Genomic DNA, 263937 nt, shown 5'->3' with positions numbered 1-263937 from the left:
CGGCCTACCCGGGGATCCGGCCTGAAGCGCAGCCCCGCGGCGGGGCGGGGGCAGCGGCGCCCCGGGCATCCCGCAGGTGAGAGGGGCCAGGGGGCGCTTGGGCCTCGGGGCCTGTCACGCCTCGGACGTGGTGTTGTGGGGAGGGCGGCCGCGCCGCGCCGGGGATGATGCAGCAGCAGCGGCCGAGGGGGCTCTAGGCCGGTCCCCCTGAGGTCCTGCGGTGCCCGGACAGCGGGGCGGTCCTGCAGCCGCCGGGGCCTGGTGGCTGCCCAGGGGTGACAGCGGCATCGGCGCCCCCGCGACCCTCGGAGCAGGACCCTGCGGAGCGGCTGGAGGCTCGGCCGGTGACTCGTCCTACCCAGATCCAGCGTGCAGGCATCTTTGTATTGAACTTCACGCACGCTTAACAGCTGCAGCGTCTGTTAGGAGAAGACTTGTATTTTAGGGTCTGTTGTGCTGAGGAGTGACGTAGCAGAGCGAAGGAGGGGTTCCCAAAGGTGTTTTTTTTTCTTAAAAGCTAAATCTCTAGGTGTGCTGTCATGTTGTGATCTCTAGTAAAATCTGTGTTAAAACCTGGCCCCCTTTGCCTGTTCTACATAAACCACTCAGATTTCCAATCCGTGATGCAGTTCAAACGTTCAGCAAAGAGTCAGAGGAGTTCCTGGTTCTTCCTTGTTAGTAGGTTAGCTGAGTAAATATTTCTTTCTTCAGTATCTCAAGTATAAAATGTCATTAAGACCTACTGCAGATACTCCTTTATCTTGGTCGGTTATGCAAGATGAGTGAGCAGATCTGTCAGTTGTTGGATGAACAGTGTTGAGATTTCTTTCATTCATACTAAGTTATTTGTCAGAGCATCAGGCTGCATATATCTGAGATTCTTGACAGCTGGCTCTTCCTTTGGTACAAAACCAGTTGATTTAAGGAAAAAAAAACACAACAAAACCAAGAAATGTGTTAATGTAGACACACTGGGTTTGGCAGCAGTTTAAGCAACTGAAAGTAGGTTGCAGTTACTGTGGAACTGTTCTGACATGTTCATGTGCTGTTTCTTCCACAGTGGTGCTTGAGAAAGACAGGCTGAAAGACTTGTTTTAAGGTAACTTCTTTTCCCATCATACACAGTACATTTTGACAAGCACAGATAAACTTTTGACAGTGCTTTTATGAAATTCCCAGTTTCCTGAGTAGCATTAGAGCTGTATGTGCCACCTAAAGCTCTTAGGGCACAGTCGTGGGAAGGTAAGGATTGAATACTTCCTTCTGAACAGTTATGACTCAGACCTTTTCTGATGCATCCAGTCAGGTCTGGGAAGCAGAAAGGAGGTTTTCCTTGGTTTGTTCAGAAAGGGAAGCCCTGGGTGGGAAGATCAGCATCCTAATGCTGGGAAGTTTAAAGGGTTTAATTTCAAGTGGAGGGGGGTGTCCCATGGAATGAGGTAAAACCATCCACATCCATGAAGACTGTACTTAACACCGTGAGCTCCAGACCCACTGCCCAGTTAGCTTAAGATGGTGATTAAGAGGTCTGGAATTAATTTTAAAACAATAATTTGTCCATTAGGTTTTCTGGGAAACCTGTTCTTGGAAAGGGATAAGAAATCAAGGAAGGTGAAATAGCAAACATGGCATTGATACCTTTTTTCTTTTGTTAACTGGATCAGCTGATGCATTTGGGAAGAGGGTTTGAGTTTGAAAGATCTCAGAGCCTGGAAGTGTCCCAGTTTTATGTGTTAGTCAAAGATACCGTGCTTCTGTCACTTGTCTTTTAAATCAGCATGTATAACATGGTACTTCTCTGTGAAGCTGCATGAAATTGCTCGTTGTTTGTTTAAACATCTTTTCACAGGTTACTGAGATCCTGGTTACAACCAGTAATGTGTTTTCTAGCATGCAAATACTATTTCTTCCCCCTCCAGTTTTGCTTTGCACTTCCAGTTCAGTTTATTCCGTTCCAGAGTGCTGGGAAAACATTGGCATAAACTTCTCTTGAGGTTTGTCTTTTGCCAAGGCAAGGTGCTAGGCAAGCTTTTCAGCTCCCAAGATAAGTGTTACTGATATGGCTTATTCATTTCTCCTTTTCTTTTTTTTTTTCTTTCCCCCCACTGCCACTGATTCACTGGGAATTCTTTAAAATGTCCTCAAAATGGGAAAATAACAGTCTAGCAACCTTGCTGTGGGAGTCATTAATGTCAAGTTCATCAGATTTTTCCACTTATTTTTTTGTAATGACGTGGGCTTTTCATATCTACTTCATTTCCAGCCAGTAGTAATATTTTGGAGCCTGGTCTGTGGTATTAGTATCACTTGTCTTCTTTTTTTAACAGCCGTGAGTGAGGTTACTTAAACTATGCTTAAGAAACATAAACTCTTTTGATTATATTTTTTGTTACCAAGACATGTTTAAGGTCTTACCTACCTACGAACCACCACAAAAGTGTTTATCATGCTTTTAAACATGCAGCTGTGAAATCTTCTGAGTTGGTACATTTTGTACAGTCTTGGAGAGTTATATTGTTCAAAACCTACCTATCAAATGGTAAACTCCTTAGGGACTGCAGACCGGTTGTCTGTGTTACAGATCATTTCAATCTAATTCCCTCTTGCTCAGCTTCATTTACAACAGTCATATTTTTAATACTTGATAAAGTAGTGTAATAACTAAATGCTAGATTCAGATCATCACAGTGTGGGTAGCATGAAGCCCTTAGACATCATAGGCTAAATATGTGTGTCTTGGGCTGCTGCACCCTTTCCCTTTTAATCTAAATTTCATGCAAACAAGCTCATTAGATTTATCTCTTTTCCCTCTGCCTGTCTGTTCAGATCTCTGTGTTGGTTTTCCCACCCCACCTGCTGAGCTGGTTCTGGGGGGTAGTGTAGCTTTATCAGTCTAGTCATGTTCATGGAGTATTCATGGTATAGTCCATATATACATTTATATATGTAAAGCATGTATGAGTTATTTATTGCTGTAGGACCCTGCATCATTCAGAGATGCTTTGTGATCCAGACAGTCTGGGAGTTTAAGGTTAAGAGGGTGGCCAGTAGGTTGCTGTACTGCTGCTTTCATTTTGAGGCTACAGCAAATCCATCTGTATACCTGAGAGCTGTGCTGCTGAAGCTATGCCTGGGTACTGAGCAGCTCCCTGCACCTCCGAACATTCCTCCTTTTATAGATTATGAGCTTTATTCATGTGTTTCCTTCTCCGTTATCTATGATACCGCAATGCAGCCACTAAGCAGTGGGTCAGAACTGTGCTGGCTAATGACTGGTTCCAGATTTAGATTTGTTTTGATCTCTGAACTTCAAAGATGGATATCATAATATCTAATACACAAATCATGCTAATTTATCTTCTTACAATCTGTGAGAGCGAATCTAACCTGTATCTGAAAAGAACTATCCTGTCTTGGCTTAGGAAAACACCCCCGTTGCAAGTGAGCATTGGTGAAAATGGGGGATACAAGAGACATCTGTCCTCACCTGGATTCCATAGGAGAGGTGACCAGGGATGATCTGTTGCTCAAATCCAAGGTACAGGGTGTTCTGGTTGTCAGTCCTTTCCCTTTTAGGTATTGTGTATGGGTTTGCATGTTCACTTTTCTAAGAAAATGCTGCCTATCTCCACAGAGGTGAGGCAGAAACTTTTCTTCCAATGCTCATGTACCCTACACATATCCCATAAATTCTTTGTTGACCCCACCTGATCTATTTCTCACTGTCACTTTATCCTCTTCCAAGGTGTCACTTAGCTAAAATGCTGCAAAGTGTTATATTTAATTGGAAATGTATTAAGAAGTGAAATCCTGTGAGCTGCAGGTTGGCCAGGCCTGTCTTCCCACTCTTGTAGGACTAGGTTACTTAAAAACCAAACAAGCAAACAAACCTTCTTTTATCATGAAATTACAGGGAACTTGCCAGTCTTGTGGAGCCGTGGGACCAAATCTCTGGGCTTGTCTTCAGGTAAAAATGGCTTGTTGTTTGTGTGCATGATACGGTGGGGCTTCTCTTTAATATCATTTACACTGGAAAACAAAAAGAGGGGGTTCACAGTAGAACCGTCCACTGGGTTTTGATGGCTTCCAAGGAAAAGACTCACTAGATTAAAGACTAACACTGTCAAAATATGCCAAGAGGAAACAGTTCACTCCCCAGAGGTCATTGTCCTCTGGCAGTCTCAGTAGGAATGAACAAAATGCCCAGCATTGCCGTTGGCTGGGTCCGGCCTCTGCTGGCAGCTGTGAAGGGAGGCTGCAAATGTGAGACATCAGATGTTGCTCATGGCAGTGAGGTGGAAGGGAGTGACAAGGGACATGCGGGTGGGCAGGGGCAGTTTATTTTTACACTAGAATGTACAGACATTTTGAGACTGCTCAGATGAGCTGCCCGTTGGAGCAGTTGCCTTGGTACGAAGCCTTTATGTGGGTGCAAACCTCATTCTAGGTTTTCTTTCTTAAATCAAACAGTTCCAGTTTTTAGTCTTATTCCAGGACCTGAGTAAAAAGCAGGTCAGAAAACTGGTAAGATCAATTCTGAAGCTGCAGCTGCTGGTGAGACTGGAGTTGCAGAGGTTTTTGTGAAGGGCCTGATTTGATGTGTCCATTGTACTTGTGCTCTTTTCTCTCACTAGATCGGTTGTCCTTACGTTGGTTGTGGGGAATCCTTTGCTGACCACAGCACGCTTCATGCACAGGTGAGTTTTCTCTGTTGTCCATCTTAACACAGAGTTGGATTTTTCCCAGTACCTAATCTGGTAGTTCAGTGCTTCAACTTGAGCCAGATTCATTATTTCACCTTTTAATTTGTAGGCCAAAAAGCACAACCTGACGGTGAATCTGACCACGTTCCGCGTCTGGTGTTATGCTTGTGAGAAGGAGGTGTTCCTGGACCAGCGGTTGGCAACGCACCCGCAGTCACCACCAGTAAAGTTCACTGACCCGGTGGGTCTGTCCCAGCATGGCAGGGTTGAACTCTTGGCAGGGTTTTCATGTTACAAAATGAACCAAGTGTTTTCTGCTGTTGTCGAGGCTTTTGTTGTGATAGGAACTGTTTTGCTGAAAGCTGCTGCTTGTAGCCAGAGGAGCAGTAGTAGCATCTCCCAGCAAGAAGACTTTCAGATGACTTGATACCCATTTTCACTTTTTTTTTTTAACCTTTCCGAGTCTTTTCTTTGAGGCATCCTGTTTCTGTCTTCTTCGCATCTTCATTTTCAATGCAAGCTCCATGGAAGTTTTAGCTGTTAGACCAAAAACACACGTACTTGTGTCACTGCTGCATATTCCTGATGCTTCTGTTATCATCTGTACTGGAAGCAGTAATGGTACAATTTCCACCCTCTTCTTGCATTAGTGGGAAGGGCAGACAGTGCAACTGGTTCTTCTCTCTCCAGAGTGCATTATATTTAAAGGCTGGCTTGATTTATGTGGAGGATAGTATCTCTCACAATTCATCTCTCCAGGCAAGCCTCTCATGATGCTTATTTCTCTGTCTTTAATTTAGGAATCACCATTGTCTGCTCATCCTCTGAAAGCTGTTCCAATTGCAGTGGCTGATGAAGGTGAATCTGAATCGGAGGATGATGATTTGAAACCAAGAGGTAACTGAATCAAGTTGATAAAAGGGCTGTGAGGGTAACTGCAATCTGTAGGACCTGCACTGGGAGGTTCCTAAGAGCAGACTGTGAAGATTGCCTAGAAGGGGCTGAATTCCTTCTCCTTTGGGGAGGAATGTAGAAAGCAGCTTGTCTGGAAAGTGTTTCATGCCTCTCTTGTTTGTGCTTTAGGCCTTACTGGAATGAAAAATCTTGGGAACTCCTGCTACATGAATGCAGCACTTCAGGCTCTCTCTAACTGGTAGGTGTTAGGGCCTTTCAGTAGGTTCTTTACTAGACTTCACTAAATATCAAAAGTGGCATCTCTGATCTGAGACCTTCATGAGTCTTGCAAAGAGAAATCAGCCAGGCTTCATGCAGAAAGATACAGTGTTTGTTTAGGGCAGCAGAAGGTTTAGAGTAGGAAAGTGAGTGAATAGCCAACCTGTGGCTACATACAAGCCTCATGTTTAGATGAGTTCTTGAAGTAAAAATCCATCATTTTTATTGTGACAGAGATGGGAAGGCATGTCACATTTCTGTTCTCCCCAGTGGTATCATCCTAACCACCCATGTCCTCAAATATTCTCTAGCCATACTGCTGAGAACTAATTCCAGGATGTCTTCCCTGTACTGGGAACAGATTCAGATCAGCCTTTTTCATTGGTTTCAAGTTAGAAGTCAAGTCTGCATTTAGAATCACTTCTTTCCTTGATTTAAAAACAGTATCTTAAGCATGCTTTCAAAAGGCGTGCCTTTAAGTTTTGATAAACCTTATATAGAAGCAGAGGAGAAATTTCTGTGTACTGAAGTCTCTTTTTTTCTTGTAGCCCACCTCTCACACAGTTCTTTCTGGAATGTGGTGGACTGGTCCGCACGGATAAGAAACCAGCACTGTGCAAAAGTTACCAAAAGCTGGTGTCTGAGGTCTGGCATAAGAAACGGTGAGTGATCACTCCCTAATTTAATCTGAGCAGGCAGGGGGGTTGGAACTAGATGATCTTAAGGTCCTTCCTAACCCTAGCTATTCTATAATTCTATGATTCATAGCTATGTTAGTTTCCTGTTGGCAATGAAGAAAAAATGGTAAAATAAGGGAATACTTTGTTCATTTCTAAGCAAAAGGAAGTCCGTTTTGCATGGACTGACCAGCACCTCGTTGCACTGCTCTTGATCAGCTGAGGGATTGATGATTTGGACAGAAAAAGTTATACAATAATTTCTGCTGAAGAGTGGAAGATAGATAGAAGTTGATGCTTGGGGAAACGTTGTCTATTGGTTCAAATTCTAGACCAGTTCAAAGGGCATTGTAAAATACTGCTGCTCTGTTTAAACCTGAAGATGTCTGCTCTGTGCAATCAAACAAAAGGAGGAAATTTAATGGGACTGCATGTTTGTTTCACGTTAGTTGTTAAGAAGGGATAAGTAAGATACAGAGCAAAAGCGAACTTTGTCTTTCTGGAAGAGAAGGCCGTAGACTTCGAAGCAATACAATGTCATTTTCGTATTGGTTTTGATTCACCTCATTTACTGGGTGGTCAACCCACCCAGCTGTTGAGACAGATGCAGTGCTGCAAATCAAACCAAGTAACTAATTGCAAAACCCTGCTCTGGAAAGGATTACTTGAGATGATACAAAGGACAGAGCTTTAAGTTAAATATGCTCTAGAGAAGGGTCTCTCTGGAAGGACAGACTGAAATGGCTATGGATGTTTTCTCTCTCTTCATTTGTATGTCATCCAGCTCAAAGAGAAATATATGCCCAGGTTTTGCAGGTCCTCTTTATCTAGTTACCACACCCTGTTCTATGGCTTATTAGACAAACTGGCTCCAGGCCTGATAATCAAACTAACTTCTTTTTTCTTTCTTTTTCCCTATCTAAACAGTCCAAGTTATGTTGTTCCAAGCAGTCTATCCCATGGGATTAAACTCGTCAATCCCATGTTCCGAGGCTATGCACAGCAGGTGGGTCCTCAAAACCATGCCATTATTCCAAAGGTGGGGATTTTTCTTCCTGCAGTAGCGATGCTTGTGTTTAGGAGGAAGACCTTGAACTTGGGTCATGTCCATTCTGTGTCAGTATTTAGGAGATCTGGGTTCTCCTTCAGGCTCTGCTTCTGGCTTGCTGATACCAAAGCAGTGCTTTTTCCTGTGTCAGCTTTCTTACCTCTGGAATTATGATGATCATCTTCTTTATAGAGGGCTTTAAGATCTGTTGATACATCCTGTATGGGAGTTAGGTATTATTCATTCAGAGCTGAGAAACATTGATGTATCTGTTCTAAAAAATTAAAGATATGAATGTTCTATCTTCTTTTTCTGGGACTTAGAGCAAACCAAATCTTATTTAAATATAGTATCCTTTTTTCTTGTAAGTTTTTATCAGCATCTCTCTTGCATTTATTCTTCAGAATAAAATGTAAACATCAAACTATGATTAGAAAATTTACAAGAGAAGTGACAGTACATCTAAGCCGTAGCACTGGCAGAACATCAAAACAGAGGATAAAAATGATGATTAATGAAAGAACTATATTTATCTTTGATGTGAAGTACGTTGGATTGGAAAACTCAGCTGCAAAGAGAGAAAGTTGAAAAGAAGAGCAGGCTGAAAGCCAAACTTCCATAAAATAACAGAAACATCATAATTAACTTTCTGGAGGTGTCAGAATATCAAGTTACCTTCCAGCAGGTCCTTTGAAGCCAGCGTGTCAATTCTTTTACTATGTATTTTGAATGTAGGAGCTTGTATCTAGACTGTACAGTCTTTGGTTTCTGATTCTATTCCCTATTTATTGAAGATCTGTTGAGATGGGTTGCCATGAGCTGAAGTCAGTGATCATGAAATCTGTTTTGTGGGTAGGAGTCTGTTCTCTGCAGCCTGCTGTCTTCAGTAGGTTTCTCCTTGCTTCTTGCCTCTTACCAGTGATAAACACCAAGAAATAAGCTCATGGTTTGCATGCTGTGGCTGCTCTCTAGCTTTTCAGTGTCTTTCAGGTGAAGATGTTCAGCAGTAGCTGAACCCAGGACAAGATGTTCAGATAAAACTTGGGCCTTTTATCATTTAGGAATTAAAAACATTTATGTAGCAGACAGGCTTCTTGGTACATCACCATGGTACTCCCTGTGCTTTAGCAGGGTGTCTTTGTATTGCAGAGGCGGCAATGGGCAGCATTTGAAGAGGCTGTGAATGGAGCCATCTCCTCTTTTGCCCCTCCCATTTCTGGATGGATACTAACATGGAATTACTGCTGATTTTCAGGACACTCAGGAGTTCCTGCGGTGCCTGATGGATCAGCTTCATGAAGAGCTGAAAGAACCAGTTGTTGCTGAGATGAGGGATTTGGATACCAGTGACCAGGACGACAAGCGAGAAGGTGACCGAAGTCCTTCGGAAGATGAGTTCCTCTCCTGTGACTCAAGCAGTGACAGAGGTGAAGGAGATGGTCAGAGTCGGACCACAGGGAGCATGGGCAGCAGCTCCCTGGCAGAGACGGAGTTGTTGATCCAGGATGAAGCAGGCAGAGGGATCTCAGAGAAAGAGAGGATGAAAGACAGAAAGTTCTCCTGTGGCCATCGGCGCAGCAACTCGGAGCAGGTGGATGAGGATGCAGATGTTGATACTACTATGATGCCAGTTGATGGCAGAGCCTCTCCTGAGATGCTGCCAGCTCCCCGTCCTGCCAGCCCATGTAGGACACCAGGTATACACCTCTTCCAGCCGTGTTAGTTGTGAGAAGACATCACCCTATACGGGGACAGTGTTGCAGTGCAGTGGCAGACAACACATAATGCAACTGACTGTTCCTTCTATGGGTTTCAGAAGATTTTGCATCCAAGATTTTCCTCAGCATCCCTGGAAGTAGTTCTTTGTGCACAATTGCTTCTGTAAGAAAATGTAATATGTGAACCAGAGAAGTGCTTGGCTAGGTTAAGTGCTGAGTAAAGACAACATTTTGAAGGCAGTGATAACTGTGATAACTGCGTCTGCCAAACCTTTCCTAATTTAAGGAAAAGGATTTGTGTGTGTACATTACTTTATCTGATAGGCTGGCCTGGGGAAATGTTAGCTGTGGAAAAGGCATGGAAGAAGGTTATCTGTTAATGGTGAGCTGAGGGCTTTGTGAAAAGGAAAGGGAGAGGCACAGCTTGTGCATTTCTGTGTCTTGGGGAAAAGAAAAGAGCAGCAGTTAAAAGACGTAGGTGTGGAGTCACCTCAAACTGAACATAGTCGATCTTTCAGCACTTTTTATATGAGTCTTACTCTGCCAGCTGGCACTGAAGACCGCAATGCTGTTTATGTGGATTATGGATACAGGAGCAAGCTGTAAAGCCTAATTAGTCATAAGTGTGAAAAAATGGTGGGTTGGGGTTTTTTTATATGCAGTTATTAAGTATTCAGTACAGCTCTGTGCGCACTTGTATCTGTTCACTGGGGGAGCTGCATCTGCCAGCCTGTCAAAGCCCGACACTGAACTGTGTGTACTGGGAAAGATCCTGTGCTGGAACACAGAGCTGGGCAGACACTGATTGCAATAGGGTTGTCTTTCGTAACTGGGGTTTTCACCGGTGCTCTTCTCCCTCCCCATTTTCCCCAACAGAACCTGACAATGATGCCTACGTGCGCTGCTCCTCACGTCCCTGCAGCCCAGTCCATCATGAAATGCACTCCAAGCTCTCTAGTAGTCCTCCTCGCTCCAGTCCTGCCAGGCTTGGACCTTCCTACATCCTCAAGAAAGGTAGTGCAAAGAGTGTATGCTAGGAGGCAAAGGGGGGAGCATGCAGAGGAGGAGGGGTTCATTTACAGGAGAAGCAGTCCATCATGATTCTTCAGTTGTAAGAAGTGCTGATTGCCCTGAACATCGGTGCTTTCTAAAATAGTACTAGGCAGACACTACAGTAAACCTTCAGGTAAAGTCAAGCTCTAGGTACAACAGATGTTCTAGTATCCTCTTGTATAGGAGGCTGAAACGATTTCCATGTCCACATCTGCATGCTGTGTTTGTTATGAATCAGATGGCTATGAAGTCCAGGCACAAGCTCTGTCCCTTTAGGGGAGCATGGAGACGTGTAAACGTTTGTCTGTCAGACTTTGTGTCATAGCATGTGGGCCAAAGAACTGTAAGATGATGTTATTGAGAGCAAGCATCCTGCCTCCTGGACACCTTGGACTCACAATAACAGAATTAAGGCTGCAGATGTCAGTCCAGTGCTGGGAGCATTGTTAGGCTTCAGAGTGGAGCCTGGCTTCTGTTGTTATCAAATCGGTCTCTTCATCCCAGGCAAATTGCAAATTGAAATCCCTCAGCATTGCGTAGTCTGAGCACAATGGCATGTGCTTATACCACTGTCCCCACAGCTGTTCAGTAATGGCATTCTTTCTTCAGCTGTGTCCCAGCCCCTTGGCTGAGGTCAGCGCAGCCACAGATGTTCTGCTCAGATGAAAAGCACTCTGTCTTCATGCATGTGTGCATGGGGAAGAGGGCTTGTTATTAAACAAAACTTCGTGTCTGGCCACTTCCTGCTGTGGAGAGTCCTCTCCAGTGTGAGACTCGAGGGGAACACATGATAAATGTCACAGGGCAAATTACACAGGCAGGTGAGCGGGGAGAGGATGTAAGGTGTAAAGTTCACATAAAAACATTTCAAGACCTCAGAAAAGCAGGGCCAGGCTTCTAAACTTGTAAAAGGATGGCAGCAGGATTTCCAGGAAGACAATTTCTGCCTGCTGAGAACTGGCACGTTTGTGTTGGCTCAGTTGGCTACCTCCCCCTTTCTTGTACCACACGAAGCAGCAGTGTTCTTCACGTTCTTCATGTCAGCTTACAACGGGCTTTGCTGTTTCACTGGCATGCAAGTGGTGTCTGAACACTGTGCTGCGTGACTCTGCTGAGACAAGAGCCTGGGAAGGAGTTGCTCATGATGGGGCTGCTTTGTCTTTCAGCCCAGATGCAGGCGTCTGGGAAAAAGAAGAAAGAACTTCGCTACCGCAGCGTGATTTCGGACATCTTTGATGGCTCCATTCTCAGCCTGGTGCAGTGCCTCACCTGCGACAGAGTGAGTGTGCTGGTGGCTGTCAGTCAAAGAGCACAGTCTTCTTGCTTGTAGATCTCTTCTTAGGAAGCGGTGCTCCTAATCCCACACACTCAGGGATGCAGTGGGCCTCCTACAATGATGATAGGTGGACGGCAGGAAAGGTGTGAGAAACCTGCCACGCCAAGAGGTTGTATTTCTCTGTAGAGGTCTATTTGCTGTTACTGAGTAGGCCTAGCAGTATCACATTCATGTTAGAAAACTAATTGCAGTGCTACAAAAACCATGACAGAAGCCATCCTGCTGACAGCAGTGATTAAGTGGCCAGAGTAAATTGCTCTGACTACCAGCTCAGGTTTCTAGCTTAAACAAAATCCAAGCAGTGAGAAAAGGTGATGAAGGTCAGGTCTCAGCTCCATTACCACACACAGACTTCTTCCTTTTGGGTATTTCCAGGTTTCTACGACAGTGGAGACATTCCAGGACCTGTCACTCCCAATCCCAGGGAAGGAGGACTTGGCCAAGCTGCACTCTGCCATCTACCAAAATGTACCAGCTAAAACAGGGACATGTGGGGACAACTATGCCTCCCAAGGCTGGATTGCCTTCATCATGGAGTATATCCGGAGGTGTGTTCCTGTGCAGGACTTCTTTTTCCTGGGGTTTGCTCTAAAGTGCTGGAAGGCAGCTGTAAATGAAGTGTCTTTTACAGCAGCGTGTCAATTGGAACCAGTTTTTGGAGCATAATACGTGATACCTCACGAGTTTTTTAGCCTTTTCATGAAAACCATTTTCTACTGTTCCTCTCGTTCTGTCACACACCTTCAGATCTCTTCTCCAGCTATTTTATGTGTAACACTTTCTCTTGATCCCCTCTCTTCTGCAGGTTTGTGGTGTCCTGTATCCCTAGCTGGTTTTGGGGTCCCGTTGTGACGCTGGAGGATTGCCTTGCTGCCTTTTTCGCAGCAGATGAGTTGAAGGGTGAGTTTTCTTCAGTGAAGTTGGCACAAAGCAAGTATTTCACAGGCATTTTGGAGGCAGGGTTAATCTCCTGGAAATCCTGCCTCAGTATTTCACCTGGAGGCTGGTGGTACCAGAAGTAGGCAGTTCAGCATCTCTGAGCAGAAGTGAGGCTTTTCAGGGATGGGAGATCCAGAGGACTCAAACAATTTGTTGTGTTCACTTGTGCTCATGGGCAATTGTATGTTTCTGCTAGTTGACTGCATTCTCTTCTTGCCTACACTTACTGAGGGGAGTGTTTGTTTTCATCTCATCTCTTCTCTTGGCTTCCCAAGAGGTTGCTTAACTTGGTTTCTCTGCCCTGGGTGGAAATGTAGGCATATCAGCATTGTGTGCTATGAATAAGTGCATAATGGCTTTCTCCTCTTTGTCTACAGGGGACAACATGTACAGTTGTGAACGGTGTAAAAAGTAAGTTTGCATTATCTGTATTATGCTATATTTCTGGAACTTTCTCTCTCTCTACTACTGTCAAACATTTGGCTGTGCTCTCTGCCTGGATGTTTCTTCTGCTGAGCAGCTTGTAAAACCTGCCTTACCTTATGCTAGAGTTCTGCTCCTGAGAGGTCACTGATCACAGACTGGAAAAGTGCAGGCTTTGGTGGGGGGCGGGAGGAAAGAAAGAAGGCTGTGAAACTGCTCATGCCATGCCTCATTTGGGAAGGGTGCTGCAAAGAGCCTGAGTTGGCTGCTCCTGGAATTCAGGATTTGTCTTGGATTTGAAAGTGAGCAAGACTCAGCTTTACCTTTTGGCATCCCTTTGCTTGAGAGATTTCTCACAGCTCATTTCCTCCCTCAGGCTGCGGAATGGAGTAAAGTACTGCAAAGTCCTCAGGCTGCCAGAGGTGAGTAGAAAGCACCTCGTTTCCTAGTTCTCTTTTAGCAGCCTCTGAGGGGGCGAGGGAACAGGTGGAACAGAAATGGCAGTTTGCTTTGGTGGCAAAGTCCTGTATCTAGACCAGGCTGATGGGGCAGCAGGATTCAGGACCACCAGGTGAAGAACTTCTGCAAGGCTCAGCTGGACAGAGATGTGCTGTTTTAGCAGAATACCCACAGCAAAGCCACACTTTGGTGTTCTCTCTCCTTGGTCTTTTAGATCCTTTGCATCCACTTGAAGCGATTCCGGCACGAGGTGATGTATTCCTTCAAGATCAACAGTCATGTCTCCTTCCCCTTGGAAGGGTTGGATCTGCGACCCTTCCTAGCCAAGGAGTGTGTTTCCCAGATCACCACCTATGATCTCCTGTCAGTCATCTGTCACCATGGCACGGCAGGCAGTAAGTCCTTCTTCTGGGAGTGCAGACAGATGTGAATAGGAATGAGATGAGTGTGAGCAAAGCAGAAGCGTGTTCCACCACTTCTGGAATGCAGGACAATGTAAGGCCTGCTTCCTTCATTCCCAGGCTTGCTCATCCTCTGCCCTTTGAAAAGTGAACTGAGCAGCTTCGGACAGAACCCCTGCAGCTATTCCACCCTCACCACTGGGTTGGCTCAAACCCTTTCCTGATGTTTCGCCTCACTGAGGCCCTTCCGTGGAAGGCAGATCAGGGTGACAGTGCCAGGCTCTGCTGCTCCTCAAAGCTTGGCTGAACAGGAATCAGGCCTTCTTTGTCCCTCTCTCCGTTCTCTGCCAACAGCTAATTCTGTTTGTGTTGCTGACATTAGCCCAGGCCTGACTGCTGTGTGCACTCTGAATCCCAGCAGTGCTTTGCTTCCTCTGTTCCAGGTGGGCATTACATAGCTTACTGCCAGAACGTGATCAACGGCCAGTGGTACGAGTTTGATGACCAGTATGTCACTGAAGTCCATGAGACCGTGGTACAGAACGCAGAAGCCTACGTCTTGTTCTACAGGTGAGCTCTGCCCTGCATGCAGCAGTCCCTGCTCGTGACAGGATACCCAGAAATGTATTTTGCAAACATCAGGTTTTCAGGAATTGCTTCATTTTCTTTTCCTCTCCTTATTTAAGGAAAAGCAGTGAAGAGGCTGTGCGGGAGCGTCAGAAAGTCGTGTCCCTTGCCAGCATGAAGGAGCACAGCTTACTCCAGTTCTACATCTCCCGAGAGTGGCTCAATAAATTCAACACCTTTGCTGAGCCTGGTCCCATCACCAACCACACCTTCTTGTGCTCTCATGGAGGTAAGGAGTGCTGCCGGAGCTGGGAACAGCAGCTCTCCACTCTACTCCCTGGTGCATTAGGAAATGCAAGAAGAAAGCTCCAGCTGTCACCCTGATCCAGTGTGCACTGCAGGAGGATCCACTTCTTTGGCAGAAACTCCAGCCTGCTCAGGGAGACAATTACCCCATTGTCTTGCTGATCCCAAGGGATGTGCAGTGCTGGGAAACAGCAGTTTTCAGTTCTCCTTTTGTGTTTAAAAACAAACCTGTAGAAAGCAGATAAGGCAGCATTTATCTGTGTTACCCTATCAGCGAGCTGGGCCTCCAGTGTTTGTTTGGAGAATGGAGCATGTGCTGCTGAAGAGAGCTGATACTGTTTTACTGCTCTGCTGCTTCATCTGCCCTGGGGAGCCCTCGTGTTTATAAACCTCCCATTGGAAATGATTAGATATTGAGGCCATGAATTGAGAAACCTCCCCAGTTAAGGAACTCCAGTCTTCCACTACCAAAGGAAGCAGGTTCTGGAATCAAGAGTTTTCAGCAAGGAAGAGCAACCTTGTTCTGTTTGTGTCTTTACCCAGCAATAACGAGTTCCCTGGTTAACTCTTCCTCTTGCCTTTCCTCCACAGGGATTCCTCCTAATAAATACCATTACATCGATGACCTGGTTGTGATCCTACCCCAAAATGTGTGGGAATATCTCTACAACAGGTGGGTTTGGCTGTTTCAGTCTTTTTCCCAATGAGTTTTGGGGTTTGTTTCACACCTTAGCAGTGACCAAGACATAAAGGCTTCCCAGGGCACCTCGAAGGTGTGCAGTACTCAGTCTGGACTGGCAAGGACTGGTACTTGGTAGAGCCTCCAAATCTAAACCAAATGTGCTGTATCAGTGCATTGTCCCAGAGCAATATTGTGACCCTCAACGTACTGAGTAAAGGCATCATTCCCTCCTTCAGCAGTGTCTGCAGTAAACATCCATCTCTGTGGGATGCAGGGCTAGGAAGCATTTCCATTCTCCTGCAGTATCTCCATTCCTCTCCCTCTCTTCCTGTGCTCAGGTTTGGGGGCGGCCCTGCTGTGAACCATCTGTACGTGTGCTCCATTTGCCAAGTGGAGATTGAAGCACTTGCCAAACGCAGGAGAATCGAAATTGACACCTTCATCAAGGTTGGTATGGGAGACATCCAGAAGCAATGCCAAAGGGAAGTGCAGACCTGTCACAGACAGTGGAAAACTCCTGCCCATGTTCTCCTCATCTGCAGCGTGCTGAGGAAATGGACCATGGGGTTCCCCAGTGCTAGCAGCGTACAGGGGGCAGCTGGGACACTATAATGCTGTGTGCAGACACCAAGTTTGAAATCATCCTGGTCTCCTGCCTGCTGTAGTGAGCAGGAACAGGTTATGGGGGAGGTGGGGGGATGACATGAGGTTCTTCTGAAGAACAGCAGGCTGCATTACCATTAAGGGAAAGGGCTCCCCCAGATCTCAGGAGTGACTAAATCCTTCCTGCCTGTCTCTGTTCTCTGCTCTCCCAGCTGAACAAGGCTTTCCAGGCAGAGGAATCCCCAAGTGTCATCTACTGTATCAGCATGCAGTGGTTCCGTGAGTGGGAAGCCTTTGTCAAGGGGAAGGATAATGGTAAGAAGCCAGAGACCTCTGGAGTCTGGTGGGGTGAGAGGCAGAACAGAAACGGGTCCGTTTGCCAGGTCCTCAGTGAGCACTGCACTGACTGGTGTGACTCGAAGCTGAACCGAGTTCAGACACCAGCCCCTTGGGCTGCCTGCAGGTCCCCGAGGGGGCAGAAATTCGGGGGACGTTCAGTCTGGTGGCATCGTGGGAAGCAGAGAGGTTTTGACATGGTGGTTGTCCTCTTGCAGAGCCTCCCGGACCCATTGACAACAGCAAGATTGCACTCACGAAAGCAGGTGGCCACGTGCAAGTTAAGCAGGGTAAGGCTGGTGTTTGCCATCTTGTAGTGTTCCTAAAGGTGGAGAATGTCCTGCTTTGATTGTGTTGCAGCATCTGCTGTGGTCCAGCCTGTGAAATAACATTGCTTGTGCTGTCCCCACCTGCCAAGCACATAGATTGCATTTGCACCTCACCTCTCAAAGCAGCTCTTTCTGCTTTTCTCCTCCTCAGTAACCTTTATGCAAAGTCCTCTGCTTCCCCTGCTTTCTGCTTTGCTCACATTTGTCCCTCCCAGGACAGCTTGGAGTGGAGTCTTCAGTCTCACCCAGACAGCATAACCCCACCAAATCCCCCTGTGCAGGGGAGGTGGCTGGAGAGGACATCCTCATCCTCATGTTGTGGTGGACCTGCATGGCCCATCACTGCTCTTGTCCCTTGCAGGTGCCGACTATGGGCAGATTTCTGAGGAGACATGGATTTATTTAAGCACGCTGTACGGAGGGGGGCCAGAGATTGCCATCAGACAGAACGTGGCCCAGGTCCAGGAACTGGAGAACCTCCATGGGGAGCAGAAGATCGAAGCGGAGACGCGGGCTGTGTGATCTGTGCGGGCTGGGGCAGGGAAGGTATGGATGGCACAGAGACGTCCGTGTGGGATGGAAGGCTGGGGAATCCCCAGGAGTCAAACCTCTCCCGTTGGCTGGTACTGGAAGGCGAGTGCAGCTCCCACCACCACTTCTGGGGGATGCAGGTTCCCTCCACCAGCCTCTCACGTGGCTTTGGCTCTAGGGGGGTGCTGGGCACAACAGGGAGAAAAGCAGCTTCTAATTCACCTCTGGGTGAAGCTGTGGGGCAAGACTGCAGCTGAGTGTCACAAGGATGTGTTCTAGACCCGAGCCCTCTCCCTTCTGTTTGCTGACCAGGAAGCAGCACTCCCACCTTGCCCCAGTGAACCGAGATCTGTGCTCCTTTGCAGGTCTTGCTTTTGGCACTTTTCTGTTTGACTCACGTGGACAGAGATAAATGAAGCATTACTTACGTTTCCAGCGGGCAGTGTTGCAGCTCGAGGAAGCTGGTAGTGCCCCAGGGTCTCGCAGTAGCTCTGTGCTGGGGGTGCACACACGGTTGTTGTCACAACTTCGAGTTTTGCTCTTTATTTAACTCGTGCAAATTCAGTTGCAATCCACTAAGAAGCACTGAGAGAGGCCCCTTCTCCCTCCCCTCGCCCCTACAGCCACACCTTCGTGGCCCTGCGCAGTCTCTGGGGTGTGTTTCTCCTCGGTCTCATGTGCTCAGCATGGTTTCAGAGCGAAGCTGGCAGGCACGAGTCCTCCTTCCTCACTGCTTTCCTCTGTACTCTTCCTGCTGAAGCTCCTGGCACCGCTGTAGCTACGGGGGGCAGCCTCCCAGGGGGTTAGCTCATGGGTGGTAGCTTCAGAACAGGCAGGATTCGTTGGGACAGCTCCAATGCCACCCATAGGACTCCCGGCTCACCCCTCACTCTAAGCAAAAGGCAGAACTCTTCTCAGCAGGGCTCTTTGTTCACCTCATAAGCCAGAGAGGCGATGGTCTGAGCTTTGCCACCGGCCGAGTGCGAGTTAATGGCAGCAGAGCGAGGCAGAGGTGGCCTCGCCTGGGCTGAGGAACCAAACTGTGTGTTCATGGTGCTGGAACCAGAACGGTTCCACAGCACCGAGTCTGGCCTCGGTGGTCCCAGGCTCCTCACGTGGCAAAGCAAGGGAGGCAGCAGGGAGGGAGAGGCTGCTCTTGGGCTGGGGGTAGGACAGGATTGTGTGCAAGGAAAAACGTGGCCTTCAGATCGGTATTTTTTAGACCAAATGTTTTCTGCAAACGAGTCTGTGAACGGTTCAGCACGTTCGTCTGTGATCCTGTCCAGTGGATGCTTGTGAATACCCAGCCAGGCCCGAGGGGAGGTCAGAGACCGAGCCGCTGGTGAGATCTCTTACTGTTTTAAGCTGTCTTTGTGTGACTGCAGCCGCCTCTGGAGCTGCAGGTCTGTGTCGTCCGGAGGATGCTGAACAGATTGTCCCAACCCTCCTGTGCTCGTGTTAGACGTTGTGCTGAAATGTGTTACAATAAATACATGTGCATTCAGCGTGGTGCTCACTGGTGCCTGCCTTGTGTGGGGAGCGGGGCTGGCAGCTTCCAGGGAGCTCGAGGTGTTAATGAAGTGAAACATGTAAGAAAGGATCCAACGTTCCTGCTGCCAGGAGGCCCTGCAGGGCCAGAGCCTGCTCAGCCACAGCCACCGCGCTCCTTCGGAGGAGGGCGCTGCTCCTTTCAGTCTCTGCCCACGGGATTTCCTCCTCTCCTTCCTTCACTTACCCACTTTCAGCCGCGTTTGTCTCGGAACCCCCGCGCTGCCTGGCACCTCCTGCTCCCCATGAGCATCCTCGCTATGAAAGTGACCGGCAGGGGAAGCTGCTGCAGTTGCATTGCGCTGGCCTGGTGGGTGTCCTCACCAGTACGGTCCCTGTCTCTCTAACCCTTGTGAGAGAGCCGCAGGAAGCACCGCGTCCTGCCGCTGTGACTTAACTGGAGCTGCTGAATGCAGGCGCAGAGCTGGAGTGGGTTAACAGCAACACGCAGCCTGTTCTTTAGCCAAAGTCCAGACCCGCATCTCACAACAAACCCATCACCGAACAATGTGGAACAGCCCCACAAAGTCCAGGAGATGCTCAGGGCCGCCTCCCCTGAGGGTCGGTGTCTGCACAGACAGCTCCAGCCCCACGCTTTGGTACCCTCTGTCCCTTGAAACACTCAGCTCTGAGCCCCGCATCTCTGCTTCACTGGAGCCCTGTGTTTCCACCTCCCACAGCAGGCAGTGACGGGGGCCTGGACACAGCCAACTTAGGGACCCACCACCAGCCTGAGCCACGCTGGTGCAAACCACCCTTATTTGATCAGGCCGCTCATTTGGTTGTGCTGCTGCTCTTTATAAAGTCCACCACACCAGTACTGTGTAAATCAGGCCGGAGCCAGAGGGACACCCCTTCCTTTTCATTATCCCTACGGCCTCTTCCATAGGCAGCTCTCATCTGTCCTGCCCTGGCAGGGTGGCAATGAGAGCTGGCAAAGGGCACCTGAAATTCTGCTGAAAACCCAAAATAGCAGCATGACCTTAGGGGGAAAAACCTCCATTGAGCTGATTCAAGTGGAACTAGCAGCCAGGTGCAACCCCAACAACTGTCAGTGCTCATGGCTCCTGCATGAGGCTGTTTGCAAGGAACTGGACCAACAGGAGATGGAGCAGCTGGACAGAAGGCACCCAGAGCCTCTGCTACAGACACACACTGCTCACCAACCTCCACTGGACACTGTAAATATCCCCTCCCAGACACAGGGATTCACACATTATTTGGTGAAGGGGAACGTGACCATTCCATACCTGGACACATTCACCCACACAAGCACAAACACCAGTCCATATGCAAACATGTCCCCAGCCTTCCAGTGAAGCCAATGCATCCACTGCAGGCAGGAGGTGCTAGGAAATCCTTCCCCCAGGTTTCCAGCTCCGGAAAGCAAGAGCCATCGTCCTTCCCACACAGCAGCACCTCCAGCCAGAGCAGCATTTGCCCTTCTCCTCAGGTAACCATTTCAAGAAGTAAACCCCAACTGCTTCATTCTCTCCAGCTGGAGAGGTACCAAATGTGATGGAGCTGTGCCTCAGAGTGACCTGATGGGCACCAGCTCCACGGGACAGGCACTGAAAGGGACCAAATTAAGACTCCAAACACCCAAAATTCCAGTGTGGGATACTATGAAATAAAGACTAAACCAAACCCCAAGCACCATGGACGTGTTGTCACTCTTCCTACTGCAGCATCCCTGGGTACAAGCACTGCACTGAACAGGCCGCTTCTGCTTATTCTCACAGCCAGAAGCAAACCCTAAATCCATCCCATAATCCAGGAGAAGAACAAGGAGGAATTTCAGGCTGTACCACTATTACCTGGCTGAAGCAACGCATCCCAGCTGAACCGCCCTTCCCAGCCAGGAGGCAGAGCCCTCTGCCAGTGGCAGCAACACAGCAGCAAACCCCGGCAAAGCAAACAAACCCATTGTTGCTCTCTGCAGGATCAAAAGGATCCAGTGAAACGGAATGTCTGGAATTACATGTTTATTTAAATAGGTGGACGCCTTTCCTTTCATTGGTACAAGGTCAATATTCGCTTTCAAATGGAAGCACTTTATTTGGCTGAATTCTGTCTCCAGAAATGAACGGGCAACACCAGAACCTTGGACATTGGCAATGGAATCACGACACGGAGATGCCACCTTCAGTGCTCAAGCACACACACACACACACACACACACACACACACAAATAAAAAAGTGCTCGACGCCGTCAGGTTAAAATAGAATTTTGGCTTTTTTTTAGGTCTTTTTGACACTTCAGGCAGGAAAACAAAACCCAAAGAACAACTGCATCGAAGTAAAGGAACAGCTGGAAAACACTCAGCACTGAACACCACCTTTGAGCATCAGGAAAGCTGTTGCTTCTCTATTTACAGGGTGTTAAGAAAGGGCATTAGAGACTTTTGCTGGGGAGGAGGAGATCCCGCAGGATGAAGTCAATTCGAGCAGAGTTTTATAAACCACTCCCATCTTTTCATCCTTTGGAGGTTCCAAAAGGGAAATCCCATAAAAATTCATTACCCGGGATCAAGGCAGCGGGACAAACACGTGGAGGCTGCAGCACATGGAGGTTACAGCACGCGGAGGCTACACCACACGGAGGTTATAACACACGGTGGCTGCTTAGCTCCTGCAGTCAGGTTGCAGATCCAGGCTTTGGGAATCAGTTGCCAAGTGTATAAAAACTCTGTCCGTGGTCTTTGACTGAACCCTTTGAAGGAAAAACCCAGTCAAGGCAAAGCCAATGCTCCTCCTAAAGCACGACACAGCGACACAGGCATTGCAACAGCTCCAATGTTCCACAACGAGGCTGACAATAATATACTGTCCACCTAGGTTAAACAGACAAAAGCAAACTTCTCCCTAAGTTCTACACAGATGGCACAACAAGAGGTGAGAGGGATTCTTCCGGCTGCTGGTTCCACAGTGCATCGGACACGAGAATAAAACCAGGGCAGCTACAAAGTACTGGAGGGGTGGTTTTGCACGTCTGGTAACCGCTGATCTGCTCAGATCCCCTGGGAGATGGATCCAGCAAAGCCTTTGCACACATCTGGGTGCAAAGCCACTGGTGCCAACCACATGGATCCCCTTCTGCTACCGGAGGCTCCTGGATCTAAACAGTGACCACAGCAGTGATAAGGATGGTGATTTAACTGATGATGACCCTTCCAGCGCTGCTATTGCTGGAGCTGAATGGCCTCAGTGGAGCCCCATGAGTTAAGATTCCAAACCTTCTGCTGGTTGATGCTTGCAGATAGGAAGCACCATCACACCAGCTACAGCACAAACTGCAGGACTGAGGGACTTCTGTGCTATTACAAAGAAAACCTGGAATCTTGAATGGAGAGGAAGGGACAGAGCTCTGACCACAACACGTAACCCAACTCCAAAGTGACTCCAGCTGGAGCAGGGATGGCCCAGAGCACCCCAAGCACAGAGAGGCCGTGATGCTGAGCCTGCACAGAGCATCATGCACACTGAACCCGAGAGGTTTCCTTTTGGGGTCACTGCCTGTAAGTGGCTTCCACATCAATTTCCTCCAATTCTGGGGATTTTACAAAACGTGCTGAAGTTCGTTAAAAGCAAGGAGATTCCCCCAAATGCTGCACTGATTCATGAAGAAATTAGGCCCTCAGGAGCTATTAAGCAGCAACTGAACCTTACAAGGCTCAAACACGTACAATATGACTGCAAAATCCCAGCAATGGTAAAGACGCAGGGGAAACCAGCAGTTTAGGAGCAACTGACCCTTTCTTAGGCAGCTGAGGTCCAGATCACCAAGTGGGATTTGGAGATGTTACAGCTCTCTCACGTGTCAGAGTGACACAGTAAAGTGCAGCATCACTTATCATGCTACTTCTGCTTCACATAAAGCCATGTGAGAACAGGAGGGTCACGTTCCTGTCTGGCTTCGGGGTCGAGGTCCAGTCCACGACAAGGTGGGAGAAGGAAATAGAATGGGGGGGGTTCTTTTTTTCTCTTTTATTTTTGTATAAAACAACCCTGTTATTCAACCAGGAACTGATGGGAAAGCACAAGAGGGCATGCAAGAGGAGGAGGAGGCAGGTCTGAGCCGCTGAAAACCAAACCAAACCGAAAGGAAACTGCAGAGAGATTAAATAAGGAGCCACAAAATAACGTGGCCCTGGGGAAGGTGGGCGCAGGCAAGGCAACAGGGCGAGCATGCAGACTGAAATGAGAGCAAAACGGAGGTCTTTGTGACGAGCAAAATGGGGCTCCAAACCAAAATGCCAGTGTCTGTGTTCGTGTGTGTCTGTGTGTGTGTGTGTGTGAGGAGGAGGAGGGAGAGAAAAGGGGGGATAAAGAGGAAGGGGCAGAGAGAACAAGCAGGAAAACAAGCGTACATACGTGAGCTCGAAGGCTTTCAGGAAACAGCAAGGTCATAGGGATTTAATACTTGGCATGAGCATCAGCCTAGGTTTAAAAACACAAAAAGACAGGCTGACAAGTATTAGTGACCTCTGGGGAGAGCACAACATTGAGTAATGTGTGTGGATCAAATGTGAGAGCTGCAAACGCAGAGCCCAGTCCAGCTGCTGTACCACTGCTCCCGGGGAGGGCTTGGGCACCCCCCTTCTGATGGGACTACCTGTGGGATTAGCACTAAAGGCACTGTGTGAAATGTACTGATGGAGCAGTGCGTACATTCAGATGGACCGAGGGACGAGGGGGGACAGAAGACAAGAGACCAGCACATGCCTGGGGACTCTCTGGTTACCCTCTGCACCAGCAGTGCTCTGACTGGGGTGGTGGGAAGTGTTGGTTATGTCTGATGGAGGGGTTGTGCCAAGGTGGCAGGAGAGTGGGGAAGGCTGGGAAGTTAAGTGTGAGCCACAAGTAGCATGCCATGGAAAAAGAGCAAGCGCCTGGATGATGCTGGGATGGAATTTAGGTCTGAATTTGTCAAGTGGGAACTCCAGACAAGACTGGGGTCTGGCTTTCCATGGGTGTGTTTTAACTGCCTGCAGGGTAAACAGACCATTTTGTTTCTCCTTCTGTGACAAGCTCGCCCCGAGGTTCTTGCACCAGCACAAACACCTTTAGGAATCTAAAACATAAGAAAGACAAAAAGAAAAGAGACCGGATTAGAAAGAGGTTGGGGAAAACGGGATCCCTTAAAGAGCAGCACTGCCTGCAGGAGGTTAAAGGAAGTAACAGCATCAAGCATCTACCAGGTTACAAGGGGTTAAGGAAGGCTCCTGAACAAGCAGCACTCAAAGGGTCATCATCCACCCTCAGCCCTTCCTCCAGCCAAGGGATGAGCATCACTGGGACACTGCTCTCCTATGGGAGAAACGCTCAGGAGTGGGACCCTACCAGGATGTTTTAGTTTAACTGGGAAAACAAACCTGCAAGGGAATACTGTGTCTGTTCAAGGGAGAGCTCCAGAGCCCACGAGTGACACTGAACAACAGGAGGCTACAACAAGTATTTTGTGTTGAAGCCACACTGTCCTCTCCACAACAGGCTGCACAGACCTCTCAGTGCATAAAGTCCATATCAAACAGGTAAGTGAAAGCAGTCTGAGCCTCCAAACCCATCCTTTGTCACACTCTCGTACCCACATTTGTGGCCAAGGGCGAGTTTTCCCTGTGGCCAAGTGAAGCGACAACCCAGAGCGTTATTTGGCCAGAGACACTCCAGTATCCAAGGGAACAGAGGCTGAGTCCAAACTTCCATCACGTTCGAGAGCTGGGGAAGCTCCTGCTCCCCTCTGCACCCACTTCCATGCCAAAAACCCCTCCAAATGTCAGCAAGAAAAAGTGTCCGCAGAGCCACAGCAGAGTATTTTCCCTGGACAGAAACTGCATGTGTGTGGGAAGCAGGTGAAAAGCAGCTCTGGGCCATTTGCTTTCCCTTCATAAAGTTAAATCAATTGCCATTAACCAGAACCTCACAGGAATGAGAAAATACAATGTTTATTAGCAGACAGCACAGCACATGGAGCTATGGAGAGATGCCTGACAGAGGATGACTCTTTGAGAACAGAAACAAACCCACCACAACACTGGCCACAGCGAACAGACCTTAACACAACAGACCTTAATGACACAAATCCAACCAGCTGAAGGCAGCTGAGTAACCAAAACACATCAAGGTGAGAGGGATGAGCAGTTATCAAACAGCAGCCAGGTTAAACAGCGAAACAGCCTATAAACCCATTTATATTATACATATATAAAAGGATAAAAACAATTCAAGTAACTTTAGTTTAAGTTATGTTATATACATCTGTTTTATATATCCTGGGGGAACTAAGGGCAAGTATTTAACATGAGGATTTAAAAAAGCCATAGTCCAGTTTATAAGTCCTGTTTCCTAAATAATTTGGCAAGCATTAAATAATCAGAAATATCCTAGATAAAAAGTGCATCAGCGGGGTTAACTTTTACCTATTGATTTATATCAGTCAAGGCTCTGCTTAATGGTTACAGCAAACAAACAGCAGAGCTGCAACACTGAGAATTCCAGAGCCCTCTACAAGGATTTATCTATGGAATTGGAGGTGAGAGGGAACACTCAAGTGGCAAAGGAGCCGAAATGCTCCCAAATCCTGTTAACTGGGAAGCTGAACTTCACGGAACAGCCTCCATTACTTGCATGTCACCCAAAGAACCAGGCTTTCTGGGAGAAGGGAACATGGCGTTTCTTGGGAGCAATGGAGCTTACATAAAACTGGTTGTTCCATACAACTCCTTTTGTATATCCTGTTATTTCACAACATCCCTCAGTGACAGAGGGTTTTGTTCCCAAGAAGATCGTGAGGTACCATCTTCAGTAACACAGTATGGTCAGTCTTGAGCAGAAAGGTGCAACTAGTTTCTGTGTTCAGTTGCCAGCACCAGGTACCTGACAGGTAGGGCCCGAAAAGCCCTGTAAGGAGCTACACTATGTGTGCAGGGGGGGGGTTCTCTTCCTCATCCCCTAGCAGTGAGAGGCCCCAAAACATCCAATAGATCCGATTCCTAGTCTGCATGGGTTTTAGCATCCATAAGCTTCCTGCAGGCATCACAGAATGAACTGGGTGGCTCATTTCTAACAGGAAGGACAACAGTAATGCTGTTTGCAACTAAATGGATGCACAATCAGGCCAGTGCTTTCATCGGCTGTGATGCACAGCTGGATTTCAAGAGGTGAACTTATACATGCATCAGCTGAGTGGATGGTACCTAACAGAGTCTTTCATTGAAGGAGATACGATATGTGCATTCATCTCTTGTAAAGAAAACCTTCTGACACAGAGCTCTTAAGACACCAGTAGCAGCAAACCAGTGGGGTAAGAGGTGAACGGGCCTATGAAACCTACTCAGATTTTCTCAAGTGATTTGTACACATCTGGAAGAAAAAAAGAAGGCAGAACAAGACAGATATTACAGATGTTACTGTTGGGTTTGTGATGGGGTTTGCTAACACCCTGTGCGTGGAGGTGTCTGTGTGAACCTTACGAACAGCCCTAGCACTTGGCTGCTGTGATGGCTGTGATCAGGAGGTGACTGCAGCACTTACCTGTCTGCTCATCCAAGGGCAGGCAGAGCCCCCAGAACAGGCTTTTCACAAAGGATTTAGCAGGTTCTTGGGCAGAGCTGCCTCTGGCTCATGGCACCGCCACAACCTCATACACCTGAGCCAGAGCTGATTCTGCCGCTGAAAGAGTCACTGATGTACTCGGAGCTGGTGTGAGTGCTCCCACCCTGCACCCAGCCAACCTGGAGGGGCATCAGCTGCTCAAGCTTCTTTCCAAGAAGAGGAAAGAGCTGCTAAACTTTGTAACTGTTTTAGTATTTACGGTGTCACTTTCAGAATGTCATTATGTCTGCTGCAGGGACTGAATAAAGTCCCTTCAACTAACAAGTTTGTCTTTTCAACACAGCAGCACTTCCCCCAAATCTTTATCCTGCTATTGGGACCCTTTCTGCAAAGGTAAATAACATAGTTCCTTTACGTTAGATATTCACAGATAGGTTTGGGTTTGGTCCTGAAGTGGCTGCAACTGAACCACCCTTCGCTCCCAGCACACACTGCAGTTCTACCATCATTCAGCACCACCCTGTAACTTACATCATACCATTAATGCACTGACACAAACTGCTGGCTGCTGTTGCCAGAACCACTCCTGCAGCGGCCTCTCCAGAAGGGTAAATCAAAGAGAGAGACGCTTTGCTTCGCTTCCCACCCAACCTGCTGCTCTGCTCATAAACGGGTGACTTGCTGATGGGCTCCACTGAGGGGAACCACGCTGCGCATCGCGGGGCAGGAGAGCCATGCTCCTCATGTGAAACAGATTCAGATGCCGCGCTAGCTTGGCTGTTTCACGCAGCCTGCACTGCTGAACAACAACAACGTGATAGTGCTGTCGAAAACAGCATTCCCAGCAGCATAATAAGGATGCTGATTTCAAGTATTGCCACACACAAAGCAGCCAATCTCCACAGGAGAGAATACCAGAATAAGGGATGGGATCCCCCATTCTGCACTTTCTGCCTTGCTCAAATATGTGTATGATCTGCGTTCCTCTTTCAAAGGTTAATAAAACCAACAGAGGGGCTGAGCTGTTTGCACTCTTCTGCATCTCAACTGACCCTGTATTTGCCAAAACAAATACAAACCTACTGTATTATGGCAAAATAAAGCAAGAGCCCAGACTTTCATCTGCAGCAGATAAGGCACTGCACTGCTTAATACTGAGCCCAAGACAGTGAACTGATCAAACTATAGTGTTTGTTTACATAGACAGTCCTACTCCTCAGTTCCTACTGTCTGTAAATCCCAATGGGAATGGTTCAGTTTTCTTTTGAATTGGATGAGGCAGCTTCTTTCACACCAAGAGCTCCAAGGTCCAGGAAAAACAACAATTATCTGAAGGATTAAGTGACTTAAAAAAGCTGCAGATTATTTAACAGTGAACTTCAAACACATCCTGATTTGAAGCAGGACTGAAATCTTTGATTTCTTGGTGTATTACATTACCAGCTATAGATTCGTAGGATATAATCCAGCCAGGATTCCCCTGTAGCACTGCTTGCTTACACAATACACCTATCTGTGAGGAGTTAATGGCAATAAAGAAACAGAAGACTGAGGAGCCAAAGCATTGAATGTCTCCACTGATCTTGTGTGAGCAAAAGATTAAGTTATGCTTATCTGAAACAGCAAATGCATCTTCTGAAATGTATCAAGGTAGGAAAGCTTAGAGGACCTTTCTTCATGTTTTCCTTATTTATCAAGGACCAGAGTGCTGTGTAGGCAGGTTCTGGCAAAATCTCTGCTTCTCCTTCCAAACACAAACTAAATGATGACCAGGTTTAATCCAAAAGGTCCACAGAGAACACTGCGCTCTGAAAAGCTACCACACTGTGACACAAAACAGCAGTCAAAATACTTCCTATATAACACTCCACTGAATCCTTTTGGGGCAAACAGCTGACTTGTGAATGTGTAATGTGTCTGAGATGCCACCTGGGTATCTGAGGAGAGCCCGTGTTATCCCAAATGGCTTTGTTTCCTGCACTAAGTTGACCGTGCAATGGCAGTGGCAATTGACCAAGCACTGTCAAGTAGAGGCTGCAGTTCCCTCTATTGACAGCCTACCACACAACCCTTTCTGAGCAATGAAAAGCACATTTTGCAGTACAGCAAGCCATATTAGTCCATGTACAAAATAATGCACTTTGTGGCATTGTACAGACTTTTAAAAGGCTCTATCTGCAACACAGAGCAATTTCAGGGCTGGGTATCTCTGTGAAAGCAAATAAAGTAGTAATAATAATAGTATTAAATATAAGTCATAGCACCTTTGGCATTTTTGTCCAAATAGACTTCAACATATGACGTAGGGACATAGCCCTCCTCATCTTCGTTCCTTCGGATTCGTGTCCATCCATCACCTTTGTCTTCTTCTATTACGTACAGCATTTCTCCTTCTGCTACAGAAATTGTTCCTTCATTCTGACCTGAAAAACAACAACATGGAGTTTAGGGTCTCCTGCACAATGGGAACCACAGATGTGGTGGCTGCTCAGGCCATTCATGGACCATGTGCTGATGCAACCTCTGCTTGCATGACAAGCAGCAAGAACAAGAGCACATGATTCTGGTGAGTACAAAAAGAATCAAATGAATGTGGTCCTGACATCGGAGTTTGGGTTCTTTTTCTGCAGAGTCCCTGTGCAACAGAAGACAAATCACTGTCTTAGTGCCTCTGTGCAAAACAGAGCCATGCCAGAGCCTCACTTGCCCTTTCTTTGTCTATTTAAGCACTGCAGAAGTTAAATGAATGTTTTCAACTTGTCCTTGGCATGTGAATTAACTGAAACACTAAGTGAGTGAGAGTAAAGTTTGAGTGATACCTTCAAATGTATAGAGCGCTTTACATGTTCCTATGGTGGGTAGTGGTTCTTCATCGTCAAATTCATCGTCAAAATCCGTTGCAGGTACTTTCATCTCAGTCTCCTGACTTTGCTCTTCTGTGTAACTGCCATCTGGGCTGCTCAAGAGAGGAAAATACACAGCAACTATAGCGACCAATCCCAGGAGGAGAGAGTATGACTCAGTTACCTTACACTTAAGGCAAGGTGAGCAGCTGGAGCAGCTTGGCAAGTCCAAAGCATGCTCAGAACTGGCTGTAGCAGCTCTCAAAGTGATGGGTGACACCACTCACTTTTCTCATCAAAAGCTGTAAAATAATGCATCTCACTTGCCTTCACAGCAGAGAGTGGAGGGGCTATTGCACGTTTTGTCATAGTCAGAAAGCAGCTCTTAAAGCTGGAACGCTGCACATGCTAAAATCAGTATGCAGATCACCTCATGGAGTGCCTGCATTTAGTCTGGTTACAAGACTAATCACAGCATCACAGCACAGTCTGGGTTAGAAGGGACCTTAAAGATCATCACATTCCATCATCTGAGGTTCGGAACACTGCAGAGCTGCAGTTTTCCTGATGAATAAGCTCAGGGAAGCGGGTGCAGTTGTGAGCCTGAAGAGCTCTGTACAGATACTGTACCTCTCCCGGTCCTGTGCACAGCTGTTCACTGCTGAGGGGTTCTGGGCTTCATAGAGTCCGCTCTGGCGCCGGGCCTCACTGCGCATGGACAGCCTGCCCTCCACCTCTGCCAGCCAGCCCTGCCAGGGGAGAGTGGTCCCATGTACCCATCAGTGCTTCAACTTGCAAAGGGATGTACGTTGCTTTTACTTTGCTGTATCATATTTGACATTCAGAGTATAGAACTAAAACCAGTCTGTGAGCATGTTTGAGCTTTCCTTTGGGTTACAGTCATGGGGGAATAGATTCTGTACATGAAGTGCACACTGAATCTATTGGTCTCGCCAAACTTACTGAAAACTTAATTCTTTTTTGACATTGGGTGCTGAAAACACCCAAGAGAAGCAGTTAACAACAGCTGTTGGGAGTCACAATCTGCTGCTGTAGTCACAGTTAAGATGTGTGATAGCTTATAGCGGTCTCAATAGCACCAGAAACACAGCAATCTCACTGACTGCTGAGTGCAAGAGGGCTAAAGCTGGGGAGAGTGAAAGAGCCAGATTTTCAAATGGGTAGGAAAGCAATGGATAGTAAAGGCAACAACCATAAGAAACATCTAGTATTCATGGATTGTATCTATTTATGTACATAGTGTCTTTTCTCAGACCTATAATTCTTCTTGTGTAATTATGACGGCTTCACATATTCCAACTACTCCTTATGCTCTTGAGATTTTGTATCTCCAAGAAGCTTCCTGTTAATGGCAGACTATTCCTTAGAACATATTTCATCTGCTGACTTCTGTCTTGCTCTTGGACTATAAATGGTGCTTTGCACTTATGTTCCTCTGATTTTCCACAGACATCTGTAACATGATGCTTCCCATTATTTAATCAATTAAGCATCCGAACCCCTCTGGGCAGTCCAGAGAGCACTACATTTACTCTTAACCCTCCACTTAACATGAGTTGGTCTCTCTGGCAAATTAAACAGCAGGACTGCTGGCTGACAGTCACAAGAGATGGTGTACATTCATGTTACGCAAACAGGCTCAAAGATCTCAATTAATCCAAGTGCTTAAGCAGCACTTACCCATGCATAGTAAGAAAACTCAGCAACACATCTGGAAAAGCACTGAAGCATCAGCTTAGAACTCAGCGTGAGCTGAGCTGCTTTTCACTGAGATGTCTCTTCCCATACCTCAAACTTCTGAACTTCCAAGCGTAACTTCTCGATGTTCTGTCCAAGCTCTGCCAGCCTGTGGTCCACACTCGCTGCATCTCCCATCTGTGGGTTCTTGATATACACATCTTTCATTTTCGTTAAGGCGTCTCTGAGAGACAGAAGGAAAATAAAACACGGATGTGTTAGTGCAGCTGGGGACAAATGGAAGGGTAATGAACTGCCTCTTCTTTAGTCTGTGGTTCAAGCCTAATCTGTTACAGATATAACTGAGAATATCCACACAAGGGCTTCTGCCCTGTATAGAACCAGCTTTTAAAGAAATAACAGTAAAATCACTGCCAGAGAGAATTCATTGTCGGAGATGGAAAAAAGTGAGTGACACCTTTACCTACAGAGTAACCTGACACAGACACTCCACACAAGCCAAACTCTTCAAGCTCCTACATTCAAAGGAGCTCCTTGCTCTGTAGGCAGCTGAGGAGTGTGGGGCTACACAGGAGATGTGCTGTGTTGGTACAACAACAGAGCACATTTAGACCAAATGACTCAAGCTTCAAGTGCCCCACTTGAAGAACCCGAATAGAAAAATGACTGAATTCTTGGACAGTGGCCTTTTGCAAGGCAAAAAGAGGGCTCTGGAGTTGATTTTTAACCTGACATGTTCTTTTATTCACCACTACAGTATCCATTTGCTAACCCTGGGGAAGAAAAATAATATAAAACAAACCTCCCCTCACATAACCATTGCAACCAGTGACAGCTTCAACTTTCTAGATGATTACTACCCCAGTTTTTGGGGCACAGACAAACAGTTGCATCATTATTCTTCATCATGGGCTGAAATCCAGTTGAGAAACTGGGACAAAGGGCTGGACGTGGACATATTAGTAATAAGAATGGAGTGCTGAGCAGAAATTCTCACCCTGCCTGTTGTAGTTTGTCTTTTGCAAAGTCCCTTTTGTGAGATATCCATTTCACACTGCTTAAAATGAAGCTAAATCCAGATGGTTTGTATTTGTCACTGCGCTGTGACAGATGGACCTTAAGCCACATAATATGACCCTGCATCCTGTTAAGTTATACAGCGTTTATACTAGACTCTTTCTGGGGGCTGTGTCTCATCTCAACCCACATGCCAAATGCCTGGGGTTTCAGAGATGGTAATTTTCAGGCTTGCTATGATAGATGTGGTACCATAAGGCCAGGATTAATGTAGTAGATGCCTTCATGAAGTCCTTTAGGAAGCCTGCAGAGCTCTTGCTGACAGCAGCATGTTGCCTTTGACCTGAATCAAGCTCAGGAAAAAAGTTATCTGCATGATGATGAACATTTTGGAGCTTAGAGAAGGGTGGACTTACAATTACTGGCCCAGCTATTCAGCTTCCCTCTAGGCATTAGATGGGGGGAGAAAGGTTAATGGAAGTCCCACGACTCAAGTTAGCTATTTCTGTGTTATCCAGTTTCCCACCAAACTCCTGACAATTGCAATCCTGTGTCTGCCTTTGCTTTGTGTGTATAGAAAATGGGGAAAAGTGTGGGTGGCAACGAAATGGGACTGCTCTGTGGCTGGAGTCCTAAGGGACAATACTGCAAGTATACGAATCATGATTATTACTATTTTAACTCTTATTTAACTGCTGGTGCTGCTTCCTCAATCATCTACTAGCTTTATTTTAAATAACTTCCTTCTGCTCTGATTTCATATCCAGTTTTAATGCTGATTTACCTCAGAATCAACACAGAGCAGAAAGGAAAATCCGTACAGAGACCAATATAAGATACCACAGAGGGAAAAAGACAACGGAGTAAGAAAACACATAACCACATGCAGTTTTCCCTTCTTTTTTATGATATAAAGCATAAAGAAGAAAGCCTGGCTTAATATGCAAAATAAACAGGTTCTTCAAAGCAAGCTATCAGAAAAGGTAAGTCCATCTGGACAAATGCAGAAGAGTATTAAGGGACAGAACTAATACAAGAGAGATTAAGTCCTGAAATCATTCAAGGAAGGAAAGTTCTGCCTCTTTGCAAACATAACACGCTGAATCCTTAATGCAACTGCAGAATGTGAACAAACACAAAGCAACAAATACAGGCTGCCAGAATCAAGATAAAGATGTGTGACTAAAATAGCCTTATTCTCAACCAGAATGATAAAATGCAGCCTTGTAGCAAAAGCATCCACAAAAGCACAGGAGTCATTATCTTCCTGCTTCCAGGAAATCTAAGCTACAGATCGGAGAGTCTCAAGATACACATGAATCAATCAGCACTTCTGACAATGTGCACATGCTCCTAATAGCCCCCCTCACTGGGATCTCCCCATGCCCATCATACACTAATAGCTCACATCAAGAAACAAACAAAGTGTATCCAACAGCCATCTTTGTCTGGATCAGGATTAAATCGCTGCTCTCCTGTGAAAGCTGAGGGAAGCAGCTCCAGAAAGAAGGAAAAACCGTCTCCAATTGCTATGCTTGTATCATTCCCATCCTTACATGAGGATCTTCTCATGATTCCAAGGGCAGGATGTGCATTACACTGAGGCTGGAGAATGGAACACTCAGCAAGCCAGCTTTTGTCCCAGCTCTGACCTACATCAGCCAAAATTAAATAACTGGTTTCAGCATCTGAGCTGCAGAGAGCCCTGCAGCTCTCGGGTGTTTTTAGCCATACGTAAACTGGTGGCTCCTTCCTTGGAACAGCACGTGAAACAAACATAGAACCTTGTTCTTATTTGCACTTTCTTGCCTTTTACTTGTTTCTGTTCTATAAGACTTAACTCATTCCATTTCTCATCAGAGGGGTTTTTGATGTACCTTTGATCCATCTCCTTCTGAATGTCTCTGTTTAGCTCATCAACTTTTTGCTGAAGCTTCTTTCTTCTTTGCTCAGGTGGGAGATTGCTGAAGTCTTCCGGCCCTGCTCCCTGCACAAAGTGGAATGGGGCGGGGGAAATAGAAGGGGAAAAGAGAGAATCAAAGCCTGAAAGAATCCTTCAGGATTGCATTTTGAAAGCAGCTCACAAAAATCTGTGCAAAACCACAATGGTCTGAAGCATTGTTATCACTTGTACTGAGAGTCATCCATCCCTGCATAGTATCTGGATGCCTTAGAAATAATCCCAGAACCATATCCCACCTCCATACCAAATAGCTAAAGGGAGATCACCAACAAAGAATGCCAGAATTCACCAGCAAAGCTGAGAAACTCTTTTTATCCATAGTTATTATCAAGTTTTATTGAAGAGTTCCATTCCCACAGAAAGCTGATCTTTCCTGCTTTCCTCTCCTCTGCCACAGACAGGACTCCCATAAAGGCAGTTGCCAGCTTTCAATGCTGTGTCACAGTCACATCTCTCATGTACACCCTAATTGCTGGCTTGCTCTACACAGTCTGAGTGTTGGTTCAATACAGTTAATTTCTGCCAGAGCCCTCCTGACCACACTAAGATAACAGAAGCACTTCCTCTGGGACTCTACAATTTAAAAACATGCTGCTTACTTTCCAGGATCCACCTTCCATGTCAAAGTCTCTCAATTTCTCCTCTCTCACTGGTACTAGTATAGAAATGAGGAGTTATATCAAAGCCATAGAATCAACCCATTTAAAATCATAACCGAAGAAAAAAAAAAGATCTTAAGACCACAGCAGTTACCTTGGTGTGGTTCTGCTTGAAAACCCTTTTTCTGCCTTCAAAATGCTATGCCTCTTCTTGATTGCCTCAATTTGATACAGCACAGAGATGACACATAAAATACATCCATACTATTTTCCTCAAAGTACCACTTATTTTTGTCTTGCAAGAAGGCAAGGAGGATCGTTCACTGTGCTGAACAAGGGGGATGCTGGGCTATACTGAACACACATCAACACCAACCACTTGCACCATGAGGGAATGAGGTTCTTGTACACAGACTTGTACAGGTTTTTCTTGTTTTGATTTCTGCTCATTCCATCTCCCATTTCTAAAGGGGAAAAATGGCCTATGGCAGAAAGAAGAGCAAACCCATAAAAGCTGAGTAAATTCAGTGGCCCATCAGCTTGCTGAAAGCTTGTGAGCAGCGTTGGCAACATTAGTCTTACTGAAGTACCAAATCTCTCTCAGGGGAGCATGATGTAGTGGACACAGTGCCACTGAAGCTGCCCATCAGACCCTTTCAGCTCTGCATTCAATGTGCTCCCAGACACAGTTCTCTTTCTTCTGCAACTACAGAACAAGCTGTTTAGAAAGCGTGTGGGTGCCAGAGGGATGGAGGACAACTACACACAGGTCATCTCCTCCTCTGGTCTAGCCGTTCATAACTAACAGAACAGGCCTAATGAAATTGCTGCTTATTGATTTTCAGTTGAAGGTGGCCTTTCAGTTAAAATTAAGCCTTGGCCACCTGTATAAAGCTACACTTAAAATGCCATTTATAAGACAATGAGAAAGCAAATTTAAGACAAATGAAGGAAACAACTGTGGAAGTTACACTGATTCTGAAACTTCAGCCACATGAAGTCCTAGCAGTGCTTACATTGCTTGTTGTGCCTGGTACCAGAGATGTGTTTTCATTCATTCTTTAATGATAACATTTTGCATGTCACATTAGACATGAGAATGATTCAGCATCTTTTGCAGACTGAAGCCATGCATATCTTTTTAAGACAAAGCATCTGGAGGTAGGTTTGTATATGAAAAAGCAGTAGAAGAAAGACTGTAACAGTCTCAATTCTAAGCAGAATAGACATATGCTTGGAAAATATCCCCACTTATACATTATGAGAATGCAAGAGATGTACCCAAACAGATGTGGAAAAGCATCTTATTTGATTCTTCAACTTCATTCAAAAGCCCTGCACTGGATTAAATTCAGTATCTTTGCTCACAATGCTTCAGACCAAAGCATTAGTGTTGCATAGAAATGCATGCCCCAGAGCAGGAGGTGATCTCACTCAGACTTTATTCCATGCTTGATAACAGAAGCTATAGCTCCTCCCCCAAAAGGAAGAGTCAAGGAGTAAATATTGCACATGCTGGGAACATTCCATGCTCTCAAGCAAAACTACACCTGGGCTGCCTCTCTGGTGAACACTGCCTACGTTTCTAGAAATGCTTCAACACTGAGGTGGAGGGAGATCTGTGCTATTGCTGATGTGCTATCATAGGACCAGGAGAGCCAGTCTCAATAGATTTCCTTGCCTAATCCTGGGATTTAGGATGCAACTGTTACAAGATGAAGGACTGTGAAAAGAGAGGTCATGCCAGGACCAGTTTTCAGGCTGAAGCTATGCATGGGGAGAACACAAGGTTTATCAGCCCCAGGTTTGGCTCTTGCACAGCTAGGATCCAAGAGGAGATCACAAGGGAAGCAGATTTCCTCTGTCTGAGGCACACGTTGGTCTCATCCCTGTCTGCATGTCTCTTATTTGTGCAGTTCTTGGGGAAAGAAAGGTCAGCCACTTATTTGGGGATTATTTATTCCTATATAAAAGCTTAGCTCAGATACCCAACACACCAGCACTTTGACCAGAACACAGCAAATGGAAACCCCTGGTATAAATACGTTGTACTACTAGGACAGTGGCTTGGCAACAGCCAAAAGGACAAGTCTTGGCAGTAAGCTGGACATTTCCATCGTTCCTCAGACCTACCACACATCTTCAGTGAGAAGCAACATGGCTATTCAAGCTCAAGCAAGTCATTGTGTTGACAGAGCAGCAGCAGGACCTGAACCTCCAGAGCTACATACATGGCCTACATGTTTCCTCAAAATAAGCTGCTACAAACAGAGCAGGTCCACAATGATGCATTCAAGAACATGTAAGCAGGGGGAAGTGGGCACCTGAAGGCACTAAGTGGTGAGGAATAAGCAAACTTTCAAGCTAAGGCAGTTAAGGCATTACTGCAGATACCCCGAAGCTCTCCAAAACTGCAACTAGTGGCTCCTGCATGCTTGCATGAAGGGAGTCAGCAAACCAGTCACATTCTCTTTGTGGCTGCCTTCTCAGAGGGCAAAGGAATGTGGACCAGCTGTCAGGACCCTATCAGTGTGGCGTATCTAAGCAATGCAGTACCTTTTGTATGAAGTTCAGCACATAATTTGCTTTCCCAAATATGCCCACCCCTTCCCTTTCCAACTCAGTAATGTGTTATCTTACCGTAGTTCACAGAAACTTTCCCAGCTGCATCCAAGATAGAATTTAGGATTCATACTTATATACATATATGTATCGCCATTTGTGAATTCAAATCAGTCTGAGTTAACCTTGTTGGTTAAGGTTCACAGAACTTTAATTAATATCATTATTAGTTATTCTGAAGGACTACATAGGGCTGTAAAATGTAGGTGGTAATAATGTAGATTTCCAGTAATACCTGGACATGGAAAGCAAACTTTGCAGCTCTGTTACACAAAGACATGCGTTTCTCTCTGGAAAAGCTCCAGCAAGCACAGAGACCTTTGTGTGTTATTTTCCTTTAAACGTTTTAATGTGTGCTTATACAGTAACAGAATCGCTTGATCCTGGGTTTCTACATTTTCAGAGCCCTAGATTATAAAAGTGAAAACTAAACTATGTATTAGAGTTAATTTTTAGCAGCTTATTAGAAAGACTGAATTCTGATCACCTCTATTAGGCTCCAGACCTGCGTATTCAAATTTATCTGATAAATATCCAAACAAAAAAAAGGCAAACACAAAGAAGAAACAAATTTCACAGTTAATTTCAGTGTCATGTCACATTGTGGCACAGTGCACATTAGAACATACACAGAAAATGGTGATTAAAACACAGGACAGGCATGCTGTAAATGTGCTTACCAGCTTGAGAGAAAGCTTCATGTAAAAATTGGAGAGATAACAGGGTAGGGGGGGGAGAAAGAGAAAAAAACAACAATGCATCAGTAGAAGAGGAACTTTTTCAGACTGACGTTACAATAAAATGACACATAATCCCCTTGCTGTTGGAAGGCAAAATGGGTAACACTAACAGATCTGTGCAAAAGTTCACAAGTGTTATCAGTCAGCTGCCGTTTCCTCGCCAGAAAGAGAAATGGAAAAGCTTTGTACCTCTACACATGTGCTTTAGTAGGTGAAAAACTGGCCTGGATTGATTGCCTCAGCCACAACACAGATTTATGTTATTACGGTGGTAAAGTGGACCTTGCAAATCTATACAACCCACTTTAGATCAAAACTGTGCTGCAATGCAGTCACAAGCATCAACCACTTTATGCAAGGGCTTAAGAGAAGGGAGATAACACCTAAAAAAGGAAGAGGTAAGGTACATCACTTGGCCTCCAGCAGCAGAAGCACAGTGGCATCTCCAGTGATTTCCTAGCTCTCAGGTCTGTCTGCAAAGGACAACATCCCTGAAACATTCCTGTTGATCCCAGTGCTGTCCAGGCTGTCGTGGTTTTGAACAATTAAAAGCAAATACTCAAACGTCCTTTGGCCATACAGTCAGACAAGGTCACAACCAAGGAAGAGGGGAAAAAACCCAAACCTTTTCTCTTTACACCAGGCTCCTTAAATGATATACGTGATCCAATTCTTCAAGAGGTACCACATTTTCTGGTGCAGAGCCAACACATTATCTTCTGGTTGCTCTGGGAATGTAAGGCTAAATAGAAGTGCAAGCTCACAGAGCCTCTGCAGCAGCATGACTGCCTCTGCCATACATCACTTACACATACAGCCCTCAGCAGCGGTAGCCTCACAAATCTGCTGATGTGGGTGAACACATGGAGCTGACCACTGACGTTACCAAAGCCTCTTCCAGTGCTGCAAGATGTTTTGACAGCTGCAACTCAAAAGGTGTTCCGAGATAGGGACATTAACAGTGTGCTCCTCTGTTCCATGCCATAGAGCACAAGGTAAGCTGCTGTTCAAGACAGCAAGTCAGACTTTAAAGGCAGAATCAAAACTACAGCCAGCCTCCTCCTCCAGCAACCTGCACTGTGGCTGCCCTACCAGCTCTCTGGGGATGGTTGTGAAATGCTCGAAAACAAGGAACTTGTAAGTGCATAAAATGCACTTGATTGGCATTAAAGAGAGCAGAAATGTAGAAGCTGGGAACTCCCTCTCACTCCAGGCAATGATCTGTGCTGTCAGGCTTCAGAATCTCTTCCCACTCAAGAGCTACCAACAGCTCCTGGGTCTGCTGCTCTCGAACGGTCCATTTTTAGCAGAAGCACGGCTCATTAGGATTGGATTGAAAAATCAATAAAGGTGGCTCCACATCTATAGTGGTTTTGACAGCATGACTGGAGAAATATGCATTTTTAACAAGTAACAATTCCCATTGGTTACTGGAATTTGTACAGCAATGATGTCAACCATTTGAGGAAAAGAGACAGCCTTCAAACACTGCATTTGAGCTGGTGTGCTCAGGGGCAACGCAGCGCTTAAACTTCCCCCTGAGGTTCAGTCCATGAGGAAGTAAACGCATGATAATAATGACAGGGCACTGAAGAAACCCGCTCTCACAGCTAAGAGGCCATTATAAAAACCAAACAAACCCAAATCATTTGAGAGAATAATCATACACATGGAAGGAGAAAGAATGATCTAAAATAGGCAGCTGAAGAAATTCAGCATCGGCAGCTTTTTAGTTCACGTAATTGCTTTAGCACTCCTGTGAACTTTAGCATAGACATGATCAGCACAAATTGAGATCCTTGTACATATAGACAGACAAGACTTATGGTGCAGAATATTTACCTATGAAGCACTCTATAAAAGGCACAAATGTATGCTACATGCGCTAGTTGCTAAACACTACTCACTCTAAAGGCACTACATTACTGCGAAGAATCATCTGCATCAAGACTATTCTTTTGCTGTAAATTCAGCAAATTTGAAAGGGATTATAGACACTCTATGTCAAATTCTTATGCTGTTAAGTATGACAAAAATAGAGAACTTATTAATAGCATTTCCAAATAGTAACATCAGGGATTGTTATAACCAGTACAAATAACAAAGCAGATCGTAGACTGGAAACAATGAAATGCTGAAATAAGTCATATTCACAGTTTTCCATTTCTGAAGTGTATTTGTAATTTTACATGACAGTGATTCAGTTTCTAGAAACAGACAGACGCAGAGTGAAAATAAATCTGCGTTAAACACTAAGGAACTACTCTGGCCCATTCTGTTGGGTTTTCACAGCCAGAAACCTCCTCACAGCTCCTGGGAGAACAGGGGTATCTTTCCCCTGGATGATCAAACAAGTCACATTTCTGCAAAAGGAACAAATCCATTTCAAGCTGTCAATTTAAAACAAGTCTAGCTTAGTCTTGAAGGGAAAAAAAATGAGCCTAAGAGCCACAAGCTTCAATAACACATGAGAGAGCATGAAAGCCAGCAAGTCCATGTGTTATTGGACAGTCACGGACACTAACCTCACTTACAGAACACAGGCTGAAATCAACCACTGGACTTCCACACAACCAAGAGGTAATTTTCTTAGTGGGCCTGTAAAAATCTCCCCACGTTCTGCTTTACTCAAGATTTAGAGGTCACACATCTTGATTCCATGAACTATCATCATTAGAGAGTTCAAGGAAAGTCCCAAAAGCTCCACAAACAAGGCAGCGTCACTGCACTGCTGTCAATCAGGGGCTGGTTCATGGTGCTCAACTGCAGTCATGAAATACCTTGGAATAAATGCCTGGAACCTGTTTGTAGTACTTACTCTGAATTGCACAGGTCCAGCTACTAGAATTTTGCCAATTTCAGCATTTCTAGGAATAGCAGACGTATCTTTCCTGCACGTAACACAGTCAAGCTGCCACTTGCCTCTTGCCAAATTCTCCTTTTTATCTTTTACCAAGCGCATTTCCACAGCACACGCTAAGGGCGTTGTAAGTGGGGTTAGCGACTGTGTAGCAACTGTATGGGCTGATCACACCATCCATGGACTTACAACATATTCCCTAGCCTCAATGGCACACGTGGGTGTCCCTAAAGTCCTCTTCATGAGCTCTTTGTGAATATACAAAGACTGTGTCTGCTGGCGAGTCAGCAAGAGAAAACACACATCCGTTACACTGGAGACGAGCACAGCACCTCTGGGTTTACTGCTTCTACAGCAAAAGACAGCTTTGGCCTTTAACAAACCTTTAAGTGCAAAGTGGAAGCTTCTTAGATATTAAGAGTTTAGCATTCTCACAAAAATCAGAAGATACAGTGATTTTAGAATGGCTTAAACACACAAGTCAGAAAACGTCTCTCTTTAATGACAGCACCCACCAAAATATCTTGGGTCTTGGCACGGATACATAGCCTTAGGTTTGACTAACAAGTATTCCCAGGGGCAGGGAAGAGAGCAGGATGGGGGGGTGTGGTGTGGTTTGTTTGCTGCTTCTGCAAGCTCACGGACCAAAGTCGTGATCACTCAGGCAGACCAACAGCTGAGTATGGAGGGAGAAGACTGCACAGCACGGCACAGAAGGGATGGCAAGGGAAACTGTTAATGTTAATGGTGCAATGGAAATAAAATCGTGTTTTAATGAAGTCAACAACTTCCACTAAAAAGGAAACCACAAAAGTTCCTCCATGTCCCTTATGGAACCATCTGGAAGCTGGGACTCTGATAATGACAGTAATATCTGCATCTCAGCTCCCAGACCCATCCGCTCTGCTTAATCACAACCCAGTCTCCGAGGTAAGGGGGAAAAAGACACATCATATCACACAGAATAATTCAAAGGTGTAAGTTCTACCCCTGGATTTTGTTAGTTCAGAAGTACTGCTCTTTAAATAAAGGTGCTGATGTTACTGCCGCTATAGCAATAAACCAAAAGAACAAAATTAATATCAACTAGCAGAATACAGAGGGGTTTTTTTTTGTCCTGAAAAGGAATTAGAAAAAGCAGAGCAAGCATAAATGAAATTATAACTTCTGGTGGTTCCTCATTTCTTGACTTTAACTTCCCTGAAGAGACAGAAGTGTTACACTATTCTATTCTGCCTTTTTAAAAAGCTATTAGAAACAGCGCTCACAGAAACTGTGTAAAAGAGATTTTTTTTGTTCCCCTTTTATTTCTGATGCATGACAAATGCTGTAACAGTTTTAAGGTATTCTCTGTAATGGACATTTCTGCTGTTGGGGTTAGAAGAAAGAAGCTTTGAGGGGAGTACAAAAAATGTGATTAGAAAACCAGAGACACTGTCAGGAGTCTGCACCTAAATATGTTAAAATTGTTATTTATTATTTATTTTTAACAGACTAGGATTTCATATTGGCAGTGACCACTGATACTGGTATTGGCACCTCTACACTAACCTTGCATCTGTTGTAAATTGCTCAAGCATCTGCTTCCTTCCATGAAAACAAGTTTCACTGGAGTTTTGGTTTGGAAGCCAAATTAAAACCAGAGCAGGCACAGAACAGATTACTAATTATATAATTCATTTCAACAGTCACCAGTGATTTTTCCACTTCAGCTTCATAATTTCTCTTTCCAAATGCAATGCTAGATGCTAACCTGATATTTTATAAGGAAATTACTAAAACATACTGTCTCTTCAGACACGTTCTGATCTCAAAGATGCCATGGGAATCCATTCACTTGTTATGTTTCAAGGACCAATTACAACGTGCAGTTCTGCTGCTGGTATTTATCCACGTAAGCTCTTAGTATCTACTGCACTTGTTCACATTAAATAGTTCATTCACTTATTCCTTAAACCAGTGTGAAAAAGGAGCATGGTCCAGTTTCCTTTGATTTTCTGCTTTTATAGGAGTGAAGAGCTCGGTTATCAACAAAGCCCGGGAGGACTTGCTGCTCAAATTGGTTGAACACTCTAAAATCCTACTTTGAATGCCTTGTGGCCACCTTTCCTGCAAGGTGTCTGGCTGGAGGGGAATTCTGCCTCTGAACAAAACCAGCAGTGCAGAAAGTATTCTGAGCAAATGAGGTTATTCAGGGTCCAAAGCTCCGTTACACTGTGCTGTCCTGATGGCCCCCTGCATGATCTTTCCAAGAGCCGCTTCACTGATGTACTTCTGTACAGAGCAAATGTTCTTTGTAGAGGGCAGTTTCTCCTCTATGTCCTCCTCATTTCTTTGGTAACATCACAATCCAGTATTTATAGCATGACTGCTCGTGCTCCTGAGCAGAATTCAGATGCTTTTGCATTTGACAGGGGGATGGTAAAGAACTGATAAAAGGGAATTTCATAAAACTTAATTTGGTAAAAGCAGAACTGACAGTATTGTGTAGCTGTGCTGAATATCAAGCAGGATGTATCAACCACCTCAGCTGAAACAAATGCCAACCACTCCTTTTTCATCTGATAAATTAACAGGATTTGGCAGTGATTCTTGATTTATATTTTTAACTGCTTAGAATTACTTCATTTTTAACAGTCATAGGGCACATTCATGATCTTTTAGTCTGACCATTTGTATGACACAAATCACCAAGGACCTCTGAAATGGGAACTTGACACGTTTTCAAATCAGACAGAGCAGGCTGCCAGGGCTTTGCAGCCTCTCCTACTCTGTATTTCTAGATGAACCAAGTGGACTTAATTCACCCCTCTGGAAAAAAGAGACCATCTGAACACTGTGCTCCAACTCCATAGGATGAGTCAGGCAGGAAAAGTATTTACACATACAAACATCCTGGTAACTAGCAGGGGAAGGAAATGAACTAGAAAGAGCACAGTGAAAGGTTTAAATGAAGATTTAGCAATAGCTTTTCCCTGCCCATTTTCAATTAACTTCTCAGCAGAGATTTGAGGGATTCCAGAGAAAACTACAGGAAATTGTCATTACTTCACCTTTCAGACCAATATGGGTATGCAGAATTTAAGACTTGCTTGGACTTCTCAGATCATTAATAAATAAGACAATAGCCTTGCTTCAGGAAATATTAAAGCAAATAGTTATAATTGCTTATATGGCCAAACACTCACTACATCAGAATTTGTGCATTTGAAATACACACTTGTGAAGTGCCCATGGAACTGCAAACTAGTGTTTTCCAATCACGGTTGAAATACCCAGCACCCTCTTCACTATTCTGCTCTGTGAATGGCACTACTGGAGCACCAGATCATAACACAATCACCTTCAGCACTGTCTTTTTCTCCACAAGAAAGTGCCACCTGCCCACCAAGACAGCCACTACCTGGCACATCCTCCAGGTCTGCTGCTGCAGAAGCAGAACTGAACACTTGTCTCCCCCCATAAAAGCCACTGAGAGAAGATGCTCTGAGCCAAACTGCAACTGAGGGAAGGAGGTAAAACTTACAGAACCTGCCTTTGGACAACTTAGAAACTTCCCGCTTCCCCAGTGAAATGTGATGGTTTTAGGTTCTGAAAGTCCCAGTACATGGCAATTCCCTCAGAAACAGCAGAAAACCACTCGATAGAAAACATCTTTCTTTCCATGTACTGTCTGTAACCAGATGAGACAATGTTGTTTACAGCAGTGTTCTCAATTCTTTGTAACTAACCACTGCAGTTCCCCACTGAAATCAGCTCTACTTTTATGCAACTCCAGTCCTAAATGTCAGTGCAGTCCCTGGAGCAGAATTTGGGCTTTTTAAAGTAATCACTTCCTTGCTGTTAGTGTCTGCTCTGAAAAACCTTCTAAAACACTGAACACTTGCGTCTCCTTCCTGTAATTTTTTTATAGGAGGAAATAATTCTAAGGACCTTAACCCAGGAGTCAAAGCCCTGCTATGCCAGCACTTTTTTAATGGTGCATGTGCACAATGTGCAAGGTTCTGGGATGATAAAAGTCATCTTTTTGTTTGAAAAATGGACTATTTTATCTCAGGAACCTGTCATTTTACTTACTGCTTATGAAGATGACCAAAGAGAACAATGAATTCAACACAAACACTTCAACATGGGTTTACCAACATAGCCACAGCTGCTGTCAGCAACAGGAACAGAGCAGCTGACCCAGGAAAATTGAGGCCACACTTCCTACACTATCAGTGGCAAAGGAGGCAGGGACACTGAACTTAGACCAGTGGTGATGTGTCACAAGATGCTGATCTAGACCCAGGTGAATCCCCAAGGTCAGCCACAGAGGCTTTCAGCTTCTTTGCACTGTACAATGCCTAAACAAGCATCTAGCAGGAATAAAATCCAAACCCTGATACCCTCAGAACATCTCAGCTGTGGCTTGGAGCTTGCCTAGACTGATAAAGGTTTTGCACACAGAACATAACAAACCGTGTGCATTGTAGCACTGGGAAGTGAAAGTTGGTTCAGAAACAAATAAAAAAGTCTGTGGACTTAATGGAAAAAAGCCAGAAAAAGTACGTTCTGGCCTACAATTCTGCATGCTAATGTGCACAGGGAAGGACCATGGAACTTGACTTTTTCTCCCTGGCTTTGCTATGATTCATCACAAAGTTTATTGAACTCTCAGTTAATGTCTTTCCTCCACTGTTTGCAGCTGTTACTGGCTATTACAAGGTTTTCAACTTTGTACTTCAGCAAAGATAGTTCATTGGTACTCAAAGGGTCAAGAATAAAAACTGTGGGGGGAAAAAAAAGCATTTAAACCCAATTAGAAAAAGAGTTTAAAGAGCATGGCAGGAATTCAGCTTTTTCATGGGCACTTTTAAAACTGTTTAACCTGCTGGCTGCTCAAGGAGGCCCAAAGGCAGACGTGACACACTTGCTGAGAAGCAGGATTTCTTTGGCTCTCTACAGGAATCAACTCCAACCTTCCTTTCTTGTTCAAACTCACGCTATAGGATGCGCTTAAGGTCCTTGAGAAGTGTCAGCCCCAAAGATTTAGAGCCAACTGCAATGGAGATAGCTTCAGGGAACGTTAAATTTGGTCCCCCCTCCAATCTCCACCCACATGTAGACCTGGGTTACAATATATGTGTACCATATGAACAATTTATTATCACCTAGAATCAGTTCATCTTTCACATCTTATCATAAGACTCAGACTGACTAAGCAAGCTAACATTGCAGCACTCGAAGCATGAGCTGACACCAAGTGTGTGGATCAGAAGTTGCTCACAGAAGCATACATGGCCATAAAATACAGGGGAGTCATCTTCCTACTACTGCAGCAAGAGGTGTCAGATCATTTCAAGGAAATGCTCCAATTTGCACCAACTGCAGTTGGAAGAAGTATTCCCTCATTTACTCTTACCCTTCTGAATCCACCCTGCAAAGAGGAAAACTTCTCACATTAAGGCAGACAACATGCAGCATCAGGATGAGAGTAAACCTCAGAAAGCTGCTCCTCCACACCTACTCTGCCAGACATACACAGGTCTACCAAATTAATGACTTCGACTTCTACATGAATATCACTTAATGTTTAGCTCTTCCTTCCTTACTTTGGACAATCCCTCCTCCTCCAAAAACCCAAATGGGTCATTTCCATCAGCAACTGTACTTTTTGTGGTTTCACTGTGGGGGTTTTGACTAAAGATGGCTTTATAGGTTGGGATTTCTTGGATTTGTCTGCATGTTATGATAAAACACAATGGATTCATTCACAAAACAAAACAAGTTTTTACATAACAGAACGTGCAATAAAAGCGCAAGAAAGAAAGAAAGGAGAAAGAAAAAGAGAGAGAGGTATCCAGAGGAGAACTTACCCCACGCTTTAGGCTCCTGAAGCAGTGGATTTTGGGTTTGGAGGTCATGAACTCGTTGAAGCGATGGGAGAGGGGTTCCTTTTGCTGCTTGGGAGACTGGGGGCCGTTGGGAACAGCAGAGGGTGAGGCAGAGGCAGGGGGAGGAGGAGGGGGCTGATGGGGGGATGTTAAAAGGGACATAAGCTACGTATAAGAGATGGAGAAGTGATAGAATAAAAACCAAAATAAAAGGATAAAACACAAAACGAAAATAAGCATCAAAACCAATATTTGAAATCCAGAGAAAAAAACAATTAAATAATTAAATTTTAAAGGCCATGGTTCAAAAGAGGGGGGAAAGCAGTATTTAAAGTTGTGTTAAATGAAGAATGCGATAAATGAAAGTTTTAGTAAGTGATGCAACAGAAGAGTAACGCAGAAGTATTTTGACAGGAAGCTCATGCAGACTCTTCCATGCAGTGCTATCCCCATAAACTGCCCTGTTCTGCTCTGTGGACAGCTCAGAATAATGCATATGGATAGAGCTTTCAAATACCTGAATTTAAATGGATCAGATAAGGAAGGTACCTTAGTGCCCAGTAGCGTTTCTATTATCTGGAAAACAACAAACCACATTCCTTCCTGCTTCCAAATCATACCTCAGCAATGTGTGCATCACACTTCACTTTCACAAATGATTCTATGAATTTGCTCAGGAGCTAGTCCTGGGTTTTGGTTCTGGCTACACTGATGTAAGCCCCAGAAAGCAGAGTTCTCTCTTATACCAGCACAACAGGAATGACCCATTCAAACAGGCAGACTTTTTGACTGTAATTAGAAGTGGCTTGGTAAGGCTCAGAGCAAGGGCGAGATCCAAACAATGAAGCTACTCTGGGCTTCCACCAGTGTTACTTGAAAATTGATTCAGTCCATTCACCCTGAGACGTTCTGGTAACCCCAGATAAATGCTGCCATGCATTATGGTGTAAAATATGACAGTGAAATGAAAAAGGTTTAATGGATACATAAGTTAATATGGTCCTTTAAAAAGTCAACTGCTCAGTTTAGTTATGCTCCATTAGTTGTGCTTTAAGAATGAATCGTAACAATTCCTTGTTCCCAGCCACCCAACTGAACCCAGTGCACAGACTGAAAAGATAACGCAAATGAAAAGCTAAGGAGAGTTTTAGAAGTGTCAAAACAGTAATGCCACATTAAAGCTTCCCAAAACAAGGTTAGTTGGCACACATGGCACTAGGTAAGTGGTATACAAGTCCTTCTCCGAGTTAGGAACAGAAATGGACCATGGCAGAGACGTGACAACTAAAGTTAAATTAATATAAAAACTGCAACATAATTAAAGAAATTCTACAAGAAGAAAAAAATTAAAGATATAAAGAAACCAGAGACTACAGCAAACACCATATTAAGACATCAGTTATTTACTTTCTGAGTCTAGAATTCTCTTTAAAAACCATAACTGCCAGGGTTACTACACAAGACAGAAGTTATTGACTATACACATACTAGTATCAAGCTCAGGTTTGCAATTCAGTACCTTATTTTTCTTGATGAATGGCCATAACTTGCCCTTGGATTTGCCACCAAACTTCGGCTCAGACTTCCCATCCGCTCTGGAGTTGGAAAGGCTGGATTCCGAGACAGTCCGCTTCATCGGCTGCGTGAAATCCTCAAAGTCAACGTCTCCTGGGGGCTCAAACCCTGATTTAAAGGCTTCTATTACCAGCTGGGAATCCTGGAATGGGACAGATCCAGAACAAGCGTGAACACCTCAGGTGACTGCTGTCATCACATTGGTGGCACAGAAACAGTACAAGGACACAGAAGTTTGTGCGGCAACTGGGCCTCACAGTGATCAGTCTTACTCCTGGAGCGCAGGATCAATACAGGGCTCTTCATCTTCTGCTCCAAGATCAGGGCACTTTTCTTGGACCTATTTTGACTACCATGATGTGCTTTAAGAAAAGCTAACCCAGGCAGAGCGCAGCATCCTACCAAAACAAGGCACCCTAATGTGTAAAATTTAACACTCCCACACAAGTGAGAAATGCCATCAAGAACACAACCACTACCCCAGACAGTTTCCAACCTATGCCAGTCAGAACATAAAAGGCTGCAAGCTCAGTTTCATAACAGATCTCTAAATAAACAACTATCCATGGAAGTAAAGCAGGTGAGCTTTAGTTTAAGCTAGTCCATCATTCCCCTTATGAAACTCTAGTCCATTTTGCAAAGGTATTGCTGGGACCAGTCATTACCCAGAATATCAACAAATAAGAAGCAGAGGAATATGGCCTATTTAGGAAAATATTTAACACATAACTATCATTAAAGACAGGTCATTGTAGTTAAATAAAGGTGATGCTTAGAAGGAATGAACTCGGGTCTCCTCTCTCCAACCTTCCACTGAGCTGTACAACCCCTGAGCCTGACCACAACCCAGCAACGGTTTCATTCCCCTTGTTTCATTCCCAACACAAACACAAAAAATTCTGACACAAACATCTCTAAAGGGTTTTTTCATGTCTACTGGTGAAAATTACTAAGAGCTTATTATTAACTCTATTGACTAGAAATGCAATCCAACTTCAGAAAATGAACAGATAAAGCTTAAGTGACTCACAACAAAGATTTAAGGTATAGAACTGTTGGGCACGCAGCTGTAAGCAAACCAGTGGAAAATCCCAATCCCAGCTCCTGAGTGATCACACTGCCACAGAGTGACAAGCTGGTGTTTGAGAACTCAGCTGCAGTTAATGGCAGGAGTTTCTCTCACAGACTTTACCTAACAACTGAGCAGTCCAGCACCTTGGAACTCCAGGCACTGTCAGTAAAGCCATGTTCCCTTTGGCACCTACTAGGAGTGCTAGATGCAAGCCAGACACATACTTGATGTATACTGTGTATAGTGGGTTTGCTCCTTTTTTTGACAGGGAAAAAAAAGGTAAATCAAGGCAAGAACAATACACAGCATTTTTCAGGTCTACAAACAATTACACATAAACGCAAATTCAGACCTCAGCTTGCCAAATGCATTTAAGTCTAATGGACTCACCAAAGATACTTTAATATACTTCTCATCTACTTGACTTCTTGGGAAGAGAGCTTTTTATGTTATACAGCTCTAACAGTTTACTTCCAAGATCCTTAGAAAAGCTGTGCCACAGCACACAAATCTCTAGAGGAGCATCACCACCCTGTTCAGATAAAAAAGATGAGCTTGTTTCTTTGAGGGCATCTCACAGATTCTGCTCCTGGCCGTAGGTAAAACGCTATTCATGAGGAATCTAGTGGGATATAAACATATCCCGAGGCCAGGCTCCATTGAGCAAAACACAGACACCAAAAGCTTTGCCAAAGTCTTCATGGGATTACGAAGGAAATGAAGGTTTAAGATCCTCAACCTGTCAAGCACACTGTGAAACTCATACACAGCTTTTAGGGAGGTAGAACAACACTTTCCATTATTTCATCCTAGTTTGACACTAAAACTTCCTGAGATCTAAACATTTGGAGAGATTTTAATAACAGCCATGAAAGCAAGCTGAAGAAAGAAGAAAAGAAACTATAATCATACACAGTGTTATATAAAATAGCCTATTGGTATTTTATCCTATGGAGCTTTTCATTTTTTCCTCTTAATTTTAGTGTTCCTTCCATTTAGCCAAAACATCCTTCCACTACAATGGAGTTAAAAATAACCAGCACACTCTATATATCACAGAGATAATGTCATAACAGGAACTCCATAACAGGAGTTCCATAACAAAGGAAGTCCATAACAAATTAATTTTATCTGCTCCTAGAGCCTTCTGCACAGGTTCACCTAGCAGTCACTACAGCTTACCCTTGCAACATGACCTCTGGGTTGTCAGAGCTGTCAGAAACAGGACAGGAAAAAGAGGCATATTTATAATGGCATTAAAAACGCAGGGCTAACCAGGATTCCCAGCTAAATCCAGACAGTTTTATGGGAATTCTATACACTTCAGTGAGAGCATAAGGCAATCCTATTAACACAGTTGCAAATTCAGTTATAAGCCTGAAAGATGGGCTGTTTTGCAAGCAGACATGAGGCTTTGTAATATTTAAGCTGCAGAAAGCATAGAAGTATTAAATCTGTCCCATAGATCATTCTGGTTCTTACACTATCCAGTGGAAGAGAGGCCCTGGAAGAAAAGTGATCTTCCAGAATCCCGCAGCATCTACAGACGGAGGGAACACAGAGCTGGCCATGGAAAGGAAGCCTATTAGCAGCCTGCACTTCCAGTTTCAAAGCCCCTACACAAATACATCCTTCCTTACTATTGTACAACACAATTCTCATGCTAGAAACCACAGTGTATCACTGGAACCCCACACCTTCATAGACAGGTGTTTATAATGAACCTAGCCAAAGCTAAAAACTCATTATCAAAAAGCTCCACGATACCTATGTGAAATGCAAAGTTCTGCTGCTCTTATTTTCTTTTTCCTTTTTAAGCAGTTAATGCTTTACCATCAGCTGGTAATATTCTACTGACAGTAAAAAACACTGCAGAACTGAACTTGCAGTTTCTTACATCCTTTCATCCAGAGCTGACATTTGGTACATGAGGTAGGTTACCGGAATTGGTGTTTCCTCCAATTTCTTACTTTTCCTTTCTTACCAATACATATATATTAGCTGTGGTTGTTCATTTAACGCCCTGGTGTCTGAACTGAAGTTACTGCACAAAGAGCAGAGCTTTCATTGAATCTCTCCCCTTCTTCAGTAGCTCTGTATGTGAGAGCTGGGTAGAAAAAGGGAAAATAAAACCGAAGTAATACCAACAGCTAAATAAGAACACCAAATGCATCACTGCCTTCTGTCAGTGCCACAGTGTCAGACCTTATACATTGCCAGTTTGGTGATACTGTAAGTTTGTTTATGATTATCAGATCCTGGAGATCTCCTCCCAGCTGGGAAACACATGTCTGTGTGGGCCAGAGTTTCACACAAAGCTTTTCCTGCTCAGCAGGCTCTTGGTTTTGCTCACCATTGTACTGGCTGTATTATCACCAGCTGTCCTTGAATTCAACTTTCCTGGAATCTGACCTCATTTTCAAGGCTGACTAAAGCACAGATCCAGTTGATTTTTCCTATGCAAAGCTTCTCAAGTTTGAAAAGATGAGTGAGTAAAGGAGACAACCTCCAATTTGAATCTTTCCAGGAAAAGGAGAAACTTTCCTGATGGGAGCCTAAGAGAGCCCAAACTTGCCTCTTCAAACGTTAAGGGGTGAGATGGGAAAGTCCTGCTGGAACACTCTGCATTAGTGACAAAAGCAGCATGTTATATGTAAATATAGAAAATGCAGCTTTTAAATTGCTGTGTGCACCTACAACCACCTTTATAAAGCAGAAGGACCTCCTGTTCTGGAGATAAAAAAAGTAATCCTTGATGATATTTAAAAAACCATAATCCGTTATAGACAGAACTGGTTTCCAGCCAAAGTCTTCTAAACCCTTTGTAATTGTTCAAATATTACAAATTTAGTTAAATACACTTTTGTTACCAGGGTGTTTACAGGAGATCAATGCTCAAAGGCACCATATTCTACTGTCATACTGGTGCACAAGAGGCATCAATCTGACTTGTCTGTGTGCAAGAGAGACTAATTGGAACATAAAATTCACATTCAAATACCCAGCTTAAGCCTTGTGTGGTTTGCCAAGAACTCACTTGAAGATTCAGGCAGAGTATAGGTTTAGGTATGAATCTCCCCAGTATGATTTCAGCACCAAAAGCTGTACCTCCAGAAGTGTATGTATGTTGTTCTAACATGGGAATCTGTGCCCCAAATCCCCTTCTCCCACCCTGAAAAGGTAATTTTCGGATTCTTTACTTTCCTAAGCTGCTCTCTGTGAGAGCAATTGCTGAGCAGAAAGCAGTGGATTAATTTCAGAACTTCAGCCTCAGGCCTATGCTGCCAATTAATGGCAGTCTCCAGGCTCTGAGCACTGAATAGCTCAGAAAAGATTCCAGTGAAAGAGACGTATGGGAAATGTGAACAGCCAGCAAGACACATGCTGTTTGTATTTGAAGCACTAATGTGATCCATGAGAAGGGCTGAAAGAGCAAGCAGAGACTTCATTTACAAAGAGAGCACATCACTCTGAAAACAAAATAGAAAACACATTTGCCCTTGTGGTTACTGTACATCAGGAAGCTCAACTGAACTCTTTATCGGCCTTTTTATCAGGAAGGCTTCTTTTTACTCCCACAGTGATGTCCACAAATCAAGATTTATGAGAGCTCGTTTACAGATTGCTAGCATACCTCAACTCAGCAAAGAGATCTCACAGTAAAGCAGACATTTTGAGAGTTGTTTGCAATAATTTATGTAGTCAATACTTTAAATACCTCCACTATTATAAACCTAACTGGAATGAAGACAGTTCTGCAGCATTCAGTTTTCTGACTATTAGAGATAGAATCCTCTGAATAAGAACTGATGATTAGTTATCTGGAATTATGTCCACCATCTTCCTTATTCTACACAGAAGCCTGATTTCCAATTACAGCACTTCAGAAGGGCATTATCCTAGTAAAAGTTAAAAATATTGCTGGAAGGAAAAAAAATAGGTTGAAAAACAAAAAGTGTGGCAGTAGAAGCATTTCTGGGTGTTAAGCAGATTTGGGAAATAATCTGAGCACATCCTGCCTCAGACAAAGCATCTTGGGATGAGAAGCTGTGCTTTGTTTTAGTTCTATGACTATAAAGTTTCTGTGCAGCAGCCTGGACCCGGGATTTAAGTCTCCATATTGTGTGATCAATAGTAAAGATGAAAATCAAGAATCTAAACACTTACATTCTTGTGATCAATTGATTCTGCAGCCTTTGTTATTTCATCCAGACATTTCCCAATGATAGGGATCACTTGGCGGTCGACCTCTGCGAAAGTTTTCATGGATTCACCTATCCTCACAATTCTTCTTTCCTCCATCTCTTGTATTTTCTAAAACATCGCATTTCATTCAGATCAAATATCAAGAATAACTTCACAATTTCAACCAATTTTTTTTACCCAGAATCCTTTAAAGTTCATGGTTTAAACATACTTGAGAACAAACTAGAGCAGCTGTTATCTCAAGACACTTGGTTGAAAATACCATGAAGCAAAAGGAGGTGTCTATTTAACTTAGGAGGTCCAGTTATAAGAAAACGTGTATTTGCTATGCAAATATCAATCATTTGATATCAGATGACAAGCATGTGAGTTTTTCTCCCTTGAAGAGGTTGTATTTTCCACTTCTGATGCTCATTAACCATTACAATGGAACAGTCATATAGAACTTCTGCTGTACTACATTAATCTTCCTTTGTTCAGACAAGCACAAACTCAGACTGTCAGTCATTGTAAATGTGACGGCTTTGTTCTCTCTCTACAGTCTTTCTTTAGGTCCACTAAGACATAATTGACATTAAACCCTTTGACATTCACTACTGCAGAATTATTGTGGTTTATATTTAAACATCTGTGAAGTCTGACGTGAACACAGGTTGTAAAGGGCTGTGAGGCTTTACAGATGTAATGATGCCCAGCTGACTCCTGCCCCAACAATGCAAATAATGCTCTCATTCCCCAGCTGCATGGACACGAGTTTAACAGAGCAAGATTGTGAGGATTCCAAAAATGACTGTAATCTGTTATGCCAATTCAATGTCACCTTCCTCATTTATTACTGATTAGTTGGTATCTAGTCTAAAAAAAGGGGACAACCTATTCTACCAAACTCTCAATTTCTTGGGCTGGCAAATTGCATGCAAGATTTGCTAACAGTGACCAAAATCACCAAAAAGGAAAAGACAGGGTCATAGAAATGAAGCAATATGCAATATGCCCCTCTATTCTTACCAAAAGATTATGAGCTACTTTATGAGCAGTGCCAGGGACCCCTACCTGGAAGATGTGTGGTATGTGTGTGTAGTAATGGTCATGCTGCTCACTGTTGAACTTCTGTAGAGTGGAAGAATACTCTGCTTTGCTGTCTTCTGCCATTTGATGTCGCAGCTGGGCCTGCTGTCTTGCCTAAAGAAATGCCAAAAGAAACACAGAATTTATACTACATGGAAAGAGATTGCATTGTGTTACTCCTCATCTTACTATCCTTACCAGTAGACAGCACAGGAACGTTAGCATATGGGTCTCTGAACAGTTCAGCTTTTGGTTTACTCGTGATTTTTTTAAGCAGTTGATCTGTATCTCATCCCTGGCAGTGTTCAAGGCCAGACTGGATGGGGCTTTAAGCAACCTGGTCCAGTGGAATGTATCCCTGCCTGTGGCAGGGGACTGGAACTGGATGAGCTTTAAGGTCCCTTCCAACCCAAACTACTCTATGATTCTATGTCCAGCATAAGCCTGCAGTGTGCACACTGCGGCTGTTCTTTTCTTGGTTTACAACACACTGTTTCCACAAACAACCTCTGTTCATACTGCATGTAACACCCAAGTTTGCCCCTTTTCTAGCCCACTTAACAGGCATACAAGTCTTGATGGCATCTGCTTTTTGTTAATAAACTACTTACCTGTTGCCTAGCAGTATTTTGGGGGAAGGTCAGTGCCAAGAAACCGACATGGTTTTGTGTCATTTCACATAATCATGACAAAACACCTCAACTCAGGCTCCCACTGTGCTCTCTGCAACGTCCTTGATTTGCACTTCCTTGAACAGCGCTGGCATGGAGCACACAAGGAAAGGGGAGCCTGAGGAGCAGCTGAGGCACAACTCCCTCCCTATTTTTACCCACACGGATGATTTGCTACCCAGCACAGCAGAGCACTGGGCTATTAACCTCACTTCTTTCCCTGGAACAATCTGTCCCTGAGTGACCCTTTCATATATTCAAATTCCTCCCCTTTCAGTTCTGTTTCCCAAGGCCTCTGTTATCTGCTTTACTGCCCAGCTTTACTCCCTCACTGCCTATCCCATCCGTTGATTTTAGTTGCCTTTTGCTTCCTTGCTGTTGGCCTTCATACAGCGACTCTTCCTTCTCCTCCCTTCCTACATCTTCATTCTCTGGCTGAAGCTCCCCTCTTTCCCACTTCCCATTCACCCAGCTGGAGCTGTGCTCCCACCCTGCTCCCTGTCCATGTGCCCCATGTCCAGGGACCAAATGCTTGCTCCAACGAGAGCTCTCTCATTGACTGCTGTGAGCCCAGGACTTGGCTTTGTAAATCTAAACTATCCTGAGTTCACACTCAGTTTTCAGGCACCCACCCTCCATTGCCAACCTAGCCTTGAATTGTGAATGTCCAGAAAGTGTTGGGTTCCAATCACTTCCTCTATTTCAGAAAAAACATTTTAAGAAAAGGGTTATTTTATTTAATTTAAATTAATTTGGGGTGTTTCAGAGAAACTAAATGATTTTAGCGTATTTTAAGAGGGCTCCCATTAAAAACAGTTCAGAATGGGGTTAGTCTTTGAACTGTTCCAAGCAGACAATAGTTTCCTGACAATAAATCCATGAAATACCAAATCATGGAACATTTTAGTAATCATAACTGGAAGGCAACAAATCCTGCCAGAAGGTTTCAAATCTCAATTTGAAAAGAAATAGGTTTCACTCCCATCTGTCCAGCTCACACAACTCACCTAATAATTTATTTCACCTCAGTTCAGCTCTTTCTTTTGCAAGCACAGTCAACGGTAGGAATTTCCCAGATCCCCCTCATATTCTTTCTATGGTAATAATTCAAGTGCAGTTAGAAAATGCTGGGCACTGAGTGTGTAACAGGAGATGAAACAGTAGCACCAAATGGAAAAGACTGACTATAACCAAATAAACTCGGTAAAAGACTTTGCTTGCTCCCCAGGAGTTTAAACTGCCCACTAACTCCTGTAAAGGATGTATATATCACTTCAGGATATATTTATGTGCTGCAATAAAATTCCAACAAGCCATATCAATCCTTTTTCTGCCCAAGTGCTATATAGCTTATTAAACTTTATCATCCATACACGCATAGATAGCTACATCTAGTGAGCAGAAATCAAGATAGCCTTTGTACCACGAACAGCAAAACAAAGCCATGGCAAGGTGGACAGCTGAAGAGTAACGTACACTCGGCTGCCAATCCCTCCCTCAAGCCCCAGCTGCTATGGATCAATATCCATTTGTGAGGCCCATTCTCTTCCTCTACCTAAGAGCAGCCCATTGTCTGCGCTAGCTTCTGCACCAGCCCAGTCCCACTCATACAGCTGGGGTAGCGCAACTCAGGAATTTGTCCCTTGACTCCATTGTTGAAGCAGGAAAACAAGAAATCCATTATTCCACATTTCCAGGCAGATCCAACAAACATGAAGCCATCAGAGTTCATACTCAAGAGCAAGCTCTTTGGCTGGACATGAGCAAAGGAACTCGGAGCTAACTGTATACAGGAGTAGATGCTTGGTTTCCAAAACAATCTGAACTGGTCCTAAATAAGATGAGAAAGTAAAATTGGGAACATTCCAAACCCAAGAATTTTTCTATGAGTGCCCCAGTGATGCTTTGTTTCTTCCAGGTCACTTAATGCATTTGGCAAGCTTCAAACACAGTTCAAATATTTTCCAATGAGGTATTTGGATCTTAAACTAAAAATACTTTTAAAAGGGCTAATTTTTTTATGATGACTTCATTTGAGTATGTCACTTAAAACTAAAGTGATGCTGATAAGAGTAACAGAACTGTATTTCATAGCTTGGTTCCTGCACTCTGCTGAAGGACAGGCTGATAAAAATGGGTTGGTGACGTGAAGCTTCACATTCAGAGCAGTGGCCTGGAGCCGCACAGAGTCACAGGAGCTATTTCAGGAGTAATTTATAGTTGAGCTTTCCAGAGAATAAGTTTTTGCCACCTTTCCTGCTCACTTGTGCATGCAAAGAGCTTCAGAGAAGGTAATTTTGGGTTGTTGTTTTTTTTTCTTAGAATTAATGTTACATTATTTGCTTTGAACAGTTTTGTTTTTTCAGCTGGAAAGGCTTTGGAATAATTGGTCTCTAAACCAGACCATGACTTTAGATGCAAGAGGCAGCTTTCAGTCAACATACACTCTCCTTTAACTGGGCAGGGATGACTGAGCATACCTCCCATTTCCAGCACCACCCATGAAACAATGATCCAGATGTTCTACAATCTGTTGGAACACTCCATGGTAAGAAATGCCCAGGCTAGGTACATGGAATGCAACAAAAGATCCTCTCCTTTGTTGAAAGGAAGGAAGAACAAGGTCATCTCATTCTCCACAGGCCTTGCAAACATGCAGGACTAGTAAAACTTTATATACTGATCTGAAATCAGTCCTTTGGCCATCTTTAAGATGGGTACTGTGGGCTCTTAAAGTGTGAGAAATGTCAGCAAGCTGCTCTGCATTACATGCGGCCTCTTATGAGTATTTAAGAAATACCTTTGTGTAGGTACCTTGCATACAGATTTTCCCCCTACATCCAGTTTGATACCAAAGACAACTGGTGATTAAGAGTAGGAGAAATTTTTAAGCACGATTTCTGCCATTTCAGTCTCCAATACTGAAAAGAATGAAGGATATTTTGCTGAGAACAATTTTCTAAGACACATTCCAGAAACAGCAAGAGGGTCAATAGACACAGTGTCTTCTGGGTTTACACAGACAAAAAAATGCAGCTCCTCGAGGCTGTTATGGTGGGAGTGATATGAATAACTGAAAAGGGCAGAAAAAAAAAGCTTTGGCTGCTATTCAGCTGATCCACACTAAGTGGAACAGTTCAACTTCTCAGCAGTTGCTCGTGTCCAGAATGGCAGTTTCCAGTCAAAACTCTGGTGCAGTTTTCTTTCTTCTCTCTTTTCTCCCATTCTTTCCCCACCCCTCCTTTTTTGTTAAACCCAGACACCATGTGAGATGCATCACTGCCAGGCCACTGCCTGCCAGCATTGAACTGTCTTTGGTAAATCCAAGATCAGCTTCAAGTGCAAACACAAAAAAAGTCATCCCTGCCCCCATCTCAGCTACCCAATCCCTTCAAAATAGCTTAATGATAAAGGCAGACTCAGAAACACTTCACCAATTTCAGGAATGCTTTCAATTGCTCACAGAGTTTTCAGCTGCAGGCTCTGGTCTTCCCTCCATGCAAACCTCACATCGCCACGCTCTGTTACGAGCGGGCACCAGCAGCAACGCTGGCAGTGTTTGCAGAATCATTAACAACAGTGGGAATTCTGCCATGGACTTCAAAACGCAGCCAGGGTTTCAGGCTTACATTTACATAGCCTCCAAATTGAGCTCCGCTGTTTACTATTTTACAATAACCAGTTTGGTTTCTCTGAACTGGCAAGCAGAAAAAGGTTTGGAAATCTGCTCTCCTGAAAGCAAGGAGATAGAATGAGGGGTGCAAAACAGACAAAGGAGAAAAATCCTTTTAACATTAGAAAATAATCTGAGAATCTACGGATCCCTGAAATCCTCTGGCTGAATATAATATACAATGAGCGAACTGCTGGCAGGGGATGGAAAAGCATCACACATCACAGGAACTGTTATCTAGTGCAGTTGCATTGCACGTAATTCTGCCAGACTACAGAAGTGCACACTAACAAGAGATATATCAAAGGGACAGAATACCAACAAAGCTCTAACAAGAAAAACAACCAAGTTTAATGGAGCTGGGACAGTAACACAGCAAGCACGTTGCACAAGGCTCAACAAGGACTCCCCTAACTGTGTCAGCTCTATACTCATAGGACCAGTCCTGCAACATGATGGTTCTTGCTGATTAATTGAGTCTGACAGCTAAAGCTTACTTGAAATGTAATTAAGTGAATGAGCCCAGGACTTCAGTTTCTTGGCTTTGGACCTCAGTTCTGCCGCAGACTCCCTTGTACAGATTTCAAGGCTGCATTTTCCACGTATAAACCAAATGTATCTGTCTTTTTTATCACGTCCAACCAACCACCTCAATTTGGTCTGCAAAGTGCTCAGAGCAGTCTAAATGTTGTGTAAGAGAAGGACCTTTACATAAGAATTGAGAACAGCAGCATGTGCACCGTGACACGTGCCCGAGAAGCACCTCTCAGTGTCCAGCTCCAAGGCCCATGTGGAATAACTGCCTTGAATCAAAATGTTTCTCTCCTTGCGTTGCCATTCTCATGTCATGAATACTGAACATCCAAACTCTGGGTGACCAAACTGTAAATTCCTGCTAACATCCAGCTTGGAGCAATGCAGTTCCATGAGGATACCCACGAAAAGCCTAGTTTATTACAAAAGAAGGTGGTGTTCAGGGGGAGATCAGAGGCTATGTGGACTTGAGGGAGGTCACAGCAGTGGTTTAAATGATTTCTGGAGATCTGTTTAGTTGTACTACAGAGGCAATTCAATTCTGTGGTGTATAAATGTAAGTGTTGAATATAAATAATGGAAATTTTTTCTTGAATAAACAATGGAAATTATTTCAGGACTGTATGTGTAATAGATGGCTTAGCTCATACTTTGAATACTGGGCACAGCTCTAGTCATCTCTCTCCAAGAAAGAATTTACAAACACAACCAGTGCAGAGTGGATCATCAGGGTCGAAGTTACTCGTATGAATTTGTTAGCATTAAAGCCTGACTTTATGGGTACAGCACACTGTGGACCAAGAGATTCCCTTGACTTAACAGCAAGCTTCTGAGTTTGCTCAAAACCAGAAGAGAAGAACAGAGATGGAAACATAGACAAATACCCATCGAGAACTACAAGTTCACTGCATGTAGAGATGCAGTCAGAAAAACAGAAGTTCAGCTCCAATTGAAATTGGCCATAGGTGTCAAAACTAAGGAAAGAGGTCTTCAGTTACATCTTCAGTTACAGTTACCAAGCAGAAACAGAAGGAAAATATTTGCCACTGTTAAACAGGAGAGAGGAATTGATCACCATCAATGCTGGAAAGGCAGAGGTTCTCAACACTTCTTTGCCTCTGTCCCTGTGAGCACTGCTGAGCCCCAGGCCTTGGGAACACAAATATAGACTGATGCAAACACAGATTCGCCATCAGTGAATGAAGAGTTGGTATGTGAACTGTTATTAGAAGCTTGACCTCTACAAATTGATGGGTCCTGACCATATCCACCTAAGGGTGTTAAAGAGAGCTGCCTAATGTCATTGCGAGACCGTAACTTCACAAAAGATTATGGAGAATGGAGATGGGGGACGTCCCAGAAGACTGGAAAAAGGTGAAGGTCACCCCCATCTACAAGAAGGGCTTAAAGGAAGATCCAGGAAACTATAGGCACATCAGTCTCACTCTTTAAGGGACTCTTGACCCTGGGAAAGTTATGGAACAAATCCTCCTGTGGCTGTAACAAGTCAAATCAAGCACATGATTGGGAAAAGCCAGCACAGACTCAGCAGAGGGCAAATCGGGCTTGACAAACCTGATCATCTACAAAGTCACTTCCTCGGCTGATGTGGGGCAAGCGGTGGATATTGTCTACCTGGATTCAAGCTGCAGTTGATCCTTAATTCAAAATTGCTCTTAAGCCTCTCCTCCACACCCCTTTTCCTCCCTAACTTGTTTGCTCATTCAGCAGTTTACCTCCCAACAGAGTTGTATTGGTACAAAACTCAGATTGCTAGGGAGAGCATTACTGCAGAAGAGTACTGCTAAGAGGAATTACAAACTCAGATGGATTTCTATCTTACACTGTTACTTCTGTTCCTTGATCTCTTAACACCAAACACAGTGTATGCAGGGGATACATATGGGTATTTATTAAGTTTTCCAGCCACTCTGCTGCAGCCATTAACTCCTTATTGTCTAGAAATCAACATACTTCCATCAGTCATGATTCCAAAAGGGAAACAGCTGCTATATGCAGAATGTCACAGACAGCAGGTTGTAAACAAGGCTCTCTCTTCCAGAAATCCAAATTACTGTCCTGAGGGACTTCCAGCGTTCACACACTGCATCATCCATTAGGAAGGAAGCAGTTCAGGAAGGAGCTCGGGGTCTGCATAACCCAGAGGAGTAACATTAGTGTGAATCTAATGGCCTTACATCACATTACCAAGAAAAGACTGCACTTGAATTGATGGGAGATTTGACTCGCGTCACAAGCAAAGACAGAAGGGTTGATACAGTTCCATCTGTGAGGTGAAAGCAGCTGCCTAATCGAAGTATGTAAAACTCACACCAGCACACAAAGAATGGGAAAATCTTATGCAATAGCTAACTCCCAAGTAAGAAATGCACAGGCCAGGCCCTCCTGCACTATGTCAGTACTGAGCCTTATGCAGCTTGCCTCGGTGTTTCACTGAGCACTGCTGCTGCACTTTATAAAGTCATAGCACAATATAGGAAACCAAAGCCTCTGGAACCATTCACTGCAGTATTTGCCATCCTAATGGCACAAACACCATGGAGCTTGTCCACATTCTAACATTACCTCTACATGGCACTACATTTTCCAAATGCTGAGAAGTTCATTATTCCAGAAGGTGCCTCAAGGTGGGGAGAAGACAGGATATAACAAATCCCACTGTCACTGGGCAGATGGCTCTGCACCTCCTGAGAAACTAGGCCTGTTAAGTAGTTCTGGTCTGCAGAAGACAAGCACCCACAATCTCAGGTTATGCTCCAGAGTTTACTGCTGATAGTCAGTCTTCACTGACTAAACCTCAGTGATGCACATTGCAACAACAGAGCACTAAGCTGGAGATCCTCCTCTGTGGTTTGTCTGTGGGGTTCCGGTGATGCACGCTGCATGCAGCTCCTTTGTGACCTGACTGCTGCTCCAACAAAGTATGCTGCAAATGATGTATTGCAGGACAGGGCTGAAACACAGATCAGAGCTTTCTGCAGAGCTCAAGTTAAAACAGCTGAATGCAACCTTCACTGTAAGGACTTGTAAACTCTCAATGAGGAGATTTGTGTCCTGCAGTGCAGCAGCCTGCAGGCTGGAAAAGCAGTTTACCACTTGACAGTGTTTGCACAGGCAAGAAGGTCAGCTTATTCCGGTTTCCAGGTAGCAGTATTTCTACATGTGATCAGTAAGACTTCGCCAGTGACTCAACTCATGACTACCCAGGGCAATCTAAGTGGACATGTCTTCTATGGAGGAGATACAGACTCTTTACATTGCATTGAAATTGATGCAGGGCACCCAGGGAATATGGGCATAAGAAAAGAGGAGAAAATAAAACTTCAAGTGTGAAACACCAGCATCTCTCTCCAGTTATGTTTACAGACTAGAGAATTAATGTCATTGTGGTATTGTATTACAAGGTTTTATGCCTTTATGCAAATCTTAAACTATTCTAGGACTCCAAAAATCTTGGGTAGAGCAGGCATAACCTGATTTGAAAGCTGCAGAGCACTGGGGGAGGCTGCTAGAGATTGCAATGAGCTTGAGGTTACTTCCATTTCCCTCCATTTTTCCACTTCAAAACCAGAACAAACCAAAAAAAGGCCAGTACATCTAAAACTTGTACATATTTCAGCACAGGAATAGAACCATTCATTGCTTTTAGATACGACATGGGATTGGGCAGAGAAGAGAGGAAGGAATGGAACGATAATTCTGTAATAATAATTTTGGATAGAAGTTTGGTTAATTTTGGAGTAATTTTGATTTCAAACTAGCAGCCGACTTGCAACAAGCTCAAGCTGCTGTAAGCACGTAAGAAAGCAAATTCAGAAGGAAAACCCCACTGCCCCAGAAAAGATGTCTCAATGTCACAGGATCCAGAAAAAGTTCTTACTACAGGCTCACCCTTTCTGGGAGCAGGCTAAAGACTTTCTAAAGATGAATCAAAACCCCACAGCAACACAAAACAGTGTTTTTTTAGCATTTTTTTAGCAATGTCTGAAGCTTCTTCACTTAAAAAAGTTAAGGTTAAATTTGCATTTTATGTCTTTCTAAATCTGTTACTACTACTTTCTAAATCCATACCACTCCTACATTTATCTGAATACCACTCAAGTGGAACCTTCCTAACATAAAAGGAACAAAAACCAGAACAAGATGATGAGTCCTGACTTCAGGACAGCAGTTCTGGGAATTCAAGCACAGCTCAGTTTTTACTGCTCAAAGCTGAAGCTGTTTTCTGGCAAAATTAGTCCCTAGGACACCACCAATACAGCTGTGCTACTCTTCAGCAAAGCAAAGCAGGTACTTCAAACTTGCTGTCCTTCCCCTTGACTGCTGTGCAAATCAAGAGGCAAAGCGTTCACCCCCTCCCATGGTTGGCCTCAGCCACTTCCCCTTTAAAAACAGGTTCTGTCAAGGTCTACTTTGAAAATAAACCTTCAGAAAACCCAGCTGAGTGATGCGAGGGTTTTTTTCCTCCTTATTACAAGTCTGCAAAGGCACCGCTGGGTACCACATTATCCCATAAAGATGTCAGCTCTTTATTGATTGCAGCTCTAAAGGGAAGGAACAAACAATAGTGTGCTTCCTTATATGTACACCAGCTCTGTGCTGGAGCCACAGACTGCTTCCCCAAATGGTCAAAAAACTGAAGCAGCTCCACTGTGGTTTTTGAATGAGAACAGCTTTAAAGCTCACATCCCACCACGATTCAAGTGACGCTGAAGCTTACGGTGATACCTACGAGGCTTCCCAGTACTGGCATCAGCAACTTGCTATTTACTAAGCCTTTACTTACGTTTATGAGGCTATTTTCACAGTACAGCTTTCTGTGACCCAGTAAGTTCCTACCCAGACTTTGCTAAACTGAACTGACAAAACCAGCACCTTCTGTTGCAGTTCAATATCTCTCTGCGAACATCAGCTGCCAGTGATTTAAGAGGTTCAAGCAAACCGAGGAAAGGAGCTCAGGGGCCCAAATTCACTCTCCTGTGACTCCTGCATAAAGACTGCAACCATTGCAGAGACTGAACACAGCCTTTGCTCCATGTTCCTGCCACCAAAAAAGGAGATTGGAGGAAACAAAACTCAACCCTGCTCTCACAGAGATCAACAACCAGACTGGCTGGCTGCGAAGATGACTGAGCCCATCCTGGCCACAGAAGCAGCACACAAGGCATGTGCCCTCTGCAAACTGAGTCCGAGATGGTCCTACAGGAACAGTCTGGACCCATATTCCATATCCAGCCCTGCCTCTAAGCACACAGCTGAGGCCATGCACAAAACAGTCCTGGAGAAATAAGGAAGAAAGTCACAGTTTGCTAGGAGTAAGCAGACGAGTGGCAGAGGAACAAACTGTAATACCAAGAGTTGTCCCTTAGGCAAGACTATAATAAGTGCTGGTAGCTCACAGCTCTGTCATAGCATTTGCTGCTGCATCTGTCAAAGGCTACAAGGACTGAAATATTGGGAGACTTCAGCACTTCAGAGCCTCATACAGCCTAACTTTAAGTGCATTAGGGAATTGCTGCTATATATTCTTTCGATTGTATGAGTCATTGTGATCACTGCCGAATTTTAATTCCATTACTCTATAATGCAAGATGCAAAAAAACAGCTCTAGTGTCTGCTCATGTTTGCAGGTACAAGCTAAAGTAGCCAAGGTGTCAATCTCAAGCTGCAGAAATGAGGGCAACTGATTCCACTGCTTGAAGAGCGCCTTGTTCCGCCAAAGTGAATAGCACTGGCTCTGAACACAGCCAAACTGTCTGCTTTCCTGGCCAGACAGAGTTCTGGGAGCTTTTGAGAGCAGGAGTGCAGCAGCCAACCCATAAGGGGCAAGAGAAATCAGAACCTCTGCAATAGAAGGAGGAGGTGAAAGTCATCAGATTGCTTCATTGGAAGTTGAGCAGCTTCTGCATGTCCCTGGAGCGAGCTGGTGAGCGCTGCCCTGGCAGCGGCGCTGGGTCCAACAATGTCCTATTCTGCACTGGGGAGTTATGTCAGAGTCCAGTCACACGGGCAGAGGGAAGCAAAGAAAGCGCATTATTCACAGCCTGACATGGATGAACCCGGCCTAACACATGCACTTGGAAAACACTGTTCTCTCTGTTCAGTAATATTATTTCACATTCCACTCGTTTTGATAACCTTTTCCTTCTCCATCTACCCCGCTGATGGGAAAGTCGACCATTGTCTTCTCCTGAGATTAGCCAACACACGAAACTGCAAGAGATACCACTAAGCCTCATTTCACAATAACTAACAAATGTATATAATAAAAAAGCTAGAGAAATTTAGAAGGGAAGCCCCCCCCCAGTGTAGGGATTGATTCCCAGAATTTACTTAATGCTATCAGATTGCTAATGCACAGCCTTTCACTCTTACCGGAAAGGTAAGGTTTACAAAGGGATGTAGAACTAAGGAAACTCAGGCCTCTTTTGTTTCATGTCTCTGCGTCCCTTTGACATGGCCTCAGCTTTGAAAAAGAATCTAGGGCAAGTCCTAATTTTATCTATAAAAAACCCCTGTATTCTAAAACCACTTTATACAGATAAAGCAGAGATGATCCTCCTCTCTCAGAAAAACCCACATGTGGTGTTATATCTGTAACAAGCCGGCATTCATCTGTGAAGTGTCCCGGTAAATCCAGAAGGCAACAAAGGATCAAATCTGCATGGTGAATTTACAACTAATAGCTAAGCAAATTACAAGACCACAGTGGTATTTTTTTCCTTTGATGTGCAATAGCACTTTGGGGATGTTTTCTGAGCTGCTTATTCATTTACTGTCCTCATTTTTAACAGCATCCTTGATGCTATCTGCTACCTCCTGGATGCTCAGTGTACTAGAAGCATCTTAAGATCACATAGATGTATAGAAAAATTTGTATTTGATAGCTTCCCAGGATGGAATTAACTGAGAACAGAATGAAAAACAACTCTTGAAGAGCTAAAGCTGCATTTTACAGGGGCTATCTTGGACTGGAACAGATTCCTTACCTATAATTCAGTTTCCTTTCCTATCCCTGCAACAAAACACTTCGGTATATTTTAAGCTTCAGCTTTTTTTCCTTGGCTTTTCTTAAGAAACAAACCTTTTCAAACGTTCTGGCTATTTTCTACCTATATGACTCACTACAAAACGGCCCTTACATATTGTAATGTGGTACTCCTGATCAACCTTACTGCATCTTCTGAGCAGATGCATAACACCAAGGAGAACCAATTTAAGCACACTTTCTCTCCATTGTTTCCTTCAGTTACAAAGTACATCACTGGACTTCAATACTTAAACTTTAAGCATCCTTCTGCATATCCAATCCTGAATAAAACTAAGGAAAGAAAATATTTCAAGACATACATGCTGAAACAGCAATACATGCTTAATATTAAGCACCATTTTAATGTATAAAAGCCACAAATGACTCTGCAACCAGGCAGCAACTAAGAAATAAAAAGCTACATGCCATCTGTGACAAGCATGAATTCCAGGATTCTGCATAACATCAAAATGCGTCCTGCTGTGAACCTAGCACCAGGAACAACAATCCTGGTCACACTTCATTGCAACCAGTGACATCAGGACATCTTCAAAGCATTGCTCAAAAGGCAGCTCACTTCTACCTGGATCAGAGCAATCGACAATGTGTGGTAACTGCAAGAACCCCCCAGAGAGCCCCCAAAATCAACTGTGTCACAATCTGGGATTACACAAAGCTTATTCTGCATAAACTCATTCAGAGCCACGACAGCTAAACTTGGATATCACCTACTGAAGAAAACTGACTGTGTCCATTTATAATTTTTATGCAAATCAAGGTCTCTGCAAAGATCTCCCTATTTTTAATTACCCTACAGACTGTACATGAAGCATTAAGCCCCAGAGGGTTTATCCTACCAGGAGGAGTGAGGAGCTAAACCCATCAAATCTATTTACAAACAGCCTCTCCACCCTTTGGCTTACCTTTTCAACATCTGCTTTTGTAACATTGATGTCAGCATCCATTTTCTCAAAATACTGCTGCGCTCGATCAGCTTCTTTGCAATCACGCTCAAACCGCCTTTTACTCTGGAAAGGAAAAATAGAAACCTTCATTATGGGAAAGAAACACAATACCAAAATCTACCTGAAATCTATACCTGCCCCTAAACTGTATGTCAGTTTAGGCTGTTCTTCAGGCTGCTTAATTCTACCAGCATCATTAGTATTATATGTTTTTCCCTGGTGGCATTTCTTCTGCTCTTGTAGGCAAGATCACTTCCTCCCTACACTTAACTCCCTCATTCTTATAATGCACAAGGGAGTTAATAAGATCCATACACTTACAAGTCAGACTTTTGGTTTCTGATGTCCCCTTTCTTTATCCTTCCCTCCACTTACAGTCTCTCTTTTTATTCATCATATGAATGACAATTCCAATGTATTTACTTTTGAGAAACAGCATCTCAAGAGATGGTCTCGTTCCATTTCCTCACGCAGTATGAAGCTATTCAGCTTACAGCTAAACAGCACCCTCAGGGACTCCACATTTCCAGCAATGCTTAGCACACTTTTCAAGTCATATCAAATGAAATGCTACTCACGATAGACATAAATCCCACAGAAAGCCAAATGTGCTATTAAACCAAGCTTTTTTGCGTCTACCAGTGTATTTAAGACAGTGGAGTTTTAAATATCCCATTTCTACAGTTCTTATCCATACACCCTTGCCATTCCAAATATAACATTTGGAACCATCTCCATGAAAATAGTATAAAAATGACTTAAAATCGCTATCTAAGGAAGTTTCCACTTACTGCTTCAAGTTGTTTCCAGCAAGTTTCAATATGCTGTTGTGCCTTTCTGCCATCGTGGAAGTGCTGTTCAGAAAAAGAGAAGAAGCAAACATTTTGAATGACAAAAGAACAAACAGCCAATTACACTTGAGTTGCAGAAAACAAGCAGAAATGCTTCTGGCAGCTGTGTTCTGCAACGCTGGTGAATTGAGCAGGTGTATGATGAGTATCTGATGTCTCAGCAGGCTGCAGATGTATATTTGCATCCATTATAATGGTTAGTTAGACTAAGGCTAATTAATCCCTTTAGCAATTCTACCTTGCATTGTTCACTGTATCTCGTAATTACTGGTTTCCCATACCACAAAATCTGAAGCACTTTCGTCTGAAGACTGTTTCTTTGGTCTCTGAAAGCGAGTGCCAAATTAAAATCTTTCTTCACATGGCATTTACCAAGATGCCCTTGATTGGCACATTCTGACAACTGATGTTGCTCCTGATTTTCATTCAGACTCAACATAAAACCTTCTTCTTCCTCATCACTGGCTGCACATGCAAGGCCAGCTACTCATTTCTCTTGAGAGGTGCTCAATTCTGTGGGGTGTCCATTGCCCCCCCCAAACCCTCCTATCCCCACACAGTGGGGGTGCATATGTGTGCACTATATATGCCAGTTCCATCATAAATGACAAGGAACTTCTCCTGACTTGCTTTTTAGAGCAAGACTCTTAATTGCTGTTGATTTAAATAACAGTTTTTAGCCCTTACACCATGCTCTTCATCAGAGAATCTAGCATGCAGTAGATATTAACCCCTATCTTCCATGTGCCTCACTTTTCCTTGGGGTAAGCGATTCAAGATTGCCACATAAGTCAATGACTCAGCTCTAAATAGGAAGGTTAATGCAGCCCCCAACTGACCTCTAGAATAGGTTACTCCCCTAACAAACCACCTTGTAAAATAAATACTAAGACAAACTACAAAGAAGAAGAGAGATGCCTACAGCAGAAAGTCCTATTATTTACTGGCAATCAGGATGCTATATTCAAATACAGGTATGGCTTCACGCAGTAAACTTGAAAAATTAAGATCTGATATTGCCAGATAATCCCCCTGGAACACTGTAGCATTCACACATTCTCAAACCCACATATAGTCAGACATTAGATGTATCTTAAGCAAAATGATTATCACCAGTCTGCTAGGGTAGATCAGCTCCAACTTAATAGTAGCCTGCCACAAACTGCCAAAACAAGGAATGTACCTGCAAGCACTTCTTAATTGGCAGGTACTCAGTTTCCTGCATCTTCCATTACAGACTTTTCCTATCAGAGGAAAAATTCCCCTGGTACTTTCGTATCAGAGGCAGGTTTCCCGAGCAAACACCCCAGTGACATTTCCCAGCTGGCTCAATGAGGCACATCAGCAAAAAGCCCCAAACCTGCAGTTCTCTGTCACACCACACCCAACAGACTTGTATTGCCTTAAAAATCACAACCACCTTCAACTTGCCTGCGAGAACAGACACCCACCCCCAGTGTCCTCTGGATACTACTGCATGTAGTCCCAAACATTGGCTGTTAGGGACGGATGCTCACATACAGTTGAAGATACAGGCACTCTATAGCTTCAACTTTCTGGACAGTGTCTATCTCTGCACAAAGCAGAGAAGAGAGGCACAATGGCAGTGATGTTTTTAATTCCAGGCACGTGCCATGCTCAGCTCTGGCTCTGCTCCTGCCTACTGAGGAGGGAGAGCGTGCAGGAGCACACAGCCTGGCACTGCTACGGCTGGGTGCAGACACCTTTTGCCATACACCCAGATGGTACTTGTGCAGTTCATCCCCTTTCTGGCTTCTCCAAGAACTCAGTCACCACATGAGAGCATTAAATTTAAACAGACCTAACTGTAAAACTGCTGGGGCGGTGGGGAAAGGCTCCAAATCTATTTCAGTTATTTTGCAGCTCCCTGCTTCCTTTCAACTCTGCATGCGACAGACTCTGTGTCTTCCTCGCCGGGGGGCTTTGAAACACTCCTCATTTCAGGCTTAGAGTTTAGGAAACCAGTCCCAAGGAGCACCAAACACCAGTCCCAAGAACCAACTGTAATTTAACACTACATTTTTCATTGTTTTGCTAATGAGCATGGAATTCATGAAAGTCTTTTAGCAGTGAAGCTGCAAGTAAAATGACTTGGCTGTCTTCACAGTGCATTTCCTGCCTCCCCCTGCTTTTGTTTGTGTGCTCCCCTCTTCACCGGCTCTGATTTTGCTGGAGTGTAGGAAGGGACTTCATTTGGGAACAGCTGGCCTGCATGGAACCTAGTACTGTCAAGCGACCCATAAACTGCAGTAAAACAACATGTCAGGTTAATTTAACAGAGCACAATTGAATATGGGATGAAGGATGAACCTGGAATCAAAGCCATATCAGATAGCAGGACTATCCCAAACTCATATTTTTAAACCACTTTGTAGTTAATAATGTAATTTTAATTTTGCTCTCTTATTTCCAAATTTGTCTTCCCTGTAAAATAAACCCTACAAGCTGCTGGAAGTACGTATGAGAGAAGCAGAAAGCATGAGCAGTGCAGCTGCATCTTCATCAGATTTTGCCATATTTTCCTTTTTCCTCCCCTCTCTTTTTGTAAAAGAAAAGACCTTTTACAGAAATGGAGCACTGGGATGTGAAATGGACATTACTGAAGATTATTTAATAGCGAAAGCGAGGAACTGATGCCAAGAGACAGTCTGACAAATACAGGTGCATCCCAATTTGGAGGTTTCAGTGCAATATTGTCCTTTTTAGTTCAACTAGTTCCTAAATTTATTGCCCCCCATTCTCATTGTGTTAGCCCATATCTATCCCCATTATGAGATAAAGCTACACATGATAACACATGTAATATGTACTGAGAGCACTTCTGCTTTTATAAACCTATTGCCCTCAAAGCAGGATTTCTGCTTTCCGAAAATCCATTTGTATATAAAGCAACTAAGTGGGATGTTCCAACTCTCTGTATTTCTTCACTACCCCATCTTACGGGTAAGAAAATAGAGACAGCACGGTTAAGTGATCTGCTCAAAGTCATACAGGAAGCCGCCAGTTTCCTCAGACCCTGTAACTATCTTCAACTTCCGCAAACTCATTTCCTTTACAATCTTCTTAAACAGCAAATGTCTTTCAGCCTTATGAAAGTTAAGAGTTGAGGGATTTTCAGCACAGCAGTAAGTTGCTTTATGATGCCTCTGGGCATTATATTCTAAAAACCTACCAGCTCAAGGAATACTCAGCTACAGTAAAGGAAGAAAAGTTTTAGGAAGAACAGGAAATCCACATAAAGACCCACTGTACGTGTGAGTTTTTCCCCTTTTAAATCCAGCCATACCAATGGGTGTGCTCCCCTCATTACCACGCTGTGCTTGAAACAGCTGGGAAGAAATCCTGGCTGCTGTGCAATCAATGACAAAACTCTCATTGACTTTTGTTCGGCTCTGATTTCACTTGTGTTGATCAAAACACTGCAAGCAGCGAGTGAGGTACCTACAATCCAGCGCCTGTCACTGCCAACACCATTACAGTAAGCAGCAGTGGGATAGTTCTGCAAAACTTACACAGCCCCACAGCTCTGGGAGCAGAAAATAAAAGCTTGTTAGAATATGTCTCTCATCTTTCTAACCTTTTAGAGGAGCAATAGAAAAGCAAGATGTAGTTAAATGCATCTCCTAAAGGACAATACAGTCCAACAGTTCTGCTAAGGAATTCCTGGGCAGTTTTAAATAAAAGAAGTACCTGAAGCAAGTAGACTAAAAGTATGACAACCAGGCTGCTTCAATGCTGAATCAAAAACAGACTATGTGAACTGGTTTGAGAAAGGCTGAAACAAGACAGACTTGGTTTTTCTTAAGGAAGTAAAGAGCAATTGATTACATGGTTAAACTTGAGACTTACACATCTACAGTCTGTTTATATTATAACTAGTCAGAAAAATACAGTTTTTATGCACAGCATATGTTGCATTTGACAACATCCTATTTAAGAACATTCAGAAAAGAGATCTATGACAAGGCTGCTACATTCTCATTTCTGTTTTCAAACTAGATCATGTAACACAGTGAAAAAACAGTTACAATTTGACTTCTGTAACTGTCACTCTCAGCTCACATTGATAGTCAATATAAACACACTCCCAGGAACTACTACCTCCTCCTCCAATTCAAACTCTATCTCCATTTTTGTTACAAGTGACTCCTAAAATAATGGCCAGCGATAAAGCAAACCAGAGACGGAAATTAGGGAACATTACTTCTTTTCCTCCTTGATTTTCTCAGCTCCATTTGCAAAAAGCCTTGTCAGATGTTCTTTTCCTGGCTGCAAAGACAGGAAACAGTCTCCTCAGAAGAAAGCTTTGTTTCCAAGAATAGCAACATATTCGTGAGGTCTTATCGCTCTCATTTGTAATAAGAGTAGCATAAGAGTCCTGCAAATGCTGACATGAAACACAGGACTGTCTTCACACATGTTCATCAGTACCACATCATACTGTGGGATAATCCTGCTCTCCTTTGCAGCCTTCCATAGGAACTTAGTGTTCACATCTACTCATTGATTAGGTCAAATCTGAAGCAGATTACATGAATGTTGTTCACAGCTGGTGTTCATTTGACTTGAACCTTATCCCGAAATGGAGCATTCCAAACAAAGACCAGGTTCAGACAATGACCAGATCAGTCTCACGAAACAACCAGAACTAGCTGCTCATGCCTCTTAGAAGATGTGACAACAGAACAATAGTGATTAGCACAAACCGGGAAGACACTGTGACAGTAGTATTTGTAGTAACTTGACAATTGACGCTACTTGAGCTTCCGTCTCTTCTATTTCCCAAGTCTTGTCACAAAGCTTCTCTTCCACTGATCCACAACCATCTCAACAGGCTGTCTCTTCCCCCCATATAAATGGCCTATGATTCCTGTATAACTCTTGCAGCAATAAGAAAACTAGGAAGTGTAGAAGCTAACAGGCAAGGAAATATTTCTTGTCTAAGTTGCTGCAACCTTTTAGCTGTTTCCCTATAGCCTCCACGTAAATATATACCCACACATACGTATTAAGCCTGGCAACAGACGTATAAAATATTGAATGTTATTAACTAAAATGACAACTGAACATGCTCACATGTACCATTTACATCTGGCCCTGGACAAACAGCATTCACACATGCTTAAGGTATGCTCTACAAGCATAGCTTTCTTGCTGCTCGTTCATTTTACATCAACATTTGTGGCTGGCTGGATAGAGCACAAAGGGGAAAATACATGTGGCCATGCTCAACCCCTCTCACCCTCAGGCACTTCACAGTCAGGCACTGAGCAGGAAATGTTACTGTCCATAAACTACATCTCTCATCTCATCCCTCCCACAGGCTGTTGCTCTGCAGTGCAATATTCAGGCTAACATGCAGAAAATGTAACTCCATTTGTTTGCAACCATATCCTGGTTCCCAATCAGAATCCTGCATGGAGTAAACAGAAGCCGATTTATTTATTTGAACTGTTACTTCATAGTTCAATGCACCCATTCAAAACTGGGAACAGCAGGATACTAAGCCCGGTGGTCTCAACTTTAACCCTGCTAAACCCAAAGTTCATATTATACCTTTTCAGCTGAATGGGATATTGGTATTAGTTTCCCATGTGATTTTTTTTTGGAAGCTTTTGCAATAAGCACTTGCTTTTTCCATCTCAGCACAGTCCTTCACTGCACAGTTAGATGATATGTACAAATATTTAACATGGTTTCATTAAATCTGTACCACAGTTTGGAGAAAACGAGCAAACACTCAATAAGAATACACAGAATTTATTATGATCTCTCCTAACCAGTTTTCTGCATTCCTTCATTTCTTATAGCTGCTACATAACACTCTATGAGTACAATCGGACTTCATGAAATACAGCTGAAATATCCTGTAAGAACAAACAGACTTGGATCCGTGTGCATTGTATTTATCAAATAGATAAATATTCCATAAATGTCCACTGGAGTTTTCTTTCTGTTCATAAACAGCTCCTCATAAATAGCAAAGCTTCTACCTGTCAACATAACTATTTGTTTAATTTGTATAGCCTTATACTTAGGTTAAAACCAAGTATTTCTAACTCCACTCAGGAGCCAGTAAACTAGAATTGGGTTATTCACAGAATAAAAGCTGGGGAAAACTCAGTTTCAACTTGAAGCTTGGTAAATCACTTCCTTCCTTGTCTCTCTTTTCCTCTTGCTACTTCCCACTTTGCCTTTAGTTCATCATTTCTGGAAGGCAGCAGTACCTCTTTGTACCTCTGCAGCACGCAGCACAGCTGTGCTCCACACACTCCGAGACCTTGAGGCACAAAACCCAACAGGGAAGAACCCATTGTGTGCTTGACAGGGTCGTATTCTGCCGTCCTGCCCCACGCTTGCACGGTGCATTATGCTGTGAGAAATCCTGCTGGAAACCACAGGGCTGTTTGCAGAACAGGGTGCTATTCAGAATGAATGAGTGTGGCAGAATTCCTCCAATTACTGACTTTTCATCAACACCTGAGAGCCTACAAGAAACAGAAAGTTCTCTGACACGTACTCCCCTGCATGAATACACACAGGGAGGGTGCACACGCTCCACCATAAAGAACCAGACCCATAAGGATGCATTCATTCCCTGTTCGCCTTCTATCCCGACGCAAAATGGAATGTATTGACATCAGGTAAATTCTCTCCCAACCACAGAATTTCAGCGCTGCACCAGTCCAGTCTGCAGCAAAGCTCTTGGCTTGTACTTCACTTTCATGCTCGATTGTATGGAGCCAGCCTATCCCCAGCGGGAGGCGTAGGTAGAGGTGAAAGCAGCGCTGGTAATAAGAGGAATAGTTCATGACTCCCAAAGACATTTTTAGCAAAGCTGACATGAGCAACAGCTACACCGAGCAGCTGCTGCCGGAGAAGACCATGAGTCAGACTTAGTTTGTGACCACAGATCTAAATCAGAACTGCCCCAGGAATTAATCCTAGAATTCCTATTCAGATAAACTACAGCACTGAGAGGATACCTAAACCAAGTTAATTCCTGCGAGACTTTAAGACCAAAAAGGGAATTCTGAATGCTTGTGCAGCACTGGCTCTGTGTTTGCTCAGGTAAGCACCACCTAAAGAAAGGGTTTTAAACCTGTGTAGTGTCTAGGTCATTTTAATATTGATTTTTTAATAGAACAAAGCATGCTGAGTAACTCAGCAGCTGCAGCAATGTGGAGCAGCAGACTCCCCCAGATGAGCAATCAAAATGCTGGTATCTTTCCCTCCTGTAGAAAAGAACTGGTCTGCTTCAAAGCTATCACCACAACCATCAACAGCTGCAGTGGGTGGGAGAAGAACAACTTGTCAGTACGTTTCCAAACTGCAAATGTATTATCTGTTTATGCTCATGAAGTGAAGCCCAAACACCCCTCTTGACATACCTGGGATCATCTCCTTTTCCTTTGCCACAGACAAGCAAGATTAAGACCAAATTCTGTAATGCTGCATGGCCCCCAGCTCAAACCTGACACCTTCCACAGCCACGCCAAAGCAAGGTTTTGGTGAAGTTGGGTGGCATGAAGAATGACCACAGAAGCAAGTTCTTTCCCTGAACCACTACGAGAGACAATCCCCAACTCATTGGAGTGGCTTGGTGATGGAGGTCTTTGTGTACTGAAGGGGATGCATCTGGCCTCAATAACCTCAGAAGAAAGGTGGATGTGGCATGACCTTCACATGTAGCATAGAACTGAAATTTCAGCTTTGAAGCAGGTAGCAATATCCTGGCTGAAGAAGAGAATCACTCACATGAGAGCAGGGACACACTAAGATCAAGAGCATACAAGAAGCTGAAGAGAGAAGCGGTACTAGGAAGAGTTTCACTTCATTAAACAGCTCTAAAGAACTGAAACAGCATGAGGAGCTCTCCTCACACATAGGCTTGTGTATGAAGAGCAGGCAGGCAGGGTGTACACCTAACTTCATACATAAAAACTGCATGCCAAGTTATTTTATCTAGCATAAAACCATTGCAAGGCTTCATGAACTACCAGGTTCTGCGCTGCTTACACACTACAGGCTTGTACTTGTCAAGGGAAAACAAAGAAATGTGATTTATTATTGTGCAACCCCAATAATCTGCTAGTGTAATTCCACTTTAATCAGAGCTAAATGAGCATGAAAACAGAGTAATGCAGGCGTGCCTCAGCCCCCACGTGTTTAAATCACCACCCTCGACCCTCATGACTACTAAATACATAATTCCTGTTGCATATCAAAGGGGTTTCCTTTGGAAACAGCTTTTAATTCCGATATATTCGCCTGACCACTTTCTGCTGTACTTGAGTTCATCTTTCACACATTCATACTTATGACACCTCTGTGTATCATCTCCATCTTCCAGGTGGGAAATTACGACAGAAAGAGCAAGGGTGATTATCTAGGTTAGTTATACTGAAATCACTGTAAGTTTGTACCATTTTACAGGTATCTGTACACCTGAATGACTTTATTCAAATCATACAAGACTGTGGACAAGAATGTGGCTCTCCCAATTCCTGTGTGTGACCATAGCCCCAGAACTGATCATCTTTTCTTACAGCAATTTGGTGAACTTGGTAGTGTTAGGTTAATGGCTGTACTCAATCTTAAAGGTCTTTTCCAACCTACATGAGTCTGTGAACTTGTAACACAACAACAGCTGATGACAGATCAAGCTGCAAGCACAAGAACTCTGCCAGCAAAATTGCTGGAAATACCAAACCATTCATCAGCTCCTGTCATAAAAGGTTTTGCCAAAACATCAGCCCTGTGTGATATTTACCCAGCCACCACCTTCCCCTCCTGCAGACCCAGCATGACTGACGCATTTGTGTTCTACAGTCTGAAGTGAGAGGCTGGGTATGAAAAATGCCTGAAGGAGGAAGCAGTTTCCTTTTCAACACCATTTTGCTCATAAATGAGCCATCTACAGGAATCAGACAAGGGTTTGTAATTTATAAAGCTCCTATTCATGTTACAAGAGCAAAACAACCAACCATGAGTGACAACTGTTTTCTTTTAAAGGTGGAGAATTATCAGCAACAGCAGGTAATACACTGTCGGTTTGTTTTTGCTGTTCCCATGCTGTTATCACTCAACCTATATTAAAACAATTTTCCTGTCATTCACCCATTACTTATGAGCCACACTTACTACAACAGTGTACAAACAAAAACCAAAAAGCAATAATTACTACTCATGTTCTTTACAAGATTGACATCTGAACTACAATAAAAGAGGACTTGCTAACAGGTAATTCAATCACCTTATACACCCATGTAATTGAAAAATTAGGTAAAAATATTACAAGTGACAGAAAAATGCCAGACTAGAATGTTTCTTTTTGTTTTGCTTATTGTACAGAGTCCATGCTGAGTTAAAAGGTCATAGATGTGACTAAGAAAACATTCTCATCACAGCCATATGTAAAAACATCCTTTTATGTTGCTGCCAAATTATGTCCCAGAAAGATTACACACCATTCTACAAATTAAAGGTGTGTCTATATATTCTATTGCCCTGTTGATGACAGACTTACCATCCTAATATCATACTCAGGAAAAGATAGTAACTTCCAGAACTCTGGTCCTGCACAGCACTTCAACAAGCTTAACTAGTTACAAAAGCTTAAATTTTGCTGGCCTGAGCATGAGTACTTCTGCACTTCCCATAGGGACCAACCATTTGGAAATCAAATACAGTGCCCTGATGCTCCATCACCTCGTTGCACTTTGCTTTATCATTTTATACCTGCATTATGAGTATTTGTAACATTAATGCTTAGAATCACTATTTTATGCCCACTCATCCCAGGTATAAAAGGGTTCAAGGCAAGGAAAGAAAATCATATCTCAACTGTATGTCTTTTAGAGCTAGTGACATGCAAATTAATCAGCTTTGAACATTTACTGTAGCAGGCACATAGGTTCCTAAAATGAACTAGAATAAGAGTACTATCACAAAGATCCTAAATCTACTCTTCCTGAGGGATAACAGGTTGAAAACCAGATTCCCCAACATCGCAGAACACAACAGACCCCATATTTCTCATTAGAATCACTGTTTAGGAAGCTCTGATAAATTAGATCTGGCTGAGAAGCAGGAAAATGTGACTCAAGAACCTAATAATCCGTTCAGTTTGTCTCAGTCGTAGTTTCTCTGTTTATTTCAGGCTTTACACAGAGCTGCCGGACTCTTTCCTAAGCAAGCTTTTGGCTAACAGAGCCTTAAGCACAGATGGGCCTCTGACCTTATTTAGCAGGGATTCTCCTGAAGGCACTGCTGTCCCATTTTATAACGTTGGATTCAAATGGTTCAATGACATGGCCATGGCACATAACCCACTTTTTTAATGCTCAGTTCATTAGCAAAGCTCATGTTTAATGAACCACAAATACATTTTGCTTAACATTTAAATCCCCTACCACTAATTATCTGTCTCAAATAGCAATGAATTATGAATAATAAAAACCGATCCGTTACCGATTTCCTCTCTTGCTTCAGCTCCTGCACATAGCGCGTTAGCTCTCCAGTGATAAGAGAGGTCATGTTCTCTGAGATGACCTCATGCTGTCCAGCATAGTCATTCATTTCATTTAAAGTGGCTAGGAAGGCTCTAGCTGATGTGTACCTGCAGAGGACAAAAATACATTTTGCTTTTAGTCCCTTTCTTTTCAGAAAGACACACTGCAAGGGGAGGCTGAATTCTTTTTCAGCAGTTAGTATTGCTTCATGAGACTGAGTATGAATTAGCACAGATTCACTTGAGGGAAGTTCTCAAACACAAGCCTACGGCACACACTGACAGCTGTCTGATAAATCTATCTTGATTTAGATAGTTTGATATTAGCTTTTACAATACCACAGTTTTAAAGTGCAAGGCTTTTCATCAGCACAGCTCTGGAACTTCACTATTCTCATCCTTATTCCACAACCATCTCTACTTATGCTCTTTCAAGCCTTACAATTCAGTGCACAGTCATCACTGTAACCTACCTGGCAAAATTCTGGCTGAACATCCAACTATTTGGCTAGCATAGAGCAGAAAAGAAGGCTTTTGATACTGCAAATTGGATTTAAATCAGATATAGTTTATAAAGCTTTCAAATGCCAAGTTTATTCACCAGGTGTTCAATGTCAACCCATGTTTTTAGTACCTTCCATCACAAGGTTTATTTTTCATATAAAATAATCTCCCATACAACATTCCATGTGTTAAGAGGAAGAAATGAACATCTGTGCACGCAATTTCAAAACAGCAGATTATGTCACCAGCATATTCAGCACAGCACCAACAGAGCCGCATTTAAATACCTCAGCTGGCTGTGCTGGTCAGATGGAGAACAGCAGCTCTGAAGCACTGCACTTGTACATAATAAAACCAACCCTATTAAATGGTAGTGGTCTGCACTGACAGCATCACCTGAAGGTGAAAAGCAAAGCAAAGAGGGAGAGATTTAAAGATGGGAGTTGTACAAGTAGGGATAAAAAAAACACCAGGAAAAACTGAGAACTATAGTCCAGTAGAAGCAGACACTTTCACAGTCAAGCTGTGGTGCCTTGAAAGAAATCCCCATTGCAAAAGACAAAGATCAAAGCCACAGAACTACAGTGTGGCAATAGGCTTGAGCACTGGTAATTTCTATAGGGGCTGTCTCAAAGCAGTGTCCAAGGCACCCAAAGGTTGCGTGACAAAGCCCAGACATTGTTTAGAGACATGAGGAAGCTATACGGAGGTAAACACGATACTTAAAAGGGCAAAGGATACACAGGATCTTCTGTGCCACATCATATGAATCACTTAACTCCAGTACCCTTCTCCAGCAATGAAGGATGTCTCAAAAATTGTTGCAGCAAACTCAAAATACCCATTTACGGTAGAACTACCCAAGGGCAGATTTATTCCTAACCCCAGGTACAGACCAAAACAGCTGATGCGCTGGGAACACAACCTTGTGTAAACATCAGTATCTCAGGAAACAATGGCATAAATAACCCATTCCCAAACAGTGTTACTAAAAATAAAAGGAGAATGAAAGGGCTGTTATCTCTGTTAATACGAGCTGTTAATACTAGAGGAGCTCTATACAGCAGCTTGGGGGGCTGACCCCAAAATCTCAATTAATATAATCATACAGTTGGACCCATATCCAAAGTCATTTGCAATGTTTCAAATGTCAAGGTCAAGGGTTTGAGTCTGCTGCTGGGCTCTCCAGAGGCAGAGCTGCCTCATGCAACACAAGGCTGCAGGCTTGGACTTGGAAAGCCTTAATTCAGAGCTGATGCATTACAAAACACTGATACTGAGGAACTTCAGGGAGCTCTTTTTTCCTGAGTTCTTGCTCTGTTTTATAACCAGACATAGTCTGTGGGAAAGCTCATTCTCTGGAAAGTGCTCTCTGATGAGTATCCTTATTCTCCTCAAAGGTGGGAATGGTCTTGGCAACATGGGGTCTATCACCCCTTGTATCCATGTCCATAGTGCTGCCCAGTGAAGGAGCTGAGCTTTGATGCCACAGTCACTATCTGTGAGCACATCAGCCCACTGGCACCAGGGAGAGTGTCTCTGAATACATGAATCTACAGCAGACAGCTGAGGCCATGCAGCACCCTTCAACTGCCAGCAAGTCCTGTATCGATCCATCCCAGGATGGTGCGAGGATAAACCACCCGCTTCATCTTACTCCCCAAGAACCACTGGTTTCTCCATGGTGGCATAACATTATCCCTTTAGTAAATTACTAATCTGCATTGTCAGCCATTTGAGTAATGTAATACTTATACAGACTTCTTGAGTTTCATGCTAAAATTAACAACTGCTGCTGTTCCTGCTGAAAGTAAAGAGTTTGGTCGTTCACTTCAAAGAGCCAGGGTCATACAGGCTGACAAAGTTATTAAGGTAAATAGAAAAAAATAAAGCAAAAAGAAACTAAACCAGGCATCCAGAAGCCATAGCATTATAGAGGGAACTGAGTAGTTACAGAACAAATCCAAACTAAAAATCCACTCCTTAGTATCTACCATATAAGCCTGCATCTATGATTTCTATACTCTTATACTTGACTTTAAAGTCTTTGCTTTACAAGCCAAATCCTAGTTGGTAACCCAAACTTTTCCCCTTCCTCCATCAACACATGCTCACCCAGCAGTGGATCATGACCATACCTGTATTCCTCCTCCTCTTTGGAGTTCTTTTTGGGTTGATATTTCTTCGAAAGATTCCTAAAATGAAAAATACAAGCATGAAAAATTACATTTTATATCTCCTTTAAATTAACTGGGTAACCTTTGCATTTACACACATGCTGCGGGGCTGCAGTTTTTACTGGCAGTGACTAGACACCTTTTCAGAACAATGATTGTAATTAGGCTTTGTGTTGCTGTAGCACTTAACGGGCCACACAGTGCTTCGGTCTCTAACTGCAAAAAGCAGCAGATTCTGAACCCAAGTTCCTAAATTAAGGTCATGAAAATGATACACCCAAGTTCTGGTACTGCTGATGCACAAGTCTCCTTCACCTCATCTAAAGGAGAGACCCTTTCCAGAGAAAACACTGGTCCTTAGCTACACAGACATGCTTTACAAACTCCACCCAGCAGAAGGTGCTCCTCCATATCCCAAGGTCAGCCAGCCCATTAGTGTGATTTGCAGCAGGAGATGACACTCATGGCCAGTCAAATCTGCCCATTTTTAACAGGATGCTTCCAAAGAAAGGAACAACCTTCATAAACCCGTGGGAAGCTGAGATGACGAAAGAGGGATCATTTTATGATCATCAACTGATACTGGGAGAAACATGCAATTTGATTATCACAATTAGCACAGATGATTGCATCTCTTGTTATATTTATAGGCTGCTTCAGCAATTAATAGCAACATACAAGTGGTATTGATGGAATCGTCCAGAGGACGACCGAGTTTCATTGCCCTGCCTGTGCCAAACTCTTTGGAGGACTCCCAGAATGCATCCAGTCAGAAAGAAACTGCTTTTATCAGAGGTGTAACCCACTCCCTAAACTGGAGAACTGCAGGGCCCTGTCTCCCATTTCTTAAGGAATTAAGGAGCATCTGCCCAAACAGCAGTAGCCAGAACACTGGCAGATTTACACAAACATGCCTTTCTCAACATTTAAGCATCCCTACTGGAAGGGATCCAAATGAGCATCTCCTTTCCACTCCCTGCCTTCTCTGAAAAGGGCATCCTCTGAAACAACAGATCCGACTCTAGTTTTACGCACAGAGGCTTCAACAAAACAATACCAGCATGGGAAGAACTCTGCAAACTGTTCTGCATGATTACATTAAGTCTTACAGCAGTCTTCATATGCCATGGGAATGCCTCCCTCCATACACTTGCTTCCAGAGGAAAGGAAAAAACACTAAAAAAAAAAAAAAGGCACAGACTACACTAATACTGCATTTTCACACACACTCAAAAGGCTCATCTCCCTGCACTGCCATGCTGCCCAATTAATTCTGACAGACACAGCTACTGTCATCTTGTGACTCTTTAAAGGGATAGAAATGGGACAAAACAAATCAGAATGATTTCACAGAAAAAAATACCCTGAAAGCAACAAGAATTGGTATCTGGGTGAAACATTATTATTTTCCAAGTACTTTGTAAAACGTAAGACATAGAGTCTATATATACGAGTTTGTCAATTCCCCCCTTTATTCCCTTATATATAAGCAACTGTATTATTTCTTTGACATCTTGCTCTTTGTCTATCATTTCTCATCCATCAGAGGTTCCCGATTCTCAGATTATCCTGATATCTTACACATTCTTTTCCCAACACGTCTTCCTCAAAGCTATCTATCCATCACAACCAGGGCTGATTCCAAATGGTACAAGCAAGACATGACAGAGCAGCAGGCACAATGCATAAGGGATGGGATACCTGGGAGTTTCTTCCACTGTAATCAGGTAAATTTGATGCATCATGTAATAATATAGATCTAACTCAAGACTTTCAAAAGTCAATACTGCATATATATCTGTGGAATTATAAAGGGAAGGAACAAAACATCTTTAATTGGAAGCCAACTAAACTTCAGCAGATGATCAGGTGGAGATGCAGACAGGAAGAACAGCTACTTAGGAAGCCCAGACACCAAACACAAGTTTCACAGAAGAAAATAAAGTTCAGCAGCTTTATTTACACTGTAAATAACACAAGATATTCCTATGGACTTAGTCTTATCCTTTTTAATAATAATATGTCTGCATGTTATGACATGCTGTGATATGCTGCAGCCCTTTGACACCAAACAGATGCCATACAAGAAAGGTTTGCACCAGGCTTGAGGACACTTATCAAAAGCAGATGCACGATATTTTTGTTTTTAATGTCCAGCACTGTTTTATCTCAAAATTTGACAGGTCTACATTTTTGTTCTTTTCTTTTATACCTCCAGCTTCTTCGTTGACTCCAAACAGCACTGGACTTAAGAGCTCTCCAGGGATGAATTATTTAACATCAAATCATACCTTGGGTGGTGACAAATGCAGCTATGTGTGGGGAATTAAAACTATAGAGAGGAGAAACAAACCAACCAAGTTTGGTTTGGAAGTCTAGGACTGAATAAGAAATAAAAATCGGGAGTTCAGAGTTTCTAGACAGGCCTAGGTACAGCTATCAGGTAAAAACCATTGTTTTGAGTGCTTACTTTCATAACTATGCTCTTTACACCTGAGATTTGTCAATCCTAAGAAATTCAGTGAGTATAGTGTGTGATTCTTCCTGAACAGGCCTCCTCCCACAGATACTTGCTGGCACTTCCCAGTCCAGTCATATTCTCTTTCTTCCAGCTTATTTTGCCTCTGTAATTCAATCTCATCTCCATAGGATGTGAGCAATTTGCTCCTGCACAAGTCATCTTCTATTTCCTGCCTGTCTATAGCAGAAACCCTGGGGAATCCTTGTGGCATTCCCCTGAGAAAGCACATAACCATAAAGGCAGGGCATTATCAACTATGAGCTGCTTGTAAATAACAGACTATTGTGCATCTCATATCCATTCTTACACAAGCATCAAAAACTCTGGGTGATTTGTCTTTCTTATAGACACCGTGGTTTAGATATATATAGAATCACAGAATAGTTAGGGTTGGAAACGACCTTAATATCATCTAGTTCCAACCCCCCTGCCATGGGCAGGGACACCTCACACTAAACCATGCCACCCAAGGCTATGGAATCATAGAATAGTTAGGGTTGGAAAGGACCTTAAAATCAGCTAGAACCTCAGCTCCCAATCTCTGTAAATACAGACAAGATAGAAGGATCACTAATATGCATTATCATCATTAAAAAGGCATTATGAAGAAAAAAAAGGTATGGATTTACTGGAGGGGTTAGGAAGGATAAATCCTGTACTCCCCTCCTCAGTTAGCTCCACTACAGCCAGTTTATCACCGTGGACACTAGTGGCTGCCGACAATATTGCAACCACAGCTTCTGGCAGCAGCAGGGCTGCCTGTGTGTTGTACTCCCTTCTAACCTCTAAATTACCTCTCATTTCTTTTGCCCTACTGGGAAAAGCAGGGTAAGAGCTCTCCTTGTGGGAGAGTTCTTGGTACCCCTTACCCAGTTACACTGGATCCGACTTCTGGTAATGTGTTCTATGGATCTGGTTCACATAAGATCTCCTCTACCTACAACCTGATAGGCAAACCAGACACCTAGAAAGCATGCAGCAGGAATTTCCAGTAATTTGGCTCCTTGACATAAATTCACAGGATCTCTGCTCAGGAAACACATTGCAAGAACAGTGGCAAGATTACAGAAGTCAAAATTCAAACCTCAGGCTGCGACCTGGCTGACTACATGGATAAGTTTCCAAGGCCTCAGACTGACTTTCTGACCTGCAGTTTCTCCAACATGCATTAAAAGAGCCTGTCTTTTGAAAAGAAACCCTAAACGTTGCCTTCCAACAAATGATCATTATACTTTTGATTTCTCAAAGCCTGCAGCATTTACACACAGCAGTCCCAATTTCATGGAAAACATTACAATGCTATCCTCAATGCCTGAGCCATTAATCATGCAGAACTTGTGAGTAAATCCTAGTATGCTACTCAGTCACCTAAATAACCTTTCTTGTTGCAAAGCATATGATTTTTAGCTGAGATAACAAAACAGCATCTTAACTTTAGCTTTCCATTCTCTAAATTAAGGCTAATAGCTAAAAGCCATTATTATAAACCAAACTGCCCCCACTGAAATAGCAAACTTACAGATGATTACAGGCTCTGAAGAGATGCAATTTCAAGTCCCAAACTTTACATCTCAACTTACCTAAGCTGCTTTGCATAGCTGAGTTCAATCTCTGTTCTTTCTTTCACAAACTTGATGAACTTTTCCAGCACATCAATACCCCACTGCGTGTGTTTTTCTAAGTTGTCAAACTGGTCCTGCAATGAATCAAACAAAATAGTTTAGTCTCGTTGCACACAGAGATAACTAAAAATAATTTCTGAAGGACAGATCACCAAAGAAAGTGTTATTAATATTTTCCATTACCACAGACGGACATTTCTGTGGCAACATAGGTTTTTAATCAACAGAAACCTGTCTTTTAACATGAAACCCACTCAGTAACATTCTTCATTCCTCATTTCTGAATCACTTTCATTTCAGAAGTCCTGGCAACTTGACTGAACACAATCTTCTAGTACAAAGACATACATCAACAAAGGATAAGGATAAATGCTCCTGCCAGTATTTTGCTTTACTCTGAAGAACTGACAGAAGTCCCATGAATTTGGCTTCTTCTACTAGCTAATAATTCTGATTTTTGCCTGAAAAAGATACAGATTTGGACTCCAGCTCTGTGCATGTTATATATTTAAAATATTCAGAACAGCTAACAATCCTTTTACAGACTTTTTATAGCCTGATTTGGTCTAAAACAGAAGACATGCTAACAAATGATGCCACAAAAATGACATTAGCGATGTTTACAGCGAGTTTGCCTGTCTCCCACCATTATTATACAGATGCTGCTTTGTTCTTCAAATATTGTTGCCCTCAGAAACGGTCACACATGTTTTCAATAAAACCTTTTTCAACCAAGAACATTCCACAAGTCAGTCTGGGATTTGCGAATGCCAAGAGAAATTAAGCAACTCTAAATCCAAATTAATTACCCAAGCCAGCTTATCTCAATCTGCAGATTTAACCCAAAATTACTTGCTTCCTTATGATTTGGTTACTTCAATAACAACTCAGATTCCATAACCATCCAACCCACATGTCATTTCAGAAGTTGGAGTTTCTACAACACTTGAGAAGTAGTTTTTGAACTGATACACTGAATACTCATCCTGACAGAAACATAGCATAAACAAGGTCTTTAATATCAGACTGACTTATCTGGTAGCCTTTTGCATTATAGTTCATAGGGAAAACACAGAATGAGCTCGTACATCTGCAGTACAAGGGCTCGGTTTACAACATTCTCCAATAGATTTGGGTCAGATGCTTTGCTGCCATAAGCTCCTGACAGAAGTGATGCTTCTTTCTGTCTGCCCAAAGTCTGGTCTTGTGACTTGCAGTCTGCAGAGCTATCATCGGATGTTATCTAAGCCGTGCAAACCCACTTCCTTAGATGAACAGAACGGAAAAGTAACAGAAAACTACTACAAAGCCTAATTTATTAATATATTGCTTCTAAGCAAATACCACTTTGTGCTCTGCAGCATATCTGGCTCTGAGGGTAAGTCACACCAGCAACAGGAGAGATTCTTCCAGTACTGAGCAGCTGTGTGCACAGAAGCTGCTAGTGGCTAACAAAACTGCTTTAAGTGTGTTAAGGGGCAAAACAGAAACTGTGTTAGAGAAGGAAATTTGCAAAACCCTGGCAAGAAGCAAGTTAAACCAGCAGGTAATATGCATGGAATAGGACACAGGGTTCGGGGATCTGAGTGTTTATTCTGGTTTAGCATAAGGTACTCTTTAACCCAATTCAGCCAAACCAGACCAGGCTTCAATTTAAATGATGTCAGTTTTAGTCAATTAAAGAGGCACTTGGGGCAGAACAGCAGAAGGGCAACAGTCTAAAGTTACCAAAAATAGTAAAGAACTTCTCCAGGAACTAAGAAAAAGTGGAAAAGGGTAACTGGATCAAAAAAAGAAAATATTCGAACTACCCAAAAGCCTGACTTCCAGCAATAGAAATCACCCTTAAACCCATATAACATCATTAGCTCAAAAAGAGGATGCACATATTCTGCAGAAAGGGAAGATGTGAACTAAGCCAGCACGTATTTACATATAGGTAAATCCTTATTTCAGACAATTTCACAGCTGGGCAGAATACAAAGATGACAAGAGGAACATCATGGACCTGTCCTTTCCTGGAGGGCTCAGATCAGGAGAGAACACTGTGTGCTGTCTGTGCCAGCAGAGAGGCACCTTCTGCTCTCCTTCAAACATACCACTTCTACCTCTCTCAGATTATGCTGGCGTCAAGAAAGCAGTGCAAACATGGCCTCATGAAAGTCGCTGATAAGGAGGTATTGCAGCTATCCCACACCCTGCTCTTCCAACCATTTACATTATTTAACATAAGCATAGGTATATAAAATCAGTCCCCCCACGAGGCAGGCCATTACTCACAAGTTTGCATGCGTTCACACACACTCCCACCTTTGAGAAGGGAAATCTCAGGGAGGGAAATCCACTCCCTAATCCCTGTAAGCAAATTAAACCGCCTTCATCAGATAAACCATACTCGTAGCAAGAAACTCACTTTAAGTCCTGCTGTAACCCCATCTAAAGAGGAAAGGTCACGGTTTCCCATAGGAAAGAATGTCTTCCAAGGAGATCCTACCTTTCCAGACAACTCAGACTGCCGACCACAGAAAGATGGAGCAGGCTCACCCTGGAAAGGCAATCTTAGCAGTGGCTTGTCCAAACCTCCCCCCACACACACACACCATCCCCATCACCCTGACTCAGTTCTCAGAGCATCATTTAGATCAGAGTATGAATAAAAACCTGAAAATGGCTCCAGGTAGCTGCCTCGGTTTGGTGTGTTCTCCCATAGATGGATCTGCTGGAGTGTTTCAGTGGCCTCCCTACGTCAAGTTTGGCAAAAGAAAACTCCATGATGGGCAGTGCAAAGGCAAATGCTCAAGGCTGCGGCTGTCAGGCAGACCAAAAGCGTGAAGAGGCTGACTTTCTATTTATGAAGTGAGCAGAGACACTTGTCCTGCCTCAAGCTGTAATCAGAAGAACCTTAACTGTATAAATCACAGAATCATAGAATAGTTAGGGTTGGAAAGGACCTTAAGATCATCCAGTTCTAACCCCCCTGCCACAGGCAGGGACACCTTACGCTAAATCGTATCACCCAAGGCCTCGTCCAACCTGGTCTTGAACACTGCCAGGGATGGAGCATTTACAACCTCCCTGGGCAACCCATTCCAGTGCCTCACCACCCTAACAGGAAAGAATTTCCTCCTTATATCCAATCTAAACTTCCCCTGTTTAAGTTTTAACCCGTTACCCCTTGTCCTGTCACTACAGTCCCTAATGAAGAGTCCCTCCCCAGCATCCCTATAGGTCCCCTTCAGATACTGGAAGGCTGCTCTGAGGTCTCCACGCAGCCTTCTCTTCTCCAGGCTGAACAGCCCCAACTTCCTCAGCCTGTCTCCATACAGGAGGTGCTCCAGGCCCTGATCATCCTCGTGGCCCTTCTCTGGACTTGTTCCAACAGTTTCATGTCCTTTTTATGTTGAGGACACCAGAACTGCACACAATACTCCAGGTGAGGTCTCACAAGAGCAGAGTAGAGGGGCAGGATCACCTCCTTTGACCTGCTGGTCACGCTCCTTTTGATGCAGCCCAGGATACGGTTGCTTTCTGGGCTGCAAGCGCACACTGAAGCCGGCTTATGTTCATTTTCTCATCAACCAACACCCCCAAGTCCTTCTCCGCAGGGCTGCTCTGAATCTCTTCCCTGCCCAACCTGTAGCTGTGCAAGCTACATGACAAGCTTTTTTCTTTAAATTGATTTAGTATTTCCAAAGCTCATTACAAAAATGCATTATCACATGGCATCTCAAGAGTTAAAAAGCCTTAACTATTCTGTGGCAAATCTGGTCTAATTTTAGGATCCTTCGTATTTTCACCTTTCTCCATAACAGACGACCTCCACTCAAAAGATTCCCAAACAACAGTACTAAGCTTCATTTCAGTTTTCACTAAAAACTCAAATCATTTTGTAGCTTAAGAAAAAGCTCTCCACCATAATTAAACAGACCTCATAAGGGGGCAATGTCATCGGGAAATTAGCTAACAGTTTGGTTAACTTAATGAGAAACTTCTCATTCTCAAGCAGTAAAACTCAATGAGGATTTTCAAACAGAGATCAATGAAGGAATTAGTGTCCCTCTGAAGCCAGGAAAAGCTGGTGGCTGGGAAACACCTAACTTCCAAAGAGAAACAAGAGTGCAGCTTTTGAACTATCTTGTCTCCGAAGGAACTTGGCTCTACAACCAGGAGTAGTCTAACGAGAGTTGCACATTGTTTCAGCTCAAAGCATGCCATCCCTGCCTGTGACAGATACAGGTTTAGCAGGTAAAGTGTGCCACCAGTCATGTGGGTTTAGTCATGGGCTGGGAGATGGCTCGAGAGCCTCCATGAGCTGCTGTTTCACTTTTCAATTCCAATATACATACTCTCCTTGTGTTCATTTTTGCAGCCTCCTCACCCTGCCAATTAAGGATAACATTAGGAAACAATGAATTCCACAAGGCTTTAGCATTCCTCAAGAAAAGCAAGAAAACAAGACAGGAAGCATGACAGAGTGTTCAGTGAGAACGCTCCCACCAGACCACAGTGAGGGGTGGAAACAAAAGGTCACTTTGCACCTGTTTTCTCTGAAAAACAACCACCAAAACATGCTCAAGAGCAGTTACTGCTCACCTCTGACTCAACACGCTGGCTTAATAAGAACTAAGAACACTCTTGAGCGAAACACAGCACTGACCACAAGCCATGTATCGCACAGGCTACTCCCACAGCTTCACATTACTGCCTACATCCTCTGGCCCTCCAACCTGCCAAATCTCATGTTCTCCCATTTTCACATCCCTATAATATCAACAGATTAAGCAGCACAGACTTTGGATTGTCAATCAAGATGTGCACATAATTAAACTGCTCATACAGCTGTAACTTACTCCTCTTCATCAGATTCCACTGGCTTCCCAATGAGAGCAACACGTGCCAGTACAAACACTTCAAGCCATCCGCAAGTGATGGAGGAGTTTGAACCTACCAGACCTCACATGGGTGGGAAAGCAGAGCCTCTGCCACAAGTCATGTGCAACAGCGTCTTCACATTTGTTCAAAGCTTAACACATTCTTGGCTGTACACACAAAAACTGAGGCTCAAAAGAAGAACTTAAGTCATTAACTTGAATGGGAATTGGCCATCCAGGTACCCAGAATGCTCTGGCAGTTGTATCTCCAAGGCAAAGCCTGTTTCCAGCTTCATTTCTGTTGCCCAAATAACCTCACATTCACGGATTCTTTCTGAAACTGGGCTGCATGCTTGTTACACTGACAATGCTTAAAATGGAAATAGTGCTGCCCATTTGCTTTCCTTCATTTGAACGGCTACTTTAAGCTGTCAAATCCCCTCACTTCTTAACTGTTCTACTGAAGTCACATCCCCCAGCTATGCAAAGTATTTTGGGAAGAAGAAACCAAGCCACTAAAGCTTTCTTCCCATTTCTAAGTCACATAACATGGAGTACAAGCAATTATTGAGCAATAAAGAAAGTGTTATTCGTGTGGCCTTTGAAGATCAGCTCAGTGAGAGATTCCTTCCTCTTTCAAGGGTGTTCCCATTTATTGTGAAATAGTTCCACACAAGGCTGGTTCACATCTAAATGACCTCAGTGGGGATGGGACCTTTCTTTCCCACCAAGGGGCTTCAGTGTTAACATTACTGAAATAAAGGGGGTGTCCTCACTCTTCTCTTGAATTATAGCCTCAGTTTCTGCAGCCAGACAGCACTCGCTCGGGGTCACTGTCGTCCTGTGCTCAGTAACTGCTTTTCAGACAGACAGATGATGTGGATTCCAGCTCCACCACAGAGCTGGGCCAGAAGTCCTGGAATTTCTACTTGGTTTCTAGTGTGAACAAAACATTAGATGCTGGGAGACTTCACTAATTCAATCTGCAGTTTTAATCAGCATGTCAAACCTGCTCAGATTAGACTTACATGGCAGTGTTTACCCTACAGCAACCAGGCTGAACTGTCACCATCACACTGTCACCCTTCCTGCTGTTTTCACAGGTACACGTGCAGGAGTGTGAAATGAGGAATGCTAATACAGAGACAAGTCATGAAGAAAGATCATGATAAAAATTCAGATGCTAATAACAAGGAAAACAAAGCCTTTATATTTAGCATACTCCTGCTATCATTCTAATCCAGCAGCATAATAAAAGTCCAATGACTTAAAGGTGGAGAACATTTGGATACTTTCTACTGCCTCATTCTCCCGGGAGTTTGATTCCGTTTCCTCCCAAAATTACTTGTTTATCCACTGTCCTAAAAACATAAGTAGGAGAAAGGGAATTTAATGCTAATTTCTACCTCTGGTTCATACCTTCTCCTCCCACATCCCACTTATTGGGGTTTTCTTTTTAACACTCTCACCCATTTCCATAAGCAAAAGAATTAAAGTGAAGATCAAGAATACATCACAGTGTTCAAAGTCTAATTTTGGATTCCATGGTTTAACAACTTCTAATTATAAGAATAATTAACAAGACGATGAGACCTTCACAGCCTTGGTGAAGTCCCATATGGCACCCCAGTGCTAGCAGAGCACAACAGAATTCAGATCATCCATCCTCAGAGACCTACAATAAAGCTATATGCAAATGGTAAGTCTCCAGGCAAATTAATAATGAAATAAAATGCATGAAATACAGCCAACCACTGCAAGAGCCTTCCAGAAAACAGAGACGAGCAGGAAAAGGAAAGCACTTTAGCCTCTGCTGACCCAGCCACGACTGATGAGAGACGACTTCCCACACAAAACTGGTAGGCCATGGTCAGCGAAATCCTCAGTTAATGACAACTAAACCACCCATGTTTAACCATGCAAAGTATGTTATGCATGAAATAGAATAGAGGACACTAACCTTTTGCTTCATGCAGCACAGACACAGAGGACTAATAGTACCACAGAAGACACACCGATGGGACAGGGAGACCATCTCCTTTCAGTCTGCATTCAAATGATGCTGTGGCTTCACAGGTTGTTTTCTGAATCTACCCTTCACTACCCTGGTGTATCCGGTTCTCACTTACAAAACTATGATCACATACCATTTTTCATGCAGATCTCCCATCCATCCACATGTGTGTCCTGGGCTCATTTCGTTTTAACCTTTAAGTACCAAAATTCTTCCTGATCTTTCACCCTAAACAGGGATATTTCTGCTTTAGCTGAGTAGAAAATGCCCCAGGAAAAAAAATCATCCATTTACTTTCCCACCTCCATTCTCTCTTTATTGCTATCTCTTAAACTCATTTTTCCATAAAGCCCAAAAGGTTTTTAAATGTCTCTTCTGATTCACCTCAGAACTTGATTTAGTTAGGAGAAAACAGAAACAAAAAAAAAAAAGGTTTTGTGCTGCATCTTTAGACAAGCGAGTGCATTTCAAACTTGAAGGGAAGGGAAATCCCAGAAATCAAGAGTGGAAACAGACTACGTTTTCTGTTGAAATATCTTTCACATTGCTAGATAAACTCAGCTCTAATTGTCTTACTTGTTCTAATAAATATTAGGAATTAAGCAGTTTCTGGTCTATATTTCAGCCTTGAAATGCTTACTCTTCAGCATTTGGCTGAAGCTGAAAAGCAAAACAAAGTTCCACTGTTTATGCCAATTTTACTTGGGATTTAAAAATCAAGATGCCCCAGTATAACAGCAAGCAAAGGGTAGCAAGAGGGAGTAACCCTCTTAATTGCTCCGGAGACCAACCACAGTCATCCCCACCCAGAAAATCACCTTCCACAAACTCAAGAGTGACCCCTCCTGCTACTGAAGCAGAAGTGCTGTCTCAGGGACAGGTTTCAGCCATGCCCTGACCCAGCCTTGATGGAAACCAGACTGAAGTCAAACAAGGAGCACTTCTGGAAGAGGCCAGTTGAGTGTATGGCACAGAGACCAGCACTAGGAGAGGAAAATGAACATTACAACCCCACTGAGACAAGAAGCACAACCAGATCGCCAAGGCTGACAACATCTAACAAAAAAAGACCCACCTACTGTAAAAATAAAAAGTAAAGCTGCGTAGGTACATCCCCTACTATCAACAGTGCTGAGCTTGTGCTCACTCTAGTGTACCTTACAACCTCGTTGTAAGGGAAGACGATGCACAACACCAGACTCTACAACAGAGTGGTACGTTACAGGTAGCACAATGAACACCAACGGCAAAGCCAGCTTGTGAGCTTGGAAGGCAAAGGGAGGGGCAGCAACTCCCTCGACAGTAGCACAGAGCATCAAGTGGGCAACACGATGCAGCAGGAGCACAGCCTGAGCACCCAACTCCATGACCCATTTTTAACACCTATTATGGAAGCCTTGCAAAACCAGACACATGGTTCATGGGAGGATGCTTCCCTGTGTGAGTACAACCAGTGTCATCGACTGCCAATACACTCACACACACACACACACCATGTCTCAGTGCCTAGTTCTCTCTGCTGACAGCTCAAACCATGAACTGAAACTACTCCTTCCTGCAACAGCCAGAAGCCTCTGAGTCACTGCTGGCCAGCGGTGGTGCTCCAGGAGCAGCTGGTGCTCCTGCAGGAAACCTGCTCTTGGCTCCAAGAGCTGCTCTCACCACTACAGCTAATAGTCTTCCTCACCGGGGCCCTCTGGATACTGGTGTCAAACCAAGCCTTCTCCTCCCCCTTAAGCCTGTGTATCCTACAAAGGATGTGGTAAAGCAGAACTTGTGGTCCCTCTATAGCAACAGGGTAAGTAACAGTGCTAACACAGCAGCCAGGAAGGAAGGTGAGAGAGAGGATGTGCTATACCAGAGAGGATGCGGTTGCTGGTACTGCAGCAGCTCAAAAAGATGCCACAAGAGGTAAGACAACAGAAGGGAATGATTAATTCTGAGGAGTGGAAAACAGGAGGATGTGAACAACTCAGCTGGAGCAGGATGCAGCTGATGAACAATAGGGAATTAAAAGAATCAGCAGCTGAATCAAAAGATGCTGGAGAGGTAGGGAAGTAAGACTCTCTTTTTGCAGGCAAAAAAAAGCTAAGGGCATGGTTTTCTTGGAACAAGGGAGATTTTGATGTGAAATTATGTAGTCTACATGTCCTGGATGACACACGTGGAAGAACAGAGTCCATCTAGTACAGAGCATTGTAAAGGTGCTCTTTTTTATTCAATTACCTGAAAAGGTCATACAGAGGCACAATCTGCTGCTATCAGTGGGAGATACTTCTAAGAAACTTGTGCTACGTCTCTAGAAAAAGGAAACGTGCATCTGAAAGGTGTCAAAACTTCACGCTTTTGAAAACGAGTGTTAGTTTTCTTCAGATAAGGAAAAGGTAAGGCGCAAAAAACCAGTCTGCAATGTCCAAGGATACTAATGTCCAAGCACACTAATAGATGGCCATGCTGCAGCAGCAATTCATTTCCTTCAAATAAGATTATACATGTTGAGGTTTGAGGCACTGCATGACTTCACCACAATGAGAACCATCTGTCATAAGCAGACCATTCAGAAATGAACACTTCTTTTCAAGCACACAATTCTGCCTATAAAATACACACAAGAAACCCCAGAATGGGACACAGTTTTGTTTCAAAATACACCATAATGTGCAAATTATAACCCAGGATATAAGAAAGCTCTTTAAAAGCAAGACAGTAAGAGAGAAACCTCAACTAATGCCAGATGTAAGGTCAGAAATGCCAAAAACTTATTGAAGGGCTGAATGCATTTCAGCCTTTTTCTGTACATGTTCAGTTCTTTAAGCTGAAGTCAAACATGCACATGCTGCTTCTCCTTTTGGCAATACTAGTCCAATTCAACTGATTGAACATATTCCTACCAAGTATGGGGATAAGCAGCACAATCAAGACCTTAAAATCCAGGCTCGTTCATTAAGCACAGACTCCTAACTACTAAAACATACTGGGACCCAGAGAGATGATGCATTTCTATCATTAGCGCTAATAATAACCACAAAACTCATTTAAAAAAACAAAGCAGCAAAACAAAGCTATGCTAACCTCTTCCTTCTGCTCATCCTGGGGGAGCAGGAATGGGACAAGGATTTGGTTTTGCTGACAATATCCAGAGCTGCAGACTGAAAGCTGCACCAACCCACAGGGATTCGCTGTTCTGTGTGTTGTAAGAGCGAGCCTCGAAAACGAGCAGATTCTGGTGCATTATTGCCCTGCTGCTGGGATAGGATAAATAATGAGCTGCAGCCCAGCCCCAGACCCAAGCTGCCTCCCGTAGGACTTGCAGCATGGTAACAATGCTAAATATATGTTGTTGTTCCAGTAAGGTTTTTCAGTTGACAGTGTTGCAACTTCTCACTGTTCCCCAGCACCATCCCACTTCCCTGATTCAATACACACCCCATTCTTGGACTCTGAAATTATTTGAACAAATGCAATTTTAGAACTAATTCCCAGCAAATCTTTCAGTGCCTGGCTGCATCTCTGGATTAACTGTTGACTGATTTTCATCCTCTTCTCCCATTCAGCAAAGCTCTCCCTTAATAATACCAGCTGTTAAAACAAAGATCAACAAGATCTCTTGCCCACACAGTTTCCCCTTTGGGCAGCTGTGTACTAATAATTAAAAAGGAACCATAGAGTGTCCCTGCTTATTGCATGGATAACTACAACAGGAAAACAAACAAGCCTCTGATCCATTTAGAAGATGACACGCAAAACCAGCAATTCTGCCCTCTTATCCACAGCACTACTGAATTACAGCGGTGGAATCTTATCCACAAGAACAATACTTCAAACCATAGGAGGCTGTGGGAATGTATTTTGGGGAAACTAGCTTTTTGTCCAACTTCTTTGTAAACCAGTGTCATACTGGATTCATCATGTTGAATATCCAGGCTGTTCCAAGCTTTCCCAAAGTTGGGCTTCTTCAGCTTGGAGAAGAGAAGGCTCCTTAAGGGGAGTCCTTAGAGCAGCTCCAAATGCCTAGAAGGGCCAATGGGAAACATGAAGAGGGGCTTTGGACAAAGGCCTGTAGGGACAGGCCAAGGGGAATGGCTTTAACCTGCCAGAGGGGAGACTGAGATGAGCTCTTAGGCAGAAGCTCTTCCCTGTGAGGGTGCTGAGGCGCTGGCACAGGGTGCCCAGAGAAGCTGTGGCTGCCCCATCCCTGGCAGTGTTCAAGGCCAGGTTGGACACAGGGGTTTGGAGCAAGCTGCTCTAGTGGAAGGTGTCCCTGCCCGTGGCAGGGGTTGGAGCTGGAGGAGCTTGAAGGTCCCTTCCAACACAAACCAGGCTGGGATGCTATCAAAGTGCACTTGTTTTGTCATTAGTATCAAACTCTTTCATATACAGCACAGGTCTAAGCACACAGCTGAAGTTTAGGAACTCCTGAATTTCAATCCCATTCTGTTACATTCCCTGGAGAAGTCATATTTACATGAGGTTTTTTTTGCTTGGTTTTGGGGGGATTTAATTCACTTATTTTCATATAAGCACTTAAAAAAAAAAAAAAAAATCAGTATCATTGTTGAAATTTGCAAAACAAGAGCCCTTGATCTCCCTCTACCTAAACGTAACCCACACAGGCTACACTTAAAAACCAAAGTAAAGGTCTCCCAGGTATGCCTGGTATTCTCAATAGCAGAACTTCTCATCTTCTAATCTCCCTTAACTAAATCACCTGTCAGATGTAGAATTGAGCATGTGTAAAATCGCTACAGTGATACTGATGCAAAGATGTATTTATTAAACAGAACAGCCTTTACTCCTCTAATTCATTTTTGACTCCTCCAACTGTGAAGCACTGAAACGCAACCACTAAATTCACTGCAGGCACTGTGCCCCTGCGGGAAGTTTATGCAGACACTTGAAACAGAAAAGCACTGCAAAAAGGCACTTGGCTGGAGGTTGCCTCCCGGAATCACTGCAGCAATGGCAATACCCAGGGTCAAAAAAAAAAGCCCCCTCCCAAGCGTGACCAAAGCCCTTCCCTGAAGTTCAAATGTAAAGTGAAAATCTGAACTGGATGTTCCCTCCTCTTTTTCCAAATTAAATGGAACTAACAGCTGAGAAAGACTAAAGGACTCCTTTGCAGATGGGGTTCAAAGAGCATTTAATATCTTAAACACCGTGACGTTACAAATACAGTCCTAGATTTTTCAAGGGCTACTTCACATTCAGGACCAGATAAGATTACAGCTATGCCTTAAGTATTTCTATCTGCCCCTGCATTCCAATTTTAACCCAGAACTTTTATCAGCTGCTTCTGATCTGGTCCAAGAAACAGTGAAGTTACCAAAGCAGAAGACTTCTCAGAGAGACGTACACAATTCAGAAAGTCTAATGCAATAGATGGAACAGTGTCATTCTGAGTACATAGCACTTCAAATGCCTGCAAAGCTAGGCATAAATCCAACTTAATTTTTTAACACAAAACTGATCACTTCAAAATTTGTTAACAAACTCTTTCAAAGTCATTCCAGAATTCAGCAGCACTCACTCATACACTCCTCTCTGAAGTCAAGCACATTGGCAAAATAAACCCAGATTAATTCTGCAACTAAGCCAGAATCAGAAAACAAGCAAAGAGATGAAGAAAAGCTGTAGAGAATATTCCATAAATCCACCTACTGGGGTTTGTCACAGCTTTTGACTACTGCGAGATCCAACTCTCCCTAGAGCTATGACAATGGCAACCAAGACACCCAGCCAACAGCCTGTTAAATATTTTCCTATTACTTATTACTTTTCTCATCTTGGCCTTTCATGATAAATGTGCCAGAAAAAGGACTAACCCTGCACACACTTCATAGAGGCAGGCCACTGATTTTGACAACAGTTTCAGGCTGATCCCACTTGTACGAAATACTCAAGCTTCAAGCTGAATCCTGCCATGCCTCTTCTCTGCAAAAGAAGATACCTGTATGGCCACAGAATTAGTCATAGAATCATAGATTAGTTAGGGTTGGAAAGGACCTTAAGATCATCCAGTTCCAACCCCCCTGCATGGGCAGGGACCCCTCACACTAAACCATGTCACCCAAGGCTCTGTCCAACCTGGTCTTGAACACTGCCAGGGGTGGAGCATTCACAACGTCCCTGGGCAACCTATTCCAGTGCCTCACCACCCTAACAGGAAAGAATTTCCTCCTTATATCCAATCTAAACTTCCCCTGTTTAAGTTTTAACCTGTTACCCCTTGTCCTGTCACTACAGTCCCTAATGAAGAGTCCCTCCCCAGCATCCCTATAGGCCCCCTTCAGATACTGGAAGGCTGCTATGAGGTTTCCACGCAGCCTTCTCTTCTCCAGGCTGAACAGCCCCAACTTTCTCAGCCTGTTTGCATACGGGAGGTGCTCCAGTCCAGAATTAACAAGCTAAAATATGGTCAAACTACAATGAATGTGGCAACTGTACCACTGACACATCTTGCCGGGGATCAGAAACGTCTATAGCAAAGCATATATTGCTATCCATAAACAAAGATTCCCTTGGAGGGAGAGAGCATATACTCATATGCATTCACACATGCCCAATTCTATTCTATTTCTATGAAGTTCCTCCTCAGTTAACCACTCCCATTAGTTATAGTGTGAACTCACGTTAAATCAAAAGTAATCGCATTTCCCTTCACCAAATAATCACTGTATAAAGCCTCTCTGAAACTCCAGCGGGTCTCCCCCCTCCTCCCAACAGAAGCCTCCCTCAGTTCTCAATAATAAGATTGCAGCAAAAACAAATGAATGCATCAAAGTAGGTGGAATAAAGAAGGGGAAATATTGTGCAAAATGCTGACCCACCAAAAGCACACAAAGCATTTCTTCAGTAGCCGCAACGAATAATTTAATCTGAGGCAAATTACCAAACAAACATCAATTAAATTACATGCTGGAATACAAGAGAAAGTTCTCCCACACACATTTCAGGTTTGCAGAGTCAATAGAGCAGCACGCACACAGCTCAGTACAAGGCTCTGTGGACTGTGGTGGAGTCACCCGAGCTGCTTGCTCAAGGGTACTCCAGATTCTCCATAGGGTGAGACAATTACAAGCATCTAAAGAGGTAAATATAACTCCACCACACTATTCTTGTTTGAATGTTTGTTTAGAGAGAGCATGTGTCACCTAGCTTTGTAAAATGGGAAGAAATCTGCATTTCCTACCCTATAAACATGACATTCATGAAACATACACAACTAGAGCTTTATAACACAATTATCTCCACCATCCATAAGTTTTAAGTGCCCAGCCATCTCAACCAGAGAGCATTTGAAGCAAGCTGTAGCAGCAGTAGAGATCCCCCAGCTCTAATAGGAGCCCCATTGTGCTGAGTGCTGTCTGAACACCCAACAGATCCGAAATACAGACCAGCTCACAGAGAAATCAGAGACAAGCACAACACAGCAACTAAGACGTAGTGGTTTGGTGACTCCCACAAAGATGCTATAGTAAGGCCACACTCCAAGCCCCAACAGACAGAGCTCAAGTTCAATGTGTTAACCATACTGTGCTAACCAATATAACCCAAAATCACAGTTTCTAGAAAGTAGGGCATCCACTGACTGTGCAAAGCTTCCAACCTGGCTCCCTATGCAGCCTCCAGCCTCACGAAGTACAACACTCAGAAGATTTTATGGAAATAAAACACAATTACACTCTCTTTTGACCAATACAACTTGGAAACCTGAGCATCAGGAATAAATAATGCTTCATAATGTTTCACCATCCTGGGCAAGAAGAAAAACATCCTTTGATCCCTTAAGGACTGCTTCCCTCAGGAGGATACTCTGCTCATCAGCTGGACAGGAAAGTCTAGCTGAGCAAAAATGGTAATTCAGTTTTCTTGTGACTACAGACTCATGTCCTTGGGTTTCAGGAGACCCACAAGAGTATTTTATAACTCATGCTGTAGCAGTGGTGATGGTTCCACACCACGGATTTCAGGCCTTCACAATGCTTGAAGAAGCATGCAGCTTTACAACCCTAATGGGAATTGTATCAGTGAACTCTATTAGTCTACTTTTTAGACAGTCATGAAGAAAAGCACTACCTAATTTCAAACAGTGCATATTTGAGCTCAGATCAAAAGCCACATGTATGACACACCATTCTGGCCACTTGCTTTCACCCAGCTCATCTTCCAGTGCTACATACTTGCCTAAGTCCAGCATCAGTGAAACAAGGGACAGCACAGGGTTTGATTTGGTGGGTTTGTGTTTAGTTCCATTCTAAACACACATCTGTGACAAGTTTATATTGAATTCCAAGTTCTGAACAGTGAATCAGTCCCAGTTCATACACCTCAGATGGAAGTTCTGCTGCAGCAGTTAATAACATGTTGTACCCATCTAAACAGTTCTCACTACAAAGTTTGGATTTAATCTCATAGTAAAAGCACATTTTTAGACCTTAAAAATAGGCTTCTACAGTTTAGAACCTTTTAAAGTTTTAAAATCCATTTACATCCCTCTTCTCCAAGAAGTGCCAGAGAAAATACAGTGTTTTGGGGGGAGGAGGGCGTTGGTTTACTACACAAAGACAACAAAAGAAAAATGGTTTAGACCCTATCTGACACTTAAATACCAACTTACAAACTTAAGACGGAATGAAAAATACCCATGACAGAACTCAGGCTGACTGAATCCGGTCTCATTAAATCCACATTATGTTAGTTTACCTACCTGTAAAGGCAACTATTTTTCAACGTAAATCCTAGAGTGTCTATTGAGATTAAATGCGTATCAAAGCACGCAATAAATGTACCCTTTGGCATCTAGATAAAAGCACTAAGAGAAGCCTCATAAAATAATGAGATCTACAGTAAAACCTAGAGCACAATGGAACTCCAAGACAATTAATACTGCCAGGAACAGATTCCTACCAACTGCGCTAAGCCCAGGACGCACAACATGTTTCAAATACAGATCTCCAAATTCTTTACAAAGCTGGTAAGGCTACAGCAAGCAGACAAGAATTTCAAACTCTCTTTTTAAGGAGTTTAGAACCAACAAAGCTCCTGGTATTTTAGTGCCATTGCAGGCTCTTGGAACACTGCAAGCATTTACAAGTGCTAGCAAATTAATATGCTGCACCGACTCATTTGGTGAACAATCTCATTCAGATCTTAAGCTGCTTGTCCTGTGTTCTGAATGTGTTACAGGCTGAAAAAATCTGAGGCACCAAAGATACTTTCTGAAAGGGTGCTGGAGCTTTTCAGGCATAAAGCCGCTTGCTGTACTTCGGACTGATTACTGGGCCAGTGAAAAAAAGGCATTCTGGCTTGAAGACAAACAAACCCAAGACCACCACATAAATCATGATGTTATTAGTCAAAGGACTAACACAAACTGCAGTTCAATGTTATTAAAATCGTAATAACAGCATTAACGGAGAGCTGCTGGTTAAGTTTGGAGTCGGTGTTATAGCACAGCCTGTTTTAAAGGAGTATTTCTACTAAGAGTATGTCATAGCAAAGAGTGCTGTGCACAGAGCACATGCGGTGAATATTTGTGAATAAAACTACACAGATGTGTGATCCCGATTTCCACTCTTCTCACATTCCTGGAAGATCAAATAGAAGGCTTGTGGTACAAGAACAACAAAAAATAAACAAACAGAGGAAACGCTTACATTATAACGTGCTGCTTGTGCTTTCCTATCAACAGCAATAACAAACCATAAAGTATCAAAAGAGAATGATAAGCACAGATCTGCTCTTTTCTATTATTATTGTGGGAGGAAATGGAACAAATGTTTGCTTCATTTCCAGAAAGAACTCCACAGGTCTATTTGGAATAAACAGTGCCCACAAATTATAGGCAAATCTGTTACAAATTCACTTCTCCATAAGCCTGCTATTCAAAACAAGCAGCTGATAACATAGCAATAAAATGAATATGGCCAGTTCACGGGTAAAATACTTCAAACAGCTCAAGAGTAAACTGGCATCTCACAAGAGAACCATAAATTTAGGTCAGCTTGTAGCCGCGCTGCTCAACAGAACAGGAAACAACGTGATGTGCAGAATAAGATGTCGGTCACTTGGGCTCACTTTTTCCTGAAGCAAGAGAAGAATTACAGCTAACTTTCAGTATTAATTCTGCACTCTTGCTTCAACTGGAAGCCTGCATGCTGAAAGGCGGAGACCAGCTCATCCCATCTGGGGAACAGAAACTCTTTCTGGTAACATCCACGCACATATTCACAGTGCGACAGCCTGCAAAGAGACATGAAGCTGTCTCCTACAAGCCATTATTTCTGAGCAGGGCAATGTAGGGCATCTCACAACTACATCTTTAAGGACCAAGTAATTAACTCCTCAAATGAAAAGAAAACACACTCACATTCCATCTTCCATCAGGGATGTGTGAATATCACCCCCACACAACTTCAAAAGTTCAGACTGGGAGGGTTTTAAGCACATGCCATTAAATATTGATGTTGTATTTCATTTTCTTGCATGACTGTTTATTTGAAGGGAATTAATTGGTATATTGGGAAAATAATCCTTTGAAATGTGGCTGTAAGACATACAGACTTTATAGCATCCAGTGAGCACTGCAATTCTAGCACGGAAAATCTATTCTGGGTATCTATCAGCGTACTACATTGATTTTCAATGTAAGAAGACACACTAAAATAGATATCCTCTGTTTTACATTTTGTCTTGGAGTACAGTAGCTATACAGTAGTTTAGAATTTTAAAACACATAAGAACTTCCATAACAAACGTAGGTGCAAGAGAAATCACCCTCTTTTTCCCCCAGAGTCAAAAGATGGGAGAGGTTTGAGATCTGCATATGATTTCCATGTCCTCAAGTGACATCCACTCCACCCCTCCAAATCTTGCTTAATTCATATGTACTTCACCTGAGCTCAAGACTAGAGTACAGGGCATCTGCATGCACTGGAGAAGAACTTCTTAGTCAGGATATTGGAGACACGAACACTTTAGCAAACCACATGCCTGAAATGAGAGCGAAGGTTCTGAACATTGCCCTGCCTTGCACAGCCATCACTGCAAGCAGTGACAGATGTTCAGAGAGCAGAGTCAGCATTACTAAATTAAGCACAATGATCCAAATTTCTTATTAACCTAAAAAAAAAAAAAAAGCCAAAGACCTACAATGCAGACAGACAGAATGGATGGATGCAGAAACAAAAAGCCCACAGCTTCAGTTCTTATCTGCACTGAAGTAACTGAAATTACTCAAAGGGCTGAAGAATAATGTTTAATCTTATAAACTGTCATTTAGTTGAACAATGCTATAAAATATAAGCAATTGCTAAACCAACAGATGCACTAATCACTAGTTTAAGCAATATTTTACACCAATGCAAGCGCTTTGCAAGATGAAGCTTATCACAAGGGCTCCGTGTTAGAAGTGATAGTGGTGGCGAGGTAAAAATAAATCTCGAGTTTATCTTCTCCCTCAAATTAAAAAGCTGTAACTTAAGCAAAAGTAATGAATTTCACTACAGGCAAAATCCCCAATATTATCTAACTTTTCGTATCTTTGCTTTCTTCTCACCTTTGTAATTCATACTGATTGTACTTATCTGTCTAGACTTAAGAAAACCACATGGTTTACAAACTTCAGCTATTTTGAAACATGGATGTTAAGGAAACATGTATTGGTTCATTTCTACAACAGTAATCAACATTTGATCTTGGGCCAGGAAGATGAAAAAATACTCTTTGTTCTATTTTCTTTTTAATGTCAGTGCAAAATATAGGATAAATACCATCTTCTAAATCTGAACTTAAATACAATCCTTAGGTAACTGAACTGCCCTAGAAAAACAGACAAAAAGAAACAAAAATAGTCAGAATGCTCACTGCCTGAAATGCTTACCCAGAAAGCAATTTCAAGAAATAAGAGCATCTATCATACCCACAATGAATGTTACTATTGTAGACATGTAGCAAGGTAATCACACTCAAACCAGAGCAGTCACAGATTTAAACTGCTCTGCAGGACTGTAACAGGAGCTTGGATCTCCGTAAATGTTGTGCCAGGAAGAGCCCACAGCTGAAAGGTTCCAGCAACCTCTGGCACAACACGACCCAGGATCCCGAAGCTTAAAGTGGACCTAGTGCTTGGTATACAGCTGCTCCTCCTGACAGAACGTGTACCTGTACCTTAGCAGTCTACCAACTCCTGCTATTAAATATAATGATGTGCCAGCCTTCTCTTCCCCTTTCACTCTTCCTTTTACCTATGCTTTGCTTAATGTTGCTTTCATCTATCACACTGCTGCAGCTTTGTCTGTTGGAATAAAGAGCACTCAAACACAGAAGAAATGCCTTTGCTTGAAGAACAAACAGGAACCTCCTGCCCAACCTTTGACTTGGATGCATCTGAGCTACTGATCTTCATAGAGCAACTGGAGCTTCTGGGCACAGTTCCCTGAACGTCCCATGACTCCCCAGCTATTTTATAACACAGGGAGAGACCATTTGCTTGATGAGCAGTTGAATCATCTAAAAAAATATGAAAGAGGATATTGACTTGAATCTACTGGATGATTTATCTGCCAAGCAGGGAAAGCAAGCTTAGCCTCTGAGCTAGACAGATACAGATAAGGGTGAAAGAGGAAAACAGATGTGTGCTTGCCTATGTACACAGAGGGCAAAGGAAAGAAAGGAAATTCCTCACAACTGGACAAGAACACGTCCTCCCACAGCAAGGAGAAAGGTCATTTGGTGCTCTTCAGTAATGACAATACCTTCCACTTAAAATAGTATTCGGAAGCTACAGCTGCAATCCAAGGATTGACTCCAAACTACTATTGTGACTCAAAACGACTATAGCCACAAAGAGAAAGTAAAGAGCTTATTTTTCACAAAGTTTAGATCCATCTCCCCACATAAAGAGAGTTTTGGCTGCTAACGAACTTGTGAGCCATGAACCACTAGAACCAAGATTACGCGATGGTAAAATGCTTTGGCAGAGCGTGTCTGAAGTCAGAAGTCTTTAGGATGAGAACATCTGCCAGTTTCCACAAGGGACATTCAGGATGCCTTCACCAACATTAAAAACAAAGAGTCATCCTAAAGCATTCCAGCTTCTCTAAAGTCCTCAGAGGCCTTTTGAATATATCTGTAAAGGACTCCAATACTCTGTAAAAAATTACTGGTTGCCTGACTTGTGTGCAAAGTGAGATGGACCAAGACAACAAGGCTAAGGACTAGAAGCAAGACTGGAGAAGCATCATGTGGTCTACCCCACTGCTTTGGGGTTTTTTAATTGGGGATTTTGAGTACTCTTGTATGTGAATGACATTCATAATGACCAATAAGCATATCCAACAAGGCTAGTGACACATTATAGTTAATTCTTGCTTATGAACACCTATTATATAGACTAAAGCTCAGTCATGTTGTTTCACTCCTTATATAAGGTGATGAAAGCCTTTCCAGAAAAGATGAATGCAACATGACATTTTTATCCCCAAGAAATTCATGTGTAATTGCAGACTGTAAATACACACAAGTAAGCACAGTCTTAATACAAGATGCACAGGAGCCCACATTGCCTCAGCAGTGCCTGTTGTTAAGAAAACAGTGTATTTCCTGGCTTTAAGATGCTTTACTTTACTAATTTAATATTTGTGACCAGATCTATTTTTGGAACAGCTCTGGAACACACACACAAAGGAGAGGAAAAAAAAAGTTATGAATGCATTGCCATGAATAGAGCCATACAGTTCACGCATTTTCCCCCTTAGAAGATTCTGAGCATTAAGCACTGCACCACACAAAGAAAATGTATCATTGTCCCCCTTTTTTTTAGGGTGATTTGTGCCTGTAGCTTTTTTCTTTTTATTTTGGGTTCATCTCCCGATTATTTTCAAAATTCTCCTATCCAAGAAAGCCTCTTGACGTGCATTAGGGCTTACACATCAGTCCCAGACTGTTTAATTTAGCCCTAATACCTTGAGGAAGGTTCAAGATGGATTGTTGCTATTCTGATTAAGGAATCAATCTCCCCCCCCACTGAGAAGGTTGGACAAATGCCTCACCCCCAGAGGGAAATCAGTATTGCTCCACTGACCAGCAGCTTCCATACACTGCACGTGCTGAGGTATAATGAAAGCAGCACTTAATTCTTGCATTGTAATTATAAAACAGAAACTGAATTTCCACTGTTTTGACATTTTTTACTCAGTTCTTCAGGCACAGATTCTAGCTTTTTACTACTGTGTCAATAACCCAGATTTCTTGTTTTGTTCCCAGAGATTAACCCACAAGCAAACCACAAAACACAACTCTCCCAAGCCAACAAGATTCAACAGTCAAGTCAATACCAATTTCTATAACCACATGCATGAAAACCATACATATCATCCAGAAGAGAATGTCTTCTGACCATTGTGTGACTGGAGTACACTACTTCGTCATGCTTCTCCTAACCACCAAGTACTTCAACTCAACTGCTAATAACCAAGTGAAATATACTTGTATTGTTCAGCTCAGCAAAGGCTTTTCTTAGCTGGAACAAATCAACACACTCCCAAAACCATGAAACGCTGGCACTATGATAGGCACGCTTTCTCTTTAAGACTAAGTATTTTCAACGAGCATCAACAACTATGTAGATTGAGTCTCCAAAGGTACCTATATTAGGTGTGTTTCACAACAGCACATTTCTTACAAAAAACTGTCTTCCTCCAACAATTACAGCTTTCCTATTTCAAGACATTTTCATGTCAATCACACTGAACCTCTGGAAAGGAAGCTTTCAACAATTTAATACAAATATAAGGATGACACAGACAAGAAGCAGAGCAAAAGCCACAATGCAGAAAGCAAAATCAGCTCACGATTAACCAGGAGAAGAGGCGTAAAGGTGCTCATAGTTCAACCGTGCTCTGTCACGGGTAGATGGATGATTCTACCCTTCCAAGACTGTTGTTTCCTGGGCAACTCCACTGCGCCTCAGAAGACTGCATGCAGCCATGCAGCCAGAGAAGCATTATTTTGTCTTTAAATAGAGTTGGAACCAAGCTATCCCCCCATGCCAAAAATAAGGCTGTAAATCCCCAGGGCACTGATTGAAATAGGAACGGAGTCACACTTGTCATGTGATATGCATTCTCATTACCTAAAGGACAGGCTGGTTTGCTCAGCTTACAACTTTGGTTTTCAGGTAAAGCAGGGAACATTTAAGTGTTGAACGCCTTGATCACTGTAGGTGTGCTGCTGTCCTTTGGGAGGATGCAGCCCTTCTGATCAGCACATAGTGTTTTGGAGCAAAGCAGCAAAGGAGCTGCTAACCAATATACACACTGCTGAAATGTTTGCTGAAGAGGTCTTTTGCACACTGAAAACCGAACTAAAGCTGTGCTACATGGTTTTTCAGCTTTTACACGTTAAGTTACAAACATACGCCAAAAAGCACCCTCTGCAAACACAGATGTTTCACAACTGCAAAGAGTTGTAAGGAAATAAAGGCTCCTGACCAGCACATACAACCCTTTCCTCACTCCCTTTATTTTTAGGCTTTTCCAGGGACAACACACAAACAAAAGCATCTCAGACTGATACACTTGAAAGAAAGACGCAGGATAGGTGAAAAATAGTTCTGCAGTGCTCTATCACGGCTCTCTGGGTTCATCCACTCCCACTTTTTCCTTTACTCCAGCAAAACCTTAGTTACACATTCTTAATGAATGCCACTCCTGTAAGACCCACATTTGACAGATGAACAGCCCTCATGAGGGCAAGAAATATTTCCCTTCCCCATTTAACTTTTGTCTGAGAAAACACACTTCCATTCACTCCCTGCTGCATGCCAATCATTTCTTTCCTTTTGTAAATACATGATAAACATGTTAAAGCATTTATCTCTCAATAAGAGAAAGCATAATGCAGAGCGAGAAATATTATCTAAATGCATTTTAAATCTAATTGCTAAATAATTCCTCAAAGCTCTCTGCAGAGAATGATGGATGAAAACCATCTCTGCAGAGAGTAAGTGAATGAAAACCAGGAGCACACACACTTCTGGACAGAGCTCTCACTTAGGGATGTGGTTAAATATTCTTCCACAGCAAGTAAAGATGCAAAACACAACCACAGAAATCAACGTACATACATTCAAACCAGTAAGTCAACTCTACTTAAATGTTACATGGAAAAAGCCACATAAAACCAGCAATAATACAAAGCCAAGCATGCAAAAGGAGACTGCTAGGTTCCTTCACTACTTTTCTGTTTTACTTCGTATCTAATCTTCATCCACTTGCTTTGGATCCCAAATTCTTGACTTGCTATTCCTAACGTGCTAATCCCCTTGCACATCTCGTCTGATAGCAGCCACAATCCCACCTGTCCCAGCCAGAGTCCAGCCCTGCTCTCCCCACATGCTCCTTATCTTTTCTTGATACTGATTCTTTGCCTTTTTATTTGTTTAAATTCCCTTCTTACTCTTGAGCTCATTTTTGCTGTTTCCTTTGCCCAGTTAGTCCCAGTTCTCTCATCCTCCCTGCATTCACTATGAGAACCATCACTCTCCCCAAATGACCCCATTCCTGTCATTCTCAGCACTCCAATCACAGGAACAGTTCCTAGATGAGCAGCTCCAGGTTTCTGCAACTAGATCCTAGCATGATCTCTGCTCCTTCTTCCCCGTGACATTTGATCTGTTGAATCACCCAGTTTTCTCTCAGACCACAGCATCTCTGCTCTCATTCCTCATCTGAGGGCGAGCATCACAAGAAAACCATTGTGCCACCAGCAAAGATGGACCTTTAGCAGGTCTCAGCACAGTCATGCTTTCCATCCCCTTTCTCTCCTATCTGCAAGTTCACTGTCTCCCAGCTCACTGACACACACCATTCTTCCCACTCATGCAGGAGCTTTTTTCACTCCACTGGGTGCCAATAAGAGTCTGAGAGCAGGACAGGCAGACCCCTCCCTGGCCTGGAGCAGCCATGGCATGGAAAGTCTGGCTGTACCCTTGCAGGGACCAGACTGAGGCATGTTCAATTATTCTGTGGGTGACTCCATCACCTTGGCCCACAAAACCCCTCCAAGGCCAAAAGCACATGCTGTAACTCCTGAAGACTTCGGCACTAGCATCTTGCACCAAGTAATTCAAAAGTGGTATTTTTCCAAAGACTTAAGTGTTTGCCTAATTTGGGCATATTTTCTCAAGAGCAGCAGAAAGCGTATCCCTGCTCACCAGCTATTGTCTGCCAAATTTCAAAGCCTTGCTCCAATGAATAGGAGCACTACTGCTTTCCAAAACCAAACGTGCTTAGTATATGCGAGAAACTGGCCGTGGTAACAACTGAATAATCCGGACTGATCTGGGTTATTCAGCCTGGAGAAGAGAATGCTCCTTAGGGAGAGACCTCAGAGCAGCTCCCAGTGCCTAAAGGGGCTACAGGAAACCTGCAGAGGGGTTTTGGACAAGGGCCTGTAGGGACAGGACAAGGGGGAATGGCTTTAAACCAACAGAGGGGAGATTGATTTAAGATCATGGAGAGAAGTTCTTCCACTGATCCGCTATGGCATTTCTTCAGCATTAAGGACTATCTGGATGTAGCTTGCTGAGGACCATCCTTCTAAACCAGGCAATAGTTCTCAAGAGACTCCATTTCAAGTTTTATTGCTTTACTGGGTTTCAGAGAGTGTCCGGGGAATTGCTGTTGTCCTTTTGGTTGTTTTCCCAATTAGGTTGACTCTTCCCCAGATAAGTTAAGGACAACATTGCAACAGAGCTGCTTTTTTACGTGTTTTATAGCATGCATGTCTGCTTCAACAACGAGCAATGAATGATGGGCAAGCAACATTTCATTCTTGCACTTTAACTCTGCTGCTCCAATGCTGGAAGTAATCTAGAAACCCCATCTACAGCTTTGCCATCCTTGGATGCAGAAAGAAACATTTTATTTAATAATACCAACAAAGCATCCTTAATAAACTGAGGCAAAGGAAATTGACCAGATTAATAAGGTTACCCAGACAACACAGATACAAAGCTATCATGTCAAAGTTCCAAAGGGATCTCTAAACCATCCCTACCCCACCTGCTCAAGAAGACTAAAACCACTGGATCCTGTTTATCCATACAATTACTTTTTTGCCTATTCTCCACTTTAGAGCCAAAGCCACCGATCGAAAAGAAGGACAAAAATATACCAAAAAATATTGAAAAGAAGGACTGCAATATGCCAAGAGACAATTGCTGGTTTTCCTCACAGCAATTTAATCAGCTTCTTGTTTTAGCAAAAAGAAAGTGAAAAGCAGAGTTTCTAGGGGTAGGAGGAAGAGAAACTTCGTATGAAATGCACACAATTATATTGAAGGGGGAAGTTATTTTAGCACATTCATACGAACACCAAGGAAACTCAACTGAGCAGTGGATTTTGATGGCTGGATTGGATTCAATGTATAACCAATCTCAGAGGCATTATTTCAAACAGGATGAAAGTGAATCTCCAAAAATTCATTAGCAGGTTACTTGTCCAGCAATCAACAAAGGCAATAATGTAAAGCATGTTATTAAGTTACAGTGCAGCAGTGGCTCCTGCTCTTCATGTGGAGCATGGCTTTTGAAATTCTACTTTAAAAGACTGTTTCACAACATGAGTAACACTAATGAGCTGCAGAGAGTCCAGAAAAACATCGTCTCATGTTTGACTGCCTTCCCATATGGCTCAAGAAAGCAGGGGATCTGGAGCAGCCACAACACAAATGGGAAGAGTCTGGGACTGAAACCAGAAGGAAAATATATTCTGCAGTCTTGAATGACACTGGAAGACCATAAATCCCCCAATTCTTTATGGATCGGTGGGAAACACAAGAATAGCTAGATGACAATATTGAAGAAAACCTCTTTCCTAAGGCAAAGCAGAACTGTAAATAAAATTACTCAGGCATTCATACACAAAAGACCCAGCAACTCCTTCAGGAGGCAGAAGGGAGTCTTTCAGTTCCTACTGCCTGGAAGTACCAAGGGGTGTACAGAGGGACCTCACACATAACCCCATTCTCCTACCAACCAGCTCCTGCGAGCAGCAGGGGAGCCCCCATGCAATACATCACCTTGAAGTTTAAAGGTCATCTACTTTTAAGCTAATGAAAAGGATTGTGACAGCACTAATTTTAAAGCACACATACTTATAGCTTCAGCAGCCTGAAATGCCATCCTGTTCTGGGCAAACACAGAGGTGTGTGCTCCAGAATTAAGATACTGCACAATGATTCAGCTTCTATAAATCATTTCTCACTCGGTGATCTGCATATCCAAGCTGACCACTTAAAACAGTGAGTGATCCACTGTGAAATGTCAGACAACTGTGGTACCTCAAAACCACCCAAATAACTATGCCGAATGCTACCCTAATGAAAAGTGTATTTTGCTTTGAAGTGACCATCTCCAGCATCCAGCACTCTGCATGCAACCTGTGCTAACAGCCTTAGGATAGCCAAGCCAATATTGTAAATATGATGCTTTTATTCCTGACCTCAGCTTTTTTCCTCATTTTCTACCTCTCTCTGGTTTTAGGGTGCCTTACTCAAGGAGTATATTTTTGTGGGTGAAATTCCACGCTCTCGGAAATAGAGTTTTTAACACGTTGCTAAATAGAAACCAAGATACTACTAAACACAAAGAGAAGGAGGTGGGGGGGGTCATCTCTATGAGTTGCCTCAATGATTGCAACAATTTATACCTAATTAACAAGAACACACACTTTTCAGAAGAGCATTTGCCCTCACTACAGAACAAGATTTTCTGAGATACAAACAATTCATCCAACCCACATTTAAAGGTCAGGCCCATTGCCTTATATAATGGAAACTCTCAACTCATAATCAGAGAGAATTTGTGACCTAGCATGCAAGACAATACCTTAATCTGTGTCCTGGTCCCACCAGAAACAAGCTCCTTTTCCTCTCAAAAAGTAGGAGGTGTGAGAATGGGATGTGTGGGATGACACACACAGATTTCGACTGTATGCAATCAACTACGCTGGTGCATACAATAAAACTAAATGTTGGCTTAAGAATCAATACATCAAACCTGGGTCCGGCACTGCAGATCCTCTCACAAGGAACAAGCCAACAAGAACAGAACATTCCTTTAAGATCACATTTGACCACTGTGCCCAAGTAACACTATGTAATGCCACCAATGTCAAGATCACCTAGGTACTCCAGAGAGTTTCCAAATGTGAGTCATTGCTACATACAGCACCGATTCATTACAAATATCAGTGAAGAACAATACTGCATTCAAACAAATTTAAGAAATGCAAGGTTAGAGCTTTTTAAACACAAATTCTGCTGATGAAAGAGACAAGTACTGAAAGAGGAAACGATTTATCAGCCACAGACTCCCATTCTGCACCTATGAGTTGCACCTATCTTCAAACAATGAGGATGCAGTTAAAAAAACATGATCTACAGGAATTCCACTTAGTTTAATACTGTGAATTAAGAAATTACTACCACTGAATATAATTTTCTAAACAGTACAAAGTTTAATGGCAATTCACACTTGTAAGTGAAATGAACTTCATATGGCAAAAAAACACCTATATCTACAAATTGTGGTTTTCATACTAACACACACTGGAACACTCTGCAAACAAAAGGTGCGGTCCCCAAAGCATCACCTACGCAAGGACTTGGCCAACAGAGTCCCTTGCACAAGGGCATCAAATAAACCCTTTGCAAATCCAGAATATTCACCTTCTTACAGTTTGAAAGGACAGTGACAGCTTTAGCAGCCACCCAGCCCTTCACAAAGGTCAAAGAAAACTTGATTTAATCATCCTCCTCCACCTTTATTTTAAAGCCTCACCAAATGTGGAAAGAGCCCCAACACCAAACCCACAGCATCTGCACCTCTGAAACATTCATCACAGAAAGATGAGTCTTCCCACATTTAATCACTTTACCACTTGCACTTGCTGCACGGCAGTGTTCCGAGGAGGCAGTTTTTCCTGGACCACTTAACCACAAATTTACACATAGCTCCCCCAAACTACATGCTGTACCAAAACTCATCATCAAGAAAGATCATTCCCTTCAATATACCAGCCATGCAGCCACAGACTTTTTCCACTCAAAAGAAAAGGACTGTGGTTAGTTTTAGCTCAGTTTGCCATGTAATTCCTACCACTTGATTTGAGGGCTTCATACCACACAAGAGGACACTGGTGGGAAGCGTAGCACACACTACCATTTTACTAGCTAAAGCACCCTTCAGAATAACTCTGTGTGCCATGCTCTGTGTCCTTCCCCATTACCCAAGAGAGGAAAAGAGTGAAAGAGATCTGAGCATGCTTTTAGAGCCTGTTGTCCCCAAGACATAGTTAACTGAAGGTGCAAGTCAGGTCTGTACAGTGGTACACAATCTTCACTTACCACATACATTAGCCAAGTATTTAGAAAACGATACCAATTCCAGGAATCAGACATAAAATAACTATCTACAATTCTCTCCTACCTGCTGGCCCTTAACAATACTCTTGAACGAGGGTGAAAAACAACATGACTGTACTTTGTCCCTCACCCACCGATTCTTCCTCCAGCTCCTGAATGTTTCACAAGTGTAAGGGACAGCAAGACTTCTGCAGGGGTTGGGGAGCCTGACAAACTGCACAGCTCAGCCATTGCCACCCTGTACAGCATGCTTACACAAAGGAAACCCATCGACAGTTACAAAAGACCTTAAGGTTTTGCTCTGTAACACTGGATTGCTTGGATGCTCCAGATGATCTCATTGTCCTGAGTATTTAGTATAGGATATAAATGCTGCATTAATACCTTTAATAATTCTGCTGGTTACGGGTCCATTTACAGTCACAGTGCCAAGCTCAAGATGAAACTCAAGTCTAGATTTGAGTGAAATATCAGTAGGAACTCTGCAACAGGATTTGCAAGCCAGAGGCACAGAATCCACAGAACATCACAGTACAAGGCTAAAAGTCTGTCTTGGCAGTAACTTGCATGCTGCCGAAGGGATTTTATTGCTTCTGAAGTATAAGGCTTTCTGCAACCAGCTTTTTTTTTTTCCAGGATGAACAGAAATTCTACATAAATCCATGCACATTAACATTCTACATGCTCTAAAGAACAAGCTCAATTTTACTCCTCCTTTGCTAAGTTTAAAGGGGTGAATCATGAACACTCAATCCAGTCTGGTAGATCAGCACATCAGAGACACGGGGTGCAAGTCAACCCTGATCAAACAATGCTGATCTCTCCAGCAAATTTTTCAACTACTGTTGGAAACACACTTGTTATTGCTGCAACTTTCAAATGGTTCCATCAAATTATATACCGGTCACATCATACAGGCAGCTGATTACACCATGTGTTCCTGAACACCCATCCCATGACTACCTGAAACAACTAATAAGCTTAAAGTAAATGGAAATGTAATTTTGCTTAAAAAGCATCCCATGATCAACAAGAGGAAACAGCACACATTAAATATAGGATACTTCTGTGCTTTCCTTCCCCAGCAAACTGGAAAATATGAGGAGACAAATCACTGTTCTGGCCTAAGTACCCAGTGCACTGGACACTGATGTGTTTTCAAAGCTCTACCCCAATTAAAAGAAAGGAACTCGTGCCAATTTCATACCTAGAGTCATCTAATCTGTTGGTGCAACCCTTTTCCTCAGTAACCTGTACCACTTATCAAAGTCCTACACTGAAGACATAAAAAATAATACTTCAATGCTGGTGAGCACAATTTCACCAACAAAATGTTCAGGGGGAAGAAAGCGTCACAAAACCAGTTTGTATTGTTATCGAAGATGAATGTAAGATTGCACACACACCTGCAAATATTTAAAGAAGCAGAAAGAACTATTTATAAACACTTCTCTACTACTGCTGTTTTGTGAAGAAACACCTTGGTATCACTTGCTCGCTTTTAAGAATAAAACAACCACGTCCATCTGGAGAATTCAGAACTTATTTTCTTATGTCAAACTTGTTATACTGACTCACGCTTTAATTCCACCCAAACTATTTCATCTCCCCTCCAAAGCACCCTAAATGCCGAAAAAAAAAAGAAGGAAAACTGCAGATTTTCCCAGGAAGATTCCCATGCAGCAGAGCTGTTTATATACTGATGATTCAATGTAGCATCACTACAGTATTTCATCAGTATGTATCACCTTTCTTCCCCTGGAGTATCCAAACATACCGCAATAACCTCTCTCAGTAAGCATTCGCTCCCTGATTTACTGTCTAGTTTGAACCAGATCTGGCTGTAACATGACTACAATGTCACAGCAAAAGGGGATGCTTGAGCTGCCTGCCAGCAACGCAACCAGAAAGGGCAACAATTAGCACATCTAAAATAACCATTTCTACATAGAGGCAGTTTAAAAGCTCAGACACGTTGACATCTTAACTCGCACTGGTGATGAACCACAGACAGATGAGCACAGGAGCAAAATCCTGCAGTGCTTTGCAATCCAGATGACCCTCCTGCTACTCATTCTTGACTTCTCAATTGAAAACACTATTACGCTTTCCTCTTCACCTCCTTTCCGTGCACATTTTGCCCAAAGATTTTTAATGTCCAACCATTAAATTAACAATCGCTTGCAGAGGCTCCTGACCACTACGCAACCCCTCACTAACAGGTTTTGCTCCACCATCACGCTACCAAACATGGCTGCATCACGTCCTCTTTGTGACTGAATATGTGTATCTCTTCTGCTTCCAAGACTTCTTTCATTTCCCTACCCTTAATTCTCTCAGGTTAGCAAGGGACCATTCCAAATGCCATTATCCACTTTTAACAGCTTGGCAGTTCACAGCAACGTTCCACCGTAAACCAAACGCATTTAAGACTTCCCAGGCTCACTCCAGAACCAACCTAAGGGCTTCATACACCGAATCCCTCCCCACCATTAAAACGTACTTCTTCACACCCAACAGAAAACTCTTCTAACAGAAACCTCCGTTCTCCGAGCGTGGAGAGAAGCCCCTTCACAACAGCCAGAGGAAATGTTATCATCTGGCTTTTCTTCCCTGCACCTCCCTCTCCTGAAATTGGACCCCCTTGGATATAAATCCACCTCAGAGCCTCTCCTGCAGCTACATACAAAACCCACCCCAGGCTTTGCTTTGAAAGCCTCCCTCCGCTTCCCAGCCGCGATCGCTTTTTGTGCTGCGGAGCTCTTCTAACGCGTATTTCACTCAAGAAAACAAACACAACTCCTCCGGCTCCGCTGGGATTTCCCCATAGAGGCTGCAAGCAAAGTTCTTGGAAGGAGGAGACCCCCTGAGGAAAGCGGCCCTGGCCGGACCCCTCCTTCCCCCGGGGTGCCCCTCACAGCGGAGCCCGCAGCCCCGCACCGGGACCGGCCCCTCCGCACGAACCGTTATGACACGGGGCGGGCGCGGCGCTCCGCGGTAACCGCCGCAACGGCGGTCCCGCTCCCCCCCACCATTCACTCACCCACAGCTCCGTGCCCCAGCTCATGGCTCCGCCGCGCCGCCGAGGGCCGGCGCTGAGGGGACGGGGACGGGGGGGAAGGCTCTCGGGGTCTGCTTGTGCCCTGGTTGAGGCTTCCTTTCCCTGTGCTCCCCGCGGGCTGAGGGCCGGGCCGGGCCGGGCCCCAAGGAAGCGCGGTGCAGGAGCGGAGCGGGCCGGGCGCTGCTCACGGCCGCTGCTCACCGCCGCTCCAGCCTCATCGCGCCGCAAAATGGCCCGAGCGGCGCCGCGCGGGGAGGCGGTGGCGGAGCGGAGCGGGGCGGCGATTGACAGCTCTGGCGCACTGCGCAGGCGCGGCCCGAGGCGCGGGGTGGGGGCCCGAGGCCGGCACTGCGCAGGCGCGGTCTCCGGTCAGTGAGCGCGGGCCCGGTCCGTCGTTGGGGGCGCTGGGCCCGCTCCGGCCTTGCCCCGGTTCCCCTCCGGTCCCCGCACGGACAGGCAGCGCTGCGCTCCGAAGCGGGCCGGCGGGAGGAGGGAGGTGCTCCCCGCCCTCAGGTGTTGGTTCCCAATTCCTCCTTGAGCCAGGTGGGGCTCTTTATTGAAGCAAATGTTCCTGTTGTGATCATTGGGAAGGGGGAGAGCCGCCCTTCAGACTGATTGCAAGGGCTTGAGTTTAACTGAGCTCCCCAAATACACACACCCCAAAATAACCCAGATCCAGGAATATTTAACTCCACCATCTGTCACCAACGCAGTGAGCAAGCAGAAAAATAGCCGTATTATCTGCTCTTGCATAAATACAGGTTATTGTAAGGAATTATGCAGGTCTTACAGAAAATGGCTCATTCCTTTGCCAGAGAAATAAGATTTGGTTTATGCTCATCTTTCTCTATAACAGAATTTGAGCTGTTACTTCAGCTGATCTTAAATTTCTGTCTTTTCAGCTATGGGAGATGTAAAAATAGCTTTAGATGGGTATTTTACGTTGCTTCATCTGTTCATGAAATACATCAGGGAAAGGAAAGTTAAGGATGTTTATTCATCTGAGGAAAAACTGCTTATAGAGGGTGGGGATCCTTCTGATGGCAAAAGATAACATTAGAGGAGCTCCTATAAAGACCATTAATCCCTGTAGATTAATGCACTTCATTCACTGAGGCTTGGCTATTACCCTACATAAGAAAGGACAAGAGCAGAATAACTTATTAAGTAATTCCAACATTTATAAACAACAATGAAGACAAGTGTTATGTTAATAACAGAACTGTATGTATTTTTAACCTGGCTCAACCGATTTGAACCCGAGTAGAATGCTGCTCTTCACGCAGCTGCCTTTGAAGAGAGACGGGGAACAGGCAATGCTTTTGTTCATCATTAGAAGTTATTACTTTTAAGAGCAGACTTCATAACAACTAAGAGACAACGCTGTTCAGCTCATTTCAGAGTGCTCCTTCCTGCTGCTAACAACACATTTAAATGTCTGAGCCTGCCACACTGCCTAAAGCACAACCACAGTGTTCCAAGGAACAGTGCATGGCTTTTGGAGAAGGGGCACCAAAGCCCTCTATCCTCAGAGCCACGTCCACCCAGAACACGTTGCAAAGCCAGACAACACAGTTACATCACGACTTTAGAGCTTAATCCGTAACTATGTGAGTAAAAAGAAGGTAAGAGACCAAACAGAAAGCGCTAGTATCATCTGAGGTAAATTCGCTGTGGAATTTCCTTTTGCACAAAGAGCTGGGAGGGGAACAAGGCAAACCTGTTACACCAGCGCGGGCAGGGAAACCTGTCCATGCCAGAAGATAGAACTGCTTCACCAGTTCCTGAAAGATAAAGGCCAGAAATGCAGGTTCTGTGTTGTGATGGCACTATCAGTCATGCCAAAACCTAGGAAAAGTTAAGGAAACTGCCAGATTAGCTGCTAAGTGATTCAGAACGTATTAAAAGAATATAAAATTCGTGGGAACAGATGTTCAAGACAAACACTAAATAAAATTAATTTCAGATATTTCCACAATGAGACTTTTTCCTATTTTGGCTATTATTTAGTTTGAAACTCTCCTAGACAAGGACTGACACATTATTGCTTTCAGTTGTACAGTGCCCAAAACAGCACAGCCTGCACTTGGTTGATCCCTAATTACTAATGTAATTAACAGCAGTGGGAACAGTAAAACCCCTTTTATGCTGAAGTAGATGCTCGAAGGCTTGGGAAGTCCCCACCTGAAACAAATAATTTAAAACAACACTTGAAAATTACATTATCTGGCACTTTACTTAATCTGCACAGTCCAAACCTGAGCAACAAGGAAGCTGCTGGGAGTTTTCTCTCAGCCACACTGAGGCCAAGACCATGTAGATCTGTTATCCAGATATGGGCTTATTCCTGCAAATACTCTGTTTATCTCTCCTGTTGTTATGATTCAGAGCACTCCCAGAGGTAGAGCCTAAGCCCAAGTAGAAGCAATTCTCTTTTTAGAAGGCCAGGACTTGTTTAGAAAACCCCAACCCCACCTGAAAACAGCCAGATTAGCTGCTAAATGAATCAGAACATACTTGGAAAAGATAAATTTAACCCCTGAGCTACAATTCTGTCTAAACCCTTTTCTCTGGGTTTACTCATGCAAAGCAGGAAAACTCAAAACTTCCAGAGAACATACAAGCATTTCTAGCTTCTAGATACAACAGGAAGAGGACCTACCTTCCCCCCTGGAGTTATCACCCTCACAGCTGCTTCCTTTTTAGCTTTATAATTCTACCCAGATCATCCATGTCCAAGACAAGGAACACAGATACTGCTTATAACCTCTCATACACTGGGACAGAAACAGCCCCAGGAAAGGAAGAAGACACACCTTTCCCTATAGCCATGGCTATCACAGCTGTTTCCTTTCCCCTGTTAAAATACTACACAGATCATTCAAGCACACAGCAGGGGGCCTAGGTGCTCTTTAAATGCCTTATCAGGGCCCAGAGAGGGCTAATTAAGGACTGATTAAGACCTCCTAATGTCCCTGACTAGCCTCAGTTGTTGACTATCTACCCATGGACCCAGAAACCCATTTAAGCTTTGGCCTAAGGCTCAGTCTCTGTTTGAGTGATGCTGTGGGGGTATTAGTCTCTGGTTCAGCCCCAGGTAGGCTGTGCCTTAGTTATGGGTTCTTTTGTATATGGAGCCTAGCTCATATTTGATCTTGTTTCAGCTCTATAGGCCTAACTATGGCTACCCTATATGTCAGATGTTGGTTGCCATCACCCGAACTGCAGATTGACTTTTTAACCCAGCCTTGGCTCTGTGTTATTGCTCTAAGCTTGCCTGATGACCTGGACTCTTAGCTGCCCTCAGCTACTATCTGTGGGCCTGCTCCCCTCACCTTGCTTGGCGGGAGTGGACCCTGAAAGGTGAGACTCCTACCCTGTTGTCTGTGTTAGTGTGCTCACCTCCCAAGTCTGTCTCCCTTGGGTAACATCCAGCCCTTTCTACTGCATGGCATGCTTATACCACAGCTCATGCAGTAACAAACTGATGCTTAATCTACTTTGCCCTGTACTTAGCTATACCTGTAGACTGTGCCTATGCCAGAATTTTTCTGACACTGCCAGTGTTTTCCCTCTAATCTCAATGGTTGCTCATGATACACTTGGAGGAAAAAAGAAAATAAATCTGTGAAGGGTTCTAATTAGATGTTTGGGTACAACAAAGGAGTAAAGAGAAAAAAATATGTTTAATCGCAACTGAGAATAACTGTATGTGCTAGGAACAGCACATGTAGAGCTGCGTGAATCTTGTCTGGAAGATACAATGAAATGTATAAATGTAATGATGAGTGTTGGTGTTATAGCATATTCATTACAGAAAGCAGCCAGTTTGCACATTGATACAGATGTAAGTTTAAGTACAGACATTCTTTTAATATACAAAATGCATAGCCAAAGAAAGCAAGCATGTTATAATTTCTGGTTTTGAAATCATTTAGTCCAGGTAAGTGGTGAACTTGGTATGATATCCCAACAGTTTGTAGAGTTACATAAAAAAAACAGAATTTTTCAGACTCTGTGGGATAAGAATCCCTGATTGCTCTTAAGAAGCATCTTCAGACTGCTGGAGGCTTTTCAGCTGAACCAGTCCCCATAGTTACAGGGGAAAGCCTCATGCTATCAAGTAAAAGTGGGATACTTAGTGGAACAAGGTGTGAAAGGAAACCTGTGCTGCAGCTGTGTGTTGGGAGCCCAAAGCCTCCAGGTTTCCCAGGCGGTCCTTGCACAGGAATTACAATAATTGGAACATAAAAAAATATTAATTTAAATAAAATATCTGGACTAGCGTCACCTTTTCAGAATAAATTATCTGATGATTAGTTATGTAGGCTTCTTACCGTCTGGGTGATGCAGCTACGTGCACTACAAGGCTTGATGCTGACAGGACATCTAGCGGCATGCACGAGTTACTGCCCTGAGTCCTACTAGGAAACATGGATTTTATTTTTTTCATGCTTCCAGGTATTTTCCGGTACCAGTCCAGGTTTCTTTGACTGATGGTGACATTTCTGTGCTTATTTTATTACCTAAGAGTATTAAAAGGAAGGGGGGGGAGAGATGGGACATTCTACATAATTTTGCTAATTAGTCAAGACTACTGATTTTAATCTGCTTTTTCACCATCACTTGCACCTTACTTGCCTGGTGCAATCCAGTTGTTTATTTGGCTCTAGGTGAAGAAACTTGCACAGCTGTTACTCCATACACTGAAAGGGAAAATCAGAATGTTTGAGTTCTAAGAGCTGGCAGCACAGAACCACCCCACTGTAGAATTATAGTGATTGTATTGACAGTTTCCCATTGCATAGTCTGTCAGGGCAGTCTAGCAATCTGTTAGCTTCAAAAGACGTTTTAAATTGCTGCTATTCATTTGCTTCTTGTGTTGCTCTGTTTGAACAAGCCACAGAAGACAGGCCCAATCTGCTTGTCATTTCATTTTTAAGTGGGATTTGAGCTATCAGTTCCAAATAAATAGCCACAAAGCTACTTCTGTAAGGAAGCAGAAATCCCTTTGTTTTCTTACGTATTTTTTGATGATGTTTGCAATTAATATTTAAACCCCAGCTTTAAACAGAAAGGTTTTCAGTTGTTTGGACTACCTGATGCTTGGAACACCTGCTCTCACCACAGGTCCCAGCAAGCAGCTGAAACCTCTTAAGTGATGCACTTCTGAGCTGGAATCAATAACCCTAACCCCTCCGTGAGCTGTGCTGCACAACTGAGGGGGGAAGAACTCCAGCTTTTGCCTGGGGACAGCGCAGCTCTGTCTCCTTACCCTAGGCCTTGCTGAGCACCGCCACAAAGGCTGCTCGAGGGGGCTTCTTTGTGGCCGGAGACCCCTTGTGGGAGCAGCGAGGAGGGAGCCCACCACAGCCCTCGCACCCTGAGAGGCGGCCTCCGGGTGGGGAACATGCGGCAGAGCCCAGATGGGCCCTAGAGAAGAGAGGAAAGCGCCGGGGAGCCTCAGAACGCCGGCAGCAGGGCATGAACCCCGGTGAAGAAACGAGCGCCCGGTACCGGCGGTGCCCACGGTGAGGGGCAGCTCCGCCACGGTCACGTGCGGCGCTCCGTGACCCCGGAAGTGGCGCGGGAAGAGGATGCTGATGCTGGACTAAACATGGCGGCCCGCGGCGCTGGGGCCGCGCTGTGTCGGGCGGTGGCCGTGCTGGGGCTGCTGCTGCTCTGGGCGGGCTCAGCCGGTGCCCGCGTCCATCACCTCACCCTCAAAGTAAGGTCTGCGCCGCACCCGGCCCTGCTGGCTCGGCCCCCGCTTGCGCTGGGCTACCCGCCGGGTCGCCTGAGGGGAGCGGTAGGGCCTGGCTCTTTCCGCCTCCCTCGGGCCGGGGCTCTCCGTCACCCCCCTACAGCTTCGTCCCGCTGCCTTCCCTTGCCCTTCTTCTCTGCTCTCTGGATTCCCCCCTGCCCCTCAGCCTGCTGGGCCCCTCTGCGTTCTGCTTTCCCTGTTATTGTCCCTTCTCCCCACATCCCTTTAGCTCTCATCCCTGCTTTTTTTTTGGGCCTCCTTTTTCTTAGTCATACGGAAAATGTGCGAGGGGGAATCAGAACTGTAGCGGGTTGAAGGTGGAAATGCTTCTCATCCTGTTGGAAGTGAGGCAGAAAGCTGTGTGTGGGGCTGAACATGAGCTGAAGAGGATTTGGGGTTGCTTTTGCTTTTAATGTGTGCCTTGCAGTAATCTTCGTGCCTTGGTCACTGGTCTTTCGACTCAAAGGCTGGGTGGATGTTGTTCCAGATGTAGCTTCTTTGCATTAATCAGACGATCAGTAGAGGTAGAAGAAAATACTGATGCTGACAACTCTTTGTTTTGGTCTCATAGATTTATGGTTGCACTTTGAGAGAGTGTTGTGTCATTCTGTGACTGTACCTGAGAAAAACTACTTCTTCAGGGTTGCGGTGGGAAGTGGTGCAGGTTGTGGTGAAGATCTGCAGCTCGAGTGCTGCTGTCTGTTGTGCTTTAAATGGGAAGTTGTGCGGTTGGGGTGTGGCAGGATCTGTGCATTAGGGGTGGTGCTTTTTAAGGACTTATGTACAGCGTGTGAAGTGCTCTGTAAATCTTCAGAATGAGGTTGTTAATTTTGTTCTTGTTGTCAACATCACACAGTATTTTGCTAATGGAAATCTTGGAAGACGTTAATAAAGCGTGTGTGACTAGGAGCAGCATTACTGTGTTCTTGTAGCAGCGTAGGGAGAGTGCCAAACGCTTGCATGAGCTCCCCTTCAGCTTTGGGATACAGTGAGTGCATGGGGGATGCTCATAACTTACTTATAGAGAGTTTTCCAGATTAGTTGTTGTCTAATGTGCAGCCACGTTAATATTGTTGTGCTTCAGGAAAAGTGAACTGTTCCCTGAAGCTATAGATTAGGAGGTTTGTGCTGGTTATGTTACTGAGGATTTGTGACTAACTATTGAGTGCTGGAAGAATTTCTCCTGGGCTGATACTTTTCCTTTACATAGAAGACTTTCAAACTGGCCTCAAGCAAATGTTCTCAGCAGCAAACATTATAACTTCAAGTCCTGATTAGGGTGTCTCTTAATTGCCTGTATTAATTACTAAACTGTGTTTGCTGATTTTTATGATTGGAGTATGGTTTTAGTTCTGTGCGTGTTTTGTGTGAGTTGCCTCACTGACCTACAGAGCACTGTGGAAAGCAGAAGTGTAAATGTGAGCTTTATTGTTAGAGCACAGGCTCTCCCTTTTTGCTCCATCCAGTGCTTTATGGCATTTCTGTAAACATCAGACTCCAACAACTGCACCCTTTCACAATGAAATCTCCCTTCCAGTGTTCTTGCCATTGGCTCCTTGCTTGTAAATGTGCTTTGACACTGTGCCAAGCCAAAGGCCACAGCTTTGTGCAAGTGTTTGATATTAGGTTTCCTCAAACAAGCCGTTACTGCTTTAGTTAGAATGGCTAATTCTTGTGTCGTTGTAATTAGTGTGCTCAGGTGAAGCTTTTTTTGTTGTCAGAAAAGCAAGCTGCAATCTGAGAAGTTTCCTGTTCTGAAAATAACTTTTCATCTTTATAAAAGCATCCAAAAGGGTTTATTTTTGCCGAGTAATAAAATCTCTTTGTTTGAATCTTTCTGTTAGATTAACCTTGTCAAAGGAGACTCTCTTAGTAGCAGTTGTTATCAGCTTCATTAAATATGTTTAAAAACCAAACACTGCAAAAACTGAAGTTACAGGAGACTGATGGAAACAATTTTCAGCAGCTTTCAGAGGTAGCTGGAAGTTGGAGCATTCCTCTTCACCAAAAATACGGTTTTTGTTGTCTTAACAGTCAAATGCATTAATAGTGAAGCCTTATGTTTTGCGTAATGCAATGGCAAACTGTCTTAGAGAATGAGGAAGTTGATCTAAACAACTTCTTTGTCAGGCACGCAGTTAAGTTTAACGCTTGCGAATAGCCCAATATAGGGTTCCAAGAGGAATCATCCAACTGACAGTGCTGTGTGGCAGCTGTGCTGTTAGTCTGATAAGTGAGTTATCTTGCCAAATAACTGACTTCCAAAGGAAAGCGAGCTCTCTCCTGTTTTGTGATACTGTCAAGATGGCAGTTTAATTGTATTATTTGGAAGATGATCTTTTTCAGCAGTTGGTTGTAAATACTGGTGGCCTTTTAATGTCGGTAGGTCACAGGCTTCAAATACTCAAGTGTAAAAATACCTTTCTTAATACCTTTTTCTGTGTTTCTTACACAAACACAAGTCTTGCTGTTAGTCTCACACAAGTAATCCAGTTCCTTCTGTGTAAGGGTAGGCGCTCTCTGATGAAACTTTCACTGTACTGGTAGTGTGATCCCAATTAGATTCTGAATAAAATGTTAAAGGATATTTTTCTGCCTGTCCTGGGATACCAGAATAGGCAAGATCTGGGTTACCATTTTCCTGTAATCTGAGTCAAATGTTGGAGGATTGATATTTATCCTAAAGGAGTGGAAGAAGTGGAGAAAGCTTTTATGGAACTAAGCTGAGAACTTACTTTATTGGTTCGACTGTAACCTGTTAGTGATGAGTCCCTGCTCATCCCTTCTCAAAGGGGCAGGCTTAACCTTTAAATACATCCTACATAAATTAACATAACATGTATGATAACAGCTCAGATGCTTAAGTGTTCACAACTTTGTTGTAAATTTATAACTGAATGTTCTGAAGTCAGCAGTCGGGTGATCACAAATGAAAGCTGGATTCTCCCAACCTGTTAAACCTCCCTTAAGAGCTGAGACAACCATTAGTAAACCAGTATCTTTAGGCTGTTGATATGTGGAGCAGTAGGTGCTCCTGGAGAGCATGGTGTTGCTTGGTGGCAACTGGTGACTGTGTGTGGGATCGTGTAAAGCTCCAGGATTTGTGAACTAAATCTGTCAACTCTAAGCACTCAAAGCTGAACTAAAACCAGGGAGGAATGTCTGTGTGTTGTATGTTAATTATATTTTGTTGGTTGGAGAATATTAGTAAACTGGCAGTGTAAATAAATTGAAATTGAGCTGAGCAGCTTTTGCACATACTCTGAACGAAGCAGCTGCCTCTGGTCATATTTGCGAGGTGCAAAACACTTAGTGGCTGGATGCCACTGTATTCCCAGCTCATATTCCTCTCTAATCGCCCAGAGAAATGCTTCTCTGTCCAGATATGTTTAAATACATGTGATATGCTGTGTGAAGAGCTGTATTAATCTTCTGTTCAGACTGAGAAATTATATTGAAAGTGGTGTTAAAGGAACCAGATGGGCTCTTTTTTCAAGCACATTAAATGACCTAGAACATGAAGGCAGCACAGCTATAATACTCCATAATACTCTTATTAAATGAAGCATCTGCTATGAGCCATGTGTCATCAACTCTTTTTTCCCTCTCCTGAGCATTAAAGGAACCATCTGGTTATTTGCCAGGTTAACTTGATTCTATTAAGGCGATCTTATTGCAGCTAGCTGCAGGTAAGCTGTGGCAGGATTAGTGTCCTGCTGTTACAGTGAGTGATATTTGTGCATCAGGAGTGTTGCAAGCAGAGATGTCAAAATAGATATTGAGGTGAAGGAAAAGACAGAGCTTACTACACTTCTACAGCTCTTAGTTCAGTCTTACAGTACCTTGTCCAGAACATTTGTTTGCCTTTAGCAGCTGACTTCTCCCCTTAGAGAGTTCTGCAATCTGTTTATATTTTTCCTAGAAGAAACAATTTTCTTGTTGTTAGTGACAATCTGTAAAAGCTTTAAATCACATGTTAAACTTGCTTTTTAATATTTTTGGTTCTGTTGCTGCTTTTCTTCTAACTATTGATCCAGTAGGTTTGAGGACCAAATGCTTACCTATTTATTGATTTATGAATGCAAAGCAAGAGGGGTGTGACCTTTCATCATCTGATGGTGCAACTGTGTGTAATGTTTACTGCTTCTTATGTGAGGTCCTTTATGACCTCTTTCTTTAGAAAAGAGCTCATTGGACTTGAACCTTCATCAGCTGAGCAAGGCATGGAAAGGGATCAATTTCTACATTTCTTTGCCAGACTGAGAGGAAATAAACACGTGTCTAGGTTTCGGTATTTATCCTACTTGCAAGATGCAAGACCTTGCTAAAAATCATTTAGAGGAATGGGGCTATGTTAGAAGTTTTCTAATCTATACTACACACAGAGCTTTCTAGTGTGTTAAGTGTTTGTCCAAACACTGACCCTGCCTAATACAGAAGGTCTTGTGAGATAACAGTGCACTGTGATATTTGTTTATCACGTGAGCAAAACCCAGCTCTCAGTTGGGTAAGACGACTATAATCACTAATTCCTGTGCAGTCTGTTGCAATGGCAGTAGTTAGCAGTCAGGCAGTAGTTGTTAGTTGTCTTAATTTGTCTATAGTCTATCTTTTTCCTACCAGTATTTTGTTTAATCAGTGATGCCTAACATTTAATCTCTTCCAGACCTTTTTTTCTTGTATATTTCTTAGCAGTGTAGCCAGGTAATTAGCAAATATATGTTTAAAGTTCTTGCTGTCCAGATTATTGGAAGAGTTGGTTGACTCCAGTGAAATGATCAATTATATCCAAAGGTATTCTAAAGAAATTTACTCTTGGTATGATCAGATGTTTTGCACTTGAGTAAGTGTCAATATCTGTTGTCCTGCTTCCTCTTTGACTGCTGCTGCAGATGACTGTGTATGTGAATTGTAAACTTTCCTTTCTTACAGGATGATGTGAGGCAGAAAGTGCACCTAAATACCTTTGGTTTCTTCAAGAATGGCTTCATGAAAGTCAATGTCAGTAACCTTTCATTGAAGCCACCTGTGAGCTCTGATGACAAGGACCGCTTATCAGTAAGTTACTCTGAGTCCAATAACTGTGTTAAGCTTAATATGAAATTGCCCTTGCACTGGATGCATTGTTTGAGGTGTCAGATCCTAACTGGTGATAGTAGGATCAGTGTTACTGCTGACAGTAACTGTCTCATTTTTAGGTGACTCTTGCATTATACGTTATATAGCACATTATATTTTAATAGAGACACTGAAATACTAGGGTAGAAAATAGACCTGTGTTCTTACTCTTTGGCACAGTTCAACCTCTTTCTTTCTGAAAGCAATAAATGTTCTCTTCAAGCAGAAACACCTGGAAAAACACTGATATAAGTTAAAAGTCTCAGGGGCAGAAGGTACTTTAGGTGAATTCAGGATATTAGTTGTCCACTAATATTTTATTCTTAGTGGATGTAGATAAAGCAGCAAGTTTATTATAGCTGAGTATTTTTTTCTGTCTAATTAGATAATGACACAAATACCTGGATTCTGCCTTAAATGTAGTTTAATTTATTTAGAGAGCAGTATCTTTGACTCTGTGGTGATTTGGCTTCTAATACTACAGGAATGTGAGCTGGTTTTAATTTGACAGATTCTTCTTACTTGTCTCGTAGGTGGGGTTCAGTTTGGATCGAACCAGGAACGATGGGTTCTCCACTTACCTGGTAAGAGATGTGAATTTGCTTTTCTAAGCTGGGGACATCTCATAGCTAACCTTACTCCAGGAATGGTTGGAAGAAATAAAAGGGAGAGGCTTTAGGCATGGGCAAGTTGTTAAATATAATTCAGTTTTACAACTTGCTGAGCTAAGAGTAGTTATCTCTACATGGAGTGGGGGGGAAACATGTCCCATTTCTTATAAACAGGAGTGCACTTCAAAGGTGTTTTCCTTCTATTACCAGGATGAAGAAGTGGATTATTGTATCTTGAACAAGAAACCAGATCAAGATGTCTCTGTTGTACTCTTACTTCTGGACTTCAAAACTGAAGTGTGAGTAAATAGTATACTCTACACTTTAAAGTTATTTATTCAGTTCAAGCTAGTGCAATACTTGTGAAATTTTCTTAAAGGCTTGGAAAGCTGCTGTGTATGTAGTTATTTTTTAATGGGTTACATGAGAGTTAAGGGGTGGTGAAAGTGAAAGAAAAGAAAATCTGTGATATAAAATGGTCCAAGAACTCTTGCAGGATAGGGGACATAGGCAGAAGGATGATACCTTAATTGTGCTTAAGGCATAAACTTGAAGTATTGGGTCACTTTTGCAGCTCTTACACTGGATATACCATTTTGTTGTTTGTCTTGAATTATCTTGAGTTTCATGGAAATACCTTTGAGGCTGCATTGCTTTCTTTTGCAAGAACAACTGTAACTGTTTGTGTGGAAACATAATGTCTAATGAGACTCTGGTTACCAAAACTGAATAAGCTTATTTTTGTTCAGCTGCTCTTGTATTTGATGTAAAGATACGGTGTGACTTTTGCCATAGTGATCAGTTCAATGCCAGGTTGCTTTAAGTCATGATCTGGTGCTTGTCTGTTCTCTGTGGTAAAAAAACCAAACAAGTTGGTTTTCCTTTATTTGGTATATGTAGGCTATGACAGCCTCTTTATGAATGTTTATTTATTTTAATTTGGAATAAAACCTCTTTGTCTTACTTGTTTAGTGTGAAAGTACAGTTCTCTGCGGAAGCTGCTTCTTTGCTACCTAAAATTTCATTCATATCTGAGGGAAATGCTACTGCATTAAGCACCAAGCTGCTAAAAACTTCTGAACAGAGCAGTGATTCTGATAAAAGTCCGTCAAAGACCAGCCCAGATACAGACAGCAAAGGTAGGCCTGCTAAACCTGACCTATATGTGCTGTCACTGAGAGTTCCTGGTTGATGTGGATCCAGCAGTGTGTTGTGGTCACATTTTTGGGGTTGGGACTGCTGAGCAGCCTCATTTGAAGTAGCCTGAGTCTGTCTTGGCCTGTCGTGTTCACAAGCCTTTTACTATTGTCAAAACATTTGCATGGTTGTTCTAACAAGTCAAGAGCTAAAGCTTGGTGGCACTGAAGATGATTGATCTGATGGCTCTAGTTTTGCTTTTTCTTGCATTAAAAAGTGTAGCGTGCATGTTGACAGTGCACTGAGGTACAGGAGCCAAAAGCAAAGCTGAAGTCTTGAACTTTAGCTTCCTGGTAGAATGCGATGACCTTATGTTTGAAAAGCTTCTCAAAGAAGTGGAGTGAAATTGAATTTGACATGCTGCTCTTTTGAAGCTTCCTGTCAGTATAAGTTTCTCAAGTTCAGAACAGAGATTGACTTGGCAAAGGTCACCTCTGCTTTTGGATTTTCTTTGATTGTTTTTTTTTTTTAATGGGGCTTTACTTAGGAGAGAGCTGAGAACTTTTTCCTTCCCCAGGGCTAATTGTAACTTCAGGGTGTTTGTCAGGCCATGTATTAATGTCCAGATTAAGATTAGTCAGTGAGACTAACAGAATGTAGTCATAACATTAACAGTCATAGCTGTAGCCTGCATCTGTTACAGGTCATCTGCCTCCTGGATCACTGTAATTGGAGGGGTTGGAAATATTTCTTGGGTAGGCTTTTGTAGAAGGGTTGATAGTAGAGAAGCTGATTCTAGCATTTGAGGATGCATTCAGTATGAATGGTAGTTGGGGGAGGTCCTGGGAGAGTTTAAGGAGAGTCTGGAAAAGAATCCCTGTTAATGATTATCCAGGAGACTGACATGCAGACAACTATTAGAAAGATTTGAGTAAGGCATTTGCAATGTGTAAAAGGATGTCTAAATGCAAACACTCTAAATGTACTATTAATACTTTTATCTCTAGATAACAAGCCCAATCGAAGTACATCATCCTCCCAGGTAAGGAACTATCTGCTGTTCTCTTTCAGAAAGAACCTTGGTGATTATTCCAGTGTAAGCATAGCCAGAAAGCGGAGAGTGTTGTGTTTTCCTTAGCCTTCCTCCGCTGTAAATACACAAAATGCAGTTTTGATTGTCTGGATGATGGAGATAGCTGCTTCAATCTGAAAGTCTTTTCTCCTTTTCCCAGAGCATAATAGAGCAAGAACATCCTGTTCACAATGACAGAGGAACTTTCTCGTTTCAGGTAGGGTGTCTGTCAGTGTCTGGTCTTAATGTGTGCTCTTTCACTTTATTACTGTGTGAAAAGTAGAAGTCTGTCAGAGATGCCTCTGATAGCTCAGGAAGTTTTTCAGTGGATGCTTGTAAAAAATAAATGCTGGAAATCTTTCTTTGTAAGGTGTGGAAGCCGTTTTGAAGTGCCTTTGGGATGGTGCAGTTCTAAAAGTCTCAGTCTGTGAGCCTCAGCATATTGAAGTTTACTGTGATACAGCTAGTGCATACAGATTGCTAACGACAAATAGCTGTGGCCTGACTGATGACTCACTTCAGGGGAAGATAATCTGTATGAAACCAGATTAACACTTTGTTTCAGCAGACTGGTTCACTGATGATGGTTACTATAGAACAAACTCATTTTAAATCTGTAATGTGACACAAATCTCATTTGCATAGCTATCACAATTTGTATAATTGAAGGAAGAACAGAGTAGCTGCTCCAGGGCAAACACGATCAAAACTTTGTGCTTCATCATATGATATATGATTCAATATGATACTTCTTGGTATCTTTTCAGTGAACTAAGTTAAATACTGATACCTAAAGGTCTTTGATAAAGATCTCGGATTACCAGAGTGTATAATCATAGATAGGTGCAATGATTTTGCATCTGGAATTCTGTCGATATGCTGGTATCCTCTGAAAGGAACAACTGACCCTCAGTGGCAGACATGTTTCATGCTTCAGCAGAGATGGCTTCTTACCAGGGCAACCCTGTTGTGAATGAAAAGAATGCTAACTTTCCTTTTGTTCATTTCCAGTTCTTTTTTAACATCAGCTCTGATAACCAAGAAGGTCTCTACAGCCTGTATTTCCATAAGTGTGTTGGCAAGGAAGGGCCAGCCAATGATCAGAAGCTATTTAGTCTTGATGTGAGTATAGCTTCTAAAGGATAATCAACTCATTCACTTAGACTGAAACATGCAGCTTTCAATTCTGGCTTTTATATCCATGAGTATGAAACACATGAGTGCATATATGGGGTGGGGAGTGGTTCAGAGTTGTGCATTTAATCTCTGTAGTGGCATTTCTGAAGGAAGCAACTACAGTAAGAATCATTGAAATACTGGTTTAGCAGAAATGTCTGGAAGTCTGAAGAGTGCGTGTGAGCTGGGCTCAGTCTACGCAGTTGTGACTAGATGCTGTAATGAGATGGGAGCTAAACCAGCTGTTTGTGTTTTGCTGTGCTCAAAAAATCGCTTTTTTTCTTTACACAATTGCAGATGTTAAGGCTGTTGCTGCAATCAAAATTGTTGATATTTGTGGATTCAGTGTTTCTGACTTTTCTGGGCTAATTACAGATATGTTTTGCAGTGTTGGAACTGCATCTTAAAGACAAATGTCTTATCCCATTTAAGCATTCAAGGGTTCGGTCCTATGTTCTTTTGAAGCAGAGTGCATTATCACAGCTCAGGCTTTCCCTTTTTTCTCTTTCCTGTTCTGACACTGATATGTAGTGAGGTATTCTGTAACAAATCCCCTTATTGACCAAGGTAACTCTCAGCCAGATCAGCCCTTGAGTTCCTTTTTACATGGGTGTGCTGATACTGCTGCAAGGAGAAAGCAAGGAAACATGTAGGTGATAAAACTTAGCAGCCCTAATTTAGCTCAGACTAGGCTACATTAAATCTGCTTCTAAAGTTTTATGTTCTGAAGACCAGTTCTTTTTAATTGCTGTTTGCTGCTTTGACCTGCTGAAGAAATTGGAAAGGAAAGAAAACCTGGATAACTAACCTGCTTGGTTGTATTTGTTGGTGCAGGACAGTTTAAGTACTGCAAACTAGTCTTGATGCATGATTTTAATGAAGTCCTAGCACGTATAACCAAGCTGTTTTAGGGCATAAATAGGATGTTAAATAAAGCTTCTGTTTTCTCACACGTTAATAGGCTTGCAGAAGAGTGCTTCCTTTCTCTTGCCAGGTGAAGAAATCCACTGTAGTAAACCTGAGAGTGGGGTTTTCAGCTGTGTATGACTCTCCACACCTAAAATCAGGACTGTGCTAAAAATCCTGCTTGTTTATGCAAGATTTTTTAGATACTGTTTATGTCAAAGATGGGCAAGCTCTGACATTTAGTATAGAGAACAAGTATTCTTTGGGAAAATTACTTTGCCTTCCTGAATTATTTGTATAATAGAAGCACTGGAAGGAACCGCTGTCCTTCTCTGGAAATTATCATTTTGGGTGTGATTTTACAAAATATTTTGATATTCTTGAGGATGGAGAGTTGCTTTAAGAGTCTTATAACAGTCACTGCTTTAGAAAAGCTGATTTGAAATGAGTGAATTTGATGGTGAGCTGTAATTGCTAACTCCGTGCTTTAGCAAAATGTGTTTTCAATTGTACATATAACACACCTTTAATATTCAGATAGAAATTACGGAAAAGAATCCTGAAAGCTACCTCTCAGCAGGTGAGATCCCACTGCCAAAGCTTTACATTTCCATGGCTATCTTCTTTTTCCTGTCTGGGACTGTATGGATTCACATACTTCGTAAGCGCAGGTAAGTGGACTGCTTCAATGTGAGTGAATGTATAGGTGTACCTTCTTTGATTGGGGGTGGGGGTGTTATTCCTTATATAATGCCTAATTCACAGTCAGATTTCATCACTTAAAACTCCAAATCTGGCTCAATATTGTCTGCCTAACACATACAGCTTATATTGAAAATAACTACTTCCATCAGTATCATGGTTGCAGACCATTGTTCTGAAGTTACCAAGTATTATGTGAAGAAATTCATATATTGTAGCAGCAAATAAACAGGAAACTTCCTGTAGCTGGTGACAAAAGGAGAACACTATTTGAAAATAAATAACAAGAAAAACTTGATCAATGGATTCTTTGTACGGGGAATGGCAGTTTATGGCAGTGGAGAGCCATAAACATTTAGTGGTTGAAAGTGGTAGGAATTCCTAATTGAAAACCATGCTTCTTCATAGTTAAAACATAGCAACAGAAGCACCTGTGATTCCATTTTGGTTTTTCTTCTGACATAGTCTGAAGTTCACTGGGTGGCAGGATTACTTGGCAGCCTGGGGTTCACTTGGTGATCAGATTATTTGGTAGTTTGAAGGTCAGTTGGTGATGTTGTTTTGGTGAGTCTGGAGTTCACTTGGTGGTGTAGAGTCTTGGGGGTGGAGTGATACGTGTTTGAATTATGTTTAGCAAGTTTTCAAACAGTTATGGTCTATATAGGCAAGATGTTCCTATGAATTGCTACTTTTAAATAACCCAAGTGTTAAAAATAGAGCTGCAGAGCATGTAGTTGAAATGTTGTTCAGAATGTTGCAAAACTTGGACTGCAGCATTAAAGGGAATCCTTTTACACTAATAGTCAGCTCAGCCTGGGAATTACTGCTTGATATTTATAGGTTTTAAAGAAATACCCTTGGGAACTGGAATTATTACTGCTGGCTTCTAATTGATGCTCTTCCTTTTTTTTTCTCCACAGAAATGATGTGTTTAAGATTCACTGGCTGATGGCAGCCCTCCCTTTCACAAAATCTCTGTCCTTAGTCTTTCATGCAGTACGTATGTCTCTGCCTTCAGTTACTCAGCAAGGAAATAGAAACATGGAATCCAGGCCATGCTGTCAGGGAAATCTTCTTTGTGGTGGGGGAAGAATGGGAGGGAGAGAAGTGTCTTTCATATTGAAGCATTGGAACTCAACTGCAGCTGTTTGGTTAATTCAGTTTTCATCGACAGATTCTGACTTTAAATATAATCGAGATTGCGGCCTGAAGTGATGAGGCAGCAAGCATGCATTGAGGGTTCCAGGAGTTCTAACATTTTGGCCATCTGAGGCTAGCCTGAAAGCTTGAGCTGTGGTGTTTCAGCTACGTGGCTTGCTATAAATGTTAATAAATAGAACGAATGTTTGTAGAATTCAAGGGCACTACTTTAGATGAAATATTTATGGTGTACTGTAACAGACATAATGCTGTAAGCCTTAACACTTTCAATACGTAAAAGGCTCTATTGGGTTGTGTTGACTTTGCCTTTCCCCTGGAAAGGGCTCATAAACAAAGGTAATGGCAAGCTTTTAATCCTTCAGTGACTGTGCCAGCCATGATAACCGCTCCAAACATTTTTGGAGTCTAATGAACTGAATCTCATTTCCCATGAAAATGAAACTAGAAAGCCTCTAGTCACCCAGTGCAACTGAAGTTGAACAATGAATGAATAAATAGGTTTAAAATGCAGTTGTTTAACTATAGCTAAGTGTGGGAGGTGTGTGGGAAGGAAATAGATTGTATAAGATATATCCACTAATGCTTGGAAAATTACCTCATTATTGCTAAACAAAACTAGAACAAGTTAGGAAGAGCTGAGTTTGCACACACTATTTGGAAAATGAAACTTGAGGTGGCTGTCAAGCAGACCTATTTTATAGACATGGATGGGGTACTGATGAGCAGCTTGTAAAGTAAGACACTGTATTTTCTGCTTCCAGATCGACTACCACTACATTTCTTCTCAGGGATTCCCTATTGAAGGCTGGGCTGTTGTTTATTACATCACTCACCTGTGAGTATTAGCAGCTTGTGGTGGATTCAGACAATGGAATTGAATTCCCCATGGGGCTGCCACCTCCTGAGTAAACTGGAAAATTGCTGATTTTTTGGTACTATGGTCTGAATGACAAGACAACAATCAGCCCTGTGTGAAGGGGAAAGCTCTGCTTACAAAGGGCAGCTGCAGAGAATTGGCACTTATGTCGGTGGAAGAGTAAAAGGATAAGCAATGCTTTTCTTTGTTCATAGCAATATTCAAGTATCTAATTTGCTCTTGATGTGAATGGTAAGAGGGTACAGCTGCAAGTGTTTTCTCTTGTTCAGGGTGGTGAATGGCTGACTCCCCCAGGAAAAGATTGTGTATATTGACAGTTGTGAATGGAGCATAATGCTGCTGTGATACACAGTTGTAAGCAAATACATCTGCTTCACTGTTGTAGGATAAGCACTTGCCAAAATTATGAATAGCAAGGCATTTATTTGGGCTTGTGGCTTCACTGACTGTAGAAGAGAACCTGGGCAGAAGAGGAAGTGGGATCAAGTCTTACTGCAGTATCTGTTTCTCTTTCAGACTGAAGGGTGCTCTTCTGTTCATCACTATTGCTCTGATAGGCACAGGCTGGGCTTTCATTAAACACATCCTGTCAGATAAAGACAAAAAAATCTTCATGATTGTCATCCCACTTCAGGTGAGGACTGAGCTGTACTTCCTGCCTTGTGGGAGAGCTGCTCCTACGAGCTGTATAAGGCTGTGAATCCTTTACCAAGTACCGTGTAGTTACTGCATTTGTAATTCTCCTGGTTACAATAAAGTTGAGCTGGGATTTCCTGGGCCCTAAATTACACTTTTCTCCCTATACTGAGTGTGAGATAATGGTGAACAAATAGTGTCAGCAAATGAACAACTAGCTATGAGGTAGGTTTATTCATGCTGGTGCAGAACTTGGGCTGCAGAACAGTACTAAGCAGAGATAATAAATGAAAGTTTTCACTTCTGACATGCTTGCTGAATGGGCTTAAGAAATAAAGAAGGTCGGGGGGGAAATGGGGACTTTTAGGCTTGCTGGGTCTAGGGAAACCTTTCCAGCATGTTTAAAGTGATCAGTACTTGTCTCCTGTTCCAGGAACTGAAGTACATAGGAGGGCAGCACTTCTCTTTCTTGTTGTAGCTAGAACAGCTTTTCTGCTGTTTCCAGATGGGGTCCCTTACTGAACTGCAAAACAAGAAATAGATTTACTGTTTGAGGCTCTTAGAGCTCAGCTGTGGAGCTCAAACATAGTCAGTGTCCAGTTTGAATTACTGGTTTAATTGAGTATAGTGAGTTTAGCTATATGTGTCCCGTTTATTTTAATAGGTTTTGCTCTTTTTATCTCTGATACAGTAGATTCAGCATAGCATATAACAAAAAGGACTACTTTCTGAAGTCAGTAGAAATAAGTTCTAATCAGTTTCATTTCTATAAATCCCATGCAGATGCTGCTGAATATGTGACTTTCTTGACACAGAGCTGCAGTAGGCTTATTGATGTTACTGAATAGGCTCTTTCTGCAACTGTGTGACAGCTTTTGCTGAATTGTCAGCCTATATCTAGTATCTCCTTGGAAAGCTGCTAAAACCATTAAACTTGTTTTTGTCCTGTAGGTGCTAGCAAATGTGGCATACATTATCATAGAGTCAACGGAAGAGGGGACAACTGAATATGGGCTGTGGAAAGAAATTCTCTTCCTGGTAGACTTGCTATGTTGTGGAGCCATCTTGTTTCCAGTGGTATGGTGAGTCACTCTATGTGTTCCTTGGTTTTTAAGTCCTTATGGCTTGAGCTGTTTCAGAATTAATGGATATGGACTGCTAAGTAGAGCTAAATTGCTGCCAAAGCAAAAAAAAGCCAGTCCTTTAGAGTCAAGCTTTAAACTGTATGTGTCTTAACACTTCAGCCTTGTCTGTGGAGCATGCTTGTTCTGGGGATGTTAAAGTGAAGATAAGGTAAGGTGGGTGATGATTTAAGTGTGGCCAGCACAGTGCTTTTGAAACTTGGAGTTCTGCAGATGTGCTAACTCTTACAATGACAAACAGGATTTTGCTTTACTGGCTGAGGCTGGAAACTAGGCTGCTAGATTTAAAACCAGTAGTGCTGTCTAAGAGCAGTGCTGCCTTCAAGCAGAGTGGCTGCATTTTTTACTTGACTGTTTAGAAGAAATAATCCCTTGGGAAGCATCTCCCTGCCCTTCCGTCCACTCTACTTGGCAAGGAATAATGTTGGTTATATAAAACTCAACCAAAACACAGATAATTCAGATAAACACTATTGTTGCTTCTTGCCAATTAGCCAGAACATTTATCTTCTAAATTCATTTTAGTCTTAATTGGATAAACAGCTGGATATGAAGAAGCTTCTGGCTTCTTGGTTAGTAAACACATAATGCTATTTTCTCCAGTATTTTTCTGAGATGCAGAGTGAATATAAATGTCTAGCAAACATGTCATCACTCTAGAGTGTAACTCTTGAGTGTTTGTGAACTGTTTCATAATGCATGTGTTTGTGTGTCTGTATAAAGACAAAATACATGTTGCTGAATAGGCAGAAGTAAGCTTCAGCTTGGCTTGTAAGGGTGGGTTTCTGTTGTCCTCATACCCAGTTGTCCTCTGTGTAAGGACAAAATCGTAACAACAGTGTTGGCAGCCTTCTGCCAAGGCTGGAAAATGTCTTCCAAGAAATATACACTACCTAATTATCCCTTCCCCTACTCCATCCAAAATGCTGCAGCTCTTAAGAGCATTTGGACATGGTAAATAAATCTGCAGGAATACCAACGTCCCTTGTAGACAGACTCAGCTTTCTTGTGGTAAAGGTGGCTTATACAGTCACAGCTCTTACGACCTAATGCTAGAATTTATGCATCATACCTAATGATATCCAGGTACAGAACTTGCTTCCCATAAAAGAACTGTATCTGAAGAACAACTGCATTTGAGTGAGCTGTCATGTAACTGTATAGTGTGTAGCCACTGTTGCTGCATTGTCATGGTACCAACATAAACTGGCAGAGAAACCCAGGACGTAAAATCGTGTCCCTTTTTCATCTGGATAATGTTGCTGCAGCTGGTGGGCTGACTCATGAACAAGGCAACTAAGGCTTGGCCCTTGAATTTACATTCCTGCAGGGTAGCTTCTGTTACATAAGTTGCCTGTGTAGGCATACAAGCTGTAACCAACTATCCAAATGAAAAGAGCTTAAAAGAGCAATAAGATGCCAAATACTAGGCAGGACTCTGAGTAGTAGCTCAGCTTAATTGTGGAAGTGGAAAGCATTATGTTGGAAAATGCCCTAGTTTCTCACTCTGCTCTCTCCCTCCCACAAAGCTTTCTGTAGGCTGAAATAGGTTTTAGCAATCAGCTTTCTTAATCACAAGGAAATACAGATGCCTGAGCTGGGGAGATCATAGAATCTATGAATTAAGATCAGCTAGTTCAACCCCATGCTATGGGCAGGGACGCCTCACACCAGATGGGGGTGAAATACATGCAGTGCCACGCACGCTAAGCACAGCTAATTACAAGCATACCCCAGTCATAAAGAGCTAACAAGGCTTCTCAGTGTTCTAGAGGGCTGCAGTGAAAAGAGAGAGTAAAACTCATAGCTAATCCCCTCTTTTATTTTTCAGGTCAATAAGACATTTACAGGAGGCTTCAGCAACAGATGGAAAAGGCAAGTAACCTGTAGTGTCTTTTCTGTTGCGTGCCATAAGATAATGCCACAACTTCAAACACATGATGATTTAAAATACGTAAACTAAAACTATGGTTCTGCACTGTGTCAGTGTCACACTGCTGCTTTTCCTCAGTGGGCTCCTAGGAATAACTCTTGGAAAATGACCCTTCTCGTGTTGGTTTGACCATCAGAACTTGTATGTGGAAGTAATTTTCTGGTACTTGCACAGCTCTCAGTGCTTGAGCTGGGCATGACATCTTGATAGATTTGCCTTCTTTCCTCAGGCTTGAGTGTTCAGAAGCAGAACTAGAAATGAATTCCAGAATTGCTGACTATTAGTCAAAGTAGACCCCCTTATTTCAGTTTCTACAGAGGGAAACAAATGTGATTATGAGACGAAACAAACTGGCATTCAGTGTAACACAGTTCTTGACTTGTCCATGTTTGTACAGCAGCTTAAAGGGCTGCTTATGTAAGGTTGTGTGTATTGTAGCACTGGAAGTGAGATGATGGATAGAAAGCAAATGTGGCTTCTGTAGAGTGTGCTTTCCCTGCCTTATCTGCTCACTCTATTGCAGATGCCATCCATGGAGCATAGCACTGGCTTCCTTGTAATCAGGCAGCCATTTCAATACTCTTGTCTTTCCTTTCTGGAGATAGACTCCTAGATCTGAATGCTTCTTCCAGTGATTTCCATGGCTTCCACTGACATCCTTGTAATGCAGCACGTTGCTTCTGTGGTCTAGTAGGTGAGGTATAAGGCTGGATTCTGAACTCTGCTTTGTGCAGACCACACAGATAAGATCTTTTCTTGCTATCTGTTAAATTGAAACAAGGTGAGCCCAGCATTTGGCTTTTTTTGAGATTCCATGTTGTTAAAACAAACAAAACCCAACCACTATACACACACAAAACCCCCATCAAATCTGAAGGGGGAAAATATTAATATGTAACAGAAACCAAGGTAGAAGAGGTTAGTATTGATGATGTAACATGAGTATTATTGGCAGCTTTCTCATCAGTGTGCTCACCTGGGTGCAGTGACATTCACCAATGACTTTGTTTTGCCTTGTCATAGAATCATAGAATAATTAGGGTTGGGAAGGACCTTAAGATCATCCAGTTCCAACCCCAATGCCGTGGGCAGGGACACCTTACGCTAAATCATATCACCCAAGGCCTTGTCCAACCTGGTCTTGAACACTGCCAGGAATGGAGCATTCACAACCTCCCTGGGCAACCTATTCCAGTGCCTCACCACCCTAACAGGAAAGAATTTCCTTCTTATATCCAATCTAGACTTCCCCTGTTTAAGTTTTAACCTGTTACCCCTTGTCCTATCACTACAGTCTCTAATGAAGAGTCCCTCTCCAGCATCCCTATAGGCCCCCTTCAGATACTGGAAGGTTGTCCATTGAGCATATGTTCTGGAGTGCTTATGCTCTTACTCTTAAAAGGTCTGCTTGAATTTAGACACTCCTTGAAGCAGTATCTTTCTTCTGAACTGAGGACTTCACATACGTAAGGCCTGATTCTTAGCAGAAGCTGCTGTCTGTGATTGTAAAGGGAGGTCAGTGTTCCTGTAACCAAGGCAGAACTGTTGGGTGGCAGGGTGGGTCTGTGACTATTCCAGTACTGAGCACTCAGCAGCTAGTGCTCATAACTGGGACACAAACCCTCTGGATTTGAGGGGCCTCAAGTGATCACCCCATTGTCAATGCCAGCCTTGCACTTGGTGGTTCTTATCACAAGATGGTGCTATGGAGTTTGCTTAACTTCGGAACATACTGACAGAGCAAAGCAAGGAGGACAACAGCAGGGATGTTCGGCATAGACTGGACCTGGCCACAGTTCGTTGTGATAGGTGAACTCCAGATATGAGTAAAACCAAGCAGTACTAGAGGATGCATTGTAGTGTGTAATGGAGGTAAAAGAAAATGGAGATTTGAGAAGAGCTGTTTGTATCGTTCTAGCTAGTCAGTGCTAGGCACAACAGCGCTTAAGGATTGTTCTTGGTCCTCTGTTTTGTGTTATTCCCCACTGCTAATCACACTTGTGAATATTGCTTCTGGATCACCTACTGCTGTTACCGTGCTTTACCTTCTGATGTTACCATCTGTAACATCAGGTTAGAGATGATTGATCCTACAAGATCAGTAATTGTCTGTTGAGAGGGACTTAGCAGCTGTGTTATGTTGTACTAAAAAGAATAGCTAAGGAAAAAATGTTCAGGGAAAACATTGCATAGGCTGCAGCAGATTGTTGACAGGACAGCCACAGTGCTGGGACCTGCTTCTGAAATACAGCGTGGTTGGAGTGTTTAGAAGCTGTTGATAGGAGCCCACGGGGAGCAAGTGAATGGCAACGTGATACCAGAAGCAGAATGTTATCTAACGTTGTCATGCTGCTAGTGTGCCTGTTTGAGAAAACAAAAAGTGATTTGGTTGCACTGTAATAAGATAAAATCAGTCATGTTGGGCTTATCAATGAATAGTCTTGATCAGAATCACATGCTCTTAACTCTGTAGGCTTCCCTTGGAGGCCCTTTTCTGCAGAGGTGCTGCTCTGTGTCTTAGCTTCTCATGAGAAAAATAGGACCAGTGCTAACTCTGAAATCACCAGCATTTGGGTTTTTCCACAGATGAAGATGGTTTTCTGCTGAAGTGGTAAAAAACTACTGAGTCCTCTCACATGCAGTTTAACTGCTGCACTGCCTGTACTGTGGTTAGAGCTGACAATCTTGTGCAGACAGTTTTAGTTGGACTGCCTATTGCTTGTAAGGATTTATTGTCTAGTATTACCTCAGAGACAGTTTTCCCTGTTCTCTCACACAGACTTCATTAACTTATAGGGTGTCTTGGGGAATTATATACTATAAATCCAAGAGCTGTTTTTTCTGACACTGAGTCTTCTGGTGACCTTCTCGCTGGTGAGAAAAACCTAAAGAAAATTGGTTTTGCTTCTTTGCGTCTATTAGAACTAACAACTCCAAGGACTTCATGGCTCAGTATCCTGGTGGTGTTTCCTGACTGTCTGTCTTGTCCTCTTCCAGCTACTTCACAACCTGTTTATTAGATAGCATTCCCTTGGGTCAAGTGCAGGCATGACTGCAGTGTGTGTGACTAGACTATAAACGAAGCAGAAGGCTGTCAGGACTACCTGTCTTTCAGTCTTAACAGTTGTTCTTGCCATAGACCTTTGTAGTAGAAATGTACAATTACTAAAAAGGCTTGTTATATGTAGCAGTGATTTGTAGTCACTAAGTAATGGCCATTTAAACTTGATTTTTCTTTTTTAAGTGGGAAAGCTGAAGGAATAGGCCTAAACCCAGAATCATCCAGAGAGATATTACACACAGATGCTGTGAATTGCTGGTGAAGGGTAGGCATGGCACAATGATACAGCTGAGTTCGAGGTGTCTGGTTGTTACTTTTTTTCCCTTGAAGGTGATCTTTAACTCTAAAGCAAAGTATCTGACCTACACAGGCTTCTTATCGTGCACAGCAGTGGGTGTAAGCATCCCGGTTTTAGAAGTGTTTTTTTCCTTCCCCCTTTAAAAATCACCACCTTCAGACTTAAGCGTGCCTTGCTGCAGCTCTTTGGTCTGTCACTGTATCTTCTGTCAGCTGGAAGTACATGCTCTCTGCCCATTTTTAGGTCTACTTTACAAATGTCTTGCAGATCTAAGGATATCAGCCTTGCAAACTGAACTGTTTGGGCTGGAAAGCTGCTCAACTGCCACTACCTTGTTTATAGGCATCATGAGAAAAGGAAGAGAGAGACTATGTTGTAGTAAACTTGCTTATTGTAGTTTGAAACTCAAAGTTGTTGGTCACTGGCCCTCTCTAGTCTTATAACCCACTCCTGTGTATCATGTCATCTGTATGAGGGAGGATCGGAGGGCTGGAAATGCCGCTGCAGGTTTTATTCTGCTTGTACCTCTGTGCGTGTGATGAGATGTGAAACTCGGTGCAGTCTGATCACGAACTCTTAGCTATTTTCCTGAAGCACTGCAGCGTGTCATAGTTGGCAGCAGAATTAGGGGAAATACATTGCAGTGTGTAGCTCCCAGGCAGCATTCCCTGTGTGCTGTGCAGTGGGCAAATGATGATTAATGCTTTCACGGTTGTCCCCGTGTCAGGAAAAACCATTTGCTGTTTTCAGCGTCTTCCTGCTTCTGTACCATGAAAATGCTGTGAACGAAGAGCCTGGTCCTGCCTGGTGCAGAACACCCTCTGCTCAGCTGAACTCAGCAGATGCTGGAGGCAGTGGCTTCGTGGAGACCCGTGATAAAACACCTCCGCAGCTCTAGTGAGGAGGAGGGGGTAAACGTGCTCTAGGCAATACATGGGCATCTCAAACCTTGAGATAAAGCTTTAGTGATTTAAGTGTCAAGACCTCAATGGATAGCACTGGAGAGCCGGGAAATGTTGAGAAATGCAAGCTGAGAAGTGAAATAAGCCTGTTGTGTTCCAGCGTGCCATTTCTAGGCACCCTAGATAGCTACCCAGGGTTGACGTAGCAATTATGTGTTGGAGATACATTGCTTATCCTGTACTTTGGACTCCCTTCTGACCCTGGTGGGGAACTTCTGTGCCAAGTGGGTAATGTATTTCAGAATATTGAAGATTAACAAGTCTGTACCACCTTCTCATGCATGACACTGAGACTTACTGCATCTGGTTGCTTGACCTCTTCTTTTAGTATAGGAATGCTTTTTAGCAGAGTGTTATAGAGATTATAGAGCCATACTTCTCCGAGTTACTTCTGGAGTTGCTTTTTGAGGTCTGTAACTATGTGTGTGCCTTCATTCTTGGGGAGAATAGTAAAAAAAATCCATTTACTATTTGGTAACAGCACAGATTGCACCTCAAATGCACCAGAGTTAGTATAGCATGCAAAGCATTGTGGAAATATTTAGCTGTACTTCAGTGTGTTCACTTCAGATGCATTATGGTTTGCCCTTGCATACTGTAGTGTCTGGACTTGAGCTCTCTGTGCCCTCAGCGCAGTCCTGTTACTGTTATTGCACACATTCTAAAAAGGTCAGATTGATTCATGAGAAAGTTATTGTCTGGTGTGTAAAGCTGTAGTGGATGGTGTGACTGTTTTTCTCCTGTCTTACAGGCTGTCTCAGCATTTGAAATTAGCACGGGGCAACCTGAAAAAGGGACTGATTATTAAAGTACTGTGGTATACTGGTTTGATCACTGTGGATCAGACTATTGCAGACACAAGCTGTTAAAGTAAATGGTGATAAAGGGGGAAAGTGAGGGAGGCAAGGTATAGATGTTGTCATAAACCTTTCTTGGAGGATGGCTTTTATCTTTTTAATTACTCTATGAAAGGAATGGAACACAGGGCTGAATTAATTTGTAAAATCTTTGGTAGGAAGTCTCTGCTTTTTTGTTTTTTGCTTCTCTGCAGCTAAGTACTGTTCCTTGGAGAATGGTTATCATACTTGAAACATCAATTTACCCAACCTTTACTGCGTGCAGTGATTGCTGCTGTGTTATCACAGCTTTACAGGTTGGAGCTGCAAGTGATTCAAGTTGTAACAGCTGCTGGCCTAGCCTCTGTCCTTGGAAATGTTGCTGTCAGTGTCTGGACTGCCAGGCTGAGGTGAATCGAAGTCTGAAAGCGTCCAGCATAGCAGGACTCAAGTGTTGCTGCCTGGAGCACGTTCAGCCTGTGAAGAAGCAATTCACAGGCGATGCCAAGCAATGATGATTTTAGGTTTTTCTCCAGAACAGTTTGTGCTGTAACTTTGAGCTGTTTAAAAAAAACTGGCAGAATGGTGTAGGCATGCATTAATACTGGCTTCAGTATCTGATAGTGGAGAGAAGTATTCTTAAGTAGAGGCAGCTAGAGGAGAGCACCTCATTGTGATAAAGGAGGAAGCCTGCTTCCAAAGGTGGCTCTTCAGTCTTTCTACCTAGTGGCGATTCTTTTTTTTTCCACCCCTTACCCTTCTTACTCATGCTCAGCCATTTTAGATGTTTGGATGTACCAATTTGTGACTGTTTGGTATTGATTACCATGATGAGTAGGTGAGATATTGAGCTGTGCTCTGTCAGCTGGGAGAGGTGGCATTGTGGCACTTCACTTGGCAGCCAGATCGTTGGCTTCATGATCCTTTCCTCCTATGCACTGCATGAATCCAACAGAAATGACTCCCCAGCTCACTCAGTTGTTGACTGTAAAGCACTGATGGCCTGGCAGTTTGAATCACAGCTGTTGAGTTGGTGTTCCTTTAACTGCAAAGCCTGGTAATTCTCATGGCCTGTCATTGCACCAGTTGGTGGCAGTTCTTGAAGATGGATGCGTTGAGTTCAAAATAGATCCTTCTGTGCATAAACTGGTACGTGGTAAATCACAGGATCTTTGTGGTTGCACTTAATGTAGCTCTCCTTTAAATAGGACAGTATTGCTTCCCTGATTCACAATTTAATGAGCTTGTCCTGCATGTTTAGGTGCTCTAATTTTTCTCCATGAAAGGCTTTTATCATTAGGTTATCTGGTAGAGCACTAGACCCATAAAGCCCGTAAGTTTTTGCTGTTTAAACGCTGGAAAGTAGCTTTTGCAGGGGGTGAAAATGAAGGAGAAGTAGCTAAGCCAATGTCTCAGTAGCTAAGAAGGATTTAGTTAGGTTGTTCTAGCTGTTCTAGGTCTTGCCATCTGTTGCCCTGTGAAGTTCTCTGTGCTTCACTGCTGGTACTCTACAGATGCAAGCCTAGAGCTTGGCAGTGCTTTCTGGAGTCCAGGACTGAATATTGCAAAGCAAATGCTATTCTGTGTTCAGTGTTTCATATTGCAGTTCAAAAGGGATTATGCTTCCAAAACTGGGAGTTAGTGTGACGTACTGTGCCATAAGATTGACCCCATATGCAGAGTCTTGCCCAAAGTCAACCCAGTTGGATTGGTGTTCAGATGAGCATTGCAGAGGAGGAGTTTTAGCTGCATGGAAACAGTCCTTCTCAAATAAGATTTGCTTTTTTCCTCTTGAGCTCTGGCCCTGCTTTCTCTTCCTGACATTCCCTGTCTTCTTGCAGAAGTTAAACATGCTGTTTGGAAATACATAGAAGTCACTAGCCAGCACTACATCAAAACTACTTTTAGTAGCTTAGTTTTATCTACCTGTCAGCTAGTTTATGGCTTGTGTTAGTCAGGTGCTATTGTTATAGTACATCTGCTGGAACAGGGTTTGTATCTGTCTCAAGGTGTCCATAGCTTTCAGTGGTTTTCCTGGAACACTAAAGGTAAGTTGGAAAGGGACTCTTGATCTCTGGATTATACAAAGTAAGTTTAAAACAGAACGTTGTCTGTCTTCACTGCAGCTAATGTCATGGGAGCCTTTAAGGGTTTGAGTGATGCATTTGACATTACCTTTCTGTAAGAAAAGCTTCATTTTTTTTCTGCCACAGGAAGTAAAGCATTTCTCTGGTAGCTATTAGTCCTCCTCTTTCTTATGCATAATACTGCAGTTTTCACTGTTGTGAACCTGGAAGATCTTATGTGCAAATCCTTGCAAAAATCTGCTTTTTGCAGTGGGTGATTTCCGTGAGGGAGTGCAGGCAAACTTAAGCACAATGTGTTGCATTTCCACATCTGAAAAAAAAATGGAGGGCTTGAAGTGAATACCAACCCGTAAGCGTGTAGCAGTACTTTCTAACTGGCAACTTGTATTCACTGACTCTAAATTGCATTCCTGTATGCTGTCAACATATCTTGGACTCTTTGCCTCTGTTGTCACAAAAGCATCAGGAGTCTGTGTTTGTGATGCACCTATAAAACCTGACTGTCAAACCGGAGTTGACAGCTCTTCCATCTGCTTTTGACCTCTGCTCATTCCCATAAATATCTCTGTGTTCCTCAAGAGCTGATATAATCTGTCCAGTGAACACAGGTTCGCCTGAGGCCCCAGCTTACATGGTTTGTGAACTGAAACACATGCATTTGCTGGGAGAACTATTTAGTATGACTTCCCATTTCACTTGTAAGTTGTGACTGAGCTACAAATGATGGAGGATACTACTTGCTAAAATACTGCTGCTGCTGTTCAACATGGTGTAGTGGTTTCCAGCGCCGCGGTTTCCTTGGAGTCGCTCAGATCAGCTGAAGGCACAGGGCAGGTCAGGAAGTAATCTAGAAAAGATCTGAATCTTTTAGGAGGCAGTTATCCTGCTTTTGGCTGAGATACTTCCTAGTAGCTGGTACAGTGCTGTGTTTTAGTTTTAGTCTGAGGATAACATTGATAATGCACCTGTGTTTTAGTTGTTGCTGAGTAGTGCTTACCCTAATCAAGGGCTTTTGAGCCTCTTGTGCTCTGTGCCAGGAGGGAGCATAGCCAGGACAGCTGACCTGAACTAGTTAAAGGGATATTCCGTACCATAGATCATCATCAGTATAGAAACTGGGGAGATTTGGGTGAAAGATCAGTTATGTGGTACTTAGTTGCTGTGTGGGATTAAACCATGACAGCAATGTGGCATAGCCCTTCTGGCAGGAGTGAGGTGACAGTATGTAGTTAGCTATATATGGATAGAGGAAGGTTCTGTATTGCAGAGTGCATGCATATGAAATTTAGTGTAAAGATGATCTCAGTGAATTGCCTTTTTAAGAGAGAGTGCACCCCAGCCTGGGAGGTGTCCAACACATAGACAAGTTGGACTGGCACTCCTTGGAGCACCCAGTGGGCTGTGGGACAAACCCCCTAACCTGGGGTTACTTGAGTCCTGGTTTTGACTACTTCCTATTTGCAGACAAGCATCAAAAGAAACAGTCTCATTTTAACAGTTTTCTGATGGTCTTTTGTGTTCTCTTGATAGCTGCCATTAACCTAGCAAAGCTGAAGCTTTTCCGACATTACTATGTTATGGTAAGTAAAACATCTGTACACCTGCATACAGATGTACATTTAAATACAGAGTACTTGGAAGCCACTCAAGCCTTTTAATGGATTACTTGTTGGAAGCTACAATAGCTGGTGGATATGGTGGAGATGTTCCTAGTTCTGTGGCAGTGCTCTGCTCTGGCATTTTGGTCAGCTGGGTTATAATCCTCGAAGCAACTTCCTGTCTTTTCATAGTGGTTGCCTCCTGCTATCTTTAAATTGGTTCCAGCTATTTGTAATGCTTCCTGATTTCCTCTGGAGACAGCTTGAGCTGCTAGTTGAATTGATGGGCTTGAATAACGTACTGTAAACTTGCTAAAAATTAAACCTGGGACCAAATGGTGCCTTGAGATGCATGTGTGCAGTTTCTGATTAAGTCTGTGGGAGCCATGAGCATACCTCCCAAGAGAGCCTGAGCCTCTTAATGATTTCCAGTGGCCTCATTTCAGACTCTTGTAAGTAGGAAAAGTAATAAATTACAATCATGATTCTTCAAGTTCTACAAAATCGTAATACTTGAAGCATTTCCTGCTGTAACTTAAATATGTTAGCAACAGCTTGAGTCATTTGGATGTTCAACCAGCAGTAGAGCCCTCAGCCTACATCTTCCATGTTTATTGAGGAGCATAATAAGGCTAGTCTGAGTTTAATGAGTTGCTTGGGAATTGCTTGAGCTATTTCTCTGGAAAAAGAGGTTCTATAAGGATGGTGCTATTGTTCTCATGCTTTCTCCTTTCCCTTCCCAGATTGTGTGTTACATTTACTTCACACGGATCATTGCAATTCTCATAAAGATTGCTGTTCCATTCCAGTGGAAATGGCTGTACCAGGTATTTGCCAAGAAAGGAAAATACATCCATTTCTTTATTTCTTCTTATTATTTAAATATAACTGCATCAAAAAATATTTGACTATGAATAACTACACCATTGTTCCTCGTGTTGTAGTACAATACCCCAAAGCACAGTCCTGCACCCTGTCTCCTCCTGAGTTTTAGCGCTAATGTGCCTAAGGTGATGGGAATATATGTTTAGTTTTATGTTTGTCCAGCCAGTCCGCTGGATTATACCCGAGATGTCTGACAGTAATTGTATTATTGATTTTTAGTGTTTCAACTTAAAATGTCTGAAAGAAATTAATGAAGAACATACAAAGGGAGAAAAAGAACTCCTCAGGTTTACCTTGTGAATTGAGGCCCCGGGGAGCCAGTAAAATACGCTTTTGCTCTCCCATGTACAGGCTTATTTGCCTTGTGACTTTTAAATGCTTGGTTTCTTAACATGTAATCCAAGTAACTGCAGAGAGTCTTTGGAATACATTAACTGTTGAAAATACCAAAACAACATAGGGATGATAGTCTCTCTCCCCCCCTTTATTTAAAAGCCAAGTCTTGCTGTAGTTATTTAAAAGCACTGGAGTGATGGCTAGAACTGTAACTGTATTTAAAGTGACAGGGGAAGCTGAAAGAACAAAGGGCTTGACAGCCTTTACCCTGGGATTAATGATAACAGGACAGGAATTGCTTTGTTATTTCTGCTGTGGCATAGGCTTCTTGGCCCATTAAACCTTGAACTTCATGAATGAGGAGAAATGTTTCTTGACCATGAAGGATTACAGGACTGAACTTCAGTCTTATGTTTTTGCTTGCAGCTGCTGGATGAAATGGCCACCCTTGTGTTCTTTGTCCTCACTGGGTACAAGTTCCGTCCAGCATCAGACAACCCTTATCTACAGCTGTCTCAAGACGATGAGGATGACTTGGAGATGGAAGCTGTGTAAGAACCTTCCCCCCCTCCTTCTCTTTTTACCTCTTCACTTGATTTGAGAAAAATAATGTTTAAAAACAGTTTACTTTAATCTCTCTAAATCCTCCTTTGAAAAAGATTAGGATCTGCCCATGTGCTTAAAGACAAGGTGTCTCTTTGCTGTGTGTTAAACTAATAAAGAGATTTGTGATATCCATAGGAGCCTCTGAGCTGGAGATTGCAGTAATGTGGAATAAGCTGGTAAAGGTTTTCATGAGGCAAAAAGATGCTCATGAAAATACCAAGTAAAAAAGCTTCTGTCTTCAATATATGTTGCTGAAAACCAACAAGCCTTACAGATTGTGATGAATGCTTCATGGTTTAGAAAACAAACCACCAAACCAGCCACAAAAACTGTCTGCAGAGTATAAATGAGCCTAATGTAAAGTCCCTTCTGCCTTGTTGTTCAGCCTTTGCAGAAACTTAAGTTACACTGAGCTGAGGAGCTGGATTTTTACCAGTACTCTTCCCTGTTCTGTTCTTTGCTGTTAAACCATGAGGTACCATGCAGTAGGACCTCAGTCTGGAGAAATTATAAAGTAGGGCTCTGCTGAAGTCCCTGTCATTTTCTTTGCAGTGATTTTCTGAGGACTTAAAACATGAATGGCATTTCTGAATCTATAATAGAAACTGCCCTAAGAAATTCAGCATGCAAGAAGTGTTGAATACAGCTATAAATGTGACAGACTGTTGCCTTAATAGGAGCCAAGCTAACCTAATCTCTTTAGTAGTCACACATTTCATGCATAATTGCAATTCATGTACAGGCTCAGAACCCTGTTCCTTAGAGTTTTTTCCACTTTGGCAAATCTCCTTTACTTGGGTGAAACAAATCAGCATTCAGATTCTTATTGCCGGGGGGGGGGAGGCAGAAAGTGTTTGCCATCATAGCTCAGAAAGAAATGGCTCTTACTGGGAAACAGCTACAAGGTGGTTTGAATCATAGAATCCAGCCTGAAATGTCATGCAAGGAGTTTAGTTTCTCAGAAATACCTCTAGTAACAAAGATCATCTTTCCAAACACATACCTGTGTTTGCTTTGGGTCCATAAAATCTGTCATTGCTGCAGGTGAGATTCAGCTAGTGCATACTGACTTTAGAATCACAATCACTTAAAGGTGTTTAAAATGGTTGATGTCAGAAACTGGTTTTAGTTTGGAAGCTGGTAAATAGACAGTGCCTTTGTGATGCAGATGTTTGAACTTGAAGATGTGGCAGGATTTGGGATTATACAGAAATGAGCTTTATTCCTTTTTGCCTATTAGAATAAATTTCAACCTTGCATTACATGCTTAGTGATTTTTTTTACTTGGGTTTTATTAGGACAGATGATAACAGCACCTTTCAAATTTAGTGATTTCAGTAAATTGAAGAGGCTGCTATAAATTTAGGAGAACCTGCTAGAAATATGCTGGAGAAAGTTTTAATGAACTAATCAAGTGATTTACATCTCCCCATAGTGAAATGGAGATTAGAAAGTCAAGGATCAGAATTTCCTGTGAGCCTTTTCCTAGTAAGGCATTTTGCCCTTTGCCTTGTGAGTCTCCATTGTTGTGCCTTTTGGCTTGTTCCCCTTAGCTTTGCTTGAATTCTTCTCATTTGATTCACCAGAAGTTTTACTCTTTTGGGCATGTGGCAGGGTGCAATCTGTGTCTTGTTCTCCTTTCACCAGCTGCAGCAGGGAGATTTAAGTTTGCACCTATTTGACAAGCATGGTGTATACACATTGTGACAGGTGAAGCACTACAAGGAAAGTTAAGTTTCTTGTTGATTTGGTCTTGCTGGTCCTATTTTTGCTTTTATAAATATTAAATGTTGTTTCTGTAGGGGAAAAATACCAAGGTTTATTTGAGCAAGTGACTAAGTGCCTGACAGCATCCTGACTAACCAGTGCATGGGTGTGTTTTGTCTTTCATGTGATAAATACTACTTGTGTTCAGAGGCTATGGCAGAAGTTAAAAGCCTCCATACTTCATAATGTCCTGCTATGTCTTACTGCCAGGTTTTATGGTTATTTTCCTCTGCAAGAGGACTTTTGTTAAAATCGGGCTCTGTAAAACAAGGGGAGAGCTGTGTTTTCCAAGCCTGCTTGTTTTCCAGCAAAAAGAATAGGACATTTTAAGTGTAACTGTCTAGCTTATGCCTGTTTTCATGCAGTGCAAACTAGACAAAGCTCAGTCTGGCAGTAAATGTAAATGTTGTTAAGGACAGTGTGGAGATCTGCAGAGTTTCAAGACAAACACAAAGACTAGGTGGCTGTGACAGGAGCAACATAAGGCACAAGCCTTTCCTCTGTGAGTTCTTGTAACTCTCAAAAACAAAGTATAAATCAGGAGCAGCAAAGATAACTTGTAGTAAGTCATTTGAAGTAGCCTGCTTCTATCTTGGGAGAAAGCATCCCCAAATGGTATAAGACTTTCTTCAGTTATACCAGGCTCAACCAGGCTCTTCAGTTATACCAGTTCTCCTGATGGAGAGAAGAGTAAGAGTATAACTAAACCTGAACTAAGGACCAGTCTGTTCTTTTTCAAGTAGGGTCAATAGCAATTCATCATCAACAAAGTGGCTTCTGTGTGTTTTCTTCTGGGCAGCCTCTTGAGCCCGTTCTGTCAGTATGTAGGCATGTCACTGACAGTTCCTTAGATTAAAGCAGTGTTTGAAATGGTGCAGCCACACTTGGCAGAAAGAGTTGTCAGGCTTCCAGTCCTAATGCCATTTCTGGGGCATGAACACAAATATAAATGGTACAGTAGATGATGTGGGGGTGAGGAATGGGAAAGGAAGCAGGGTTTGGTTTGAGCTGCTTTATTCTTGCAGTAAGTTATTTCATCAGCTCAGTAAATTTGCTTTAAATGTTAGGTACCAAAGTGCTCTTCTAATGTCTTGTTTGAGAATGATGTTCATACATACATGAGGGGCTAAGGTATTTCCACTGGAGGATGAATTGCAGGAAAAGCCATTAATGGTTTTGTTCTCAATTTGGTAAATCCATCTTACTGAGTGCGTAGATACTAACTTTGTTTCTCCTTGCCACCCAAAACAGTCTCAGCATAGTGAACTGTTGTGGTAACACTGGCCTACCTTTGCTTATGCTTTGGGATCTGGAGTTTCTCACTGAATCATGAGGCAATCTATTCTGTGCTGTGAAGTCCTGCTTGGTTGCTTTTCTCTGCTTTCTCCCTGTTTGTCATGGCAGGCTGATTCATGGTGCCCTTCATCAGAAGTGATTTTCTTCACCTAACACATCTTTCCCATGCAGAGGTCTGCTTTTTTGTTCTATGGCTGATCAGTTTTCACTCCAGTTCACAATAGCTTGTGAAGGGTGGCTGCTGCCAGCATTGCAGGGGTTCTTGTTGGGCTATAAAACTAAACAAACACAAAAAACAGATGAAAAGACAGCTGAGATCCACTGCAGTGGAGGGCTGAAGATGCTCCGGAATGCTTAGCCATTGCTTGATACCTTGGATACAGCACAAGTGGGAAGAATAAAGAACCCTGATATTTCCACAGCACCTACCACTGTGCAATGTTCAGGGAGCTCCTTTTGTGCCTCATTTGTGATGGGTGTCCCTCTGACAGCCACAAAAATTCTCTCCAGAGGGAGATGGTTTAGTGAGGAGGATTTGTTGCACTTTAACTACTGCTAGTTTGGGGGCTAGAAATGCAGTTCAGCAAACTGCAGGTGAGGAACGCTTACTTGCAGTATTGCAAGTTAGAACTGAAGCCTTTGGGCTGCTCAGAGGGCTAGAATGAGAACTGCAGTGTGCTTGGTCTTAGTGCTGATACCCTTATTTTACTAAGCATTAAAACATGTTGGCTGAACTGACTTTGAGAGGGGGAGGACTCCCCCATTGTACACAATCTGAGACAATGAGGATTCAAAAGCTATGCCGTACACTTGTAAGACAAGAGCAGAGCAATTTAAATGGTCTTTAAGTTTCCTTATTGAGGAATCCACCCCAAAATCTCTCCTAGTTCTTTGCTGTTGTTGCTGGAGGGAGACAGTAAATGGCTTCTGGTACAAATGACGTGACTTGACCTGGCAGCAATTTCAGTGTGTAGCTCTTTGTCCTGTCCCTCCGTGAGTGCGAGAAGTGGATCATTCCCTCTTAACCATATCCTCTCATCACTTCTGTTATCATCTTGGTGTGCAATGGGTTTGTAATTGTATTGGAGTGCAGTGCTAAAATCCAGGCTGTGTGCCAGGTGGGATCTTACTATCTGTGACTCAAGTGATAGGACTACTTTGGTGTCATGTATGTGTAGAACACCTATTTTTATATCCCAGTATGTCTGCTGTTGCATTGCTATGTTAGATGCTCATTTTTGGTTTGTAATCCGTTGTAATCTTCAGCTCCTTCCTGAAGAATAGATATTTAGCTCCTTACTCTGTAATTACAAAGTTGATTATTTCTGAAGACCAAACTTTGTAGCTATCTTGCTACATTGTCCCATATTTTTCAGGCCATTACTTCGATTTGCCAGAATCTGTCTGCATTCTAGTCCTCTTCTCAAATACGTAGCTCTTAGTGTCTTCTGCAGATTTAATAAGCAAGTTCTCTGTTCCATTACCCAGGCAATTACTGAAAATATCAAATAGAAGCGAACCTAGGACAGACCTTTCTGGAACCACACTCTCTGTTCTTTTGTTTTTTGACAGGAAACCATTAAGTACATCTCAGTGCAGTTCCAATTAGTTGTGCAGCTACTTTGGGTTTGTCTAGCTCACATTTCCCCAAATTTTTTCCTTTGTGACTCTGGGCAAAAACCTTCGTCAGTGACGAGAACCTGGGAGATCTTTATGTTCTCTGTTCTGATAAGCTTGATGTGATCTCTTCCAGGCAAGTGTTTACTAATCCCATCTTTCTCCTTTAGGCAACATGCTTGCTTTTCTCCCTTATTTTTGTTTTTCATTTCAATAGGGAATAAAGTTGCTGTTTGAAAGGGTCAGAAGAGCACAAATCATAGAGTTGTAGAATGGTTTGGGTTGAAGGGATCTCAAAGCTCATCCAGTTCCAACCCCCTGCCATAGGCAGGGACACCTTCCACTAGACCAAGTTGCTCCAAGCCCTGTCCAACCTGGCCTTGAACACTGCCAGGGATGTGGCGGCCACAGCTTCTCTGCACCAGTGCCTCACAACCCTCACTTTCTTCCTGATAGCCAATGTAAATCTTTCCCTATACCTTAAGTTCATCTTGGCCTACTCTGAAGTGTCTGAACCGCTGATGATCCCAGTACTGCCATCGCTAGAGAGTCACTGAACACACCAGTTTGAGTAAATTGCTCTTACAGTACATGAACAGAAGCTGTTATCTAACATGGAACTATGGGCATGATCTGAGTGTATCTCAAGATGAGTTCTCTTGGGTTATACTGTGAAAATGTTGTTAGCTAGTCTGATCAAATAAAGTATTCTTATGTGATAAACAGCAGGTGAAAGCACACGAAGACTGACAGCACTGAACAGGACAGTTTGATGTATCCTTCCAGGCATCCCTTGTGAATGCACTGAGCTATTGGCACTCCTTACTTTCAGCATCCCAAATAACCTTTGTAGCACATTTTGTAGGCAAAAAAAAAAATACCTGCATGGAATGAGAATCATACTGTGCAAAAGAATAAAGCAAATGTCTTGTGCATGTCAATAGCCTGTTTTGTATAGCAACGGAGAAAGCTGCTGGGCTGAAGAGCTTGTGGATAGCCAAGGTAGTTCCAAGAGAAGAGTGGTGCTGTTCTGCCTGGATAAACAGTTCAGTCTGTCTAATGTTTGAAGTGTATTATGGGGCTTTGTAGTTCAATGGTCAGATGGCTGTGACAAATCCAGGCTTGGATGGTAGAAAGTTTTCTTAGGTTTTATTGCTGTTACCAGGAATTGGTGTGCATTAAGCTAATAAGGTTCATTTGGGGCACTGTCCAACTGTGTGTGCAGTTGTATAGTATGTTGTACCTATTAAAAGCATTGCAAATGCAGAAAGAAGTCTTTTAATGCACAGAATTAAGGCTGTTCTGCTGTAGAGCAAAATATTTTTTTAAGCAAGCTGCTCAAACTTTAGTAAGTAAACACCTGGTTTAACTGTTTAACCACCCTTGCTATCTTCTTTCAAGTACAAGAAAATACTTGTTGGTTTAGTTTAATGGTAGATGGGAAGAACCTTGAGGCTCTCAGAGACGCTGGTCTTGCTCCCAGTTTCCATCAGTATTATGTCCAGGATGATACTTGGCCTGCAAAATGGTCGCAATAGGAGAGGCCAAGCATCAAGACTGCTAGGTCTGGGTAAAGAGACACATGAGAAGTGTTAGTTGATATGCACAGGAAGCGTGGGCTATTGGTGCAGTGGATGTGACGGTTCAAGTTCCGTTCTCTCACGTTTCTCCTTTCTCTTCCAGGGTGACGACTTCTGGAGTAATGGAGGGCATGAAGAAGGTCAAGAAAGTGGTGAATGGTTCAGCAGAGCCACAGGGAGAATGGGAAAGCACAGCATGAACGGACTGGACTGAGGCAGCACTTTCAGAGAAACTGTTTTAATTTATTAATATTCCTCTCAGTGGAAAGGGAGCAACTGGCACCTCCCAACACTGAAACTGCAGAGCGGGGTGTGCCTAGGGGGGAGCAAAGCAGTGCAGAAATACAACTGTTCCTCTCATCATAAGAAAATGGGATCTCTTGGTACCTGCAAAGGAGTGTGAAGCTTTCCTAGGGATTTTGGGGTAGCTTGTTCTTTTTCCCCCTCTCTGGATTGGTTGGGCATTCCAAATTGTTTGCAGTCACGTTCTTCAGAATGCGTAATACCGATGTGAAGAGAGACCTTTAGTGTGTATGTAAAAGTATATATTTTATATAATGCGCATATATATCTACACAGTTGCTATGTAACATGTATGCTGGGAATTGCAAAGCCTGTCAGAAGGTGGGAAAAGAAAAGAGATGTAAGTATTTTATTTTTCTTTTTATAAACTCTCCCTTTGGCTTGGACAAAGCATTGCAAAACGAATAATAGAAACAACTGCAGTTATATGAGAGACTAAATAGGGTATTGGATCAGATGACTTCTGCCACTGCTCATTATCAGTGGGAAAGTTAAGTATTTTCTTGTCTTATCCATGCAGGTACCCACTTGAATGTGTCAGGTTTTCAAATGTATTGCTACATAGGAAACAAGTGACTGTTCTCCATTAAAAATGCTAGCCCATAGTGCGATAAGCATTAACATAAATTCTCCACTGTTCATGGAGTTGCTCTTGATTCACACCCGCCTGACAAGAAGTACACAAGAGGTGTAAGACTGATGCTTGCTTTTTAGGGGTCTGCTGTGCCATCTTAAACATGTAATTTCCAGCTGTGACCCAGAGCCCTTTGATCTGCTTTCTAAAATATTTTCAAGGTATTCCAAAAGACACTCCTTTCTGGTACAGCAGGACCAGTACCAGAAATATCTCCAGTGGAAATCTGTCCAGCAAATCTACTGCAGCCTAGATCTGCAGTTCACCATTATCCTGAGTTACTTGGCCTCCCTGGATGGCTGCTTGTACCTCTCTGGCTGTGCAGGATTGATGCTGCTGCTGTTTGAGATGAGCTGAATTAGTCAAAATGGTACTGCCACCAAAGCCAGGCAACTGCAGCTCTCAGTCCTAAATGTTTTTTGTCAGGAAAAGAGTAGATCAGGACATAACCTCAGTGCAGGGGAATACAGAAGTCTTGACTATTCACTGCAAACTTGCAGTGGAGTTTTTACAGACATACAACAAAAGCCATGTGTGTTTTATCTGTAGTACTCTGGTATTGTTAGTAAGGCAAGCTGGTGCCCATAGCTGGAGTATTAAGGCATAGTAAATGATTGTGAAATCTGGGGGAGGATGGAAGTGGTTCACTGATGTGATGAGGATAAGATATTTAAGAAAAATAAATCAAGTATAAATCACTGACCCACTGAAGCCTTAATATTCACGTAGAGACTTTGACATACGGTGCTGTCAAGCAAAGTGCTTCTATCAGTGTGGCAGGGAGAGGTATTATCACAGAGCTTTGGATGTGCCAGCATCTTTTACAAGCTCCTTTAGGAATTGCTTTTTTGGCTGAAGGGACTACATCTCTGGGGCACAACTGATCAGTGTATTAGTCATTACGTTTGTTATTCTTTAATTTAGAAGGAGGATTTTCTTTGGAACTGTAAACCACTTCATCCCCAGTCTTGAACAGGGATTGTAGCGCCGTTAAATGAGCAATCTGTACTGAGACTTGTTTGAAGAGCAGCTTTGTTTTCTCTGGTTAACACTTCTTTTCCCAGCCGTTGATTCTATGCACCATGGAAATGGTAGAAATGAATCTGCCTGCTTTGATACCTGGAACTGGTTTCTCTTCAGGTAAAGCGTAAGAATAGCCCTCTTCTGGGTTACAGAGTCCTCTTCTAGGTTGTTTTTTACTCCTCAGCTGTAACTGCATAGGAATCACAGCAGTGATAAAGTTTGACTGTTGCTGCCATTGTCTTGCAATGATGCAGTTTTAGTATCGGAATCAGAGAGCCTACACCACTAGAAAGACTGTTAGGTGACCTATGAGCATTTTGGACCTTCTGTGTGAAGAAAACTGCATATGAAGTAGCTGAGGTGTGAGAAAATGGACTACAAAGAAAAAAAGGCAGTCCCTTATTTAAGGCATCATATGCCTTAAATACCGTACCTGGAAAACTCATGCTCTCACTCTGCACAGTTCTTCTATCCCAGTGGAGATGTCACTGTCTTCATCGAAAAGGCTACTCAAACAGGCTGTAACCTTTGTTCAGTGTTGTCCACTTGAGACCTGAAGTCTGTTGGCACTGAAGTATGTAAAGGATAAGGATTTGCTGTCAGGAATAGAAGTGCAATAACAGTGTTAATCTGGACATGATGCTCCCTTAGAACCTGTTAATACGTTTTGCAAATGAGGTGTGAAATTCAGATGCCTGTGTGGCATTTCACCCCAAACCATGAGGGCTGCACCAGGATCCCAGCACATGCTGAGCTGGTTCCAGACAGCTGCCTGCTCCATACCTCAGCATCAGTGGAGCTGCTGATTTGGCAAATGCTTTTACCTTACTCTCAGGTTTCTGGTTTTTATATGCACTTTTTTTCTCAAGTTGCATATGGTGTAGGTTTATCTGCCAAGTCCCTGGCTCACTAGTCAAAGACAAAAAATGGGTGGTTGCTTTTTGTCTTGGCATAAAAAGCTATGACCATACTGTGAAAGTGCTTTTTAGAAGAGCTTTTCTTAAGTTCAGACCTGAGCTTCAGCAATCAGCTGTACAGCCAATCTCAGCTGGCACTTAACGCCGGATGCTAACCAGTAACTAGCGAGACCTAAGCATTACTGTAGAAAAACACAAGAGTGATAGAAGGTCCTTACTGCAGCCGTTTCCAAAGTGAATTTCTGTTTTCTTTAATGGGATTCCTTGGAGCAGGTCGAAAAACTTGTCTTGCAGGGTTGTGTGATGGATTGGACAATGGAGGGTGGAGAGGATGTTGTGTTTCTCTTGCAGCACAGTGTGGGTTTTGCACTGCAAAGCATCAAAGGAGGGTTACTCCCTCATCCTCAAGGTGAACCCCCATGTGCAGAACTAGCCAGTGCATGGTTCTATTAGTGGTGTGTAATACAGCAGCTTAGAGCTCACAAGGCAGGATAATCACAGTGCTTGCTTTTCAAATGCTGATGGCAGCCTATCTGGTAGGAAGATCTGTCTTTCACGGGCAGGGGAAATGGAAGAGCTGCTTGTGGCTTACAAATTGGTTTGGGATGGATCCTTACTTTCCTGTTCCTGCCTTTTACTGAAGTGAGCAACTAAATCCATCACCTGCAGGTACACAGTGGTAGATTGACAGGAGTCCTGGAAAAGCTGGTGCGATGCAATTCAGAATAAATGGATTTAAATGCATTCACATATGTTGCTGCAGTGGAGTCCTGTGCACCCTCTGCAGATGAAAATGAGAGTGCTTCAATCTTCAGTTGTAATGCAGATTATGCCCCAGTAAATTCCTCTTGATGATGACATGCAAATACCACTGATGCACTCCTCCCTCCCACTGTAACTGTTCAGAAGCTGTCTTCCAGAGGAAACCTCCTTGCAGTGCAACTGCCAGACTCTTGCATTCTTCAGGCTTGAAAATGTTTTCCTTGATGGTTCATCAAGAGATGTGCTAACAGAAAGCAAGACATAATGGGGTCATCTGGAACATAGCTGCTGCTCGCTCAAAACAGAGCGGTTTGAGCTGAAGAAGCCACACGCTGTCCTATTAAGATGCTGTTTCATGTTGTCATCTAACTCAGTGTGTCATGATCTGTGCCATGCATTGTTCAGTGCTCCTCTGCAGCTGAGTGCCCTGTTCCTGGGTTTCCATGCTGGCATACCCTGGGAGCATGTTGTAACAATTTGCTGCATTGCAGTATTTTGTCTTGGAGCTAGCAATGTGGAAGGTGTATTGTGCTAAGCTAAGTGGACTCTGTAGCATCGGTGTGCATCCACCGTGTATCCTTCAGCACTGCAACATTCCTTCTGGCCACGAAAGTGCATATCCTAATCACTTCAGTGTGCACATTTGAAAGTCCAGTTGAAGATCATGTTGTCTTTTTTGTTTGTTTTCTTCCTTGCAGTGTGCTCCTCTTACAGAAGAGAAATGCAGCCACTGATAATCCACTTGACAAGAAAAGGGGTTTTATTGTTGTCTATTTGAAAATTGCTTGGTTGCATTTGAAGCAAATATTGGGTATTTGTATGTTTTGCTCTGAGAACTGAAGTTGCTTAGCTATTAAAATAATCGAGTAGTAGCAAGATATTGAAGGGAAGGAAGCCTTCTCCTTCAGCCTACCTTGTTTGTCTCCTTCCATCTGACCTGTCATGGTAGCAGACTTCTGTTCCTTTAAAGCAGATGTGTTTTATTGATTCTGTGTTATCACCTCCAATCATCAAACGTTTTCCCATTTTCTCACCTTGGTAAAAGGAGCATGGAGCTGTGGTCTGCAGTAGATGGGAGGCACAGTGATATTTGAAATATAACAGCACTTACACTAAAACCTATGATTTTGTAACTTCAGCGCCATGAATGCTTCCTGAATGCTGAGGTGGTGCTGCCCAGAGGCACTTGACCAAATGTTTCTTTGTGATCCCTGGGGTTCATTTGCTCAAAAACATTGTTCTCAATTGGATGAATCTGGCTTTTCTTGTAGCTGTTGGATCTGATGCTGGTTTGGGCTTATGAATCGCTTTTACTTAGCAGTGTTGGGAAGCCGTGTATTTTCCTTCCTTGTAGTTTCTTGCTTGGATATAGCAATGATCCTGTAAGAACCGCCCATGATAATGTACTTGCAAGTGGTTGGAACAGAACCTAAGAAAAATACTAAGATATTTATGTGTAAAGTGATGGTACTGGAAGAAAGTGGCTGAGGAAAGAGTCACTCCTTGTAGATTGACTGGCTCAAGAAGCCATTTATGTTTTGACTGCAGCAATCCTGTAGAAAGGACAACTCTTAATAAACATTTCCCTGTGGGATTTCACTTGGTTTTCTGCTCTCTGTGTAATAAAGTAGAGCCTGACCTCCACATTATCAGAAGCACTTTGTCTTGCAGCTAGGATACTGGAGTGTTGGGCTGGTACCTGGTCTGTCAAAACAGAGTATGGGTCTAAATAGCTTCCTTTTCCCTTTAGTAACTATTAATAATTAATTCTAGATCCTTTTGTGTCATTAAGCAGCTTTAGGGCACCCTGTACAATGTAGCTTTGAGTTCACTTAGTAAATGGCCTCCAGAAGAACTTCAGAAGACTTCCCTGTGTACAGCAAGGTCCAGTTCCAGGGTTCTTGGTGACCTGTAAATATCCTGTTCCTCAGTTCATGATCAGATGTACAAATGGATTTTTTTCAGTATTTTTTTAAGCTTTATTAAACAAGAAACACAATTTGAAGAGAAGTCCAGCTAGATGCATATCAGGACGCTCTGTGTAACTTGGTTTCCCTGCTGTGATGCAAACGTGTAAAATAAAGGTTGACCAGAAAGAAGTTTAATGCATCTCATTTTCTGCTTCTGAACTGCTAGTGACCAGGTTGACCTATGTGTTTCTGCACTTCCACATGCCTAACTTCCATTTGCAGCCATGACCATCAGCATCATGGATACAGGGCCAAATCATAACAGTCTTGTGAGGAGGAAACTTTCCAAGAGGAAAACTTTCCTGCCAGTGACCCACAATGGGATTCACAGAGGTGCCTCCAGGTACTACAGCTGTGCTTGTATGAGCCTAGCTCCTCTTCTGGTTTTGGTAAGCTGAGCTTATGCACTAGTTTGTGGACCGAGTCTTGAATGGAAGGGTTTGTCTCTCATGGCTTTGCAGTCTTGGGCAAGAGAAAGGTGGGCACCTCCAGGGCTTCTTGCCAATATCCTTTCCTCATTCCACAGGGCGTGAATCAGCTTTGCAGTGCAAGGGGGGACAAGGAACTGGTGCTTTGAACCTTGGTGAGTGGATACAAATTAAGGGTAGACACCTGAGTTATGAGTAATATGCTTTGTGGACCAGGCCACATTATCTCTGAGGCAAGTCCTTGACTTGTTTGCTTTAGGCTGGACTGAAGGATGCTGTGGGACTTCCGTAGGCGTTCTTGTCCTGACGCATCAGGATTTAACCATGCATTTCAGTTCTGCAGACTAGTTGGGTTGGCAGGGATGAGGACAAAGGATTTCTGTCAAGTGTTCTTCCTCATAATCCCCCGCCCCTCAAAAGCATATGTCCTTCATCACCAAATGTACGTCTTCAAGATGTTTTTTACAGTTTAGCCTATGGTTCTCATTCTACCACCGAGGGGTAATGCCAAAAATAACCTGTGTTCTCTACCCTGTAAGTCCCAAGCAGCCGGTTCTGCATTGCTTCAAGCCTTTGGGTGGGTGGTGTTTTACCAGGAACTAAACTATATAAAGTACATGGGTTTGAGACTTAGAAATACTGTGCTGTAGACCAAAACAGATTGCATGTGATGGAGGGAATGGATGGCTGGTTGTTGTGCTGGGGTAGCCTAGATCAGTTCCATACAGGTTGTTCTTGGATGTTGGGTTTCTCCAAACTGAACATCCTTTGCACTTTCTGTCTGTTGTATGTTTGGCCTTAAAACATTCCATCTTAAAGTGACAGCAGCTGAACTCATCCCTGTGCATGTCGCTTCAGTAGAATTAGCTATGCTAGGCCAGAAAATAGCTCTGCTGTAATGAAAGGTGAAATGTGAGTGGTGGGGAGCATAAAGCAGGTCTAAATTGTGGGAAGACTCACTTGAGACGGAGCATAGGTTATTCTCGATTTCTAACCATCTTCTCCAAGGAAAGACAAAAAGACGAAGCCCCTGATTGCAGCAGAGCTCCTAATACATCAGGTCTGTTGCAAACACAGATTGGTACACTGTGCTGTATTTGGATGCAAGTTTGTAGGTGTTTTCCTGTCCAGGGGAGGTCAATTGTGTTCTCCTTGCTTTAAGGATTTTCTTCTAGTGCCTGAAATTCTGAGCTCTCTCGATGGTTTGCTGCTCCTTGTTGCAGTGCAAGCTGCCTGCTGTCAATGCTCCTGCTGTAGCAAGATTATCTTCAGGACTGCAAAGAGCTGCCTTCTCTTTAAATCTTGATTTTACCTTCCTTTGCCTTCTGACTGACAGACTCTAATGAGCAGGAGCGTGTTATAGTGCCCTGTATAGCGAATGGTCAATAAAAACAAATTGCTTTGTACCGCAGAGGTAATAACACAGCTTGTATTGGCACAGCTGATCCTGATATTAGGGTCCTTGGTTAGGAGACAAGGACTTTCATATGTCTTTAGTAACAAATGCATGTCATCTCTTTCTTCTCTCCCCTCTCATCCGTGGAAAATAATGTAATTTGGGGTGACACTGCTTTGTTGTGACTCTTTTCCCCTATGGAGTATTTTTAGTGGGGTGGCTGAGACGTAATAGATGAGATGCTGAAAAAATAGGGATGCAAGGGGAGGCTGTTACAGTGGAGGTAGATGGCAAAGATGAGGATCAAAATGAAGGGGTGGTTTAAAACCTTTTCTTACTGTTCCCTCTTGGGATGATTGAGATGAGCTTGGCAAGGGACTGCTAGCATCCTTGATGAGAGGAGCAGTTAACAACATGACTCTTGCCTGCAGCAAGGGCAGGTATATTGCTAAGAGGGTTTTTTGTCCCTGAGGGTACTGTTGTGGGTGCTGATCTTCTGTCCTGGTTAAAGTCCTGAGTCACTCCTGTTAGGGTGGCTCAATAGAATAAGGTTGCCCAGAGAAGCTGTGGCTGCCCCATCCCTGACAGTGTTTGAGGAATCCCACCCCTGGCATGGATGTGCAGGTATTGATCTGCATCTCCTGGGGGAAGCCAAACTTGGTCATTTGGGGCTGGACCTCATACCAGGAGATGGTGGCCAAACTGTGGAGGGGCTGCAAACATCTGCAGTGACTGAGGCAAGAGAACTGGGCAACGATAGCAGATTGCAAGGATTAAAGCTGTAAGCCTGACTAGGTGATGATTAAAGAGAGCCAAGGAGATGTATAAAATGGCTGCATTGGGGTGGGGAATGGCAGAAAGGGATGGGGAGTTCATTGATGTGGCTCAAGGCCTGAGCTGTGGAGAGGTGAAATGTAGTGAAAGCAGGGGAAAACAAGATGTTGGGAGAAGACCTTTTGCCAAAGAGATAGGCTTGGCTGTGAACACTCTCCCTGGAGGAAATGGAGACAGTTCTGTGTCGTTTTAGGTAATCAGCACTCGACTGGACAGGTCACTGCTAAATACACCATAGGGGACAACCTCCTATCAGCTGTGAGCTCTGCCAAAGGCCCCACTCAGCCTTTTTCATTTGCTTATCTCAGTATGAAGTACATTGCATGCATGATTTGTGGTCTGGGGGCTCATTTTTGTGTTCCTATTAAACCTTGAAGCTGCCTCGAGTGAGCTCAGCTGCTCCATAGGAGGACCATCAAAGTGCAGCGTTAAAATGAAGCTGGTAACGTGTGTGTCCTCGCCTCTATTCCCAGTAAGTCAGAGGTTTAACTGTTGCTGCAAAAGCTGAGCAGGAAGATCTGCTGGGATTCACCGAGCACACAATGCCCGTGCGTGGCCGTGAATCAGAGCAGCCTTGTGGGAGGCAATGCTTCAACCTCTTACGGCAACGGAGTCTCAAAATAGGTACAGGTTGATTTTGTGTGTCTGGATGTGATCCGAGTTTGGCTTTTTTTGGCTGCTTTGGGGTTTTTTTTGGGAGGGGTGAGGGTGTTGGGGTCTATTTTTAAAGAGGGTAGATTTAGAGCTGAGGCAGAAGCTCTTCCCTGTGAGGGTGCTGAGGCGCTGGCACAGGGTGCCCAGAGAAGCTGTGGCTGCCCCATCCCTGGCAGTGTTCAAGGCCAGGTTGGACACAGGGCCCTGGAGCAAGCTGCTCTAGTGGAAGGTGTCCCTGCTTGTGGCAGAGGGTTGGAACTGGATGAGCTTTAAGGTCCTTTCCAACCCAAACCAGTCTGAGATTGCAGGGTGAACAGACATCGCTGCAGCCAGTGCAGTTTCCTTATGAAGCTTTCTCAATAGGCTCATGTCTTGTTTTAAAACCAGACCTGCAGTGACCCTGCTCCTTGAGCTGTTCCGTGTCCATGGTGAGGGGTATGTGCAGGCTCCGTGCACCAAGAGGCTGCTGATCTACTACCATGACTCATGAGTGACCTTTGAAAGAGGCTGACTTCTGCCTGGCTGGCAACAGGAGAACCACCACCACCACTGCTCCCCTGCGCCTGCTGCAAGTGCTGGCAGCTCAGCACAAAGCTGCTGAGATACCTTCAGAGTGAAGCTTTGGGCAGGACAAACAGCTGGTGGCCACATACCTTCCCTTTCGTTTCAAAGTTCTTATGTGTGTATGTAGATATATTTAAAACCTCCTTTGTTCTGCTCCAGTTTTAGGGACATTTCTCTCAAAGAGGTTTTTTTCTGAGTGAAAACCTCTGCTGAAACCAAGCAAGGGGTGAATGGTGCTCAAATGACCTTGCCCATCGCATCGCTCACAGTGTGGGGAGCAGCCTCCCAACCTGGCAGTGCTGATGGAGGCTGCAGGCTGTCCCTGCTGCAAAAAAGCTGCTGCTCCCTCTGCGACTGTGATCTTATCTGAGGCAGACACAACTGCGCAGCGCTCGCTTGGTGCTTGTTATGAGGAGCCTCTTATTTTCTGTCCTGAGCAAACACGCTTCTTGCTTCCAGTACTGAGCCCTGGTTGAAGGCTCAGGGTGCCTGGGCTGAGCTCTGCAGTTCCTGCGCTGCGGGATGAGGGGGGCAGGAGCAGTAGAGAGAAGGTGGTTTCCCAGTTGCCAGCTGTGATTTGTGATGTGCCACATGAAGGGTAGCAACACCTCCTCCTGCTTGGCTTTGTCTCAGCCAACTGCTGCCTGCACGCAGCAGGCAACCGGGAGAGCTGCTGCCGAGTTCCCCACAGCCACCCTTTCCAGGTTCCCACATTAGCATGACAATTGCAGCCCCAGAGGCAGGGAAGGGAATGCAGTCTTGGAAACAACAATATGCTAGAAATGAACAGAGAAATTAATAGCGTAGCAAATTGTAATGCTCAGCGCGTCGGCTGCGTGTCGGCCTTGAAACACAACAGCTCTATGTGCAGCCTTGGCGTTGTGCTCATTTCCAAACCTTGCATTGCGTTTGGCCATCATTTCAATACCTGCAGTGGTTTCCTGGGGCAAGAGCCTGCAGGGCACCATCCCCGGGACCCAAAAACCTGGTGTGTTTTATTCCTGTTGCTTTTTGTCCACGCTGTGTATCGACACAAAGATGCTGTGCTATCTGAGATGAATTTATAACAGTGAGAGCCAGTGGGGCTGCTGGAGTTCAAGTCTCAGGGTGTTTTGGGTTATAAATCTTGATTTCTGAGGGCTTTCTTGTTTAGTGGCATATAGCTCAGCTATCAACATGGTTACAGCAGTGACTGCCAGCGCTTGCTGCTTGCTGTGGCCTGTGGTGAGCCCAGGGGCAAAGCAAGAGCAGCACTGCTCATGTCTTGTCAAGCTTAAAAGCTTCAGGACCACCCTGGATGAGGAGCTCGAAGCTGTGGAGTCCTATTTAAAGCTGCTCGCATCGGAACCATACACGTATGTGTGTTGTAATCTGAGATTAGGGTGATGCCTGGGGAGCCGAGGTCCGGGCAAGGATGTCCCTGGCACTGGTTGATGCATTCCTGCATTCCCCATTTGTGGCTGTGGCACCGGGATGTTGAACTCATTCTAATGGCATTTCTTTTTCCAAACCCCTTTGAAAAGCACCTCCTTGGTGGCTCTCCGTGCCAGCCGTGACCACGGCTTCTCTGGTGGAGCAGCCAGCACCAGTGCCAACAATTCCTTTGGCTCTTCTTTGAACTGAGTCAGTTCACTTAAGCATTAACCTTAAAATAGCAACTATTTCTGTAGCTGATATAATTAATCTTGTGTGTGTGCGTTCCTTCCCCATCCTAAGCTTTGAGGCTTCACCACTCCCCTGCTGACCAACTCCCTGCTTTGGCACAAGAAAGCTCTTGGCAAATCCTGGCTTTTTCATGGAACAAACACCAAGTGTGGGCTGTGTGTGCTCTGCTCACAGAGGCTGTTTGCCTCCACCACCGCTGCCTCCAGTAGCAGAGTCCTTGTTCCCGTGCACCTTCTCAATCTGCTTTTGGGTGGGTGGATGCAGAAGGGGGATGTCCACAAGTGTGGGGTAACACTGGCCCCAGAGATGGCAGTAACGGAGGGATGGATGGGTGGGTTTAGTGATGCACTAGGGAAAAGGGGGCTGGGGAAGCCTGACGCTTGAGTGGCCCTTGCGTGGTGCCTCATCCAGCCCTGGGAAGGGGAGGAGAGAGGCAAGGGGTGGGCTGGGATGTGGTATTTCTCCTCCCCTTCCTGGGGCAGCTCCTCCATCAATGCACATCCAAGCGTGCAAGTGTAGGATACGGGTCACTATCCCCTCCCTGATTTCCAGCCCTGCCTTATGGCTCCAGCTGTGCTGGGCTGTTGTACCACTGATGTGTCAGGTCTGAGCACATCAGCGAGGGCGAGGAAGGGGGAAAGCAAAGACCTTTTGCAATGAAGAGCAGAGAGGGAGTACGCTAGAGCGGGGGGGGGACCGAGCCTGGCTGCTTGGATGCAATGCTGTTCCCATGGGGTGACTGGAATCCTGATCCATCAATGAGGATGCGTTGGGGAAAACCCCCGTGGTGGTGTCTGAGGATGCTGCTTCAGCGCAGCGAGCCCACGTGGAACAAAAGGCTGCGTGGCTGAGCCTGGCAGACTCGCTGTGTCCTGGGAAAAGGAGCTCAGTGGGTTTATTAAACACTTTGAAGTAAAAACCCGAGGAAGGAAAAGCTCCCTGCAGGCAGAGCAGCCCACGCAGCTCCCAGCTTTTACAGGCAGAGCATGGAGCATCCTCAAGATCCCATCCCAACCTCTGGCGTTGGCGTGGTAGGAGAGGTACCAGCTTCCCTATGAGCACGACCCTGCCCCGACCGCAGCACCGGAGCCATCATTTCCATGACAGCACGTTGCAATATGGGGAACAGGCAGCGGATGCACACGCGGGTGCTTCGTAAAGAAGCCAGCCCAGGAGCCCCTGCTGCAGGCACTGGTGGTGGGGAGATGAGAGCACAGCCCAGGCTGCCTTGGAAAGGAGACACTGGGGCATCTGCAAAGCAAAGCTGCTCTCAGGGGCTGGCCCTGGGCTGGATTTTCCTCTCTGAGCAAACAACCCAGCTCCTTCCCTGGCGCGCTGACCGCATTCAGCTGGATGGGAGCGTTTCGTGCCCCAGACACTGTTCACATTTCAATCCCGTCAGCCCCCAGAGCCTTTCCGGGCTGGGGCTGTGTTTCTCTGGCTCTAGAAATGTCGCTGCATCCCAGAGAATGCCGCCAGTGGTGTTATTTAAACAATGATGGGGTTAAAGCTGATCGTTAGGAGGAGAAAGTGACTGGCTTGCACAGTTTCCGATTACTTTTCTCCTCTCGTCTGTGTGAGCTGAGCTCTCTCTTCAGCGTTCCCTGTGGTGGAGGCAGGGTAGGGGTTTAAACAGAATTAAATCCCTTTAACATCGGTTTTGCAGCAGCACAGCTTGTGTTAAAATTGTGTGTGCTGCATGGGGTGGGTTTGGGACCCTGCTGATCCTCTAGCCAGGCATGGATGCAACAAGATGAAGGGATATACTGCAAAAACCTGGTATTTTGCTGATGGACAGGGCTGCACAGGGCCTTTTGCAGCATATTTGGGGCTCAAACTGGAATATGCTGAGGCTTTCATCCCTAAAAGCCGTGCAAATGTTGGTAGTGACTGGGGAGGATGCTGGGGGGAAGGCAGGAGCCTTGATTGTGCTGCAGATCCCCCATGTCCAGCACCAGCACACCGCGGGGGACAGCTGGTGCTGGGTGCTGATGGGGTGATTTATACTTTTCTGCCTTAATGAGCTCATTTGTGGGAGGATGCGTTAAACAGGAGGATGCATTTTAGAAGCATCCACCTGGGGAACGTGTCCCTGGAGAAGCGAGCATCAAACAACCGTTTGCTGGTAGAAATCAGGGTTAAATCATTGCTCCTTTGCCAACCCCCCAGTGTTTTGTGTTGGGCTCTCTGCAGCCATGCAGACGGGTTTGACTGTATCCAAGCACAGCCTTTTCCCTCCTTGGCTTCACCCACAGAAGTCCAGGCATGCCCGGGCAGCTCCAGTGGGGCCTTCATTGCAACACAGGCGGGGAGAAAACTGTATTTATCGTTTGCATCGGTACAGCTAATGAATGTGTGCCCTCGGAGGGCTTTTGTAGAGGCAGAAAGCCCTGCATGGTTTTGAGGTGAAAAAGAGCTGAGTGCTGCTGCTTTTAGCACTTGCATGGTTTCCTGGCTGTGCCACAAACCTGCTGTGGGTTCAGTCTGCGGGGTTTTGGGGTTGGTCTCTGTTTCACAGTGAGACCTGAGCACCCTGGGGTGCGCAGCACAGGCCTGCCTTCAGCTGGGGGCTGCCAGGACTCGGAAGATGCTTCTCCTCCAGCTGAAGGTGTTGGTGTCTCACCAAGGTCACTCCATCCCCAGGCCCTGAGCTCAGCCCTGCTTGGAGCTGTGTGCTCCCACCACCAGCTCCCCTCTCCCCATCCTCCTGCCCCCAAACCCCCCCGGTAGGACACCCCTCAGCAGCGGGGCCCTGCCACCCATCGTCCCCCCCACACTTCCCGACATTTTCCTCCCGTTCCTCCCAGCGGAGCAGCTCGGGGTACGTGTGTCTGGGATCCTCCCCCCACCAGGAATACCCCCGATTCATGGAGCGGGGCCGTGCCAGACCCCCCCCCACCCCTTTTTCCACTCCCCCCATCCCTATCCCGCAGCGCGGGGCGGGGCTCACCGCTTCCCCCCCCTTCCTCTTCTCCGCTTCCCCCTTCCGCGCTCCCGCAGCGCGGCCGCGGCCGCTCCGCGCCTGGCGGCGGAGGGTGCGCGTAACCAGGGACACGCACACACAGCGCGGCCCCGCGCCCATCGCTTTGCGGCCGAGCCCCGGTAACAAAGACCCGACCCGCACCCCCCTGCATCCCGCTCCATCCCTATCCCCAGCCCCGGCCCCGCCGCGGGATGTAGCCGGGCCGGGTGCTGGCAGCGAGGCTCCGCGGCGCCCCCGATGCCCCCGCAGTGAGGCCGGGCGCGGTGCTGCCGGCCACCATGGGGAAATCCAACAGCAAGTTAAAGCCTGAAGTTGTGGAGGAGCTGACCAGGAAAACGTACTGTGAGTGACCGCAGCGGGCCGGGGACCGGCATGGGGGGGCCTCGGGCTGTGTTGGGCTCCGCGGTGCCGCTCCCCGCGGCCGCAGAGCAGGGCTGTGATTTCTCCGGGCAGCGGCGGCCGTTCCGCGGGGAGGGCGCAGGCTCGGCCGGGCTTTGTTGCATGGATCCCGGGGTGATAAAGCGCACCCCACACCGGCAGCAGGGACGAGGAGAGGGGCAGGGAGGCGGTGGAACGCTCTGTTCTCTCATTAAAACAACCCTTCGTGGCCTGTTTCTCAGTCTCCAGCAACCGCGGGGCACGGGCCGCGTCCTGCCTGCCCGGAGCAAGGCGCCTTCCCTTATTAACCCCCTGCTCCGAGCATCTTTGCTCCCAGGGCCCCGCTGCCAGCCGGGGATGCAGGGACCGTGCTGGTTGTCCTGCGGCGCTGCTTCCCAGGAGCCAGGGGGCTTCTTCATAAACAGGGAACCAAAGCGCCTGGGTGGGTGCCTTGCAAAGTTTGGGTGCGTTACTTGGAGGGTTTCCTTTGTTATTATGCTCTGAAGCGGAGCAAAGAGCCCGGCACCAGGGAGTTGGGTGTTTTTCTATGAGTATCTCAGTATCAGTTTAATAACCTGATTTTCTAAGTGAGTGGCTTTCCTGTCTGAACCTCCGCTGTAATCTTATTAACGTGGCTACTGTCTGAGCCATCCAGTTTTAGCACAATCAGATGGGTTTATTTCCCTGAAGGATGCACAAAGGAAACAAAGGGTTTGGTGGCTCAAGTTTGCCTCCCCGCTTGCAGGTCGGAGCTATTCCCCTCCTGTGTAGCAGCCCCGCGAGCTCTCCCCGCTGTCATTGCTGCAGTCCCACGGCAGTGCTTACCCAAAAAGGCAATAGATCAGGATGCAGCAAGTTCTCCCATATGGAGGAGAGGCAACACTGGTGCATTGCACAACCCTGCACGCGGGGCTGCTCTCTGGTCGGGCAGGTTGTCTGCATAGCCAAACCGTGAGCGGTGGGAGGAGAGGTTGGGTACCCCATTGGACTCGGGGGAGAAGAAACAGTGAGAACGTGGCGGTGATGCTGGGCTGGAGCCGAGCGCCGGGTCGGTTTTGGTGTCCTCACTGCAGCGGTGACACGCGGCGGGTGCCGCCGCACTGGGTCAGGGACGGTTGTTGCTGTGCTGCAATCACCCGTGTGGTTTGCAGCCACCACGATGATCCAGTCTCCAATGGAGAGGGATCTGGGAAGAGCCGGCCCCAGCGCAGCTGCATCACCTGTGTGCTGGGCTTTCACAGCCCGGGGTGGCTCCTCTCTGCCCAGGGAGGATACCAACCCCAGCGGGGCTGGTGATGATGCCCCATGTCCTACCAGCAACCAAACACAGCACTGGTGAAACCGTGGTCTGCTGGCACAGGGATGTCTCTTTTGCTGCGTGAGGCCAGCAGAGGGTCATTGCCTTTGGAATCACTTTATTCCCAACTTTTAACTCCTCTCTTTTGAGTGCTTTCCCCTTTCCATCACACCCCATCCAAGAGCCACTCTGGTCCTTTGATTGCTCCATCGATGACTCTGTGGCCTGTGTGGGGTTTTGCCTGCCTGCTCCAGGCCTCTCAGTGCCTCTTTTTCAAGACCCATTTACCTGTGCAGGTGAGGCAGGAGCCCCGGCAGCCGTGCTGTGGGCGATGCAGTGCCCGTCAGGGAGAGCCCCGGCTAATTCCAGGCTCAGTTTTGAGCTCTGCTCATTCCATCTCTCATCTCTGGGATTCATGACTTCTGCTGAGTGTTTCTGCCCCTTTTCTGCAGCTGTCAAGGCGAGTGCGTGTTCCCTTGTCTGGTGCCCTCCCAGGCACATCTGAGAGCCTCTGATTTATCTCCAGGCCCTGGGAGGCTGGGAAGGTATTCATTTCCTTTTGCGCTCTGGGGAATCCAGGCAGGGGAGGTGCAGGTAGGAGTGCAGGGTTGCACTGAGTGCAGTGGGAGGGGCTGATCCAGACCCCTGTGTCATGGCTAATGGTAGCTGTACCCACAAATCCATGGCAAACTCAGGAATTCCTGGGATGTTTCTGCTTGGGAAAGGTTTTACTCCACAGCACTGTGGTGTTTTGGTACCTTTCTGGCAGTGATCATCCTTCTAAGAGCATCCTTGCCATGTGCTGCCCATCCCGTGTGCTGGCTGCAGGCACTGGCTCTGCCTCATGTGTGGTGCTCTTTGCAGTGCTGTTACAACACATCTGGGCAGATGCCTCCAGGAGCCCATACCTGGGTCCCACACTCATCCTGGGGAGGTTCCCATGGCACTGTGAGCTGTGGCTGTGGAATGTGCAGGGTTTCTCCCACAACGGGGTTTCTTTCCATTGCATCATTTTCTGTCCGTGCCATTTCCAGTCAAAACGAAGCAAATAACAGAAATCCCCTTCTTGGTTTTGCAGGACCAGAGAGATGGGGTTTTGTGGCAGATTTACCTCATCCATGGCACACAGAGGACCCACAGCCTGTGCTGTGTCCCCTCAGTGCTCTTCCAGTGCCTGGTAGCTTCTTGTGTCCCCCAGCCACTGTCCCCTCTGGTCTCTCCATCTCCTCTTTGTGGCGTTTCTCTGGCTTGCCTTGGTCACAGCAATCTTGGGGCAAGCAGGCGATGGGAGCGTGGCACTGTGGGTGCATGGCACGGTGCTGTGCCGAGGGTGCTGCAGGCCCTCCATGAGATGTGAGACTTACTTCACTGCAGGTATCCAGAGCAGGTTGTCCCAGGCCCTGCTGGGGACATAGAAGGGCAGAGTCTGTAAACCTCATCTCTTGGCTCCCCTTCTCAATCCACTCCTGACTTACAGTGCTGGGGACCAGATTTGGGTGGCCCTTGGACACCTGAAGGCGCAGGAGGACATCTGAGGGCTTCTTCATAGCGCTGGCTGCCCAAATCCCGTTGACTTGAGCCCGTCATCGTGAGCCTTCCAGGATCTCCAGGCACCTGATGCCCAGGAATAGCTGTCAGTGCCAAGCTCACCTGTCTGGCTGCAGGCAAGGATTTAACCTTCCTCAGAGGCCAGGCCGGTGCCGTACAGGAGGGTGCAGGAGAAGCCAACGCTGAGTGATAACAATAATGAATAATAAATCGTGTAATGCCTTGTACTTCCATGGAGCCTTTCATCCCAAAGCTCCTAAAGTGCTTTATGATCATTCATTTATTCATCTTCCCGATGCCACGTTGAGGTACCTCCGAGATGCAGTTTTGGCCTCTGTGTGTTTTGTCCCAGGAGGTGATAACACCCGAGGCTTGAAGGAACCATCGTCCTCCCTTTATCATGGCCCCTCTTTGGCAGGGATTTAAGCCTGGGCTTAACTTGGGCCAGGTGCTTGCTGCTCAGGGCCGAGGTGGGATTTGGGATTGTGCTTAAGAGCCTTGTGGGGCCGAGGGCGAAGGGTTCTGCTAAGCTGGAGCTTTATGAAGGTGCTGGGTACCGCTGCTCCCTGCAGCCTGCTTGGAGCTGTGTGAGGGGCACGTGTGCAGCTGTGGGTGCGGAGCATGTGTTGTGGGTGGAAGTGGTTCTGTATGGACCATGGGAGGAAAACGTGGTGCTGAGCATCCCTACTCGCAGCAGCGGTCCCAGCCACAGCATCCGCAGCCCTTAAAATCATGGAACGGGCTTAAAAATAAGAGGTTGTTTCAGAAGAACACATTTTAGCTCCTATTTTAAGTCATTTTGGGGTGGTTTGGGTTTCAGGGTTCATTTTCATCATGATTTCCCATGTCCAGAACTCCTAACGCTGGATTTTTCTAATGCTGGCTGCAACAGCCGTGCAAGCCAGCACCCCTGGAGCCATGTGGGTGCAGCAGCATCACTGCTGGCACTGGGCACAGGGTCAGGATGATGGTCCTGAGGCTCTGGTGAAGGTGTGGGAGCCGTGTTGAAGGTACCAACATGATACCCACAGCACTGGGAGGCCCCGAGCTGCAGAGTGGGAGCAGGGAGAAGAAGATGCTCTTTTCCCAAGAACTGCATCCCACCCACTGTGATCTATTTTGTGGATTCTAAACTCACTCTGGCAGCATCATTTTCTGCTCTTTTACAATAAGCTGCAGAATTGGCTCTGTGGCTCTACAGTAATGCTCTGAATTAATGGACATTAGTTTAAGAGCAAACTACAAACACATTGATCTGTAGTTACAGGGGTGCATCGTGGTGGGGAGCGTTCAGTGGGAAGGAGAATTCTCCAATTGCAGCAGTTTTCAGCCAGGAAAATGGGTCGGTTCTTCACTGGAAGCACTGGGATGGGCTTTGCTCCATGGTTCCATCCTGCTGGTGGGCAGGAGCAGAGGAGGGACCTCAGTGGCTTCCCGCTGCTGGTTTGTTTTTAGCCTCTGATGTGTTTGTCCTCGGGTGCTGAGTTTCTCTGCCAGGTTGGTTGGTGTTGAAATCCCTCCTGTTGCTCATCCGGCAGCAGCAGGGCAGGACACCCTGGTGGTTACGCACCCGTTGTTCCCTTAGCAGCAAACACTGGGTGAAATACCCAAAGCACAGAGCCCCAGAACAGCCCCAAAGCTCCTCTCGCCCTACAAGCACCCGTTTGGGGGCAGAGAACTGGGGGCAGCATTCCAGGCTGGGATGGGAGCGCCAAGGGACTTGCTCCTGGGAGAGGGGTATCAGGATGCTGAGGCGGATGCCTGCCTGGGTGTGAAGCTGGAGCTGGGCTGCTGCTCCCTGCTTCAAGTGCTCTCAGTGTGTAACAGGATTTGGAAGAGCCCAAAAGAGGAGTTCTGCGGGGAGGACGAGAGCATCTGCACAAGCACCCTCGAGATGCACCAGGGAGAGGGGATAAGAGCAGGTCTGCTCTCCTGTGCCAGCCAGGGATCCTGAGGGAGGGTGATGGATGCGCCGGAGGGATGCTCATGGGCTGGCTTCTGTTTTGGGCCTGTTTTTCCTGCAGCCATGTGGCACCCAGAGCTGCAATGATGGGAGCTGTGTGCAGGTTCACTGCAAGATTGATGTGGACCTGATGTGCTGTCCCCAGAGGGCTGTGGGGGGTCTGGAGGCATCTCAAGCCCCTTCCTCAAGGAGACCCCAACCTGCTCCCAGCGAATCTTGTAACTGGGCATCCCTTGTGCTTGTGGACCTGGGGCTCTGCAGATAGCTGCAAGGGAAGCAAGTTTTGGAGTGTCCTTGAAGCCACTGGGAGGTGGGAAGGGGAATACGTGCCCAAGGGTCCCTCGGGCTCCCTCTGCAGCACAGTGGAGCAGCGGTACCCACCGGCCACGCTGCTGCTGCTGCTCAGGCATCAGAAGAATCACATTTCATTTATCCCCTGGCATGTTAATGGATCTGCTTAACCACTCTCCTGACCTTTGCTGCTGCCACTATAATTAAGGCTGTGAAACAAGAAGCTCTGAAGGCATCAAAGGAAGCGGCTGCTTCAGGGAGGAGCCCGCGGATGCACTCGCTCTGTTATCGGGGTGACACTTGCGGGGTCACTTTATTCCTCCCTCCCCATCTCATCCTCCCGGGTCTTCTAGGGAGCTGGATGGGAAAGGAGCCAGGATCCATGCCCTGCATCCCTGCTCGAGGGCCAGGGGGACTGGGGGTTCTCAGCATGGTGAGCATCACTCCCATCACCACCATTGCTCTGTGTTCCCAAGCCCAGGAGTGCTGGCACAGGACTCAATCCCCACAGCTCCTGCGCATTGTTCTCCCTTCAAGGCACGTTTTTGCTTCCTGCATGGCAGGAGAGCTGCCAGTGCTTCATCCATCCGTGTTGCCCCAGCATCTCCTGGTCACTGGCTGGACGTGTGGATTTGCCCTGGGTCTCTGTTACGTGCCATGGAGCAGCGGGTGTTCTGTGCCTCCAGCACCATCCCTCAGTGCAGTGTGGTCCCTGCTGAGATGGGGAGGTGGCAGAGGCCCTGTTTCCACCGAGGCTTCACCCTGCAGCATCCTCTGGACCTTTCCTTGGCTCCAGAGTCTCAAGGCTGAGTCACAGAGACTTCCCTTCCCTTGCCTGGGGCAGGAATCACTCCATGGGTTGGGGCAGCACCTTGGAGCACGGGGCCATGCTGAAACCCCCGGTTCAGGGGAGGACAGAGCAGGGGGACACAGTCAGTGGGGCTGCTCCATCCTTGCTCCCAACAGCCCTGCGGATGCTCTGCCTTGCCATGGGGTATTGTTGTGTGGGCTCACTGGGAAGCCGGGATTAAACCCAGCCTAGAACAGACCTGAGCCACAGGCTCCTGCTGTGGGTGTGTTTCAGCCCGATTCATTAACTTCCAAATGAAGGCACCGTCCTTTGCCCTTCCTCTGCTGCCTTTGCTGCAAAGAGCGACTGCTGCTTGTTCCCTGAACCCGATCTCCAAAGCCTAATGTCGGGCCCTTAAATATTTAATAAAGTCTAAAAAGGATTTTAACTGCATCTTGGCTTTCCTGTTGGTGCCAGCCCCGGGGGAGATGAGAACAGAGCTGCTCATGGACCTGTTTATCCAGTCTGGGAGCAAGACAGACCACTGATGGCAACCGCCGGCGAGAAGGGTGCCAAACGCACATGCAGTTCTCTGCACATATTGCTCCCTATCTCAGCAGTAACAAATGACACCAATAACGCTGTCGGGTTTGTGCTCTGAACGTCTCGGAGGCTCCCGGACCCGCCGTGCTGCTGCTGCTGTCTGTGTCTGATGGGGAGAGGAGCCAAATTGTGCTTGGGGAGATGGGCAAGCTGGGATGGGGATGTTCCGCTCCGACAGGTAGGCAGCTGCATCTGTGCTGTGCCTGCGGGGTGAGGCTGCTCCGACATCCCTTTGTGATGGGGTGCTGCGGGGATGGGTGCTTGCATGGGGGTGATCCCAGCACAGGGACACTGCTGGTGTATTGCATTGAGGCTGGGAGCAGGGATGGGGTGTGCAGGGCTGAGATGGGGGCACGGTGATTCGGACACGCTGCTGCTGGTCATCTCTGGGAGCAAAAGGAGGTGTCACAGGGCAGGCTTGTGCCAGGGTTGTGTCTGTTGGGGTGACCCTGGTGCTGCAGGAGGGTTTCGGTGTTTTAATGCTGCTTCCCCAAAGCTAATGAGCAGGAGCAAACCTCAGCCCTGGGGCTACCAAACCTCCCTGGAGCTGGGGCTGAGCCCTGATGGAGGGCAGCAGGAGGTGTGCTCTGTAATGTTTAACCAGGACACTGGTTGTGCACCGACACCTGAATTTGAATGGGCCCGAGTCACCAGGGCCAAGCAACCCACGTGCCCTAGGTGCCAGTGTGCAGTGTGTCTTAAAGGCTACTGCATCAAATGGGGACCCTGGTGAGCCAGCACAAAGCCACCCAACAGCCCCGAATGGCCGGAGATGGTCTTAGCAGCAGATCCTGCCTGTCCCTCTGGAAGAAGCCCCACAGCTGCTGCACTCATGGGCACCTCCAACACCTTGAGGTGCTGCTGTGCTCTTGGGTTTGTGTTTTGTAGGGATGAGGCCTGAAACTGGTGATGACTGCTGAGGTTACAACGTGGTTACCCCCGGGTAACCTGCTCTGCAGGGCGCTGGGTCCATCTCTGACTGATGGGACCACTCTGGGTCTGTGTTTGCAGGAGCAAGGTGGGAAGCTTGCACTGAGCATCCACTCAGGCCGCTGTGCTGAGCTCTGATTGCTGCTCTGCGGGGACCGGGGGCTGATTCTGCTGGTTGGGCTGTGGTGCTGAGCCCCAAATCTGGGTCCCAGGACAAGGAGTGAAATCCAAAGGAGCGCATCTACTGTCACCTGCTTGGTGGGGACGGAGTGGGGAGCTCATAATTGGTCAATGTGATGTTGTAAGTGGGGTTTGTAGCAGGTTTGTGTTCAGCCAGTCCTTAAATAGGTGTTCACAGAGGCGAGGGGTGAAATGTGTTGGGTGCAAATTGCAGGGTGTGTGGGATCACCCCTGAGCACCGTGGCGTTTCATGCATGAGGGGCCCATCAGCTCATGCATGAGCCCCCGGTCATTTCCACATCAGCACCCAGTAAGTTCATGCATGAGCACCCGATCAGTACACACATGAGTGCATAATTAACTTAACATAGAGCACGGGGTGGTTTATGCATGAGCGCCCAGTTAGCTCACGCTGGATTACACACTGGTCCATGCATGAGCTCCCTGTTACATGCTGCATGGGTGCCCAGTTGATGCGTGTGCTCTCCATCAGTTCATGCCCCAGTGTCCAATTAATTTCTGCATGAGCACCTGATCCATTCGCACCTGAGTGCCTCATTAGCACATGCACAAGTGTGTCACCTACTAATTACACTAATTCACCCACGAGTGCCCAATTAGTTCAAGCAGGAGTGCGGAGTGAATTCACACCTGAGAGCTCTATTAGTCTGTTGCCACTGGAGTCAAGAGTGCCCATAAAATGGATGCATGAGCACCCCTTTCATTCACACCTGAGCACCCAGGTAGTTCATGCATGAGCACCCAATTAGTTCACCTAGATGCATCCAGGTATTTATGCTCAATTAGTCCGTGCATGATCACCCGATTTATTTCTGCATGAGTGCCCATCTGGCTCAGGCATGGGTGCTCAGTTAGTGCATGCGTAAGTGCCCCATTAATTCATGCCTGAGCACCCACTTTGCTCACGTGGGAGCACCCACTCTGCACATGCAGAGGTGCCAATTTGCCTTCATCTGAGCAGCTGCAGCAGGTTTAGGCAGCCCCAGACCTGGATGGGAGCCCCAGGATGGGGCAATGCTGGCTCCCCTAGAGCAGGATGCGCAGGGACCTGCGAGGACCCCTATAAATGCTGCAGGACCAGCAGTGCCGTGCCTTGGTGGGTGATGCTGGACCTGTTGCCAGTGGGTTGGTGGTGGAGGCCAGGCCTGGCAGAGCTGCAGTGCCCTGCAGGGGAGGCAGAGCTGCTTTGTGCTGGAAATTATTAACTGTGGTTCCCCTGATAAGGCAGCGGTGGCACCATGGGATCAAGGTGCTGTTGTAGTGGCTGGAGCACAGGGGGACATGCAGGGGCTTGGTGCAGGCTGGTGCTGGCTGCTACACTGGGACAATGCTTGCTGAGCCTGTGCGAACCCAAAGGGCTGGAGCATCATATCACCTCCTGCATCCCACCACGGCCAGGGGTCTCAAACCATTCTGAATCCATTCACTTCTCCTGTACTCCTCACTGCTGTGGTCCAGCGAGCACCCAGCTCTCCTGCGGGCAGGGCGATGGACGGGGATTCCAGTCCCGGGTCCCTCCTCTCCTGCTGCCTGGCGAACACGAATTAACAGGCTTTGAGCACTGATTAACCAGAGCTGCTTGCTGCAGTGGCAGCTGGGTGGTGGGAAGAGAGGGGAGCACGCAGAGGGCGGGTGGTGATGGAGCTGTCAGTCCTCGCTGTGCCGTTCAGGGTTGATGGAAGGGTGGGGGTAGAGACCTGGGGGGGGGGGGGGTTTGGGTGCCGGTAGCTGTGAGGAGGGGGCTGGAGGCTGTTTGTAGTGCAGCCGCATCCGGGGCCTCTGCCCCTCTGTGCTGTGTGAGATGCGTGACTGAATCCCTGCTCCCGGATGAGGTGGGAGCGGGGATGGATGGCCAAGGGGCAGCTCCTGTGCTGCCCTGGGGTCCCTGTCCGTGCCGGCGGTGCGAGCCCTGCACTCAGCCCTTCCCTGCGCTGGGCTAAGGGCAGCAGAAACAAAGGTGCTGCTGGCACGAGCTGTGTGCGGGGCTGGGCGTGCAGGAGGGGGTCTGCGCCGCGTACCCGGGGCTCCCGGCTCGGTGATGCCCCTTACAGCGTTGTGGCTCAGAATGAACGCTGATACCCTGCCTTTATTCAGTGCCTTTCATCCCTAAGGATCCCGGGGCACGCTGCATCCTCTAACAAGCTGCTACGTGAACTATTTATAGGCATTCCCATAGCGGCTGCGGGAATGCTGATCCCTGTGGAGCACGGTTCAGCCGGAGCACGGTGACGGAGCTGGCCCTGCTCCGGTGGGATGCTGCAGTGGGGATGCTGTGGGTCATCCCCGTGTCCTTGAGGAGTCAAACCTGGTGGAGGTTTCTATCGCCGCAAATTGATTTGCATGGGCTCGGCATCGCGCTGTAATCAATGCCAGGGGAGGGAAATGCAGCAGCCGCCACTGCACAGGTACCTTCTATGGGCATGGTTGGGCTCTGTGTGACAGGGAGCTGCAGAGGATGGATTGGGGAGGGTGGAGGGACAGCCCTGCCCCTGCATGTGTCCCCTGTCCCCAGCCCCAGCATGGGCGGTTTGGCCTGGCCAGGAGATTGGTGTCCCCAGGGCTTCCATGGCCACGGGTCCCTGCTGCAGGGATGGATGTGAGCATCCCTAACCGGTGCCACTGGGAGTGTTGACACCCAGCAGGATCAGAGCGGCTGGAAGTGGCAGCACGGTCGTCCTCTGCCTCGGATCCATAACAGAGATGCAGGTACCTGCTCAGCCCCAGCTTTGCCGTGGTGTTTCCTTGCAGAGGGAACACTCTGCCCTGGGAAGAGGGAAAACTTGGTGGCAGCAAAGGGATGCATCCAGAGGTGGTGGTTTTCCAAGGGAGATGAGGCTGCATTCCCATCCCAGGGCAACCCACTCAGCTTCCCAGTGCAGGAGATGCCAGTGCACTGGAAGAGGGATGCGCAGGAACAAATCCAGCCTCGGGAGCCCTGTGCTGACACCTGAACGTGCAGGTGTCACCACACATCCCTCTTCAGGAAAAGGGGAGCCTGCCCCATCCCTCCCCTCCCACCCCATTCCAAGTGTGTCAGCAGCAGCATTTCTCCTGTACCAAAAAAAGCACAAATTCCTTAATTGTTTCCTGCTGGAGTTGAAAGGCAGCTCCAGGGCCTGAAATAGCCCAGTGGGAAACACAGCGAATGAGGGAGAGCACAAGGTGATTTGCCTGGAGGGGCTGAGCTGTCCATAGCCCTGGGCTGCCCCTTTCTCCTGCCCCGAGGGCTGCTTGGAGCCCTGCTGCTCACCCTCCTCCTCCTCCCATCCACCTTAGTCAGTGTCTGCAGGCGACTGGGGCTGCAGAGCTGGTGCCTGGGGCATCCCCCGAGCATCCTTGGGTGGAGGGCTTGGCTGGTGTCCCGATGCTTGTGGGGAAGCCTGTTCCTGTTAGAGACATCGCTCAGCATCTTTCCTTTGGAAGGATGTTTCTGCACAGCCCTTTCTGTCGGGAAGGGGAATCCTTCAGGACTGGCACGATTGCTGGTTTTGCCTGCCCCAGCTCAGCTGCTGGATGCAGCACATCCTTCCCAGCTTCCTCCTGCCAAGAGACCTCTGTCTTTTTCCCTTGTCTGCTCTTCCCCTGCCAGGCAGCCCTGCCAAGACAACCCTCCAAATCCCTTCTGCAGCACGGCCAAAGCCCTCAGTGTCCTTCAGCCCAGGTTCTGAGCATCCCTGCGCCTGCCTCCCTTCTCTGGAGGTGCTGTGGTCCAGACACCCCGTGGCAGTGTGGTGGGTGCTGCTACCCTCCCAGCACAGCCCTGCAGCCCTTTGCCAGCTCCCTGGGGAAGGGGGGGAGATGCTTCCCCTTCTTGAGGGGGTTTGCAGGCTCTGTCCCTCCAATTGAGCCTGAGCTGAGATGGAGGGACCCCTTGTATATAGAGGGACAGCAATTCCTGCCCATGGGGATGTGGGGCCCAGCACTGGTGTGTATGCGAGGTGGGGGCCAGCGTGTGTCCTGCAGCCCTTGCCTTCTGCAGTGTGCACCTTTTGCCAGGCACGTTATAAATCTTTATGAGGGAGAATTGCTTTCTTCTCTTTGCCATGCAAGGTAATTGGCATCTGTTGATGTGTCTTGGGTCTCTATTTTTATCAGCCGTTTGCACACTGAGACATCTCCGCTCTGCCTCATTATCCCAGCGCGGTCCAGACCTATTGCTTTTGTGTTATTATTTAGATGCAAGATGCAAAGGAAATGACTAATGGGGCTGTTCCCCCTGCCCCTGCCTGCTGGCACTGGGCTCTGTGCTGGCCGAGCACTGCTCTTGCAGTGGGACACATGGGGACAGGTACCAGTGCCCTGCCCCATTGGGATCCCCAGCATCCTGCATCCCTTCAGAGCCCTTCCTCTGCTGAGGACGTTGGTGATCTCAGCATCTGTGCCAGGCTGGGGACACTCGGGGTTGCCAGCGCTCACCATGTTCTAGCTTTTCACATTTTGGGGGTTTCTTCAGAGCCCAGAAGAGCTTCCTTAGGGCCCTGGGATGGGTTTGGTGATGTTTCTCCGCGTGGTTTACATGCAGGTGGTGCTTGGGGGGATGCTGGCTCTGGGTCTGTGCCTGTGCCATGCTCAGTGTCTTGATGTTGGGGCTGGCTGGTGCTTGGGCAGATGTTTCCAGACATGTTTTGGTCTGGCCCCTGCGTGATCCACAGCACCTCGCAATGATGGTGCTGCACTCCTGGGGCAGGGAGCAGCACATCTTTGTGCTGTGATGTGGGGGCTGGAGGGACCCCATCATCCCCCCGGGGTTAAGCCAGGCTGTGCCTTGATGGCAGCGCTTACATGCAGGGAACACACGGCAGCGCATGGAATGAGTGAGTCCTGGCGCATCCCTCCCAGGGAATCCACTTCTGGGGGGTGCAGAAGCGCAGCTGTCACTGGGCAAGCACTAAATTCCTTTCTTTTTTTCTCTTTTCTCCTGTTTTCTCTTGCAGTTACGGAGAAGGAGGTGCAGCAGTGGTGAGTGTCTGGCATGGTGGTGAGTGCTGGGGCGAAGGGATGGGAGCAGGCAGTGCTCAGCTCAGAGAGTCAGCAGAAACAGAGGGGTTTTCCTTGCACACCTTATGGTGTGGCTTGGCTCTGGCTGCTCTCGGCTGCCCATATGGGACGTCGCACGCTCCCTCTTGCCTCTTCCTCCCCATAGGGGTGGCCAAGGCAAGCAGGGACATGGGGACAGCTCAGCTGGTGGCCGTGGCCCTGTCTGGGGGATGCTGCTGCTGTCCCACCGTGTCACCGTCTGCAGCAGGGCTGGGGCTGGTGGCAGGCTCTCACCAACCCATCCCCTCCACCCCACCGTGTGCGATGCCCTAGAAAAGCCATCGCTTCCCTTTCATCTCCCCACCAGTCAAGGGTTGCTTTCTTTATCTCCTTCTCTCATCCTTCCCCCCCTCCTCGGTGAGTCATAGCTGCAGCAGCGTGAAAAAGATGTCACTGGCGCTTCGGTTTCCCACCTCGCCACCCCCTTCCCCTCCTCCTCCAGCCCTAGGCCTGCTGCAATGGGCGCCTGACAGATCTAAGAGACACGTTGCATAATGTTCACACACCCTCCGTGGTCCCTCCGTGGTCCCTGGTGGTCCCTGCATGTCCCTGATGGTCCCTGCTTGGTCTCCTCATCCATGGAGCTGGCAAACCTCTTCCCCTGCACCCTCCCATATGGCACTTTGCAGCATCCAGACCCAGACCGGAGCAGGGATCCAGGGCTTTGGGGGTGTTTAAGTGGTGATAGTGTTTGGGAGATGCCCTGGGCTGGACCACCCTGAGGACACGGTCATCCTGCTGTGCCCACAGCTCCTCGGAGCGGCTTTCACGTGGGGTCCTCCAAATAACGCTGTCATAGTCCTGGGGCTTCAGGCCACTGTGCTGTTGGTACACGGCTGCAGCTTGTGCTGAGTGGGGAGGCTGCAAACTGCCTGTGGGGTTGCTGCTGATCCCAAGTCCCTTTCCTGGCCATCTCCGTGCTGGAAAGCCAGGTGGATGACTTGGTGTAGCCGTGGAGCAGCAGCAGAGGGGAAGGCAAGCTCTGGCCCTAGGGCGCAGCGTTCCATTTACAGCTTCTTGCTCAGGAGCTGTGTGTATCCAGAGTTCTGAGAGAGGGATGTAAGCACTGCTGCTGACCCTGTGATGCTTCAGTGCTGGAGCAGGTGACTCTGTGCAGGGCCTTTTTGTCTTGCAGGAGGTTTAAAAGACCTCGTGGTGCCCATCCGCTGCCTTTCCTCCGCAGGTACAAGGGCTTCATCAAGGACTGCCCCAGCGGGCAGCTGGATGCCGCGGGCTTCCAGAAGATCTACAAGCAGTTCTTCCCCTTCGGCGACCCAACCAAATTCGCCACCTTCGTTTTCAATGTCTTTGATGAGAACAAAGTAAGGCTGGGAGAGGTGGGGGGCACGGTGTGAGGGGGGTCAGGGGAGTGATGCTGGGATGGGTTTGGAGTGCGGCTGCGCGGTACCGGGAGAGGACAATATTCCATCGTTCCTCCCTCCCCACGGCCTTTTGGGATGTGCCCCACAGGCATGAGCAGGGAGGGCTTTGCCGGGCAGGGGTGGCAGCGATGCCCTCACCCATCCTTCCCTCCCCCAGGACGGGAGGATCGAGTTTTCCGAGTTCATCCAGGCGCTGTCGGTCACCTCCCGGGGGACGCTGGACGAGAAGCTGAGGTGTAAGTGCTCCCCATGGACACCGGTGGGCTCAGCCCCATGAGGGGGGTGGCATGGGGACAGCTATGGGGGGGGAGGATGCAGTCCCCAGCACCTCGGTATCGCTCTGCCTCGCAGGGGCGTTTAAGCTGTACGACTTGGACAATGACGGGTACATCACAAGGAACGAGATGCTGGACATTGTGGATGCCATTTATCAGATGGTGGTAAGTGGCAGAGGGTGATGGGGGCTGTAGGGAGGATGCTGGAACATCCCTGGTTCCTTCCCTGGGATTTTTTGGTGGGAGTTTATGGCCACGGTGGCCAGAGCAGGGCTTGGATCCAGCCACTGAGGATGGCTCTGGTGCCAGAGACGACTCCTTGTGCGCTGTCCTGACGTGGGGGATTTGGGGGAAGAAAACACATCTGCTTGCTTGGAGACACCATCCAGGCTGGGAACAGATGGGTGCGTGACCAGGTCCCATCTTGCTGCCACAGGGAAACACAGTGGAGCTTCCTGAGGAGGAGAACACACCGGAGAAGAGGGTGGATCGGATTTTTGCCATGATGGACAAGGTGAGGATGCTTGAGTGTTTTTTCCCCTGCAGTCAAGGGATTTAGGGATCAGTTGTGCCCAATCTCAGCTCTTGCACGTGCCTCCTTCCTTTGGCAGTACAAGGTCTCAGCTGTCGCTGCAGACTGGATACAGGATCCCTGTATCTGGGATATCCAGGTCCCCAGTGTGGCATTGCTCCTCCCTGGCTGCAGGCACTGATGGCTTGACAGGGAAACTGGGGCTGCAGTGGTGGGGGGGGACCTGTGTGGGTCCTTGATGTGGTGCCAGGGCCCTGGGGTGCTCAGCCCCGGGATGCTCGGTCCCAGCATCCCCCTCACCAGGGCAAGGTGATGCTGAGCAGGGGTGTTTTGCAGAACGCGGACGGGAAGCTGACCCTGCAGGAGTTTCAGGAGGGCTCCAAGGCTGACCCCTCCATCGTGCAGGCGCTTTCCCTCTACGATGGGCTCGTATAGTCCCGGGGCCAAGCGGCGGTGAGTGCAGTGCTGGGGAACCCGGGGGTGCCCCATCTCCCACCTGCTTTGATGCCATTCCCATCTTTCCCAGGGGTGGGTGGCTGGTTCTCCTTATCCCCCCCAAATCTAGCTGGATGGAGATGTTCCTACCCCATATTGATGTGTTTCTCCCAGTCCTCCCGTCCCATAGAGCACTCCTGGACCACAGCAAATGAGGATGCGGTAGAGTCACCCAGCTGGCAGGCATTATTTGCCTGCGGCACAGCTCGGTTCTTCCCTGTAGATGTGGCTGCAGAGGAGGCAGCTGGTGCGCTGAGGGCATGGGGATGCTCCGGAGAGAGATTATATTAAATGTTTTATTTTTATTGTATCTCATTATATTGCACCCTGGAGCTGGCAGGGTTTGGCATGGCTGTGTCAGGGATGCGGTGCTTCGCTGAGCACACTGTGATCCTCACCATCCTGCATGGGGCCACGCAGATGGGGTGGTTTTGGTCATCACAGCCCAGGCAGTGTCCAACCATGGGTGGCGACGGGGGTTTTTTAACCCCACTGGAGTTCTGAGCCATTCAAAACCATTACTGTGCTTCCAGCCTTGCCCTTCCAGCTGCGCTGGTGCCCGCGGTGCTTTCTGCCCTTATTCTCACCCTGTTTTTCTCCTCCCCACCCTCTCCCGCAGATGCCTGGGGGAAGATGCTCTCCGTGCCATCCGACCACCGCCGCGCCAAGCTTGCCTGCCCCTCTCGGCCTTCCTCTCTGTTCCTCGAGCAGAGGATGCCCTCGAAGCGCGAGCTCTCTCCCCTTCTCCGCACTCCGAACCAGCCGCTGCCATTCGCCAACTTCTGCTTTTCCCAGTACAAAACCCACCTCGGAGCCCGGGCTGAGCGGCAGCGAGCACCCGAGACTGCAGCGCAGGGGGGCAGCGGGTCGAGCATCGCTGCAGGCAGAGCAACCCCCCCCCTACCCCGGCCTCCTCCTCGCCCCCTTTGCTCCCCTTTTCCTATGTTTTCGGATGGGACTGTGGATGCGCCGGTGTTGTCCTCTCCCGGGAATCAGCTGGCTGGAGACGGAGCCCAAAGGTACCGGGGGACCCGCACCCCGGGGTGCTGCCTGCGCAGGGCAGGGGAGCCGAGGCACTGACGGCCATTGGGAACACGCAGCGCTGGTGTCGCCAGCCCGGCCCGGCTCTCTAGGGATATATATTATTATATTAATTTTTTTTTGTGAGACAGTATTGTGCTTTTTTCTCTTCTTTTTTTTTTTTTTTTTTTTTTCTCTTTCCTTTGGTGGAAAAAAAGTGAGGTTTGGTTGTTTTTTTTTTTACATGCCTATCTCCGCAATGGATATCCTTATTTATTTGTTGTAAATGTTGCTGCCGTGTTTAGTCTCTCGCGTGTGTGTCCGACCACCCAGGTGATGATGATACAGGTTTACATGCTCGTACACTATTGCGGGGCACCGGGAGCCTGCAATAACAATGAAGCCAAAAAAAATCTGCCTTCCCCCTTTCTCTTCCCACCCCCTGTATCCCGAGCTCCGTGGGCTGGCTGCTGTTTTAAGGGGGTGCTGTAGCTTCGTTTCCTCTTCCTGTTCCCCCTTTTCCCTGTGTTTTTCTGTTCACCCTTCCCTTGGCAATCTCAGCCCAGGCTCTGAGCAGACAGAGCCAGCTCCATCCCTCAGCTGGGCAGGGCGAGGGAACTGCCGGGCACCAGAACTTCCTCATTTCCTTTCCCTTTCCCCATTTTCTCTCTGCATGATGAAGTATTAATGGAACCGAGAGCTGGGTTTTGCTTTCAGGGGGATTCCTTTCCTCTTTTCTGTTGTGCTGATGGTGGGAAGGTCTGTTGGCACCCCAAGGGGGTGCCTGTGAATTGTCCCATATGTGGCAGGGCTGAGGGGATGCCCATGGGAATGGCTTGCTCCATCTTCCCCATCCCAGCCGGGGTGATGCAGTAACTCCTGCCCTATGGCTGCCCGGCCAAGAGATGCTTGAGGTGTCTCCTTATCCCCTTGCTCCCTGTTTAGGACATGGGAAGTTTTGCTGTAATCCAAGGGCACAGCTCCAAAGCAGAGCCGTTTGCATCCATGGTGGGAAAAAGCTAGGGAAAAGTGACTGGAGACACCCAAGTGTGGGGCTTGGAAATGGTGCCCCATCCACAAGGGATAATGTGTGGCTTCTCCATCACCTGCCAGCACTCTGGATGTGCTCCAGCAGGGCTCAGCTCCAGGACACAGTTGGCATCTCCACTGGAGGACAAGATGCTGCCGCAGCTCTGTTTCCATCTGCCTTGGTCCCTGCAATGGGGAAGGAGAGATTTGCATCTCATCAGGAGCAAAGTGCAAGATGCCTGTGGGACCCCTAAAGCCACCTGCGATGGCTCTGGTGTGGTTTGCTCCTGGCCCTGTGATCCCAATGCCATGCTCCTACCACCCTAGGGGCTCACCCCTCTGTCCCTGCTCTGGTTGATGCTGGCAGTATCTTTCCACCCGCTGTCTGCAGCCCCCATGGCTGGGATTTGTCCCCGTAGTGGTGGGAAGTGACATCTGGATGTGGAGGATGTTCTCCGATGATGTAGGGGATAAGGAAATACTCCAGCCAAGTGATGCTGGTCCTTTGCCATGCAGCCCTAATCCCCAGTTTCGGGGCCCATGTGTTGGTGGCGTTTTCTGATGCCCATAAAAAACACCCTTCCCCATTCCCCAAGGAGAGCGACCTCACGTCCATGTGCAATATTTCTGCCTCTTCTGCAGCTCCTGCCCCTGAGGGTGCCCATGTTTCCCTCCTGGAGGGTGTCACCTCGCTCCCTCCCATGGAAACCCCTTATCCTTGATGCTTTGTGGCCAAAACGCAACTCTCTTGGGTAGATCTTTGCAGTGCCTCCAACTTCTCTAACGCTTGTCTGCCAGACCGGTCCCTTTCTGGTGCCAATCAATGTTCCCATTGAACGTGACACTGCTGCAATCTCCTCTGCTGATAAATGATGGACCCTGTGGTGTTTGACACAATTCCCAGGCAAAGGCAAACCTTATTTGCTCTGATGCTTTGCTCTGAAAGGCTTTTAATTTTCAGAGGACCTGCTGTGCTTTGAGCTCCATCAGTGCTCGACAACGTCTGACCAGGAAGCAGCCCCATCACAGGGGGGATGAAGGACCAACATCAGCCTGGGAGAGCTTCAGACCCCCGAAATACTGACATTCAGTGCCCATCAGGATGGTGCTGACATTCCTACCAGCAACCTCCTGCTGCTGCTGCTGCTGCTGGGCTCAGGGATGGAGCCCAAGGCCTCGGCCTCCCCTGCCCCTAGTTAAATATTTGCACATTATCCAAGAAAAAAGAGCAAAAAGGGAAGAAGTTTTTGGCTGTATTCAAAGCTCTGTGCTGGCTGCGAGGACCCTGTTGGGTTGGTGGCAGTGATGAGTGTTGCTGGGCAGGATTGGGGCTGGCTCTTGCCCTGGGTCTTGGCTCTGGCCCTGCAGTGGGTCTGTCCTGCCCTGCTCTTGGCATGCTCGGTGTCCCCATTCACATCACTTTGCCCTCAGTATTCCCCCCTGGCTGTGGATCTGGGGCTCTGGTTGGATGCTTCTGGCCTCCCTTTGGGGAGCATTGGTGGCCCTGACTCCTGAACATCACCAGGACCTGCAGCTTCTCTGTACCACCGACAACAAAGCTTGAAGCATCTCTCGCTTGGCAATGTTGGCCTTAACCTTCTCGTGCCTCAGTTTCCCCATCGGTGAAATGGCCTGAGGGGTGAGCCATCCCCTCTGCAAAGCGATTCAATGCCTGTGCCCAGGGAGGCACCAGCACTGGATATGGCTCATGAGCTCGCGAGGGTTTGGCAGGAGCCACCAAACATCAGGCACACCGGGAGCAGTGCACGAACCACTGCATCGGAGCTCCCATCAGTGAATAGTTAAGTCTGCTCTTCTTCCACCCGCTCATGGTTAAAGCCAACAGCCAGAAAGACCTGGGTCGGTTCTGCTCATAGCCAGCTTCCTGATCCCTGGATGAAAGCAGCTGCACCCTGGTGATGGGCAGGGGACAGCGCAGGGTCCAGCCCCGGCAGCTGCAGTGTCCCCCCCCACCTCTCATTTGTCCCGTCGGTGTTGCCCCATTAAACTGCAGTGTCTGCACTTCCCTTTCTTTTCACTCTTCTGTTCGTGCGCTGCCTGTTGCTGCTTTGAGCTGCGCCTTCCCTTGAGCTCTGGGGCTGGGCTGAGCTGTTCTCTCCCTGCAGAAGGCTCCGGGGGCAGATTCCAGTCCCCATCATGGCACAAACGAGGACCCAGGAGAGATGCAAAGCGGGTTTTTCCTCCACAGCAGCCCTTTAATTGCTGTGATTTGTAACGAGACCAGGTGGCCCCTGGGGTGCTCCCCATGGGGTTTATTGGGGGGGGGGGGAAGTTTGCTTATGGGGTCCCCAGACCCTCTTTGTGCTGGGTACCAGCTGCATCCCACAGATGTGGGTGCCTGTTGGTGCCTGCCTCCCATGCCACCAGGACATGCATCCCAGTTGGATGTTTGGGAGGATGAGGCTGTGGAATCGCCATCCCAGAGCCACTGTTCCACTGGCATGGGGAGGGATGGAAGTAATACCACTGGCTATGGTGGGGCTGTGCTAACCTGGAGGGTGGAATGGTTTTGGATCTGGGGCTTTGAAGCAGGGCCATATGTGGCATGGGGGCAGCCAGAATCATTGGCATGGCTGCCCTCTTCCCATGTATTTCGGGTTGGGGGGATTGGATGGGATGGATGGGTGAGCCACAGCCAGCTCGCTGTCCCATTGTCCCCATCCTGGGCTACACAGGGAGACCTGGGGCATTTGGGGAGGGTATCATACACCTTCACAGTGGCATTAGAGGGGATAGGTTCACCTGGGGTGGTGGTGGTGACAAAGGTGGGAGCTGATGGCCCTGGTCCTGGTGCACAGTTTGGGGGTCCCCTTGCAGAGCAGTTCTGGGTCTCGGTTCCATGTGCCAGCCCCAGCAGCACTGCAGGGAAGCCGTTTGGCCCTCCTCTCTCTGCTCCTGCAGCCACCAGCCCCGGGTTGGGTGCTGTGTCCTCTGGGACCCCTGCTTGGAGCCCCGGGCTGAGAAACAACAGCTCCAGCAAAAGAGCCTTGTTTGTAAAGATGAAGCCTGTTTGTGCGTCCGTGCCGGTGTCTCGGCTTGCATGCCCTGCTGCCTTGTCTTGAGATGAATTCAAGAGCAAACCAAGCAAACGAAACGGTTTAATAACGACAAAGAAAACAAAACAGAACCCAGGAACTTTGTGACAGTGGAAATAAAAGCTTAATGACTGTAACGAAGCACCCGTGCTCTGTGATGCGCGGCTCGTGGTCAGGCTTAGCCCAGCCTGGTTTGGGTTGAAGGCACCTTAAAGCTCATCCAGCTCCAACCCCTGCCACAGGCAGAGACACCTTCCACTGGAGCAGCTTGCTCCAAGCCCCTGTGTCCAACCTGGCCTTGAACACTGCCAGGGATGGGGCAGCCACAGCTTCTCTGGGCACCCCGTGCCAACGCACCGGGCTGGGAGCCATCGGGTCGCTTTGGGCATGCACTGGCTGCTGAGGAAGCTGGATATTAATATCCCATAATAGTGCCCCAATGGAGGTGCCCCTTGGCAATCCCCCGGGGCTGTCGGGGTGAGCAGGGGCTCCCGTTGGGCTTTTCACGTGCAGTGGGATCGCGTTTGCCGCTCTGCCCTGCCAAGTCCAGAGCCCAGGGCCTCTCTGCCCGCCCCTCTTCGTTTGTCTGCTCTCCTAACGAGGCTGGCTCATTAATTCCAGGCCAGAGCTGGTGCCCTGATGGCCTGAACAAGGAGGCTGTGTTTGCACGGGGGGGGGGGGGGGCTTGTTCGGGGGTGCCCTGTGCCAGCACATGATGGGGGCACGCAGGGGTTTATCCCCTTGTGCCGTGGAGCGGGTGAGGATGAGCGCAGGCTCCAAATCACAGCGGCGACCCAAGGCTGTGCCTTGCTTTGCTGTGCCCACCGGCACAAAAGGGGTTAAAGCCCAGGTAGTTCAGGTGCTCCTGGCACTGGGAGCACTGGTGAGTGTGGGGAGGGATTAATTTGGTAGTGGGGAGGAACTGCTGGGTTTCTTTGTGCCAGCAGCACTGGAGAGTGGTGCTTGCTGCTGGGGCGCAGGATGGAGCTGGGTGCGAGGTTAGTGGGTTTGGGGGCACTGTGGGGTGGGGGAGCCCCCCTGGGCTTGCAGTGAGTGTGGGGCTGGGGGTGCCAAGCCTGGGGGGGACAAGAGGCTGCAGGTGGGTGGCTGCATACAAGCCTGGTGGGGGACAGGAGGAGGACAAGACTCCAGCACAGCTCATGGCTCAGCCCCATGGAGCAGAGGTGCCATCCCCTGCCCTGCTGCAAGGGGGGTCCTTACCTCCCCCTAAGACTGTGCTGGGCTAAACCCTGCCTTGTAGGGACTTGTGGGGCAAAAGGATGCACAGGAGGATCCCATTGTGCTGTGTGTGGGGTGTGGGATGGGTGGTCCCTGCTCTCCCCCAGCCCTGTGTCTGCTGCCAGTGAGGTGCTGGGGCTGGAGGAGGTGCTCAGCCCCCTGGGCTGGATTTGGTCCTCAGTGCACAGCTTCACCTGGAGCCAGCCCTTGGCCGTGGCCGTTCCCTGGGTCCCGTTGGGAGGGAGTTGAGCAAGAGCAGAGCATCCCTCGGCAGCAGCCATGAGCTCAGCACTCCGCTTTGAGGGGAGCCAGGAAAAGCTCCTGTGCTCTGTCCAAGCGCTGCCTTTCCCAGCCAAGGGCTGCTTTTCCCACCCCTTGTCCTGGCTCCGGCTTTGTCTGTGCTTTACGTGGCTGTTTGCTCCCTGTTCCGGGGGCAGCTGTGCTGGGGAGCACCCCCCGAGCCCCTTAATCCCCACCAGCCCCATCGCAGACCCCTATTCCAGGGAGGCCCTTTTGCCTAGCAGAGGCAGGGTGATTCCTCAGTCCCTTTCCCAGCTGGCTCTCCCGCTGCCTGCGTTTGGCAGGGTGTCCCTGCAGGTGCTCAGCTCCGAGCCCCCATGTCCTCCCCTAACCCCGGCTGCCCCCAGTAGAGCAGGGGCTCTGTGAGCTGGGGTGGGGGGGGCTCTGAGATGGGCAGTGTTTCTGACGATCCTGTGGGCTGCAGGACCCGCTTCCCAATCCCTACATCCCCATCCCAGCTCCCACCCACCTCCCTGCCGCGTCGCTGGCTCCAAAAGTCCTGTTTTCCCTCCCTCCATCCCTGCTTCCCTCCCAGAAGCTGAACGCTGGAGGAGCTGGTCGGTGGCTGGGTGTCCCCTGCCCGGGGTCCCACTGTGTGTGGCCCCTTGCACCCTGTATCCCTCCCTAGCTCAGGGACGGTGACTAAGGGGTCTGGGAGAAGGAGAGGGCAAGGACAAAGGGGTGTCCCCAGCGATGCCGCCCCATGGAGGCGTGTTTGTGGGTCTCTGGCTGCTGCTGGCCCCCAGTCTCGCCGAGCACCCCCCCAGCTCAGGCTGGGCCACCTTAGCCTTCGTGTTCGATGTCACCGGCTCCATGTACGACGACCTGGTGCAGGTGATGGACGGGGCTTCGCGCATCCTGGAGCGGACGCTCGGCAGGAGCACAAAGCCCATCAGCAACTACGTGTTGGTCCCATTCCATGACCCAGGTATGGCTGGGGCACAGGGAGGGCACGTGTCTTGCTTGGGGATGGGGCTGTGGGGAGCTGGGGTGTGGTGCTGGTGGAGTTTGGGGCGGGAACACGCGCTTCACAAGTGCCTGCATGTCCCTTCTCTCTGTTTTAATGCCCTGATGGGGATGGCACTGCAGGATGAGCTGCAGCTCGAGGGTATGGTGCTGAGCAGGGCTCCCATCCCAAGCCACCCTGCAGGCACAGGGCAAGTTGGACCTCTCTGCATTAATCCAGGTGATGCTGGCTCTCACATGTGGGTGGCTCTTCTACTTCCAGCCTGTTCTGATCTCCCCAGACTAATCATGGGGGGAATTTCTGTGCAAGTCTATAACGTGCTGCTGCCAGAGGTTTTGGTAACTTACTGCAATCCCAGAATCATTCCTGTCTGTCCCAGTCTTTGCCTTGGGATTTTTGTGCACACCCATAAATAGCAGCTGCTCTCCAATACCTCTCAGCCTCCCTGCAAAGAGAGCAGGACAGAGGGTTTGTCCTCAGCAGAAACACTGAGTTTGAATGAAAGTCGCTGGAGCTGGACAGGGAAGGAGACAGAGGCAGTAAATGGGTTTCAGCATCGCTTTGGTGGGAGCCTGCCCCAGCAGGGAAGGGTTTGCAGCTCACCCTGGCTGTCTCCACTGGTGTATTGAGGAGAGCTTTCCATGGGAGCAGCGTTCCCACATCCACGTCTCGCTGGGAGCCAAACCAGGGTAGATGCTCAACCCCGAGTCCTGCAGGTCCCACCAGGATGTTCAAGCCAGGGTGGGTGCTTGGGAGAGTGGCACCAAAGGTGGGAAGGCTGAAGCAGTGTTGTCCATGTGCTTGCAGAGGTGGGACCCGTCACCCTCACCACCGACCCCCGGCTCTTCCAGCGGCGCCTGCGGGAGCTCCATGTCCAGGTAGGCATCCTCAGCCCCACGGTGCTGAGCTTGGTGCATGGCCCTTGGCACTCAATGGGAAGCCTGGCCCTGCATTCCTGCATGGTGGCGGGCCTCAGAACCAGTCCTTGGTGTCCCCTGGGAGTGTGGAGGGGCTCGGGGCTGACCACACCAGGGTGGGAGTAGAGAGGATGGTGATGCTGGCGCTGTGCCCCAGGATCCTGCGATGGGGCAGAGCGCTCCCAGTTCACAGCTCAGCTGCAAAATGGGAATGCTTTCCCCAGGAGAGTTTGCACAGGCTCTCCATGGAACCAAAAATGTCTTGTTCTGGAAATGCTCTTTGAGAATTGAGTTGTTTTTCATATATTTGTTAACGATTTCAAAACACTCTCTGGGAATTCAATCATGCTTTATCCATCCCTGCCCTGCCTCCCATGCATTGTTAAATATCTGTGGTGTTTCCCTTCAGATGCAGCTGTGTTTTGGCACGCGGTGTAAAGCTGTGGCTGCAAATTGTTTCCCAGCCCTTTGGAGTGCAAAGCCCTGTGGAAACAGGAGCTGGTCCTCTCCGTGCCTCTGTGCTTGCCTGGGGGGTGATGGGCAGGGGTGGGCATGAACGTGCTCACTATGTGAGTCTGTGGGAAGCCAGCAGCATCTGTGAGTCTGGATCCCAAAACGAGTGCTTTAATCATCATTAGTAGTGAGACAGGGACGGGTCAATGGGATCCTGCGTGTCCCTGAGGTCCCATCACGCTGCTTTGGCTGCGCTCGGGCTGATTGCATCGAACTGGTGCAGTTCCTCCCCATGAGCTGGGTGGGATCCTGCTGGCAGCGGAGCGCTGGGTGTCTCGGTGCCTGTGCCACATCCCTCATGTGTGCAGGGTGGAGGGGACTGCCCGGAGATGAGCGTAGGAGCCATCAGGATGGCTGTGGAGGTCTCACACCCCGGCTCCTTCGTCTACGTCTTCTCTGATGCTCGGGCCAAGGACTACGAGCAGCAGGAGGAGCTGCTGCAGCTGCTGCAGCACAAGCAGACCCAGGTGAGCTGCCTGTTAACGGTGGGGTTTGAGCATCCCCATGGCCGGCTCCACAGGAGCTGGTGGCTGCTCCCTGGATGCACAGACACCCCACGGCTGTGGGGTGCTATGGGGACCGTTGCTTCTGCAGGTGGTGTTTGTGCTGACGGGGGACTGCGGGGACAGGAGCCACCCCGGGTACCGCGTGTACGAGCGCATCGCTACCACCAGCTCGGGGCAGATCTTCCACCTGGACAAGCAGCAGGTCACAGAGGTGAGTGGAAGCCTGAGGGAGCAGGGATGCCGTGCCCAGGGTGCGTGTGGTCCAGCCCATTTTGGCTGCTCCCGTGTTCTCCCTGGGGTTAATCCTCATGCTCAGAGCACCTCCAGATTGATTGGGAGCCCTGCTTCAGCTGAAGCTGGAGAAGGCTGGCTGCTCTTGAGCGTGCTGCTCCTATGATCCCCGTGATGAGCCCTGTGCAGGGGAAGTGTTTGCCTGGGGCCGAGGCTGGCGTGCTCCAGCTCCTCTCAGCATCCTGGGAATCAGGCAGGTGTCACGGTCCTAGGGAGAGGAGCCTCTGCCTATCCCTGATCTTGAAGCTCTTGACTGCCGTGACATCTTGGAGACCTGAGGAACAGCAAAGTGCTTTTCTGCTCATTACTGGGCAGCATCTCCCTCATTGCCCCTGCCCAGCCTCCAGCCGTTGTGTGTTTTAATGGTTTCTATTCCCCTAAGAGAGCTGGGGGTAATAACATCACGCCCGCTCTGAGTGTCTGAGCAGGAGCCACCTGGCAATAACAGTGACACCAAACTACTCAATTCCTTTTGCAACTGCTCGTAGCAAAGTGGGGCTCAACAAGGACTGCCACCTTGGGCCCACCAGTCCCTGTGCCACCCTTGTGTTGGCATCCAATGGACATGGCTGGGGCTGGTCCCTTGCCCGGGCACCGTTTTGACCCAGTGCAACCTGACCCCAAAATGGTTGTGCCTGGTGGTGAATGGGAATCCAGGTTAATCCCCCCCACCCACCCCGTCCCTCCAGGTGCTGAAGTGGGTGGAAGAGGCCATCCAAGCCTCCAAGGTCCATCTGCTGTCCACGGACCATGAGGATGGTGGGCAGTACACATGGCCCGTCCCCTTTGATCCAAGCCTGAAGGAGGTCACCATCTCCCTGAGCGGTCCTGCCCCAGGGATCGAGGTTCGGGATCCAGCAGGTAGGAGCCCAGGGGATGGGAATGGGCAGGGTGTGATGCTTTGCCTCCTGGATAGCCCTCATGCCAGAGGGGAGGCTGGGTGATGGGCTCTGCACTGCAGTGAGCCCTGAGGAAGGGGGCTTCTCATTAGCTGTAGGGACCAGGGGATGGAGCTGGGTTGCCCATCCCAGGGGTTCACTCACTGTTGTAGGAAAGATCCTTGAGAAAGGCCAAGGTCTGAAGGAATTGCTCAGCATCCCCAACTCAGCCATGGTGGTGGCTGTGGAGCCCCACGAGCCAGGGACATGGTTGGTCACGGTAAGCTGGTGGCAAATCCCTCACCCATCCCCTGAGGGACGTTTAGCTGGACAGGCTTTGCCACCCCCAGCTGGGCAGAGGATGCAAGAATGGGCTGGAAGGGGCTGGCTGTTGGCCTCTCCCTTCCCCATGGCCTCTCCCTTCCCCATGGCCTCTCCCTTCCCCATGGCCTCTCCCTTCCCCATCGCCTCTCCCTTCCCCTGCCCTTGATACATGCCTCTCAATCCACTTCCAGACCCAGAGCAGCGGCCGCCACTCTCTGAGGATCACAGGCATCAGCACCATCAATTTCCAAGCCAGCTTCTCCACCCAGCCTGACCTCGATGCCAGCCAGCCTGGAGAGCGGCCGGTGCACGGTGAGCCTGGTGCAGCCCAGAGCCATGGATGCTGCATCTGGGCTTGCTGCATCCGGGAACGCAGCTGGGTTGTTTCTTCCCTTGCCTGTCTCCAGGTCTGCCCATCTCCGTGCTGGTGAACTGCTCTGGCCTGAAACCACCGGGGCACTTGCAGGAGGTTGAGCTCTTCAACACCTCCGGCCATGCCCTGCTCTCGCTGCCCATGCGGCCCCTCTCCAACACCTCCTCGGGGCAGCTCTGGGTGGCCTCGCCGCTCCACGTCCCCATGGGTGACTTTCTGCTGAAGGTGAAGGGTGAGGATGCTGAGGGCCACCCCCTGCACCGCCTCTCCGGGGTCACCTACACCAGCGTGGTCGCTGGTGAGTGAGTGGTCCCCACGGCCCCCGAGGGTGCTGAGATGGGATCAGAGGCCCCAGCACTGCCTCTGCTTTGGTTTTTGCTTGGGAATTCTTTTATCCTGCTTCCCAGCGCAGCTCTTGGTGAGCTCCTGATGAGTGCAATCCGTGTGTGTGTGCCCAACTACTTCCAGGTCTACCCAAAGTGAACATCTCCAGCAAGATCCAGGCTTACAACCGTGAGCCGCAGCTGATCTCCTGCTCAGCACGGAGCGAGGTCCCTTTCCGCCTGCAGCTCAGCCGCGGTAGGACCAGGCTTGGGGAAGAGCAGCTCTTCTGGTGAGCCTTTGGTCTGACCCATGATGGACCTGTGTCGGCATCAACAGCCCCCTGAGCTGCGCTGGCCATGGGGATGCTGTGTGTTGGATGGATGCCTGCAAGCCCTGAGCATCCCAAGGCAGCAAAGGAAAATCCCATGGGATGTATCTGCACCCTTTCGCCTGACTTGGATGGAAAAAATCCCAGGGATTTGGAGCAGGGTGGTGCCATGGCAGCCATGCCAGGGGGGTGACCCTGTAGTTTCTCCCTTTTCGTAGGAATTTGGGGAACATCAGCTGGTTGATCCCTGCGGTGTCCAAGAGTGATGAAGGGTTTTATGAGTGCACAGCCAAGAGCAAGGTTGGGGTGACGCGGGCTCGTGCCTACATCTCTGTCTCAGGTGGGGACTGCTTGTGCCAAGCCTCGGTGCCCACCAGTCTCTGCTCTGCGATGGGCACAGCCTCATCTCACCCTCACATGCTGTGCTTTCAGAGCCACCACCGCGTCTCATAGCTCCGGCCAACATCACCGCTTCCCCGGGCCAAGACGTGGTCATGTCCTGCCCGGTTCTGGGTGACGTGCCCTACAACCTGACTTGGAGCTGGGATGGGAAGGCGGCAGAGCCGGGGGACGGCCGGACCCGGCTGCTGCTGAACCGCTCGCTGGAGATCAGCCACGTGCAGCCGGGGGACGGGGGCCAGTACGAGTGCACGGCACAGAGCGCCCACGGCACGGCCACTGCTTCCCTCTGGCTCTTCATCGAGGGTAGGCTTTGCCCCGCTCTGGCCCTGGTGATGCCTCACCCCATGGATGAGGGATGATGGCACCTGAGGGCTGAGCCCTTCTCCAACCCCATGCAGAGGCTCCGTGGGTGATGGTCGACGCCAGCCCCCAGCGCTTTGGCAGGGGCCAGGAGCTGCGGCTGAACTGCACGGCCGGGGGCCACCCTCTGCCCCGCACCGCATGGAAGCGCTGGGGATGGGCGCTGGAGCAGGGCGAGAGGTATCCCATGGGGATCTGGGTGCCCCCATCCTCCCTGTCCCACCGGGGATGAGCTCCCTTTATGGAGGTGTATTGATTGATGGAGAGGAGATTGAGGTTGCCCACAGCACTGGAAGGAGGAAGGCACTGCGATACCCCCGCACCCTGCACCTGAGATGGTTGGCGCTCTGCTAGCCTTGATTTCAGATGTTTATTTTTAAGCCACCCTGCCTTATCCAGGTCACTGTCCCCACCGAGGGCTGTCTGAGGTGCTTTGTACACCCGGTGTGTGCTCCAGTCTCAAAATACTCCTTGTGCTTTCCCTTAATTTCTTCTGCCTTTCGGCTTCCACCTCCCTGCCCGTGTCAGGCTGTGAGTGCTGGAGTGGGCTTTGGGGAAGGTTTCTGTTGACTTTGAAGATGAAAAAGCCCACTTCTCAATGCTTTTCCCTGCTTCAAAGCAATGTCCTTCCCTGCAGCAGCTGATGGAGCTGGCTTTAAGTGCTAAGCCACATCCGTCATACCCACCGCTTGCTGTGTGTGTGGGATGGCCTTAAGCTTGCTCACTTATTTCAACCCGTTTTAAATTGGCTCTGTTTTCACAAGGCTCGTTTTCCCCTCTCTCCCTGTTTGCCGCAGGGTTTTCACGGATGCTCAGGGTACCCTGCACATCAGGGCCGCTATCCCAGAGGATGCAGGGAATTACAGCTGCTACGCCAGCAGCGCGCTGGGCTGGGATGAGCAAGTCATCACCCTGGAGTTCACTGGTACCTGCTTCCCCTTGGGAAAAGCCTGGGCTCAGGGGGATTTATTATCCCTCTTTGCTTCCCTTAGCTGCCGGCTGGCACCTTGCAGCATGCAAGCTATGGGATGGGGCTGTCTGCAATGGAAGTTCCCTTGGTGGGGAATGGCACCACACCAGCGCTGCAGGGGGTCACTGGAGCCATGTGTCTCCCCATGGCACAGAGCCTCCTGTCATCCTGGCACTGACACCCAGCCTGAAGGCACTGGTTGGCGAAGACGTGACCCTGGAGTGCTGGGTTTTTGGGGTCCCCCCACCCTACGTTGCATGGTACAAAGGTGAGACTGGGTCAGACCTGGGGGGCAAGCCCACTCCGTGCAGGGACATCACCCACGGGGTCCCCTGGGGCACTGTGGTGCTGACGTGGGGTCCCCGGGGCAGGTGAGCAGGCGGTGGCCACGTTCCCCCCCGGCACGCAGCGTGCGGTCCTGCGGCTGCAGGCGGTGCGGGAGGAGGATGCGGGGCGATACGGCTGCGAGGGGCTCAGCGAGGCTGGCGTTGCCTTTGACAGCACCGTGCTGGATGTGGGGTGTAAGTCCCTGCCTCTCCTTTTGAGTCCACTGCTCACCCTCCAAGCTCATCTCCCACTTGTTGCTTCCCAAGGGTCCTCTTGCCCCCGGGGTTCCTGGGTTTCCCAGCATGCAGCAAATCAGTGCAAGCAGGGCTGAAGCCTGGCAGGATTTCCAAGGGCTGGGAGGATGGATGAGGCTCAACCAGTGTCTGAAGACTAGTGTGGATGCTATTGCATGGGGACGTGGCAGCTGGGGACCAAACTGGGAATGCAAAGTACAAGCAGTGGGGATAGACAGAGGTGGAGACTTGCTTCTGGGTGTCTGAAAAACAAAGTACTTCAACTGGTGCTCAGGGGGGCAGAAGGGATGGAAAAGCCTGGGGAGGAGGAGGAGATGAGGTGGTGTGTTGAGGAAGCAAGGTCTGAAGCAGTTAAAGGTGGAAAAGTGCAAGAGCCTTTGCTGAGTGTAACTAAGGGATGGAAACTGCTCGGGAGAAACACCAAGCGCTTTAAGTCAGTCTCAGAACCCTTCAGGGCCCTGCTCGTGGGTTCTGCAGTCCCATCTCTCTGCGCTATGGGGACACTGGGGTGCTGGAGCTGCCTGACCCCTTCTCCGTGCTGTCTCCTCCAGCTGCCCCTCACTTCCCCGAGCCCCTGGGGGACGTGGTGGTGGAGGCCGGGGAGCCCCTGCGCCTGCTGTGCCGTGCCGAGGGCTCTCCAGCACCGCGGCTCTCCTGGTCGCGGCAGGATGGGAAGCCAGTGCCGGGCTGGCACGAGCCTCACGGTGTTTCCAGCCGGCTGGAGGCTGCCGAGCTCCTCATGGACAGTAAGAGCCATTGCATGGCACACAGCCTGGGTGATGCTTGCAGTGTCACCCATGGGTGCTTTCTCCCTGCCCACTGCAGGCTGCTGTCCCAGCAGTGGGATTAGCCCCTGCACCCACTCTTTCTGTGGTAATAAAGCATGGACATAGCAGGTTTATTGGCACTTTTGACTCGTGCAAGCTTAACAGCCTGCAAGCCTTCAGCGTGGCAGGGTCTCTCCTCCATTGGAGGTAGTGGTGGGGCAGGGGAGGGTTGTGTCTCCCCATCCTGGAGCTCGCCCAGGGCTCTTCAGCCCCACGGGGCTCATCCTTCCCACCATGTTCCAGGCGCCTCGCTGGATGACCAAGCCATCTACATCTGCAAAGCCCAGAATGAGTTTGGGAAGATCCAAGCGGAGATCAAGCTCACGGTCACCGGTCACGGTTTGCTTTTACATGCTTTTCTTGGTGTGTTGACCCTGGCTGCTGCCAGCACCGGCACCCCCGCGCAGCCACGTCTGCTCCTGAGCCGGCCAATGATGCTCAGGGTTGGGATAATGCCCTTCCATTTCTTTTGGCTTAATGCACTGACACACACTTGAACCCAAACCATAGATTAATATCCCCCAAAATCTTGGGGGAACTGAGTATAGGAGCTGGCTTGTGCCAAGCCAAGGTCTGGACCTTGGAAGCAAGGCGATCCAGAGCTGTTCTGAGCGCTCTTGGCCAGTTCAGCTCCAGTTAATATTGTTTCCCTTTCCTGTCTTTCAAGCAGCCCCAGAAATAGCTCTTGCATCCCCCATGGTCCAAGTGCTCCTAGGCCAGCCCGTGTCACTGCCGTGTGTGATCCTGGCTGGGAGGCCATTCCCGGCCCGACGCTGGCTGAAGGATGGGCAGCCGGTGAGGGTCCTGTGCCCACTGCAATGGTGGGAGCTGCAATCATGGCCCTGTGGCTGGGACTTTGCTACAGGATGGATGCCCCAACCTCCTGGGGCCAAAACTAATGGTGAAAGATGCCAGGGAAACCCTTGGGTTGGGAGGATAATGTGGCTTTAACACCACATCAGGATGCTCCTGCTGCTCAAGGTTCAGTTTCTAGCTATGCCCCAAAGCCACAGGGGTATGGTGATGTTTGACCCCCGGTCTGTCCTGTTTGTGCTCTCTGCCTGTGCCCAGGTAGCCCCAGGTGGACGCTACTCCATTAGGGCTGATGGAAGCCTGCACACGGACCAGGCATCGCAGGGGGATGCAGGCAGGTACACTTGTGAGGTGACCAATGCCCTCGGCTCACACAGGCAGGACGTGTCCCTGGTCATCCACGGTGAGTGGCAGGGTGCTGGGTGTCCCTGCACCTCCTGAACAGCAAGGCATGGCTCTGGTAAGTGTGGCCCTGGCCACAGGGATGAGATGCTTCTCTTCCTCCCCAGTTCCTCCCAGCATTGAGCTTGGCCCTGTCCTCATCACTGCCACTGAGGGAGCAGCCATCACCCTGCAGTGCAATGCCACCGGTGTGCCCCCCCCTACTGTCACCTGGACAAAGGTGGGTGACAGGGCCAGGCTGTCCCCCTGCCAGGCAGGCTGTGAGTCATCCTTGGTGCAGGGCAATGTGTCTGGAGGGGGTATATATAGCTCACCACTGTGGCTGTGCCTGCCTCTGATGGGTCCAGAGCTGCTGCCTTGCCCTTGGGTTGCTCAGCTCATGGGAGACTCTCTGCTGTCTTCCTCCCTTCCCTTTCTTCTGCAGGGCACAGAGCCCATTTCACTGAGCTCACGCTACCACCTTGACCCCAATGGGACCCTCCTGATCCCTTCATCCTCCCCTGAGGATGCTGGGACCTACTTCTGCACAGCTACCAATGCAGCAGGCTTCTCCAGCCGGGAGACGCAGCTCTCCATCAGCAGTGAGTGCCCAGGGCGGGCTCCAGCACCAGTTCCCAGTAAAGCATCTCCAGAGGGTGACTGGTTGGGAGAGCAGGACCTGGGGACTCTCCTTGGGCCACCTAGCTCAGTGCCAGAGGGGTTTGTGGGATAGGAACAGCAGCAATGAGGGCTGTGGGGTACCTGAAGCTTTCCTGCACCAGCTGTGTTCCCTTTCCACCCAGCAAAGCCCAGGATCAGCGTGAATGGATCACAGGCATCAGATCCCATAACCATCCTGGCTGTGCTTGGGCAGGAGATCACCCTGCCCTGCGAGGTTCAGGGCTATCCACCTCCCTTGGTGGTGTGGACCCGGGAGTCCCAACCGCTGCCTCTTGCCACCACAAGGTAAGGAGAGTTGTGGGTGCCAGGGCTACGATCCCTTAGGATTGCGTGTCTCCGGGAAGGAATTTTGGGCCATGACCTCTTGGGATTGTGTGAATCCCTTAGAGGGATGCTGGGTCCATGAAGGGACTCAGCTGCTTGGTAGGGAGGTGCAAAGACATCAAGTGCTGATGCTCAGTGCTCTGGCAGTAGCTGAGACAAGCGGTATAGCATTATCTCTGAGACAAGGTATAGCATTATCTCTGCTCCTCAAGAAGAGCAGAGCAAGAACTTTTAATTTCATCAGGGTTTTAATTCCATCATACAAACATTCATCATACATTCTATAATTTCATCATACAAACATCTGCTGAGATGGAGCAGCTGTGGCCTGGGGAAACAGGAAGGCATCTTGGGTTTGCTCTTCTTGAGGGACCGTGGTGCCTTGTGGTGCGTTCTTGGTTGACTTGTGCTGCTCCCCACATCTCAGCTGCCTCGTCCTCATGTGCCCGGGTGATTTATGGAAGCACAGGAGCAGGGATCCACAGCCGTGGGCTGAGATGATGTTATGTCTGTGGAACACAGCGCTGGGAGGGAGAGCATGGCCAGCTCCAGCTGCAGGGGCTGTGCTCCATGGGGAACCCTGTCCCCCTGCATCAGTGGCTTGTGCACCGCCTCGTGCTGAGCTCACATGGGGGCTGAGCAAAGGGGATTTGCCCCCATGGACAGCTCTGCCATCCTCCTTGTGCAGGAGGTGACCCTGCTCTTGACTGTCTCAAAGCAATGGTGATGTCCCAGCCGTTAGCTCCTGCCTAGGGTAGGTGATGGATGACATGCCTGTTCCTCCCATCCAGCTTTTCTGTTCCCTTTCCCCAAGCTACAGCATCCTTCCTTCGGGGTCCCTTCGTCTGGCAGAGCCCCGGGTGATGGACGCAGGCCTCTACACGTGCACGGCCACGAATGCCGCAGGGAACGCCTCGCTCAGCTACAGCCTGCGCATCCAAGGTCCGTGTCTGCTGCTTGGAATGCTCCTCCTGTGGGCTGCTGGTCTTCATGTACCACCGGAATCCTGCCTCCTCCAAGCCCTTGGTGGCTCTCGCATCCCTGTGCCAGGGTCCCAGGGTGATCCCAGGCTAACAGCCTCTTTTCCACCAGTTCCCCCCCAGATGCTGATCGGTGATGGGGAAAGCCGCCTGACAGCTGTCACCAATGACTCCCTGAGGATTCACTGTCGTGCCATGGGCATCCCCCCACCCCGGATCCAGTGAGTATTGCACTGGTGGGTCCTGCTCCTCTTCCCCCTGACCTCCCAGAGGGGCTGCATAACTCCCTGGGGGTGCCCTGCAATGAGATCAGGATGGACTCGAAGCATCTCCTTTCCCTTGCAGGTGGCTGAAGGACGGGTATCCGCTGCACGAGCGGGATGGTGTGGTGCTCTCTGAGGACGGTGGGACTCTGCTGATCACCCGTGTGGGGCTTGATCATGAAGGGCTTTACATCTGCCAGGGAAGCAGCCAGGCAGGGGTGGCAGAGGCAGAGGTTCAGGTTTTGGTGCAAGGTGAGCACAGCATCTGGGGTGAGACCCACTATCCATCCCATGTGCCAGGGAGAACGTGGCTGACCAAAAGGGTGCATGTTCTCTGCCCTGTTTTAGGGAAGTGTAGGGTCACTAGCTTGATCCATTGGGAGCTTTCCCTTTGCCAATGAGGCTGAGAGCTGGTGGGTGCTCTCCAGTGGAGGCTCTTCTCCCAGCCCCATTTCCCCTTTAGCCAGGGAACCCCTCAGTCAGCATTTCAGGACGTGATGCTGAAGGGTGTTGGTTGAGAAACCAGGCAGGGAGTGGAGATCCCTGTGCTGGAAGGATGAATAGCTCATTAGGGCAGGGAACAGCTCTGCTATAGCTGACTTGGGGAGCAGCACTGGCACCGTGTGGTGATGTGATTCCCCTTCCAGAGCAGGGAATGAGCTCTGGCTGCTCCCAGGACTCAGTACATGCTGAGTGCCCCCGTGAGCCTGGCCATGCCCGTGCTGCTGCACGGTGTGGCTGCGGCCATGCAGAGCTGCTGACTGCGTGTGCTGTGTTCCAGTGCCTCCGAGCATCGAACCCAGCGCCGTGGACCTGGTCATCCTGGAGAACAGCACGGTGTCCCTGGAGTGCCCGGCCTCGGGGCTGCCTGCTCCTGGTGAGCTGCTCCTCTCCTTCATCTCATGCATCCCTGAGGCTTTCCCTGATCCCCTTGGCGAGATGGGCAGCAGCATCACTCCTGACAGCTCCCTCCTTCCCTCCAGACATCACCTGGTACAAGGAGGACAAGCAGCTCTCGGAAGGAGCAGGCATGATGGTGTCCAGGGATGGGAAGCACCTGGACATCCAGCAGGTCCAGCTCTCTGACACCGGCAGCTACCGCTGCGTGGCCTCCAATGTGGCCGGGGTCACTGAGCTCTGGTACAGGCTGCAGGTGACCGGTGAGTCCCTGGTGAGCAGGGGAAGTGCCTGCTTCCCCCACAGCATCTATCCTATGTGCATGGGACTAATGTGGCTGTGCCAGCCCTTGGGACACATCCCTGGAAGATGCTTTAGCAGAGCCATTGTCCTCTGCAATCCCAGCCATGCCATCCCCTGTGTTCATCCCAATGTCCTAGAAAATCATGGCCCAATGGATGGGTATTGCCTGGTCTGCACCAAGGTGTCTCCTACCTGTCCCATCCCTTTTGCACCCTGCTGCTCCCGGTGACACTTCTCTGCTTCCCAGTGCCCCCACGGATCAGAACTGGCCCAAGGTCCCTCAGGGTGCTGGTGACAGAGCCGGTGACACTGGAGTGTGATGCCACGGGGACCCCAGCTCCGGTGCTGCTGTGGCTGAAGGATGGCAACCTGGTACCCAATGAAGTGGCGGGTGGCCCACAGGTGAGATAGCTCCTGGTGGAGGGGATGTCCCTCCAGGAAGAGGCTGCTTTGCCTCATTCTGGCCTTTAAAAAAGCAGTTGCTGGAGATGAACAGGTACAATGTCACCCAGACCTGCCCCGTGTTTGGTCCATGGGAGCATGAACCTGCTCAGTCCTGCACTGGGCTTCCCTGTCTTGAGGGCATAGACGGGCAGAGGGTCCATGGGATGTGACAGAGACGGGCTCAAGGCAGGCTTATGCCCACCCATCCCTGTTCCTGCTGGCTTGCAGCCCAAGCTGCCTGTGAGTTTCTTTGGTTTCATGCTCACCCGGGCTCTCTCTGCATCCCGGGGAAGCACAGATCCTCTCCGATGGGCACGTGCTGTCCCTGCCCACTGCTCGCCTCCAGGACTCGGGGACGTACACGTGTGTAGCCAGCAGTGCTGTGGGGGAAGACAGACACGAGGCTACCCTCGAGGTACAGTGTAAGTACGCCTGTGCAGCCCCAGCCCCTTCCCGCCTCCATGGCTGTTGGGTTGCAGGTGATGCTCGGGATAACGGGGCTGTCCTTGTACCTCGCATGGGTACCAAGGGGGTGTCTCGGGGAAGGTGTTGCCCTGTTGGTCTGTTTTCCAGTGCCCCCCACCATGCTGGGTGAGGAGGAGAACATCTCTGTCATCGTCAACCAGACGGTGACCCTGGAGTGCCCAGCTCCGAGGGTCCCCGCTCAGGGGTCCCACTGGCTGAAGGATGGGAAGGTGCTCACACCAAAGCCAGGCATGCAGCTCTCTGCGGAGGGGACCGTGCTCCAGGTGACGTTTTGGGGTATTGCAGAGGATGGGAGGTGAAATGGGGCTGAGAAGATCCCCCCATTTCCCCCTTCTCACCCTTGGGTGCAGAGGGAATGGGCGTCCCTCCTTACTGCCTATGCTCAGCGCCATTCACACCCCTCACACTGATCCCATCCCTGTGGCTGCTTCTGGCACCAAATCTTATTGGGGGGGGCTGTGTGGGTCCAGCTCTACTGCAGATCATCTCAGTACCTCTACTTGTTCTGGTAGATCGAGCGAGCCAGTGTGCAGGACGTGGGCAGGTACACATGCCAGGAGAGGCACTACAACCTCGATGTGTGGGGTAAGGTTGAAACAGCCCACTGGGGCAAAAATATATAGTCTGTGAGTATATATACATATACTTTATGCTATGCATATATATACTATATGCTATACTGTGTGTTTACATTTAAAATATGTACCTGGAGTACCTGAAAAACACTAAGAATACTTGGAAAACACTAGGACCCAAATATTTCAGCTCTGCAAACAAGGTGGTAGGGAATCCCCACCAGCATAGGTGTCAGAGGGGAAGACCCCGATGTTTGCACGAGTCTTGAGGGGAGAGTTCAGTGATGATGCAGATGTGGTGTCTTGGCAAAATTTGGGCAGGAGACTGAAGGGATTTCCTTGGCACTGCCAGGACCCCTCTGTCCTTTCTTCACACTCAGTCAGTGCGGTGGTCACTGCAGGTATCGCTCCCCTTCTCTCCCAGTGCCTGAGGTGCAAGCCAGTGATGATACCCAGGATGGGCACCAGCCACTTTAGCTCTGATTTGAGCATCCTGCAGCCTCCCATCCCATTCAGCACGTCTGCAGCACCGGGGGCTGAGCCAGGGCCTGGCTTTTCTCAGGGATGCTCTAGGCCAGTTGGTGGAAGTCCTGCAGGCAGGTAGCCAGAGAGTGGAGCAGATCCAGTTTGCCTGATCCGGGCTTGTTCCTGCGATCTCTTCCCAGGGAAACGTTTGCACGTCTGGCGGCCTGGCTCGGGTGGATTGTTTGGGTTCTGCTGTTTTTGTTTTCATGGGGTTTCTGGGTGTTGGGGTTTTTCTTCTCCAAACTGATATCCCTCCTGGGAAGGAGTTACCATTTGCTAGCCAGCTGTATTTATGAGCAACTCAGAACAGCATCCGAGAATGGAAAGAGTTAGGTAACCTTCCCAGCAAGCAGTGCTACCTAATAAGGCTGCGTCTGGCCAACCAGGGTGGCTGGCATGGGATGCTCGGTTGTCCTCTGCTGTAGGCCACGTGCAGTTGAAAGCATCACTTGCTTAACAGCTGCAGAGTCAAGGTTATTGCTTCCACATGGAACCAAGTGCAGGGGAGTCTTGCTGGTTCTTTATGCATAGCCCAGCCAAGCTGCAGTGGTCAGGGCTCGTCTGGTGCTGTCAGCGAACTGCTCCTCTCCTCTCTTCCCCTGCAGTGCCCCCATCCTTCTCCTTACTGGAGCCCACCACCGTGTCCGTGCTGGAGGGACAGCCCGTCAGGCTGGCCTGCGAGTGCCATGGGATCCCCTTCCCCACCCTGAGCTGGTGGAAGGACGGTAGGGTCCAGCTCCTCAGCCTCATCCCTGCGCACTTGTTGACTCACCAGAGGGATGCTGGTCTCCTTGGAGCAAGGAGTGCTTTGTGTTCAGCAGTATCCAGGTGGGAACTGCTCCTGCTGGGAACCTGAGAGGAGGTTGCTGTCTCTTCCCTGGGTAGGTGAGCCCCTCTCCACCCATCCCGGGAGCCTGAAGCTGGTGGGCGCAGGAGGGAGCGTGGTGTACATGGAGAAGGTGCTGCTGGAGGACAAGGGGACGTACACCTGCGAGTGCAGCAATGCTGCCGGCAGCAGCAGCAGGGAGCATCACCTGGAGGTGCACGGTGAGCCAGAGACACAGAAAACCTGTAGAGGTGGCTGAAGGTGACATGAACCACCTCAGTGCAAGGTCCAGATGGATCCAAAAGCTCACAGCCATTGCCTGCTGCCTTAGGTGCTTTGGAAAGGACGCTGCTAGCTGGGCTAGCTTTGCCCCCACAGTGTTCCTCTTGGCTCCAAGCTGGTTGCAGTTGGTTATACCTGCTTTGTCCTCTTGCTGCCACCATCCAGGGAGATGCTGTTTGTATATCCCCTTGCACATAAGGGAGTAGCTACAGCATCACCTCCACCGTGTGTCCCTTTGCCCGCAGCGCTGCCGAGGATCCTGGGCAGCAGCAAAGCCCTGAGGAAGGTTTCTGTCATCAAGGCTGGCGAGGTGGTTCTGGAGTGCGAGGCCATGGGGACACCGACACCCACAGTGACGTGGGTGAAGGACGGGCAGCCCGTGGCCGGAGGGGACGGGCTCCTGCTTACGGAGCAAGGGAAGCGGCTGCGCATCCGCAAGGCAGAGGTGGCCCACGCGGGACGCTACGCTTGCCTGGTGGCAAACACAGTGGGGCAGGAGCAGAGGGAGTTTGATGTTGCAGTGCATGGTAAGGGCGTGGGATGGGGCTGGTGGTTGTGGGGTAGGGATGCAGGCAGGCTCAGGAGGGTGGCCGTGCCCCACCATGTGTTTGATGTAACCTGATGTGGAGGAGATCTTGGACAATCCAACACATAGGAGGTCAGAAGGGGTATGCTGTAGGAGTAGCCGTAGGACTGGCTCCATCAGGCAGGAGTTTCTTTCCAGGGCCATCACAGCAGACCATGGCACACTTTATAAAGTCATCTACTTCCTAAGGCCTTGGCGAAAACTCAGGGGTGAAGGCACCAAGCACTCGAGCTGAGAAAGGGCTGAGGTGGCTCAGAGCCTGTGGCCAGCTCTGTGGCACACCTGTAAGCATGGCCTTGGAGAGCAGGTAAGTGGCACATACTTGCTGTGGGTCACCTGTGCCATGACATCTTCAAAGCTGACAACTTCAGATGATGCTGATGGTCCTTCTGGGCTTGTGTCCTCAACGTCTACAAAGCAGGAGGGTGGGAACAAGCTGGATTTACCCAGTTTTCCCCATGTGACTTGCTCCTTTGCTGTCTCGGCTGCTTTGCAAATGGATGCCCATTGTTTTCTGCATCCCCAGTTCCTCCTGAGTTCATTCAAGGACCGACAACCAATATCAGTGTCTCTCTGCAAGGATCCCTGACACTGACCTGCGAGGCCACCGGCGTTCCCTTGCCCACAGTCACCTGGTCCAGGGATGGGTCTCCCATCACCCCCAGCGAGCACACACGCGTGCTTTCAGGTCAGGGATGAGGCACGGATGCTGTAAGAGACGAGTGCTTCAGGAACACGTCTTGCCCTGATGCTGATGGGTTTAAATGTGGGATGTGCTGGTGCCTGGATTTGGGGCCATGAGACCTCTCTGCTCCTTGCTTCCAGGGGGCTGGCTGCTGAGGCTCACCCATGCCCGAGTGCAGGATGGTGGCCGCTATTCCTGCCTGGCCAGCAACGTAGCTGGGGAGGCCAGGAGGCATTTCTACGTGGAGGTCCTAGGTAAGGAGAGGGCTTCAAGGATTTCAGTTTCATCCTTGCAGGAAGAGGCACAAGTTAAGACTGGGCATGGCGGGGGCTGCAGTGCTGGACTCCTTTGTGCCTTAGCATGTGAGCTCAGAGGCTCGGTGAGGCTGTCCAGCTGCTGAGGTCCCTGGTGCCTTGTGTTCCCAGCTCCTCCCCACATTGAGAACATGGGTGAAGAAGAGATCACCAAAGTGCCCGAGGGTCACCCCGTCACCTGGTCCTGCCTGCCTGCGGGTGAGCATCACGCGGGGTGGCACAAGGAGGTGGGAGCTGACCTGGGCCCCCCTTTGGGGTGCAGAGCAAAGGGATGGCTCCAGCCGATGACATGAGAGCAGTTGAAGAGGTTTTTTGGGATGGTTCCTGGCTTTGCAGTTGGGAAGTGCTGGGGAGGGGGAGCCCACGTGGGGAACTTGGTCCACGACATAAGCTCCGATCGCTCCCAAATGGAGCTGAAATTCCTCTAATCTGGTTTCTCCTTTAGTGGTGGGGATAATCAATCACCTCCTACTCAGGACAGTTCTCTTTCTTCTTGCTGGCGCATCCAGCAGCCTGTAAAATCCTGATCCAGATCATGACAATCTTGGATTTGGGCTGATGTTCCAGCTTCCCAGAAAAGCTCCGGCGCAGTGACCCCGGTCAGGCTGTGCTCACACATGGAAAAACTTCACTGTTGAAGGCTAAAACCTGCTTTCCATCCCACACAGGCAGCCCCCAGCCCCAGATCACCTGGCTGAAAGACGGCCACCCTCTGCCCCGTGGGGACACCTTCTCCATATCTCCTGATGGCTCCATGCTCCACATCCCCCGAGCCTCCCTGTCTGATGCTGGCCGCTACTCCTGCTCTGTGGCAAATCAAACCAAGCACTACCTGCTGGATGTTTTGGGTATGAGATGCCTTTGGATGGAGACAGAGTCTCAGGTGTGAGCAGGGGACATGGATTTAGAGGGCTTTTTCATTGCCTACCCCAGGTAGGGGATGAGGATCCCTTGGTATGGGATGTTATAAGGTCCTGGACCTGACCCAAAGCACTTGTGAGACCTCTTGGAGGGTCCATGTAGTGCAGGATCCGTTTCTGATGTTGGCTTATGGGAAAGGGGTATATACCTTCTGCTTTTGGAGGGCAGCAGTTCGGGGCAGAGTCTGAAGCTGGACTTGTGTTGTACATGCTGTGTGGTCAAGTCCAACTCCCAGATCTTGGATCATGCTCTCTGGCTGGGAGGTGAAGCACTGGGAAGCCTAAGTGGGTGCTAAAGCTGATCAGCTACACAAACATGTCTCTGCAGCCAGTCCTACCTTTGCTGGAGATGCCCACAGTGGTGCTGCTGCAGAAGAAGTCACAGTGATCATCAACAACCCCATCTCCCTGGTCTGCGAGGCTCTGGAATACCCATCTCCCAATATCACCTGGCTAAAGGATGAGGTTCCCCTCAAAGCATCTAGAAACGTCCTCCTGCTCCCTGGTACTGTGCTGGCATTCACTGCCTGCATGACCACAGTGCCCCCTTGCTGCATGCCTGTGGGATTGGGAGCGGGGCCTTTTGTTGGTCTGGCTGCGGACCAGGGCAATGGGATGGTGAGGTCACCATCCTGCAGGACCCATCAGGTGGATGCTGCTTTTCCATGTGCTGCATCATCGGATAATGGATAGAGCATCCTCAGCAGCATCAGTGGGATAGCACTGATTTCCACAAACCTGGAAACTGGGCTGCAGAAGAGCATTAAACCCCCTTGGGTCAGGCTTGCGGGTGGTCAGCAGGTCCCTTAGGATGCCCTCCGTGCTGCTTGGGGGCAGACAGCTGAGGCTATGAGTAGAGACCCTCTCAGGAGATCCCCTTTGCCCAGGTGGCCACGGGCTACAGATCCTGAATGCACAGGAAGAGGATGCAGGCACATACAGCTGCATTGTGGCCAATGGAGCTGGGGAGGCCATGAAGAGCTACTCTGTGAAGGTCCTGGGTGCGGGAGCTTTCCATGTCCTTCTTAATTCCTGCAGCGATCCCACCACTGTAACCAAGGCAGTGCTCCTTCCTTCCCTTCCCATGCCTTCATCCCGGGGAGCTGCACCTTGTGTAGCTGGTGTTGCCACCCAAAAAAAGCATCTGGTCTCCCCTGTCAGGTTAAAGCCATTCCCCCTTGTCCTGTCCCTACAGACCCTTGTCAAAGGCCCCTCTCCAGCTTTCTGGTTGGCCCCTTTAGGCACTGGAAAGTGCTATAAGATCTCCTTGGAGCCTTTTCTTCTCGAGGCTGACCAACCCCAACTCTCTCAGCCTGTCTTCACAGGACAGGGTGCACTTGCTCCCACTATGCCACTGATGGGGCACAAAACAGTACTGGTCCCAACACACCCCCAAAGGACACCGCTTGTGGAGTCCATCAGCACCCTGAGGTGCTGCCTGTCATTGACTAGGGCAAAGCAAGGGCAATGAGAGCTCTTCTCTCATCTGTGCCATCTCTCCACACTAGTTCCTCCCTGGATTGCCAGAGACGAGCCTTCAGGGGAATATGCTGTGAAGGAGGTGAAAGCCCGGGTCAACAGCACAGTGATGCTGGAGTGCGAGACCTGGGCTGTGCCCGAGCCCACCATCCGCTGGTACAAGGACAAGCAGGTGAGGCCCTGACTGTGACTCCTAAAAGGAGCTGCTGGCTGGGATCTGTCCCATTCCTGGCTGTGTAATCTCCTCCTACCATCGTTTCTTCTGTGCCTTGGGGCTGGTGTCCCCGTGCAGCTCCTGGAAAGTGATGGTCACCTCCAGATCCTCAGCGAGGGGCAGGTCCTTCAGATCAAGCCAGCCAGTGTCTCAGATTCGGGGCATTACAGCTGCGTGGCCACCAATGCTGTGGGTGAAGACGACAGGGACTTCATCGTGCATGTCCAAGGTGGGCCAGTGCCCATAGCAATGGGTGTCTCAGCAAGAGGAGGCGGCCTTGGTGGGGTCCCTGTGGGAGCAGAGCAGGGTGTGCAGGAAGGGAACTTGTACCTGCAGGAAAACCAGCATCTCCTTGGCCCCGGTCAGGCCTGGGCAGATGCTCTGGTTGCAAGTGGAGGTGTGAGTCCCCGTTCCCCACAGCTGACCACAGCCTGTCCCCGCAGTGCCACCCCTCTTCCAGCAGCAGACAAGCTCCAGTGAAGCCCTTGAGGCCTTCTACAGGGAGGAAGACCAGGATGGGGAGGTGACGGAGCACCGGCAAGCTGTCCTCAACCAGCCCACCGCCCTGTACTGCGACACCAACGCCATTCCACCTCCCCAGCTCACCTGGTACAAGGACGGGGAGCCCCTCTCCCCTGGCCCGGGCGTGCGGATGCTGTTAGGTAATAGGCATGGACCCCCACTGTGGGGTTTGGAGGGGGCTCCTGCAGAAGCTCTGTGGGTTGAGAGCATCCATAGCATGGAGGAGGTTGGATCCTGCCTGTGGGACATGCAGGGGTGCGGAAGGGACCCTCTGACCGCTGCTCTTTGCCACAGGGGGCCGGGCGCTGGAGCTGCTGGCAGTGAGGGAAGAGGATGCGGGCAGGTACACGTGCGAGGCAGCCAGTGCAGCGGGACGGGGCCGCCTGCACTATGAGCTGGAGGTGCTGAGTGAGTACAGGGCTGGGGCAGGGAGAGGATGGAGGCACCCGGCAGCCCCATAACCGCCTGCTTCCAGCCGCCCCGGCCATCCACGGTGCCACGGGGGACCTGGCTGAGGAGGTGACAGCCACCATCAACGGCACCGTCCGCTTCCAGTGCGAGGCCACTGGGCACCCGGTGCCTGCGGTGTCCTGGCTCTGGAATGATGTCCCCGTTGTGGCTGGCCCACGGCATCAGCTCCTGGAGGGCGGCACAGTACTGCAGGTCCGTGTCCCCCTCGGCAGGGGGGCTGTGCTGGGGGGGAGCACAATAGAGATCAGATGGAGGGGATGAGATGCTCTTCCCTCCCTTTGGTCTTGCCATGTGCCGAGGTCCCTAAGGGAGCCCCAGCAGCTCCATGGGTCAGGGCAGCCCTCAGCAGAGCTCTGCTCCCCCTTTTCAGGTGGCTGCAGTGGAGGTGGGTGACATGGGCAGCTACACGTGCGTGGCCGAGAACCCGGCCGGGTCAGCTGAGAAGCACTTTGCCCTCACTGTGCAGGGTAAGGTATTGCCAGCAACCCTTCCCTGGGTTGCTCATTTACCACCCTCCTCCTCCTCTTCCTCCTTTGCCAGCGGTGGCTCCCGAACCGAATGGCTGCCTCTGTTTCCTTGTGCTTTCACGCTTTCCCTGTGCCAGGAGGTTGAGGTGCCAGCACAAGATGCTCAGTGTGCATTTCCTCCTGTGGAGAACTCAGCCTCTGTGGTGATGGTTCCCCTTTGGCTCTGTCTTTTGGGGTGTTCCGGAGCAGAAGCTCCCTGGATTGCGGGCACAAACCCCGAAAGCATCCACGGTGTCATCAATGGCAGCATCTCGTTGGTGTGCGATGTCCGGTCCCACCCCACAGCAGAGATTGCCTGGTACAAGGATGGCCGCATCCTGCAGCTCGATGAGGAGGTGACCATCACTCCAGGTACATCAGGAGGAGAGCCTCTCCCCTGGTGGTGGGCTCTAGCTCTCCTAACCAGCCCTTCTGTATGCCACACATGGGACTCAAGCTCAGTTTTAGCTGTTCCATGCACTAACAACCTGCTGCTCTGGACAGCACAAAGGGCTGCATCCTGCAGACTCTTCACTGCTGCTCTCAGGAGCTCAGCACCCTTTGCTGCTGTGCACCTCAAAGAGGGGTTTGGATGGTCAGATACCTCTCGTACAGAGCTTGGCTGCCTGCTTTCCTCTGGGGTGGTCCAGACCTGCTCCTGGCTCCTTGCTCTCTGCTTCCTGCAGGCTCTCGGGTGCTGCAGCTCTCTCGCCTGCAGTCTTCCAGCTCGGGCACATACACGTGTATGGCACTGAACGTGGCTGGCCAGGACGAGAAGCGCTTCATCCTCACTGTGCACGGTAGGTGGTGAGGCCTTCGGAGGGAGCTTTGCCTCCCGAGGAGCTGACAGCGAACACCACGTTCCTTTCCACACATCCCTTCTCCTCCTCAGAGCCCCCTGACATCCAGGACCCGCAGCAGGAGATGCTCGAAGCTGACATGGGGACCCCCCTCGTCCTGACCTGCCAAGTCACCGGTGTGACCGCCCCTGCCATCACCTGGCTGAAGGATGGGAGCCAGCTGGGTATGTGCACAGCACAGCCTGTGCCATGTTGCCATCGCCACCCTCGCTGCCACCCTGTCTGAAGCAACCCTGCCTCAGTTTCCTCGTTCCTAATCCTGCTGCAAGAGACCTATATGGCCTCACAGGGGAGGGGATAGAGCATGAAGCAGCTGGTATTTTCCCTATGTGTTTTTAGCAGGCCTCAGATTTGTTCCTGAGGCTTAAAGCAATGGGATGTGGGCTTAAGATGTCATGGAGGGATGCGGGAGTGGGCCCTATGGGTACCAGCTTTTGGGGTATCTGCTTGGACAGGGATTTGCCCCAGAACCAGTGGCCCTTTTCTCCTGCAAAGCTCTAGTGATGCCCAGTGCTCTGCAGACCCCATCCTCTGCTTTAACAATGTCCCCAAACCTGGGTCCTGGGGGTAGGAAGAGGGGAGCATGATAATATCCCTGGGAGAGGGCTTGGTGGAGCATCGCTGCTGCAGCCACCTTCATTCACCCTCTCTCCTCGCAGACAACAGCCCGGAGCAGGGCCTGGTGTCCGGAGGGAGCCAGCTCCAGCTCAGCCCCCTCCAGCCCTTCCACCAGGGCCGGTACACTTGCCTGGTGCAGGGCACAGGCACTGAGACACGCAAGGACTTCCTGGTGCTGGTGCGAGGTAGGGCTTCCTGCGGCGGCTCCTCCATCAGAGGGAGCCTTCATTCCCTTCCTCTTCCTCCCCATCCTCATCCCCCCTCTCTCCCCGGCGCAGTGGCACCCCGGATCACCAGCGCGGGGGTCCCCAGTGAGCACAGCGTGCTGGAGGGCGGAGGGGTGATGCTGGAGTGCCAGGCAGAGGGGCAGCCCCCGCCCCGGATCTCCTGGCTGAAGGATGGGCAGCCCCTGGGGCTGCAGCCCCCTTCCCACGCCCGGTGAGTCTGCACCGTCCGTGCCTCAGTTTCCCCGTGTGCAGTGCGAGGCAGGCTGAGCTCTGCTGCTGCTTCCCCCTCCGTCTGCTTGGGCTGGGACATGAGCTGTGGCTGCCCCATCCCTGGCAGTGTTCAAGGCCAGGTTGGACACAGGGGCTTGGAGCAAGCTGCTCTAGTGGAAGGGGTCCCTGCCCATGGCAGGGGTTGGAACTGGATGAGCTTTAAGCTCCCTTCCTATCCAAACCACTCTGTGATTGCTGAGGAACACCATCATGCGTTAAGCCCCGGTATCCTGCATGGCCCTGCATCCTGGCAGAGTCCCAGCCACTGCCCTGGCCTTGCAGCACATCCCAAACCCTGCAGCCTGGGTTTGAACCAAGCACACAGCATCTCCGCCCATGGGCACATCAGGGATGGACACAGAGGTCACTGCTCCATCCTCCCCATGCAGGATGTCCCCGGATGGCAGCTCTCTCCTCCTTGAGGGTCTCCAAGCTGCCGACTCGGGGGCATACACGTGCCTGGCCCAAAACAGCGCAGGTGAAGACACACAGCTGCACACAGTGAGCGTGCTGGGTGAGCAGAGCCGGGACCTATGGGCAGTGCCAGGGCCATCAGCCCCTTACAGCCACATCAGCCCCTCTGTCCCCCTGCCCAGTCCCTCCTGCCATCCAGAGAGGTGCCGATGACTCAGAGGTGGTCCGGGGTGTCCTGTCTGCAATGGTGACACTGGAGTGCCAGGCACAGGGGTCCCCTCCACTGCACGTGACCTGGCTGAAGGATGGGCTGCCCCTGCCCTTGTCCCCCCGTGTCACCCTGCTCTCCGCTGGGCACGTTCTCCGGTAAGAAGCCACCCCCGGAGTGATGCTCGGATGCAGGCTTTGGGGCTGGTACCCAGGTTTGATGGATGGGGGTGCCTGTGGCTGCACCCTGAGGTGGCTGCACCTCAGTGGAGGCTTTGGTGGGCAGAGGGGGACCTGGGGGTGATGCCTCCACCCCATCCCTGTTTCCCATTCCATGGGACAGGATCTCCAAGGCACAGGTCTCTGACGCCGGGCTCTACACCTGCATTGCTTCCAGCCGGGCAGGGGTGGCCGATCGCAGCTTCGTCCTGCAGATACGGGGTATGGGAAATGAGGAATTCGGGGAGAGCAGACCAGAGGGAGCCCAGGCACTGACTCTGCTGTCAGAGCAGCTGTTGTGCTTTGCAGTCCTATTTCCAAGTGGGGTCCTGAGCCATCCCTTAGTCAGGGTGTGCTCGGAGAGGATGGAGCAAGGCAGGACCGGCTTGAAAGCAGTCCCAGAGCACCCTGCGGGGATGCTGAGACATCTCTGGGTGCCCACAGGACAGCAGGGACCTGCCAAGCACATCCCCAGTGCCTGGGCACCCACCTTTCCTCCCATAACCCCCCTGTAAAGGGAATTCCTCCCTCCCCAGTGCCCCCCGTCCTGGACAGCCCGGACAGCAGTGAGGAACAGATGGTGGCCGAGGGCTCCGATGTCACCTTCACCTGCGATGCCACCGGGTCCCCAACACCAGCAGTGACCTGGCTGAAGGATGGAGAGCCCCTGCAGTGGCAGAGCACCAGGGAGCCCAGCGGCCCGCGGCTGAGCCTGGGGGCTGTGGGGCCGACTGATGCTGGGGTGTACTCCTGCCTGGCTGCAAACGAGGTGGGGGAGGCCAGCAAAGCCTTCCACCTCCTGGTGATGGGTGCGTGCCGGGGATGTGGGAGCAAGGATGTGTTTTGGGTGCAAGGAAGGGATGAGCGCACCCATCTCACTGTGTGCCTTGCAGAGCCACCCCGCATCAAGGCTGCATCCCAGCCCACCGAGATGTCCATCACTGTGGGCACCCCGCTAGAGCTGACGTGCGTGGTGATGGGGGTCCCCATGCCCACTGTCACCTGGGAGAAGGATGGACGGCTACTGGCAGGGCCCTGGCTTGTGTTGGGGAATGAGAGCTCCCTCCACATCGAGAGCACTAAGGTAGAGGCTCCTCTTTCTTCTCCCCACCTGCACTTCCTTTTTGTGCCCCAGTGTTTCTCTCTCCTGGCTCTGTGTAGGTGGCTGATGCTGGTTTGTACACCTGCCTGGCTACTAGTCCTGCTGGGGAGGACAGCAGGAGCTTCCACATCAACGTCCAAGGTAACATAGCCCTAGAATGGGAGCCTTATGCATGATGTATGGGGACAAATATGTGGGTACCCAACCCATTCACCACCCCTGACTCCCCTGGTGCGTGCCCCACAGCACCTCTCAGCATGGCGAGCATTGGAGGAACCCCCAGCATCACTGCTATGGCAGGGGGACAGCTCATCCTGGAGTGCCCAGAGGATGCTGTGCCGTCCCCCCACATCGAGTGGCACCGGGAGGGCTCCCCGCTGCAGGTGTGTGCGATGCTATGGGATCTGGGCTGGTGCAGGGGCTGGGGTGCACCTTAACCAGCCCCTTCAGGCCCATGGTGGTGGTGACTGGGGAGAAGCTGCTGATGGGAGGTTTTTGGGGGGGGGTGTCAGGAGGATTCCCGCAGGCAGGTCCTGGCCGAGGGACGCTTCCTCCAGATCCAGGCTGTGGTGGCAGCGGATGGTGGGGAATACAGCTGCAGGGACACCAGTGCACTGCGGGGCACCAGCCGGAACGTCCACATGGAGGTCCATGGTGAGTGCCACCCTGTCACGGGGCTTTGGTAGCGGTGAATGCTCCCTCCCCATTAGCTTAGGGGTGTGCAGTGTTATGGGGTGCCCCGTGCTTGGGGTAATGAGAAGGCGGGGTTGGAGCTGAGGTTCTCCATCCCCTGAGCCCTGTCTCTGGCTTTGCCGCAGTGGCCCCGGAGATCCAGCCGGGTCCCGAGGAGGTGAGAGCACTGCTCAATGGCTCTGCCGTGCTGCCGTGCCGGGCGCAGGGGTGGCCCGAGCCCCGAGTGACGTGGCGGAGGGATGGACGGCTCCTGCCCCTCCACGGGAGCAGCAGGTACGGGGCTCTGCGGGCACCAGGAGCTGGCTCTGGGCTGTGCCACCCTCCCCATCAGTGGGTGTTTTGGTGTGCCTGCAGCACTGCCCCCCTGTGAAGAGCTGGCCCCACACGAGCTCAGTGGACATGTGCTACGTGTCACCCTCCCGGATGCCTGTCCCCATGTGTTGCAGCCCAGACATACAGAGCCTCAAGGGGCTGCTTTGCTCTCCTTCCCCAGGCTGCAGCTCCTGCCAGGAGGCTCCCTGCAGATCAACCCCGTTCAGGTCCAGGATTCAGGCTATTACCTCTGCATGGCATCCAGCCCCGCTGGCTCCGACTGGCGAGGCCTGGACCTCCAAATCCTGAGTAAGTGGATGAGCCAGATGGACCCTTCCTGGGCTCACCCCAGTCCAACCCATGGCTGCTGGGCAGCTCTCATCAGTGCAATGATGTGCTGCCGTCCTCTGCTCATCATCACCATGTGCTTCCACAGTCCCTCCTGCCATCACCCCCGGGCCCACCAACCTCACCCTGCTGGCTCAGCAGCCGGCCACACTGGCCTGTGATGCCTGGGGATCCCCTGAGCCTCACATCAGATGGGAGAAGGATGGTAACCCCCTGAACCCACACCTCCCGCCCGGCGCCTACAGGTACCCACAACACTGGCCACTTCACCCACCAAAGGGTCGCACCATAGGACCCTTTCTCCCCTTCTCCCTGTTCCTCATGGGGCAGAGGTTGACCCCGATGCTCTGCCCATGTAGCTTGCAGTCATCTGGGTCACTACTCATCACCAGCCCTGGTCCCCGGGATGAGGGGTGGTTCGAGTGCATCGCTACCAATGCTGCTGGAGAGGCACGCAAGGCCTTCAGTGTGTCCATCCATGGTGAGTGAGCTGTTAGGGCTGTGAGTCTTGCTGGGAGCAGCTTTCCCAGGTGACACAGATCTCCTGTGGGCTTGGGTCCCCTCTCTAGACCTGGGCAAGAAGGAAAGCAGTCAATGTCTATGCTCAAGTGCATGGGGATGGAATCCCCTTCAGCATCTGCCATGCAGCCCTGCTCACCTTCTTGCCTCCCCTCCCCAGTGCCTCCCACCATTGCCAATGACCTTACGGATGTGGTTGTCACTCGGCTGTCCCCTGCTGTCCTTACCTGCTACACCTCCGGTGTGCCCCCCCCTGCAGTGTCATGGAGCAAGGAGGGGGCTCGGCTGGGCAGCCACGGAGCGGGGTACCGCATCCTGCCCACAGGTACAGGCATGGGGCAGCGCAGCCCCAGCGGGGCAGTGGGTCCCTCTCTGCCTTCTGCCCGCTGCCTCCCTCTGTTGCCTTCCAGGGGCCCTGGAGATCAGGCAGGCGCTGCCCACACACGCTGGTCACTACACATGCACTGCGCGGAGCGCTGCTGGCACGGCCCGAAAGCATCTCCGGCTCATGGTGCACGGTACATCCAGCTCCGGGGGTGTCGTGAGCCTGGGGTCCCGCTCCCTCTTCCTTGGCACACCTTGGAGGGGAGCCCTGGTGAGCAGCACTGCCCTACTGCTTGCAGACCCCCCTGCCTTGAAGCCCCTGCCTGGCATGGTGATGGTGATGGTCAACACCAGCACGGTGCTGTCCTGCGAGGCGACCGGCATCCCACAGCCGGAGGTCACCTGGCAGAAGGATGGTGTTGGCATTGCCGGAGGTGAGAGGGAGCCTGCAGAGCCCGTGCTGCCTGCAGCCTTTGCCTGGGGAGGGGGGGGATTGGGTGCCATGGGTTGTGGGTGTCCTAGCAGGGTGCTGGGTGACACTGTGGATGGTCCTCCCAGCTCCTGACCAGGATGGGTGCAGTGGTCGCTGGAGCCATTCGCTGGAGAAGCCCCAGGAAGGGTGGGAAGCAGCCCCTGCACGCCATCCATCCGCACACCGGCATGGCTGCATGGCACATCCTGCCCTTCATTCCCCGCAGGGCCTGGGCTGAAGGTGCTCCCCAACGGGCAGCTCCACCTCCTCCGAGCCTCCCCAAGGGATGCAGGCACCTACCTGTGTGTGGCTCGCAACCCCTCAGGCACTGCTGCGGGGAGGACCAGGCTGATTGTGCAAGGTAAGGCAGCAACCAGAGCCCCATCGCTTGCCCTCCCCTCTTGCTCTGCTCCTTCCCCTGCACCTCACAGTGAAATGTGGCTGCCAAGGTGCAAGCAAGTCCCTGTCCTTGCCCCATCCAGTGCCCCCCGTCATTGCTGCTGGCCCGGTGGAGCTGGCTGTGCTGGAAGGGCTGGAGGTGCTGCTGCCCTGCACTGCCCGTGGTACTCCTGAGCCTCGAGTGTCCTGGAGCCGGGATGGAGCCCCAGTGCGGGGCAGTGGGGGGAAGGCCACTGTCCTGCCCTCTGGGGACCTGCTGCTCCGGGATGTCCAGGTAAGGACCATCCCTTCCTGCTGCCAAGCCAGCTGTAAGGCCAGAGAGCTGAGAAACAAGTGTCTGCTGCTGCTGAAAGGAAAGGGCTGCTCTGCATCGTGCTGTGTCCCTGGCTGCTTTCAGAAACACTGGGCAGAGGGAAAACCCTGTTTGGTCCTTTGCAACGAGCTGTTGGGTTGGGGCAGTGTGGGCTTGCTGATGTGGGATTCACTAAGTGGATGACCTATGGCTTTTGGGGTACACAGAGCCACAGCCCAGTGAGCCAGGGCTGCAGCTGGACCCCAGACTCAAGCGGGCCCCTCCTTATCCTCCCTCTTTCCCCATGCAGGAAGGGGATGCCGGGAGCTACTCCTGCACCGCGGTGAACTCGGCCGGGAGTGCTGCTCGCCGGCTCTCCCTCTCCATCCACAGCCTGCCCACCTTCACCCGCCTGCCCCAGGATGTCACCCTGAGCCGGGGCGAGCGGCTGGAGCTGGTGTGTGCCGCCACGGGCAGCCCCCAGCCCCGAGTATCCTGGATGTCCAAGGGGCAGCTCATCACTGGTGCGAAGGCAGCGGGCAGGGGATGCTGAGCCTGGGGGAGGATGTGATCCTGCTGCCATCCCAGGCCTTGCTCCCCTTAGTGGAGTGCTGGCATGCCTGGTTGTGTAGGGTTTGTATGGCTGGTCCCCAACCATGCTGTTTGGGTGTTTTGCACCCACAGATGGAGTGTCGGGGCAGAGCGGCTGGAGCACCCTGAGACGGGAGGCAGCCACACGTGCCGACAGCGGGACCTACATCTGCCATGCAGAGAACAAAGCCGGTGCCATCAGGGCCACAGCCTTTGTCTCCATCAGAGGTAGGTGCTGGCAGGGAACCCGGGGTGCTCAGCTGGCCCCCTACCTCTGCCATCCTTCTCCCTTTCCCAGAGGCACCCATCATACAGGGGGACCCCAGCACCTACCAGGTGGAGCATCCCGGGGATGATGTCCTCCTCCATTGCAATGCCCGGGGCCACCCCCTGCCCCTTGTCCGCTGGAGCAAGGACGGGGTGCCGGTGGTGGCTGGTGGGCGCCTGCGTCTGCTGCACAACGGCTCCTTGGCCATCCGTGCCGTGAGGGTGAGTGGGGCTTAAGGGGTGCCAGTGCTTTCCACGACAAAGCCAAGCACCGCATTGATGCTGTTGGTACCGTTAGAGCACCGACGTGGGTCACTACCGGTGTGTGGCAGAGAACGATGGAGGCACAGCGGCAAAGGTGGTCACCCTGGCCCTACAGAGTGAGTGCTGCCCCCTCTGCACCCACTTTTTGAAGGACTGCCCATCGCATCACCCCTCAGCCCCCCCCCAGATCACCCTTTGGGCCCTTGGGGAATGGCCACAGTACCACCGGGATGCTGCACTGCTCTCCTTGCCCAGGTGCCCCCGTGGTGGTGGTGATGCCGCGGGTGGCGGTGGTGCGAGCCGGGCAGCGGGTGCTGCTGCACTGTGTCGTGTCTGGGGAGCCCACCCCATCTGTGGAGTGGCAGCGTGATGGGGAGCCATTGCCCGAGGGTCCCCGTGCCCGCATCCTGCCCAATGCCACGCTGCTCCTGCCTGCTGCTGCCCGCCGTGATGCGGGCAGGTACTCCTGCCTCGCTCGCAGCACCCTGGGGGCTGCTGTGGCCCATGCCTCCCTGGCTGTGCAAGGTGGGTGCACTCCTCTGCTGCTTCATAGAATCATGGAACGGTTTGGGTTGGAAGGGTCCCTTAAAGCTCATCCAGCTGCATGGGCAGGGACACCTTCCACTCGATCATGTTGCTTAAAGCCTGGGGGCTTCTTGCTGGCTCAGGGCTGGGGCTGCCCCTAGTGCTGTTACACCCCAGGGTGAGACCTCCTGCAGGGTGGTTTGGAGGGATATTGTCTTTCCTTGCTTGCTCTAAACCCCTTCAGTCACAGAATCATCGAATAGTCAGGGTTGGAAAGGACCTTAAGATCATCCAGTTCCAATCCCCCCTGCCATGCTCTGGTTTGCCCTCTCTTCTGCTGCTCACTTAAAGGTCTGAGCCCAGGCAAATCCTTATCCTACAGCTGCCGTGTGCTAGCCCAGGTTCCTGTTTGCCTCTCCTCAGCCTTCCTGCGTGTGATTAAATTCCCATTTCCCAGGGGCTCTGCTTAATGTACAGGCACATCCTCTCCCCCTCGGAGGGCCAGGCTGGCCAGCAGCACAGAGGATGCTCTGCATGTTCCTTGCATGGCTGCTGGCATTTGATGCCGGATATGCCAGAGGAGAAGCAAAGAAAAGCTTAGGGCTGTGGCCAGGACCAGGGGTTGAGACAGAGCAGAATTTGGGGGGTTTTTGGTGGGCATCTGTGTGTACAAGATATGGAGCCACACTTGCAGCATCCCCTGTCAGCGTGGCTGCCCAGACCTATGGGGTCTTTGAGGGCCGTGCTTGCAGCCTTCGCCTCCAGAAAACAAGGTTTTCTTCACACACAAACTATTGAGAGGGCAGATTGCCCACTTCCCAAGGGACAGCAGCCCCAACACCACCACCCCTGTCCCTCCCACCCCAGAGGAGCCGCGCCGGGTGCGGGGCAGCCTGGCCGGGGCCATCAACACCCATGAGCTCGGTGTCACCACCCTTGATGCTAGCGTGCTGGATGACCCGCGGTCCGGCACCACCGCCATCCGGAGCAGCATTGGCAGCATCCCACCCGCTGCAGGTAGGTCACCAGCCCTGCCCTCACCCCAGGGAGGGCTTTGACCTGTGTCAGGGGTAAATTTGGAGGGAAAGATGCATTTTAATGTTTTTCTGCCCCAAAGCAGCACTCCACAGCTGTGCTGTTCCCTAGGGGAGAGGAGCCTGGGGTAGTTGGGGAGGGCTGGGTGCATGTTAGGAGGGTGACCCCTTTTCTCCCCCATCTTCAGGGCCGCTGATGCGGGTGCTGGTCGCTGTCATCGCCCCCATTTACTGGTCCTTGGTGCACACCAGCCGTGAGGCCCAGAATGGGTTCCTGCTCACCCGGGGCACATTCCATCAGGAATCTCAGCTGCAGTTTGGCACAGGTGAGCAGTGTTAGGGGCCCCAGGCCCCTAAAGTCTGGGGGCTCTGGAGCCTCCATCTCCCCTATGCTGCATCCCTGGGACTCATCTCCGCGCTGGGCTGAGGCTCCCATTGGAGATGGAGCTGTGTTTAGGGATGCTGTGTGCTGCTGCTCACTGTTCCCCACTGTGGCAGGAGAGCTCCTGCAGGTCACCCACCTCTCCCGGGGCACGGATGCTGCTGGTGCTCTGCTGCTGGACACCGTGATCAGCGGCTCCGTGCCAGAGAGCATCGGTGATGCCGCAGTGCTGCTGCAGGTGCCGGTGCTGCCCATTCTCTCTGTGGGGCAACCCCTCCCATACTGGGAGCCTTGGGGGGGGGGTCCATGGCCTGACCCCGCTCCCTGCCTCTCCCCAGGACTTCAGTGAGCACTATGTGCAGACAGGCACCGGGCGGCTCTCAGGGGGCTCAGTGCAGAGATTCCTGCGGGATGGACACATCATCCGTGCCCGCTGCAACCACACCATCGTATATGACCCCCCCTTGGGCCCACAGCCCCCCCAGGTGCAGCATGTCCGGGCCAGCGCCATCAAAACCTCTTATGACCCAGCCTCGGAGCAGCTCCGCTTCCAGCTCCGTGCCTCGCTTGATGCTGGTAACGGGGGGATTCATAGGGATGGGGATGGAGACACCGGGATCCCTTGTGAGCCCTGAGCGGCTCTGAGGGCGCAAAGGCCACGTCCCTGCAGTGACCTGCCCCTTCCCATCACCTCCGCTTGATTCCCAGCAGCTGATGGAGACCAGTGCCCAGTGGGATTCATCCTGGGCCCTGGGCAGCAGCACTGCATTGGTACGGACCCTTCCCAAGGGGGTGTGAGGACGGTGCTGCATGGTGCTACCTCCCCATCACCCCAACCTTGTCTCTGCTGCCCAGATATCGATGAATGTGCCGTGGGGTCCCACGCCTGCCGCTACAACCAGCTCTGCCAGAACACTGCGGGGACCTACCGCTGCGTCTGCCCTCCCGGCTACCACTCGCTGGGCACTGGCTGGCCATGCCTGGGTACGAGCTGGGCACAGGGTCACAGTCGCTCTCCTGCCCTGCTCCAGCCTCAGTTTCCCCATCCAGCTGCAACTCCCCATCTCTTTCCTCCACCAGACATAAACGAGTGCCTGCAGTTTCCTCCACCGTGTGCCTTTGAGTGTCGCAACCTGCGGGGCTCCTATGAGTGCCTGTGTCCCTCCGGCAGGACCCTGCTGCCGGATGGAGAATGTGGGGCAGCCGAGGTGGATGGAGGGGACACAACGGACAGCACCCACCGGGACACCCCTGTGGGCAGGCTGGGGCCAAGCAGCCCCTGGGGAGGGTCCTTATACACCCAGCTTGCCCTTCGCCGGGTCGCAAAGGATGTGGGGCTGGGTGCCCGGGGTCCTCCATGCCCCATGGGCTTCATCAGGAAGAATGGCACCTGCACTGGTGAGTGTGCATCAGGGAAGGGCTTTGCAGGGAGTTCGGAGGCCATAAAGGCAGCTCCTGTGCCAGTTGCTGCCCTGTCTCCCATTTGTTTGAGCCCCTGCCCATGGGGTTGGGGTCTCTCTGGGCTTGGCTGTGCTGGGGATGGTTGGTGAGAGCCAGGATGCTGCAGGGCAGTGGGCACCAGAGGGGACTGACACCTCCCAGCTTGCCTTCACCCCTCTCACCCCACAGACCTTGATGAGTGCCAGATGCTGAGGCAGTGCCAGCACGACTGCAGGAACACCCCGGGCAGCTACCGCTGCGTCTGCCCCCCCGGGTACCGGCTGCTGCCCAATGGGAAGAGCTGCCATGGTCAGTGTGGGGGTGCAGGGAGATGCCCCTGCTCTGGGGGATGCTGTATCCCTTGGGGTGTGAATGCACTCCCCATGGTGCCCTGGGTGTCACCCCTTTGGGGCTGCAACTCTTTCTCCTTCTTCCTCCTTTGGTCTCTCTGCCCCAGTGTCTGAGGGCCCAGGCAGGGGTTGGGAGCTGGGGACACTCCGTCACCCTCAGGTCTATCTCTCTTCTGCCTACAGATGTGGATGAGTGTGCAGAGGGCACTGTGCAGTGTGGCTCGGACCAGATGTGCTTCAACACCCGTGGAGGTGCCCAGTGTGAGGATGCGCCGTGCCCAGCCGGGTACCGGAGAGGCTCCAGCCCTGGGTGAGTGATGCTGCGGGGCAGTGGGTGCCCATCCCACCCTCCTCATGGCACCATGGACCCCAGTGTCCCAGCTCTGACACCCCTCTGCATCCCCCAACTCTCGTGCAGGCTGTGTGTGGGTCTCTGCACCCCAGACTGCGGCTCTGCTGGTCCCCCCACGCTGCGGTACGAGCTGCTCACCCTGCCCCTCGGCATCGCTGCCGGCCGGGCCGTGGTGCACCTCACCCAGGCCTCTGCCCTTCCCCGCCATCCCCTCTTCACGCTGCTGGAGCGGGAGCCGGGCAGCCCCTTCGCCCTCCGCACCCAGCACGGACGCGGCATCATCTTCACCCTGCGCCCGCTGCGGGACCCCGGCACCCACCGCCTCAAGGTGCAGGCGCTGGCCCCGGGCAGGCAGCGGGCGCCCAGCATCTTCATCCTCATCATCTCCGTCTCGCCCTACCCCTACTGACACAGCCGAGGGACAGGAGGGGATGTGGGGTCTTATCTCCTCCTGTCCCTCGCCACTGCGGCTCAGGGAGAGCTGAGCTTGCACCTTTCCTCTCCCCCCAGACCCCTCGGTTGCCTTCACCCTTGGCTGGTCCCTGACTCAGCAGGGCCCTGGGGGGGACGAGGTTCCCCACCAGCCTCTTGCAATCGGGGTTTGTCGCAACCTGCAGCTCAGAGCAAACACAGCCCTGAGTGGCCTTGGCCATTATCAGTCCTTGGATAGGGGATGAGGTGGGTGACAGAGGCCGGTGAGGGTCCCCCTTAGGGTGCAGGGTGGGTTTCCCTGGGCTGGGACAACCTCAGGCTCCCTGGCATTAACCTTGTTAAATTGAAATAGCCTTTTTTCTTTTTTAGCCCACTTGGTTTCTGTGTACTCTTAATTATTTATGGGGTTTTTTATCCTAAATAAAGGTGTTTTGTGGCTAAATATCAGCTGTCCCTGAAGAAAGCAGCTTCCTTCTGCATGCGGGAGGAGTGCCCTGACTTGCTGTCTTAGACACCTCCCTGTGTGGCCTTGGACCATAGAAGGCAGATTGTCTGTATGGGGCAATGCTGGATGGCCAATGTCCAGCATCTGAAGGTGCAACCCTGCCCCATGGTCAGATCCTTTGGTCAGCATGAGCAGAACGTGGCCTCTCTGCACATGGCGCAGATTGAGGCTGGTCCCAAACAGCTGCTCAGTCCTCCTTTACAGTGCTGGCCCCAAAGACCTGAGCCCACAGCTCCCCAGGTTAGGGCCATTAGGTGTAATGATGGGTGAGGTACTAGGTGAGGGTCACATCCCCATCACTGGAGCTCACAGGTGTGCAGACATTCCCTATAAAGGCTGTGTCCTTGGGGCTAGGAGCTTCCCGTCCCTCAGGACAGCCTCTGCTGCTGGTCTGGGGTCCCTTGGGTACCTGCAATGGGGAAAGGTGGGTTTGCCCTATGCACAGCTCCCTGCCCCATCTCTGCCTGCCCCATTTTCTCTCCTTGGAGCAGGCGGCTCTGTGGGGTTCCCTAGAGCAAAGGGTGCTCTGTGGAGGTCAGGAATGGGAGGACGTTGGTGACAGCACCAAAAGCAGACGGATTACAGCCGGGCACATCCTCCCCCTGCTCGCGGTGGGACCGGCCCCCCTTAGTGCTGGGGATGGTGCCCACGGAGGGGACAGTCCCGCGGCGGCTCCGCCTGCCTGTGCCCGGCTATAAGGGAGGAGGAGGAGGAGGAGGATGCTCCAGGCACCGGACCGGAGCGACCAGGGCAGCCGGGCCCCGGAGCGGGTGAGTGCGGGCATGGCATGGGGCGAAGGAAAGGGGGCCCTTTGCCGTGCGGGACCTGTCCCCTCTCCACCCAGCCACGGGTCTCCCGCACCCCTGGGTGCTGGTGGAGAGCTTGCTGGCCCCTGTAGGAGCAGGGCAGGGGGGTCCCAGCCCCTTCCCTGCGCTGGGAGGTGCAGTTAAGCCCCTTCTACCTCAGTTTGGGGTTTCCAAGTGAGTCCCATCTCAGCGAGGGGTCCCCTTGTCCACCCCCAGGGAGGGGAGCGGGGAGCTCGGCTGGGGATGCGGGGGGCAGGATGGGACCCCCCTAAGATGGAGGAGTGATGCTAGGGTGAAACCCAGCACCAGCAAGCACAGCCCCACATACCTCTGCTGCAGGGACCCCTGGGGAGCCCCTGCTGCTGCCTGCCCCATCCTCTTCCAGCCTGGCTGGTGAAGGTGGTTCCTCTCTTTATCAAAGTTTCAGGCTTTTTATTCCTCTTCCCTTTGATTTCTTACTTTTCCCTTGGTTTCAAAGCAGAAACGTGGTGTTCCTGTGGAGCAGGGCAGCCGCAGCTGCTCCAGCCAAAACCCTGCCCTAACCCACAAGGAAATGGCTACAGAATAATAATCGGGGCTGAGAAAGTCCCGGCCACATTCCCCTCCATTGAGCTTTGTTTGCTCTGATTTATTATCCCCTACCACCAAAAATCTGGGGCTCTCCCTTCCTGAGCAGGCAGGTTTGGCACAAGCCTCGTTACCGGAGCTGGAAATACTGGTGGCCGCACACCGTTCCTGGGATGCAGGATGTGTCCCCAGGATAAACTGCCCCTGGGCATCATGTGGGCAGCAGGACATGTCTGAGCAGGCAATAGTTGGATGTGTTTCCTTAACCTGCTGCTTGTGAAGGGAGCGTGCCCTGTCTCAGAGGTGCTGAGTCAGGACAGTGATGCTGCGGCGGGGATGGGGTTTGGGGGTAAAGAAGGGAATTTGCCCAGCTGGTGCAGGGCCACGCTTGGGCTGGGCACTTCTGGGAACTGTGTTTGCCTTCCTGTAAACGCCCCGGAGAGGAAGGGTCTGGCTGAGCCTCCCCAGCTCAGTGCATTGGCTGTAGGGAAACACGGGTTGCACAAGCTGGGTGCTGTGCAAGCAGCACAACGGGCACGGGCAGGCTCAGGGAGCTGAGCTGTGGTTACGGGGCTGCCAGATCCCTTTGCTTTTCAGCAAGAAACTGGCAGGAGCACGCCAGATCCTGCGCCGGCTCCAAGCTTTGCCCTGTGGGATGCTGGCCCCACACCGTGCTGGCAGGACCGGGGTGCTGGGTTACACCCTGCTATAACCTCATCCTGCTGGGAAAGGTGCTGAGTGGGCCAGGCTGGGGAGCTCGGCACCGTGCCTTCCCCACTGGCAACAGCAGGATTGTGCTGACTTGGCGGCAGGAATGGGATGGGATTTGCCTGGCTCTGTGGTCCAAGGGTCACCTGGCATCGCCTCCTCAAGGGGCCCTGGGATTCAGAGGACTGCAAGGACAGCCCCGGGCCCCTTCCCACAGCAGGACCCCCATCACTCCCCAAGAGCTCTGGGCTGCCTCATCCTTCACCTCTTGGCGTTGGCTGAAATCCTTGATATCCTTGCCTGAAGGGTGAGAGGCACCGAACCCCCATGTAGGTGTTTCAGGCTGGCAGAAACCTCAGGGCAGTGTAATTAAGACAAATGCCCAATAAGCACTAATCAGACTGGGGGCTGGGCAGTGCTGGTGGGTGCTGCACCCATCTGCTGCGGCAGTGCCTCTGGCACAGGGCTCTGATGTGCCTTGTCGTGCCTGAACAAGGCATTGGGCTGCATCTCCCCCACGGCTGAGTCCTGGCCCCCGGTCTTGCAGGGTACTTGCAGAGCACAGGGCAGGCTGTGCTGAGAGAGCTGCGTGGAGCAAAGGTAAGAGCAAAGGGGACCTCTGTCACTGTGCTGGCGTGCTCCATCACCCTGGATGGCATGCAGGCAGGGTGCTCTCCACGGCTGGGAGCTGCAGCCTGGATATGGCTCTTCCTCCTGTCCTCACTCTTCATCAGAGAGCCTGTCCCAGCACCACCGTGTGCTCTTCTACCTACTAAAGCCACTGATGGTGTTTAGTTTGCTGTGGGTTGTGCTTCTTGCTTCCTGGTTATTCACCCCTTAGATAATGTTTGTGATGCCCAGAACATCTCACCCTGTGAGAGCCCTCAGCACCTGGCTGGACTGTGATGGCCCATGGCCAGTCCAGGGCACTGGGAAGTGTTTCATAGCTGATGGCTGCAGCATCCCTGTGCCGAGCAAGTGTAGGGGCTGGGGCCATCATAGAATAGTTAGGGTTGGAAAGAACCTCAAGATCATCCAGTTCCAACCCCTGCCATGGGCAGGGACACCTCACACTAAACCATGGCACCCAAGGCTCTGTCCAACCTGGCTTTGAACACTGCCAGGGATGGAGCACTCACAGCTTCCCTGGGCAACCCATTCATGAATCCCTTTGCTTTGCTAGCACCATGGCTCAGACCAAGGGCACGGTGGTGCTTGCCTACAGTGGGGGCCTCGACACCTCGTGCATCCTGGTGTGGCTGAAGGAGCAGGGCTATGGTGTCATTGCCTACCTGGTGAGTTCTGTGCTGAGCACTGCCACGTGGACCCTGTCCCCAGGGGCTGGGGAGGGAGGGGATGCTGGGCTATGGGTCTAGAGACCTCAGTGGGTGATGGGGTCCTGGTGTGTGCACGTCCGTGGCGTGACCCTGCTCTCCCTGGTAAACCCCAGCACAGCCTGGGTGCTGCTCTGCTGAGCTGTCAGCCCTGGGCAGTACATCCTGTCCTGCCAGCAAATAACCCTTTGCTAATGAGGGCAGTGTGCTGGGCACAGCCAAGGGGCTTGGCAGCGGGTGATGGGGCCCCATGGGTTGTCATCCTAGGGAAAACCCATCCTGAGTGGCCTCAAGCCCGGCCGGCAATGGGCTCTGTTGTGCCGTGCATGATGCCCTGTTCCAGGCTGGGCTCACGCTGTGTTTTGTGGTCTCCTTTCAAACTCGGCTTTGAGCTTTTCCCCCCATTCCAGGCCAACATTGGGCAGAAGGAAGATTTTGAGGCAGCACGCAAGAAAGCTCTGGCACTGGGGGCTAAAAAGGTAACAGTGCCCCCTCCCTCTGGGTGCCTGGGGCGGGCTCTGAGCATCCTCTGCTCACTGCTGTGGGGCTGAGCCTTGGGGTCTCGCATCCCATGGCTGGGGCCACTGCAGGGAGTGTGGGCAGTGCCAGGAATCCCTTTCCCAGAGGTTTTGCTCCAAAGCAATGGAGGAAAGGGGAGGTGAAGGGACCCTTGGCTGCACTGGATGAGTGGGATCTCCCTGCAGCCACCCTCCCATCGCAAGGCCCCCTCCATCCCCGCAGGTTTACATCGAGGATGTCAGCAAGGAGTTCGTGGAGCAGTTCATCTGGCCCGCCGTGCAGGCCAACGCTCTCTATGAGGACCGGTACCTGCTGGGCACGGCGCTGGCTCGGCCCTGCATCGCCCGCGGGCTGGTGGAGGTGGCCCAGCGGGAGGGAGCCCAGCACGTCGCCCACGGGGCCACCGGCAAGGTAAGGGAGGATGGGGGGTATCAGGGTGGGTCTGGTCAGTCCATTGGCCAAGCTGTGGGTGCCAGGAGGGGTGCACAGTGTTTTGTGTAAAGCCCAACCGCGTTTCGACACTTCCTTCTTGTTTCGGGGAATCCGCTGCCCAATTTCGGTTCCATTTCCCCATCGGAAGGGTTTTTGGGTCATGGCCAAACACTGCTTTTGGTAGCTGCTGTCTGAAAGCTGCTACGGACAGGAGCCGAGCCGGCACCCCGGGCAGGATGCGGGGATCCCGGTCCTCATCCCGATCCCCATCCTGGCTCCCGTCCCCGTCTCCATCCCCCGCTGTCCCCGCCGGCCGCAGGGAGGCTACGTTGCCACTAGAGGCAGCCAGAGACCGTGGAAAGGATGCTCGGGATGGAGGAATCCTCTATGTGCCCCCCCCCCCCAGCACCTGCAGCCCCTGCCCTGTGCTGGGACACCAGGAGCAAGGTGGCACTGTCACTAGAAGACTGTGCAGGGCCCTTGGGTGCTGTGGGTGCACACAGGACCTGCCAGGTGCCCCTTGCTCCCCATCCTGAAGGGACTCAAAGTGTAGACCTTGCTTGTTTTGTACCAGGAACAAAGGTGAGGTGTCCATTTAAGTCTCAATGCGAGGGGCTGGGGTTGGGGGGGCTGGTTTGAGTGTCTCCGGCTATAGGGAGGGCCCTGCTAGAAGAGGGATGTTAGGTGCAGCCAGGAGATAGCCAAGGGGCATGCTGGCAGGGGGGAGATGGGGCAGAGAAGTAACTGTGGGGCTCCAGGGCTGGGATAACTCATTCCTGCTGCAGTGGCTTCCCCATACCCCTTCCCCATCCATGTCACCCATCTCCAGCAGCCCCCTCTTGAAAGCCCTCGCTCAATGGGAATAGACTCCCAATGCGATGATGTCCTCTTTGCTCCTGGGTACCACCAGCATGTATGTCCCTACTCACAGGGGCACCCTCGGGTGCTCTCCAGGCTCTTCCCACTCCCCAAGCCATTAAGTCACAGGCACAGGCAGGACTGACTGTGGGTAACTCAATCCTGGCCCTGGAGCCTTAAATGTGACCATCTGCGGTGTCCCCACTGCCCGAGCAGATGGGCTTGTTTTGGGCCTGTAAGGGAAATGAGTGCTTTGGTGGATGTACTTGCTTGTGTGTAATAGTCCTCAGGGATTTCCCAGCCCGGTTGTAAATGTATCCTCCAGAATGGGGCCAAGAGGAGGTGTGGAGGGGGGTCCTTAGGCCCCTTGGAGCTGGTGGGAAACAGGTTTTGGTGAGCGCTATTCCCTTGGAAGCAATAAACTCCTCACCCCTTCCTGGCTACCTGCCCTCATTAGGGGGACCTCATCAGCATGGGCCAATTAAGATAAAGGGATGTTCAGAGCTATTTAATTATGAGCTGCTGCATCCTCCAGCACACCATGGTCTTCCTCCCCAGCTTGCCCTTTCCTTCCGTGTGTCCTCTGATGCTTGCAGGGGTGAAATCCTCCAATCTGGGTGTCTGCTCGTTCAGGTTTTAGGTTTTTTCAGTGTCAGCCCAGGAAAGAATTCCACGCTTGGGTGAATGAGCTGCATCAGGGTTCTGCACACCCAGCCATCAGGAGTACCAGGAAAGGTGATTTTGGGTTTAAACCAGCCATAGAGAGGGACCAGGAGTGATCCCACTGCACAGAGCTAGACCAGGTCATGGCATCCTTCATCCCCTCCTGCTGTGGGAATGGAAGACATCGATGGGTCCTCATCCCTGGTTTTCCAATGAGAATTGCCAGCAATCCCACCCCATCCCAGTGGCATTCTCTGCTGAGGGGAATTTGGTCCTGGCCTTGTGCAGGAGTGGGGAAACAGTGGGTCCTTGCCCACCATGCCAGAGGTCTCCAGTGTTGCATGGAAGACTTCAGAGTGTCAGAGGCTGCATATAGGTGCTGTCACACACACTTGCTCTGCCAGCACCCATCAGCTCATTCACCTCCAAGCTCCATGGATGAAGCCACGGAGCTGCTGTTTCATCATTTGCACTTTTAATGCTCCTTTCCTTTTTTTAGCAGTTCCAACCGATTTTTCAGCTTTTTTCCCCAAATCCAAACCTGCAGCCCTGCCAGGTCATGCTCCTCTCCTGAGGGTCCTCTATGGCTCTGAGTGAGGTGGTCCAGGGATGATGCTTCATCCCCCATCAGTTGGACCAGCTTGAGGGCACCCACCTCCCATGCACCCTCAGCATCTCCCATTGATGTTTCAGGGCAACGACCAGGTTCGGTTCGAGCTCACCTGCTACGCTCTATGTCCTAAGATCAAGGTAAGGCCCCCAAAATTGCCCCCTGGGGCCCCATCCCCGGGCTTTTATCCCCCTCCCCAGCCGGTGGGGAATTTTAACACCGATGCAAGTGGCCGTGCTTCACTTTAACAATCTGCCAGCTGCACAGAGCCACGTTTTGGCATTTGAGGGGGCTGTAATGATCCTTAATTGACCTGTTTTTACCCCAAACACCATGAGGCCACGGAGGAAACAGTACCAAGGCAGCTGCCAGATAATCGATGCTGCCTGTTTCCCCCTTGCATCCAGCGCCTTGTTAGGGTCAGGGGTTTGGGTTACTCCATCCCTGAACACTGGGATTAGATTTCAGCTGTGGGACTAACAGCCTGTGGGACCTTGTTCCCCCAGCGAGCCCTTTCCTATGTGGGAGCTTGGGGGGAGGAAAAGGGGGCCAAGGGGCTGACAGGGGGCCCGGGAGCTTCTCATCTCATGCTGCTGCTTCCCACCACCAGGTCATCGCACCATGGAGGATGCCTGAGTTTTACCAGCGCTTCCCTGGGCGCCGCGAGCTGATGGACTATGCCGAGGTAGGAACCGGGGTTGGGATGGATGCGGGATGCTCAGTGTGGCTGTGGGATGCTTGGGATGGATGCGGGATGCTAGGCTCAGCTGTGGGATGCTTGGGGCTGCTCACCATGGCTTGCAAGCCCTGCACAGCATCCCCGCAGCACGACGCTGGAGCTGCTGGTTGGGATTTATTCCCCCCACCCCTTCTTTTTCTCTTTACTTTTAAAAGCTCCATAATTACCTGGCTATTCATGTAACCTGCTTTCCAAGGAAACGGGTCCCAGCTCCCTGACTTGCGTAACAGACAAAGCAAATCCATTCACCTTTGTTGTCCCTTCCTTTTTGAAGTACAAGTTGCAATAAAACATATTAGAAGTTTTGCATCAGGTTTTTACGCGCCCACCAGGGTACCTTTCTTCCTCCGCGACTTCGTGGCAATGCTTGACAACTCGGCTCAATCAATCAAAAGGGAAAAGGCAGCTCTGTGCATAAACCAGAAAATTACTTGAGCTCTTAAGTAGCTGCCATCGAGGCTGCCTGGGTGAGCCCTGCGAAGGCGAGGTGTGGAGCCAGAGGGATGCAGTGCGGGGAGAGGAGCCCTCCGAGCCCATTAGGGCCGCTGAGAGCGGCGTGTCGAGGATTGTGTTTGCCATCTGCTGTTGTATTATGAAGGGGCGAGTTTACGAGAGCTTTCCATATGTTGCCAAACAAATTGTCAAATAGGGGAGTTATTAAGAGCGCCGCGGTTTTATTATATGGAAAATGGAACATGTGTTTTGGGGTTGGGGCGTTTGTTTGACGGGGTTTTCTTCGGGCTTTGTTTGGAAGTTGGGGGGAGGAAAGGGAAATGGAATGGGTTGGGGCCCCGCTCAAAGAGGAAAGGTTGAGGGTCTGTAGTACCTTTTGGTCTCTGGTTATGTGCAGTGTTAAAAACAACAGGGGTTTCCCTTCTCTTTCATGCTCAGGAGAGGGTGGTGAGTGGCCAGGTCCTTGATGTGCTCGCCTCAGTGCTCGGGGAGTTATAACATGATGACATCTGGGGCTCTGCCGATGCTGGGGAAAGAGAGGATCCGTGTCGCTGTGGCCCAGCTCTTGCTGTAGATTTGCTGCCCAGGGGCTGGACCCAGCCTTGCTCCTGCTCCCAGTTCATCCCCACAACCAGCCAAAGCCAAAACACCTTCATGAGAAAGGTGAAGCTCTCCTGGATGCTGCTCCAGGATGAGCCATCAAGCAGGCAGAGCCCAGTGGGATGGAGCAGAGCTGTCAGTCCCTCTGCAGGCACCTCAGAACCTTGCTCCTATCTCAGGTGATTGGGTCGATGACCACAATTTAACGACCACAAGCATTTCCTCCACTCTTCCTGGCAAACAAGGAGTCTCCTCAGCTCCTGCTCCTCTATTCGTGGCAGAGCCCTTGGCTGACATCCCTGCTGTGGTGACACTGCTCTGCCTGGGGATGTACAGACCCCACAGGGCACAGCAGGAGCCCCGCGCTGCATCCTCCATCCCTGGCTCGCTGTGGCAGGGTGGGCGATGTTCCCGCTGGCTCCGGTTGTTGCTCACCACCATCCCCTCTCCCTCTAATTCCCCGGTGTCTTCACCTCGTCTTCACAGGCAATTTCCCCCATTGAAATGTCAGCGGATAATGGAGCACGCTGTGACCTTGTTAGGGAGCTGGGCTCGGCACTGCGCCGGGAGGCAGCCGAGAGGGGCCGTGTGTCCGTGGGCACCGTGGGCTCCCGGGAATGCCGCTGCGTGTCTGCATGAGGCTGTGCGGATGAGCGTGCTGTGCCCTGTCCTCAGCATCAGCCCTGTGCAGGCTGCAAAGGATCTGGTGGTTGTGGGGACTTCTGTCCCCATGTCACCTCCTCTTGCTGAGGAGCCCAACTGGGGGAATGCACCATACTGGACCTGGGAAAAGCACACAGCATCCCTGCTGGCATCTCCATCGCTGGGGGTCCTGGGGTGCTTCCTGGGCTCCTTCTCCTTCCAGTCACAACATGTCCCTGATCACCAAGGCAATCCTCATGGTGGGAGCTGATGTTGCCCAGGGTCAGGAATAGGGATGCCCACCTTGCTTTTGGGTTGATCCCAGCAGGAGCTGGTGCTGTCATGGGCTGGTTTTCCCTGTGGGCTGTCTCGCTCCCTCTCTGTTCCTCTTCCCTTTGCAGAAACATGGGATCCCGGTGCCCGTGACGCCCCAGACACCCTGGAGCATGGATGAAAACCTCATGCACATAAGGTGAGAGGCCAGGCAGGTGGGGAGCTCTTATGGGGTGAGGACCCAGATCCTGAGGGCTCCATTTCCCCTTGTGCTGCATGGCCAGGACAGCTCTTTGTACCCACAGAGCTGCCCTATCACATCCTGGGTAGGAGTGACCCCAAAACCTCCAACCTCCCTTTCTGCCCCGTTGACCATGTCCCACATGGCAGCATCCATCTCCCAAGCTTGGTACTCCTTGCAGGGTTGCTGCTAAAAGCCCCTGGAGACCCATTACATGTATTTACACCCATCCTCATGAGGTGGTTGGGACTGGGGGGGGGGGGATTGTCCTGCTGGGGTTTGGGGTTGCAGGTGCAGTGATTTCTTTCTCCTTCCCTGCCTGCTGCAGCTACGAAGCCGGGATCCTGGAGAACCCCAAGGTAATGGATCACAGCCACAGGGCCGGGGTGTCTCGTGTGTTTGCAGCCTAATTGGGAATTCCATGGTGCCGAGGCCCTGCTGCCTCTCCCGGCACGTTAATTGCCACCGATGTGAAAAGGGGAAGGGACCGTTTCAGGGTGACACTGGAGGGGACAATGTCATGGGGCAGCAAGAAAGGAGCAGTTAGACAGATGAGGTGCTGGTGGCGGAGGTCTGGGTTGGCCCCTGCAGCTCGGGTTCCTTGCTTGTGCCTGCAGGTCCCTCCGTGCTTTCCCATCCCCAATATCAAAAGGGATGCAGGATAAAACATCCTCTTGCATGGAGCGATTCTTTGGACCCTTGGGACCACCAGATCCCGGGCAGCATTGCCTAGCAATAGGGCTAGGAGCCTGGTGGCAATGGGTGTCTGTGAGCATGGCACATCACTCCTGGATGATCTTAAAGGTCTTGTCCGTATCTGATCCTATGCGTGGGTCCAGCCCCGGCTGCCTCCAGCAGTGCTCGTGGTCCGGCTGCCTGCTGGCCCCTGCCTGCACGGTTCATGCTCCAGCGGGTCACGATGCTCCTGAAACTATCCATCAGTGCTAATTAGACAGTCAGGGAGAGGAGGGGGAGAGAGACAGGAGCTGGATGGAGCTCAGCGCCCGCAGCCTGCGCACCACAGGCGCGTGCCTCAGGCAGGGATGCGAGGAAGAGGAAGGTGGAAAAGGGGTCCTGCTCCCTCTTCAGTGCCCTCTGGAGGGGTGTCTGTGGGTCAGGCTTTGCAAAGCTGGGTCCTCGGGGACGGGGGGGGCTCTTCCTCCAGCCCAGTTGGCACAGGGGTGGGTTTTCATGCCTGTAGCTGGAGCTAGTGGAGGACTGCCCGTGCCCTTCCTTGTGCACCCATCCTGATCCCTCTACATCCAGCACCTCTCGGGGAAGACCCCCAATCCCAAGGCTTTGCCAAGCCTGCTTCCTTCCCAAAGCCAGCTTGGAAAACAGGGCAAACCAGTGCCCTGACCCCCTTGAGCATCCTCCACTCGGGTACCTCTCCCTCCGCCAGCACCTGAGGTGGCTTCCAGGAGCATGGCATCACCACCATCCCCTTCCCCATCCCGGGAAGCAGCACTGGGCACCGTGGCAGGATTCGGGGTGCCAGGCACTGTGGGTTCCCCTCCCCAAACCCCCGGGACCTGCCAAACGCAGGGATTTGAAAGCAGATGGTTGAGCTATTTTCTGCCTCTGTGAGGCCCGATTGAAGGGCAATGAGGCAGCTAATGCGGAGAAAGATAGAAATTTACTTGCTTTAACTTCATATGGCACTCTGAAAGAGTTCATTCAGGCCCGGGCACAACAATATCAGCCGGATGAATAAACCATTTGCGGCATCGATAGCTCTGCATCATGGTTTACTTCATGGACCATTTGCTTCCAATTTCTTCTCTTCTTGCCCCGTTTTTCTTGCTTCTTTCTTCCCCCCCTCCCTTTCTCTCTTTCCACACACTCTTCCCCTTTTTTCCCCCCTTTCCCCCCCCCCTTTTCCCCTTTAAAGATGACATTGCAGGACTAGCCCCCCTGCGGGGAGGGATAAATAGAAGGCATTGATACACTGCAACAAACTATTTGTCATTTGAACTGTGCTTTTAGGAGGGAGAATAAAAAGAGGACAGCCTCGCACCCGTAATGATGGAATGCAAGCCAAATGTCACTTTTATTTCTATTTAGTTATTTTATTTAATAGGGGCTTTCATAGTTGGCTCGGAAAATTGGAAACTGCCTGACTTTGACTTCCAATGTTTAGTAAAGAGTTTTTAATACTTTCCAGTCTTCCCCCCCCCATCTTTCCTTTTGAACTCCAAGTTTTCCATCATCTCGTGCAGGTTTGTCTGGTTAATCAGTGTGATCAGGGCTAGGAAAGGCCAGCCGATGTAAAATTGAAATCCTCAGCGCGTGTAATCTGTGCGCGGGGGGCACTGGGGAGGCGCTTTGTGGTTAAAACAAGGGGAAAAGGAGCAAAACCGAGGCAAAATGGGCACCTCGGAGTGGTTTTGCTGGGGATTTGCGTCTGTGTTCCTAGGGTTTGGCAGCAGTTGCTGCTGGGATGTGTGTCCTGGGTGTGCGGTGAGGTGAGGGGTCCCTGGTGTGCTTTGCTGTTTAGTGAGGGACAAAAAAAAGGCAGTTTTCACTGAAATGCTTATTGCCCATCCTCAAAAATATCAGATAAAAAACAGCTTCTGCAAAGGAATTTATTTTCCCTTTAAAAAGCTTGAAATTGTTTTACAGCAATCACTGCTGGTTTTCTGTTCTCCCTGGCTTTCTACCTCGTCCTTTAATTGGAAAGGGGGAGAGAAGGGAGGAAAAGCGAGCAGGAGAAGAGTTGTGCTTTATAAAGGAGAGGAGAAACCAGGGCAGCCCCAAGTGCAGGCAGGGCCCTGCTGCCCAGGGATGCTCAGAGCCCCATCTCCAACCAGCCACATTTTGAGGGGAAATACGAGGTTCCCATCACTAAACCAGTTACAGGAGCAGCTTGATTTGGAGAACCTCCACCTGTGGTGCTTACACAGGGGGTTTTAGGTCAGTGGAGGCTCCTTTGAACGTTCCAATGTTGGTCAAGCACAGCCCTGCTCTGTGGTTCGCTTGCTCACTGTTTCCTCCCTTCCCACAGCATTGGATGCTCCGTGCCTCAGTTTCCCCTCCACCTCATATAGCTGTAGCTGCATGGTGGTGGGGGGGGTGGGTGGAAATCCCTTTAGAGATAGGGCTTTGCAAACGCCGGTCCTAAGATGTTTTGGGGTCAGACGAAATTGCAAAGCATTTGCTCTCTGGGATGGAAAGCTTTTGCTTTTAATTACATTTCCCCCCCTCTCTTCTGGCACGCACTTCAATTGCAGCAATTCAGCACCCGAGCCTCCGGTGGCCTGGCTCCGACAGCGATAAGATGCCACTTTCCCATAAATCTAAGGGGAGGGGGGGGCGAAAAAAAAACCCAATATACATAAAGGTTGATGTGCTCTGAAATGGGTTTTTGTTTCGTTCCTCTATTTTCCCCTGTGTGTATTAACCCCGGGGACACCATGAAAGAGCCGGTGTGCCTGGAGCACCTGCTGGGGTCAGGCCTCCTCATTAGTTTCTTCGGTCAGCATGGAATGAGCCGGTCCCCGACGCGGGGACGTGCGGGCGCCCACCCTGCCGCTCGCATCCCGCTTTTCCCTGCCTGACTTGCTTCTCCGCAGCCATCCCGCCTCCAGCTGAGGGGGCGGCGGAGGGAGAGATGAGATCAAGTTGAGGGGAAAAAATGGCTGATTCTTCCAACCCCTTTGTTCCCGGGGCCCGGGTAAGCACCGGTGCTGTGCGGTGCTGGCCCCGTGCTTTGGGATGGGGGATTCGCACCGGGGCCGGGGACTGTACACTAGGGATGAAGGATGCACATCGGGGATGGAGGTTATACACCGGGGATGGGGACTGTACACTAGGGATGGGGGATGCACATCAGGGTTGGAGGTTATACACCAGAGATGGAGACTGTACATTAGGGATGAAGGATGCACATCAGGGATGGAGGTTATACACCGGGGATGGGGACTGTATGCGAGGGATGGGGGATGCACATCAGGGATGGAGGTTATACACCAGAGATGGGGACTGTATGCTAAGAATGGGGGATGCACATCAGGGATGGAGGTTATACACCGGGGATGGGGAATGTAGGCCAGGGATGGGGTTGCTGGTAGTGTTGGCCATGGCAATGCCATTGACTCTCTTTTCTTCTCTTCCCTTCCCTTCCCCTTCCTGCAGAGTCAGGCTCCCCCTGGGCTCTACACGAAGACCCGTGATCCAGCCACCTCTCCCGACACCCCGGATGTGCTGGAGATCAAGTTTGAGAGGGGTAAGAGTGTCCTTACAGCCCCTTGGTCTTCTGTCCCCCAAAGGCAAACACCAGTGAGGACCAGAGGCAGCCAGGGCGAGCCCCAGCTTGTGGCATCAGGGCTTGGGATGATGCATGCAGGGTGTTGGGGGTCTCTGACTTGTGCAGAGGGTCTTGGGGACATCTCAAGGGGCTTGATGTGACCCCCCCCCCCCCAAGAGCAGAAAGGGGTCCGAGCCCCTTCCCCAGCCATCAAGGTGCAGTGGGCACAGGGTCCCTCTCTTGCTCTGTGGCATAAAGGTGTCCTTGCCAGTGCCACAGCCTGGGAGACGGTCCAGCAGGACGCGTCCAGTGGTGCCACCAGCATTGCATGAAGACGGGGAGACCCCATTCCATCCCCTGGGACGAGCAGCAAGGCCCAGCCCTGGAGCCGTCACCCAAGGGAAGGGGACATGGGGCAGCCACGCAGTCCCCCTGCCACCATCCATCCTTGGCAGCAGCAGCAGCAGCGAGCCCAGCCCAAGCAGGATCACCCCCTCCCCTCCACCAGCATCCCTGCTCCATGATAATGATCCCCCTGCACCGAGCAGCAACCCCCCCCCCCAGCGGCCCATTCAGCCCCTAGTTAATTTATTTGAAGTTTTAATCTAATTATTAACTATTTTAAAGGCTAAGCAGCTTTCCCCAGCCCCGTCGGCTCTCTGCCGAGCGCACCCCGGCCAATTCCCCACCAGAGGATGCGAATAGAAAGAGCCGGGGCGAGGGGAGGGCGCAGAGTGGGGGGGCCCGCGCCGAGAAGCAGCTTAAGGTTCATTATTGCCGCGAGTTACATTTAATAGTAATTTACAACTGAGTTTATAAACCCCTGGAAAATAGGGGGTTTAAAGGGAGGGGGGGGGTGTGCTTTGGTGCAAGGCGGGGGAGCTGACAGCCCCCATCACTAGACAGGGCTGTAGCGGGGGTAATAAAGACTAGAAAGGGAGGCATTGAGGCTGATTGGCAACTGATAGCGCGTTAAATGGTAATGAGGAGGGCAGATGGAGGGGGGATTAGCCTCCAACTCCGCACCGCTTTTCTTTGTGGGCCCCGCAGCCCCCTTGTCAGCTTCCTAATACATTTATTGCTCATTTCACACCGCTAAAGAAAAATGCCTCTTTTCTATTCAGCATCAACCCCCCCCCCCCCAGCTCCTGCCCAGTGCCCTTCAAATAAAAAAATTAAGGGAAAAAGAAGGGGGAAAAAGGGAAAAGAAAAGGTGCGATAATGAATTCATGGCGGGGAGCACCCCGCCGCGGGGTGCGTGTGCATGCGTGTGCGAGCGCAGGGGTCCCCCTATAGACACCCCCCATGCTGGTAGGGGAAGGAGGGGGGGGGTACGGACACCCATTTGTCACACTCCCCCCGTCCCCAACGCGGGTAGGAGCTGGTGGGACAGAAGGTGCTGCGCCGTAAGACAATTGCGGAGCGTGAAATTCAATTAGTTAAGGGCCTGGTTGCAATTTCACAGGCCCTAAAAAAGAGAGAAGGAGAAAAGAGGGGGAAAAAGGGGGGGGAGGACGGACATTTTTATGGCCTTTTTTATTTATTTATTTCACTTCTCTCCCGAGGTGGGCCCCCCCCCAACCTCCCCCCTGTACCAGCTTGGATATGCCTTTTTAAGAAGTTATTTAGAGTTCATATCTGTCACATCTATTTAACGCCTGCGGGGTGATGTTCCAGAGGGGGGATCCTGACACCGGCTGATCCTGCCTGTCCTCCGCAGGTGTCCCTGTGAAGGTCACCAATGCCGGGGATGGAGCCACTCATTGCACAGCACTGGAGCTCTTCGTGTACCTGAATGACATCGCGTGAGTGCCACGGTGTCCCCTGCATGCTGCCCCCCCAAACACACACCCCGGATGGCAGCATCCCCGTGGTACCCAGTGTGTGGGGTGGAAGTGGGATGCTGGGAGCAGGCACACCCCAGTGAGCACAATGGGTAGTGGTAGGCAGTGAGAGGATGTGATGGCCCCGGCTGGGTTCTAGTTGTGTCCCACTTGTATCGGTCATGCCAACAAGCGGAGCTGGGCACTGAGGCTAGGAGCACAGGGGGTATTTAGGGCTTTGCTCCCTGTGCATGAGGAGGGGTAAAAAGTCTTATTAACATCCCCTGCATCTACTGTGTGCCCCATCTGCATGGCTGGGTGAAGGGGGGCTTTGGCACCCTTTGGCACCCCTACCTGCAGGATACCCTTCAGTCCAGACTCTAGCTCCTGCATCCTGGGGGCATCACCTCACCCTGCATGCCCGTGGGGACTCCATGTCCCTTTTGGGTGTAGAGTTGGGGTTTTGGGGGCATGGACACACACTTGGCTGAGTCTATCACCTTGTGATTTTCTGCCCTGTGCCACCCCATGCCCAGTTCCTGCTAGCTGGCACAAGAGTACAGCAGCACCCACGAGGGCACCCGCTCCTCCCATCCCATGCTAAATGCCATCCTCCTTTGTGCCTCTGCCTTTATCCCCCCACACTGAATAGGAATGAACTTTTTCCATTCACTTCTTAAGTGTTAATTAAGTGGTTTTAAAATGACTTCGGCCATTGGGAATACAGCTGTGGAGCATCCTGCCTCCTTGCTTGGTCTGTTTTCCAGTGGCCCAAGTGGCAATCGAGGATGGTGGCACAGCCAGGAGGAGAGGAAAAAGAAAATCCATCTCCTTGTCACCTGCCCTGCATGGGGGTCATTACTGATGGGCACCAGTGCTCTCAGGGGCTGGCCACGCTGTCATTTAGGGTTTATCCCCTATTGTTCACCCTTCTGACCCTCTGCTTGTGTCCTGCTGTGGATGCTGCAATCTCCCTTCTCCTTGGCAGGGGCAAGCATGGAGTCGGGCGCATCGACATCGTGGAGAACCGCTTTGTTGGGATGAAGTCCAGAGGTGAGCAGTGACCCATGAACAGTGCCACCCCTGCCCTAAAAACAACACAAAAGGGAAAACGCTGGTGGGATGTGGAGACAAGTCTCACCCAAGACCTGCTCGCTGCCAGTGCCACTGCTTGCACCAGCCTCGGAACCACCAAAGACCCAGGTCTTGGGTGAGACTTGTCTCCAGTGAGAAGATGCTCATGGGAGGTCCTGGAGGGCGCAAGGCTCTGCAATACAGGTACAAAGCACAGAAGGCCAATGCGAGTCACTGAGAGATTTTAAAGCCAATTCTTTGATTTACCCATGCTTTTGAGGCTGTGACTCTTAGTATTGATCATCCATTAGGATCAACTTCATTGGCAATCTCTGCAGCCCCGTGCAGAACTAAGTATCAAGGTTGCGCAGCATCATTTCCCATCTCCTCACCCCTGCTCTTTCATTTTCAATCTCATTAATACCTAATTAAATGCTCCCTTTCTTTACACTTGCCCTCTGTGCAGAGCAGCAGCACATATTTTGGTAAGGCTCAGCCTGTGGTCCCCCTCCCCACTGCAGGCCACCAGAGAGCATCAGCTCCGAGAGGTGAGAACTAAAACCCCAAATCATTTGATGTGTGTTTGAATAACCAAATTAAAGCCAAAAGAAGGAAGGAAAACGAAACCCCAGCCCCGCACGCACCAGCCTGTGCATTTGCATGCAGGATGCTGAGTAATTTGTCAAAATCTGGTTTATTTTTCTAAGAGGCACTGACAAGCTCTAGTGACCCTTCAGCATTCAATAATTTCTCTAAACCCCATTTATCTGTCATGTCTGTCTCCTGTGTGACATTGCCAAGCGATCGGTGCTCTGTGTGTGCCGGCAGATGCAGGAGGACCGGGCTTGCTGTGGGGATAACAAGGTTGGGTGCTTCATGTACCAGAACCAGACCTTGACAGTGGGGTTTCCCCCTTGCTGTGAGCAACATCCTGCCCCCATTTTGCTCTTGGGGATTAAGAGAAACCTCCCAGAAATCTGCTCTGAGAGATGGGGCAGGAGCAGGATGGAGCAGGAGGATGCTGCTGGTACCCACCTGGTTTTGGGATGCAGAGCAGCTCGGGGCGGCTCCACCACCTCACTGCCAGGAGCACTTTGGACCCCAATAGTGTTAGAACAGAAGGAGACAGGACCTGGGTTTGCAGGTGGGACATGATCCCTTAAATCCCAGCAGCATGTGGACGCCCGATGAGCTTGAGTTGTGCAGGTTACTTGGGGCAGCGCAGGGAGCTCCTTCTCTTCAGGGAACCCATTCTGCAGGGGAAACTGAGGCACAGGCAGCACAGCAAGACTCCTCCATGACCATGACCTCCTCCAAGGCCATAGAGGTGGCAGCAAAGGTGCCTCCTCTCCCTCACCTCCCAGACCCGGGGAGTGGGAGAAAAGCAAAACTCATTTGCATTGATTTTTACTAAGCTCCTAATTGAACTTCATTAAGGCCTAATGGGCGAGGGGCGAGCTGAGCGTGCCCCCACCACCCTTTCCAGCCCTATTAACTCGGTTTTGCCATATTTGTTTTACTGGGAGGACGGTGGCTAATTATGGGGTGCTGGGGAGTGGCGCTGCAGCCGGCTGGGGGGGGCACGGCTCAGCCGGAGGCTCTTGGCTGCAGGCAGGAGCCTGGTGCTGCCTCCCCCGCCTTTCACATCCTCATTATCAAATTATCTTTTTAACTCCGAAGGGGGGCTAATTAAGTGAAGTAAATTGAATCAGTGGGGAGGAAGCGGGAAGGAGGGGACGGCTGCTGCCAAAGGAGCCGAGCGCTGCCTTCAGCTGCGGCTTTTCCTCCCCTCGGCTCTCGCCTTTCCTTTTCCCTTTTCCTCCCCTCAACGCACTGATGGGGGAGGAAGGGGGAAAACCCTTTCCCTGTGATGAACCCATAGCAGGCCACGCTTGGCCCCAACCTTGCACCAGCAGCATCTTCCCATGGGCAGCATCGCCGTCCCCTTCCCCTCGGGAAGCCGCCGCATCCCGTCCTGTCCCAGGGGTGCCAGCCCGCACTCAGCACAGCAGAGCGGCTCGGATGGAGCTGAACTGACAGCAGAGGTTACAGATTTTAAGCAGCAGCAGCTGTCTCCTTGGCTGCCCCCCTGCACGTCCCCCCCCCCTTCCCCAGCAGTAATTACGGGGTGATTGAAGCATCGCCAGGCTGCGGTGCTGACACCTCTGTCTTTTCCCTGTAAACACGGGGAGATGAAAATAGACACTTGGAGACCCTGCGAGTGTCACTTTGAAAGTGTCTCTTGTCTCCTCGGTGGCTGGGAGAGCGGATGTCAGCCCCTCTCCCCTCTGCCCTGGCTGTCACCCTCTGCTCTGGGGTCCTTTCGCATCAGGTCAAACGGGACAGGCAGGGGTGCAGGCAAACGGCAGGAGGTAGGGGTCAAGACATAAACCCGTATCTTCATTCAGTCCAAACTGGGTTTAACACCTCCTAAGGGGAAGGAGAGGGAATATGAATTGTGTTAGTGGCATCTGGGCTTCATGGTCAGGGGCTGGAGGGGGCAAACAGCAGCCTTCTGTGCTCACCAAGTCCATGGGGATGGCTGGATTTGGTGTTAACTTGGCTGTCTCCTGCTGTAGAACTGTGGGGATGGGTGGATGGTGAGAACCCTGCAGCTGCCTTTGGGGACCAGGCTGCAGCACTGCTGGGGTGGCCTGAGAGGGGAGGGGGTAGCTCTTCTCTGGGACAGTCGGAGCCTGTCCCACGCCTGTAGGATGCTGAGATCATGGACACTGGTAGGGATGAGGTCTGATGTAGGGGCTTGGGCTGCCATGGTAGACAGGGCTCCTGCCGTGTCCATGGGACTGTGGCTACCTGGGACAGGACTCACTTGAGCCTGTGCTGCTCTCCAGAGCAGAGTGGGCAGATCCCGGTGCAGATTTGAGCCCCCATGGGCTCCTCTCGCCTGTTCTCTCTGCTGTTTGCAGGGACATCCGCTTTGGCAGGTACGGTTTCCTATAGGGTTTCTTTATGTGCCAGCAAAACCCAACTGGGCAGGTTCCCTTCAGCATTCCCATGGCCGTGCGATTGCACGGGTGCCCGGCATTGGGAGGGGACAAGCAGGGGACGTGCTGGTGGAGCAGCCATGGGCAGGTACCATCCACACCAGTCTGTTCCAGCATTCCCCCCCTCACCTTTCCACCCACATCCAACCTGAAGCCACTCTATGGCCACCCTCATCTTCATGGTTGGACTTGATGATCTTAAAGGTCTTTTCCAACCTGGTTGACTCTATGATTCTATGATATTTAAGCACCAAGTAAACACATTGTGCAGCAAATAATCCCCGAGCAGCTGCAACAAAGGGAGCAGCTCACCCGCAGCGTTAGCCCCCATCACCAAAATAATAAGCATCCCTCCATCCCCAGGCCTCGTGCAATGGGAAGGGGGGGCCCTGCCATCCCCAGATGAGGTTGCCCTCCTCAGCCCCCAGGTAGCCTCATTGCCTCCCAGCGGCCGAGGGGAGAGGAGGGTATTTCAGGCCCTCGCTCCCCGTGCCTGTGCCCCGCATCGTTCCTTTAATTACAGGTTTTCAGCGGCGCAGCGCTGGGCAGGGATCGGCGGGGGGATCGGTTCCCAAAGGCTGTCATTTACCCTCGTCAGAGTGCCTCTTCAAAGAGGGGAATCTAGACATTTTCTCCGCAAGGTGCGGAGTGGACTGTCTCGGCCCCAGCATGAAGATAATGACAGATGCATTTTACAGCGAGCCGGGACTGAATGCGCTCGACCACGGCTCCTTCTGTCAGCCAAGTCATTATTTTTTGTCATTTGCTGACAGTTTTGGCCTCATTCGTTTCTCTCTCTTTTTCTGTTTTTCCCCCTGCCTGGCAAAATGGCTAGGTATCTATGAGACCCCAGCGGGAACGATCCTACACCACGCGCATTTAGATATCGAGGCCTTCACCATGGACCGGGAAGTAAGGAAAATCAAGCAAGGGCTCGCCTTGAAATTCGCCGAGCTGGTTTACAATGGTAACGTATGGTCCTGCAGTCCATCCCTGCTGCCGCAGCATCCTCCCAGCCTTCCTCCTCTTCCTCCCTTGTTGCTACTGCGGGCGGCAGGTCCTACTGCTACATGTGCTTCGGGCTGTAAAATTCAGGTGTGGATTTTAAGGCTGAAAACGGGTGAAAAATAGGGTTGCTCATGCCAGGGGCTGAGCTTGACCCCATACTCTGCCTGTTTCTGTGCCATAAAAAAGCTCTATGCCTGCCTCCAGGAGGTGATGTTGCCTTCCAGGAGGGTTTGCAGATGCAGGATGCTCCAGGCATCTCTCGCAGCCCCATCCAACACATTCACATCTCACAGGCTCTAATTCACGGCTCCTTTGTGTCCCTCCAGCCACCGTGGTCCAGGGTCTATGGGACAGCAGGGTCCCGGCCGTGCTATGCGACGTGCAGCCCACACAGCGGCACTGCGGGTTGTGGCTTTGCAGGGATACAGGAGGGGCTCCCAGCACGGCCGGGCTGGGCAAGGACAGCACTGTCTGTGATGGGCAAGGGGACACTGGCTGTCAGCAGCAGTTAGGGACAGAAACAGGCCCCTTGCCCTCCCTCCTGCAGTGCGGGTCTGCTCACGTGTGATGAGTTTGAGGGGGTCTCAGCTCAGTCCCTGCCCTGCACTGCTGGGGTGGGTGCTGCCAGGTTTGGGGGACTGGGAATGGCACCCCCGAGAAGGGACATCAGCACTGCCCCAGGGTCTGCTCCATGGATCAGCCCCGATCTCATTGCTGGTGCTAAGTTGAAGGATGCAGGTTTAGCCCAAAGAGCCGTAGGTGGGTTCAAAACACTGCTGCTCATAGCTGGTGCCTGCTGCGTGGCTCTAAGTGGTGTGCCCCATGTCCTGTGCCCGGTCTAATTCACAGCTGATGCCCTGGGAACCCTGCACTGAGATTTTCCTGTCTCTCAGCCAAACAACACTTTAATCTTTCCTATGTCCTGATCTCTCAGCCTCCCAATTCCTTCTCCCATCTCTTTCTAGGTATTTCCCTCTAAGCCAGGTGGCTGGCGTGATTCCCTTGTGATCTTCTAGGGGAAGATCCCCCAAAACCAACCTGACTCTGGGAGCTTGGGCTTCAGAAGCAGCAGATCCAGTGGGACTGGGTCAGGCTGCCTTCTCCCCTTTAGTTTCTGATGCCTGTGCTTGTCCTCAGCACCTTCCCCTTCAAGGATGCTCCCTCCTGTATCTTCCTCTGCAGTGCCCAGGCCTCTGCTGCTTAAACCATACTTAGCGACCTGGCAGGGCAAGAGCTTCTGAGGCTGCAGGCATCACAGCTTCTGATTCACTCTCTGCTGCTGCTCTTGCCTCTGACTGGTTTTATTAGACTTAGTCCTGCACTGCCTTTATTTTGACTGTTTTATTTCTTAGTTTGAGCATAAACCCATTGGTTTATTTCTCACCACTCACCTGTGAAGCCACCACATTAAAGAGCCACTCTGGGAATCGTGATTCTGCTTCTCCCTCCCTGCCTCTGCCAGGTGAGGGCTGCTGTTTCCCTGGCTCCAGATGCTGAATCCCCAGGGATTTTCAGCGTGGTCCCTTAGCAGCTGAGCCCAAATCCAAGGAACCCCCTCAAAGGGGTGCAAACAGCACCCGTGGGTCCCCATGCCGGAGGCCAGGCTTTCAAGCTCACCTTCCTTTAACACCTCATTATTGCAACTAGTCCTGATGTTAGGAGAATTAGTGTTTATCTTCCCCCCCATCCCATTGATCCCATTGTGGAGGAGTGGCTTTGAAGCCAGTTCCCCTCCCGCAGGTACAGCCAGGTGTGGAAATGCCATTGTCCCTCCACTTGCACTGTGATTAGGGCAGGATGGAGGTTACAAGGCAGGAAGGTCATTAAGGGGGATCCGCTTCCAATGGGGAATGTGTGTGCGGTGGGGGGCGAGGAGAGGGGGGATGCTTCCTCACACCTGGAGCTGTCAGAGTCAGGATTTAAGTACCTGGTTATTACTTCAATGTGTCTTGGGTTGCTTTTTACAGGGATGCGACAGCCCTGCATCAATCCTGATGTCTGAAGAGTTGTACGGGGGGGGGTTTCCTAAATAGGGGTGTATTTGCCTGGATGTGGGCTCCCTGCCTGCATGGCAGTGCTATTGATGGGATGGGGTCCCCGGAGCCCTCGGATGTGCCATGGTGGGGTTTGGGTCAGGGATGTGGTTTCAGTGGTGAGGGGCTGCAGGGCTCTGATGCCGTGCGTTGGATGGGGCTGCACGGATCGCAGGGATGCGGCTGCAGGACACGGCCCCGCTCAGGGGCTGATGAGGGCAAACACAAAAGAAACTGTTTGTTGCTTTAATGGCTTCGGTGGGAGCGCAGCTGGGAAGGGAAAGGTGAGAGGGCACCGGTGTGCGGGAGCGGGGGGCGATGGGGGAGATAAAACCTGGGGCTGACCGGAGCGTGGTGAATGGGCTCTTTCTCTCTCCACCTCTATCTCCCTTTCCATCTCTCAGGCTTTATTCCAGGTATCCCCGGCTAATTACCCCACTTAGGGATAGGAGGGGACACAGGGATAGCAGGCAGGGCCACAGCCCCTCTGTGCACCCAAGGTGGCCTCAGTGGATGGCAATGCGGGGGGCTGCGATGTGAACACAGCACCCCAACACCCAGCCTGGGCACTCATTGTCTGAGCTCTGGGGGACCTGGGGTGCTGGAGGGCTACAGTACCATGTGGAGCTGGGGTGGGGAGGGGGGGCACTTGCCATGATTGTGGGTTGGATGGAGTTTTCTGTGGGTGTCAGCACCAGTTCCGTGTGTCCCACCAGCCTCTTGCTCCGGGAGCATAGGGAGAACAAGTGAAACTTGCCCATGAGCAGAGCTTATGGTTGGGGTTGGCCCTATTTCAGGGGAGAGCAGCTCAACCTCTTCCTGGGGGCTGGGAGTCGATCCCCCCCAAATCTGTGTCCCTCTGTCTCTACATGACCCTCCCGAGATGGTGTTTGCTGAGTGGCAGTTGCATACTTAACAAAGCTGAAAGCAGAATGGCCTCGCTGACTCTTCTTCACCAACCAGTTCCAGCCTCCTTTTCCAAGTGGGAACCCGAGGGCCACCAAGGGGAAGGGACACACGTGAGGTCCCCATCCCTCAGAGCTGAACCTGGGTGTCCCAGCACCTCATCTCCCTCTCCCAGTCCTGCAACCACATCCCTGCTTGGTCACCCTGTCCTCCCCCCACCCCATCCTGCCCGCTGTCCCCATCACCCTTCCTCTTGCCCGCAGGTTTCTGGCACAGCCCTGAGTGCGAGTTCCTCCGGGAGTGCATCGGGCGCTCGCAGGAGGCTGTGGAGGGCACCGTGCGCCTCTCTGTGCTCAAGGGGCAGGTCTACATCCTGGGCAGGGAGTCCCCGCGCTCGCTGTACAACGAGGAGCTGGTGAGGTGAGCAGGGTGTGGGGGACCGGGCTGGGTGGCAGCGAGCATCCCATCCCAGCTCGCTCCATCCCATCCCGTCGTACTCCATCCCGCTCCATCCCATCCCGTCTTACCCCATTCCCAGTGATGCCATCCTCCCAGCCAAAGCACGAGCCATGTTTTCAAGTCAATATTATTCTTTTTCCCTCTGGCTTTTCCCTTCAGGTTGTTTTCTCTTTCTCTCTTGCACTCGCTCCCCCCCCAGCCCTCCCTCAACCCCTTTCAATCTCTCTAAACACTTTATAAGCCATAAATACACCCGAATGAGTTTAGATCAGTCGGAGTAAATGTCAAATTATCTTCTCTCTTTCTCTTCTCTGCCTTTTTTTCCCCCTTTCCCTCCCCCTCGAAATCAACAGCTCCTAATAATCTGTCCCAACCCTTCATTATGCTTCGCACTCTCACTTGGAGAGATTAAATGAATAAAGTATATAAAAAAAGCAGGGAAAAAAAAAAAAGAAAAAGAGGGAAGAAAAAAAAAAAGGAGGATGGGGGGGGGGTGGGATGGAGGAAAAAGAGAGAGGGAGAGAAAAGCAGGGGCACTTATTCTCCCTGCGTCTCCCACCATTTTCCTTTTCTTTTTGATTTCTACATCGCTGGTTTGAAAGCTTTTGAGTGACGGCGTCACAGGAACCCGAGAGAAAGCTGTGAGAGGCAGAGCTGTGTGGAAATGCCTCTGCACAGTAGGTAGAAAGTAACGTAATTATAGAGCAGGTCAGAACCACTCGAATGAGCAAAAATAAAAGCACAGAGGTTTTTCTGTAGCCCGTCAGGGGAGGTAAAATCGTTGTAAACTCTTTCTGGTTTTTTCTTCTTCTTTATTTCCCTCCACTTCCTCCTTTAGGGTTTGTGGCTTCTGGGAAATGAGCCGTGTGTTTGGGGGATGTAGGAAAGCATCGGAGCTGGGATGTGGTGGGTGAGGCACCAGCCACTGTGGCCACAAACACTATCAGTGCCAAGGGGTCCAAAGCACAGCTATCCTGCCCTGGACACTGATGTCCCTGCCTGGCATGGGACAGCCCTACCCAGGGGCCAGCTCTGGGACAGGGCAAGCATCCCTGCTTGATGCAAGGGGGGGAATGGCGTTGATGCACACGAGGGACCATAGAGGGAAATTTGGGGACCCTATCCCAAGCCCCCAGCAACTGAGGAAGGGCAGCAGCAGGCACTGGACCAGGGGTCACCCATATCCTCTCCTTACCCAAACCACAACCCAAGCCCCCCAGGCCCTCCCAACCCATTGCTGGTGCCTTTCTCTCTGCAGCATGAACGTGCAAGGGGACTACGAGCCTGCCGATGCCACCGGCTTCATCAACATCAACTCACTGAGGTCTGTGGGGTTGAAATGGGACCCTCACCAAGGGGGCAAACCCCCCCCCCCCCAAAGGGGCTCTTCCCCTTTGCTTTGGGGGTGCACCAAGCCCTCCCTCTGAGCCCTCACCAACCAGCCCTGCCTAATTACAGCTTTCCCCAGCACGGCATCATGTTATTTGACTTACTCCTCAGACCCCACTATACAGATCATCCCCCCCCAACACCAGGGCTGTAAAACACGCCGCATTTACATAATGGGCTCTTAATTTTTCCATTGCCTGTTAACTGCTTTGTTCCCCCTATCCGCCATGTACCCCCCCCCCATACACACACACTCCTCTAAGATAAATTAATTACATTATCTCGTGGAAAAGGGAACAAAAAGAATTAAACTGTACAGGCCTTAACAAACGCCTGCTCTTCACGCCCCTCATTCTGCTCCAATTAACTGAAAGGAAATGGGTGTTATTACTGTTAATTTACAATTAATTCATTTAGGGTGTTTCCCCCCCCCCCAATCCCTGTTTTCCAGGCTGAAGGAATATCATCGTCTCCAGAGCAAGGTCACCGTACAGCAGGATGAATAGCAATCAATCGCTCGGGAGCCTTCCCCGCTCCCCTCCTTTTCTGTTCTCCCTTCAGAACTAGCGCTAATTGTGGTGGTAATTTGTGATTGTAACTTGTCCTTCCGGAGGTGATGGCTTTGTTACGGGGCAAGCAAGTGAAATGCAATCATTAAATAAAGGTGCTTGGCCGGAGGAGAAGTGGGGGTAAGGAATAAAACCCCAGGCACACGCGAGCGGGGTCCGCTCATTGAGAGCCAGGCTTTATTCCTGCCTTGTTTGTTTGCTCTTCTGGCCCAGCGCTTCCCCGAGCCAGGCTTTGTGGAATTCGTAATGGATTAAGTGGCTCTGAAGGACGTGGGGGGGTTTGGTGGTACCTTGGTGGGAAGTTGAGGAGCAAGGGGACATCGCCCTGCATGGTGCTGGGCCAGAAGGGTGAGCGTGGCGATGGGGATGGGTTAAGAGGACTTGATCCTTTTCCTTTTGTCTTCATTTTGGTGTGTTTGAAGAGCAGAGCTGGGGCTTGTTGAAACGGGAAGGACAAGGGGGAATATCTTCGGATGGTGCTGCAGGACAGGCTGGGCGAGTGGGTTCCTCTCCCCATCCATCGTGCCTAGGTGGGTTGTGGGTGCCTCCATCCCTATGGCTCAGCCAGGATGCAGGGATGGCTCAGTGGGGGACACGTGCTGCAAAACTACAGTGAAAGCAGGGGGGAAAGAAAGCAAACACTTTCTGACCCTTGCAAACACCTAGGATGTGCTTCTGCTGTGATGAGGATGGGGAAGGACTCGCATTGGAATGTCCCCATGGTGAGTATCCTCAGGCTGAGAGCAGAGATGCTCTGTGGGACTGGGAGTGATGCACCCTGCGGTGCCCAGGACACAGTCACAGGGAACCAGTCCCCCCCATCCCATTTTCCAGCACATTTAGGGAGCAAAAGCAGCGTTGCCACCAGAAAGGGGAACGTTTCTGGAGCCTGCAGGGGACAGCCAGGCCTCGTGGCCATTTGGGGACATTCAGGAGTGCCCTGCCTGCCCTGCTGCTGAGCCTGTGAGCGTGACAAGCTCTGACATCACAGCTGGGAAAATAACATGTTATTTTCCCAGCTTGGATGTGACTTTCCCTGCTATTACCGGCAGCGACCATCTTGGGAGGAGGCAGCAGCACAGGGCTGTCAGGTGAGGGGAGAGAAATGGGCTTCTGGGCTGGTGGAGCCTGTCCAACCCCTGTGGGGTGTGCAGATGCAGCGTGGGGCCGCCCCATTCCCTACATCCTATTGCTTATGGCAGCAAGTCCTTGCTGAAAGCGCGGCTTCATGTGAGGGTCCCACATGAGCTGCATCCCAGAGCCCTGCAGCAGCTGTGATGGTCAATGGGGATGTGGTGCTCAGCCCACATTGAGCCAGCACTGTTCATCCCACAGCAGTCTTCTTCCAGGTAAAGGAAAGGGCTTGAAACCTCATCAGGAGCCATCTTCTGGGGGGTATCATCTAAAAAAGCAAGATGGGAACATTGCTGCCACCCTTCAGGATACCGCGCTGGTCCATGGGACCTCCACTACCCACCCTCAGCAGCAACAAGGCTGGGCCATGCCAGAGGGCTCAGCTGGCAAAGTGGAGTTTGAAATAACTTGGTGCAATGAGGAGATGGTGTCTTTTTCTTAGGGAAAAAAACCCAATCAAACAAGAAAGTGTCACAGCAGGAGCTTCCTATGTCCCAGTGCTTGAGAAATGCCAGCTGTGCTCGGGGAGGGCTCATCGGACCAAGGCCACCTCGCCCTGGGGTGCTCAAATCCATGTAACTTCAAGGTTTCAAACTGGCTCCAGCACTTGTGCTGCAACACTGTGGAGCCCAGACCTGAGGGTCCTTGGTTGTCCAAGCCTTGCTGCACCCACTGGGGTGTGCAATGAGGTTTTTGGCTGAGGACTGAGGATGCTGTGTACTGTGGCATCCAGCTTCTTGGGCAGCACAAGGGGTGCTCTTGCTGGTGGTGATGGACATGGCTGTGGTCAGCCCTGGAGGAGCCGCATGTGTTGGCTTCTAGTGAGGCTGAAAACACATTGTGCTGGTAAAGCAGAGCTCAGTGTGTTGGAAAAGCCGAGTCAAACCCAGCGTGAGGAAATAAAACCTCTTGAAAGACATGGGCTCATAGGATAGAGGAGATCCAGCACATAGCCTGCCCTTTCCCCTTGGTGCAGCAACCAGGGGCTGCAGCAAGGGGATGCAGTGAGTTCAACACCACTTCTTTAATTACTCCTTTAATTACCATCAGCCCTTCCAGGTCTCAGGATTTGGTGGCTTCTCATTATCCCCCTTGCATGTTCCCAGCATCCTTCCACCCCTGGTGCATACTGGGGAGGTATTTCAGGGGCTGCCAGTCTCATGTTGCAGCAGGAGGTGAGCAGCATGGTGTGAGAAGCTCCTGAACTGCCTGGTAACACCCTTCCAGAGGTATTTTGGGGTAATATAGTGGGTTTTCAAGGCGGCAGGCTTGTTTCTGCAACACCCAGCTTTAAAAGCAGTGAGTGTGGGCTCTCCATCCCCAGGGCAAAGCATCCCCTGGGAAGGGACCTGCATCACTGCTGGGCTTCGAAGTTCTTCCCTGCATCCCCAGTAAGCATCACCCAAGCTCCAGCCTGCCCCAAGGCAGCCCCTGGTGCTGGGGGGTCCCTTGGGGATGCCCTTGGGAAGCTGCACCTCCTCTTTACACCATGGGCCATGCTATGGGGCTGCTCTGCCGCCCTCCCAGGCTGTGGGGAAGGGCTCATTCGGGGTCGCAGCAATCGATATCTCATCTGCAGGCTCTCCTAGCGGAAGTGATGGTATATTGGAACATGGTAATGGGTCTTGTCTAGTGGAAAAGGCTAATCTTCCCCAGCTGTACAGGATCTCCGCAGGTGTCCTCCGGCTCTGCCCGCTGCCACCAGCCCTGCAGCCAGCCAAGGAGCACACACGCTGCTTTAAAGCTGCAGCGCTCCAATTTATCCTGGTCCCAGTGAGGGAGAGCTGCCTCCAGCGCAGCCCCATGGGGTGCAGAGCCATGGCTGGGGCATCCCGGTGAAGGACTGGCCCTCAGGGTGGCATCGTGCAGCTCACATTTGCTGGCTCAAAGCGGATAAGGTGATGTGGTCTCCAGCCGGGCTCACACAGGGATGGCATTTCCCCAGGGAGAGGAGGAGGATGTGAGGATGATGGCAGGAGGGATGTGGGCCCCCTTGAGTGCCACCTGCAAGCGTAGGTGGGAGACATGGATGTACCATAGGGAAAAGCAGGGGTGAAAGCTTCTTGCTGTTAATTTGGCTTCTTTAGCAATGCACTTGCTGCTCCATGGGGCTCACCACGTGGGGCTTGGTCCTTTTTGCCCATCCCTAGGGATTGCAGAGGCAGATCTCCCCTTCCTGGATGGCTCTTGCACCCAGTTGGGCTTTGTACAATCCCAGGGTCCTGGTTTCTCTAAGCTCACCAGTCAATGCTGGCTACTGCAGCCTGCTGCATCACTATGGCAAAACCAATATCCCTGTTTCTCTGGAGGTTCAGGTAATAACTGGGTTTAAGGGTTAATGTGCATGTGGGGATGAGCACAAGCATTGCCAAGAACAACTCAGAACAATGCACAGGTTTGGGCAGCGCATCCTGGGGGGGATCAGGTGTGGTCATGGTGTTTGGAGCCCCTGGATGTGGTCTGCAAAATGGGGGGCTCTGGGGTGCCCATCAGAGGCTGAGATCCCATCTGATCCCACCATCTGATCCCATGGTTGGGCCAAAGATCGCACTGACCTTGTCCAGTGCAGTGATTTTTTCCTGCAAAGGGCAGTAAGAATAGATGGAGTTTAAGAGAAAATTCCCAGGGGAACAGAGCAGCTGTGGGGCTGCTGAGTTTTTTGCTTAAACTTTACTTTATTAGGCAAAGAAAGGGTCCATGTAAGCAAAAGTGATGATGCTTTGCAGGAGGGAAGCAGGGAGGTCTTGTGTGGCTGTGCCCTGTGGGACTGTGTCCCCATTACATCCCCTCCTGGGGCTCCATCCCTCCCGGATGAGAGACAGAAGATGCTCTTGTGCTGCCCAATACAATGTAGTGCAGGTGGTGGTCCTGGATGGAGTCCCCTCGACAGGGACACTGGTAGTGATGGTGCACTCACGGGAACACTACGGAATCCTCTTGATGAGCATCTGTCTCCCCTTTTCCTTCAGAGACGTGGCTCCAAGCACTTCATGGGAGCAGGGAAGGTGCCCTGGGCCCTGCACACAGGTCACAGGGCTGCAGCACAGCACGGCTATTGAGCGTTCCTATCTTTCCAAGGGAAAGCCATCCATCCCCCCGGTGCGGTTGGGAGTCGCCGGTCCTGAGCTTCCCAGGCAAGGGGGAGATGGCTGCCTTTGTAAACCCCTTAACAAGGTGGCTTTGTCTCCCCGTTTAACAAGAAGCTCCCTTGCTTCTTCCCGGCAGTTTCCCAACGCCGGGTCCCTGAAAGCCAGCTTTATGCTCCGGCCAGGGACGCGCTGCTGTGGGGCCGGCAGGGATCAGAGGGACACAGGGGCCCTTCTGCACGCCCCTGACAAAAGGCTGCCCTGGGGGGACACAGCGTCAAAGCTCAGCCGGCACAGGGGGGGGACACAAGGGACCCTCAAAGGAGGCTGCGGTGTGAGCCCAACGTCCATCTGGTCACTCGATCGTGGCAGGCAGTGATGCTTGGGGAGGGCCAGGGGGGTCCTTGTGGTTCATCCCCGTGGAGAGGGGCACAGGTAGGTTTTGTTGGCTGCAGGTAACCGGATCTGCAGCCGTTTGTGCCTTCCTGCCCTCCCCTCTGGCTTTGGTGGGGGTTGAGAGATGGGAGGTGGGAGCCAGGAGCTGAAGGCTGGAAAATGAGACCTCTGTTTAGAGGGGATGGAAATGGGTTTGGAGAGAGCTCAGGGTGCCTCTGCTCCAGCATCCTTCAGCCCTCCCGGCTGGATCAGGCTGCATGCAGCAGCAGGAGGAACCCCTCAGAGCGATGCTTGGCTCTCGGCTACAGGGAGCATCCCGGCAGAGGCATCACCCAGCATCCGAGCTGTCCTCTCCCACCTCCTCTCCCTTCCTCTGCTGGACTCCTCTCGGTTTGGAAGATTTTGCCCTTCTCTCATCCCACCACCAAGTGCCTGGTCTCACCTCCACCCTCCAGCCATCTGCCTCCGAGCCCCCTGCCCAGATTTACTGTCACAGTTTAAAGGCAGGGCTCAGCACCAGGGTCACCGTGTCACAGCGGCCCCTCATCGATTTGTTTTACCTCCCCTTGGCTAAAAAGCACTTTGGCCCCAGCCCCCTTGGTGGCGTAAGGGGCTTCCCAAGGCCCTCAGTGCTCCCCTTTGCCCATCCTGGTCCTGCATAGCCAGGCCCTATGGGCACGGGGCAGCGGGCGGCCAGCTGAGCCGCTGATCTCCTGACCCCAGGGGCACCTAATGTGTCTCCTGGTTTATCTGGATCAATATTACTGCAAGAGCATGGATGACCCTTCCAGGGAGGGTGGAGAGGACGGGGGTCCTGCTTGTTTAGCACAGATCCATGGCTGGTTTAAGTGCTTGGTTGGGAGGAAGACCTCAATGAGGATGACTGCTCAGACTGGGGATGTTCGGGGTCTCCTCCTTCCAGTTTGCAGGTCTTGAGCTCTGTGCTGGGGTGCAAATGGTCTAAAACCTGAGGAGCAGGTGTGGCTTCAGCCCTCGAGCACCCGTCCCTGTAGGCATGGGGCTACCATGGGCAGGGAGGTGGGGTGAGTAGGGATGCAGGTTGCTCACCGGGCTCTATATGAATAGAGGGATGTAGGCAGCTGCAGGGAGAGCACTTGTTGAGGTCTTCTTATGGCACGAGGGGTTGGGCGAGGGATGTTTTAACAGTCTTATTTGATGCTGAGGGTGTTTCTACAGGAGCCTGGAAGTGAAGGTAAAGGATGCACGTTGGCTTAATAAGGCCAAGCAGTAGGCTGCTGGGGGCACACGTCCAGGATGGCAGCCTCCAGCCCTTCCTGGTGCGCACTGGGGATGCCCAAGGCATGGGGGTGTCTTTGCTCTTATGGCTTGGCAAAGGGAATCAAGGCAGAGAAAACACAGACTGCAACCACCCTGCTGAAGGGACCACGTCCTCGGAACCCCTCCTGTCCCCAGCCCGGTCCCACAGCATCACCACCAGCACCACCGGGCCACAGGTACCATCAGCCAGGGCAGATGCACGGCAGCGCAGGCAGCGTGAGGAGAAAGCAGGGGCTCTTGGCAACTCTGCCTTTTGCTTTCAGCCTCACCCTCTTGCTATTTATCAGTGACTTTTGTCCTTGGCCAGCTTAGCGGCTGAAAGGGGCTGTATTATATCACATGGAGGCAGCTCCTGGGGGGAGAGGACCGCGCTTTCTGCTGGAACAAAGCACGGGTTGGCTAATTCCCCTCTCCTCCCGCAGCACCCGGGTCCCATCTGGTTGACACAGTTTGCTCCAGTGTCTCCTGCTATTAAGCCCCCACTCGCCTTCCTGAATCACTCGCGCTCCCCCCGCCCCGGTACCCTCAGCCCCTTTTTCTTGCTTTATTTCTCGTTTTCCCCCAAGCCGGGCAGAACTTGCTCCATGCAGTGATGTCAGATGTGCACGGAGCAGGCCAATAAAACCTAATGCATCCCTGTCTTTGTCTGCCGGCCTCTCCAGCGCCTCACATTTTCCACTCAGAAAGCCACTCAAAACACATCAGCAACAATCCCTCACAAAACAGCCACTTGTTGGCTAATTGTGCCGGGGACCTGCATTGCGCTTTCCTGCCGAGGAGGGTCTGTTGAGCAGAGGGTGATGGGGACCCTCAGTATCCACTGGCATCGGCTCCAGGGCCTCAGCTGCTCCCCAGGGTTTGGTCAGGCAGGGATGCGGGATGGGGATGTTGCTATTCCTTGCGGCCTCAGGTAGGTCCAGGTGAGCTGGGGAGGGTGGTTGCAGAGGCAGGAGTGGGGCTCAGCCCAGGATGCAGCAAGCAGATGGACCCTGCTGGAGCTCTGTGTCCTACCTGCTAACCCCTGTGCAGGCAGGAAAGCAGGCAGGTATGATGCCAGTGGGATGGGAGCTCGGGGGGAGATGAGAAGGATGCTGGGACCCCTCCAGGCTCAGTGCCTGCGATCCTGGGTGATGTCCCTGTGTCTGAATGCTGAGGAGAGAGCTCCTTGCAGCTTGGAAGGATGCTGATGGGATTCACCAGAGGGGATAGAGACCCAGATGTGCATTGGAGGGCAGATAGGGTGAGAGAGATGCTCCATGCTGGGAAGGAGACAGAGGGGCTTGGACATTTGCCTAACAGAGAAGCATCCAAAAATCCCTTTTGAGGGATCTTTTGTGCCCTTTGGGACAGGAGAGAAGGGATCAGCAGGTGGTTAGTCTCCCCCTTATGCATCCCAGGGGTGAGAGCATCCCTGTGATGCAGAGGATCCCTAAGCACACCCGTCCTTTTCCCAACACACAAAGTGTGCAGAGTGGATGCATTTATTTTTCTGCCAGAAAACTCCAGCAGCTTTTCCTGGTGCCACCCTGAGGGATCAGGACCGGAGCTGCATGTAGCCGAGGCAGCCTGCTCTCGGGGGGTATTGTCATACCTTTTAGCTTAAACCTGCTCAATTCCTCCTCATTTGGGGGTAATTGGGAGGCAGGTGAGGAGGTTCAGTGCCAAAGCCAGCAGCCAGTGGTGGCAAGAGGCTGCTGGTGGGTGCTGTGCTGGGTAGGCAGCCCAGAGCCCTCCCATTGAGCACCCTGCTGCAGAGCACATCTGCCTGCACTCACCTGCCTGCACTCACCTGCCTGCTTAAATGTCACACAGGCAGAGCAACACGGGGAGCCCAACCAGAGCAGGGTCCCACATTCTGCTTTCCCCACAGGGACCTGTTTTGGCTCTGTTTGGTGACCAGCATGAGCCTCTCTCACGCTGCCCCATGCGGTGATGCAGAGGGAGCTGGAGGGAGCTGCTTCCTCTTCCCAAGCGCTTTCTTTGCTGCTGCACTCATCACATCTGGATGTGGGACCCCAGGGGCAGGTTGGACCCCACATACCTGGGGGCCAGGGGAATAAGGGGTTAAGCTGCGCCAGTGGCAGAAATCAGAGGATTACAGGTTTGTTGTGGGACTGTCCCATCTGTCACCAGCACAAAGACGAGCCCTGTCTCGGGCTGGGCTGTCAGCAAAGAGCCCACCACTACATTAGGACTCCATTAGGGGAGCCTGGCGGTGGGAAATGGCAGCTGTCAGGGCACTATCATTTCTCCTGTAATTCCTCCCGCTCTCTTCTCAACGGCACTTAAATAGCAGGTCTGCCCACTGGGCCAATTGTGCGTTTTCTTCCTCCCGCTGCTCCTCTTCTTTCCTTAAAGCTGCAGCTCCCCGTGCCCCTTCCCTGGCAGCCTGTGTGGCCGGTGCTGCTGCAGCCCATGCAAGGAGAAGGGCTCATGAGTGTTGGCAGCATCCTGACTGTTGCGATCGCTGAGGAGCCAGCCTGCTCTGCAATGGGACCGGTGGGCTCAGCAATGAAACCAGTGACTCCTGACCTTGGCACAGGGAGGAGGGGAGGTGGGATACGATCTCCAAGGGTGGGCAGCATCCTTCCATCTCACATCTCTGAGCTGGTGAATGATTCCTGGTCTGTTCTGCCCTTGCCTAAAAGCCTGGATGCCCATGCAGGGCTGATGTTGCTCTGCAAAGAGTAACAGGATGGGTAGGACTCCTGGCCGGTGACCAGGGTTGGGGACCATGTCCAGTGACCATGGGCTGTGCTGGAGAAGGGTTTCTTCCTCTTAATTCCAAATCTGTTCAATCCTTCAGCACTAGGCAGAGCCTATTGGGCTGTATCCCTCGTGCCATTGTGGCCAGCTTGGGGTGAGATGCTCCCCCAGCACCATGTGGTTTTGGGATCCATCTCACCATGGCATCCAGGTTTCCTAATGGGACAACAGCATCAGGAAACTCTCAGGAGCTGCAGACAGTGTCTGCTCCAGGAGGAGCCTCAGGGAAGCACCTCAGCATGACGGGGACCCCCCTCATGTGCTCAATGATGGTCTCCACACTCACACCTCTCCCAGGAGCCCCAAGGGCTGCCCACACCTTGCCCTATGCTCACCCCATCTCCCGCCGGACCCGGCGTTGCCACCACACTGGTTTTCCCCATGGAGCCTCCTTTTCCAGGGAGGGATCAAAACAAACACTTCTGCAGGGGAAGTGCATTGCAGTGGTGCTCGAAATAAATAACTAATTTCTCCCTACATGATCTCAAGGAGCAGGAGAGGCGTGAACAGCAGGGCCCGGTGTCGGGCTGACTGGACTCCCCGGTGCGGTAATTCAGAGGATGACAAACATAAGCCAAAGAAAAATGTTGAGAAATGGGCACTTCCCGCAGCCCTGAGCAAAGGAGCTATTGCAGGGTTTGGAAATAACGAAGGCAAAAAGAGGGAGAGGGGGGAAATTTTCTCATTGAGACCAAGTGAAGTGCCAAACAAGCTGCTATTATGGTGGCTTTGAGAGGCACAGGGAGGGGGTGATGGGGAGGAGAGGAGGGAGGTGGGGGAGAGGAGAGGGAGAAAGGGCTGGAGGGATAAGGATGGGGGATGAAGGGATAAGGGGGACACAAGGAGCCAAAGGTGGCATAAGGGAGATGGAGAGGGGACCAGGTCGCGTGATGCTGGCAGGGTCATCGCATGCCAGCACCGCATCCCTCACCTCAGATCCCCCGTATCTCCCCATCCATCCCTCACCCTGGTTCCTGGCCACCTCCCAGCCCCCGCACCCATCGCCACCGAAAGGGAATAAAAACCAAACCAAAAACAAAACAGGGAAAAAAAAAAAAAGAGAGATGGAAAGAAGGAAAACAAAATATCTCCAGTTGTCGAGACAAGGGGAGAAAAATAGAGGCAAACATCCATAATTTTCTCTGTGGGGCTTTG

General features: G+C 48.6%; 6 protein-coding genes and 1 long non-coding RNA gene across 31 annotated transcripts; 5 read left to right on the top strand and 2 right to left on the bottom strand.

Annotated features, from left to right (window-relative positions):
• The first annotated feature begins 3423 nt into the window (after positions 1-3423).
• Positions 3424-17748, top strand: USP20 (ubiquitin specific peptidase 20). Of its 4 annotated transcripts, none has more exons than XM_062641259.1 (23): positions 3424-3538; positions 3914-3967; positions 4635-4697; positions 4813-4926; positions 5504-5600; positions 5787-5856; positions 6425-6538; positions 7481-7559; positions 8857-9298; positions 10196-10333; positions 11539-11651; positions 12084-12256; positions 12514-12608; positions 13025-13058; positions 13447-13492; positions 13744-13924; positions 14374-14500; positions 14617-14786; positions 15395-15476; positions 15824-15932; positions 16301-16403; positions 16643-16714; positions 17115-17748. In XM_062641259.1, the coding sequence occupies exons 1-23, from the start codon at positions 3458-3460 to the stop codon at positions 17273-17275; spliced, it is 2718 nt and encodes a 905-aa protein (XP_062497243.1). In that variant the 5' UTR covers positions 3424-3457; the 3' UTR covers positions 17276-17748. The 4 variants fall into 4 exon arrangements, with proteins under 4 accessions (XP_062497243.1, XP_062497241.1, XP_062497242.1 ...); XM_062641257.1 differs by having other exon boundaries at positions 14581-14786; XM_062641258.1 differs by having other exon boundaries at positions 4813-4944.
• Positions 17749-24900: 7152 nt separating this feature from the next.
• On the bottom strand, positions 24901-117371 carry FNBP1 (formin binding protein 1). 17 transcript variants are annotated; one of them, XM_062640917.1, is made up of 18 exons: positions 92482-92508; positions 85609-85724; positions 81469-81525; positions 78787-78934; positions 68233-68295; positions 67400-67504; positions 54533-54661; positions 53441-53587; positions 48146-48343; positions 47176-47202; positions 46609-46704; positions 37831-37845; positions 33844-33953; positions 31040-31172; positions 29861-29979; positions 29207-29346; positions 28652-28810; positions 24901-26195 (listed from the first exon to the last, which is right to left on the bottom strand). In XM_062640917.1, exons 1-18 carry the CDS (start codon positions 92491-92493, stop codon positions 26167-26169), a joined length of 1803 nt encoding a protein of 600 aa, XP_062496901.1. In that variant the 5' UTR covers positions 92494-92508; the 3' UTR covers positions 24901-26166. The 17 variants fall into 17 exon arrangements, with proteins under 17 accessions (XP_062496901.1, XP_062496912.1, XP_062496895.1 ...); XM_062640928.1 differs by lacking the exons at positions 37831-37845; positions 47176-47202; positions 92482-92508 and adding exons at positions 40925-41026; positions 117008-117371 and having other exon boundaries at positions 46609-46791; XM_062640911.1 differs by lacking the exon at positions 47176-47202 and having other exon boundaries at positions 46609-46791.
• Positions 117372-118230: 859 nt separating this feature from the next.
• On the bottom strand, positions 118231-122557 carry LOC134175239 (uncharacterized). The gene is made up of 2 exons (XR_009968931.1): positions 121363-122557; positions 118231-118873 (listed from the first exon to the last, which is right to left on the bottom strand). It is a non-coding gene; the product is annotated as an uncharacterized LOC134175239 (long non-coding RNA).
• Positions 122558-122586: 29 nt separating this feature from the next.
• Positions 122587-161927, top strand: GPR107 (G protein-coupled receptor 107). 2 transcript variants are annotated; one of them, XM_062640929.1, is made up of 18 exons: positions 122587-122753; positions 127722-127847; positions 128441-128491; positions 128729-128817; positions 129491-129657; positions 130663-130697; positions 130888-130944; positions 131739-131849; positions 133347-133480; positions 134432-134507; positions 135434-135507; positions 136066-136183; positions 137137-137267; positions 139159-139202; positions 148035-148084; positions 148846-148929; positions 149750-149874; positions 156293-161927. In XM_062640929.1, exons 1-18 carry the CDS (start codon positions 122643-122645, stop codon positions 156387-156389), a joined length of 1680 nt encoding a protein of 559 aa, XP_062496913.1. In that variant the 5' UTR covers positions 122587-122642; the 3' UTR covers positions 156390-161927. The 2 variants fall into 2 exon arrangements, with proteins under 2 accessions (XP_062496913.1, XP_062496914.1); XM_062640930.1 differs by having other exon boundaries at positions 122621-122758.
• Positions 161928-170337: 8410 nt separating this feature from the next.
• NCS1 (neuronal calcium sensor 1) lies at positions 170338-191236 on the top strand. Of its 2 annotated transcripts, none has more exons than XM_062641488.1 (8): positions 170338-170664; positions 183258-183282; positions 184544-184682; positions 184900-184978; positions 185094-185182; positions 185454-185531; positions 185886-186002; positions 186664-191236. In XM_062641488.1, the coding sequence occupies exons 1-7, from the start codon at positions 170601-170603 to the stop codon at positions 185982-185984; spliced, it is 573 nt and encodes a 190-aa protein (XP_062497472.1). In that variant the 5' UTR covers positions 170338-170600; the 3' UTR covers positions 185985-186002; positions 186664-191236. The 2 variants fall into 2 exon arrangements, with proteins under 2 accessions (XP_062497472.1, XP_062497473.1); XM_062641489.1 differs by lacking the exon at positions 170338-170664 and adding an exon at positions 177231-177370.
• A 1975-nt stretch (positions 191237-193211) lies between these two features.
• HMCN2 (hemicentin 2) lies at positions 193212-228089 on the top strand. The gene is made up of 83 exons (XM_062640990.1): positions 193212-193616; positions 194463-194533; positions 195394-195552; positions 195680-195802; positions 196572-196743; positions 196934-197040; positions 197276-197396; positions 197492-197755; positions 197926-198070; positions 198328-198449; positions 198542-198814; positions 198910-199051; positions 199669-199796; positions 199996-200109; positions 200213-200362; positions 200974-201168; positions 201493-201588; positions 201920-202044; positions 202321-202465; positions 202572-202684; positions 202889-203045; positions 203247-203409; positions 204263-204390; positions 204541-204649; positions 204774-204943; positions 205473-205568; positions 205675-205851; positions 206139-206293; positions 206634-206757; positions 206909-207084; positions 207334-207406; positions 208527-208646; positions 208807-208968; positions 209275-209556; positions 210142-210303; positions 210441-210554; positions 210726-210812; positions 211283-211462; positions 211863-212039; positions 212422-212535; positions 213043-213185; positions 213306-213456; positions 213671-213889; positions 214044-214157; positions 214225-214412; positions 214591-214687; positions 214937-215098; positions 215413-215526; positions 215619-215750; positions 216246-216389; positions 216483-216642; positions 217091-217215; positions 217298-217481; positions 217666-217763; positions 218078-218350; positions 218435-218625; positions 218703-218784; positions 218890-219026; positions 219156-219297; positions 219462-219609; positions 219830-219957; positions 220085-220241; positions 220356-220477; positions 220676-220840; positions 220926-221033; positions 221139-221273; positions 221538-221672; positions 221794-221984; positions 222313-222526; positions 222687-222821; positions 222892-223082; positions 223159-223240; positions 223380-223649; positions 224517-224666; positions 224872-225009; positions 225182-225303; positions 225404-225641; positions 225774-225836; positions 225921-226049; positions 226146-226463; positions 226695-226814; positions 227039-227165; positions 227274-228089. Exons 1-83 carry the CDS (start codon positions 193382-193384, stop codon positions 227614-227616), a joined length of 12711 nt encoding a protein of 4236 aa, XP_062496974.1. The 5' UTR covers positions 193212-193381; the 3' UTR covers positions 227617-228089.
• Positions 228090-228768: 679 nt separating this feature from the next.
• ASS1 (argininosuccinate synthase 1) lies at positions 228769-254325 on the top strand. Of its 4 annotated transcripts, none has more exons than XM_062641159.1 (16): positions 228831-228914; positions 230773-230825; positions 231409-231520; positions 231970-232038; positions 232301-232489; positions 234725-234781; positions 235252-235326; positions 237477-237547; positions 237918-237948; positions 241724-241814; positions 243556-243640; positions 244647-244711; positions 248573-248704; positions 251948-252104; positions 253402-253467; positions 253984-254325. In XM_062641159.1, exons 3-16 carry the CDS (start codon positions 231413-231415, stop codon positions 254036-254038), a joined length of 1251 nt encoding a protein of 416 aa, XP_062497143.1. In that variant the 5' UTR covers positions 228831-228914; positions 230773-230825; positions 231409-231412; the 3' UTR covers positions 254039-254325. The 4 variants fall into 4 exon arrangements, with proteins under 4 accessions (XP_062497142.1, XP_062497143.1, XP_062497145.1 ...); XM_062641161.1 differs by having other exon boundaries at positions 228874-228914; positions 230690-230825; XM_062641158.1 differs by lacking the exon at positions 230773-230825 and having other exon boundaries at positions 228769-228914.
• The last annotated feature ends 9612 nt before the right edge of the window (positions 254326-263937 follow it).

The sequence above is a fragment of the Pezoporus occidentalis genome, unplaced genomic scaffold (assembly GCF_034315485.1).
Source record: "Pezoporus occidentalis ecotype Australia unplaced genomic scaffold, CSIRO_AGI_Poc_V1 ctg68, whole genome shotgun sequence".
NCBI classification, from domain to species: domain Eukaryota; kingdom Metazoa; phylum Chordata; class Aves; order Psittaciformes; family Psittacidae; genus Pezoporus; species Pezoporus occidentalis.
Note: the sequence above shows the minus strand (reverse complement) of the source record. Positions and strands in the feature narration are given on the sequence as shown.

Excerpts from the sequence above, each read along its gene's own strand:
- USP20 (XM_062641256.1), top strand. The coding sequence starts at position 3,458 with ATGGGGGATACAAGAGACATCTGTCCTCACCTGGATTCCATAGGAGAG. Across the intron at positions 3,539-3,913 it reads ATCTGTTGCTCAAATCCAAG|GGAACTTGCCAGTCTTGTGG; the intron begins GTACAGGGTGTT and ends ATGAAATTACAG. Across the intron at positions 12,609-13,024 it reads CGCAGCAGATGAGTTGAAGG|GGGACAACATGTACAGTTGT; the intron begins GTGAGTTTTCTT and ends CTTTGTCTACAG.
- FNBP1 (XM_062640928.1), bottom strand. The coding sequence starts at position 117,031 with ATGAGCTGGGGCACGGAGCTGTGG. Across the intron at positions 85,725-117,007 it reads GCTGGGGCACGGAGCTGTGG|GACCAGTTTGACAACTTAGA; the intron begins GTGAGTGAATGG and ends GATTCATTGCAG. Across the intron at positions 68,296-78,786 it reads TGAAGCAAGAGAGGAAATCG|CACTTCCACGATGGCAGAAA; the intron begins GTAACGGATCGG and ends TTTTCTGAACAG.
- GPR107 (XM_062640929.1), top strand. The coding sequence starts at position 122,643 with ATGGCGGCCCGCGGCGCTGGGGCCGCGCTGTGTCGGGCGGTGGCCGTG. Across the intron at positions 128,818-129,490 it reads CTGGACTTCAAAACTGAAGT|TGTGAAAGTACAGTTCTCTG; the intron begins GTGAGTAAATAG and ends TTACTTGTTTAG. Across the intron at positions 139,203-148,034 it reads TTCAGCAACAGATGGAAAAG|CTGCCATTAACCTAGCAAAG; the intron begins GCAAGTAACCTG and ends TTCTCTTGATAG.
- ASS1 (XM_062641158.1), top strand. The coding sequence starts at position 228,784 with ATGGTGCCCACGGAGGGGACAGTCCCGCGGCGGCTCCGCCTGCCTGTG. Across the intron at positions 228,915-231,408 it reads GCAGCCGGGCCCCGGAGCGG|CACCATGGCTCAGACCAAGG; the intron begins GTGAGTGCGGGC and ends TTGCTTTGCTAG. Across the intron at positions 243,641-244,646 it reads GTGTACCTGAATGACATCGC|GGGCAAGCATGGAGTCGGGC; the intron begins GTGAGTGCCACG and ends TCTCCTTGGCAG.
- NCS1 (XM_062641488.1), top strand. The coding sequence starts at position 170,601 with ATGGGGAAATCCAACAGCAAGTTAAAGCCTGAAGTTGTGGAGGAGCTG. Across the intron at positions 170,665-183,257 it reads GCTGACCAGGAAAACGTACT|TTACGGAGAAGGAGGTGCAG; the intron begins GTGAGTGACCGC and ends TTTCTCTTGCAG. Across the intron at positions 183,283-184,543 it reads GAGAAGGAGGTGCAGCAGTG|GTACAAGGGCTTCATCAAGG; the intron begins GTGAGTGTCTGG and ends TTTCCTCCGCAG.
- HMCN2 (XM_062640990.1), top strand. The coding sequence starts at position 193,382 with ATGCCGCCCCATGGAGGCGTGTTTGTGGGTCTCTGGCTGCTGCTGGCC. Across the intron at positions 197,397-197,491 it reads TGGAGAGCGGCCGGTGCACG|GTCTGCCCATCTCCGTGCTG; the intron begins GTGAGCCTGGTG and ends GCCTGTCTCCAG. Across the intron at positions 215,751-216,245 it reads GAAGGATGGGAGCCAGCTGG|ACAACAGCCCGGAGCAGGGC; the intron begins GTATGTGCACAG and ends CTCTCCTCGCAG.